This window comes from Electrophorus electricus, chromosome 12 (assembly GCF_013358815.1).
Source record: "Electrophorus electricus isolate fEleEle1 chromosome 12, fEleEle1.pri, whole genome shotgun sequence".
In the NCBI taxonomy this organism is placed as follows: Eukaryota; Metazoa; Chordata; class Actinopteri; order Gymnotiformes; family Gymnotidae; genus Electrophorus; species Electrophorus electricus.
In genome coordinates this window covers 14,439,849-14,728,206 of record NC_049546.1, presented here as the reverse complement: position 1 = coordinate 14,728,206, position 288,358 = coordinate 14,439,849, and the positions used below count along the sequence as shown (strand labels likewise).

General features: G+C 37.2%; 1 protein-coding gene across 4 annotated transcripts; it reads left to right on the top strand.

Annotated features, from left to right (window-relative positions):
* Positions 1–72,883: 72,883 nt before the first annotated feature.
* pcdh11 (protocadherin 11) lies at positions 72,884–235,214 on the top strand. Of its 4 annotated transcripts, XM_027017044.2 has the most exons (6): positions 72,884–73,514; positions 79,952–80,534; positions 86,387–88,873; positions 142,315–142,374; positions 180,532–180,733; positions 233,901–235,214. In XM_027017044.2, exons 2-6 carry the CDS (start codon positions 79,995–79,997, stop codon positions 234,296–234,298), a joined length of 3,687 nt encoding a protein of 1,228 aa, XP_026872845.2. In that variant the 5' UTR covers positions 72,884–73,514; positions 79,952–79,994; the 3' UTR covers positions 234,299–235,214. The 4 variants fall into 4 exon arrangements, with proteins under 4 accessions (XP_026872845.2, XP_026872863.2, XP_035388209.1 ...); XM_027017062.2 differs by lacking the exons at positions 180,532–180,733; positions 233,901–235,214 and adding an exon at positions 143,072–143,152; XM_035532316.1 differs by lacking the exons at positions 142,315–142,374; positions 180,532–180,733; positions 233,901–235,214 and adding an exon at positions 99,080–100,722.
* The last annotated feature ends 53,144 nt before the right edge of the window (positions 235,215–288,358 follow it).

The following is a 288,358-nucleotide window of genomic DNA, read 5'->3' as shown; positions in this document are numbered from 1 at the left end:
CATATGCAATATGGCAGCTGTTTAATCTACAAATTCCTAACTGCATTTTATACTGAATTATAAATGTTGATAGTGATTAAACACTTATGTATGTAATTACTTAATATTGCAAGAATAAGAAATATAGCAAAGTTCAAGCCTGGAAATATCTGAAAATAATTACTAGTGTTTAAAAATGCTATATTAACCTTTGAATGCTCTAAAAATGGCATATCTGTTGTCTTCTAAAAACACTGTCATTCAAGAACACATCATGTTCAAAAGCAGAAATAGCAAACAAAAGGAGATAAGTGTTATTAGATATAGGTGGTGTTAAGCCTAATTTAAACTTTAGAATGGCTGGCACAATATTCAACTCATACTTAAATTACACACTTCCATGGTTGCAGTTTATAGGGACCCCAGCCATTATTGTGGGATGCTGAAATCTTATGAGGGTCAATTAGATCACTTATATACCTGGATTGTAAAATCAATGACCTGTTTTGTTACTTAATGTATTCCTGAGTGAGAAAAAGATGAGTTTGAAATTCTGGTTGCCCTCCTATTATCAGTTTGGATTTGCTGCCCCTCATTCTGTCTTTTTCTGAGGAATATATGGCATGATCCAAATATTTGTTCCAAAATTGATCCCAGACACATGCAACCAGAACCAAGAAAACTGAACAATGAATGAAACTCCAATGCCTTATTATTATACTCTACCTCAGGCAACCAAGTGTATATTACAACCCTCTGCACTCCAGCTTGGGTTTTGGAAAGCAAAAACTAAATCCATGTAAAATGAGTAAAACATGCTGGTTTGTTTTGGTGCCACACAGATTCTATAATTGATTCTATAATTCTATAATTTTGAATGCTAAGTGAATGCTAAGGGCTTTCTATTATAGTGGTTTCATTTACAAATTACTTACACATACAGTCAAAACTAAAAAAGAAACATGCACTGAGGAGTAATCTTTTATTTGAAATCATCAGGCTTTTATTTATTATGATAAATCTAGCAGATACCTCAAAATACTAAGGTTTATGACTAAGGAACAGAGGCACTTACAACTTTAAAATTAGTTTTCACTACCTATCTAAAACTGACCCTTCATTATGTACCTCTGGTTCAGTTGGTTATAATTATATTACAAAGGTACTGACAGTGGAATTTCTAGGCTGTAGCTCTATTAGCCAGGTGGGGGGAGTTTAGACACGTAAAAGCAATTGGGGGAGAAATTATTATGAGCCAAGGTGCTGGAACAGATAGGGATTCATAGTTAATGTCTGTAATTGCTGTTTCAACTAGTAAAAAAAGCTATGTTTCAAACACCAATAGTTATTTAGACCCTACATGAGTATGATGAACACACACAATGACTCCACATCCCTCTCTCTATCTCCTTGTGTGTGCGTGTGTGTGTGCATGTGTGTGTGCGTGCGTGTGTTTTTTTGCACATGCTGGTTTGTATACACACATTTTCCAGAATATTTTGTGTCTTAGAGATTTTTGTGTCAACTTATGTCAATGCAGAGAAGATTCATGAAGTAGGTTGCACCAGAGACTAAAGGATCCTTTCAACTATAAACATTCTTATTTTTCAGACCATTTTAACCAGAGTGGTAGCCTATGTTGCATTTTTATTGTTAAGGTCTGTTTTTAAGTCAGAAAATATTAATGAGATTCATATTCATTATGCTGCTAGGCGCTTCTAATTTAGGTCTGTTGATTGAAAATTCAATCAGCTGGAGCTTAATGGATTGCTGAGGAATCAGTCAACGAGGGTAAGCATTTTTATCAAAGTCAGGTGAAGCTACTTGCATTGTTTTGTAAAGTGTAGCAGTTTGTGCACCAATCAGAAAGATTATAGAAAACTTAGCCACGCCATCATAACACAGGATGGATTTTGCATAACTATTGTATTTTATGAATCTTAGCATACCTAATTTTCTTGAAACTAACATACAAATTCAGTCAAGCTTGGGTATGTCCAAAATTGGCAGAGTACTTTACCTAAAGCCCATTTCTGCTGCACCTTTCCACTAGATTGCTATACTCAAAGTTAAGAGACAGAGTTAAGTTTAGTATTGGCAGAGTATGATCAAAGTCACCTTATTATACATGCAAGTCCATCCTTTTAAATCTATAATAATTAACATATGCTCCGTCTTTTCACATTGAACTCTTTCGGTCCTGCATGGCCTACTTATCTTAGTTAACTCCTCCTCTGCAAACTCAGCAGAAAGTGGATGCTCTTCAGAGAGTCTTTCTCTGAATTACTTCCACATTTACATTGGAGCACAGTTCAGTGCAGGCATTGCTCTGGCGTTGAGGTATGTAAATATTTCATATGTTTTCAGAGACTGGCAACTATGTATTTAATTTTTATCTCTGTGATATCTATAAATAATATATACAACTGTCTTCTTGCTATTGATTCAGACAGTACAAAAATAAAGCTGAGGATGAAACAAGACTTTGTTGATTGTCGAAAAAGAAAAACTCTAGGAATAGAAGTGACCTTGCTTTAATTTGAAACATTGTACTTTGAACTGTATTAATTATGGAACTGAACTAAAATTGGGAGTTAATTAATTGTTTTTGTCCTCACAAATAGTGTGTTGTTCATCTTGGGAGGTTTAGTGACACAGACATTCACAGTTCTATGAGCCAACTGCATGCCATGGCAGAGACCATGCATGCAATATGATAGATGTTTTTTAAAAAAGCAAAACATATATTTAAAATATCTGGTTATAGGCAGCAATGATTTATCAAGTATTAGTTTGTACAATGTGGCAGTTATTGTCCCCATTTATATTATTATTATATCATTCAAAATGTCACAAAGTCGGACTTTGTCCCATTTTTTAAGATAAGGTGAAAAATGAGCACATGCTGTGCTAAAACTTGCAGAACATGGGTATGATCTACTGGTAATGTTTCAGTGCTTCCATTTTAGCAAAAGAGCACTTTACATCTCCTCTCATCTAGGCCACAATTTTCAAAGCCAGCCTCAGAGCAAAATGCCATTTAGACTAAATGGCCCCCTTTTTTGCAAGCAATCAAGACTCTAACTAGAATATTATTTACTGGATTGGCAGTGTTAAAATTAATGTTGCAAAAATTCTCCTTCTCCAGTTGGATAGCAGCTTTAATGAGCCTTTACTGATATGAACTCTGATGGCTCTGCAGAGGCAAAGACAGGACTATACCTCCACATCCCATTGTACCTCAGCAGAAATGACATGACCAGAGATAATTTCCTTTTTACACTGCATATCACAGTTCTTATGAAAGCGTTATGAGCTTCAAAAGTGCATTTGTGTGTTCCTTTGAAGTGTGGCGATGTCTCTGCCTTCAGAGCTCTTAGAGCATTTTTAATTTATTGATTTCATTCCTCATTTCCCCACTGCAGCCACACTTGTATTTGCATCATGCAAAGCCAGGTCTTCTTCAGCAAACAGCAAAACTCTGTAGAGTAACACATCGGACTCTCAGGGCAGCAGCGCAGGAGTGACCTTCTGAAACAAATGTAATTTTACAGATTTAATTTTGGCTGTTGTTAGTTGGCCAAGTGCTCTTAATATGATGCTATTTAAATAAGCCTATCAAAGTATTTGTTAGAAAAGCAAGATTAATTCATCTCATTTTTTAAAATTAAAATCATAACAATAAATGACAAAAAACAAAACAAAACAAAACATAATAATAATGTAGATTTAGCTCACATAAATAAATGATTCAAAAGCTATCCATTTGACATTCTCACTCAGTAGAAGAAAATTCTTAGTCTCTATTGCAAGCATTTTCAGATCAGTCTGCTCTGTTTTTGTTTGTGATGGCCATCACGTCTCTGTTTGTCCCAGACTTGCTGGAATTCTGATGATTGCTTAGGTAAGGCCCCTGTGGCATCAAATGAAAGTCTGTTATCTGCATGGTATATTCAGTGCAATTGACAGGGATGCAATCAGAGACATGTTCAAGATGATTGCTTCTCCTTTTTACAAATATCCCCTTTGTCTTGAAAGAGGGGAAGTGGGTGACATTCATATTCATGGAAGTGTATAAACACAAAGTATTGACAAGCAGAGCATTTCAGTGCAGACCAAAAGGTAACTGGTGCAAGGTTGTGTGCAAAAAAAATTATAAAATTACATTTACTCATTATCAGACCTATGTTATTTGTTTAGTTGCTATAGATATGTTTTTGTTCTGGCAATTGATAACAGTAAGTTATTATTTAGGATTAGGATACACTATCATAATAGTTGCATCACTGGTCCAGCATCAGCCCTCCTTTTTCAGAACTGAAACATTGTTGAAATCACTGTTGTGACCAGTAAGCAACTTAGGCCACCTCAGAAATAATTACTTAGCACAGATTTTCAAGAGCACACTTCTCTTCCTCCTCTTCCTTTCTTTTCTTTGATAGTATTTACGATTCTCAGTTAGAGGGAATACTAGTGATATGGAGGTGCGAAATATGAATTAGGGTTCTAGAGCTGTGAGTCCAAAATTTTCTAACTGACCAGTGCAGAACAGAACCAACCATATATCAACCATCCCTCAATTCCATAAGTAAGATGCAGCAAATCCAAACATCTTTTCTAGACTACATAATCACATCCTCTCATATTCATACATTTTCGTATTTGGACCTAATTTCGACCAAGGCTCTGTGTGCAATAAAAATGTGGATGTTTTGAAATGTCTTTTTAAAATGTAAGTGTAGATCGATGAAAATTGAGTGCTCCCTCCATTGCCTCTATACCCCGACACTTCCCCAGTGGAGTGCTTTAATGCAAACTCCTTCCCGTAGATTTCCCATAACTCCTTGCAGAGTTCGTTTTATTTATAAAAATTGTGAGGCCATTCTTCCTGTCACTTGTTCCCTGACACTAAATAACTAATATTAAATGAAAGTCATTTAATCTGGAGGTCCTGGATGATAGAAGTTAAAATGGGGAAACTTCTAAACTGAAATTGAAAATTGGATGTTTCCTGAATTTTATGTTTTCATAAAACTCACTTCACTTGAAAGTTATTTTGTAGTAGATAATATTCATTTCTCTTGTGCTAACATCTAGGCCTATTTGACCTATTTGAGAGTTTATTGCAAACTAGCAAATGAGAGATCAATCACCTCCACTCACAATAACTGATTATATACATTACATTAGGCATAAAAAATAAAAATAAATAAAACATGTAAAGGTAAAACATTTAATAAATAAACAATTAATAAAAAGAATAATTTTTATACATCTATATCAATAGGTCATGTAATTAGTGTCATATATGGCCGATAGTTGTTCTGTATACTGTTAAAGATCAAACACCTGTGCATGCATGCACAAACACATTCACACATCCACACATGTAGCCTACTATAAACAGCTGTTTGTGAATAAGACTTGCAAAGAAAATCCTGTAATTAAGGCACAACAAGAGCACTGAAATAGACTTATGAATGTAGCTCCCCACAGAGGATACTTTCCAAGAGAACCATTATCTCATTCTTGGCAAGGCAACTACTCAGTATAGATTCTGAAGGATTATGTCTTTCATTGTTCTAAACAACAGTTAATCTACTCTTTCTCTTGCATCCTCTGGAATAGCCCCTTACACCAATTATAGTACGGATGATAAAGCTTATAAAATTCGGAACAAATGAAAATGCACCAATATAGTGCTTTGTTGTGTGCTGGCTACTGGTTCCACATGAAATCACAAATTCTGTCGCTACCAATTTATAAGGAAATCTAGACAACTAAGCATAAAGTTGCACTACAGGACAACTAAAGATAAAGTGCAATCTACAATGACTGTTGTCTCTCTGCCAAGCATTAACTGACCCTCGGACTGGTTACAACTTCGCTGTCTCATTTTAAAAATGTTCAGCTGCTTGTACCTTCTGATTCAGGTCTAGTAGAATCTAAAGATGATGTTTTATATATATATATATATATATATATATATATATATATATATATATATATATATATATATATATATATATATATATTCATGAGAAATAGATTTATCATTCATAGATTTATCATAACAACTATATATCCTTCACACAAAGTTTTTAAAACATTCCTGTTTATTTAGAATTCATAGAATTTGTCTTGCTCTGTGTAACTTCACCAGATTCTTGGAAAATGTTATTTTTAAATTTTTTAAATTACAAATTAAAAAAAAAAGCCAAAAAGGTTTTTTTTGCTGAAATATATCTCCATTTCCCTCTGTCTCATCTGTCATGTACTGTGGCAGAGCTTCCTATTTCATTGTGAATAATTCAGAAGGCTGCCTGCTCTTTTCATTTGTAGAAATGGTGGGAACAGACCCCCACACTGTGGTCCACACTGCTGAAATTTCCAGCTGAAGAGTCAGCCCTGTCACTTTGGTAAAAGTTAATGACTTTGTAAGCAGCATGGATTTACATGGAAGATATCTGTTGGTCAGTAGAGAGATTCTGATGCACGCAACTCCACATGACTGGCAGCAGAAGTAATCTGCAGAAAGAGCAAGGACTGCAGGCAAAATGTCAAGTGGAAACACTGGGATATCTGTGATATATGCTCAGTCAGGCTTTGTTTTACTATGTGATTCTAAAGGGGATTTACAATGCTTCCTACACATTTCAATAGAATCTATGAGGTGTAATGTCCTTTGGTTGAACAAAGCTGAGTGTTTATAACTCTCCATATTTTTGTTTCGTGTAAGGTCATGTATGATGACCCCTGAGCACAGGATCAGTTGGAAATGCACTAAACAGCATGTGAATGTGAACAGCATGTTCATGGCCTCCCCACAACACGATGGTAAATGGTTACTTATGACTCCCAGGCTCTTCTGCAGTTAGCGATCAGCTCTGTGGATAAGTAACACCTTCGGAAAACTGACCTGTTCCCTTTAAATCTGGATTTTAAATATTGTTACACATGCCTGGGCTGACTGTGAAGACTGTTAGAACTTATTTGTACATAAAAGTCTGCTTTGTGTATTCACACTGAAACTCAAAACTGATGACTCACCCAGCCTCTTTACAGAGTACACAATTCCTCTACTTTGAGTAAGTCCAGTTTGAGCAACCTATAAAACAGGCAGACAGAGTCTAATATTCTGATGACAACCCACTAAGGAAGGAGGTTAAAAATTGGCATGGAGAATGGATATGACCTTAATGCCATTAGATTATTATACTGAAAAGTTGTGAATTTTTCATTTCAGTATTACTTTTGTTGTAAGCCAATTATAAGTTTGGCATTATAAAACCATGCAATGAAGCTTACACAGTCTGGCATTATAGCTTGTTAATTTTCAAGGGAAGTTACATTATCCTCTTGAGCTCAGATATAATATGAAACATGACAGTCCACCCAGGCATGATAGTAGTTGCTACTGCAATCTGGTATATACTCCAACTCAATAAAAGCACTAAGGAACCTAAAGACTCTTAAATGACTTGTTTGAATGTACAAGCAAAATCCTTGTGGACCAAAGTGCTAGGTTTTCTGTAATAATATTTGACATTATACTATGGCTCAGAGCATTACATAGCATGTATGCTGGATGGACATATTTGCATTTATGAATGCCTCAGAGATCCTCATTAAAGAAGCTAAAACCTGCATTTCTCTAAACCTTCACCCTCTAAGGCCTGTCAAAAGCATTTAGACTGCTATGCTATATACTTCACAAAGAATTATACATGGGGTTCTCTTGATACAATGCAGAATGAGCATTGTCAGCTGAAGACAACCTTATTAAACATTGCTGACCTTAAGAAGACAATAGTGTGAACTTTGCTTTGCTAGTAGCAACAATGGTCTCACTCATGGTCTCTCCAGGTCATGTTTCACCATAATATGCATTTGCTAACCTTGAAGTTATTAAAAAGCTCAAACCTGAGTTCATACATTAGCAGGTGCTAGTGGAATATAAAAGTGCAAAACAGTATAAAGACAAATAGTCAGCAACTGATAGTGCTGAAAATGCTATCTATGTGACCTTGCCCGACACATTTACCCGACACAACTAAAGTAGTAATGATGTGTCGATTTTGGAATGTACCCATCCTGTCCTGACTTCATGTTGAGCTGCACTACTATGGTTGACTACACATAAGTTTACTCTGTTTGTTTGTGCATCCCTGAGAGTATGACAGAAGGAAGAAAAGCAGCTTGCTAAGTAACCAGTCCAGTGAATACAGTTTCAACAACATCCTATCTTAACAAACTGATAAGGAAGTAGATTCATCTTCATTAAGCCATATTTATTATTTTATTAGTTCATTAGTTTATTAATCAGACATTACTATCTTTTTAATTGTCTCATTTACTGCTCCCATTAGGAATCAGAACTCCTAATCAGAATTCCTAATGCTTCTCGCTATTACTGTAACAGCCGAATGCTGCAGGGTGAGCAGCAGGACGCACAGGTTCCATCGACATAGGCATACATTTATTGAAAAAGACGGAAGACAAATTTTTACTCACATATAACATAAATGATGAACACAAACACGGGTATTGACATAGTAAAAACAAACACGAATATGTTTAACGCTAACGCTGTGAACATGAACAAGTACATCAAAGTTCAAAGTTCAAGTTCAAAGTTAAAAGAGGCTTTATTGTAATTTCAGCTATATACAAGTACACAACAAAAACGAGACGATGTTCCTCCAGGACCATGGTGCAACACAAAAACAACAGTGCAACAGACAACATGCTACACAAGTGCAAACAGTCCAATATACTGCAAAATGTAATTAAATAAACATTAAATAAACAATAATAAATACAGGACAGGACAAATACAAAATGAGTAGATATGGACAAAGGCAATGACCAACAGCACTACACACACATAGAGGGATTTAAATACACAAAGACAAAACACTAACCAGGTGCAGCCATGGTTACAAATACAATAAACAAACACGATCCTCCCGTTGCACTTGGCAGGCCAAACCACGTGACTCATGGGAGGAGAGAGTTCTGTGACAATTACCTGTGAAATTTCATGGTATATGATATAATGGGAATAGTCTTAATAAATGTAAGCTATCACCTCAGAATAGCATCTGTTTAGAATGTTTAAAATTAAATTATAATGAAAAAGTATAAATAAATATATAATAATACAAAAATAATAATTATTACAAATAATAATGCAATATTAGCATAATGTTTCCAACCCTCAGTCCATATACACCTCATTCATTGTGTTTTAAAGGGTCTTACCAGCGTATGTATGTCTGTGTATGTATGTCTGCCCTGGTTTGTTTGCTTTTGTGTTGCAGGTTCCTGCCAGGTCTTGTGGGTGATTTCCCTTTTGCACCAGGACCCAGCCCCAATGTTGCATCTCTGTGTTGGGATCACCAACCTCCTGGCTCACAAAATAAAATGAGGGAGGGAGGGAGAGAGAGAGACTGGTTATGTTGGGAAAGAGCACTTATTTAAATTCAACAGACTACAGACTTAGAAATCTGTCTATGACCTTGTATTCTGTCCCATGTTCTCCCTCTGATAGCTGCCTTGTATATATGTGTGTTGTAAGAAGGGGCTGAAATTTTGCTTTTGGGGCAAGTGAGTTCTGTTTGTTTTCTTTGATGATAGAGAGTGAGTGTAGAGTGTATTTTCTTTTGGAAGAGTATAGACAGCTGTCTCTGCCTTTTCAGCCTGTTTTATTTGTTTTATTGGCCTTGGTCCTTCCTGACATTGTTACACTGATCCCATGTATAGTTGTATGTTTATCCCAACAGTTGGCAATATATATATATATATATATATATATATATATATATATATATATATATATATATATATATATATATATATATATATATATATATATATATATATATATATGATAAACTCCAACAGCAGAATTTCAATCAATTTGTTTTCCTCACAAAACCCACTAAATTGAGAGAGAAAATGATATGGATAAACATGACATTTTGTACTTCATCAGAAAAAGTTGGAGCTGCTCTACCTTGAGTCAATTACTCATTATGCTCCACTATTGACCTTTTTTCCTAGAAGAAGTGCTGTGACCATCACTGTGAGGATTGTAATTGACAAGATGTCACTGCTCATAAAAAAGACCACCTTTCCATGACAAGATGATAAAAAATTCAGAGACTTTCTCAGTCCTTGCTGTATAGCAGAGGTTAGGAGACCTTCACACTCATTGGGCCAGCCAAATAGTCTTCCTGCTTATGCATACCTCATACGTACCAATTGCTGAAATAATTCCTTTGATCCATAAATCAGTTTTCAATGTATTTTGAATCATAAGTGAGTGACATTTCTAAGGTAGAAGCAATAATAAGATACATTCATTGTCTTGCAGCCTACAGGTTGGGTACTAGTATGGGGAATGGGGAAATCAGAACTGAGAAATCATAAGGTAGAATCCCTGTGACACAGAAGTTTTGTGTGACTTCAATATCTAAAACAGAATGTGTACAATAATCTAATAAATGTGATTTGCTTTGTGTTACCAAACAATTTTGGCTGTCAAATGAATGAAAACAAGAGAAGGCCCACTGCATACTTGCTCATCTGCCCTTCGTTTACCCTCCATGTCTGGTTCCACCTTACCATGAATTTGAATGATTCATTGTCATCTAAAAGCAGACCTATGTGCGTTGATATCACATAAGCCTCTGCTGTTTCGTCGTCTACCCACAACTTCACAGCCCCTGGCAGAACAATGTTAAATCCAAAAAGAATTACAGGTGAAATTGAAATTATGTTGGTGACCATGAAAAACTATGATCTGTTCACTATGATCTGCTGACTTGAGTGGGGAAATGCCCCACTCCATTTCACTTACACATCACTCTTCATGCAGACCCCAGCCTTGGAAAGATGGCAGCTCGAGTTTGGTATCTGAGCTGTCGCTTCCTTGCACTACTTAGTACTTAGCACAGCAGAGGTGAGCATTTAAGAGATCATTTAACACTCTAGTCATGGCTGGCTCAAAAGCAGCTGGATGTCAGTGATGTGTTGGCTTAGAAAAAAATTGCTTTTTTTTCTTTCTATGTTCATGCCATGCTGTGTTCATTTGAAGTACCCCCTAATTAATGAAGTAGCAGAAGGTTAAATTACTAATTATACAATACAGTTGATAGATTATTTAAAATTAGCCTGGCCAAATGTGTTCAGTCCTTGAAAGGGAAACTGTCCAGCCAATATAACATCTGAGATGCCAGCAGTCAGAATTAGAGGTGCTCAGCTGAATAGCTGCAGATGCTCATGTTGGAGTGTAAGATTTCAAACAACCCACTAAATTGGCCCATTGTGGGATTTGAAAGGCATCTAGGGGCAAGCACATTTGAACACTTCGATCAACAGATACAGACATTTGAGGCTAAAAACCATATAGTCATATAGTGTCATGTATGTTTTACCTAGAACCACTATTGAGTTTAAAAATAACTGTAATGGAAGCTGGGGTATGGCTTAAAATAGAAATAAGTAGCTGTGATCCTAAAAGGCTAGGAAACTACAGTTTAATTGGCTAATCAAGTAGGGCCCCAGTAAAAGCTGGACAGGGGGATTACAGTCAGAACCCAGTCACCCTGAGTGACAGGCAAGATTTCTAGTGTGTGAAGAAGAGTAATTGGAGAAGGGCTGTGGATTTGGGGGAAGGATTTTTCCATCTGACCAAATGGCACTGAAAATCTCTCCAGCATGTCCTCTCCCATAAGAGTAACATAGAAACCAAATCAGAGTTTTGTAACCCCATCAGAGATGAGAAAGAAAAGAATAGATAACTTATAGTATGTAATTATATTATTAAATAATGCTGCCACAAGTGTGAAAACCTGAAAATCAATTGAATCACTAGAGTAAAAGTTACATTTTGTCCATATTACTATTACTAGATCTTATTTTCTAAGGGTGCTGATAACTAGTCATGCAAATTTTGAATTCTAACCTTATTGAAAGCATTTATAGCTCTCAGATGACTGGGTAATAGGTATCTCTGTTGCTACAGCTACTGGATGTTTGATGGAACCATCGCAGTTAGGACACTATGAGAGCTCTGAAAGAGAAGTATGTTCTCCAGTACTCTGTAGCATAAATAAATAATTGTTCAAAAAGTGAAAATGGCAATGGGGAAAAAGCAGAGCTTTTATTTATTCATTGCCATACTCCATCAGTGTCTGTCCTGATGCTTCTTTTTTTACACTTTCTCTTGTCTTTGCAGAAAATGGCATGTCAGAAAATATGTATTGTGAAAATAAGATTATCTGGACCAATATTCTGGCCAATATTCTATTCTTAGTAACTTTTCACAATGTGAAATTCATCATAACATAGCAAGGATTTACAGGAACATTAAAGCAGTTAAGAATATCAATAAGGCAATGATTTTTGAAATGTCATGCCTAGATAGTAGCAATATCCCCTTATTAGCTGTTTAAATAGCCAAAATATAATTCAGTTGTTGACAGAAATAATGTAACACTTGTCATGACTGTTAAAAACATGAATGAAATATGAATTTGTGGATGTGTCAAAATGCCTTGTGGATGTTATATTAAAGTCAGCTATTCAAAGTAGCAAATCATTTAATGTAATTTCATCAAGTATTTCATGTACACCAGTCCCTTATCAATGTTCATTAGTCATTTAAGCATAAAAAACTAATAAAGCATTGCCATTAAACCTTTCTTCTATCAAAAGTCTCTCAGGATGCGTTGGGAACTTCTTCACCTGCAACATGATCTTGTCCATATGTGTATGCCTGTGCCTGCCCTCCCTCAACAGGATCTAACCTACTGTACTGACTAGGAAACAACCTATGAGTGGATGACATAGCACTTTTGTAAGTTGCTCTGGATAAGAATGTCTGCTAAATGCAGAAAATTTAAAGAGTTAAATATAAATGGAAACATTTAAAATTCATATAGCATATTGAGAATGGTTATATTTTTGACAAAAACTATACAGCATGCATTTTTTCTAGGTAGTTTCAGTAACTAGTTAAATTACATCATACACAAACACACTATAAGCTTTAAAAGAATACAATTTTATCCATACATCTATATCTAAGAAGCTCAGTTTGCAAATCACACTCAGAACCAAGTGGCTTCCACAGCTTTTCCTGACCAGGCCAAAATCCTGCTGGATTGTGGATGCTCTCCTGTGTAGAATTTTGGAAAGCATGTGTAGAACTGCTCCTTGATGTATCACATTAAGATATGATAAACGACCATATATTTTGAGATTATGCTAAATAATTCACTGCCCTTCAGAGAACATGTGTGAGTATGCCAAAAATGATTCCTATGGATCTAATGACAGAATGCCCTCAACAGCACTAGCACAAAAAATTTGCATCTCCTCACAATACTTTTGGGTATCTTGCCAATAATCTTTGCATTCCCTTATAATACTACTAAATATATACAGGTACTCAAAGAAAAAATAAAAACAAAGGCTCCTTTATTGGTGTATTTTTCAAGCTGGGGTTTGTTAAATCTTTATACTGTGTGCAAATTGTGATATATTGTTTTGCCCATACATTAATTCATGCAATGAAGAACAGAGCAGTAGTACCCCACAACACATTGTACTGCATACAAGTGAAACAATGCCTGACTGAGAATGCCTTAAGCACATGTGTTTTAACATCAGGAAACAAGCCGTTCAGTTTTGTCCATTGGATCAGAAGATTAAGCAGCCAGTGACTGAGGATTATCGACTTTGTAAACCTCAGCAGCTTTCTTTACTAATACAGATGTATAGAAGAATCCCACACTGCAATGGCCACAACCAACACAGGGGCAGGATCTCTGATGTGTAAGCATTTACAGCAGGTGGCTGATTGCAGATTGTAGATAATAAAACAAACAATAACATGCATAATATTTGATGTCAGTCATTTATATTCATCACTTGGCTACATGCATTGCGGTTTTTATTTTCAGAGAGGTCTGACCTATTGCATGTATTCAATCGTCATGTTGTCAGGCACAAACAGCACTTGGTGTAGCCCTTAGCACAGACTTCAAAATGTTTACCTATTACAAGGCTGCTTGTTTCCTCCCAAAGCTTCTTTCATAACCCAGTTGAAGTTTACTTTAGCAGCTGTCGATTACATTCAGCTTTCTGCAGAACAGTCTTACTAATTTGGCAGCAGTAGATAAAACAAGCCAGACCCAGACCAAGCCTTGGAGCTGAAACTAACTTGCCTTTATATCTTACCTGGCAAATTCAGGCTGATCCACAATCTCATTGGTTTTCTGCCGAATTGTTAAAACTTGAATTCAAGTTCTTCACAAGCTGAAGTGCAAATTATGTACAGTATCAATCAAAATACTATACTCGCTGAATGAATGTTTGTTTTTCATAGTCTTAAAGGTATTTTAATCTAATGGTTTATACTATAAATAATGATAGTTCATATACTAAACATGAATTAATTTCCAAAACAACAACAATAATAATAAAAGAAAAGCAAATAGTTTTCATTCAGGACATTTGTCTCACAAGGGCTCAGTGTATGTGAAAATTTCTACAAGACTGAATGAAAAAGCTTCATAAGTGGGTACCTCATGAAAATGTGCAAAGGTGACATCAAAGTAAAGAATGGCTACTTTGAAGATTCTAAAATCTAGGCAGTCAATATTTGTGTAACATAACAATCACAATAACTTCACTGGTTAAATTTAGAAAATAGTAAAAATAAACAAAGTGTAGGTGTGCCCAAACTTTACACTGGCACTGTAAATTAGTGAGAGTAAATTACTGAGAGTGAGATACAGAATGTTTTAATTGTTGAGGCAATATTGACAAATCCTTCCAAGGGTAACTGCATATGCGCACATCAAATTATGTAAGACTTCAGGTGTTTTTGATTAGTTTTTAAAAAATGCATATTTCATTAAATGTAGAATTAATTATTGAAAACTTATGTATAGCTATGTGACTTTTTTGCTTTTTTGTGTGTGCTTGATATTGTATAATGTAATAGATTTTTACTTTTTGGCAAACATCATAAAGGCCAAAAGTGGCTACTTTGGTTCACATTTTGCATAGTTACATTACTCTCCCATAGTTCGTACTACATCTTCTCTGTGCACTGGTAATTAATTTCGACAAGAAATGCATTCATTTAGCACCCCCTTATATCTGGCCTTGCATTTAGGCATATAAATTCAGAAGAATATTCCACTTAAACCTAATATATTACAACAAGGTTTATTTTCATGGTAAGTACATAAAAATCTCCAAATATGCAACAAGAAAATTGATTCAAGCTGCAGTGCCTGTAGCACAGCAGTGATAATGGTACTGATTATACAAAATCATAGAGCAATGATTATTTTTCTTATTTGTATTGTCATTTGTTTTTAAGTGACTGGTACTTCAAACCTTGAGTGTTGAGTATATAATAAGTTATGTGTGTGCCACTTGATTTTAAAATACTCTGCATTGACATTGAAGCCAAAATTGAAGCCAAGACTTGCATATATTATTAGCACATACTCATAATTCTCAAAAAGAGGTTGAATAGTTAGTTAGACATTTATTCAGGACATAAGTCACAGAGCTCAGTGCATCTTGTCACCTTGTGTGAATGGAGATGCTGCAGAGACAAGAGGTTTTGGCAAAACCATGCTCTCTCAGGTCATTCTCTGGCACAGCTCCCTTAATCATTCAACTTCAGCAAGTGTATGATAATATAAATAGATCAATATTCTGTGCGTGCCAGACCAAAAGTTTGCCGTTTTCCCTTGTAGCCACTGACAGGATAAGAAGAAGACGCCACCAGCCATACAATCTTCAAGTACAAATATTGCTAAGCCGTTAAGCTGATGATTGGTTTAAGAACACAGTATGTAATCGAATGACTTTGAAGGAAAGAGAAGGGGCCTGCTGATTTCTCAATTATACTTCCACCTCCAGCCTTGGTGAACAAAGTGTTCAACCATATTGCTGACAGTCAACAGGACCTGAGAAGTCCTTGCCTACAGGCACTGTAGTTCAACAAACATGACCATGTTGCCTTGGAAGAGTTTCATGCCTCATATAAAGTAGAGGTTTTCAAGCGTGGATTATTAACAGAACTTTAATAAGATATTTTTTTATTCAGGTCTATAAAAACAAGTTAATTTTAATCAGTCATTTTTGAAGCTATGACATGCATAAATCAATTAGTGTGTCTCAACCAAAATGTGCATCACCTAGGAACTTCAATATAATACATTGCTTCTGTTTTGAAAAGTATTAAAAACTGCAACTTAAACTTAAAGGCATCACCATGTCTTGACTCCAAGCTTAAATCAAATCTGCAGGAATCTGGGTTGCCCAATTTTGGAAATGGAATTTATTTATATCATTTGATTCCAACCTTCTTTAAAGGCCTTGTTCTCTTTTGAAATCCAATGCTGAGTATGGATTAATACATAATTCCTAAGTACTCATTAAGAGGAGTACTCAATAACCAGTCGTACAATTAAATGTTTATAAGAAATTATGGCTCTTTGGCCTTAAGAGCCCTGTTTTATTATTAAGACACTATTCATGAAGAATCTGCATGTATATTTGGATTATACTCATTCACTTTGCAGTTTGTCAGAACAGACACTTAAAATGAGGTTTTATCTGCTTTCATCTGTTTCCAGAAGTGTGAATATATGCTTTATTATGCATTTTTGCCAAAAAAGCAGAGAAAGCATTATTTTTAATATTTTCAAAATAATGTATAGTGATGACCTATTGAAAGCATAAATTTGAGTAGCTATTAAAGCCTTTTTTGTGTCAAAAATGGCAACATTCACTGCCATGACTTTATATTTTATAGCAGTCAATTAATAAAATCTACTGAAAACACATCCAACAAAATGAAAGACATGATCAGAAACGGAAAAGCTAAGATTTGCAAAGCAGATTATTGAGTTTACTACAGTTAACTACAGACTGGTAGGTAAATGACAAATAAACACTCATTTAAAATCAATGCTTAAATTTACTTTCAGCTATTGCCAGATCAACATAGTTCTGGGGGCTAGGAAAGCTGCCAATGCACATTCACCCCATGGGGGTGTTGTGTGGTTAAAAAACAAGTAGTGCACAGCACCCTTCTCTACCTCCCACTATGTACAACACTAAATTGATATCCATGCCAGATATTGTGTGGACACATTGCCAGGCATGGACAACACGGACATGAAGTGTTATATAAATTAATCCTCCAGAAACATGCTGTCCTAGCGAGAACAGTAGTAAATGGTTCTTAGATATCTTACTCTGTTCCATGAATTATTAAACCAGCTTGCCAATATTATGAAAGTATTACATTTCTACCATTTGCTGTGAGATGCAGAGAAATGTTCAACCTCAATGTTTCTTTTAAAAGCCTAACACCAATTACTGATTAAGGTCCTGTTACTTCTTTTGTACATTTGGACCTTGACCAGAATTGCTTGATGGAGATACATTGGTTACTAATAAAACTGGTATAAAGATTCATAACATCAAAATGTCTTTGTTTTAATATTTTTAGCAATTTTTGTTTTAATTTTTTTTAATTTTAAAATTGTGCTGCAGTACAACATTAATTTATGGCATATGGTTGTGTGCATGTAGGGCAGTCCTATATAAGGATATTCAACTGAAATTTGATTTACTATTATCCTTTAATGGAAAATGTTTTATTCTTTGTGTCCATACTGTCAAATGTTTCTGCAACTACAGCAGTGTATGTGTATTTCATGTCTCAAATTATATGGAATGTAAAAAAAATCCACATTTTCAAAATTAAAAATTATTTTCACTAATTTTCACTAAATATTTCACAAGATTTCCAATAAAAGTGAGAAAGAAATAATAGGCCCCTTCCACACACACACACACACACACACACACATACACACACACACACACACACACACACACACACACTGTCACGGACTGCTCCTCTTTCCACTGGTCACATGATTCGGCCTGCCGCCTAATTGTTTTGTTTGCAGCCACGCCTCTGATGTCTGCACACACATGCAGATGGTTTAGTCTATATTGTCTGTGTGTATTTAAACCAACATTGGTGTGCGCTGTGTTGTCAGTCATTGTAACTAAACCTGTATACATACATGTATCGTGTTTGTGTTTCACAATGTTTTATGTGCTCCGTTTACACCGTTTATGTAAGTGCCCTTGTCTTCCGTGTGTCTCAATAAATGTCTATAACCATCGAGGGAACGTCCTGCTCCTTGCCCTGTGGCACACACACACACACACACACACACACACACACACACACACACACACACACATACATAAAATTACATGGTTTGATAAAACTGATATTTGATTGTTGAAACACTGGCACAGTAAAAATGGCCATTTGTTGATTAAGATACATTATGTCAAATTCAATACTTAAAGAGTTAAAGAAATTAGAGATAACATTATCTTGTTCAATTTGCGCACTGTCTTTGCTGATCAATTTTGTGTCATTAAATATCACTCAGCCTGCTCATTTCAATAACCTCCTGATATTACATTTTAGAATGTCAGTTATGCAATCAATAAAAAGAAAATTGCCTCAACAGGATATTAAGAAAGATAAGACTAAAGCATAGCTGCTCTCATTACTGTGTAGTTTTACATTGTCCCTGCTGGAGCTGTAGAAACCATTTTACTGAATCTCATCAAATTAAAAGAGAGGTTTAATTTTATACAATTTAAAAAAAAGAATAAGTGCTTTTTGAAAAATAAACCTGTTTTAAAATACCTTGACTGGAGTAAGAATACTGTGTAAGACATTGTGGGAAGATGTTCTTGTCAATTATTCTCAAGAGCATTTTAAACACTTCCCAGCAGTATGGTTATCTCATGAGAAACAAGGAGACATTGTAAAAATGAGTGGCCCTCAAAGGACCAGAAATATCAGGGTGTGCCATATCTATCTAACAAAGCAATGACTGGGGCCAATTAGGGAAGTATAGGGCTTTGAAAATAACAAGATTCCTGGACTTGAAGAAGTAGAAATGGCCTGGAGTGGAAAACCTATCAAACATCTCCTCTGTCTGTTGGAGGGTGAGCTCGAATATAGGATCAATCTCTATGCTGAACAAAATCAGATTTCCCCAGGTTCTGTGCACATGGACTGAAAGTAAAATCACGTGCTTTAGCATCCAGCTGGACCCCAGTATAAAGTATACAACTTTTTTTTCTTCATGAATGTATGCTGAGATGTTATTAGAAGATTGTCTTTTGACTATTGTTTGTTAAAGATTTCCTGTTCTTGACTGTTGTCTATTAAAGTTAAACATTATTTTTATTTGTCTTTCAGAGTAATCTGTGAAGGTGCTATACAATGACACTGAAAGTTGTAAGTTATGTGGGTAAAATAAATTTCCCCTTGTATACACAGAGGCATACCCCAATGCTTCAAGTTGATATTCTCTGCATAGTGCCTAAATCAACATGATTGCCAGAGGACTGAAAGCTCTATTGTTGTAGCCTTTCCTCAGTGCTTCTTAACTCAGTCCTTGTGACCCATTGCCTGGTCCACATTTTTGCTTTGAGCTGGCTTCCAGTACATTTATGTAGTGTTGTTGCACTTTTAGTTTATAGCACATTTATTGGATGTATTCAACCCCCCCCCCCCCCCCCCCCCAAAAAAAAAAAAAATCTCACAGGAACAAGCTGAAGTTTATATCTGATGTCGGTTTGATTCAAAGTACCATGATAAAGCATAAAATAACATGAACATCACTGGCCAAACAGGTCAATGATTTTGCCATGATGTCATTTATTTGTTTATTTATATATTTTTAAAAAACACATTTCGAATTACATGGAGGAGAATAATAACAATTCATACTTTGTTTGTCCCTATGTTTCCCAGACATAGACATGTGTTTATCTCAGAGTGTGCTGGAGCTGATAATGCAGTTGCAGTCACCCTGTGAAGGCCAGAGACAAGGCCAAACATTTGTTTAACTACAAATCTTTCTGCAGTTGATCTTATTGTATTGTCTTAGACTGTGTTTGGAATTGCATCACTGCTGCATATGCAACCAAAATACATTCAAATTTGTGAATTAGTGGTATTAATCTGTAACAACAGCTCAAAGCACATTCAGTTATGTTAACCATCCATAGATATAATAACATGACAGTAATGCCAATTCTATTACATATGCACCAATATCATCCTACATAAAAGGTTTCCCCAACACTTCTGCAAAGGTTTGACTAAAATACTGCATTAGTCTAAAAGCAGCTAAAAAATAATAAGTGCTTTCCCTACTTGTTTTATACCACAAAGCTATGTTGTGTTTATCAACAGATGACTGCCACAAAATCTACACTGAAAAAGGTTTTTATTTCAAAAATAATGAAATGTAAATTTTAGTTTGGTTATCGTCACTGTTACACTCCTGGAGTGCTGCAGTATGCTTCTGATCCAGTTCGGTATTTGGGGCTGTCTGTGCATCTCGTTGCTGGCCCCGCCCCTTGTTGAGTGATTGCTGGGACCCTGTTGCAAGAAGACGGTGGCTTGACCAAGCTCCTTTTTGCATTAGTGTTGCTGTATGAATTGTGAGTTTGAAATCTTTGCTGTGCTTACCTTGTCTTTATATCCCTAGTTAGCTTGTGTATGTTTAGATCTGTATGTTAGTATTCCCTGTGTTTTGTTTATGATTGTGATCCCTGTGATAGATGAAAGGTTTTTGTGTATGTCTATGTATTGTAGGGAGTGGTGCCTGTTGGTTTGGGTTTGGGGTTATTGTCTGTTTATTGTCAGGGAGTTAGTGTAGGATTGTATTTTATTTTTGTCCTGCAAAGTGTAGTTAGTTGTGGTGTTTCTTTTGGTAGTTTGGGTTTTGTTTGTTATGTTGGCAAATAACCACTCCTGAAGTTATTCTGTGTTTGTGTATATATATATATATATATATATATATATATATATATATATATATATATATATATATATATATATATATATATGTGTGTGTGTGTGTGTGTGTGTGTGTCTTTGTTCACCATTTAAATACACAAAATTTCACCTCATCTGCCAGTTAGTCCAGTGTTAAATCATTCCACCTACCATCCTACTACCAGTCTTTTCCAGCGCTGTTGCGACCTCGCTGCCTAGACAGGGTCGTAACAGTCACCAAAGTTTAGTTATCGGCCATTCTTCCTATTGAGAATCCTCAACATAACTGCCATCATCTCTGGATGAGTGTGTCAGGGAGCAAGGTGTGAGTGTCGGGACCAAACATGGTTTATCAAGAAAACCAAGGAAACAAAGGCAAAAGACAGGATAATATGAAAGGAGAACCCTTCTAGAAAGGTAAAATGCAGGTAGAATGTCGACAAATGCAGCAAGTTTTAATCTCTGGGGAGGCTAATGTAAAGCATCTGGAAAGGGGACCAGTGGGAATTAATAGAAAAAACAATGTCAGTTAATGGTGATGGAACTAATAATGAAGGATTGAGATCTGTGAAGTGGGACATGTGATTGGTGGATGTGTAGCAGCTGGTCTGGCTAGTTGCCAACTAGGGCATAACAATAACAATGCAATAACATACCTCAGTGGTTAAGGTACTTGACTAGTAATCAGAAGTTTGCTAGTTCAGGCCCCACCACTAGGAAGTTGCTCCTGTTGGCAAGGCCCTTAAACCTCAATTGCTGAAGTTGTATTCAGTCATAATTGTAAGTTGCTCTGGATAAACGTGTCAGATGAATGTAGATTGCAATGGTCCATCTAGTTCATCCATCTTATGATAATAAAAGAATAGAGCTATAATATAACTATGTATAACTTGTGTGGATATAAACATGACAACAAATCAGGGTAATGCTTTATTTTGAGTGTAGATGATTAATAAACAGACAGTCAGTAGAATATCAACACATCAGTGGCATTTCAAGTTGATACCTTTAAACAGTTTGTAGATGGACAAAAGTTATTTATGATTAACATACATATATTTAGATACATTATTTTAAGTAGAAATATTGTAGATATACTTCTTACATTAAGAAGATATATTGTTAATACATTACCTTTATTAAACATATTGTTGATACATTAGATTAAGTAGTTATATTGTTAATGTGATATATTGTTAATGGGATATTGATAATGTGATGTTAGTAAACTGTAGATAATCAGTCAGACCATCACATTGATATATTGCTGATGCGTTGCTAAATGTCTCTCTCATTTCATAAGAAAATATAGGCCTGCTGATATATTACTTTATTAAATATTATTGCTACTTTACCTACATTAAGTCGATATTGCTAATGTGTTACTAACATTAAGTAGATATATTGTTGATACATTTAGTTAATATTATTGTAACTTTACTTACATTACATAGATATATTACTAATGTGTTACTAACATTAAGTTTATATATTGCTGATACAATACTTAAATTAACTACACATATTATTAATGTGGTATTATCGCCACCTATCCATCATTGGCCAGATGAGGATGGGCCACCTCTTTGGTTTTAGTTCCTCTCAAGGTTTCTTGTTCATCCTCTTGGGAGGTTTTTCTTTCTTTGCCCTTGGATTGCTCACTGGGGGCTTGGACTCAGACATATGTAAAGCTGCTTTGTGACAACAACTGTTAAATTTGACCTTAACTCTGGCTTACCTTTGGGTAGTTTACAGCTTTCTGTTTTCTTCTAAAAAAATTACCTGCTGGCATATATGGTTACAGATTGCCACTTTGTGTCCTTATATCCATGCCACTGTTTGGTGTATGTCCTGTTAATCATAGCAAATACCATTTCAGATTGGATAAAGGTGCCTTTGCTCACACCAACATTATGTAATATCAGTCCCTGCCAAAAATGAAATTTCTCCTTTTGGTAGTTGTGTAGGTGATGTATATCACCTATGATGTGAACAGCTATGATAATGGTAAATGTTATGTTTAGGTGACAAAGAAGATGCTGCTAAAACCTATAAAATGGGTGCAATGGAATGTCATTTGAAAAGAAAAAAACATAGAAGGTTACATGATGGTAAGTAAAATGTGTTTTGTAAAAACACGTTTAGCATATAAATTCATAATATGCATATTGCAATTTACACCAGTATTTAGAGTATTATACATTTATTGGACACTTTATTAGACACACCAACCATGTTGGCGTAGTTATCACATCATTTTGATAGCATGCCAGGGTATTTATTATTATTATTATTATTATTATTATTATTATTATTATTATTATTATTAATGAATAGCTGTAATATAATTACTTAAAACTGTCAACTACAAAAACTAGCATTTGCATTGTTATATTACTATAGGGGTTGTGGGGGTGCTCCTAATGTCAGGCAGAGGCTACAGCTTGTTCACATAGTCTGTTCATGACACTTTACTCCTTTCAGTGGTTTGCCAGTCGTCTCCTAACAAAGTGGTAATATACAATCCCATCATCATGCTATTATTTTGAAGCACATTCATGAATTCTAAATTGATTTTCTTCCAATCTAGCATGCCAGAGGTTGTTTTGGCAATACCTGGAGGAGGAGAACATCTTAGAGATACGTAATAATTCCAGAAGACCTGTTCTGCAACTGGGGAAAAGCAGATCTTTCTACCAAACATAAATTATGAGCATACTGAATGGGCCTGGAAAACATATGAATGTGAGGTGTGGCGTATTCATGCAAATAGAAATGAAAAAGCCTAAAAAAAAACAAAACAAGAAAAGCTGTTGTTTATTGAATGAACCTATTTGCTGGAAAAGAAGCACAGAGAAGTAATTCTTCTGAAGGACATTAGTATAGTTTAATAGCTATCAGGTATTTTGTGATTTTTTTTGTTGTTCATGTTGTCCTGTTTTGCACATAAACAAACAATTCTTAGCAATATCTACTTAATTGTAAGTAAAGTATCAATAATATTAATAATAATATCAATAATATATCAACAATAGGTCTATACATAAGAAATAAGACATTTAACAATACACCAGCAATATATCAATTTGATGCTTTGATATGTACAGTTTACTAACATTACTTATAACTTATATTTTTAATGTGTTACAAACATTATCATCTTAATGTAACACATTTACAATGTACATACTCTAATGTATCATCAGTATATCTGCTTAATATAAATAATGTATTAACAATATATCTACTTAATGTAAGTAATGTATCAGTATAGTTATACTTCTATATCTAAATATATGTATGTTAATCATAAATAACTTTTGTCCATCTACAGACTGTATAAAGATGTTAACTTGAATGTATTAGATGATTCACTACTGCCACTTCACTGATGTGCTGTTGATATTCTACTGACAGTCTGTTGAGAGTTTTAACCAAATCAGGAAAACTACAAATTTTAACAAATGAGCGAAGGGAGGCAGGACACATACATGGAGTATAGTTACATTTATTGCTGGCAAATCCATAATTGTTTACACTAGGACATAGTCAAAAAGTCTGTAGAGCTAAACACACCAAAGGAGGGGAATCATGACAAACCCCTACCTGCCTTCAACAGCTTCCAAAGCACAAACAAAACCAAACCAAAAAGACATTACAGGACACAGACTGAAATAGGAACAGGAGTAAGAGCCAAGGAAGGCTAGGTATAGGAACCAGAGCCAAGTCAAGATGTGGAGCAGGGACAGGAGCCAAGTCACAGGAACAGAAATGGGGGTGAAACCTTGAAGGCAAAAAGGACAGGAAACAGAACAGGATGGACAACAAAAAAACAACAGACTTAGGAATTGGGACAAAAACAATCACGGAGACAGGGAACAGACACTACAGCAGACACAGCGACAGAGAAAGTGACACCAAAGGGCACAGGGACAGAGTGACCCAGAATGAGTGACAGTAAAAACACAGGGGCAGACAAGAAGGCTGACACAGAAGCCACTGTAGTGCCTGAAAGCAGACAGAGTGGCCGCTGGAGTGCCTGAAAGCCAATGGGGCAGCCAGAGGCAGTTCCGTGGCTGGCAATGGATCCAGCGTGTCCAGAGGTCCATAGGTGCAGCAGCAGCTAGCAGTGTGTCCAGTGGTGGCAGTGCCATCCTGGGCACAGGTCACAGCAGAGATGGGTCCTCTGTAGGCAAAACATAGCAGAGACAGCACCTTCCAGCGAACATGGATACAAAAGAAGATAAGCCACTGGGCAGAGTATTCAGTGCAAGGAACAGGAGGCTGGGCAATGACTACCACACCAGGAGCAGGAGACTGGATAGCTGCAGGCAAAGAAACCCCCGAGCACTTCCTCAGGCATAGAGTCCTTCTCACAAAGGGTATAGAACAGGCCTGGTGGTTCATGAGAGAATCAGATCCAAGGATATACAGACTCCCCCATAGCTCCGTCCCCCCAAAAAATCCATGGGCACTCACCTTCTGGAGACTGCCATAGTTTGTTTATCATGGACTCTGTGTTACTGCCACATCTTATTTGAATAGACTCATGTACTAAAAATAAAACACACAGAGTCCATGATAAACACCAAAAACAGGAGAACCAGACAACTAGAACTAAGCCAGCTAACATCCAACAATGACCAGTAACATGATAGAGAAAATACAGAGCTTAAATAAACTGACTGATAAACACTGACTAGACACTGGTGAAATCATTAACCTGCCAAGGCACATGAACAAAATATAATGGAACACAAAGCCAAAATGTGGCAAGTACATCACCGTAGGAAACACATGCCAGAGGAGGGGCAACCATGACACAAACATGGAGAATATTTTTTTATGTTAATGAAATATGCAACGTGCACTTTGTTTTTCTTCTTTAATAGAAGAATACCCACATTAATGCCATAGTCACAGTGTTGACAGATAGGAGATATGTTTACATGGAATGCCTTCATATACCTAATTTTCCTGTAGTCCCAGGGCAGTCTCCAATTTTCTGCTGAATACAGACTTTGTTGCAGGTAATCCAGTGCCCTCAGAGGGTGTGTCAGCCATATGTTGTTAGACAGTGTATGTGGCTATATTTGATGTGGCTTTGTCTGTGATGATCAATCAGTGCTGTCTTATAAATCTGGCACAGTATGAGAATAAACAAGAAATGTGTCAACACTAATGCCAACACTAATGGCACTGTGTTGGGAGGAGAGCAGCTGTACCTGAAATATTTCTGAACCGCAGTTTGATTTATGCCAGGCCAACACAAAGACTGTTTGTAATACATGCCACCATGGGTTAAAACCCACCAAATCTCACTTGATAAACCTTACAGTACAGAGATAAAAACAGCAGAGAGAGAAAAAGAGCCATTTAGTCCTTAATTTAGTCCATTTAGTCCATAAAAATATCCATATTCCCAAACAATGCAACAACAACAAACAATCAAAAAAGGAACACATTTATACAGTTCCAGAAATGTGCTTTGCACCATCATCAGTAATGAATTAGCTTCCCATATTTATTAAGATACATAAACAAAATATAAGCAAATATAGATATTTGTACCTTTCACCAAACATACCAGGAAACTGCCATTATCAGCAGTTTGCTAAAAGTAAGTAAGAAACCAAGGCTATCATAACTGAGCAACAGGAAAAATCATCATAAAATAATGATTTTTCCCCATTCATATCATTGGGTAGGAAGGTTGGAACTGGATAACATTTAGCTCTCAGAACTAATGTCCAAGCACGCTCTCATTAGCTAAGCAAGATAATATTACATTAATATATCCTGGAGGAACTCAGGAAGAAGGATCTTAAATTCACTGTAATGTTCATTGCTGGGAATTAATCCCTGACAAGTAAGCAGGGATTGTTTCTCCACCAGTAGCACCCTTCGGCACTCTTCCCACCATCCCAGTCCTATAATTTAGTTGTGACTTTTATCAGGCTAATTGAATATGCACACACTGTAGGGAGGTTTCAGCCCATGCAGGGATTAATTAAATCAGCATTTTGATACACCTTAAGCAGGCCAAATTCTACTTTAGAATGTTTTTATTATTCCTGTAATGGCATGAAAAAGTCAACATGCATTTTCAGTTGCAGTCACTGTAAATTTATTTTGGTTTTTATCTTGTGAGTTCCCTTATATTTGTTGCAGGCTGAATCTACAAGCTATGTAAGCAATACCTTTTCATTTGATCATGTGTTATGTATTTACATGCGCAATGTGTAATACTTGTATTCAACAGAGAAACTATGCAAGAAAAAAGCACCACAATTAGTCAAGCTCTGTTTCGGATGGCAATGGGTGGAGTGATTTTAATACTTTTAATGAATTGTCATGAATTTACAATTGGTAAAATTATTCAGTCAACACCCTGATTAACAAGGAAAATTGATCAATTTTAATTAGTGTATTAATGACTAATAATTCAGTCTCAACTCATGAAAGTCACCAATTCGATATGTGATTATTTCTCATCTACCAAACATTATAGTATCACTCTGAGCTCACAGATGTAATAACCAATATATGTTTATTGAATAAACAGAGATAAGAAAACCTGTACAACAATCATTAACTAAGATTATTTTATTGACCAGGAGTGTCTAGTTCTCTAGAATCATTATAATCACAAGACTAACAATGTATACCAGCTAAATTTAACACAAACAATTAGTTGTGAACACAGGTACTTAGCTAAGATAATAATAAAAATAATTAGAGAAACAATATAAATAGATTGGTTTACGCAATCTATGGGAGTAATCAAATGGATAATCTATTTATCGATTAAGACCAATAAAGGAAATGTATTAGTCAACAAATTAATAATATAAGTATGCCTACAGTCTAATAGGAGGATCAGGAGAGAAAGTCGTTGCAAACAGTGATGTCAAGGACTAATTAGGAGTTATAAGGCTGGGCCAGAGGTGAGGGGAAAGAGTTAACTCATCTAATTTGATTAATAATCACTAAAGTTTATATTGATACCAACTGATAAATTATGGGAAATGTCGGCTCTTATGACCCACTGACGTTCAGTCTGGAGATGCATGAGTGTGTTCCATTGGCTCGTCCAGACAGTGGAAAGTGTGAGTGAATGTCCATTTAACTTCAGGTGTCAGGTCAGCATGCCAGATTTTAAGATCAACCAACTGCAGTAAGAGAAGATGAAAGATGAAATTGTCCGATAACTCTTAAAAAGTTGGCTGTTCCTTTTATTCATTGGCATCTGGTAATGGTGAGGAGACCAGGGTTCTTAGACTAAGGAATTTGACCTTCAGCTCTGGCTCTAGTGAGAATCACATAGGCCTTCACAGGCAGACCTTTTCGCAATTAGAATGAACCAAATGAAAATAAATAATTGGGGAAATATGAAATACTTAATGCAAAGAAGTTTTAAATCCATGTACTGCTACACCCATGCATGAGGCATTGATTTTTGTTTTCTCAAAACTGAAAAGGCTGTGATACACCAGAGAACACTTCAATGTCAGTAAGATTTTTAAATGCAGTAGAAACTTTAGAATTAGCATTCTACAAATGCACAGTTAATATGGATTAAATAAATAAATATCTCTAATACTAACCTGCTTTATCTTAGATTTACTTTTAGAATATGATTAATTGAAAAATTGCCTTAGTCTTTGCATATGATGGAGGAGCTCCTTAAATATCATTCATTGCAATCAGGGAGCTTCTTCTTTCCACATGGGCACCACTGTGATGGATGATGAGCCTTTCCTCAGAGAAGCAGCACATCTGATGCTGCCAGTGAATCTGATCTTAGATCCCATGTACTACATGAGGAGATATTGACTACTTCTGCTTTACTTGAGCTAGGGCAGATTGACATTTAATGATGGAACAACTACAGCTACAAAAATGCTGCCTTTTCATTCTATATTACAATTTATTGAGATTTTCAGCCTGACCTGATACCTTAGTTCATATAATAATTATGGATTATTATTACAGGGGACAAAATATACCTTTTGCTTATGTGTTTATAAAAGGGGCAGTTACATACATAGATAGATAGAAAGTAGGACTCTTTTATTTTTATTCTATTCTAAAACTTGAATAACCTGAAAGTTCTTGAACATCTAACTATTTATCTATCCATCTCTCTCTCTCTCTCTCTCTCTCTCTCTCTCTCTCTCTCTATATATATATATATATATATATATATATATATATATATATATATATATATATATATATATATCTGGAACGCTCAGTATGCAATGTAGGGTTGGCAATACTTCACTAAGAGAGTGCTGGGAAGGGGAGCTTAAATAGTGGGGCAGTAATGAGGAGAATGCACTTAGTGCACTTAGTACTCTGCTGAACCAGATTGGAGATGTTGGCAAGAAGAGGTAGGCGTGGCAGTGCAAGGATGAGCGTGGTGTCATGGCACAGCCCCCTCTTCTAGGCTGGTGCAACTCCTAAACTCTTCCCTGTGTGTGTGTGTGTGTGTGTGTGTGTGTGTGTGTGTGTGTGTGTGTGTGTGTGTCCATTGTCACGTCACTGCTGTGTTAATTCCATGTCACACCTGTTTGTAGTTATGTTCCTTGTTAACACATGTATTTAAATCGCTATTTAAATCCCTGTTGTCTAGTGTCGGTATTTAAATCCCTATTTAAATCCCTGTTGTCTGGTGTCGGTGTTTAACCCAGTGTTTATTATGTATCATAAGCTAACAAGTGTTGTTTAATGTTGATGGTTGTTGTAATGTTACTATTTTGTGAGTCTTACTCTGTTCAATGCATTGCTGTTTTTGGTTTGTCTCTATCATATTAATAAATACCAGTTTGCTTAAGAGAGCTTGTCAAAGCATCCAACTCCTTCGCCACGACTGTCCCAGAAACACCGACCACCAATGGATGCAACAAGAAGCCTATTCTGCTGGAGATCTGCTAGCAGGAAAACATACCTGCCATTACTCTCCGAGGATACCAAGCAAACACGTGAGGACAAGAGACGAGTGGGTCACATGTTTGCCGATATGATGGATGCATTCCTCGGGAGGAACACGGCTAGTATGGGGGATGAAAGATTCACCTACCTTACTTAGATAGGCTTCTCCAAGAAGGGGAGGCAGATGACGCTCCATTAAGAGTCCCCTCTACAGTCCCCGGGGAATCCTGCTAGCACCTCCCTCGATAGCCCTAAAAAAGAGGGTATCGATTCCCCTACTCCTTCTAAGAGGAGGAAAAAGAAAAGAAAAAAGAGAGACTGTGCTCCCTCAGACTCCTCTTGTACAGCAGAGCCTGTGAGCCCAGAACAGCCATCATGCCTCTGCTCAGAAACGGAGCTGGCACTTTTTATCAGTTAGCTCTGTCCTACTTAGAGGAAGAGGGGCGTCCTGATGGGTTAACACAAGATCTACAGGGTTCAGGCTCAGATACAATGGTGGTAGACCAGCCTTCCATGGACCAGGAATGATTGCTATACTGAGGGGCAGGGGTTCTGCAACTCATGCTCAGAGGCAGGAACCGAGCACACCCTCTCCTCTCACCACAGTATAGAGGAGCTTCCCCTAGAGGCTGTCTCAGAAGAGGAGTCAGACTATTCTATGGACTCCTGTATGGAGGTGGAAACTTCAACTGTGCCCAAGCATCTGAAATGTGCACGCCACTCCAAAGCCTGTGCTCATAGGGCCTCGTAGGGCCTTTAGAAAGGTACAGGTGTCATCTGGCCTGCGCTGCCCCAGAGTCTATGCCAAGACAGTGGAAGTCTCTATGGCGCCTGAATTGCTGGTGGCTCATCTCGCAAGCCACAGTGAGCAGAACTCCCTGGCACATCCGCCAGGAAGGCAGGGATGCCTTTGTCGCCTAAGCAATCAACTCCGCCTCCGCCAGCAATGGGAGGACTGGCCAATGCTCCTTTCTGGCAGGCTATGGGACTTCCCCAGGGAAATATCAGTCAAGTTCCTGTTACTGTCACTGTTTCATTGCCTGTCACAGTTGTTGTGTCAGTCCCTCTGTCTCCCTTTGTATCTATTCCCCTTTCCATCAGTGTGCCCTTCTCTGTGCCTGTTGTTGTATTGGCCCCTGTGGTCCTCCCCTCTGTCCTGTCCATGCTGGCCAGTGTCGGGTCATTCAGTCCTCTGACCTCGCCACTTGGTGTTGGTCTGGGGGCCGTGGCCAGATAGGCTGGTGCAACTCCTAAACTCTTCCGCGTGTGTGTGTGTCTGTCCATTGTCATGCCCCTGCTGTGTTAACTGTCCATGTCACACCTGTTTGTAGTTATGATCCTTGTTAACACATGTATTTAAATCCTTATTATTTTGCTGTCCGGTGTTGGTGTTTAACCCAGTGTTTGTTATGTATCGTAAGATAACAAGTGTCTTTTAATGTTGATGGTTGTTGTTTCTGGTTTGTCTCTGTCATATTAATAAAAGCTGGTTTGCTTAATGGAACTTGTCAAGGTATCACACCCCTTCAATATGACTGTCACATGTGGTTCCTGGTGTTTGTAACAAGTGTAGTGTATATTTTTTCTGTGTGAATTTTATGAACTGTCAGACAAGACTGACGCAGGTTGAATTTTAAAAGTGTAGACATCTCACTGATTGCAGCTGTATGACCATTGGATGATTCACTGTAAGGCCTCTTACACTTTTACAGATGGACACTCCTCAAGATAAGGAGCAATTAGTGAGTTAATTAGTTAATTAATGTGTGTTTTTTACTAGTCTGTGTCATCTGTTTGAAAGATACTTTGTGTGATGTAAACTGTTTTTTGGCAGATTCATGGTTGTGTGTTTTTATCTGTGAGATTGTGTGGGCCTGGAGCTGCCTGGACCCAGGACAAATTTGAAAAAAAAGTCTGATCATATCAGAAACAGTGATCTAATGACTATTTCTATGACTATCTAATTGTCTTTTCCCCTGAAAGAATTCAAGGTTGCTTCCAAAATTCAGTAACGTGCTGGAATGTAACACATCTAGCTGCGTGCGTGTGTTTGTGTGTGTGTGTGTGTGTGTGTGTGTGTGTGTGTGTGTGTGTGTGTGTTAACAGCCTTCTGGCATGTTGTTGGAAACAAAGAAGTTTTATCATTATGTTCACTGTCATATTAGCAGAAGGACAATATGACAATAACTAAACAGAAAATGAAAGACACTTTACTAATCATTGTTTGGCTCAATCTCTCCTTCTCTCTCTCTCTCTCTCTCTCTCTCTCTCTCTCTCTCTCTCTCTCTCATGTCCCATCTAAACTTGTGTAAAATGTTAGACTTTTTTGTTTTTCAAGAGTGTGTACAGTACCCCAGTAGATAAGTAAAAGCTTTGTTCAATAACGATCCAGAGGGAAGAAGAACCATAAAGACATAGCTTTGGTTTTATTCATTTCCAGGTCTGGATAGATACTAATGCAGTTACGGGTCTTTTTCAAAAGCATAACCCATGTTATGTTGTTGATGGTTTTGCTGGGTGTGTCTAAAAGGTCTTCAGTTTGTGATGAAATGGTGATGGTGCTGACATTATTCAGTCTGCCCTTAAAATTGACAAAAAAATGAGACAGCATATAAAATCAGCCTTACATTATTTTAAATTAACCACTTTAACAACTATATCTAAAGGACTGACTAATAAACCTATAAAAATGTAAAGCAATACAGGATGATAACCACAGCTTTTTAGAATTACCACACCATACATAGAAGGCTAGTATTTGGGTAAAGTAAAGGTTGGTGAAGAATTTAGAGCTATTTAGTGCCCAAGAATCTATTAATCTTGATAAACCATTATTGTGGAATTAATAAAGTATTATTTTAATTAACTAGTTACTAACCAGCTATTATTAATTAGTTAATTTACAGTCTCAAGGTAATCAATAGTAACAACATTCTACAGTAGCTATCTAAATCATTCCATAATCTGACTATGTCCTTCAGTCAAGAACCCAAGCAGCAAAGCATGATGAAATTAGCTTTAATCATGGGTATTATTAAAACACACTGAATCTAGTTAGTGTCCTCTTATGAATTTATAAATGTCATTATGTGACCAGATTACATTATTCAGTTTTATCCACACAAATGAAATTTCATTTCATTTTCATTTTTTTCTGCAGTTGTAGACAATGATTATAAGACAAATGCACCAAATAAGAAAAACGCAAGCAATCTGAAAGGATTCAGATCATAAAAGACTAAATTCTTATTGTAGCTTATGTAAATGCAAGTGTTATTTATTCACACCTGTTTTGTGTATTAACACAATAAAACCAACTTAGCCTCAGTTAAGTCAAAAAGTGTCAAAATAGTAGATGCATAATGCAGTTGTATTCCTATGAAATATTTATTGCATTGTCAAAGAAACAGCCCAAAGAGGTGAGTCTTGAGATCATAACAGAAGGATTACAGTACAGATCTGGGGCAGTGCAGTCCTGAAAGGAAAGCTTGTTCCACCAGAGGCACAAAGGCCCTAAAGCAGTGAGAATTTACCTTGCGAGGTAAATTCTAGTTCAGGTGTGCTGAACTTGAGGTCTAAGTTGTAGAACCATGGTTTGGAGGCAGCAACAAACTGAGTCATTTGAGGCTTGGAAAGAGAGGATAAGGGTTTGAAATTGATTCCTCTGCAGCAGGGAGCCAGTACCGTGAACACAGCTAGGGAGTCACATGAAAGAGTTTAGACCAGCTGAGCAGCAGAAGTCTGGATGTTTTGTAGAGTGATAGCCTTACATTACATACATATGATACATTACTGAGTTTCAGTAGCCCAGTCAAGACTTGGGAATTCGGTTAGAATCTGTTCTACTGTTTAATGTAGAGGTGAAGGACTCTGTTAGATTGATGATACATACTTTGAGAAGGTCAACTTTTAAATTTAAGAAGTTGTTTTCCTGATTCTAGCAGTTACATTTTCTTTAATGTCAGATATACTGCCAACTAAAAAGACAGTGGTGCAAATCATTTGCTTGTTTTACATCACATCACATGTGACCTGTAATGATGGAGGCCCTCAAAAGATTCCAGCAGACAAGAGCAACAAGCCTATGTCTTGGTAAACCTGTGAGAGCAGCAGTCTGTGAAGCAAAACTTTCACTTTCATTATTTTTGTCTTTTTTATTTTTTAACATTTCAAGTAAATTTCTCCATTAAAATGGCAGCATGATGCATAGATCTGTCAGCCCTTCATCACTTTAAGATAGTACCCTATATATTTAAAGTAAGAAATACTTTAAACACTTTTTTTACAGAATATATTCTATTATATTGATGCATGAACATGCTTTATAGTGAATATCAGTTTAAAACTGCAGTCTAAATGTTTTTATATACAGATTTTATTTACATAAGTGGTTAACTTCATGAATTAACATAATAGCAAAAATGTACTAAGCACATAGTACATTACTAAGCAAATGTATTTTGCAAGCTTATTATGCTCATGGAAAAGCACATTACTACAGTACTCCACTGTAATGATAATGTATTTATGTTAAGACTGTTGCAACTTAAATAGATTATTTCTGCTTCGAGAGATGTAAGGAATAGTATGTAAATCATATTTGAAAGTTTTTCATATGTGTGGAGGATTTTCAAATTTTTTAGGCTTAAAGTAGAGCAATAAGAAGCAGAGCAAGAGAGCATCAGCCACATTGCTTAGTGAAGATTTCTAAGTTGGCATGTAAAACCTTGGTGGGTTTTTTTGGAATGTGTTGTTACAGAAATCCTATTTATGTTGCCATAGATAGCTACTTGTTCCATTCCCCTTTGACCTGTTTTCCTGCTGTGTATATGTCTTTCAAAGTGTGGAACATAAGCACATGATTTTATTGAAAAAGACATTGGAATAGACAGCAATAGTGCTTCCTCAAGAAGTTCTGCGCAGCTTCAATATGCTGCCCTTACTCTTCCTTTAACACCATTTCAAATTGCAGTACAGAGTTACTGTGCTTTCGTCTGAAGTACAGAGAAAGGAAATTTCATTCTGTTTGAGTGTAGCACTAAATGACTAAAGGATAAAAAGTCTTCAACAGTAGTTTGATGAATAGGGGAGATTACCGGTGGGAGAACATTCTTAAAGATGACAGTTCTTCACACCCCATTTGACTTGAGCTGTCATGATACAGTCAGAGATTTCTCACTGACCTAAGTTTCTGGTAATCCATCACTTACAAGGAGGAATGCCATCAGTGCATGGGGAAAAAAAAAAAGCATACACACAAATTGATGTGGGATTTGTATCACAGCAGAGCAAGGATTTATCCTGAAACACTGATACACTTGTTCACTGATGTGTAGTTTATGTAGCTTGTGACATCACAGTGCGAACAAAGATACACACCAACTGTTACGATTGAACAAGGATACACAAGGAAGAGGATCCAATTGCAAGAGGTTTTATTTTTTAAATCAATGGGGTCAGGCAGGTATTCGTAGTCAGGTTGTTCCAAGGTCGATAACACGGGGCAGAGTACTGGGGGTGTCCAGTGGTCAGGCAGGAGACAAGGTCTAAAAAACAGGCAGAAGTCGAAAACCAGGACGACAAACACAATTCTGGAATGCTCGGTACACAACATAGGGTTAACAATACTTCACAATGTGAACGTGAGGGAGGGAAGCTTAAATAGGGAAGCAGTAATGAGGAGAGTGAGGATCAGGTGTGTACTAGTACTCTAGTGAATCAGATCGGGGGGGGGGGGGCGAGTAGGTGTGGCAGTACTGCGCTGAGCGTGGTTCCTAGGGTTCGTAACACCAACTAAGACTCAGCCATTATTTCTCTAAGCCATTATTTACCAGAAAAATGATACATGATTTTGTTTACAAGGTAGGTAAACAAATCCAAGATACAATGCAGCACCAAGAGGTTCTCATTTCCACCATAAAAAGCTTTAGTCAGACAATGTTTTAGCTTTATTCTTTATCATCATATGTTGTTGCGGCAAGTCCCTACTTGTCTTGTAAAATCTGTAAAAAGTCTGCAGAAAATTCTGCAGCCATAAGGTTTATCATTGTAGTAGCACACTTCTGCTTCAATTGGGTGCACGGACTTCATGCTGTGAAATGTATGTAAAAGTATTTAGCAAAATAACAATGTACTTACATTCCATTCCAATACACAGTAGTAATGAAAAAGGTAATATAAAATTCTGAACAATCGTACATACATACATTGCATATAAAAGTTGCAAACATATCCCTTTGAATTAAAGGTGAGGATAAAACGTTGTATATAGGGGTTTAGAGTTTATGCAAGCTTTTCTGAATACCACAACTTTATTTTATCCTTCTGGAAGACCATTCTGGTTTCTAACCCCTGTGCAGTAATACAGATCTGGGATGATGATTATGTAATTGAAGAGAGCGTGAGATATTTTTGGAACTCTGCTTAAACACTGCTGCAAAGAAAGAGTTTTGATTTACTAGACAGAAAAATATTTTTGAGGCATAATGGGTTGACTAACTAGCTTGTTTTGTTTTTTTTTGTTTTTTGATGTAGGCAGTCAGAAGTGACCCAAATGTAATTCCTAGGTTTGAAAAACTGGTGGAAGCAACCTTAATGTCTAGGGCTGAAGTAGCCAAGGTATCTGTATGTGGTGTATATCTAAGTGACTGCTTGTAGCAGGGGCCATGGAAAATAGTTTGGTTCATGTTCCAAAGAGAAATGTATTAGTATAGAGGGATGCAGTCAAAACGCTATAAATTGGGCAGTGATTTTGACCACCTTTTCAGGTCATTTGCATGTAAGGGAAAAATACTGTTCTAGAAAGACCTTCATGACCAAAATATTCATATGAGACTATAATAAATAAATGAATTTTATATATATATATATATATATATATATATATATATATATATATATATATATATATATACAAACACACCACTTGGTAAATATACTTTACATTGCTTGTTGAATATGTAAAGCATATTCATAGAAAACTTAAAACTGACAAGTTGATTAACTGAAGCTGCGGGCATCCCGCTCCAATGATTTATTTAATGAAACACTCAAGTGGCTCAAGGGTTCCCAAGGTACCAAATGAAAAAGGCGTGGACTGGTGCGTCGAAATTCAGATGTATCAACACAATTAACAAGACAGTGCCCTTTCCTTATTCAGATTCTGTTCTCAGAATGCTTTCCTGCAGAACCCTTTGGAATTGAAAGATTATTATGCATCAAGGATATTTATGAACAGTGAGGCCATAGAAGCTCGTTGCTTCTTATTCATGGCAGTGCCTCTTTCCTTCATAAGGCAGATGTCACAGGGGAATCATTATCAGAACTGACTCTGCATTTGGCATTGGAAGCTTTCAGGGATCAGCTGTTTTAAAACTGGTATTGTGATGAGGAAAAGGCTATATGTGACATTCATGTTGGAAATGTAATGTAGGCAACATTCTCTCAAGAAAAACATATAACATGTTATATGTTCAGCAGGTATAAGTGTCCTTATTTAACTTTTTCACATTTAGGGTGGCATTAGCATTAATCAAAATTGACATACTTAGTCAGGTTGAATTGAAACAAGGCATTATTTGCCATAACAAGTTGCACATAGACATACACGAAAAGCAGTAAAAAAAAGTTCTTGCTCACAGAGTACTAAGAGATTCATTAATTAAATGAGCTTCATTCAACTCTATGTATCACTGAATTCAACTTGGTCTTCAAAAGCTTGATAATGCATAAAAAGGCCTTTTTGGAAATCTTCCTGCCTTTCCCTCAGTAGATGAGCCAATTAACAGAATAAAGGTTTGAGAAACCGACTAAAAATGTTTGCTATTGGGCTCAGTTGCTACATATGTTATATGCACACTATATTTCCCATCAGAACTATATTTGAAATGATGAAAGACAGTTAATTATTTTTGTAAGTGATCCTTGTAGTATGAATAAACCAACAATTAACAATAATAGCTAGCCTTTGTATAGCAACTCCTTCTGACAAAGCACTGCATCCACAAGGCACAAGTAATCTCTACTGCTACAAATCCCTAATTCAACCCCTTCTCATTCCCATCTTATCATATGTTAAAAGGTTGGGCAGAACTCTTTGCCATCAGTTTATACACACTGAAGGTGCCCTTTTGCATCAGATTCTGATGCACATGGCAATCCCATAGACTTCAAGCTAAGTGCATTGCATCAAAATTGCATCAACATTCGATGCTGTTGGGAAAAGGAAACCCGATCCATGGTTAATGTATTTATTTAGTAATCAATTTGTTATTGGTTTGATGAATGTTGGATGTTTGCAATTTATTCTTTTAATTATAGCAAATTAATTCCAGCAGACTTTTAATAATTGTCCCCCAGGAAACACCTTTTTTCAAATTTCACTTTCAAGCTTTATTCTGTTATGCCAAACAAGAAACATAAATCTGTACATATAGGAAATTGGAATTGTATGTGCTTATATTGTCACGGTATGGCCCCCTCCTCCCAGACGTGTGTGTGCGTGTGAGTGTGTGCGTGCATGTGTGTGCGTGCATGCGTGTGTGTGTATGTGTGTGTGTGTGTGTGTGTGTGTCTGTGTGTGTGTGTGTGTGTGTGTGTGTCTGCATGGCCATGCCCTCCCTGTGTATCACACCTGTTCCTCATTTTGTGTCCTTATGGTTCATGTATATAAAGTCTTGTGAAGTTGTTGTTGGTTGTCTCTATTTAACCGTACGTTAGCCTGTGAGCTATGTTATCATCATCATCATCATCATCATCATCATCAACATTATCATCATTGTCGTCATCGTCGTTGTCATGGTGGTGATGGTGGTGTGTGTGAATAAATGTATCACTGTGTTCAACACAGTTCTTTCCTGCGTCCAGCTTACAGAAACACTGATCGACAAAGGATGCCAGGAACAAAGAACAAGAAAAGGAAGGGGAAGAAAAGGCATAACTGCTCATCCACAGCCCTTGCAGGGAAACCCTCAATTCTTTTGGGCACACTCCATGCTACCACAACTGGGGAGAGTGCTATTGGAGGATTTTGGGGGGGCCCTGAGTGTGGTCCAGGATCAGACACTGCAGAGTCCTACAGATCTACGTCAGACTTCCGGAACTGGTATGATGACGAGCAGTATCCTGTGTTGGACTCTGCGGAGACCTACTACTCATCTATGGACTACCGAGATTACGGAACACGTGAGGAGTATAGCCACGTCAGCCTCTGGTGAGACTTGGAGTTCGACCGTGTTGGGGATCTATCGATAGAGGTGGAGGAGGCCCTCCAGGAGGATCCTCCCACTGTTTTGGCCCCCAAGTCAGCAGACTCTGAGAGCAATGTGCCTCCGGCACCCACGGCTCCGCTAAGGCATGCCACTCTAGAGGCAGGAAGCTGCCCCACGTGACTGGCAGAGAGGCAACATCATCATCGTCTGAGGACACTCCCTCGCCTAAGGCACACAGCCCCAGAGCTTGTGTGCCTATGCATACACCTCGTAGAGACAAGAAGGAAGTGTCACCAGTGCCTGGCCCAGAGACAGGCAAAACCACTGGTGCACTTACTGGCTCGTCTGTCCCAAAGCCAGAGAAGCCGGCAAAGTGCAATCTGGCTTCCGTGGACTATTTCACAACCCTTTACATGGTCTTGTTCATGTTCCTGTCCCTATCACTGTACCTGTCCCTGTCACATTTAGCGTGCTGGTCACTCTGTCCCCCATTGTGTCTGTTTCTGTTCTTATTAGTGTGTCCGTCCCTGTGTCTGTTGTCGTCTTGGTCGTTGTCTTCCTCCCCTCGGTCCTGCTCGTGCTGTGCTGTGTCAGGTTGCTCGGTCCTTTTAGCCTCGCCATTTGGCGTTGGCCTGGGGTCCGTAGCCTGATAGGCTGGCACCCGGGAGTCACACCATTGGGGAGGGGTTCTGTCACGGTATGACTCCCTCCTCTCAGATGTCTCCATGTGCGTGCATGTGTGTGTATGTGTTCGTCTACATGGCCACACTCTCCTCGTGTATCACACCTGTTCCTTGTTTCATGTCATTATGGTTCAAGTATATAAAGTCTTGTGTAGTCATTGCTGGTTTTCAGTACGTCAGCCTGTGAGCTACGTTATCATCATCATCATCATCATCGTCGTCATCATGGTCATGTATGTGGATAAACGTATCACTGTGTTCGACATGGTTCATTTCTGCATTCTGCTTTGCCTCTGTATTACATATATCTGTTATGTGTTTGTGTTACTACTGGTGTTTCCTGCTGTTTTCTTCTTGTTCTTGGTTTATTCTGCTTGTATTTGTGTTTTGGTTTGCTGTATTTTGTGTTTTCTGATTTCTTTTAGGACTTAAGGATACTGAATTTTGGTTTGTCCATTGGGTCATCTGCTTGGATTGAGAATAGGGTAGCATGTGTATGCACCTACATCACGCATCACATAGGTTCATCTAGTTTGTCTAGATACTCTAGTTAAGCGGGCGGGTGTCAACTCCTTTTTGGAAGACAGCATAGACTAGTGTACTCAGTAACAGATTTATAAAATACAGACTAGGGTAATGGCAATTCTTTCTTTGCTTGGGCATGATCCAGGTTCTCTCTCCAGGTTAGCTCCTGTCATTCACTTTACATTTTGTATCTTCACTTTGTATTGTCTCTGGTTTGTGTTGGTGCCCAATTAAAACATCACATTTTGCTTTATATCTGTTTGGGTTTAATGTCTCTCTACTAAATGCTCATTCTCACTATTCTCACTCCGATAGCATAACGTCCTACAGATTTCATATCAACCAAGTCTCATTCCAATTTGTAATATGGTAACATACATGAGACATTTCATGACATAGTCACATAAACACTGAGGGTTTGTATGTTAATTTCCCATAAGGACGCTGTCACATTATATATATATATATATATATATATATATATATATATATATATATATATATATATATATATTATGTGACAGCGTCCTTATGGGAAATTAACATACAAACCCTTGTACAAACCCTTGTTTGTTCCCACATTGTGTAACAAGAAAACATTTTACTCATTTTATGTGACAGTACCACAACTCTGTAGTATTTTATACTTATGTATTTTCTGGAAAATTAAGATAATTTTATCATTTCACTAAACTAACTAGACTAATATGTATAAAGGATAGGAATGGGAATGGGAATGAATGTCCAGCAGGCAGGTCAGAATGGGGATCAGTGACAAGGAAATTGTCACTGGCAAAGTGCAGAAAAAAAAGAAGGAAGCATATGTGAGTCTGCAATTAAGGCATTTACTGAAATGAATGAAAAGTGCACTAACAATAACAAAAGAAGCCAACATACTACAATAATGAGGGACATACAGTGAAACGTACAAAAAGGGTTTAAAAAAGGCACAACATATGCCATAACAACCCCCAGGTGACATAACACACCACCTGAGGGAGATGTGGCAACAAATCAAAACAGAAAAGCAAATATAGCATAAAAGCAAAACCTGACAGAGGCTGCTAGTGGGAGTGGATGAATACCCCATCCAAAATGTGCACCTCCCATTGTGCATAAACACAGATAGCAGCAGTGATCCAGCAAGGGGGGACAGGGATGCAGTAGGCATCTTCATGTGGGGCACATACAGCACCACCTGGAACCCAGGACATGGAGGACACCATGCCTCCCAAGAACAGCAACACCATGCATCCCCAGAGCAAGGTGGCCACCCTCTACTCTATGGGGTCCTCCTTTTGCTGATGAAGGCACATAAGCATGCCCTGATGCCTGTCATGTCGACCAGCTAGTGTGGCGTGGTAGAGGCAACCTGTTGCCTTAATGGTACCTTCCTGGGGCCCTTCATCCATCGGGCACAGGATGGCAACCTTTCTGGTGGACTCGGCCTTCCTCATTGATTGGACACAGACCACGCCCTCTTTCACTGGCTGGGATCCCCTCTGGATATAGTGTAGCCCCTCACCATTGATGGAGCCCTTCAGTAATCAATTTGCTACAGAACTGGCACCCTCTTTCAACAATGGTGCTCTTCTCTCATCTGGGCAACCATCACCACTTTCCATCATTGAAGCCTCGACTTGGTAGACCTATCACTCTCTTTCGCTGACAGGATTCCTATGTCAACCCAGTGTCTGCCATCATGTTTTGCTGACACAACGCAAAGCTTAACAGGTTGGTATACCTCAGGCAGCCTCCAGACTGATGGCCTGCCTACATGATGGTCAGACTTGGAGGCGAGGGCCCAGGGGCCAACAGATGGTACAATACACACCACTTAATGGAGGCATGGCAACAAATCAAAACAGACAAGCATGTGTAACACAAAGCAAAACATAAATAAAAGTCACATGGACATCTCTGCCTGCTGATGAAGGATCTGAGAGGGCATGGAGCATCAAACCTTTTCTCTGTATTATTTGATGCAAAAATATTTCCTAATTTTGCATGATTGTGCTTAAATCTTAAAAAATGAAGCAAAGGATTATATGGCACATCTTACCAATCAGACTTGGACATCACAGCTCCCCCCCAGGCAACTCTGTACAGTTTGTTTGAACCTAGAACTTTGCATTATGGTGGTAATATCAGAAGAAAATCTAGCCCAGATCTTACATTTAACCAAAGTGACTGAGTACAACTTGAGGGTTAAGGGCCTTGCTCAGGGACCCAACAGTGGCTGCTTGGTAGTGGTGGGGCTTCAACCAGCAACCTTCTGATTACAAGTCAAATAGCTTAACCAATGAGCTACCACTGCCCTTCCTTGATGTATGGATATTAGTCTTTGTCTTTGGAAAAATGATCAAAACACAAGCTGCCTATATGTTCTGCCCATTACCTTGCAATACAATTGTGTTCTCCTTTTTAGCAGCCTATTGAATAACCTTGTTGCACTCTTTTAGTCTCTCTAGGGCCTACTTTGTGGTTGCCAAGTTTTTGGGCCACTATCTCTTTTGCTTACCCGTGGACTTGTCAGATAACAACATCTATAATTATCAAGAGGGTTAAGATTGCAAAAGTGGTACACTTTTTGGTAACTGCACCATGTAAAAATGTATATACTCAAAAAGGTATATACTCATTTGTGGTTTTGTATCATTTGTTATATCCATAGCATTTGTGTGTTGTCACACAGTGTAAAAGTATTAAATCTATATTGAATATAATTTGGATGCATTTTGATATCCTATAACTTGGAACACACTAAAGCCTCTCCTTCCTTTATGCCAGGGGTCAGCAGACCTATTCACAAATGACCAGTGTGTTTTAATTCCAAACAAGCAGGAGGACACCCCAAATCACTAAACAATTGGTTAAATACTGAGACCAACTGATTGAAAAGTTGGTACCAGTTGTATTTCTGCTTGATTGAATACTGTCCTTTTAGTCTTTATGCTGTCCCTTTTCCCAACACTGTTTTCATTTAGGTACCAATTTGCTAAAAGTGATAAAATTATAAAAGATTTCTTCAATGTGGTCTTTATGCAAGATGAGTCCAATTACATTTACATTTACAGCATTTAGCAGACTCTCTTATCCAGAGTGACTTACAAAAGTACTTTGTCATTTACTCATAGAATACATCCTAGACAGTACAGTATTGGTACTGTATCGGACAGTATTGGTAGTCCAATATACCAATGAACTAGAATACTGTTGAAATACATGGATCAGTCCTGATGCCTAAAAGTGCAAAAATATATAAGCTCTATCAGATGATAAGTCCACACAATGGAATCAAGATGGTGGCATGCACAGATACAGTAACTTTCTCTCCCTGAATTGGTTCTAATTCTAATACTTAAAAATATATATATCCAAAAATATATAATTGCCTAGAACCACTTGTGGAACTGGAAAGTATAGCATCCATGACAACCATGGTAATGTATATATTATAGGTTAGTTTAGCAAAATTAAAACAATCTTGGTTTCCAGAGAACATGTGGATAGAGAACATGGCACTGTCACATAAGTCACGGCACTGTCACATAAAATTAGGAAATATTTTTGTGTCACTCACATGACTACAGAGAAAGGCTTGATTTGATTTACATATCATAGGCTGACATGATACTGTTAATATATATATATATACTGCGCCTCATCCACCCTCACCCTCAGCACTGGAGCTCCTCAGGGTTGTGTCCTAAGCCCCCTGCTCTACTCACTGTACACCTACGACTGCACAGCCACTTCCAGCTCTAACATCATTGTCAAGTTTGCTGACGACACCGTTGTCGTGGGTCTGATCTCGGACAACGACGAGAGGGCCTACCTGGAGGAGATTAAACACCTGGAAAACTGGTGCCAGGAAAATAATCTCCTCCTAAACGTCAGTAAGACAAAGGAGCTGATCGTGGATTGCAGCAAGAAGCAGGAGCGGCACTACCAACCTGTGAGGATCAGTGGAACCACGGTGGAGAGAGTAGATAGTTTCAGGTACCTTGGTGTTCACATCTCGCAGGACCTGTCCTGGTCCTGCCATACCAGCTCCCTGGCAAAGAAGGCTCGTCAGCGTCTTTACCACCTCAGACGCCTAAGGGACTTCAGACTGCCCTCCAAGGTACTGCGGAACTTCTACACCTGCACTATCGAGAGCATCCTCACGGGGAACATCACAGTCTGGTTTGGGAATAGCACCAAGCAGGACAGACAAGCACTCCAAAGGGTAGTGCGTTCAGCAGAGCGCATCACTCACTCGGAACTTCCTGACCTGCAGACCACCTACTACAAGCGGTGCCAAACCAAGGCCAGGAAAATTGTGAAGGACCCCACCCATCCCAACAATAGACTCTTCTCTCTGTTGAGGTCAGGGAGTCACTTCCGCTCCCTGAAGGCCAAGACAGAGAGGCTGAAGAGGAGCTTCTTCCCACAGGCCATTCGGGCCCTGAATCAGGGAAACTGATAAACTGTGGGGACCACCACCACCACCACGTAACATGACTGTATATCTGTACATCTGTATATATAGATTTAGATTTATACTCAATTAACCTGTTACAACAACTGTAGATATGGTATTATACAAAATGGATCTGTACATTCTGTAGATTGTGTACATATATACTCAACCAAATACATTGTACATTGTGTATATAATCATAATATACATATATTGTACATACATTGTTAATATATTTTTGTACATAAATAGAATATATATATTTATCTGTATATATATTTTTTCTCTATGCACCCCTGGTTCTCTTCCTCAGTTTGGACAGAGCACTCTCCACCATTTCACTGCGAGTTATATTGTGTATGACTATGTATGTGACGAATAAACCGAACTTTGAACTTTGACAAATAATAATATATATGACAAATATGATGTGACTGTCTCCAATTTATGTTACTGTATCACAAATAGGAATGAGACTGAGTTAACATGAAATATGTTGCAGGTGTAAAAGACTATAGTTCCAATTTGCTATGAACAGATGTTTCTCAGTATACTTAGAAAAAAGCCTGAATTTAAGTGAATTTTGAAAACAAGTGTTGTTTTGCACAATTATCTTAAAAGTCTGATGAAATAAAAACTATAGTAAAGAAATCCTATAATTAAATAAGTAAATCACAGTCAACATTCAACAAACTAATACCAGATTGATTAAATAAATTTGTGTGTAAACATTATGAATGGCTTGGGTTCCACTTTCACATTTGGATCCAGGATAATTTATCTTGAAATCAGTGAGACTGCCCTAATCTGAAATCTGACAAAACATTTCGGAATGAGAATGGGTTGCTACATCATGGAAAAATCAGAGTCTATTTATAAAACTACATTTGGTTATGCATCACTGGAAACTATGGTAGTGTTCAACCCTTTAAAAACCCTTTGGGTTTTTTTATGTAAGGGAAGTACCATCCAACCTGGGTTTCATCTAGTTCCTAGCAATGGGGTTGGGCTGTTAGCTCCAAAAATGTTGAGCTTTTCCTGTTAAATCCACAGCAATTTAAAGAGGTATGTTAAATTAGGTTATATACTCAGTAGTTTGATAAGCAGTAATATAAAATGCTTAGATTGTATTATTAGAATATACCATATTCTAATAATAATGATGACTTTATAACTATAATGACTTTATAATGAGATATATTATAAATGCCATTCCAATATGTATGTCTCAAGCTGTTACTTGTGAAAATGATTTACTAACGAGGTATTTCTAATGGCAACAGAAAAGTTAAAATAAACACAGTTGAGAAGAGCTACTAGGTTGCATGCGATGGCATTAGTCCTCACATCCTGCCCTAGATGAAATGAGAAGGGATATGAAAAAAAGAACATGGCCTCTGGGCAAACTCTGTGTCTTACACACGAGGAGCCTCTGGGCCGCTACAGGCAACATCCATGGCAAATGACAGACCCTGCCTGCTACTACTGTGTCTCGTTAAGTTCCTGAAATTGAACATTAGGCCACTCACCAATACAGTACCTCATACAAGCCTTATCCCTTTCATGAAGCAAATGCAAGTAGGAAGGTCCACAGACAAGTTTTTCAGTTCCACTAATCATTATCATTACTCCACCTGTTTTGTCTAAATTATCTTCAGAAGATATCTGACCTTGGGTATGATCTAGCCAAATCTGTATCTGTGCAAGCCTGCAATATTCTATCATATGCAAGACAGGGGAACACAAATGTGATGCCTTTCAGGAATAGGGGTGTTTCTAGAAGCTCAAATCAAAATATTGAATGTTCCTATTTGAAAAAATAATAGATTACAGAATTTGACCAAACAAGCCACTAAAAACTGAAGTGTCCTTGAATGCTTCACCATAAAGAGTGATTTTAAATTTTTGACTGGCTTCCTATTTTAGCTTCAGTTCTTATTTTCATCATCACTTCAAATAGCCTTAAAACAAAACATATACACCAGCACTTTCACGAGTGCACAAACACTGGGTCCATGATGGCAGAGCAAGCACCACTAGTATTCACTGTTTTATTGCATAGCAGAGGGAGAATGTAGTGGCCTTTATGATATAGTACTGCTGTAGCATGGGAGCTGCATTAAGCTGCATTCCAAGGTCCCTAAACAGTGCCCTTGTATTCCCTACACACTGATCACATGATTTGGGTCAAGGGAACTGCAGTTCCCTTTATTTGGAATGCCCTATGATGTTATCATTTGGAAGACATGCATGTCACTTTTTACTCTTAACAGCTGGAGAATTAGGCAGCAATGTGTCTAGCAAACTACTGAACTATATTTATTTAATGTCAACTATATATTTTGCACATACAACAAATATCTGGTGGATATTAACTAAAACAGCTTGCTGGAGTCAATATTTACCTTGGGATAAGAATATTTCTGAACAAGTTACTTCAACATAATTGGTAGTTTTCAGAGAAAAAAAAAGAAAATTAATAGCACTCACACACACAAATTAACTGTGATCTAATTTCATTATCCGATTATCAGTTCTCTTTTGGCTGACTTCACCTGTACACTAGCAAATTTATACCTCAGCTGAGGATATACCAGAACTATGCAATCTCTGACCAAATCACTTAGCAATAATAGCTCGATATATGTACTATGGGAGCTATGCAAAGCACAGGTCAGAGCACTAAAGAAAAAAAAAGTGGGAGTGCACTGAGGCCCCAGCAGGTGTTACAAGTCCCAGGAGACATCATTGCCTGCTAGTAAATTTCCAGGCTCACCTCTCCTGACACTCCCAGACATACAGATAAATGTGATAATCAGAAGAAAAAATTACCGAACATTTAACAAAATTACATATAGCATATTTGCAGAATGTTGTTTTTGTTTCTGAAAAAATCATTCTTTGTCTAAGGTAATTTTATGGTTTCAATGTCACAGACAACAGTATTGCAGACAACCGAAAGTACATTGCAGTAAAGTCATTACACTTTATTTAGAAATATTTGAATGTTTAGTTAAATCATTAACATTGCATTCTGGTCAATCAGCCACATAAGTTATCATAAGCCTAGAAATTATATGATTGTTCAAACAGACAGTAAGAGACTATTTATAATTTAAGATTATGCATGAATTTTCCTGGGTTTCCTCTAAAATAACCCACAACCAGCTAGCACACACACACACACACACACACACACACACACACACACACACACACACACATATTTTTGTTATCATTATTGTTGTTGTTGTTAAACATTTTTCTTCTCTTCTGTATGAGCTGTTTAAAGACTCCTCAGAACAGTGCTGTGCCATGAAAGAATTGCTCAAAGTGAAGGACTGTTGGAAAGTGCATTGTTTATATGTTTGCCAAACATAAGGAGGACGAGGCAAGGGCAGCCAAGAAAAAGGGTCATGATCTCATCAACATTCCACAGAGCTGGCCAGAATATTATGACTGATAAGCAAGCTTGGAGTAGGCAAAGATTACGTTTTATTTAGGCAATCATTAGCTGTTCTGCATGCCTGTGCAGTTTGAATTATGATCATTTCTCCCTAAAATATCATTAACTTTCGTATCAACTAACAGGAACCAGCAACAAGAGCCAAGTAATATTAGAGCTTATAACAAGGGACACAGAAGAAGAAGGCCTTGGGATCATGAAAATTGAATTACTGTAGAGTGGGAATACATGGTAAAGTAAGCCTGCATCTAAATTAATTGTTATTCTCATAGTGTAATTTCCTGTTAGAAACATAAGAGCATATTGATCATGAAGAATATAATGTAAATTCTCTACAATTTTGACATTTAACACTTCTTGCTTTGAGCACATGAATGGTTTTATCAAGCAATAAGGTATAATATAGGATTTTTACTGGTAGTGGTATGCCCTGGGTCAGTGCCTAAGGTGGTGAGCATATGAGTGAAATTTATCAAGGGAGGTTTAAATCATGCTAGTCACCTTCAATCTGTCCACCTTTGAAATAAATACATCTCTCCTCTACCACCATAGAATCAATATGCTGTTGCTTTTAGAAAACTACTGGGAATGTTCGCCTAAAACTGAGTTGGTAAAACTTCAAAATTTTCTAGGCAAACTTAATATTTTTAAATCAACACTTCATGTGTTCAACATAACCTAAGTGAAATGGAATTACTAGTGTAATAATGCATACACAATGTAAGGCACTCTTGTTTGGTTCTTCTTATACAAAAGTAGAAAACCTTCTATGATTTTAATTTGCATACACATTCCTCTTCAACCTAAACTAGATTTCAGTGTTAGACAGTGCTATGTGAAAACCACCGAACAGATTCTTACCGGGAGGAAGTCAATCTGTTTATGCCTTGCATTAACATGTGTTTCATATCTGGATTGTATCTGAATTTACTTTAGCCAGATTAAGTTTAAATCCGTGTAAACATAATCCCCAGTGTGACCAGATGAGATTTTATGTAAAAAGTACACCCACCCACACATCATTTCTGTTTCTGTTTTATTTCCTGAAACTTATTGTAAACATGGTTCTTCGCAGACACAGGAGAAGGCTTTGATTGGCAGTTGCTGTAATTTGTGGTGAGAAAATGCATTTCTGCTTGCATAACTGTATGTGGATGCATTCATCTTTGACCACCTTCAAATGTGGTTTGAGTGATTTTATCATGTCTTGGGTGTGTTTACAAATGGATTTTCATGTGGTTAAGTAAACTCCAAACACGACCCAGTCACCTTAAATGCAAGTTAACACAAGCTGTAAACAGGTCAAATTTGACCATTGAGCAATGGCATATCTTTGATGTTATAGGCCTCAGGGCAAACAGACACATGCACACACACGCATGCACGCACGCACACACACACACACACACACACACACACACACACACACACACACACACACACACACACACACACACACACACACACACACACACACGTACGCTTTTGTTATTATCATTATTGCTGTTGTTGTTGTTAAAAAATATGTAATGTGTTTTTACTGGCTATTTACTAATGTTTTACAATTACTCTTTCCCCTCTCAAGCCATGTATTTTTAAAGAACACAGCTAATGTGACATACTCACGTAAAGTTCATGGGATGTGTCTAGATTCAGCAAAATCTACTATAGACTTCAAGTTCAAATTTCTGGTTCTGACATTCTCAGTGGACATAGTAGGCAAATCCATCTCCTGACTTCTGAAGTAAGTAACCAGTTTATGCACCTTGTTTACTTCAACCAACTGCTCAACTTTTTATTTTATCTTTTTAGCTTTGCTTTTGCCATTAAATATACTTAGCATCTACACAGCTACCTCCTGTACACAACAGATTACATAAAAAGTAAAAACTTTTACGAAGACTACCTACTTGGATTGCAACAAATATACATCATACTTAGCTGACATGCTATTGGCCAAATAAGAATTTTCCCAAGAACCATTGCTGTGAACCATTGTAACATGCATACTTATATAAAATAACACGTAACATGCATACTTGGATAAAATACATATTTTGATATATTTTAATACAATTACTTTCACATTTTAGGATTTTAGAGTTATACATAATGAATATATTATGTTTCAAAGATCAGTTTTAATAACATTTGTCAGTTTATCTACCATGGGTTGAAACACATTATGAATAAAAGGGGCATACATAAATGTCACTAGATAAATGCATATTTATGCTGGCTGGTGAGGGACCATGCCACAGGAACCAATGTGATTGCTCCCCCTGACCTCCCAGTAGTTACACTACCGCCAGTGAGACCTGCAAATCAGTCCAGGCTGTACCTGTATGCATGCTTTACTCAAGACTGGGCAGGGGTTAAATTTTGTAGTGAAATATATTAAGTTCTGCTCCTCCACCTGCGACACTCAATGAGGAAAAACCTGGCATGTGTTTTGTGCATTTGAATTGCTCCCATTCACTTGTCATGGCTTTGATACCTCTGACAGATTCCCCTGCTTTATTTTGTGCTTCAATGCTCATCGCACTCGGTCGTCTACACACTTCTTGTATATGTCTAGTATCTCTTCCGGTGTACTCAGCTAGGAAGTATGCTGTTCACCTGCTCTTTTCCATACACACAGGTATCAATGACATATTGTGCATGGCCACTGTGAAAGGGCTTTTTTAAAGAACTGGGTCAATTCAGTTGAAAAATGCAAATGCAAAATTCAGTAAGGGATTTAATCAGTGGATTTCTGCTCTTTTTTTATGGCAACCTGATGTGTTGGCTGGATTAAAATTGAACAAAATTGTTTCTGTTATTGTCCTCATAAAAATAATTTGTTCCACATTATATAATTAAAAAAAATACTTTGTTCCATAACTCTGCACTTGGAGATATGAAAACACACAAAAAAATTATTTTTAAGCTGATTGTTATGCTGAAATATAGATGTGAGGGTGATGTAAAAGCTTTTCTTGCTGAGATTCTTAGAACATCTTCCAACTGGTTCATCTTTTTTGTTGTTTTGATAGTCTAAAATAAAATAGTATATCAACTGTTCTGTTAGACCATATCAATTCACTAATATAATAAGATCTAGGCCAGATGCAATAACTGTTTTGGTCACAGTACAGGGTCAGCCATCATACAGCACCCCTGGAGACAAGAGGGTTAAGGCCCTTGCTCAAGGGCTAAACAGTGGCTGATGGGAAGAGGCATGATTCAAACCCACAAGATTCTGAGTGATAGCCCAAAGTCCAGCCATTTGGTTAAATAAGGGTTTTAAGTCTTATAAGGATAACAGTGTGAGGATTCTGCGTTTATTCAGAAGAGCTGAAACAAATTGTTCATGGTTTGAATTGTTATTGAAATGGTAATACCACAAGATCACTTTACTCCAAGTGGTGCAGAGATTAATAGCAGTTTTAATAGCAACTTTTTCAAGAGCACAACACAGTGAGATATGAGATATGAAATGCAAAGTATACACTTAAACAGTCTTTGTTGATATTTAATATTTTCTGAGAGTGATATTTCAATTGACTGAAAGTTATTGTAGGTGTACATGCACTTATAAATCCACAGTGTAGTTCACAAGTAATAGTTTCATTTGTAATTAAATGTCTATTAGGTTAACATGAAGAATGTAGACTTTAACTTGAGCCTATTTTTGCCTATACTGAGTGAACAATATGCAAATAATAATTTTCACACATAACAGCCCCATTACAGGGAATCATTAAAAATTAACATAATGATAAATACAATTATAATGTTTGGTAGTTTGCAAATCCTTAACATTGGTATGCGCCTGCAGTCAGCAATCCATAGACATTACAAGACGCTGTTACTTTTTTTTTTTTTTTGTATGTGAATTATGTGAAATTCATTTTCATTGAGGTTCAGATCATGTGACTGACTTGGCTAGTAAGGAAGAGTCCACAGTTTCTTTAGTGTGATGTTTTGGTCCATTGGTCTGATCTAAGACACTTGCTTTCAGACATTTGGTTGTATCTGAGCAGTTTGGATACTTTTGTACACTTCAGAATTCATCACCATCAATTCAGTTTGTCAGTTCATCAATAAGGACATCATAGCTATGTTTCAGAACTGAGTTAGTATGCTCTGGATTACACAAAATTTCTTTTTTGTTTTAGACCAAACTTTCCTCTTCTGACCACACTAGTACAGCTTAATATTAAATGTTATAAACCTTTTCATTTAGAAGCATTTAAATTAACTTTTTAGATAATTGCAGCCTGATCTTTCATACCAGTTATTGTGGTCATCTGTCCAAGGTCATACTGGTATATTTTCTCATTGATATAACTATAAATATTGCCTTTGACCTTTTCCTTTGGGGTGGATCTAGGATGTTGTGCTATGTAGTAACATTACACCATACATTACATTACAAAAAACAAAACAAAACACCAAAGCCTAAGACAAAATCAGCAAATTTATTTTACACAGAAGCCAACATAAGTACTTATAAGTGCATAAAAGTAATTCCTATGTGATTCATATATATATATATATATATATATATATATATATATATATATATATATATATATATATATATATATAGTTTCTTTAGTTTCTTTGTGTTTGTTTCAGATGGGTTACAGTAGATAGAAGTAGATTAATAGGTTTTGCTACCCCAGGCTGCCATGGATGAACACAGCTTGTAACAGAGATGGTTTTCCTCCCTTCAGTCAAATGAATGGCTATGATATTCTGACCACTGAGAGGTGATGCTTTGCTAGAGAAGACATTGGACTTGATGATTTTAAATGCAATAAATGCAAAGGGGTGAATGTCAGTCATATCATCATGTTTAATAAGAGCAGCTGATTTATGATCTCTTAATGTTATTTCAGTGTAATTCAGTATTTTTTAAATCTGCCATTGATATTTTAATATACATGAATCTATAATACTGGCTAAAGCTGCTCAGTATCAACCTAATATAGTATTTTTTACAGGCCCATTGCATCAGAGGAACTGTGATGAATATGGCAGCTTGTTTACCCTCAAGGTGATATCCATTATGTCTTCTTCTAATGCATGTATCATAAGATAAATGTATCAAACAAATGTTTTGCTACATACATTACAGTGCTTGAAACATGGCCTGAATCTTGACTTCCATGATGACAAAAATAGCTATGCTTGAAGCATTTGGGCTACTCTTTTGTAATGCTTCCATAACAAAATTCTTCCTTACATAAATTTGAGCAGTGTTTACAGAGTTGCATCTGCATTGTTTACTGCCACATTTTTAACACCTCACTGAACAAGTAAGCATCTACAACATATGATACACACCATATCAACTGTACAGAACAGTGGTATATGCATGGAATGTCACAAGATGAGAAAGGGGATAGTGTATTTCTCACTTATCATTAACAAATGCATTATAGGTCTACAGTTTTTCCTAAACACTCCTTTCAAATCAAATCAAATCAAAATTTATTTATATAGCAATTTTCACAACATATGTTGTCACAAAGTAGCTTTACAAATGTCCAAGTCCAGGTCCCCATTGAGCAAGCCAAGGGCGACAGAGGCAAGGAAAATTTCCTAGAGCATGAGGAAGAAACCAATACTCAAAGGAAGAGCTCATCCTCCTCTGGCCAACAACAGTCACCACAATAATAAATATTTTAAGAGAAATATAAAATAAATAATAATAAAATTAAAAAAAAAAAAGCAAGTAATGTCAAGTCCAATTTTCTAGAGGTCCTAGTCTTGTCCTGATGGTGTGCATGTGTCGGAAACCCATCCTGCAAGAGAATGTCCATTAAAGGCAGTGGAGAAGTAGATGGCTGGGGTGCAGGTGTGCTCGGCTACGGCCGGGGACATCAGGGGTTGGTGGGAGTAGCCATGGCAGCTGAGACAGGTTGAGGCTCAGTAACATCATGACATCAGTGGTAGGTGTACCTTGGCAGAAAGAGAGACTAGATTATTAGGCATGTTCAGGTAAGAGGGTGAGTAAATTAGGGAACTATAATATCCAAAGATGGACTCTAGCAGATCTAGCTATGGCAGCACATCTAAAAGAATAGAGCCAGAAGGAAACACAGACATGAGGGCACTCTAGAATAGTAGTCAGGACAGAAATCACTGTCCATAAGTTTTTCAACGTTAACTATTCTATCATGTTAGATATTCTAATACATTAAAAAATACATAATTTGCAGAACAATCAAAACATTATATTTTTAACTTTAAAGTCATCTATAATCATTGCTATTTTATTGATAAGAGCAGTGGGGGGGGGTTTTTTTTTTTTTTTTTTTTGTTAAGGACTTAAGGAGATGTTCAGGGAAAATGATGAAATTTGATCTGCCATCCCTGAAAATATATGCCATTGACTTGATGCACCTCAGCCCACACTCTGTTATGGATGATGTACATACATTTTTTTTCCTCTGGAATTTCAAGGAATTAAAGAAAAGATGTTCAAAAAAGTCATTGTCGAAAGTTGATTATATTTTATATTTGACCACTGTGTTTTAACACTGTGTTAATTAAATAGTAGTTATTTAAAAGCTAATTGTGCAAGAAGTCTTATCAAAAATTACTTGTTTAGAACTCTGGAATTATGACTGAACTAAAAACGGATTTCAACTTGTGTTTTCTGAGCCTTTGCAGTTGCAGTAGTCATGCCCCAGGGCATTACACATTTTGAATTTGAGCCACTGAACTTGGCCTAAGAAAGCAAACCATGTTATAACCACAGAAATGTATCCACTCAATTCCACATACACTAGCTTTGTGCCATATATGTGCCGATGGTCTTTTTCTTCTTTTTTTTTTCCTGGGAAACCCTGAACACTTACTAGACAATGATATAAACTGTGTTTAAAAATATGTTTTAAACGATGGTTGGATTGATACATGTTTCACAAACAAGGGTGCCAAGGGGTGAGTTCTAAGAATGAGACAGTTGCTGTGGCAGCTTGACTCCTGCCAGTATTGATGCACTTTTCTGTTCACCCTTATTGGAATTTTGTATGCCAATTTCAATGAGCTTAGACTATTATAATCAGAGGGGCCACAGCTGCTTCACAGCAGCATGAATGCAGAAGCAAAGAAGTGCCTTGAGCCTCTGTTTACAAACCAAGTCCGATTTCTTCCTTTCATACGCAGACAAGCTGAGGCTCACCTTCCGCCTCTGAGGATTTCATTCTGTCTTGCATCCTCTCCAGACACAATTGGCTCCAAACTCACCAGACTCAGGGGCTTTTATGCAAATCTTTGCACCAAATTCATGGGTGCAAGCCCATTTCTAATTCTCAGAAATCCGCACTTCAAACAGAAGGCTTTTAATTCGCAGATGACAAAAATTGAGAACATTCCCATTATTCCCCTTACAAGCTGGAGGGGACAACTTAAGGAGCTTGGCTGTAAAGAATTAAAAGTAAACCTCTTTCAAGCAAGGCTTCAAAACACTGCAGAGTGTCTGCATTATTTTAAACAAACAGTGTCGGTCGTGGCGTCAACAGGCCAGCATTGATGATTTTCATTACGTTAGAGAATTGACAGTAGAAAAAGAAAAACATTTTTTGAAAACAATTTTCATTATTAATATAAAAAATCAGCTTTCTTTCCTCTCAATAGACCCTAAAGTGATGTTCCCCCACATTTCAGTCCAGAATCATACTCAAAAATATTGCTTAACCATTTTGCCATTTTTTTCATAATTCAGATATTAACATTTCTCATTGTTGTAGATGCTTCACTGTCACACAACAGGGAGGGCCAAGTCCTGCTTACATGTCTGTCCATTGCAACCGGTCACTGTATTGCTTCAAATAGGTAATATCATTGCACACATTTTTGCTCTTTGAGCAAATTGCTAACTGCCCATGTGACCAAGCAGACACCCAATTAGTAACATGAAAAGGATGATCCATCACACCCAGTTAGCAACAGGAGAGAAAGAGATTTTAACTGCGATCCTAGGGTGCTATCCATTGCACTGTACTACAAAATATTTCCTTTAAGTTAGGTATGCCTGGAAAGGAGGAAATGTTCATAACACACTGTGTTGAAAAGCCAGCTTTGTGGATTTCAGTTTGTGGTTCAGTTTAACAGCTGACAATAAAACTGCATCAAAAAAGATTATTAAGTTGTTGAACACAATAGAATACTAGAGCTTGAAAAGATAAGAAAGATCAAAAGCAATAATGCGAAAAAAGCCATGTCAACAAAATGTGGTGTAAGACAAAAGCATAGAAAAACAATAAACATATGTGTTTTTCAGTGAATCTTTAAATGCTCGCAGTTATGTTCAAATCATATTCTCAATTTTCATTTCTGGGTATAAATGAAAGAAATAAGTTTGGCTGTGGTTCTCATCTTAGATACTTGGGAAAAATAAATATTAAAGCGCAGTAGAACCTATTTTGGGAAATTATGTATACTGTCAACACACCCTTTGTTTTATGTCATAAACATTTGGACAACATCCCACAAAAACACACACAACTAAATTATTCACAGAATCAATAGATGCATCTCATAACTTTGTACATACTTGTTTCCTTGCCTCCTTTCCTCATGCGTTAGCCTCCTTCTTTTGATAAACCAAGGAAAGGATGCGAAGAAAAGATGGAGGATGGAAGAAGAATTCAAACGTACTTGTTCACTCTGTTGTCACTTTTATGTGCCATCAGCAGGGATGCTGCTTTCTGTTTTTGAAACTGTATTGCACCAATACCACTGCTTAAGCATACTAGCCCTTACTGCTCTCTAACTGTTTATCAGTTTTTTTTCCCTGGACTTAACTACATTCTACCTGGAAACTTCCACTAGACATCAAAGACTACTTTATCATCAAAACTACATCCAAAGAACTAGGTAAAACATAAGTAACGTTAACATTTTTATTTTTCTATCATGGCCACTTCTGTTCTTCATCAGTGTGCAGAGTGCATCATGTTTAACTATTCTTCATCTGTCGTTAGTGATAGTTTTATCTGTGAGAAGTGTCGATTAATAGCTAGTCTGACAGAGAATATTCTAGCACTGGAGGTGTGCATCCAGACCTTAGAAGGTATTAGACCTATAAAGGAATTAAAAGTACAGGGTCTGGATGCCTTAGGTGAAGTTAGCAAGCCCTCAACTGCGGCACTACAGCCCATGCAGCAGGGTAAATGGGTGAGGTTATGGCAAAATAGCCCACTTTGGTTCACCCAGAGGAACACCACACATCTCCAATTCGCAAGTCCAACAGGTTTGCCCCACTCAGCGAGGCACCCCCTTAGAAGCCTTTTGAAAGAGCTCTGGTTATAGGGGACTCTATTTTGCAACACATGAAATTAGCTAGGCCTTTAGGGACTCCAACAGCAGTAGTTAACTGTATACCAGGGGCCATGGCTCCAGACATTGCAGGTAATCTTAAGGTCTTAAGCAAGTATATGTTCTCTAAGATAGTCATTCTTAGTCATGAATTTGCAGATTTACTCTCTAGTCTAGTCACTCTAGTAGAAAGAACCATTATTGTTGGTGATTTCAATATTCTTTGATAGTGCTCAAGACCCTCTGAGATTGGCCTTTAGTTCTGTTTCAATTGGTTTCACACATTGTATAACAGAATCCATACACTCTGGTGGACATACCTTCTGGTGGATTTAGTACTGACATATGGTGTAGACATAGAGAACGTAGTCATATTACCCCAGGCTGATGCCATCTCAGACCATTCCCTCAAATCATTTGAATTACATATGAGCCATAATATAGTAACCCCGCCTCGCTACCACATCAGATGCACAATAACATCAGACACTGTACCTAGATTTATTACAAACCCCAAGGAACTTGAACAAATAACTGCATGTTTAGAATTAATATTTCCTGCTCACTCAATTATGTTGCAATAAAACTCAATAAAACATACATGGTGCCCCACTAAACTTATAGTTTGCATGGAAGGAGAGCCTTCTCAAGTATAGAAAGGCACTTATTACCACTTGAACAGCTTATCTCTCGACCCTTATAGAAAATAACAAAAATAATCCTACATTTCTATTTAGTACAATTGCACATCTAACTAGGAATAAAACTCACACCAATGCTCAGATTACATCACATAGTAGTAATGAGTTCATGAATTTCTTCATTGAGAAAATTAAGCACATTAGATATAACATTCAGAGTATTAATATGGCATTGGGCAGCTACTTAGAGATCAGAACAAAGAAGCCAAAAAGGACTCTAGAATCCTTTACACCCATCCAAGAGCCAGATCTTACATCTCTGATCTCACCCTCAAAATCCTCAACTTCCTTACTACTGCCCACACACATTCTTAAGGAAACCTTATCTGAACCTTTACAAAGTTTAATTAACCCCTCCTTGAATATTGGCTACATTCCTAAATCATTCAAATTAGCAGACCACTTATCAAAAAAATATGTTAAACTACAGGCTGATCTCAAACCTTCCATTTATTTCCAAGATCTTAGAAAAAGCTGTAGCACAGCAGCTAAGATCATACCGAAATCAGAACTAGATACAAGAACTCTATCAGTCAGGGTGTAGGCCTCATCATGGCACTGAGACAGCACTGATTAAAGTAGTTAATGACCTGTTGTTGGGTTATGTCTCTTTGCTTATATTGCTTGATCTGAGCGCAGCATGTGACACTATAGAACACAACATTTTACTAGATAGACTTGAAAATGTTGGGTTTAGGGGAATAGCCCTTTCCTGGTTTATATTTTATCTAGCCTGTCACTACCAGTTTGTTAACATAAATGGAGACTTCTCAGTATACAACAAGGTTAGCTATGGTGTCCCATAAGGATCTGTTCTAGGGCCTTTGCTTTTTCTTTATATATACTACCTCTAGGTGACATTATATGTAAACATTGTGCTAGTTCCCACTGCCATGCTGATGCTGATGTTTCAAGGTGCCTTCATGCCTGTGGTTCCTTCTGGATCTATCCTTTTAGCTATGCTAACATAGCTAGAGATACTGGAGTCCATATTTGCACATTATAGTTCCCTAATTTATGCACTCTCCTGGACAGATGAATAATTTGCAGTCTTTATTACAGTAAGTATCTGCCCTCAAATCATCTCTGGCTACATAACACTGGCTACATAACACTTCTTGAAAATATTCTTGGTCATCTATTGAGGAGATGGGTTTGCCTCATTTATACTGTATTGATACATTGCAAATGTTTTTTCCTACCACTTAAGAGTTTTGTTGTTTTATTTAATTATTTGAGTTTTTGCTGCTTGTTTTCCTATGGCCCATGTTCTACTTTTTGCCATGTCTTCACTAATCCGGTCTTTTTGGTTTTGGGGGAATTCTTATATTTCTTAGCATATTGTTATTTTACTTACCTACTGGATTTTATTTATTTTTTTCTTAAAATTGTTACTCCCTCTCTTGGTTCCTCTCAAGGTTTCTTCCTCATGTGCTAGGGAGTTTTTCCTTGCCACAGTTGCCCTTCAATTGCTCACTAGGGGCTTGGACCTGGACATTTGTAAAGCTGCCTTGTCACAACATCTGTTGTAAAAAGTGCTGTATAAATACATTTGATATATTTGTTGACGATGGGATCCAGAGCTCTATCCTCAGTCACTGGGCTTTTAAGGATTAAATTAGATGAGCCTAGAAGTGGAAATTTTATACCATAGGAATATGTGACATGCTACGATAAGAAAAGTCTTCCACATAGAACACACCTGTGTTTCCTTGCTCCGAAAGCTTCCTGTCTCATCTGTCCTCAATTCATCTGTGCACATTTAGACCTTGTCCCAATTCTCATCCAGTACTCTGGTCCTCCTTGAAGCTTACACTTTTATGTTTTGTCGAAAGGTGAATAAAAGGGGTGTAAGCGGTCAAGGCATTGGAATGTTGACAGCAGAAATGGGACGCACTTCTCCCGACATATCTTCATCTGTATGTCACTAGTGCTGAAATGCGATTTACCCTACTTTGCTACCATACTTTATCATTTGACAGTGAATTATTTTCTGACATGCAATGTGATGCCTGTACATCTGCTCAGCTTTTCTGTTTAATCTTAGCATTACATGAAAAGCAGGCTAATTTTCCACACTTATTAAAGCCAACAGACCAGTTTACTCATGTACTTGAGTTTTCTTGAATGTCATTTCAATGCAGTATAATGTTGATCATATAACTCTTCAGTTTCTATCATATTAATAGAAAGCAGGATTTCTATTATGATAAACTTTCATGAGGCAAAACTAGCAAAGCCTTAATGTCTGGGTTGTATATGTTAACATCACAAGCACAAGTTAAACAGTGCTTTTTCTGTAACTTCTTCATATTTATATACATGGCCTGTATCAGTCTCAATAAAGAAAAAGATAAACTATTCCAAGTACTATTAAAGACTTCTCCACTTTTCAAGCCATATTGATTGCTTTATCTGAGGAAAGTCACGAGATTGCAGTGGAAGATGAGTAATTGCTTTCATAAAAAGTGTGGTCTGGTACAGACTTCAGAGAGGCGTGTATCAAGTGCTCATAAGAGGTGCTCGTGAACCCATTGGAGAAGATATAAGAAATGTGACACATTTTAGCCTTGCACACCTAAGCAGGCATGCAAAAATGAGGGGTGCAAGGATGCAAATGTGTCTAATGCTGAGTTCACAAAGATTTTAGCCTGAAATTTCCACTCACGGACAGGTTTTGGAGGTCATAAAGAAAGACCCCAGATCAGAAGCAAATTTGCTTTGGCTTGGGTCTTGAAAACACTGGACAACAAATTTCTACTGTTCTACCGGTTCTTAGAAATTCAGTTTTTTATGAATTAGAAAAATTATAAAATAACACATACTGTAACAGAAGTCCTGTCTATTTGTGACATTGCTTTGCCTGTCGTTTGGGGACCTGCTCAGGATCATCTCTGACTAGCGTCCAACAGTAATCAGCCAACATAGAAGTGGACCACTTCCCCTGGTATGTTTTCTCAAATGCTGAAATGTTCTGATTAAAGCGTTCACCATGCTTGTCGCTTACCATGCCACAGTTTTCAGGGAAAAATTCCAAATGGGAATGAAGGAAATTGATCTTTAAGGACATCGTCAGTCCAAGTTTGTGATACATTGACAACATATCTTTAACCAATTCATTGTAGTTTCCAGCCTTGACATTCCAGAGGAAGTTAGTTGACACCAGGCGAAATGTATCCCAAGCCTTTTTCTCATCACCCTTAAGCAGGTAGTTGAACTTCTCGTCTATGAAGAGTTAATGGATCTGAGGACCCACAAAAATTCCCTCTTTAATTTTTGCTTTGCTGATCCAAGAGAATTTCTCAGACAGGTACACTGATCCATTCCGATCCATGGCTTTTACCAAGTTCTTTATCAAACCAAGTTTGATGTGTAGGGGTGCTAGAAGTATTTTGTCTGGTTCTGCCAGTGCTGAATGCTGCACATTCTTCTCTCAAATCTTCAGAGACTTCCTAAGGGGCCAGTCTTTTTTCACATAGTGCAAAGAACATTATCTGTTGTCCCATTCACATAGGAAACAGCAGTACTTTGTATATCCCAGCTGTAGACCTATCAACAGAGTGACTACCTTAAGGTCAGAACAGATATGCCAGCCATACTTGCTGTAGTCAAGACAATCCAGCAGCTACTTCACGTTGTCATATGTCTCTTTCATATCCACAGCATGTCTGACTGGAATAGATGGAAGACGATTTCCATAAAGCAGCAATACTGCCTTGAGACTCATTTTTGAAGAGTCTATAAACAATCGCCATTCTTGTGGGTCATGTTGAATTCCGAGGACATTTAACAAGCTGTTGACATCTGAGCAGAACACAAGCTTATCTACCTTTCTGAAGAAAGGCTTTAACTGCAGATGCCGCTTTTGATACAGTGTCACTCGTACATTTTCCTGAAGAAGATTCCATTGCTGAAGTCTTGAGCCTAGTAATTCTGCTTTGCTCTTGGACAGCTCCAGATCACGAACGAGATAATTCAGTTCTTCCTGCGTTATTCTGTGTGGCACAGATGATGCACCTTGACTGAAGTCAGGATCAGTTTCCTGATGATCATCCGATGTTGAAGGTCCAGGAAACTCCAGAGTCATTTCGTCTCCATCGTCTGAAGGATCATTAGAAACTTCTGTCAGAGGTTCAGGAACAAGAAGTCCTTCGCCATGTGGAACAGGTTGGCTAGCAGAAGGTATATTTGGATACGCTATTGCCCACTTCTTCTTCTTTGTAATGCCTCCAGAAACAGGAGGCACCATGCTGAAGTAGCAGTCAGTTATGTGATTGCTGGGCTCCCTCCAAACCATCGGAACAGCAAAGGGCATCAACTTTCTTTTTCCATTTATCCACTGAGACAGATTTGTTGCACACGTACGACAACATATGTGTGGGGCCCAGGACTTGTCCTGGTCACCGATCTTGCATCTGAAATACAGATGATATGCCTTCTTCACTTTTGCATTTGAAGCGATGTCCTTCTTCTGATTTGCAAAAGTCACTTCCCCACAAATGTAACAAAAATTGTCTGCAATACTGAGACAGTTCCAAGGCATTGATACTTGTTGATTGACACTATCTGAATCACTTCAGTAGAGTTTATAGCGCAGCTGGAATTACATTTAACACAGTTGAATTTACATCTAACATGAAGTTTAGCACAAGAAGTAACAGAAATAAATCACTTGTCCTGTGGTGTCTTGCTTTATATATCTCCATATTGCATAATCTTCCGTCAGTGATTTCGTAACCTTACGCCAGACAGTGATGCAATAGACCTTCCTGGGTATGATCATCATGATCTGATACAATATGATGCAATATTTCTCAGTATTTTGAATTACAAATTTTCATCTTATAGCTGGACCTAATACAATGTCTCTTATGGATCACATGGAGTTATTGTTAAAATGAGAGCCAATAACAAATTTTCATGGTTATATCTGTCTTTAGGATGTTCAAATCATTAAGAATTACACCTTATTAACTCAGAAGCATTTTTGTTGTTGTCTAGTGAAATTTGATCTCAATTGCTTTGTGCTCGCATACTCTCAAAAAATATCTAGCAGGTTAAAATATCTGGACCTGTCAGAGAGTCCAGATACTGTAGTGTGAAAAGTCTTGGGACCTGGTTATGACTGGTAATGAGTGCAACACCAAGCTACAGCCAATAGAGTGCAATATACAATGATGGGGAAATCTGGGGCAGGGGTTGTATAGCATCAACAAGCAACCTACTTGGATCAAATCATACCTCCTGATAATGTATCTGTATATATATATATATATATACTTCTTTGTGTACTTCACTGCCAGTTTGAATATCTATCTATCTATCTATCTATCTATCTATCTATCTATCTATCTATCTATCTATCTATCTATCTATCTATCTATCTATCTATCTATCTATCTATCTATCTATCTAGATAGATAGATAGATAGATAGATAGATAGATAGATAGATAGATAGATAGATAGATAGATTTGTGCAAATTGTAAGTACACAAGGTTTCCAGAGAAACAGGACATTTTGGACAGAAGTCCTTCATCATGTGTGCAAAGAGCTTCTGAATTTGTAGGAGGAACCAGTTTTTAAGAAAAAGTAAATGTTTATATTATAGCATTCATTCCATGTGGTTCTATAGTTCCAAGAGTGTAGATTAGTTATTTTTCTTTGGGTTTCATAATTTTTCTATGATTCCCCATTTTTATTATTTGCTAAAGAAACTTGGAGCGCTCACTTCTTGCTGATGTCCAGTGCTGGAAAAGAAAATTTTGCGCATAGTATCGTGTCATTCCCTGTGACACCTTTCACATATTTTTCATGACAAAACATAATTTGACCAGTCAGGCTCATCAGATGTTGACAGATCTTGTAAGCATCAATTCCTGTCACTGATCAGTCATGTAGTGTATAAACCACAACATTCAAAGATTCCTGATTGCAAGACAGAAAGTTGTGTAGTATGTCCATGGCATTACAGAATTGATATGCCCTAAGACCGATTTCCATGTCGTGGTTTGGAGACGATGTAGGACAGAGAAGCTGAGGAGGCAGAAATTAGAATTATGAGATGCACCCAAAGTCAGATAAAAGCAGATATATGAAAAAGAAGCTGAGACATATTACATACATTCGACCAAATGACTGAAAGAGTACCTTTTTAAACCACTGAAGTGGACTTCTACTATTCAGTTTGCATATGCATATCAGAGCTCTAAACAATTGCAGAAAGTCTTTTTGAAATCTTGAATGCTTGAAGCCTGCCAAGTCCAGCCTTTTGTGAACTGTTAGGAGGTCGTGTCACAGAAAGTCAAAGTCACAGCCTATCTGCTGCTCCATAGGTGTCTGCTCCATAGCCTAAAGACAAGAAATCAATAAAGAGCATTTTGTGGCTGATAGAGGGATACGAATTATTTTGCTAAATCTGCACTTTATTTATGCCTTTTGAGGATAACAGCTTGACTGACAGGTAGACAGACTTGTCAGTCTATGGTGAACTACATGAAGCAAGATTTGTTCATCCAAATACTGAATTCTATTAGTCCAGTTAATCATATATTAATGGTTTTATCATGCTTGTGTTTCACTCACTATATAAAAATCTATTGTTTCTGAATTTAGAAAAAAAATAGATAAATCCATTCACTGCTTGTCAGTAATTATCAGGTAGCTGAGTCTAACTATACTGTGCTAAATAAATAAATACTCAGTGGATTATCCTTTTTTTCAGGAACATAAAATCTTTATCTATATCTTCTGGTTATTATGTGAATTATGAATTATGAGTATTTTTAGCCTTTGTTGAAAAATGTAAGCATACAGCATCTTGATAGGTTATCTGGATGTACTAATTTCAGTTACCTGTACCTAAATTTTCTTGCTTGTTTACATTTTTAGCATTTGGCATACACTCTTATTAAGAGGAACTTACATATGTATCAGTATGACCATATGTGTGTTTCCTCCTAATCATACAAGTGACTTTAGTGTTGTTAATACCTTGTTCTACCTGTTCAACCAGGTGAGCTATTACAGCATCAGCATTTTATACACAAGTTCACATTCAAAGCCATAGGGAAAAGTGATAATGGATTATTACCCACAATATTCAAACAAACACAGCTGAATAAAAGATGTGTTCTGTTACTTTCTGATTTTTTGCTTTTTGGTATCTTTTATTTCTTGAGAAAAACTAGAATTTTCCTTCAGCATATGGTTTGACAATGAGTGTAAGCCTAAGGCTCTGGTGATGAATATATGCAAAGCCTAAAGACAATTGAAATATATTTGTCATGTTGCTGATAAAAAACCAAAAAAACCCAAAACAATCTGATATTATTGTTGATATTATTATTATCAAGGGAAATTAAGATGACAATTACAGGTCACTAATTTTACCGGGAAACCAATAAGCCATAGTCTGAAAATACTGTGCATCAGTGAAATTGGAAATTCAGTAAGCTCTACCACTGCAGGGTATTGACTTCTCAGACTGGTATGTTGATGTTGATGTTTTGAAGGAGATGTTTCAAGCTTATCACAAGGTGGAGAGGGATTCCCTCAGGTGAGAAGCGCAAGCTACAAAGGTTTCAACATATCAAGCTACGGATGAAGGTGATTCACGCAATCACTTTGTATAGAGTCCAGCAGTGTTTAACCAACTAGCTCTGCAATGTTCTACTGCATAGGTGCTAGTGAACCCAGAGGGTGGGATAGCTGATAACAGATGAAAATACAGAATGAAAGACAAGATGCACTGGGCAAAAATTCACCAGTGATTAAGAAAGGTCCTGAACAATCAACCCTGATTTCTAGGTAACTTATACATGATGGTCAGACCAGTGTTCTGGACTTTTTAACTCAGACTTAAAAGTGATTGGCATAATGCCAGAAAGCTTACATTAAGTTTCAATTAATCGCAGTGAGGCACTTCTTGAAAACACTGTTTTTTTTACACACACACACACACACACACACACACACACACACACACACACATATATATATATATATATATATATATATATATATATATATATATATATATATATATATATATATATATATATATATATCACATGTGTTCAGTGAAATTTGTTGGCCTGAATAGCCCTGCTGAGGTGATGGTGATATATAATCAAATAAAATGGTGAGTGAATTTTTTATAGCTGACTGGCCTGATTTTAATGCTGTATGCGACACCACTCTCTGGTTGTATGTCTTTATAATGGTTTTGTTTGTGTTAAATATTGTTATGCACCACATCTTTTCACCTCTTACAGATTTTTAACAGATTTTTATTTTACATCTCTCCGCAATCAAATGAAAAAGGAAAAAAAGAAGTTTGATACAATGTGAGCATTCATTGTCCTTGGTAGCGTACATTTTCATATTTCCCAGGTATTAAATTTTGTTGAAATTATTATGTCAAAGCATTAAAAAATCTAACATAAATGAACACTGTAATGTATTTCAGATCAGTAACTATACTGAATTAAGTTCCAGAAATCAGTATAATCTTTCCTGATGCTCTCATCTGTAAAGCATTCAATTATATTTTACTTCCTTTTTTTGTATTGTAACATATGGCATTTACAAGAATGTCTTATTATTCCTTATATTATTCCTTATATTTTATACAGTACAATGGCCACATATAAATCACATAAACCACAGATGATATATCCAGCATCACTGTGAGATGAGGAACTACCTAAGGGGAAAAAAAAAAAAAAAAAAAAAAAAAAAAAAAAAAAAAAAAAAAAAAAAAAAAAAAAAAATATATATATATATATATATATATATATATATATATATATATATATATATATATATATATATATATAAATTTGAAGAATACACAAGTTTCCCTCTATTTGATATGACTCAGCTTTATAGGTCTTGACATTATTAAAGAACTGTACCTAACTGTGTTTTCATTAAATTGTATATTTAACAGAGACATGGGGAAAGGATGAAATTTAAGTGTTAGAAAGTATGATTATATCGTTATGCTGAAGCACAAGGTTGAGTTAGGGATTCATCTTATTTCTAGGTTAATTACAGAAAACCTTCATTTGAATTGTCAGAGGAGGGACATTGCTCATTCTAAATTACACTGAAACCCTGAAGAGAAATAGTCACATCCATGTAAAGCTACATCTATTCTCCTGTGTCACTGCATGGCTTACCAATAATCTGCACTGCAGCCATGAGCCTACCTTATAACACAATCATTATGCAGCTTCAATCTGTGAAGAGCTCAGCTCACAGGCTCATCTTGGTGATGAAAAAAAAGTGTCCTGCACAAATCGTCTTCAGGCAGGCCCTGTCTTTGGCATCGAGCATCGACAGCTTACAAGGCCAGCCTTCAATTTTCCTCATCAAACAATGATTGTGTACACAGCTTGTTCTAGGCTGTGAAAATGCAACAAAACGTGATTTGAACATCAAGCACTGGACCATCTGTGCAAGATTACCATTACTAAATAATGACTTGTCTTTTTTGTCCTAGAAATGCATGTTTTGTTTAACATGTAATACAACAACCGAGGAAAATGCCAACTCATCTCATCTACCTTGACATAATCTAAGGACTCCATTAAAATTTTAAACACAGACATGGTTTCCTGGCCTGAGCATTGGTTCATGTCAAGTCTTCACCTACCCTGTGCACTTCATTTTGTTAGAACCAGGGCCTGTCTAATCCCTGACCTTACAGAGGTTGATCATTAAGATCATTATCTTCACCACATAAAAATTTATTTGAAATCAATTTTGTGACCTTCCTCTGTAAAGATAGGTGATGTCAACTCCATCTAGATGAGACAGCAACACAGACAGGCAGAACCAGGTACCATTCAACATATTTTAAATAACTAGATTGTCCTCTCTGTCCTTTCTGAGAGCAACTTAAAACAATGCTGATTACTCAAGGATCCATTTTTATTCCAAATTATGAATTACTTAAAATATGTATGTTCATCTAGTACATTCAAATTTATTTTAAAACATAGTCACAGGGAAATCTGCCATCATGTTCTCATGGATAATGCTACTGTTGAAATTTTCTGCCTAAAAGTGTTTTGTTATAGAGTCAGAATATCTGGTCAGAGTTTATAGGACACTTGCCAATATAATTCCATGATTCAATCTATAGAGATGCCGCCAGCAAAAAATAAATATAATAATAATAATAATAATAATAATATTTCCAGAAGGGAATGTCTTTATACAGGGATATATAGGGAATGTTTTTATAATGTGATTCATTCATGCCCATATTGTGTAATTTCCATCTAAGGTAACAACAATATTCACCAAGAAAGAAACGGTGTGTGTATGTGCGGTGTGTGTGTGTGTGTGTGTGCACATACATGTGTGTGTGTGTGTGTGTGTGTGTGTGTGTGTGTGTGTGTGTGTGTGTGTGATTCAGATTTACAGGAGAACAGTGTGATGAATTAGTTATGCATGCACACAACAAATTGATCATGCACTGTTCTGTCATAGGAAGCAGATGTTGCATTTGGTGATGAACATGGACAAGCAGCAGAAGTGTGCCACATTAATATTAATCTGCATTCAAATGCAATGCAAAGGAAACGGTGTCTCTCAGAGCACAGAAAGGTGTGCAAATATCACTAATAAAATGTATTTTTTCATACTCCCTACAAAGTTTTGGTATACTTTTTCATAAAGTACTGTCTGTATTACTTCAAAAGAGATGTACACTATGCAATTGTAACAAAATATTTATTTGATTATTGGTATTACACATTACACATTGTAACAATTACAGTTGTAACAATTAACTTCTCTCAAGTAGTATGAAAAGTCATTCAGCAGCATCCAGTACTAAATACTCGATGTCACAAAAGTTATCGAAAGTGTCAGTAGATCCATGAATTTGTACATTAAAAACCTATACAGAATATCTTTTAATGCTGGTTCAAGGAAGTATCAGAGAGAAGATAACAATACAGACCTAGGTCTCCGGACACACCAAAATTAATCTATCCTCAGTACTTGCCAATCATTGCAAAGCTCATTTGTTAATTTGATTTGTTCAATTGATGACCAATTATGTTCTGTAACATATAAACACTGCTGTCAGAATAATTAATATATAATATCTTAACCTCATTTTTTTTCTGTTGAAAATAAGCAATGCCTTGGCCTGGATGCATTGGGGTAGGCTTCAGGCCAAATGCATAGTCTGTCATAGCCCTTTTTGAGCTTCTGACCTCTCTGTTGCTCACAAAGACATTTGGTAGGTACCATGCATGTTAGCAGTAAACTTTAGACTAGTAAACTTAAAGTATCTCCCACGAAAAAAATAAATACCCTTCACCATTACTGTGGAGACCTAGGTCTGGCTATTTATTGCAGGCCTTTAGTCAAAGAATCCTTTCATCTCATCTTACAGAGAAGCCACACAGCCTGGACAATTGACTCATCTGAGACAGAGAACCAACATGGTCTGACAATACTGGAAGACTGTTGGGTATAAAGTGTCAAATTATTTATTTATTTATTTATTCTTGCTTGCTTTGGTCTACTTGTTTATTACAGCTCACACACCCACACCATGATTCTGATGGCAGCATTCATTGAAATTTGAAAATACAGATGGGACCACACAGAGTTCTTTACCTCTCTATTCCCTCTTGCTCTCTCTCTTTCTCTCTAATATACATACATTCTCTGGCTTTGTCTCTGTCTCTCCATGACTAAGAATGGGCTATATCACACATACACACATACACATACGATGAAGCAATAAACAGTGTAGTTGACTTGAAATCTTGCACATTTTGTTAGTCTCTAAGCCATACCTTCATAATTTATGGCCCCAAATATATTACAGCAGAGTTTTTGTTTACATTTTTTGAGTGTTCTCTCAGCACTCCATGACAAGCCAATGATCATCATGCCTGAAGTGTGGTCTCTTTGGAATCCCAGTCTATTGCTCCAGGTGGAACTAAGGCTATGGATGTTGCATGTTTTAAAAACAAATGTAAGGACTTGTAAATCTTTCACCTCTTCATACACTTCCTTTGTTCATCTTGTTCAATAAGTGATAGCACAAAGACTCAGCAGTGTATGTGTCAATTTTTCATACATACACATGCCTGTGTTATTTAACACAGTAAACAAATCAAATCATTCTTTAGATGCAGATGGGGTAATACACAGGCATGTGTATGTGTTATAAAAGGAAAGAGATCAATCCTCTCTGAAAGAACTTGAATGTTAATACACTGAGGCACACCTTGCAATTTACCTTCCCAGCCCTTAGCAGTGATGCCTGCCTGGCTGTGCCAGTCTGATAAAGAATATTAGTCCTTTCTTTCCTCCAATGATTTCTCTTCTTGCTGTTAGTAATGACTCATGGATCCAGCAGGGAGGTCAGCAGCATGCAGATTAAGGCATACATAAAAACCTAGTTGTTCATATCTGAGGAGAAAGAAAAGTGAGAAACACACAGAGCTTACTTCTTGGGTCTCCTATGTTGTTGATGCTTACATTTTAACATAGCAATCACTGCTTAACAGTAAACTTGTTTTTATTTACAATAAAGAAATTATTTAAGGTAGTACAGCATTAGTTTAGTGCAAGAAGGGCAATTAGCTTACTACACACTCACGTTAACTAAACATATTTTGTGTTCAATCTCTTTGCAAATGGGAAGTCTCAGCATAATTCTTTCATTATTGAGAGCATCCATCATTCACCACTTAACCTAAAGCACAGTGCAGTAAAGTTGAAAGTAATCCATCTCTATTAGTTTAATGACAATAATTGTAAATGTGCTGTGTAGAAAACAAAAAGAGGGAATAAAATACTTGAACTTTGAAAGAAAAAAAAGAAAAAGAATTCCCCAAATGTCACAGTGCATGAACTGCTGGAGGAGCAAGGTCATTCATTTAGTTCATTTGGAAATATTGTTATATAAAATGTCTTTTTTCCCTGAAAAAGATTTGGGGATTTTAATGAATGAAAACTATGGGGATTATTTTCTATGTCCTTTGAAATTTATATCACAAAGTCCTTTACATGATGCTGAAAAATCCAGACATTTTGCACAGGTATTGAGTGTCACACAGTACCTAACTGCTGAGATAGTGGAGGACAGCTCTTGAAGTCCCTTGGCGTTAGGTCCCATTGAAAGACAATCTGTATAGTCGAAGGACCAAAGAACAGTAACAATAAAAAGAGTATAATCATACAAATGTTTACTTTTTGAAGAAGTTTCTAGTTTGCTGAGGGCCATTTTACAGCAGCTAGCATATGCATTCTGCCCCTTTTCATTGTAAGTTAAAACAATATCCTAAACTAAAGGAAACAGCAATGGCTTTTAAACTGCCATGTGGTGGATTCTTTATCCCAATCAGAAATGCATAACTGGTTTCTCTTTAAGTTCATTCTGAGTGTGGAAAAATAACCCTATGCATTATTTATCAGATATTTTGTGCCTTTTATATTGCTGTAAGGCTTTCAGATTTGCATTTCTTTAACATGCCTTGGGGAGGTCCTTCAATCTCATGAAGAATAAATCTTAAAAATATGAAGTGATCAAACTCTAAGGTGTGGGAGTGGGAAAGCCTTGTGACCTTATGAAAGAGAAAATCCTCAAAAATGTAATTTTCCCATAAAGAGTATAGACATTGTTTTTCTGACAGTGGATATTATTATCACCAGACAATCAATTCTGTGACTGATCATTTTGGCAAATTTATATAAATAGAATGTAAACTGGGTTTCCAGTTGCTTCTTAACTAATTCTCAGTAATAGCAGGCTGATATGAACTCAGTTTTCAACCTAATTTTTATACTTTAGTAATGGCTACAGGTCATTCCATTGGCCAGCAAACCTCTGAACAATTTGCACATACACACTTTATACATTCTGTCCAGTACTGATAATTGACCCAGAGCTCCTTAAATGGACACTACTCTTTGAACAGACAAAATAATTTTTTATTTCAATTATTTTTTATTTTTATTTGGACTGTGGGTAGTCTTTACAAACCATAGTAAGGTATTATTAGTAAAAGCAGTTGGTGATTATAGCAACTTTTGACAAAAATGCTAAAGGTGACTTGTTTTTTCTTATAATTTATTTCTTATGATGTATTGCCCCCCGCACAAACAGGTGTGCAACCAGTAGTCTCAGATCTGAGACAAACACACACACACACACACACACACACACACACACACACACACACACACACACACACACACACACAGAGACAGAGACAGAGAGACAGAATATTGATGATAGCCTGTATACCGATGTAAACACAAAATGAAATAAATATTACCGATCACTAATAAAAAAGCTGTGGATGATTTAAAATCGTTTACACCTTTACGTAATGAAAAAATGTTGACGGAAACGAATATTTATTTGCAAAGCGAACACTGCCCCCTCTTCAATACAGGCGCACGTCGGAGTAAAGGCATTGCCAAAGCATCGGTCCACGCTCAAAGTAAGCGGACTACTGCCTCCAACAGCATTGCGGCTTTAAGATGATGGAGGCAGTGAATATTATTGGAGGCTCCTCCCTCCGTGGTGATGTCAATCGGAGGTGGAGAGGTAGGCAGTACTAGGAGGCTGAGTTCATGCAATACAACTGAGACTTCTTGGGCTTGGGCTCCGCGCACAGCTACTGCACAACGAGTATATCAGACTGTGTAAGTGACGCTGCACCAAGGCACACTTTAATCTTACTTCGTTTGGAAACGCAATCACTAATCTGCCCATGTATAAATTTTCCTTAATTTTTTGTATATCTCTGTTTCATTCTGCCAAACAGTGAGGGTGATAGAGTTCTTATCTCTGTGTCATGTAATGTGTGAGACAGTCCAAATTCACTAAAATAGTTGCTCTGTTCCCCCGTGAGAGTTCTCTGTCTGAATGATGAGTCCCCACCACCTTTTTTCCATCCAGAAGTGATTTATATTGAGTAAACGATTTGGATCACCGATGTATTAGTGTGTGTGGAATTGAACCAGTTACCCAAGATATCTGAGAAGGAATTACACCGCTGCTTCGAAAAGTAAATAACAAATGTTTTCCACCGTTCGCTTATGGACCATAGACTTTTTATGGACAGGATCGTTTTCTTTAGTTGGATATCGACTCATCAGTACAACAAGGCTATTTAATTCTCGCCAGTGAAGAGGATTTTCTTTTCATTCTTCACTTCAGTCTGGTTCAAGGCACTTCATTTCCTAAAGCAGTGATGTTGCTACGTGACGGGAATTGAGTATTCTATCCTATATTCACTAAAAAGGTAGGACGTCTTTTCAGTGTTGATTTTGTGGTTATTTGGATTGAAATGTAACCAAGCGGAGTGCACAGGATTTTACCGCGCACTTCAGATAATGCCAAATCCCATGTCGGCGTATGAACCCTACGTGAGTCGCATTGAACACGTTCAGGCTATTCATGTACTTCCTAGTGTTGGTAAAATAAATGAAAAAACGCAAGGAGCCGTTGGGATGAACTGATGATTCGGGTATGTATGCTAGGCCACGGCGTGAATGTCTATTTAATAATTAATATTTTTTTAAACGAAATTCGAATCGGATATTCTAACCAAGTTCGATTAATTCAAAACCATGTCATGGACATTTAGAACATAGCATTTAATATGAGTTTACGAATATTCCATGCCGACTATCTCGAAAACCAACGATCCACAGTATATCTGTTTGGATAATATGTCACGTTTGTTTCGTTGGTTATGCTTAACATGATACATGAAGTATCAATAAAACAATCGATGCTACTGCTAATGTATCCCGAAAAACGGACCGATTTAGCAAGAAAGTTAAGAGTACCCCTGTTACGCACACGCCCACACTTGGACTGTACAGAATTTGTTCAAAAAACTGTGGATGCCTTAACATTTTATAGCACCAGTATGACATCGTTACATAATCTATATGATGCACTGTGGACATAAATAAAGTACTGAGACAGTGGACTACCATCGACCTGTGATTTAACACAGTTTATTCGTCAAGAGCGAAGTGAATGATCCCTCTAGCTTTTTAAATGCCTAATTGATATGGCCTTCTGTGTGATACTTTGTTATTTAGCTCTAAACTACAGTCCGTTTCACTTGGAGAAGTCGTTAGTTTACAATAAGCAGAGATGCTTAAGACGCTTCATTTTCCAAATCGGCCGGTTGGGGGATTTTTCGGTAACGGCAGTCCTAATTTAGTCTTTAGCTAGTAGTTTTAAATGACATCGTTCCTTAGAGTTATACTGAATATGACGGAATATGATGTTTGCATAACTTTATACTTTCTTTGTACGCTAATTAAATTTCATACTTGGGTGTTTCTCACTTTGGTTTGGAGAGGGGTAATGGTAACAAGTCTTAAGGACTTTTTTTTTTAAACTAATAGCTATAAACATTACAAATAAATATACATACTCTTTATATGGTATAGGCATACCGATTTCAGATCTGCATTTTTACTGCATTTTACCCAGTGGTAACTGATTATTGTTTGGGGAGCGAATCAAACTTCAGTGGGCCTTTTATACTGAATCATATTTATCATTCCAGTGCTTCTGCACCTCTTGATTTGCTGCAGTAAAGAAAATATTAAACCAGTGACAGAACACAAATAAACAAGGTTTTTCAACTTTACACAAAACAAATTTTGTTGGGAGATATAGGTTTTTCAACCTAACAATATCTACTGAGCGTATATATTAAAAATGAATGTAGTTCTTCTATTAAACTTTCTAAAGTTTGACAGCTCCAAATCTGAAACCTTCATAAATGTTGCCTATGTAATGTAACCTCTTTTCAGTAGATACATAAATAAGTAAATTAATTAATGGAATAAAAAGTTCACATTTTCCTTATCCATGCATCTAGTGTGTAATAAATAAGCACACAGTATATATGAATATGAAATACTGGTCAATAATTTCACCAGTTTTTTTTTTTTTTTTCTGGTTTTGGATGGCATTTAAATGATTGTGTCTGGATTGCCTGGGGAATATGAATGCTCCTTCTGAATGACTGAAAAGAATGACCTAATTTTCATCTTGGAGAACTCAGAGTTTGTAATTGTCATCATCCTAGATACAATAAAGTGGCCCCATTAAATAAACAAATTACCATTACATTTGTCACAGTGCTCTTAGTTTTGTAAGTGGAATCATAAAGAGGAAATGTGCCCTAATACAGTTCAACTAAATTTTAGCGACCCTTAATTCATTAACGTATAATTATTGCTGAAATGTCCAAATGCTGCGTATTGTCAAGATGTACCAAAGCCCAAACATACCATTTTCATTGCTGAGTTGATAATGTAGTTGATGCTCGAATGTGGTGAAACTGTGGTAAAATGTGTTTGAGAAATGATGGCATATAGCTACATGATAGTGTTTAAATTTATAGTACATTACAATGTTATACAAATTTTTAGGACTATTCTTATTTTAATCATTAGAGTTCTAAGACCTAACTATGCTAGTTTTGATCTCATTCTCACCACTCTAGTGCCATCTATCGGCAGGTGATTTTTGGCATAGACAGTAGGAGTTTTGAACTAAATTCGTAGATAATAAGGGAAGGGGTAATGCAAATGCAACATTTTTTATTTTGTGTTTTCTATTTTATAGTTGGTGTAACCTTCTCTTTTCATGGATGTTATTCAAATTATTCTATATCTGGATTAGCCTATAGACAATAACAATAAGATGCTACTGTTGTTACTAAGGCACCAAAATACTTCATACAAGAAAAGTCACACACAGGAAAGAGAACAGTTTAAATTAAAACATTGCCATTTTTGAGTTCCCTTAAGAATTTTGTCCATTCTCATTGGAGTCTTTCCTTTTCCTTTATTGAGAACCTTTATTGAGTCTGAAAGACTTTAATGATAATAGTCATTTCACTTAGATGATACTTATATAAACAGAAAGTAATTTATTTTGCAGGGAGGGGCATTATGTGTGTCACAAAAGCAAAAGAACCTTGAAACCTCTCAGACTTTTTGGGCTTGAGGTTATTTCTTGTATTTACCAAATTATGTTTTGCATTCTTTGCACAACTAAAATCTGAAACAGATGTACATTACACATACCCACAGTAAATTGACTGATGGTGGTCTTAACAATTAAATAAAACATTTTGTTAAGCTTATTTATAGACCAAATTAGCACGGTCAAAAATTCTGACAGGGATTAATGGATCATCATAATGGACAAACATCCACACACTTTTCTCTTGGCTGGGTCTGAGTGTGAGTTATTTTGTCAGTGTCGTGACATGGCTCTTTGAATACATAATCATTGCTGATGGCAATAAATCGACTGCATTGCATTCACCACATCATCTTATCATTTTCAACTGACAAATTATTTAATGTGTTAATACCTTAATATTGATCATGCATGGGTCTTATGATTAGAATAGCAAACAACAAATCAATCTTGTGTTTTAATATGGTTATACTTTTTAAACTGACTTAATCTTTAAACTTTGCATGTCTGTTTTGTTTTTTTTTGTTTTTCTATCATTCCACAACTGTCCACTAGAAATTCAAAGCTGGTACTCATATGAGATTCATGGTGTGTTAAAAAAATAATGAAAAAAAAAGACATGCACAGCCTCAGTGGATTATAAGAATGACATCTTGACTAGAGAGAAGCGAGAGCATGTCCAGGAGACTGCTGAACATCTGGCAGGGGGCCTCATGCTGCTGATGGCAAGAGGTTGAGGGCAAACTCCAACAAGACATTTAAATGTCAAAGAAAAGCACAGACATGAGGGTCTCTGAAATCCATGAGGAGAACAGTACTTGACTGATAAAAATTAATGTGTTATATTAAGTGACATGCTTTAAGCACTTGTTCCAGATTACCTTCCATAAGCAACTTTAATAATTCAGTGAAACGCCTTCATGGTTTAATTACAATTATGATTTAGCCTCATTGTTATAATTTATGAATATGCACCCACTCCCAAGAATTTGTCACCCTTGGTCCATAGACAGTAGACACCTTTGATCCATACAGTCAATTATTCAAGAAAAAACTCCCATCGTAATGTAAGATGAAGCGCACTGGGAATGAAGAGATGTGCTCCTTCTTGACAGTTCAGCTCATAATAAAAACAGGCAGCTCAGTCTATCACATTGTCATGTAAAGCGATCCAGAGCTGGTGTGTTCCACAGCCCAGGCTCCAGAGAGAAAGGTGGCTTTTGCCTACTCTGTGGAATCTATGGTCCAGTGCTCAAAATAGATCACCGGAACCCAGTGGAAGTGGGAATATGTCCTCACTAACACTTGCACATGTAATTTCTCTCACCATGTTCTCCCAATACCTTGGAAAGAGTTTTTCTGAAGATTGAGAATGTTGAACTGCAAAGCCTTGCAAATCTATCTAAAGCATAGTTTTAAGAGAGCAAGTCCCAAAAGTAAAACTTAGTATAAAATGGCAATACATGTTTTGCAACAAGATAAACTGTCCTAAATATGGGGAAGAGTGACATGTGGGCTCCCTTGTGGACTTGTCTAATCCCAACTCCATGTCCCTGGATAGCAGAGCTTCTTACAAAATGCCAGACAGCACTCACTTTGAGCTGGTGCTTATTCTGTATACACTATTCTGTTCTATATATAAGTCATATAAGTTAAGCAGGGCTCATATTTACAATAATTTTGCATCTAATACTAGATTTGTGTAATTTGTGTATTTTATGCAAATAGGCAATCTGAGATTCATTGAATTTCTTCATTTGTATAACAAAGCTTGAAGGTGACAGTTATACACAGTATATTGAAAAATTCATCCCATGTCATCCTTAATGTAAGACTGAGCTACCTCAAAGAATCTAGATCATCTTTTCATCTTTTATTCACCACTCTGCATTGCACTTCTTAGTCAGTGAGTTTTTATTATGCATTGTTGGGTGCAGTCTTGGATTCCTTCAAGCTTATCACAGGACAGTAGGTGAATAGTAATTGTTAATTTTTGCATGCTAAAAAAGATTATACGAACTTCAAAGCAAAGCAAAACATGATCTCCTTGTTTTTCCAAAGGACAACACATAGCTACCAGTTTTCGAGGCAGTGTGAGGAATAAACCATTCATTGATCACTGTCATGTAAATCACATATGTGGTGCTCCACTGTCCAGCACAGCTTTAATGAGTCTCTCCAGAGGTCAACCACTTAATGTTGTCTGCGTGAAATGGAATATTTTCTGACAGCACAGACCTGAGCTATGACCACTTACTGTTGTCTGTGAGAAATGGAATATTTTCTGACAGCACAGACCTGAGCGATCCTCTGTTTGCAGTTCTTCCACATCAAAACAAGGTCTGTGATCCCTGTATATTTAAAGAAGTCATCATTTTGCAGAGGGCTGATGGAATCCTGATGGTAAATGTCATGGTAGGATCATCAACTTGATGAATTTTTGATCGGTGAAAGTCCAAGCCTAGAGTACTGTGTCTCTGGCAATAGATCATGAATGCTTGGAGCATTTTGTTCATTAGACATCCTTAAACATGATATGCAATAACTACAACAGTGTTATAAAGAATATATATTTACAACTTGTGCCCCCCACAATATGTTTTGAATATACTGTTATGAAATGTTCTGGGGGCAGGGGGATGTACAATGTATTCTCTTTGTTCCTGTCCCACTATCTCATATTAAAATTATTAATATGTTAAAGTTATATTTTAATATATCATTCCTTCAAAAAAGACTGCACAAGGGTCTGTCAGCTCTTGGGGCAGAGCTTTTTGGAGTCAAGCAAATTAACGATGCATAGATGGTACTTTTTAAACTTGCATATTGTTACCATTGCCTTGATTAAAAGAAAAGGAAAAAACAGTAGAATGGCTTTTCAATGTGCCTGGGGATACTGCAGAAATCACATTTTCATACAGAAATATCTCAGTATATGAAACTGTAAAATAACAATACTCAATTTTTTTAGGTGCCACACATCTTCCCCTTTTCCCACTAGTTTTCAATGACCTAGTTGAGCTGCTGGTGTGTAGTGAAGGCTTCAGCCCTCTGGCAACTTTTATTTATATAACTGCCTGACAGGATTGATGTAGTCATTGAACTGGCAACAAACACTGAAATGCTGATTCATATATCATGTCAGTTTTTTTTTTTTTTAGAAATATGGCTTTGTTTTAGTCTGTGGGATAATTATGATAGTTTAAGTATTAGCTTTTTTTAATGCTCAAAAAACACATTATTGTGAATAACTGCACAGAATATTCAGACATTTTATATTTTAGGCTATGAATACACTATGGAGAAAACAGTATAGCTATGTATCTTAAAGCCATAGGCTTTATAAATGCTAGATCTTAAAAGCAGATCTGTTAGAGATTATTGTTCAAACTAAAGCAGCAACTGATTGTATATTTGTTTATTTCAGGTGGTTAACTAGTTTAAGTAGGTTGATTGTCAAAGTGAATCTATAACAACCCCTTAACCATACAGCCTGCATTTTATGGTGGGTGCCAAAGGTTAATTGTGTTGAACATCACTAAATGGTGTCCCATAGATTTAAGAAGCAAGCTTATTCCTCACTTGTTAAGATGTGAAAGGTCGGTTGGAAAATCCCAGGAAAGAAAATAATGCTAATTATCATCTAATGTGTAATTGTGTATTACATGGTAGTGGATACAACAATTATCTTTTCCCTTTCTGTTCTTATTACCACAGAAATTGCAGACCTTACAAGAAGAGATCTCCACCCACTCTGAGCATGGACTTGGCGAGTGATGCCCATACTCTGGTGCTTTTTCTCACCTGCCTGGCATCACTGTGCTGGGCCCAGGAGAAAGACTACACGGTGAAAGAGGAGCAGCCAGAGAACATGCACATTGGGAACCTGCGCAAAGACCTAGACCTGAGCCTGGACCCAAACATTAAACTGTCCTCAGCCCTGCAGTTCAAACCAGTCTACAAAACAGGTGATGTGCCTTTGGTTAGAGTTGAAGCAAGCACAGGGGAGATATTCACCACAGCTAATCGCATTGACCGTGAGAAGCTCTGCTCTGGAGTTTTTAGCGAGAAGCGCTGCTTCTATGAGATTGAGGTGGCTGTGCTGCCTGATGAGATCTTTCGACTGGTTAAAATCCGTTTTCTCATTGAAGACATCAATGACAATGCTCCGCTGTTCCAGTCTACTGTGATCAACATCTCTATCCCTGAGAATACAGCAATCAACAATCGCTATCCAGTACCATCTGCCTTTGACCCTGACGTGGGGATAAATGGAATCCAACACTATGAGCTCGTCAAGGTATAATAATCTCTTGTGATTAACTAACTGCCACTGACATTAAATGTATAGTTAATGGCTGTGGGGAAAAGAGCATGTGGTTTTTTTTTTATGGTTTTTTATGGTTAACTGTGGCAAGGATAGGAACAATATGCAGACCATGCATTTTCTCACAACTAATCGATGTTATATGAGAAACTAGTTCAATATTCACAGTGTCTTATTATAGTCTGCCTAAACTAGAAAGTAGGATAATGGAATGAATTCTTTTAAATTAAGTACAGGACCTAATATGTCACAGATGGATTTCATTTTGCGGATTTTGATTCTGCATATGGAATATAATACCAATCGAACATCCTGTACTAGCAACTCAGGTAATGGTAAATTTATTTTCATAAAGTGTATCATTTGTTTCTGCACAGCTAGTCAAAATACAATTTTTTATAATTACACTGAAGAAACAAATGTCAAGGAAATGTGCACTGAGATTTGATTAGGACTACAACACATTCTAAATGAATAAGTCAAATCTGTCATTAATGTATACAAGGGTAATTAGTACCTTTTCTTATGAGAATTTTACATTTACCTGACACTTTTATCCAAAGCAACCTACAATTATGACTGAGTGCAACTTGAGCAGTTGAGGGTCTTACACAGGGGCCCCCACAGTGGCAACTTGGCAGAGATGGGGCTTGAACCAGCAAGCATCCAACTTTTGCTACAAATCAAGTACCTTAACCACTAAACTCTTTCAGTTTGATTATCGAAGTGGTGTTATTGGTATGATGCAGTGCCGTTATATAGATTGTGCCATACCATGGATACCATGATGGGCTAAAAACTGGCAAACCAGAAACATCCCCAAACTGAAACAACTGAAACTGGCAAAAAAATAAGTTCCCTAGTTATATAAAAAACATTGAAAAAACACTTAAATTTTAGACTTACATTATATATATATATATATATATATATATATATATATATATATATATATATATATATATATATATATATATATATATATATATATATATACACACACACACACACACACACACACACACACACACACACACACACACACACCTGGAGAGACATTCTCATCCTCAGTATGGTTAAACTTGATTAGAATTATGGACCTCAGCAGAGCAGTTTCTGCATGTACAGAAAGAGGTCAGATATGATAGAGTGCTAGGGCTAACACCTCTTTGCCCATTGATAGTATGTCCTATGAAGAGGAAGCTGTGTTGAATACCATGGACAGGCTTTATTGCTACCCCAGTTTTAATTGTGGTGTCATATTAATTGTTCCATCAGCGTTTGTATTGCTGTGACACCTGGAGCAAGGAAGGAAAGCCATGCAATACCATGCATGGCTTTCCATTAGAAGAGATTTTATCACTTAAAGGGAGCCTTTTTACAAGTTTTGTCTATAGGTGTGTGGATCATATCAGGCTCAGGGGATGAAGACATTGACTTTTCTCTTGTGGGTTCTACCCCACACATTGTTATTTTCATTCCCCTATGTAAGCACTCTAACTCCATAGATACCTGTAATGCTGTTTTAATTTAGCATATTATGCTTTTGTTAATATTTTCTTCTTCTTATCTTTGGAATTGATCAATTTAATGTCAAACAAGGAATGACAACTAAGTGACAAGACTTTTTCAGTTCAAATGTATTGACTGTAGCGATGGCACGATGCCAGTTTTTCTGTACTGATCCTATACAGATATCTTTTATTTCAACAGTACCCAATTTTGATGCCGATCTTATTATATTTCATTTACAAATATAGCTATTCAGTTTTTTAGGTAAAAATTTTTGTTTGTTGAAGTTGTTTGGAATTTTTTTTATGTGTGCTGTATTATATGTTTTATTTCAACAGATATAATGCATGGATACACACACACACACACACACACACACACACTCGCTCTCTCTGTCTCTCTCTCCCCCTCTCTATCTCTCTGCTCTAACACCTGCCTCACTCACTGACTCCGGAGTGACTATAGTTCGCCAGCATATTTTTATGTCATTACTGAATGCAAATGTAATTCCACATCAACTGCCTTTGACAGTGGTGAATCACTGTTCTTCCCACTTCACACCTCACATACCCCAGGAAAGTGTGTACTATGGCAACCTGTTCTATGAGACTCTCTTCACTAGACCTCTGCTTGAAACTAATAGTACACTTATAAGATGATTATTGTTTCTAAAAAAAAAGTTATCTTAAATTAGCTTACTCTGCAGCTTCTTATTAAAATTTTCCAGTCTGCCTTAAAATTCAGCAGGTATAGTGGCAGTTTGTCTGTTTTATACATGTTTGTGTACTAAAGCCATGGTAATTAACTTAGAGAAGGTAGAGATTTTTTTTTTTCCTTTAGAGAAGGAGTGGGCTTTACTTTCTCTCAGGTATTCTTTGTCCTCTCTGGTTCCATTTCTGTTAGTTTTCTGGTGCTCATTCTTGTTTCCCCTACCATGGTCTTTCTTTACTTCACTGGCAAATTGGAATGAATAAACGGATTAATAAATAAATCACTGCTAGTCCTGGATTGGTGGCAGTGAACAGTACTAAAACGCTATTTTGTCTCATTTAAATGCTCGTTTAAATGCTCTCACTGTTGCCCCACCCAGATTACATGATCATAATGCAAGTCATCACATGTGTGAGGGTGCATGGATATTTGCATTTGAATATGTTTCAATTGTAAATGTGAAGAAACTTCTACAGTTTAATTACAGCTGTGCATAAACTTCACTCAAACTAACCCGGCTATTATCACATGATATGCAGTATGCTGCTGCAAATGTGGATGTGCTATTTTCAAGATGGATTTGTGACCATATTGGATAATTCTCCTTAAAAGTTTCTCTCCCAATATCCAATCCAGCATTTTTTTGCAGATATAGAACTGATGCCATCTCTAATTGATTATAATGACTGCATTTGAGTGTAATTAATTTCTATTTTTTGAATATAATTATCTTCTAAAGCTAGTTCTGCAAGTCCTGCAAAGATGTGTTTGATAGTTGTGAGAAAAAGCTATCAAATAGGATAACTATGGCTAGTCAATGAAATGTAATGTTTTGAGTTTCCTAAACCCTGGGTAGTCAACATGAATAAATGTAAAACATATCTGAAGTTCCAGGGTAGATTGATATTGCTGACTAATTTCTATTAGTGTTCTAGACAGAACTGGTCAGTGGAGGAACAGAGGAAGCTTCCAGCCATATTGCTCATTGTTTCATTTGATTCCAGAATTAATTACTGGCTGGTTTTTGGCTGAGAACTTGGTTTAGAATTGGTCCAAGGAGATGTGTTCTGGTTTCAGCCAAATGATTTAAATCTGATCACACCCAGTAGCAAAAGAGACAGAATAAGACCATGTTCAGGGCTTGAGAAATAGAATATTTAAATCTTCATAGCCTCTTTCATTAGTCTATACTGGAAAACCACAGTATATTCAGTGCATTTATATATGCAAGGGCTTATGCACATATACTGTATATAGACTTTCAGTCAGTGTTGACATCATACAGTCATTTTATTGGTTTACAATGCTAGATACTTAACCTAGTCTGCATTCTTAGTGTGGAAAAATATATGTAAGCTGAAACCAGTTAAAACTGAAATAGCAATAAAATCCCATCCTGAGAAAATGCTGTCATTAGGTTATTTGTCCTGATAGTACTGGGATCCATTACAACCTGCCTTGCATATAACTTATTGCATATAGGAAAACTGGTACCATTTTCAGTGTCTTTGATGTTATCTACTGTAAGTCAGTTCTTCAAAAGAAGCAGATTTAACTCATATATTTCTCATAATAAGATGCAGGTCAATGAGTATAAATATGCAGCCAGTGTACATATTTCTTTCATATGATTGTCACGTCCCTTGGGCTAGTCATTCATGCTTATTTGACTCTTTCTTAGCCTGCATGAATGTAATCAAAATCCCCAAGTCTCATTTCATATGAGCCAGACTTGTACATAAGTGATGATTGATAACTCTTACAGCCTTTGGAAACAGAAAAATATAACTCATTATATCCTTTGTGTATTTTCTGCAGTTGCCTGTGTTAAAGAAAACCAAACATAGACATCTAGTCAAAAAGATCTTATCTTCACATAGCTCATAACCCCAGGTAACAGTGGATATTTTACAAAGTCATAACTACATAAAGAAATACATATTTACTTTTTATTATAAATAAGCATAGAAAAACAACAAAAAGATTTGCAAACAATGGGGAAAATCTGTTGTAAATAACATGCATTTAATGCAGTTAATTTGAAGGTAATGGGTACACATTTAATGTTAATTATTTTTAGGATTCCAAAATTAGCAGTAACACTATAGTCTGTGCCAAGAATGACCGAAGGAAATATGGTACGTGTTTCTGAAGTACATAAAAGCCTAATTTTGTAAATACTATGTATGTTGCCCTATGGCCTAAGAAAGTTGCCAGTAAACTGCAGTTTGTTGTTGTCATACCAAATTAGTCAACTCGACCCTTTACATGGGAAGTGCATACATCTTATTAATCTTTGAAATATGTGCCTAGACAGAGTAATCTTTCCCTGCATTATGTATACCATGAGACTTATCTCTTAGGGAAGATGCTTTTCTTGTTTTACCATGAACATATTTCTGACAGAATGGTGTTCAGAGTGCCTCATTGTTTCTCAGAGGTGTTTGACTCTCTTTGAAACCCATTTTTTTTCTTTCCTGCTATACCTCAGAAGGATGTTACCAACTATGTTACCAATTTTAAGATGCTCTGTGTAGCCTGATCTGTAATCGTAAATATTAGTGCTAGTTTTGAAGAGAAAGCAATTACTTTGAACAGTCAAAGCTGGGTTCTCGTGGGGATTATATATGTATTTTTTTCCTTGGTTATTACTTTTGCTTAGATTTAGCCCTCATTGGAAGAAAATCCTTTATTAATATGTGAGCTTTTTGCTCTAATCTAGGGTAGTCTTGTAGCACATTTAAAGTAGATCTTATTTTGACCTTCCTTTTTAAATGACTCTTAAAATATGAACTTGAAATTGGGTAATTTCTCCTTCCTATATAAATAAAATAAATAATAAAGTTAAACTAGAATCTCATTTTGGGTACAGCATAGCAGAGTACTTTGGAGGGGGAATAGGGCTACATCCTCAGTTTAATTAAACTACCACTATGAGGCTGGCCAATGTACCTTTGTGACCTGATCTCATCCATTTGTTTTGTACTCCAGTGTCACTGCATTTGAATATCAAAGTGGGCACTTTTGTCTGAATAACCCATTAAAAAAAAAAAAGTAAAATAAACATCTTGAAGAAGAATTTAGGAATTGTAAACTATACCCAAAAAAGTACAGGCCTTCCTATAGTGACTATATAACAGGCCTTCTTCTACTGATTGGTACATTCATTTCTATATAGACAGCCAAAGTTTAATGTCACCTAAATTCCCTTTCAAATTATTTTTTGGCACCTTTGTTTAAAATTTTGAACTTATTTAACTTCAAAAGAAAATGGCACAGGATGAAATATGCAGAGGAGTGGATGCTTCATAGGAATATGGATAACCTGTGTGCAGGAGCTAGAGTGTGCATAAGGTTTTAGTTTATAAGTGAATCATATACCCTGGTTATTTTTCTCATGTCAATACTCATATTTTTTAATAGTATTAAAGAACTTTAAACTTTAAAGGTTTGGTGGTGCATCTTCAATAAACATATATTTAAAGTCAATAAACTACACCTCTTTAAATGTATTTGGAAAATGATTTCAAGCAGCACAAAATAAAACATCTTTTCTATAGCACATAAAAAAAATCACAGCACATTTCTTTTCTCTTTTTCAGAGTGTAAGTGAATTTGGTCTGGACATCATTGAGACTCCAGAAGGAGACAAGTGGCCACAGCTCATAGTACAGCAGAACCTGGATCGAGAAACCAAGGACACCTTTGTGATGAAGATAAAAGTGGAAGATGGCGGTACGCCTCCAAAGTCCAGCACTGCTATCTTGCAGGTTACCGTCTCAGATGTGAATGACAATCGTCCGGTGTTCAAGGACAATGAAGTGGAGGTGAATGTGCTTGAGAATGCCCCTATGGGGACATCAGTCACACAACTCCATGCTACTGACGCTGATCTGGGATCCAATGCTCAGATCCACTTTTCCTTAAGCAACCAAATCTCCCCAGCCAGCAAACGGCACTTTGCAATTGACAGCTTTTCTGGATTGATCACCATCAAGCAACCACTGGACAGAGAGTCTAACCCAGTTCACAAGCTGATTGTCCTGGCCAATGATGGTAGTGCTACCCCTTCAAGAGCTACTGTGCTAATAAATGTAACGGATGTTAATGACAACGTCCCTTTCATAGATACTCGGTATATAATGAACCCTGTTAATGGCACTGTATTGTTATCTGAAAATGCCCCTCTAAACACAAAAATAGCTCTAATTACTGTGACTGACAGAGATGCTGACCTTAATGGTAAAGTGACTTGTTACACAGATCATGACGTACCCTTTCGGTTGAAGCCAGTTTTTAACAACCAGTTCTTGCTGGAAACTGCAGCCCCCTTAGATTATGAGACTACTCGAGAGTATGCAATTAGGATTGTTGCATCGGATTCAGGAAAACCTCCTTTGAACACTTCAGCAATGGTCCTCATTAAAATCAAGGATGAAAATGACAATGGCCCAGTTTTCCCTCAACCAGAGATTCAGCTGTCTATCCCAGAGAACAATGATCCTGGAACACAGCTGATAAAACTCAGTGCCACAGATGCAGACAGTGGTTCTAATGCACTTATTCTTTATACTCTTGGCTCTGATGCACCTGATGGGTTTAACATTGACCTGCGGTCTGGTATCCTCTCTGTTAGCAAGAGGCTAGATAGAGAAAAACAAGAAAAATATTCATTCACAGTTATTGCCAGAGACAATGGCTCTAATCCTCTGCAAAGTAATGTCACAGTGAAGCTAATTGTCCAGGACCAAAATGACAACAGCCCAGCTTTCACACATCCAGAGTACAATTTCTATGTGCCTGAGAATTTGCCTTTGTATGGCACAGTTGGCTTGATTACAGTTACAGATGCAGATGCTTCTGATAATGCGGTGATCACCCTCTCAATCATAAATGGAAAGGAACATTTTATTATTGACCCCAAAACTGGGGTGATCAAACCAAATATTACATTTGACAGGGAGCAGCAAAGTTCCTATACCTTTGTAGTCAAGGCTGTGGATGGAGGAGTAATTCAAACAACTTCATATGCCAAGGTAACCATAAATGTTGTTGATGTCAATGACAATCGGCCTGTGTTTGTTATCCCGTCCTCCAATTACTCCTATGACCTAGTCCCTTTTACAACCAGCCCTGGCTCTGTGGTCACCAGAGTGTTTGCCATTGATAATGATACTGGCATGAATGCAGAGCTGCAATACAGCATTATAGGGGGGTCACCAAGAGGACTATTTGCTATTGAAAAACATACAGGAAACATTACCCTGCAAGAGAAGTTTGTTAATGCTGATCAAGGCCTTCATAGGTTGGTGGTGAAAGTCAAAGATTTGGGACAGCCAGAATCCTTGCATGCAATAGCCCTTGTTCACTTGTTTGTGAATGATACCATCTCCAATGCCACATTCATTCAGGAGCAGGTTCGCAAAAGCATGGAGACCCCTTTGGACAGAACTGTTGGGAACAATGATGTAATCCCTCAGACCAATGGCTATGTAATTGTTGTGATAGCCATAATTGCTGGAACTATGACAGTCATCTTAGTTATTTTTGTGACTGCTTTGGTACGTTGTAGACAGACACCCAGGCATAAAGTTGTTCAGAAGGGGAAGCAGAGTGGTGAGTGGGTATCACCAAACCAGGAAGGCCGTCAAATCAAAAAGAAAAAGAAGAAAAAGAAGAGATCCCCAAAGAGCTTGCTGCTTAACTTTGTGACTATTGAAGAATCTAAGTCTGAAGACCCTACCCATGAGCACATCAATGGAACTTTAGACCTCCCAGTTGAACTTGAGGAGCAGACAATGGGGAAGTATAACTGGGCCACTACACCAACCACTTTTAAACCTGACAGTCCTGACTTAGCCAAGCATTACAAGTCAGCTTCTCCCCAGCCTACCTTTCAGATCAAACCAGAGACCCCAGTGGCTCCTAAGAAGCACCATGTGATTCAGGAGCTCCCCTTGGACAACACATTCGTAGTTGGCTGTGACTCACTCTCCAAGTGCTCCTCCAGTAGCTCCGATCCCTACAGTGTCTCAGAGTGCAGCTGTCAAGGGAGCTTCAAGACACCTGGGCAAATCCACACCCGACAGGTAATTCACAAGTTCCTTTTTAACCCACTTCACTGCTCCTGCTCATCCACCTTGTCCTTAAGCTCTTCTTTTGGAATAACTCTGGGTGCAGGGTGGCAGGGGTATGGGCAGAGATTCAACCACACAAAAACTCAAACATGCATGAGCACCCATTAGCTATGACTATTGAGAAAGCTTTAAAAAATCTTACCCCTGATGATAAGGCATCTGTTGCATTTTTTGTGCTTGTAGACATAAATCAGGACAAACATTTCACTTCTAGACAAATATACAGAGACAGAAGATGCTGAAAAATACTGAGTAATTCATTAAAGGCTGAGAGCCTTTAAGAAAAAAAAAGATTTGATTATGTTATTCTGTGAATGTATTTTGTTTTTCTAGAGGATAATTGCATTCTGAATAGTAATTATTACACAAATGAGCCAAAAAAGGAACAAATGAGAGAAGTCCATCTTTAAAAACTGAGATTACAATACTGAGATTGGCAATCAAGCATGCTTGACAGCAAACCAGACAAGACAGAGTTGCATACCATAGGCACAGCTGAACAGATGCACAAGGCTGAAACAACTGTTTTCCAAAGAGCCAAAGGTTGTAAAGCTGTGCAGGGAATCTGATTATATTTTCACTACAATTCAGAATGCACTCTTTTGTCTCAGTGGGATATCACCAGCATTAATGAGAATTACGTTTATTTGAATAATGTGCTTATAATGTGCTTTATCTTTTGATTCCAGCCAAATATACTAAATACAAAATGGTTAATAAATGTAAAAAGCATACCAGGGAAATAAGTTGAAATCTTAGGTGGAAGGAGATGTGGCTTTGTAGCGATAGGTCTAGCATTCAGAGATGAAGACTGAGCTATGCAATTGTGGGTCAGAGAGATCAAGGTGAAGACAGAGCTTTGGGACCTAGAGACTTAAATAGAAGAAGCAGATTCACTATTAGCTTTTAGCACTATCCATTTTCCCCTGTCAGCCACTTGCTTCTTTAATGACCAGACTGGGACTCTCTGTTGTATTCACTCATTTCAAAGCCATCTTCTTGGCCAGACTGTGTAATATTGTTTGTTCTTTATTGTAGTAATTTCAGAATCCCAGACTTGTGAAAGGCAGTTGAGATCAAACATCTAGCTGTTTTACTTGTCCTCCTGAGTGCTCCTATCAGTATTTTTACTTTATTACATGTTTGAGGATGTTGGTTATTCAAGACACTAAAAGATGCTGTTTTGTATTTGCTACTGTAATTCTCATAGCTTTTTCTTCTTAAACGTATGTCCTTAATGCAGAAAATTCCTCTCCGTATATGTGTTGCAAATTAGAGTATATCCACTCAGATATAGTGCACGATGATTTAAGGTGACACCCACACGTAGCTGATAGCCCCTTTTTGCCATCAGCCCTTTCTTTCAAGATGCAGCTGAAAGCAATGTTCTGCCATGGTGCATTATACGTAAGCCTTCTTACATGGTCAGATGATAAAAGAACACAGTCTTTCTTCATAGTTTATTATTTCTTTAGACATGTTGTTATACTTTACGGTTCAGGTTCATTATATTGTGAAACATTCAAAACATTTGTTTAAGGTCTTAAAATATTACATCAGATTTTACCAGAACGTGTTTGTGATACACAGACCTAAAAAAGTACCTGGACCAGATTCCATTTCCCTGATTTAGCTCTAAAGCTGCTAAATTTATTTCATACTCCACACTGAGTTTAATGGCATGTTTCTAGGGGAGAATGTTTTCTCTCTTGTGTACATCTTAAGGACATCCAGTATGCCATTGTTTCCTTATTCCTTTTTTCCATCATGAACCATTCAGGGTTTGCCTTAAGAAAATGCTTAGGCTGAGGAGGCCATGGCAGAGTACAAATAATTAGCATTCTTCTTTAAGCGTATGTATGAGAATTTAAGTTACTGGAGCGGCTTCCTGATTCAATGCCTTCTTGTGTGCTGAATCCTTAATTAATGTTTTGCAGCCCAGTCATGTCATTGTTACCACTGTAATTAAAATGGAGAAATTGTTTTGCCAGTGGTACACAAAATACTGCTCACTTATAGCTTTCCATCCGTTATCCACATGTTTGCCAAGCGATTATATTTTTCAGACAAAGCTACCTATGCTAACACACCTGATGATAAACTTGTATAACCTGCAAATTTGTTTTACATACTAAACATGTCCTTTAAATGAAATAAACTTATCCAACACTGGTATAGTGGCACATCACTTTGATGGTGCAAAAATGAGCTAGCAGAAACTGAACCCAATACAATGATTGACCAGAACCAAAAAGCAAACTGATATATTTCTTTAATATATATATTTGTGTGTGTGTGTGTGTGTGTGTGTGTGTGTATATATATATATATATATATATATATATATATATATATATATATATATATATATATATATATATATATAGACATATATCTCAGAGAATGGGTAGCTGGGAAATATTATAAAACTATAATAAAAGTAACACAAAAAGTTTCAACTCATGAAATTATTCATATAGGTTACTATGGCTATGTTCACATTACTAGCCACATTGTTAAATTCCAATTTTTTGGTCAGATCGGATTTGCCTGTCTTTGATGGTTCATAGATTTGTTCTCTGAAATGTCATGCATGCACAAATTGATATGTTTTTGCATGAATCACCTACATCACCACCAAAATAAATGTCCTATTTGTGAGACTCATAGTATTAAAAGTAGTACAATGGACACTAATATCTCAAACTGACAAACTGTTTTTCAGCTGATCCAGTTAAGAAGTCAAAAGAAAATGCCAGACATTTTCGATGCTACTGCTGTCATTGTTTTGCTCTCAATTGTTATTTTACTGGTACTGGCTGGTGACAACAGTGCTAAGGAATAGATTATAGGTAAAAATGTCTATAGGTAAAAAAGCCACGAGTTCCAATCTGACCGTACTCATTCATGTCGCATGCCTAATTTGAAAAGATAAGATTTGTATGTCCAAACAACACAAAAAACTGAGAATGGTACTAATCAAAACTGTGCATTAGTATGGCTGCAGGGACTCACTGCTGTGTGCATGCCTACATGTCCCTTCTGGTCATATTTTTGAAGGGTTCTGTAATGTAAATATAAATCTATTAGCAAAATGACAGGAAATCTGATGAATGAAATTTATGATTTCCATTACAGGGGTTGGCCATATATGTATATATATATATATATATATATATATATATATATATATATATATATATATATATATATATATATATATAAATAAAGATAGATAGCTAGATTGATATTCAAAATTGTAGTAAAGTCACGGTATGGCCCCTCCTCGCTAACGTCTCCCTCTGTGTGTGCATTTATCCATATGGCCACGCCCTCCGTGTGTTTCACACCTGCTTCACGTTATGTGTTGTTATTGTGTGAGTATATAAGTCTTTTGTTTAAATGTGAAAATTGTCTGTGTTTAACCATACGATAGCCTGCGAGCTATGTCATCCTTGTTATTTGTGCGATGTTTCACACGACTCATCCTTGCATCCTGCTCTGCCTCCATGCAATACAGAATCATGGGCAGTGGTAGCTCAGTGGTTAAGCTGCCTTGTATTTGGAAAATTGCTGGTTCAAGCCCTGCCACTGTTGGGCCCCTGAGCAAGGCCCTTAACCCTCAAGTTGTGCACAGTTATAGTTGTAAGTCATTTTAGATAAAAGCATCAGCTAAATGCTGTAAATGTAAACACTGACCACAGAAGGATGCCAGAAAAGAGGAGCAAGAAGGAGAAAAAGGGGAGGAAAGTGTGTGACTGTTCCTCCCCAGCCCTTATGGGGAAACACCCCATAATCCTGGGTACTCTCCACACTGGTACAACAGGGGAGAGTGCTCCTTGAAATTTTTTGGGGGGCCCTGAGAGTAGTACAGGGTCAGACTCGGCAGAATTCTACAGACCCTAGATGGGCTACCAGAACTGGTATGATGGTGACCAGTTTCCAGGGTCGGAGTCCGTGGGGTCCTATTATCCATACTGGGACCTGTGTGTGTGTGCGTGTGTGTGTGTTCGTTTGTCTATATGGCCACGCCCTCTGTGTGTTTCACACCTGCTCCTCATTGTGTGTTTTTAGTGTGTGAGTATATAAGTCTTTTGTTTAAATGTGAACATTGTCGGTGTTTAACCACATGATAATCTGCGAGCTATGTTGTCCTTGTTATTTGTGCGAATAAACGTGTGATTGTGACACTGGCCCGAGTGTCACAGAACATGACGCACAGACCCCCTCGACGCTTAGAGACATTTAATAACATAGAACATACAAGACAACGCTGGCTCTCACACAAAACACAAACGGTGAACATTCTTACATTTATGATGTGAACATTAATAACGCTGACAAAGACTAATCAGTAACAGTGATTCTACAAAACATTTAACTACATAAACAACTACAATGACCCACACACTAACTGGGGTTTAAATAGACATACAAACACATTACAATTAACCCAATGCAGGTGTGTGTCCTTATGGAGGGCACGGCCACAAACAAACGTTGTTCCCCACGCGGAGGGCCGTACCACGTGACTCATGGGGGGAGCATTTCATGACAGTCATTGTGTATCACACAACTCGCCCCCACATCCTGCTCTGCCTCCATGCGTTACAACACAAGGTTTGGCAGCAATGAAGTTGGGAATCTCAAAGAAAAATAACTGATCTGCACTTTAGAACCTGGTGGAATTTATGTTATTATTTTGCAAACCTACCATCATCAATTGACTTTGTTGTTTTTTCTTAAAGAAGTAAGCAAAAGAATAAACTGAACATGTAGCTATTGTGTAGTTTATTGAGATTCTATTGTATTGCAGTCATTATACTAATGCTATGTCTATTTTGAATGTTTTGTATTAGGTGGTTTAGAGACTTAGAGATTTAGTACATTTAGGCCCCTGCTATGGAGGAAAACAGCTCTGCATTTTCCATTGATTTGCATTGTGCACTTATCTTTATTGATTTTAAACCTAAATTCCCAATAAGATGTTGCATGTTGCAAATAAAATTAAAAACCCTGATTTAAGGTTTGACATGATTTCAAGTTGCAAAACAATGCCAAGAAGAGACCACTGGTGGCTTAAAGCGATCAACAGACAGGAGGGTTGCCATAACCAAGGGCAGTGGTAGCTCAGTGGTTAAGGTACTTGATTTGTAATCATTTGTTTGCTGGCTCAAGCCCCACCATTAGTTGCTATGGACAAAGACCTTAACTCTCAATTGCTAAAGTTGTACTTGGTCATGATTGTAAGTTTCTTTGGATAAAAGCATCAGCTAAGTGCTGTTATAGGGACTGTGTGATCTGGATTGCGTGCTGACAATTTGTGTCAGATAGGTTGAAAAGTTAGCTAATTAATTCTGTGAGTATTTTTTACTTAAATAAAGAGCTGATGGAGAATAACATTATAATCAGGATTTGTTTTTAACATTTAGATACCAACCACTGGCTCATGTGTATTGACAAGTTCATACCTATTGACATATTGATAATTGTGCTAATAATAGCCTAGTAGTAGGCTCTAGACTTGAGCATTTTGATAACAGTGTTAGCTAACAATGGCTATCTAGCTAGATGAAGTATTGACTAATGCAGCCTACCTGTTGATTCACTCTGGTAATGACACAAGTCAAAATAAGATGGTCACTTTGTGGGGTCATTTTCCACTCTAATTTTGGGATATAAAGGGACACCAAGGGAGTCCCATCGGATTTAGTGGAAGGGTACTGAAATAGGCTGGTGTGGATATTTAGTGTTAAAGACACAGTGTCAACCAGTTTCCTATTTACTCCCATTTAAACTTCATGGAATGTTTTCCCTCTGGTGACATGATACACTGTCTTTATAAAGGGTATGGAACATAGCTGCATTTATTAGCAGAAAGGGTGAAACCAGGAATGAAACAAGCAATTATCTGCTTAAATTAATGCAGTTTGACTTGAGAGCTATCCATCCGAATTACCAAAAAAGCAATTCTTCATGGACATCAATGTATAGGCAGAAATCAGGTTTTAATTTCAATCTGGAAGCTGGTGATGTACACTAAGCAAATCCTACAAAAGCTCAGTCTGGTAATACTACAAGGCAGTATTTGTTAGTGACAAGAATGCTGTATTTGAACAGGTTTGAACAAGAACAATAACCTATCTAGGCGTAATTTGTTGTAGTAGGCCTACTGTTACTGCCATTCTTTAATGTTGGTTTGTTCTGAGTCAAAGTTCAAAATCTACAAAGTTATCTGGCTAGCTGTTTAACTGGGTTTGTCTTCTCTTTTCTATACCTATCAGTGGTCTGTAAAAAATATTCTTGTTGAATCTATTTGTGCAGTCAGTCACACAACAGCTCATTTCTTATTTTAGCTGTTTTTTTGTTTTTGTTTTTGTTTCCATGGCATTCACATTAAACACTAACAGTGCCATTCAGTGGTCTTAACTGCAGTGTCTGACCAACTCTGATATCAGGTGCATATCCTCAGAGCCAGTTTGTAAGGAGCATGTCCCATCGCTACTCCTCCCATTAAATCAGAAATTGACTCCAATGTGCTGGAGGGCAGCTACGATAGATTCCTCAGTGAATGGGAGTGAATGGCTCTAAATAGCTAAAAATGAAAAAAAAAAAAAAAAAACAACCCTTTTGGATATAAGTATATATTGCACCAAATATAGCAGCAAAGACTTACCTGTATATTTCTGTTTTTTTCTAAAGCAAATGGGTTTTGGGCAGTAGGCTGCTACCATTTCTGCTACTCCACCATCACCTCACCAACCAGTTAGCAATTGGAAGCAGAAATGATAGCCGTTTAGCTCCAATCACCCCCATTCATTTTGGACTCATGAGTGCCTCTAGTGTCAGTCCCCACTGGAAGAGTGAAACATGGATTTTATAAATAATATATATCAATCATGAGGATTCCATGGAGTAACCTCGGTGTCCTGTAGTTAATGATGTAGAAGGAGATAGATGTAGAGAAACACTTTGCTTTCAGAGCTGATGAACGAACTATGTCTGAAACATCCTGTTTCTTTGCAAACCTTGTGTACTACACAGCAACTTCTACTTCTCTCCCTCTAGAATACAATCTACAAGCTGTGTAATAATAATAATAATATTATTATTATTATTATTATTATTATTATTATTATTATGTTCCAATTATGGAACAATCAAAATAAAAATACCAAAATACTGCCTGAGTTAAGAGGCTGTCACTAAGTGTTCTTATGTCAAGCTCTTTGTATAATGGTTTATATCAACCATTATGAGTAGTTGTTAAGTAATCCTTATCTGTTAACACAAAGTATAAATAATGGGCTTTGTGTAATTGCTTTCAGTTATACTTTGCATTACATTACTTCTATAAATCATTATTTGAAAAGTTATTGTTTATGTTATGCCAACACACTCTTTTATTTTCTGCTCATAGATCCTGGATCTTATCCTATGATTTTTGAGGCCAGTCCCTCAGGTAAACGAGATTGATGGTTTGGTTGTGGAAGAACAATGTACATGAATTTTCACAGAAAAAGCTGTGAATATGCAATATTATAACAGCCAATAGCAACATTTTTCACATTTAGGACAGGAGGTGAGTTTATTTGAGGTATTTGATATCTTTTAAGAGTTTATTTGCCTTATGAACCTTTTGTGACCTTTGTTTTTCCCATACAGTAAAGAATCCTTTGCTTTCTATATCAATTACTGATATAGATTTATGGGCATTCATGCTACTTTGGGCATTTTGCATCAAGATTCTTGGAAGATTCATGATACTGTACTATGTGCACTTGGTCTTCCCTAGGAGAAGGGTACAAGTAACATACTGCTTCTGTTTTCAACTGCTTAATGTATATATTATAGAAGCCAAAATAAATTTGGGCACATACATTTTGTAACATATTAGTTTGCAACAGTAAGTACCATTGGTTGAACAAGACAATCCAAACTGACCAAATCCAAATTACACCAAACAATGTAATTTTTGCACTGTATAGGACAAAAGTGTAAGCAACATACTACCTCTAAATTAAATTTTCGCATATGATGTATGAGCAGATGAGTCTAGATCAAAAGGCTGCCAAACACCATATGATTGGGAGATTACAATTTTAAATGCTACTACCCCTTCTGCTGTCAGGTCATTAATATCTTTTAATACCATGCTGGGGTATAAGTTCATTGTTGATGATACTAGATCAAATACTTAAAGATATCAATCAGATATTGAGTACTAATGATACTAGTGATGAAGTCTTTTATATAAAAAATAATTTTATGCTTCCATGTCCCTTAGTAAATAAGATTTTCTTCCTTTCACTTTCTTAACCAACCTTCAGAATATTAATTTCTGAAAGACACTATTTTCACAATACACTACTGACATTGAACAATTATTTGTAACTCACCAAACCAATTTGCTGCACCTTCAAAATGGCTCTTTTCAGAACCGCATCAGCATTCTTGGGAAGCATTCTTTTAAAATGAACTAGAATTCTTCCCTGTCAAGTTAGTCCTGCAATGGTTAAATTTCCATTTTGGTTTCTCTGTGTAGCAGCTTCCATATTAGCATGACTATACTATGACCAGTTCTACCCTGCAAGTCTTTCCACGTTTTTATTTATTTAATTACTCTTTTTATTTATATATATATATATATATATATATATATATATATATATATATATATATATATATATATATATACGCACACACACACACACACACACACACATATATATATATATATATATATATATATATATACTCAGTTAATTATGTGCCTTTGAGATTTAAGTGGCAGTTTGTGTGTTTCAGCTGATCATCTCAAGGTTATGCTCTGTCAAAGCTGTACCTTTGCCTGGTGAATTGCAGAGCTGCTTAAGTTGGTCTACACTTTGAGGGCCTTGGTGTCAGCCAAGCACTCACTTTTGCACATTTGGGAAGTGTTACTGTCTAAATTTTACTACGCCTTCTCTTACACAATGACTGTGGCTGACAGCACAGTAGTTGGGATCCTTTTCTCCTAGTCTCACAAATTCTACCTCTTTGGGACTCACTTTTTATTGCATTCACATGCCAGGGTCTATTAAAGTTCCAGAAGCCTGATGTGCCAACTCTGTCATATGAAACCTTGTCTTTCTGAGGGAAATGCGTGAGACACAGCTAAAACACTACCATTCATGTGGGCTGCATTTGAAAGCAGTATATTATATGGTTGCAGCATGCCAAGCCAGTTCTGCTTTTGGTGGCGGGTGGGAACTGTGCTGCTCAGCCAACTGCTGCTGAGGTGGGGGGACTGCAGGTAAAAAGTTTTAACATATTCTGTGGAGCGAGAAAGACCTAAGTGCACTATGCCTTGTTCTCCCAGTAAACCAAGGTTTACTAGACCTTTTCTCCATTAATGAGATCTTGCCTGGAGACAAGGTTTGATTTGTTTGACATAGAGAAAAAATGGGAAAAAAACGATGCCCTTTAACCACAATATGTGTCAATTTTGAATTGCAATTTAAAAAGTTGCTTCAATCCATAAACTGGGCCAAAAGAAAACAAAACTGCCTCTGTGCATTGGCTATTATGTTATCACAGCACATAAATGAATGAACCAGTATTATGTTATGTCCCAGTAAAGTGTAAAAACTATATTCTTATTCTGTGCTGTACTAAAAAAACCTAAAAAGCACATTAACAACTAGATGTCATAAGAGTATGCAACATTTAGCAGCTATCCTGTGGGAGGGTGTATGTGAGTGTTTATACATATATATATATATATATATATATATATATATATATATATATATATATATATATATATATATATATATAAAGCCAACATAAAATGGGTGATGCAGTAGTGTGGTGGATGTAAAAGCAATTGGTTTGAGTAACTTGATATACATGCATGCACTGATTGGCACAGTCTTATATCAAAATGCAGTATTCTTCAAGGTAAATTTGACCAAAGAAATGAGAAAGAAAATCACTCAATAGCCTGTATCTTGAAGAATGCTTTCTCTCTCTTTGCATATGCATGAGAATGTATATGTTAAGAGAGAGATTTTCATGCTGCCATATCGTCTTACAGAATACATGCTGCAGCTTAGATACCCAAATGATACTGTAATTACAATTCTCCCTATATCTGTCTGTCTCTCTATATTTCAGGAGACGGCACTGAAACCGCCACTCTATGGCACACTCTGTGGCACAAGTACAGCTCGCTCCCACAGGATAAAAATCAATCTCTAGCTGCCATATCCTAAAGAGAGAGAGGGAGGGAGAGGAAGGCACTGACTGAAGAGGGGGAAAAAGCGCATACTGTACAGGTTTCACTGCCTCAAATATGACCTATAGAGAGGACTGCCAGACTATTTTAACTGAAGCATCTTTTTTTCTCGAAGAAAAATTCTCCTAGTGGTTTTGTAGGAGATTTGAAATGTTTTGTTCATTCCCTCGGTGTCCCCTTAAGTCACAACTCTCGAGTTTCCCCACCAGCTCACCCAAATTGCATTTGAAACACAGTGAACAATTATGTACAGGATGTGTATATCAGTGCTTATGTATATTCACCAGTCATTTTGTGTGGGTGTCTATTTATTTACATGCTTGTTTTAATTTTATGACAAAGTTCAGCTAAACTTTAACATACCTGGTAGCTATTTTTTCTTTGCCCCTGCCATAACATTGACTTTCCCAATCCTGGAACTTGATTAATGAGTGACCAATCGTTTCTCAAGATGCAGACCACTTTTTGACTGTTTTGGGAATGCCACATTGTACCTCTCAGCGATTGCCTTTGTTCTCCTTGCCTAATGACACTGTCCCAAAGTACGTACATTTTTCAATGCTTGAGGTATCACTGCAACACATTACAGTGTTCTGAAGGTGTGTCACTGATTGCCTCAAATTGTCATTTAAAACTTGGAGGAATAAAAAAACAAACAAGTAAATAAATAAAACATCGATGCTTTGAGCAAAGCCACAGTCACAGAGAATATAACACAAGGTTCCTAAACAAACAACAAACAAGCAAACAAAAAAACTAAATCAAAAGCTCCTTTAATATGACTATAGCAAGGAACACGGTCTGACCTTTATATGTTGTCTGTCATAGTCAGTTTTGAAATCCAAGTCAGTATAACTTGTGAGTTGTATTTATTTGGTTTCATGGTGTAAACTTCAGACAGTGTGTATAGACTTTATAGGCTTCTGGTGCCTGTGTGTGGGCAGATTCTGAAACTCACATGCCATTTATTCACATCAAGAATCAAAACAAAAAATAGTTTGTATGTGAAATACAAGAATAAGTGGAGTATTCAGGCTTTACATAAAAAGCAATAAAGTACTGTTGAGGGAATTCATGCAGCAGAATCACTTTAAGCTTGACCATATGTGAGCCTTTGTTAGAAAGTCTGTTATACTCAAGTTTCAGACCTGTTATAGATGAATACAACTTTTTAATAGTATAGAAAGAACTGATTCAATGGAGAGCCCCTTTAATCAGTAGTAAAACATTTCCTGGGGCTAATGGACTGCTTTGATATTGGTAGAAGATGGTGTAGAGAACACACTATGCCTCATACATTTAAATGTAGCACTGTGTAACAGATAGATTTACCAAATTTTTCAAGTAAAAAAAGGCTATTATTTGTGTGGAGGAGATAAACATCATTACTTGTCATATGTGAAGTACAATATGCACCTTTAAATTCTCTTTGTATTCTTATTTGCTAATGTGTGACCTGTGTATGATGTTTTGTTACTGTATGTTTGAGCTTCTGAACTTTATTAAAGTATTTTGCATTGTATTGCAAACTTCCATGAGTCCTTGGTCTTTACACTCTTCATTCCAATACCATGTAATGCTTAAATTGCATGACTTCATTTTTAACCATCTGAAATCTCAGAGCATTTTCTGTTTACTTTTTTAAATTCACTTTAAAGGTACTTACTTACAGGATGATACCCATATGTTTCATATAAAAATGTTCAGAACAATCTCAGCTCTCTTCCTAATGAGATACCATTTGACATAGAGCAATGTTTAAAGAAATAACGTGGCCCTAAAGCTGGAAATATGATGTCCGATTTTAGAAATGCATCTTATCTCATGTGAAAACATATTATTACTCATGGGAACCAACTGTTTTGGTGACTGAAATAAGTTTAACAAAGAGTTTGATTCACAAATGTACTGAAATGTATGAATAAAGTATAGATATGTGTAATAATATCTCAAATTAAATGTTTTACAAATGTTTTGTGTTGAGTAAAAGGGTCTGTCACACTACTTTCACCAAATCTTAGAGGGACTGAGATTAATTGTGACTGAACAATTAAATGTGACTGAATGTGACTTTATATTAGATATTAAGCCTCATAGATTATCAAAATGTCAAGCTTCATGTCTGCAGGCGAAAAATGAGCATTACAACAAATATATTCAAAATATGGCAAGAAATAGAAAAGTTTCAGCGGCACAGAACAGTATTCAGTATGGCCAAAACATATCTTTCTACTATCAATTCCATAGCATAAAATGATTGTAAATTTAACAAAAGGATATGAACTCATGGAAGTACGAGTTATTGTATGCCATATACAGCCTATGTGAATCAGAACTGAACTAATTTCATGAAGATAAAATAAGTAAGCATTATTTAGCTTCATCTGCTGCAGTCTTCTTGATTTTGTCTTCTGACAGAATTTGAAATGAATGTAGCTTTCACCCATATAAATATTCTAATACATACCACAAGACTAAATTCATCTTTTCTATAGTAAAATAATATTATTCTTGTTATAGTTTTGCAATTTTCAGTAAGGGTGGTCTACAGTCCTTTAGCTAATTTCTTAAATGGTGTCACATTGTCCCATTATGATGAAATTAGTGGCTAAAGGTCAGGGCTGAAAATTGAGTGCTTTTTGGCTTCTGGGTGTACATTATTTCATTGTCTTACTCTTTTGACTAGCCACTCACATTTCAATATTATACAGACCATAGTACTTGAAAGTGATAAGTAAGACATCAAGAGGCATGTTATTCCAGTCATACTATATTGAAATTTGTATATACACTATAGTCCATAGTATACTTGAAAATTCTGTGGTATCAACTGCATACTATATCATAGTCAAATATATTAAAACCTCTAATCAGACTATTTACTCCACATGCTATATTTACTCCACATGCTATATTTATCAGTACCCTTTAGAACAAGTAAATTAACCCAAGTGAAATGTAGGTAGTTTCAAAGCATCTATTTGGCAGAGTTTGCTGGTGAAGACAATGAGAAACAATTGAATTGCTTATCAATGTTATTTTATAATGCAAGACTGGAGAGGTAATCATTTCCCTTGAGGGAACTGTGTCCTTGGTGATTAGAGAAAATGGTGCACATGTCAGCGTTGAGTATGCTCATCCTTTGGCAAATGGGTATGCAAATGTCAGCCTGCTATTAATAGCTTAACATAAACCTGGAACTCTCTCTAAAAATGCTATAAACAAATGCATGAAATGCACATTTGTGAATTATAACTGTTGAAATTGTAACACTTTACCATATGAACTAAAACCACTTCTATTACTATACTTGGACATGGTTTATGGTCAACAGCCTTTATGGGGATTTATTATAGATACATATATCTGATGTTATTCTTTATTTATTTAATTCATTAATGATTTCCTTCTTTCATCTCCTGAAAGTGATGACATTACATTATTAAACACACTTTTCTCATGTAAAGTGACTTTCAAAGGGAATCAAACAGTTGCTGTATGTTAGGAACATAAAAGTATTTGAATACTAACATGCTGATGCTTTATTTATGAGGTTCATGTATATATGTCTATCTTCAGATGGTGTACAACACAGATTTCTAAATCCTTGTGCATTTACTCATAATCAGAAAACGCCAATATGCAGACAGATGAAAGAAGCTTATGATTGTTCAAATAAGAGGTGGTTTAAGGAATGGCCACTCTGCAACCTTGAAAGCATGTTTGCACTTAAATGATTGCAGTGGAAGTCAATTACCAGTCACCCAAAAAATTATATAATCCTATTCTATATTCATGCATAAATATGACTTATAAGTTCAAGGTGGGAATAAATCCAAGGGAGTAAGTAAATATCATATGTTTTATTTTAAAATGTATTTTATTTTACTCTAAAGAAGACTGATTTGCTCAATAAAAAAGAAAAACATATGAACTATAGGCAATGATTATGAAACATGTTCACTATGAATGAGGGAGAAACCTAGCCAGGACTGCACTTTAAATTAATTCCAAGCCTGTAGAGATAGTCCTTTTGAGAAGGTGCTGCTGACTTAGGGGATACTACTTTATAAATACTGAGAATTCATGAATTACTAAATTGGTTAAGCATCAGAATGGCAAAATGTATCTTCAGGAGGGCCAGCTACTACCAGATTTCTGAGCAAGTGTAACAAAACCTATGTCTTGAGATCAAGAGATTTATAACTCATATCGATCATATCCTCTGTCCTTTGTGTTACATCATACAAACAGATGGAACAGGGCCAGGGAATTGCAGATAGCAAAGTCATTCATCGTTATAAATGATCGCTGTACTGGGAAATTAGCAGAGCTGTTATTGCAGACTGAGAATAATATATCTGAGCCTCAAAGCACTTGCTGTTGGTCGGAGCACTGTTGCTTATGCATGTTGTGTGCAGCGGTGCAGGAAGCGGGAAAATGCTCACTGCCTGTTTCTTGCACTCAAGGCATTCCTGCGTACTACTGCTGCCAAATCTCTGCCAAACTGAATAATTAAATCATCCTTTCTCTGCTATCGTGTTTCTTCATTTGTGCAACAATCAAATCGGTTCTTGAGTCACTGAATGGTTTTCAAAGACACCAAGTGACTGTTGAACTGATTGAAATTTTGCCCACTGGTTAAACATGCAATAATATAAATATTAAGTTAGAACAAACTGTGACTATTTTGGGGGCGACACAGATTTCCATACAGTTGTGGTTATATAAATGATATCAGTGGTAAATATAAATTAATGTTTCTATAGAGATATGGATGTTAGTTGGTATACAATTATAATAAAAACAAGTTTTACTCACTTGTTTTTAAGAGACATTTAATAGAGTGTATTATAAAAAAATGTACAAAAGCCTGGATGTAGGTGTTGTACATCAGAGAATAAGAATTTCTTTGAACATGATTGTCTGTCAAGTAAATCAGTGATCATGACTTTTCTGTTCTCTGAAAAAAAAGGCTTTTTAAAGGTGACAGACTTTAGAAATCCAGTTAAGAAAGATTATTATTTTACACTATTTTTTTGCAGGAAAACTGTTGAGGAAATACATTATACTAGAATAAGAGATCAAAATACAATTCAGAGAGCTTGTTTTCATCTTATCAGCATAGTTCCTTTATAAGATAACTCCAGTGCACCAAATCTCTGGCATGGAATTTTCTAGTATCTCGCAAACTGCAAATATACTATTCTTTCAGGATAAGAACACATCAGTCTGTCACTGTTATATCAATGCAGTGCACTGCCATATCTGAGCCAGATCCACTGCTGTTAACTATTTTATTACCTTACTTAGGAGGAAAATTTCCTTCCTCTTCCTCTCTTGCTTCCTATGATACTCTCAGGAATAAACAACAGTTTTAGTCTTTACACATAACCCTAGATTCCCAGTTTACTGAGTCCACATAAGTAACCCAGTATAGTCACTTATATGTGTATAAAGAATGTTTAAGTAGAATATAAATCCAAAAGTGACTTTACTTCATGACTTCAGTTCACTTTCTGCTCCAATCCGGCTCAGTGCTGTTTAGTGCCAGGTAGCTATGGCCAACTGGGTGTTTAAGAATATTTACAAAGCAGCTTGGATTAAAAGATGATCACAGACATGGATAGAGATAGGATGGAAGGTACTGACGTACAGAGGAAGCTGGAAATTTATTGTTGGCCAATGTAATCAAGCTATTCTAGCAGAGCATTCTTGATTTACGTTTGCAAAGGATTGAGAGACAATAAGAGATTGGCCCTGTCTTAGAATAGCTGGTAATCTTGTATGGACAGAGGACTCTAGGGTATTTATCCAGCCTTAACATTTGCTGAAGCAGATGGTAGTGGGTTGGGGGGTTGCTGGGGGTGGAGCCACCAATTTTCTTCTCTATGTAATGTGGGAAGGGAAAATAAAACAGTGGATGATAATCAGTGTTGTTTATTTTGCTGCTTGACTTCTTAAGTACTTTCAGACAGATTATAGGCTTTCCTGGGGATAATCTGAGGCACCAGACAATTGCCTTTTTTCCATCCTGAACATATCCCCCTGTGAATGCATAAAGATGGCAATTTAGAGTAAATGCTGACTCTTAATTCCTGATTAGTCCTGTTCCAAACCCGCTAAAATTAACAGGACAGAGAACTAATCAGTGAGCCTCAGACATCCCCTGTTCTGCTTGCCTGCCGATACATTAGTGGACACTGTACAGTTGACATGGAGTAGCTGTCCTTAGAGTGAAATACAATTAGAAAAAGCTTTTCAACTGTTTTCATAATATTTGAGCCACACGATGGATCTACATGGCACAGGTGGGTCATTTAGAGCATGAGCCAAGTCCAGTCCCAGCTGCTTTTGAAACAATACCTGAGCTTAATGTTATCAAAATACTATGACTGCAACATCATAACCCTAATCTTCCTGATAACTGTTCTTTAAACCCTCTAACCTGGCTACATCATTTTCATTTTCATTTTCTTTAGAGAGTGTATGTTTTCCTACAAATGCATTTTTACCTAATCAGTGCATTGATTAATTAAATCTTAAAGCAGCAAAAGAAAGTAAGTAAGTGAGAAGGGACAGGAAGTGAGTGATGTCTGCTTGTTGTGCAGTCAGCAGGTTGTGCTATTCTATATAATAGTGCACATATTTGAGATAATAGAGCATGTGTATATAAAATGTTTGTTTTTTTTCATAGTCAAGGTAAAAAAAAAGAGTGAGCTAACATTTAGGTAAGTAAAGAAATTCAAGATTTTTCAAGACATTTCAAATTCACAGCCTTAGACTGAGATATGGTAGCCACCATCCAAATTAATAAAGAAAGTTTAAAGGTATTATCCAATATTGATTTTCTCAAAACAATGGTCTTTTGAAAAAATTATTCTGCTCTTTTCCATGTCCAAGTGATGCCACCCATCATTTGTCATGTTTATAATGGGTCTCTGTTCTAAATAAGTTGTATGTTTTATATCTATCAGTCTCAGTGTGCTTGATTTGATATTGTTATCATGCTGACATGACATTTTGCATATCAGGAGAGGTTGGGAACCAAACCTGTGTTCTTTAATCAATCTCACAATATATCACTCTATCACTCACTCACTCACTCACTCTCTCTCTCTCTCTCTCTCTCTCTCTCTCTCTCTCTCTCGCTCTCTCTCTCTCTCTCTCACACACACACACACACACACACACACACACACACACACACACACACACACACACACACACACACACACACACACACACACACACAAAACAGACAGAGAGAGAGAGACGGACAAATAAGTCATAAGTCATTTGTAAGTCATATTTTGTAGCAAGATACGCCTTCCAGCACATTATTTTATATTTTGGCCTATAACTCATTGCAGGTGAGGTGTAGACACAAGATTCTTTTGCTCAATCCAAACAAAAACACCCTTAAAACCATTACGTTCTTCCCACTGTGAATTTGAATGACATTTACTACAGATTTTCAAGTTTGATCTTCAAATTTGAGACTATATTCAGATAAGACCAACACAAATTTTCATACAGATTTTTGATGTTCAGAAGTGTCTCTCTATAATGTGAGAGTGCTGCTGATTGAGAATAATTGTCAGTAGGGGCCGCTATTACATATTACTATGTATGTTTTGGCATACAGTTGTCCAATAAAGATAAAAATTTGGTCTAGTTTGTATGTAAAGACTAGTCAATGAAACAATATGACCACTATGGCCAATTAGCTTACAACAGCTTGTGATGTGAATGTGACGGCTTTAACATTTACTACTCATCATAAAAACATCATCTACAATCAATTTCAAATTAGTCAGCCACTTGGGTTACTTTAACAGAAAATGACTAAACTGATCATTATTTTTGAATCACTGAACATAAAAATGTCTTTATTTTTTGTGATTCCTTTGGACATTTTTAGTGGAATGAACACTGTGATATTAAAGTCTATAGTAACTAATCTAAATTTTAATATATTTTTTAAATTTGTCTAATCAGTTCAGTAAAAAATATTTAGATTGGGTGAAACAAGTTGTCAAATTGATTTTTTATGTTCAGCGGTGTTAGCTAATAATTTAGTAATATTTAAATATGTAAGCTGACAAACATGATCTGGAGGCCATATTTCAGGCACTGACTGTGCCCAAGTATTAACCATATGTACAAAATAACATTCAGAGGAACATTGTCAAATTTAATTTAAGTATACCTTGGGAAAATGCTAGAACGGTCATATATGAATAACAAATTGTTCTTTTTAAACAGTAAAAACGTAATAAACTTACTATACTTGCTCTCCACATCATGCTTGAACATTTGAAACAGACTAGTCAACAATCATCAAGCACTGCTATATTTGAATCCTTGCAACATCTTGTGAAGTGGTGCTTGGATCACATAGTGATTGCTGCTTGATTTGCATTATGGGAAGATGGAAAATGTTTATTTATCTCCTACTCTTGCTACAAATTATATCTAGTTTTCATCAAACTTGAGTCAGATAGTATTCAGACTGAGTCTGACAAAAGTTATCAAATGGATTTTTATATTTGTGTTTGCCAATTATGCTGTACACCACACATTCCCTGTTTCTCACATTAGCTACCTAAAGTTAGCTTGTACATAGACCCTGACATTTTACTGTTGACCCTTCAGAATGCTGGGAAGGGCCAGGTCACTATAGGCCAGCCCACAAAAATTTAATTGATCAAATTTCCTGTCATTTTTCTAATACTTACATTACAGACAGTCAGATAGAAGTCCTATAGTAATAAATAATATTCAGTCTATATGAAAAGGTTGATTTTTTTCTTTATTTATAAATTACGTATATTTTTTTCAGTCCACTTTTTTGTTGACCCTTTCTGAAAGACTTTTTCAAGTCTTTTAAAAATAAATCAGTCTGTCACATAAGGAAGAAGTTGATTTAAAGCACCAGACATGCAGGAAAGGGAAATTCACAAAATCCATGGTAGAAATTGAATGGTATTTCAAACTAAGGACTATCTACTAGCCTATGCAAGTTTGTAACATCCAGCAACTGGGGAAAGGCTATAATAAAAATGACAACAAATAAAATATTAAAATTGCTCTTAGATTTTAGTCTACCCTTCAAACACCATAGTCAAATTTGTGTATGACACCACCATATTAGGGCTTACAGTAAATAACAACAAATAACAGCAAATAATCTCCACAGTGGAAATTAAGTACATGGCTGAGTGGTGCCAAGAGAACAGCCTGAACCAGAAAGCACCAGAAAGCACCACAAAACTCAAGAAAGTTACTGTGGACTCCAAGAACACAAGGATGACTTAAAACTCATATCTGATTTTAGATGGAGAAGACCTGGAAAGCACAGAAAGTTCCTAGAGGTTTACACCATAGGGGTCTGCATCAACACTTCACACCTGATCAAAGAAGCATAATAAAAAGTAGTCTTCTTTAGGATCCCCCTCCCCCCATGTGCTGCTAATAGTGGATTCTTACTGCAACACATACTCTCATACTGTTCAACAGCGTGGTATGGAAACTGCACTTCTGCCAACTAGAGAGACCTTCCGAGAGTAGCAAAACTAGCCCAGTGAGTCATTGGAACCAAGCTTGCAAACACGGGTGACAGCTATGCTGATTGCCTGTACAAAAAAGCTAGTAGCATAAGAAAAATCCCAAATGATCCTGGGCACCATCTTTATGTCCAATTATGATCCTTGACTGGATAATTCAAACATAAACAAAGACGAACTAAAGAAAAGCTTCTACCCAAGATCTGTAGACATATAGACCTCCACCACCACCCCAAATTTAAATGATACTGAGTAAAGTGCAATATTAAGATACTTTTTACCCATACATTATGTAGACTATACATTAAATTTCAGATAATACTGAACAATGTGCTATATTTAAATACCCTCTACTCTTAAGACACCACATTCACTTTCAGATATTACTCGTTAATAGTATTTTAAGTACTCTTTACTCATAAAACTGTGACTTAGACTTAAAGCCATGTCTTTCTGAAGTCTTTGCTTTGTAACTGTCCATGCTGCTAAGGGTTGGTGCCACACAAATGAGATGGAAAATGAGATGTATTTCTCAGTTCAATAAACAACAACAACAACAAAAAGACCTAGCAATGAATATTTAGTTAATGCTGTAAGATAAAGAATAACAAACCAAACACTTGTCAAAAGAAGATATATTTGAGACACATATATACGTGTGATACACAATAAACAAAGTTTGGAAGGTATTTAAAGAGGACAACTTGGATTACACTTTGAAACAGATCCAACATTAATAAGAAATGTTTGAACAAGGGGCTTCACCCACTGCTGTGTTTGACATCATGTAAAACTGTAAAAAATATCATATGGTTCTTTCTGTTCCTGGTGTTTTATTTTATTTCTTTAAAATGGTAGTACTTTCTTTTGTGAGGTGTGCTTTTGAATAGTTTTTCCTCTCTGTTTTTCTTCTTTATTGCCATGCTTTTAAAGAAGTTTAGATGCAAATGGTCTTTTCTTGGTGCTCAGTCTGCATGAAACAGGGTTTTTGGAGTGCCATGGGTGGTGGTTATGGCACATTTCAGTGAACAGATGCATTTCACAGATAATTTAATTTCTTCATTTATTTTTTGGTGTCCTTACAAATAAACAACTATTCCAATAAATAACCAAGAATTCCAATTAACCATTCAATACTTTTTTGAATGCTGTAAATTGTTAGGTAAAATACATTTAAGGTAATGAATGATTAAGACACTATGCCAGTAAAAGTGCCTGTATGCATCAGATAAATCTCACAGACTGGCATGGCATTTTTGAAGCACTTAAAGCTATTATTGGTATTGGTTGTCCGCTTTGCTTAAGATGTTCACGATGAGGTGATATGTATTCACTTCAAGCTTTTACTGTGCCAGTCACACATAGTTTGATGTGTGATTAAGATGCTGTCTAGTTTTCTGTGTACATAATTTTAGTGTGTATTTTTCATTGCTAGGAAATTGGCATAGAAGTGTACAGACAGGTAGTTGTGAAGAAAATACAGTACAATTATTATTATTATTATTATTATTATTATTATTAGTAGTAGTAGTAGTAGTAGTAGTAGTTATAATAATAATAATAATAATAATAAAAGCTTACTTTCCGTGGGATTCTAACATATTCAGTGAGAGATGTGGCATCATCCAAAGTCCTTCTCTGATTAGTGAGTTTAAAGCCAATCTACACTAATTACAAAGGATGGACCAAAAAGCTGGCAAACTGTTGGCTTTGTCTAACTTGATTTAGAGCCTTCTAATTCCAAATTAGAACTCTAAGGGGCAATCAGATGTACATTGTAAGTGTTCACAAATGGAAAGCACTGCTTATTTAATTCTTTGCACTTAAAAAGCTGAGCAGAATAGAATTAAAGTATGAGAATGCCTTCAACAGATATTCTTTGAGGCTTAATGTTGATTTATAACTGGGATATGTATTCAAAAGAACTTGAAATACATTTCTATAATAATGATTAGTTCCACTAAATTCAAAAACATTTTTCAGTTAGATTATCACCCAACATAAAAAAGGATTATCCCTTGAATAATTAAAGATTATTTTCTAAGTGTTATTTGGTCTGTCATTAGCTTGCCTGACAGATCATACTTTTGATAAGGTTTTATTATATATTTTGCAAAGATGTCTGGTAGCTAGAGATACCACATTTCTTCCAGTTTATTCATTCCCTAGATTAGTGTGTACAGGAGCAGGGATAACACATATTCAGCCTGAGGAGAAAAGCAACACTTGAGCACATTGTGAGAACAAAGCTCATTTTATTGTGTGGATGATTGGTTTCTCCTGTCAGAGATAATGACTGTGCCCTTCTTCAACTTTGATGCAGTGACCTGAAATAAGGTCCACAAGTGAAACCGGGGCTACGCTAAACCTGAAAGTGATTAAGGTCACACAGACACATGACCCATTTGCTTGACCTCCTACACACATTGACTACACACAATACTCATCAGGGAGTCTTTTGTGGTTCCTGTCACAATTCGAACAGCAAACAGCAATGTACACTGGGGTGGCAAGACGATGAGAAGATGCTTTTGGTGGAACACATTTATTTTTGGGGGGGTAGGAAAATGAGCTATTCATTTCTGATAATTATATTTTTTGAAAGACTTTTTACTTATTAAAAAGAAATACAAAATTATTAGTATTTTATTTACTAACTTACCAAGGACAGGCACTCAGACATGACCACAGTGCTAACAGTGGCATGCAGATTAATTAGTAAGATGGTCATTAGTAAGATGGAAAAAGAATACTGTATTTGCAATATGCTTTCCCAGCTGAATATGACCTGTAATGAGAAATTTATGAGTCCCTGCACAGGGTTCACTTTCAATTCTTCTACTACCTTGTCTATGCATGATAGTCAGGCTTTTGTAATTTCAGTAGTCCTGTCTATATTAGCCGATGTTAAGGGTGGCATAGTACAACCTAACATGATTATAACACAATATCCTCCAGTTTTGCATCTACTAGCATTATTTTCTCACTGATGACAGCATGTCATCCTATTGTTTGGCATATATGCTGCAGCCCCACTCCCTTAATGATTTAGCCATTCTGCCATAATGGTAAACTTTAAAATGGAAAACTAATACTTGTGGGTCCTTGTGGGAGAAAAACTCTCTCAAGGCAGCCAGATGCAACACATTTTGAAAGCTCAGGCGATATCATTCTCTTCACCAACTCATCTCTGCAATAAATAATTAAATCAACGAGTCAAAAAAGCTGATTTCTTTTTCTTTTGCTATCTGGATCTTCCTAGCAAAGCTCAGAATGCTTTTATGCTTGAGGGAAACATGGATAACTTGAGATCATGTCAACCCCTAGAGGCCAAGGCAAGTGTAAGATAGTTTTCTATCTTGGTCTCCTGCTTGTCCTTTAGTAGGGCCTTAGAAGAATTCATGCACTCCATAAACCTCTAAGGGCCGCAAGTTTTTATTACAACAGGAAATAGCTTTTATTTCAGTTTGAGAAAGACTCCCATGAAAAGTTGTAGCATTCTTAAGCCTGTGTATCTTAATCCTGTGGTACATGCTTAGGGGCAAGTTTTGGGGAATTTGAATACTTGTCACATGTGAGAGAGCAGCATTCACCTACCAAACTAAAACTGTGTTTTAAACACTATGGAAGTTTACTACATAATTTTTAACATATTAAAATGAAAACTAGCAGTAAAAATTGGCCTATACTAGTATTTAAAAGCAGAAAATCAGCCACACAGAACACAAGGTAATGATAACACTTACACATATAATAATTTAACCTACCAAAAACACATATTAGACCACTTAAAGCATTAGCTACATTATGCCAATGGTTATGTTAGCAAAATAATAGCATATGCAAAACAGGTAGAAGTAGTGAGAGAGAGTAAAACAGAAAGAAGAGGAACAAGAAATAGGGAGGAGGTGTGAGCCATTTAAAAATGTGCATGCAAAATTCTGCTATTACAACTGACTGGCAAACAAAGGGACTGGGCTGTGCTCCTTTAATTCTGTTTGAGCTCCAGTAAAACGAGTAGTCTACAAATGCTTCTGATTAATATGTTAGTATTTTTGTAATTATTTGAGGTTATAGCTTGTGTAGTAAAGAATGCTGTCCACTGAATGTTGGACAAACGAAATTATATTAAAGAGACAGATAAGATTTATAATGTGTGGTTATGTTCTTTTTTGTCTATAGCAAAATCTGATGTCATGTTTGATGGCTCTATCTTAAAAATGAAAGAACTATCATTTCAGTAGCTATGTAATAATGGGGGGATGAAAAAGTGCATTAAAGTGTAGAGAATGGTACAGCCTTACTATGTAACCTAACCATTGTGGTTCTAGCTTGTATGCTATAGGCTAAGATCAAAAAGGCTTTTAAATATGATTGGGATAAACAGGGGACAAATTGTGAGTGCTTTGCTTGAGTACTTAATGATATGACCAATTGACATCACAGATCTGTATTTAATTGTAGCTTAAAGGTCCCATACTATTGCAGTGCCAATTTAATACATTCAATATGGTGAACAATTTAATACATTCCAGTCACTTAAAAAAAAAAAAAAAACTATTCTATAAGTGTTTAGAATTTTCCCTTATTTTTCTGTTGCCACCCATTGCAAATAAGATACCTCTGAAATTATGGTGTCTGCTTCGGACAGAAGCCTGGGAATATGAAAGCTTCACTCAATGTTTCATACTTGACACTTAGATTGAGCCAAATCTCGATCTCACTTATATATATATATATATATATATATATATATATATATATATATATATATATATATATATATATATATAAAATTCTATTTATTTATTTATTTTAATCTCAACACGAGTAGGTAATGCTAATCAGAGTATTATTGGTCACAGCCACTAGTGCTCCGATTACCATGGGTACCACTTTTATGTGTTACATCATGCTGTTAGGTGCTGGATTGTCTCAGGGCCATCTTTGCACAGCCTTCATCTGGGGTCTTGCCTGATGTGGTAAATCCTACCCTCTGTTGATCTTGTTCCTGTGTTGCCATAATTATTGCATCTGTGCTATTGCTCAACCCAACTATTGGTAGTATGTCTCCATATCAGCCCCTATTTGCAGCGGTGCATACCATGTAGGGGTTTGTCCTCCCATGATGGTCCCTGCTTCTCTCATTTCCATCCTGCTCGGGTTTCTGCATCTGATATACTCACTATGCATGTCATTACTTGGGGCCATATGGTATACTCCTGGATCTTGTTTGTTTCATCTTGGATATTGGCTCTGATGCTCACTAGTCCTTGTCCTCCTCCTTCTGCTTCATCTCGAAGTTGTGGATTTGGGATGAAACCCTTCCTGCATTGTGAGGAGTTTTCTTGTCCTGATGTCAGTGGCTTCTATGTCCTCCTTAGGCCATCTTATTTTCCCAGTGGGATATCTGATGACTGGCAGAGCACAGGTGTTGATAGCCAAGATCTTGATCCTCCCATTCAGCTGCCTTCTCAGGACTCCATGTTCTGCTGGTACTTGGATGGAACTGCCCCTTGCTGGGGGTCCTTTAGGATCAGGACTGTTCAGTCTTCAGTTAATCATTCAGGATGGGTTCCATGTGTTAGCAGCTGGTTTGTTTGTGCTGCCAGGTGAGTTCAGTTACCTTCTTCAGCCAGTAGGCAGTAGCCAGTTTTTCATACTTGAGACCATTTCTTGGATATCTGCTGGTGTGATGGTTGCTGGATCCTGTTCTGTTCAGGGAGGTTGCTGTGCTCTACTCTCACATTCTCTAACCACTGGGCATTGATTTTGTGTGATGCCTCCTTTTCCCATGTGCCTTTCCAATATTGATCAGTCTCCAGCTCTGGTGGGTCTGTGCTTATGGTACAGAGAGTCTACTTTGGGTGGCTCATAGGAGAACGGTCTCCAGGGCAGTCTCCAAGGTAGTCTCTTTTTACCTCTGAGGTACTTCTCAGGTACCTGTTATAAGTAGACAAGGTTTCCAGAAAACAGGACATTTTGGACAATTGTGCAAGTAAAGTGCTTCTCTGAAGCTCTACACAAATGTGATGTCCACACACATTGCTTCTGTTGTTATTGTAGTTATTCCTGAAACGAAATAAAAGAAAACAATGATCATGATCATGATGATCATGCACTTGTCTTTGCTAAGAAGTTTTTTATACCATACATATCTTGTGTAAATGATCAGAACATGGAAAAATAAAGTGAATGAGATTTGATTTTTGTAGGTGCTGCCCTTTTTGCATCATTGTCAAGTAATTTCTAGAGATAAATGAGCAGTGATATCATCTCATTCTCATTCATAATTTGAAGCTTTATATTAGTTTAGATTTATATTAGGTTAAGATTTTGACAAGAAGGAAAACACTCTGCAGTGCCTTTAATGCAACACTGTACAGCCTAGTGGTATTGTTTTGCTTTTTACTAAGTATACAGAAACAAATAGGAGGGTACATCTGAATTAGAGGTTTTAGCTACAGATACTATTGCAGGCATACTCTACACCTGTGAAGTTTACACTCAAAGGGTCCATTTCTATAAAGGGCTATTGTCACAAGCATGTTCATAACAATGCATTCCCCAAGATCTGGCTCGCCTGAGAATTCACATTTGCTCTCCTTTATGACTATCACATGTATTCTGTAATAGGTTTCCTGGTGTGTCTTTACAAAGTCTTGATTAATAATAGGCAGCATCTATAACTCTCAGTACTTTAAAGAAAAGTGCATTACATTATAGATAGATAGATAGATAGATAGATAGATAGATAGATAGATAGATAGATAGATAGATAGATAGATAGATAGATAGATAGATACATACATACATACATACATGCATACATACATACATACATAGGCCGGATTGTGTTTACATTTGTCACAGTGAGACAAGACGAGAGCCAACACACAAATCATTTCCATTTCCATTTCACTTCCTACTGTAAACATGGTTCCTCACAGGCTATTACCTTTGTACTATATGCTATCAAATTAAGGCAGAAACTGTCTACAACATGACACAAAGCATCTGCCTCAGTACAGAATATAGCTTTGTTTGGCAGCTGTTGTAATTTCTGCAGTCAGCCAGGAAATGCATTTTGTATTTGTATTGTGTAACTGTATGCAGATACAGAAGATGCATTCAGTTTACACTTGTATTAAATGTGGTCCATTTCTGATTACCTCCAAATGTTGTTTGAGCGATCCCATTGCAGTGCATCTTGGGTGCATCACATGGTTTTTCATGCAGTCAAGTGAAATGTTAATGCATGTTAATGCAGGCTCGTTGAGATTGTCTTTGCTGACAGTCGTAATAATACTACAGAACAAGTATGTGATTAGTGTATGAGCTAGAATAAAAAAAAACAAACAAACAAACAATTAAACTCAAGCCATTTTCTCTCTTGTGTTGCTGTTCTTGCTTTCTGTCAGTGTGGTGTGGATAGTGCACTGAATGTACATGTGGTTCATTCTGAAGCTACACAGGTGTCAGTCCACTTCCTGCCTAACAAATCAGTCAGTGCTGAGCATTATAGTGCTCATTCATAGATTTCCAGTACCACCATTTTGGAGACTCAAAAACAGTTGTCCTTGGCTGCTTAGCTATAAAGGGTGGACATGAAAGGCAAAGCAAGCCAAGATGTACATTTCATGCAAAGTGAGGAATCCTGCCTGTTATCTGTTTGATTTTGTAATTTGGGAATTATTCTTCATCTCTTGCTTCAAAAATCAAGTGCCCAAATCATTTGCATGCTCTTGAGGCTAGGAAAGCTAAACCAAAGCCACGTGACGAAGCGCCAATCAGACACAGTGGAAAAGCAGTGTGGTGGGAGGTGAATGTGGAGAGGATAGGAAACATAGGGGATGTGTTGGGGGATGGGAATGTGATGGGGGGCAGAAGAGGAGGAAGACAAAGAGGAGGGCATGTGGTGGGTGGAGGGAATGTGGGGGGGGCATAGAAGAGGAGGGAGAGGATGTGTTGGGGAAGGGAATGTTGAGGGAGGGAACATAGAAGAGGAGGGAGATATAGAGGAGAGGATATGGTGGGGGACAGGAACGTGGAGTATCACATCATAGAGACTGGGTGGTTGGCTAGGACTACCTAAAAAACATAAATAATCATTGGCAGAGAAAGGAAAAAGTTTGAGAAAGGAAAAAGTTTATCCAAAACTGCATAAAATAGTTGTACACTGTTATTCATTCATTCATTCATTCATTCATTCATTCATTCATTTAATTAGTTCCATCTTTGTTTATTCAATTATTCCCACATTTAACGTAGCAAAAAAAATTGGTTTATAGAATTTAAACTGTACATACTGAAATCAACTTGTAGAATTGTAAAATTAATAACCATTGTGTACTGCAATATATGAAAACTGAAGCTTGTCCCCACTGTGCTCTAATGATACAGAAAACAAACAAACAGTGAGTAACTGCATCAATGCTTTGTCCAGAGCTTAATGAAGATAAATGTGTACTGCCTTAAAATGTACTTTTTTCTCAAAACTATCCTTTTTTTAAAAATTCTAGCATAAATACCACATGACATGCTTTGACATGTATGTGTGCATGCTTTTCTACCAAGTGTAATTTTAACAATAGTCATATTAACTTTTGTTGTTGTCTTATTCTTGGAGGATGATAAACAGAGATATGCAGTTGACCCTAACATTTTTGGTCTGTCTTTAGTTTGCAAAGAATTGTTCACACCCATAGCATTTAAGAAGATAAATATTGTATATATTAAGACCCTACTCCAAGGTCAATACTTTGACAAGAGAATGCATGACAAACAAAAGCTAATGTATGTTTGTAAATAGCAGAAAAAGAACGCTTCAAGCCATTTTTTCCCATGAAGTACAAAGATAGCTTGCAGACACATTTGACCACTTTTTAAAAGCTCCTGTGCTGTTTTATTTAGGCAAGCAACACTGCATAGACAGTAATACTCAACAAAATGCAAATGCAAATGGATTCATTTTATTAATGGTATCTTGGAAACAATGTCACAGAAGAGATTAGAGGTGTTATATTTATTAATAGTCACCCTCTGTTCAAAGCTATGTTGAGTCCCACTCTTCTTTGTTCTCTATATCATCATTTAGTTGACATTAGCATTGTATGTGAGGTTTACAGTACTAGTCACTGACCTTCAGCACTCTGTAGCAGCAGACCACTCAGGCATTTATGAAACTTGAACTTTTAGTATCAAATTTCTGTACATGGTTTAAGACTGGACTACATTTGTGTGCCATATTTAGCTTTAAAAGTACACATATGTGTACTTTTAAAGCTAAATATGGCACACAAATGTAGTCTAGTCTTGTGTTTTAGAAATCATAATCTTGATATATATCAAGATTATGATTTCTAAAACACATTGAAATGTTTCTGGGATTCTGAGATTCTGGGAGCTTGAGTGCCACTGTAATGATTCTGGGACTGAATAAGGCCAATTATTTGTCCTTATACTATTTAAAATCAAAGTTTCAGCAAGTATTTAAAAAAATAAAGTTTTCTACTGTACACTTACCTCTGTGAGGTATGTGATATAGACAATTAAAATATATGTTTTTGAAAGCTCTTTTTACTTATATATTGTTGAAGCATATTTTAGCTGTTGATTTCCATGCCACAGATTCCTCTCATTTTGCAGAGTAAAGTTGTTTTATGCAACTTGTGCAGTGCAATGCAAAATACTAAAATAATGAAATATGAAATTACATATTGCTGTTCAAATGAAGGGAGGAAAATGGAACACAATCCAATTTTCACTTTAAACCTAACAGATAGAAAGACATGTAGACCATCTATGACAGCTATAACAGCATTGTATTGTCACAAATATTTAATGTAAACATTGGTTATATGATATTACATATTAGATTGGAGGAGGAAGAGCGGGACATTGAATATTTTCCTCTCTCGGATTTTCATCCATCTCTGAATATCTAATATATCAGCACTATATAAAAAGGCATACTCTGTTTTTGGAGGAAAAAAAGAGCATTATAGGACAAGAGTAATCCTTTACATGACTTATCATGAACTAGCCTGGGGGGAATAGAACAAGGAAGCAGATTCTTCCTTCTGGCTGAATTCACAATTATCTGTCTTGCCTATCCTCTTGTTTAGTGCTGTTGCATTCTGTTTTTTGATATTCCAGTTAATCCTTCAAGTAAAAAGATTTAACCTGAGATTATACACCATTTCTGTGAACATGAGTTGATGTGCACTTTTGAACATGTGCTGGGGTTCCTGAGGCAATGCCATCATTCTGAGTCATGTAGCCAGGGAATCAGATAAAGAAGTTCAGGATTTCCCATTAGAGTAGTATTCCCATACCAACCTTAATTTACAGAACAGAAAAAAGAAAGATTTGGTCTCCTGGGATTTAATGAATTGCTCAGTATCAAAATGGCATTGTGAAGTCATCTTAAATTAGTTTAGTGTTACATTGTAATTCGTTTTTTTAATATCTTCATAGAATTCTCCTGATTGGCTCTTTATAAATGTAAAGATTGATATCCACTGTCAGCACTTGCTGCCTCAATACTATCTTAAAACCACTTAACAATCCTTAATTTGTGTTTCAGCTATCTAGCACTTAGTCTCGAACAGCAACATTTTCAGACCAGTCTAATTAGTTAATTCTGACACTGTTTCAAAAATTAAGTGTGCAGCAACCCCAGATTGCACATATGTAATGTGGTTCTATTATATAATCATATTTAATTACTTTGTGTTTGCTCCCTGATCATATTATATGCATGTTTTGAACCCTGTGTCTGGCCTAAGGGTCTCTCATTTGCTGACAGCAATTAAATTTGCTGAGGTCCATTGTGATTCCTCCCCAACATTTACTTTATTGTGTACTGTTGATGAACGGCTGTATTCCTCATGCTAATTCTATGCTCACAGTCCATTGAAGGCACCTGAACCGAACACTAAAAGGTTGAAAAGTAACAGAATTTTCTGTTGGATCACAGTAACTGAAAAGTAAATGAGTTCTGTTGGAGTTTTAAAGATAAAAATCAGTCAGTCAACTGTTAATCAATCACCTGCACTTTTATCACACTTTGTAGAACCTGCTTTTCTCTTTGAAAATGTTGTCAAAATTGTGCATGGACTGTTACTGCCCACAGTCTTATGGCATCTGGGTAGGTTTATATTCACTATATGCATCATGGTGGTTGCTTAGTAACATCTGCTGTGTTCTTGTGATGTCTTTGTATTGTTTGTGGAAGATAGCATTTTTGCAAGCCCAATCAATTGGAACAATCAAAAGGAACAACTTTTAAAAGTGAGGGATTTTTTCCTTTTTTTCAGAGTGCTGTCATTGGTTATTATGGTGCCATATACATTTGCAGTTTGACGAGCATCTCGAGATATTAGCAGCAGCTAAATTGCATTACCTCAAGGAGAGATGGATGGTGACAGTTAAAATGGGTGGGTACAGCTCAAGCTGTGTTGAAGATGCATGCATATTTACAGCTTTCACTCCACTTTCCAGCTGGTATCTACTATTGTTGACTAAGTGATTTTTCAACATATTTTACATGCCCTCTCCTATTCTTTTTCTGAGCAAGTATGCTGCATATTGCCACGAAGTCAAGCATATTAATAAACATACTGCAGTATTTGCTGCCTTTATAAAAGGCATTGTTTATGATATCATACTCTTAATGAAAAGGTGACTATCCATCCATCAATTCATTCTTTTTTCACTTTTGTACTCTAGCACAGCAGACTACTTTTTAAAGCAGTTTTCATTTTATCATGTGGAAATTGTTATTGATTTGAGAAGAAGCTTATACATTTATTCATTAAAAAATGTGTTTTGTGTTCTGTGAAGTTAAAAGGAGTATGCAAACAGGCAGTTATGCCATCAGTGAGATATGAAAACACAGTGATGGGTGTTTCATGAGACTCTGAGAGAGTTGCCAGGTGACATCTACCTAGACTGTAAATAGATGCAATAGACCAGCCCACACATTTTAGAATCTGATAACATACAACCAAAATATTATATGGACTGTGATGTATCCACATCTCTGCATTTCTTTTCTGTGTTATACAGTACAGTGTGCATCCATAGAGATGCAAGTGTACTTTGCCATTTATCATCTTTGAAAGCCAAAGAAAATAACAAATTGTAGTAGACATGCATCTCTTACCAATGATGACTTACCAATAATACAGCTTTTCACATGAGCTGTGGATTTACAAAGCACTGGATGGGTTATTATTGATTTGCTAGTAATATTCTGGGCACACATTTTATGTAATGGAGAGGTTTATGCACTGCATTTGAAATTTGGAGAAAAAAATATGTTTGTTTGTTTTCTTGCCACTGATGAATATTTGAATATGGTAAATGAAACCTCAATTTTTTTCCCTTTCCTACTCTTTTTGCTTTGCGCAGAGAATGAAATGCCATACAGGCATATATATCAAGATAGCCAATCAAATACTGGGGTTAAGGATAAGAGGACGTGATCATTTTACATGGGCAAAAGTGGCATTACTTTTCAGCTGCTTCTCACTGTGCGGAGATGAAAGGCAGCCTATTAAGTTAAAACTAGTTTTAGAAGTGTCAACCATAGGCCATATAACTATAGCCATATGCTATATGACTATAGCAGAACTAGGTCCCTATAAGATCCATAGCAAATGAGATGCAGACAAGTGAGTACTTGGATGAAAATCTGTTATATAGTTAGGTATAACAATAGGCCCTGTTACAAATTATAAAACTGCATGCCTCCTCAAATACATGTAAAAAGTATTGACTAACAGGCCAAAAACAAGCTTGTAAATTGTTGTTCAAACTCACAATAGCCATATAGTTAAACAATATTCATGGTTGGCTATTTCATCCAAATAAATGTTTTTTTTTTTCAACCTAAGTCTGATTAAACCTCTCTGATGACCCTTAATCATTTGAAGGCAGTTTACAGTATCACAGTTGGGCATTTCCACTTTCTGATCTTTCTGCTTTCAGACTGGAAATGCCCAGTCTGAAAGCCTGGCTTCCACCATTTCACCACCTTCTACCTTTCCCTTCCTCTCCCCATAACAAAGCATTTGCGTGTGCTTGCATTAAAAGCAATTAGGGCCTCAATTGTCATCCTAAGGCATAATTATTTCTTAAATGCACTTATAAAGTGCATATTCACGCTAAGTCTTCTCAGGGATAAGTTGACAAATCCTTTTTGAATACAAGAATAATTAGGTAAATTAATTTAGAGTAGTGTTTCAACATACAATGGTGTGAAAAAGTGCTTGCCCCTTCCTGATATCTTTTTTTTTGGCATGTTTGTTACACTTAAATGTTTCAGATCATCAAACAAATTTAAATATTAGAAAAAAATAACACAAGTAAACACAAAATGCAGTTTTTAAATTAAGGTTTTTATTATTAAGGGGGAAAAAAAATCCAAACCTACATGCCCCCCGTTAAAATATGAATTAACTGTGGCTTATCACATCTTTGGAACGCTGAGTTCAATTTCTCTAGCCATACCCAGGCCTGATTACTGCCACACCTTTTCTCAATCAAGAAATCATTTAAATAGTACCAGCCTGATAATGTGAAGTAGACTGAAAGATGCTCAAACGCTAGCTAGTATGCTGTGATTCAAAGAAGTTCAGGAACAAATGAGATGCAAAGTAATTGAGAGCCATCAGTCTTGAAAAGGTTATAAAGCCATTTATAAAGCTTTGGGACTCCAGCAAACCACAGTGAGAGCCATTATCCACAAATGGTGAAAACATGGAACAGAGGTGGACCTTCCCAGGAGAGGCTGGCCAACCAAAATTACGCCAAGAGTGCAGCGACAACTCATCCAGGAGGTCACAAAAGACCCCACAACATCCAAAGAACTGTAGGCCTCACTTGCCTCAGTTAAGGACAGTGTTCATGACTACACCATAAGAAAGAGACTGGGCAAAAATGAGTTTCAAGATGAAAACCACTGCTGAGCAAAAAACATCTCTGGACTGAGACAAATGTTGAACTTTTTGGAAGGTGTATGTCCCATTACATCTGTTGTAAAAGTAACACTACACTGCATTTCAGAAAAGGAACATTTTACCAACAGTAAAATATGGTGGTGGTAGTGTGATTTTCTGGGGCTGTTTTGCTGCTTCAGGACCTGGAAGACTTGCTGTGGTAAATGGAACCATGAATTCTGGTGTCTACCAAAAAATCCTGAAGGAGTACATCCGGACATCTGTTCATGACCTCAAGCTGGATCGCATTCGGGTTCTGCAGCAGGACAAGTCCACCTCTGAATGGCTTAAGAAACAAAATGAAGATTTGAGTGGCCTAGTCAGTCCTGACCTGAATCCAATTGAGATGCTGTGGCATGACCTTAAAAAGGTGGTTCATGCTCGAAAACCCTCCAATGTGACTGAATTACAACAATTCTGCAAAGATGAGGGGCCCAAAAATTCCTCCACAGTGCTGTAAAAGACTCATTGCTAGTTATTGTAAATGCTTGATTGCAGTTGTTACTGCTAAGGGTGGCCCTACCAGTTATTAGGTTTAGGGGGCAATCACTTTTTCAGGACCACTTTTTCAGGACAGGACCATTTAGATTTGAATGTATTATTATTGTTGTTGTTGTTGGTGGTGGTGGTTTTTTTTCCCCCCTTAAACCTTCTCTTAAACTGCATTTTGTTTACTTGTGTTCTGTTTAATATTTAAATTAGTTTGATCTGAAACATTTAAATATGACAAAAAAAAATATCAGGAAGGGGGCAAACACTTTCACACCACTATGCATGACTTTGTGATTAGATCCAATAGAGTTCTGCTGCTCTATCCTAGGGGTGTGCAAAGTTGACCCAAATTAAAGCATAAATCATTCCCCTGGCTATCTGCTGTCCTTTTCATGCTGGAAGCCTTACTGTTTAGTTCTACTGCATCAGGCAGAGGTGAAATAATTATTTGAGAAGTAGTGTTTAGTGACAGTCTGATCATCCCAAAACTTGAATATTATTAACAAACTCTGTATAATTTATATCAATGATTTCTTGCAATTTGAAGCAATGGGGTCACTACTCATAATTAACTCTAAAGATAATTTAATATAAAACCATATGTAAAACTGATTTAATGAAATGTCTCATTAAATATTGTGGATTTTCTTTAGAGGAATCAGATTCAGGTATTAGTGTTCAGTCTGTCCAAATAAAAAAACAGTCCCTGACAACAAGGAAGTTCTCTATTTTTCTAGTTTGCTTTGATCTTTGTTATGCCATGGACATGAAATTGTTTTCAAATGTAAATGTATTGTACAGTAAGGGTACCAGTATACAATAACAACAGTTTCCTAGCATACCTAGGGAAAAATGCTGTCATTCCAGCAGTAGTGAGTTTGTTTTGCCTGTCACTACATTTTCATTCAGTGTTAATCATCATCCACAAGTCTATCTATATATGAATATTGTCCAGTGACAGACTGCTAAAAACTGGAAAGTTGTTCCAATATGCTGGTCTCTAAAGAGACTCCCACACAGCACTGCCAGGCAGCTAATACTTCCTTGCAGAGGCACATGGAGAATAAGGAACTATCAAGTGTGACTGTCAGTTGGCCTCCAGAGAATTGCATCCAACCATACAAGATCATAAAAATAGATGCCAGTACTGTCTTTTTTTTATATAAAAAGTCAAAAAGCCTGTTTTTGTTTTTTTATTTTTATTTTGTCACCTTTTGCCTTCTCACTATGGGCAAGCAATGTATTTCTGGAGCTCTGAATGCAGAGAGAATAGTAAGATGAAATGAATATAATAGTGGTGCTTTGTGTATCTTTAGCTTTGTATTTTTTGATTGGAGGATCAGATAAAAATAAAATGTCTTTTGAAACTGTACAACATACTATAGGTACACAGTTTACCACACCTTTAAGAAACTGAGTTGTTTTTGGACATTTTTTTGCATGTTGTTCTATTGGGGACAAACCTGACTCCAAAATCATTTATTTGAAGGTTTTGATTGAGAGAGAAGTGTGACATGTACAATAATTGCAAAGCAAGAGTTGGTCAACAAAGAAATACCAGGACTTGTGTTGTTTTCAACTTTATGTGCAATATTTAAATGCCTCTATTATCAGTGTTAGAATAATACAGTAATGTATCAAGTGCTTTCATGTCGCTCATTTCTCATACTGAGGGAATTAATTTATCTTGGATCTTTGTCCACTTCGACAAATCAATGTAATGTGTAACAAAACAATGATATGTGCAAAGTGTACTTGTCAATGCACTTCAAACATAGACCAATGCTTTTATGTTACTTATTATGTGCCACTTTCCTTAGTCCTAGGATTGTACCCGTGTAAGCTGAATACAGGCTCAGATCAACTAAGCAACATTGTTCCGTCAGCAATTATTTACAGTTTGTCCTGTGGTATGTGCAAGGTGTTCTCATAGAGGACATAATAAGGACATGTAACCAGTGCCTTCAGGAGGAATACATTTACATATACCTGAATATTTTTCTTATTTCACCCCTTCCACTGACATCCCATTCAGGGAACAGATTTTGATGCAGGAATATTCTGCAGATTCTATGTAGTCTTTTACCATTTATTAAAGAGGCCCTTTTTATGATTCCAAAATAAATAGATCTTATTTAGAAGTAATCCATGTTATAATATGGATATCTATATATAAAAAGATGCTGAATGAGAGAAATGGAATGCAGAACATGCAAGTGCAGTAGGTAGCATGCATCACCTTTGTTTTAGACTGACACTGGAATATATTTATGTATTTGCAGTACAATTTGTAATGGTACAGATAATGCATTTTATCAGTGATATTCATGATTTGATCCATAACCTGCAAGTTACATTATACTCTCTAAGATAGTGGACTCCATGGTTCTGGCTGTTAACTATATAACATCAAAAACATTGTTTCAATAGTACTTGTAAATTGTGCAGAAGAATTATATTATCTATGTGATGTAATTCTGAGGCCACAGAAGCGTTCTACCCAGAGGGCTCATTTATGTATTTATTAAGAATGCAGGTGTACATTTTTTCATTTGCTTATTTCTTCCTTCCTCTCCTTCCTCCTTCCTGCCCCCCCCCCCCCCACCCCAAAAAAAAGCATATATATTACTTAGTTGACACTTTTATCCAAAGCCACTTACAATTATGACAACTTGAGCAATTGAAGGTTAAGGGTCTTGTTTGGGAGCCCGACAGCGGTAACCTAGAGGTGGTGGGGCTTGCCAGCAACCTTCTGATTAATAGTGAGGGTACCTTACCTATTGAGCTACCACTACCCTAGGTAGCAGGCTATGGAATACTCTTGCTTTCATGAGCTCTTTGTATTCCTGGTAAGAGTAACGTACAGCCCGAGTGCCAAAGGGCGTGTGGAGCAGGACGCACAGAATTTTCTCTGCTTGTGAAACATTTCATGACAAAACATTAAAGATAATGGTGGCACACAAATAACATTAACAATGAGCATAGACAACACTTAAACATTAATGACTTTAACATTACACAAGCTAGACAAACATGGTTTACTAATATTACGTTTGGATGCTAACAAGCAAACATCAACCTGCTACATCAACAATGACCAACACACTGCACACTTTGTGTGGTGGTGGGCCAAAACCATGTAACTTGCGGGAGGTGAGCATTCCGTGACAGTAAGAAAACAGTCGCTTGACAGTTTGTGTCAAAGAATGTTTCAAAATGTTTCAGTACCTAAGGGGAGGTGCACAAGGAAAATGAAATCACAGAGGCAATTCAGTTATGCAAATCACATCACATGCTTTTCATTAATTCCTCTCTGAACACTGCAAACTGCTGGCACAGGACCTGCAAAGAACAAAAGGTGCTCAAAAGTTTTTCTTGCTATCAGTCTACAGTTCTTCAGTGTGGCAAGATGATGACAGTCATCCAATAATCAGGCTTGTTTTGATGCATTAGCTTTAGTCACCTGATACAATTTGTCATAAACACAGTGTGTACATGCTTTATGAATTTAATATAAAAGTACATGGTACACTGAACATTCTGCATGTTACATATTCAGCAGTTGTGTATTATTCTCAAGATTTTGTTAAAAGTAAAATGACTTTCTTATTAATTTGTTCAAAATTATATAAACATGTTTTAGCATAGCTCCCCCTTTCCAAACTCGAATGCTCTAATAAGACAAAATGGAATATGATAAAATAAAGTGACCATCCTTTTAGATTTACAACATCCTTTCAGATTATTTCCATTTTCTGCTTCTTTACCTATACACAGTCCAGAAATGTCTATGTCCTAACTCCCTTTGCTGTAATTGTTTATTGGCATTTGAAATTTCTCTGTGAAGTTTGAAGAATGTAAAGTGGTTTGAAGGGAAAAAGGAAAGCATACTGCAGAACTGACCGAATATATATTTTCTGTCAGTAGTTATGTTCATTGCTTATTTTTCTGTCAAAGGGAATTGTTGGTAAATATAATGAGACTATAATTTTAGAAATCACAAATTCATAGTGGTGTAAATCTGAATGAAAATATTGCAAGCACAGTCCTTATGTTACAGTAAAGTGAGACATAATTACAAATGTATTCATTAATAGTGATTCTTATATTTCATTTGAGAACTTTACTAATGGATTATTGACTATACATATTGATTTGCAATCTCTTTTAATTCTACACTGAGCAGCTAAGTCAAATGTCCTTAAATGTCTGGCTGGAGAAAAGAAAGTGGTGGGGCAAAATTACATCAGTGAGGTAGACGAGGTGCAAGACTCCTCTCCTGGCTACAGGTGGCTCCGATTAAGTTTAATCTGGAAGCCCTCCTCTGCTATCTCCTTTTCAGACCCTATGACTCTGGCAGGACCAGCTTGTAGGCAGGCTCCTGTAATGAGCTTCTCAGCCACACATTGGAAGCCCTGGAGTATAGCCCCCACAGAGCCATAATGAGCACTCCAGTGCACCACTTTATGGTCGGAGCCAAGGGCGCTGAGCCTGCCTCCCCACAGACAATAGCACATCATCGGTGGGCATGGCTTGTTCTATGGCATGGTTTGCTCTCTTTTTGGGGGTGTTCCTAGGGCTGGAGGAAGTGCTTGCATGGACGATGGGAAGGGGTGGGGAGAGGTGACCCAGAGCCTGCAGCTAGCAGTGGCCAACTTCTGGGGAGATCTGCATTCCTTTAGCTAGCAAAAAGCACCCTTGTCAAGTCCAGCAGTCAAAACTGTGCGGGATCGGGGGTGTGGCCATGTGGTAGATGTGGAAAAAGGAGAAGGCAAGAGATGGAGAGAGACAAAAAGTGATTTAGATTCTTTAAAAAGAAAGAAAGACAGAATGAGAGATAGATTGATAAAGAGTGGGGGAGAATAAAGAAAGCAATAGAAGAAAGAGAGAAAGGTGAGACTCATCACTTTGCACTCCTAAGCAACTAAGAGGTATACTTCAATGTTAGAGTTCTACAAGACCTAAATGCACTGCTTCAGGTGAAATTAAACTATTTACTCTTCAGATTAGTTTTTAATAGACAGTACTGTAGAGCATTGGACAAGGCACCATGCAGTTTTCTTCTTTTATTCCAGTTCATGATGCATTCTCTTGCACTGTTTTGATTATCTTCATTATTTAAATGGATTTGCATAACAATTGGCTAGATTTTATTAGCTGCGAAGATGCAGATAACAATCAGTGGAGTGTTGTTGCTGTGCTCTTAATTACATCCCTGAATAATGTCAAGCAAATTAATCTAGCCATGCACCTCTCACATTAGCTTTCATCAAGATGGAGAAATACAGGGATCATCCTCATTAATGCTGCTGAGTCTGTGGGTTGCTGTACAGGGTCTGGGGTGATTTTGAAGCACACTATAGGTTAACATCTCTCTGCCACACATTTATAAATATAGAAGCAAATGAAGAATGTTATTCATGCAATATGCTTTGGAATGGGCACTATTTCTCTTTTTAATTGTTAATATATTTTAATGAGTTTAGCTGTCTTGATCTTAAAAGACCTTCTGCTGCCTAGCTGTGTTGTTCCTGAAACAGCTCCATCAGGGAATGAGGACTGCATAATTATTATCTTTGGGGTGGGGGGTTAAAGGTTTGTGTCTGCTGAGTGGTTGCAGCAGAACACAAGTATGTTTGCTTTTTTAATGCCCCTCTCTTGATGTTCCTATTGTAATAATCTCAACTAAAAAAAAAATAATAATAATGCTGGTGTGGTTAGAGGGTTGTGTTGCACTGTATAATGTTTGCAATTATTTATTTAATTATTTTTGTTTGGTTTGGTTTTAAGAGAAAATGTTTTATTGTAATGTATAACATTATGCATTTTACTCTGTTCTCTACACTAAAATAAATATTAAATGTACAATAATATATATAAACTAATATAACAATGAAAAGTGTAAACTGAATGCATATAGCATTCTATATTTATGCAGGCAACATTTGTAGGTTTACATTTTTTTTCCAAAAGTTTTTAAAGTGAGAGAGAAATGTAACTTTTTGCCAATGTCTTTTAAGTGATAAATGTATTAAAATGGTTCAATTACAATAGTTGCAATGGTAGAAAGTAGTGTTAAAAATACAATATTGCCCCTGTTAAACAATTAACCTTTTTATCCTTTGGCTATGTTTGACATTTTATATCCTGTACATGAATCAATATAATTGTTTGCCACCAAATGTGTCAAAGGTTTACATCCAAATGGCCCAAAAACCTAGACTGCCCCTGGCCACACATGACCTTTGTTGGTGTGGCAATCCGTTATGCTGTACTGAGGCCCACAAAGCCAATCCTTATCCCTGCCCAAACGCATTAGCTCATCAATGTACAAAGGCCATGCTGCAGAAAGATAAATACCTCACAGGTTATTGTTGGCTGACCACCCTTTCATTTGTGTTGATGGTGTGTGTGTGTGTGTGTGTGTGTGTGTGTGAATGTTGAAAGCCCTCTGTTTCCATCTTGGCACAGACCATGAATTGATGGCTCTGATCAGTTGAATGGAGCTGTAGGATTAAGAAGAGCATGCAGCTGGAATTGCCATAATCATCATGAAAGATGCTGCTCTGAATGGAGAGGACATGACATTGTCTTTTTAAATGAACTCTTTATTAATGCTGGAAAGTGCAGTTATCTAAGGAGTCAGAGACTGCCAGCAGTTAATCTGCCACCACTGCCACCACTGTGTGGGGGTTTCATCACCATGCAATGCTTAAGTATTAAGACAGCCACCATATATTTTTAAGACTCAAAAACAAGATAAAGGAACAGCTACTGTTGTCACTGCTGTTGTTGTCCTCCATTATTTTGCCATACTGCTGGTACTGGCTGACAATAGTGGTAAGCACTATAGTATATAGGAAAAAAGCCACTAGCCATTAGATATACACGTAAACCATTAGCAATATTCAGAAGTGTATAGGCAAAAAGCCACATGAATTCCAATCTGACCATTCACATTCATGTCACATGGCCATGAATCAGATACGTATCTGATCTAAGACCACATACGAAAGTCACTCAAATGTAATTTAAATATGATCTGATTTGTGTGGCCTTACAGCCCTGACAAAAAAAAAACAAACAAAAAAAAAAAAAACAGATCTGTGTCACATATTAAGGTAAAGAAGAAAAATCAGATTTGATTCATTAGCCTGTTAATGTGAACATAGCCAAAGATCTTCTTGGTAAAGATGTTCTCCTCTATATCCCCACCCCAAAATTACTTTGTCACAACCTGGAGATATTACAGGCTGTAGAAGATATGTAGATGATATTGCATGGCTTTTTTGTGATAACCTCTACAAAGTTGGGGTTCCATATTTAAAGTAATTTATAATGTTGCTGCCAGATTCTACACTTCCATAGCTTCCATTATTGTGATTCTTATTGCTGCAAAAAGTCCCTATGGATCAATTTATGACACAAAAAATATTATGTTTGTGTGTGCATGAATGGTTGCATCTAGAATCATGCATTTCCACCACAAATGACTTAATATCTCCATTGAAAGGCTTTCAGTGTAGATATGGCCAACTTGGTCTAACTACTTTAACAAGAATGCAAAACAAGCACTGAAGATACTGTGTTAAGAGCACTTAAAATGTCTTTAAAAAACTATATTTTTCCATAAATGTAAAAGAAGCTCAAAAGAAATAAATATGTTGAGAGTGATTATTTTATGCCTCTGTATTTATTATAAGATTCTTATAATAGAATTATTGAAGAATTCTAATAGTACGAGGTATTATTTATTTTGCTTATGTGCATAATTCCTTGCTTTATTTAAAGGTTAAGTTTCAATGATTCAAACACTGGTGTAGAGGAGGGCCACAGAGGACATGCACTGTGGGACAGCCTCAAGCTGAGCCCCCCCAAGGGGATTGTAAATGAAAAAAAAAAAAAAGAAGGTCCCTTCTAACATTCCTCTTGCCCCTAAATTTCACAGTGTGCCATTGGACACCGTACTGAGGTCTAAATTGTTAGATTTCTTACCTTTTTTACCTTCTTGGACACTTCCATAAATACAGTAAATATGTCATTTAGGAAACATTTCAAATTTACTTTCTTTGCCTTAATTGAATTCCTTTATTGCATTGATTTCAAAACCTTAAAAGGTTATAAGTAATGAAAATAACAGCAGTGGAAATACTAGAAGTCCTATAAGAGGGTACATATAATGATAATGGCACCAAAAGGCATTGCATATTTCAGAAAATGTCCAATCCACCAGAACACACATTACATACAGTCCATTTATCATATGTATAGCCTAAAGTTCCTGCAAAGTCCCCATCCATTTTAGTAACAGGTTATGTGACCAGTGAGTATGCATGTCACTCTTGTTGACATAGGAAATGAAAAGAATAACAATAAACAACACAGAGAACTTAGTGTTGCTATGCACTCTGTGGAGAGCATAGCCACATGGTTAAAACCAGTCTACTGCTAATGTTAAGCTTCTAAAGCACATCATAAACACCAGAATTGCCTTTATAGATTGGGCCAAGCTTCATAATGGACCAGTGTTATGTTGTTTTATGTGTATTATTCAATAACAAAATATGCTTCATTTTAAGCATGAGTAGCTTAAGGAAAATATTACATTCTTTCTGGATCTCCTAAGACTTTGAATTATTTGGTGCTCCAAATACCAATAACATTTCAAACTGTGGCCCAAACCACAGCAGTTCTGAAGCCTCATTCAGAGAGCACTATATCTTGTCACACACATTTTAGTGGCTGAGCTCCTTGCCAGTGCCAAGGAGTAGTTCTACAAAGCTGTTTCTTCTGTTTCCTCCCCCTCAAAGATGGGGTTCAGTAGGCAGAAGCCCTTTTGTCCCTCTGTGGAGTGCATAGAACACTTGGCCTTGTGCCTGGGTGCTGTGAGGATCACAACAGCACATGGCCATCATCTCAACACTGGCAGCACAAAAATCAAGCTTGGAATGACAAATTGGTCTGAGACATCGATGGGCATGTGTCAACAATGCCTCTCCCAAATGTGCCTCACCAAATGGGCAATCTGCACAAGCTAAACCTACCAGCTCCACTTTGAAGAGTGCACATTCATTATTACTGCAGTGGGCTGGGATGCATGATCACACTGTGTTCCTGTCATTATGCAATATGTAATGTGAAGCAGAAGTGGAATGCACACAGAAATGTAATGCATTGTGTAACTTTGAAAGTTGTGATGCAACTTTTCAAGTTTGAAGGAAAAAAGGGGCTTCTGTTTTCTTGTATTACCAGTGTTATTTAGGAATTCCAAAAACAGATCACATTCATGCTTTATGTTTTAAACTACTGACAAATTAAGGAAGAAGTTGGAGTACCATTATCAAAACAACACAAAATCAGTTAATATAAAACCCCTCTTTTTTTAATCAGTGATGCCGAGTATCATAGCAAACCCAATTTTATATAAAATATATCAAGTATGCCTCATCATTAAAGCATGTTGTACTACCAGAAAAAATAGCACACTGAAATACAGCAATAAGAACGTCCTTGAATTCTAGTTCTGTGGTCATTCATCAAATGTAATTGGATTTTCAGTGTATACTGAAAAAGTGTAATTCTCAATAACCCATCTTAGCAAAGGTGGCTAATGGCATGAGTATTACAGGGTTATGGGTGCTATGTAGTAGTTCAGGAGTTGACACTAGTGCTTCATTTACAATGCATTGTTTCCCAGTTACACCTCTGGATTTCTGGATATTGTAGTGTCTGCATGGAAGAAAGCTTAGAGAACTAATTAAGCACATACACATAAACAAACATTCCTGCTGGGCTATGGGCATTCAGTTAAAATGCTCCACAGAGCCATTGCTGTGGTGGTGGAGCAGCTTAGTTTGAGTCTTTTGGATGCCCAGACAGTTGTAGACCTCAGCCACTGTTGACTCGAAATAGTCACTGTGGAGCTCAATATGGGAGCCCAAACCAACAGAACCTCTCCAACAGCTGCTCTGCCATTGTGGCCACTCTCTGGTCCAGAATCACATATGCCTCAGGCTACTTTATGAAATAATAAGTTGCCATGAGTACATAGCAGTTCTCAGCATCAGTAGTGGGACAGGGGCCCAGGATTTCCATGATGACCCTTTCCATGGGCACATTGGAGAGGATTGACTGAAGTGGGTAACTGGCTGCAGTGGCCTTTTTAGATGTACACTGGTTGTAATAATGCACATGAAGCTCTACGTCAGTGCAAGAGCCTGTTCACTAGAAACACTGATGCAGCCACTTCATAATTTTTCCCAAATCAAAGTTCCAACCTGCTCGCGCAACAACCCAAGTGCAGTCTTCCTCAAGCAATGCAGTACCAGGAACTGCAACATATTGTCTCACACTGGCAATGGCTCCTCATGGTATAGTATTGGGAGTAGAAGCATTGCTCTCAAGCACTGTTGCTCTTTCCTCAATGCATAAACAATTCTGCAGTTGCTTGATAGCACGCAAGAGGTGAGACAGGGCATCAGCATTACTGTGCAGGCGTTCATCATGGTGTTGAATTCTGAAGCAATATTCCTATAGTGCCATGATCTACCTTTCTGCCTGACTTTCATCTCTTTGAACTACATGAGCTAATGCACCCTTAACTTTTAGCCATTGTAGCAGTGCAGCTATATTGGCAAGCGTATATATGAACTGCCAGTAATATGAAACCAAACCGAGGAAGCTCCAAAACTCTCCAACATCATTATGTCCACCTTGGTCAGGTCTGTTTCTTGTCCATGCCTTCATTATATCTCATAACCCAATGGTTTCAAGTAGCGGCATTCCAATTCTGCTACCCTTCTCTACGATGTATTTGTGTGAATATTACGAACAGGTACAGTGACTGAGGGCTGTGAACCAAGTGCTCTGTTTCTGACTCTCATCCATTCTTGCCAGAATAGTGCAGTTGTATACATTGTCTAAGACTCAGGTTTCCCATTGACAGTAAGTCACATTTACCCCGTCCTTTCTCTCAGTAATCATGTATTTATTGTGTTAAACTAATTTATCTGGAGAACTGGATTCCATTTTTTAAACAACAAATTCTCAGATCGAGGAATAATAAGTTAGCTTAATAATTAGTCTGCTGCGCACATATACATAGATATTATCAAAGTCCCATAAGTCCCTTTGATTAGGAAACAATAACATTCCTGTCAATAGCTTTAATCCAACTTTTATGTCTTTTTAGCTCTGTTTTAAATCTTGGAATCATGTAAAACCTTAAATAATGGTTTTTAATATTAATCATGGAACCCACCATACAACAGTTTTTGGCATTACAATTTGAAATTTAAGTTTAAAACCAATAAAGATATAGTGTAAATCAATGAAAAATGCAGTTTTTTCCCCCTCATGGCATGGGCGGGACCTAAATGTCCTCTGTCTCATATAGATGCAATAGCGCAGCAGGTGCTCCACTTACTACAGTAATAGAGTATGATGACTGCAATAAAATCTCAGTGATTTCATGGGAAGACTGAAGGTGACAACTGAACATTTACAGTTTGTTAAGCTCCATCATATATGTTTATCTTGTCTTTTCTTAAATAAGTAAGTCAGTTGTCTTTTTTTTGCATTTCCAAACCTCACTGGCTGCTAGTCCTCCTGATGCATGAGCATGCAAAATGTGACCTGATTATGCTAGGATAGCACATACAAATTCCAGAACACAGGTGCTCCAAATATGAGCAGTACTGGATCTTGTTACTGCAGGATGGGGCACAAATTACAGACTAGGTGCCACTCCTCTTTTCTGAATTACTAAATAAAACAATATGAAAAACTCTGAAGTATTCTGCAATTTGGTTATTTTATTGAGTCCTAGGAAGTGAGTATGATTATTATTAATAAAATAAAAGATTTGGTATAATTTCGGACCTTGTAAAAAAGTGTTTAGTACTACCCGCACCATCTAGCACCTTCTCGTTACCTCAACTTGCCTCCCTTCAGGTTTTTGCACATAGGAAATATGAAAAATGTGGTCCATTGTCCAGGTTTCTCCCTGAATGAAGATGTGACCCTTTGGGAATCATGACAGAAAATAAAAATGTCAATTTTACATTCACTGTCACCAGGGAAGCAAAACATACCAATGACAAATGACTGTTACTGGTAATTATTCTGTTAGATCCTGTGTGTGTGTGTGTGTGTGTGTGTGTGCAAATAAAAAAAAAAAAAAATAAAAAAAAAATATATATATATATATATATATATATATATATATATATATATATATATACACACACACACATATATATATGAGTATCATTTGTCTACCTTTTATTTGATGAGGATAGCTCTTAAAATTAAATCACAGTCACTTCCAAAACAATCTGCAAGACCCTACATTCTGCCTTGCTCATATCCAGGAGAACAGAGACATCACTTCTGCATGTTGCTCTTAAAGGGACACCACACCAAAAATTGCTAATACCTGTCATCATACCCTATCCATCACCTGGCTACATCTATAACATTAATGGTTACTCAAATTTTATCACAACAATTACTCATATGTTGAAGTCAAGCGCTGTGTGTGAAAACAATGGACATAATTAGCCATCTTATTTTCTCAATGAGTAACCTCTCCAGTGCTGAAATGTGCATAAAGAAGAGGTCCAAGGGACTTCATGTTTAACATTTATGGCTATAATTAAGCACAATTATATAACTATAATTAAGACACAAAAGACAACTCATTCTGTGGCCTTTGGACATTTCTAAGCATTTCAAATGAGATTCAGACTGAGATCTGAGAAAATCAAAGCAACCTTAAAGGTGATACTAACGATGTGAACTGGAGAGGAGGTGCTGGTTAGTATGCTAGTGAAACAGAGTGCTTTCACCAAGGCAGGAGGTAAGGCTGAGGCTATGACAAACCCTGCAGCCAGTCATTTTCTGGTGCTGTCAAGGGTCAAGGCTGATTCAATAATTGATTATATATGTATAATCCATTATTTTACTTTGTTTTACATTGGTAAAGGTTGATACAACAATTGAAAAAATAAAAAATAAAAAATAATATATATATATATATATATATATATATATATATATATATATATATATATATATATATATATATATATATATATGAGCCTAAAGAGGTATGAGGTAAAATATGACACAGCTTATGTATGTTTATTAAACTGTATTTAATAAACAGCATAAACTGGAAATATATGTGCGTGCGTACATGTGTGTGTGTGTGTGTGTGTGTGTGTGTGTGTGTGTGTGTGCACATGCGTGCATGTGTGTGTATGAATAAAAGTATGTAGATATCTCTTCTAATTATTGATTTCTGGTGTTTTAGCCACACCCAGTACTAACAGGAATAAAAACAAACACTTAGCCATGTAATCTCCATAGACAAAGATTGGTCTTATACTGAAGATCTCAGTGACTTTAAATCTGGATCTCGCATAGGACAGCATCTTTTCCATAACTCCATAACATAGTGGAATTCTTGCCCTGGTCAACTGTAAGTGCTATTATTGTGAAATGCAAGTGTCTAGGAGAGATAGCATCTCAGCCATGAAACAGTAGACCATGAAAACTCCTAGAATGGGGCAAACAAGAACTAACTCTCATCACTTGCTATAGAATTCCAAAATGTCTCTGGAAGAATTGGGACAAGAACTAGGCATTGGAAACGTAATAAAATGGGCTTCCATGGCTGAACATCTGCACATATCCCTAAGATCACTATGATGTTCAATGCCAAGCATCGGTTAGTCTGGTGTTATGCACTCCATCACTGGACTCTGGAGCAGTGGACATATGTTCTCTAGAATAATGAATGATGCTTCATTTTAGATTTTATGGTATTTAGCTGCCGCTTTTATCCACAGCGACTTCCAATTATGACTGAGTACAACTTGAGCAATTGAGCGTTAAGGGCCTTGCTCAGGGGTCCAACAGTGGCAACTTGGTTGTGGTGGGGCTTGAACTGGCAACTTTCTGAATAACTTCTAGTCAAGAACCTTAATCACTGAGCTACCACACACAAAATAAAGTCTGGCCAAAATAAAAACAAAAAAAAACCCAAAACAAAACATAATTTACCTGCCAGGTAAGATCAGGCTGAATATGAGTTTATACTGAATGTGACTGACATGACCTATTTTATAATGTGGCAGATGGATACATAAGACTGCCCAATATATATATATATATATATATATATATATATATATATATATATATATATATATATATATATATATATATATATATATATATATATATATATATTTATTTATTTATTTAGTTTTATTTTTTTGTATTAGAAGGCTGTTCAAGCTGTCTTTAGTGGTTTATGCCCCAAACCACACTTTCTGATGATTTCAGGTAGATCCCACTCAAATAGAGAGCTTTCATTGCTTCAAACCACATTGAAATAATTACTTTCATTTATTGTAGATTTGGTGTGCCAGTGAAATTAATTTAAAATAGTGGAAGTAGCATTTTATTGATCCTGGGGATCAATGTTATTTATTCATCAATGGATGTGAATATGTGTACCAAATGCCCAATAGTTCTTTGCTTTGTAATTATTTAATTCCAACTATATTAAATATATGCCAAAAAATACTCTTCCCCCACCCACAACCTCTTTTGTTTTTAGTGTGATATGAGAAATGTACATTATGATCCTTTGATTGTATGGCCAAGAGAGTTGCTAAATTATCCCACTCACACTGGGGGCCCAGAGTAGCCTAAGGCTGCAAAATTACTAATGATCAGCTATAGAGAGGATCTTTGATAGTGGTGCCTGGGGACTCCAGAGCAGATCTGCTGTTGTGTGTCTACATCTCACTGGAAACCTTGTGCCATTTCTCTTGCTAAAATTGGGGATTAATATTAAACTTCATCACCCAGCACACTCCAGGGGTAAGGCATGCTGGCAGACACTATGTATGCTTATTACCAAGTATAACTACTTTGTGCACTCTCTATTTCACTAAACCTGGTTCTGTGGTTGTTTAATGGTAAACTAGCCTATTTTGATGCCTTTTACATGCTTTATTTTCCCCAGATGTCATTGTCTCATCATATTATGCAATGCCAACATAACTGGGTCCCAGGGAGAATTATGTATTTCCTTTTTTATCCTCTAATATGGAGCAAGACAAGATAAAAAAGGGGTGGGGGACACATGATCATTAGCATCTGATAATCCTTGAAAATACAGCTTTAGTCCTACTGCAAGACATTCATGTTTCTTTCTTTTTCTTAAAATTAAACAATGTCTATCATAAACAGAAGTGATAAAACAACAAGCAAATGGCAGGAATGCAACTTGAGTGTCAGCAAGGAAGTAGAATGTACAAAGCCTCTCAGTGTGTGAGGGAAGTGTTGCTGGGCCAGGCAGCCTCCCAGTGCCAGCCTGCTAAAAAAGATCATGCTCCCTCTAGCCCAGAGTGAATGGGCTTCTTGTTTATCTGCTTTAAAAGGGAGTTGTCCGAGATGGTGGTGAATCTGCTCCACCTGGCGCATATTGAAGAAGACAAGTTAATGTAACTATGTTCAGACCTTTCCCCAGAGACTTTTTATAGGACAAAATGCCACTGTAGACCAATTCTCTGCCTGAAGCTTTTGTCTCAGCTCATCTTAGTCCACTCTTTTAACTCACCTGAGCCTACTAAACAAGAAACATGTTTGTGTTTTCTTTTACAACCTCTTAGGAACATCAATTACACAATCTTTTTATCAAGCAGAAAGTGTTACTATTATGTGTCAAACTGATTAATTCATTTGTCATTACCATAGTTGCATGGTCTACATTGTGTCTGTAATTTTCTTCAGATTTCATAATGAATGCATATCTCAGACACAGTTGGATTGCATTAGCTGTGATAAAATATTCAGGCATTACATTTAAGCCTCTCTAAAAAGGAAACAAATGAACATGTTTTCTATGTACAGATTTGTTTTGTTCTGCTAAAAGAATGAAATAGGATTTTAATGCAGTTAATCCCATTAAAACACATAGGAAACTCATTACAGCCTGAGGTGTTTGTGTGTGTGTGTGTGTGTGTGTGTGTGTGTGTGTGTGTGTGTGTGTGTGTGTGAGCATGTTTATTTGTTAAGTTGCATAATAGTTGTTAGCTACCATGACAAAAAGTACAACATTACAAAACATTATTGTTGTAATGTTTGTACAAAAAGTACAAACATTACCTATCTCAGGTATAAAGAACAGCATACATCTAAGAGAAAAGGCTATGATTCTGAAAATGTACCCCAATTCCTTGAGGGTTCTAAAACTCAGATAACCTGGAGGTCAACCTTAACATTATTATTTGGTCAATGGGAGGCTTAGTTGGCCATGAATACATTTTGAAATGTAACAAGTAATGGAACACATTGAGGATTCCCTCGAGAACAGTTCTCCAGATTAACTTCTGTTGCAGAAACATTTGGATAACATGAAAAGGCACAACAAATGCCTCAAGCACAATATAAAAACTTTTATCAGGCACCTAGCATGTTGAACCCTTTGAGAGCTCAGTGGTTGATTATAAATTAATATAGAACAGGTACACAGACTTTGATCGTGAAGTTTGAAGTGCATATAATTCGTTTTCCTCCTTTGTTTTATTTCTATACATATCTTTATACCTCCTATAATGTATTTATTTTAATAAGTAAATTGGTTTTTTATTCACTGACCTCCTTAAATGAATGAATATGTGGCATAAGTTCAAAACTATTACTTCAGAAAGCATACTTCTCAGCAGGGTCCTTCAGTCCTTTTAAAAGGAACATGGAGTGAAAGCCATCAATATCAAAGGATATACCCTAACTTACTCATTGCCTAGCTCTTGCACAGCTATTTTAGATAGAAATGTTTTTTTTTCCTCTCTTCAAGAGCATGATGTGGTTTTACTTGCAATTCATGCCCATAGTGTACCTGTACACTGCTTAGCAAATGAGCACACTAGGAGCCAGGAGTCTCAGTGTCCTGATGCAACGTGTGGGAAGCTATCATTTCAAAAGTTCTCTCTCCTTGTGGAGTGGGTTGTATTTCATATATATATATATATATATATATATATATATATATATATATATTAGTCCAAGCACATTTCTCCTGATATTTAAAAAGTAATGATCTATGTTGGTCTTTTATATTCATGCTCTCCACATTCTTCTTAGTTGATTATTTTGCAAAATTCACTGTTTTCACAAATTTACAAGCAGTGTATAAATAATGTAGCAAGTTGTCAAGGATGGAAAATGCCCCTCCAAAATTCACAAAGCTAGCATGATTCTTCTGTTTTTTCCTGCTTTGCAGAGTTAACATATCTCCAAAATAACAGCCATCCACTGGAGATGTCAATTTTGACCTATCTAGTTAAAATTTGCATCACCTTAGCTTTTCACTGTAACATAAATTTCAGTGCATATCAAAGGGCAAGCCACTGAATATATCAGGTCAGCATAGCCTCTGTTAATGGTGTCTTTGTACCTCCAATTGAATGAAGGCCTAGTGGGGAGTATATGTGTATGATATTGTTATGGTATTGTTATGGTATTATTTACATTACACTCGCCATAACAGTCATGTGGAGTAATTACCATTATTGCTCTAAATGTGCAATGGAATTGAAAGCATCATCATGAATTCTTCCACCAAAGAGATTTTTGAATCAGTGATGAGTATACACAGACACATACACATATACACAGTCTTTGCCAAATGTTTTGAGACTCACGCATTTTTGGATTCACAAAATTTACTGCCTAAGTTTTTTAGATCATTTTGTCAGAAGTTTATATGGTATAGTGAAGTACAATTATGAGTTTCATAAGTTCTTTAACATTTTATTGACAAATACATCCAGTTTAAACAAAGACAATATTTAGAGTGTTGATCCTTCTTTTTTAAGGCTTTTGCAAGTTGCCTTTGCATGCTGGATATCAGCTTCTGGGCAAATTCTTGACTGATGGCAACTCATTCTTCCCTTATCTGTGCTTGGAGTTGATCACAGTTTCTGGGTTTTGTTTGTCCACCCTCTTTTTGAGGACTGACCACAGGTTCTCGATTGGATTGAGAATAGGAGATGGTCCTGGTGCTTTCTTGGGTGCCCTGAAGCCTTCTTCACTGCAGTAATTGGTCAGCCATACAGAAATTAATAAACTGGATTATAATTATAAATGTGCCTTGTTAGTGTGGGAAAACCACTCCCTGTTCAGTGAGGCCACTGAGATCTACTGTGGAGAGCTTTCTCTTTCATGAGACTGAATGTGAAGCTAGGCAATCCCACACTTCATGCTGACTTCTCTAAGTGGTAATGAAATATAGATGTTGAATCCTGGACAGTTCAATGTTTCATCTCTCTTGGTGATACCATAAGGAAGCCATTAATAGTGTCAAGGTGCATTAGTTGTATCACAGGAAGATAATTGGATATGAGGAAATATCCTGCTAGAAATCAACTGCTCTTCCCAGATGTAGTTGTGGCAGAAGTGTGTATGGTTTTTCTCTCTATTTGAGTGCCTTGGTGCTTCTTTTTTCCTCATATGTAAGATCACTTAGTAGATGGTCATTTTTTTCCTTAGCTGCTTTGCTGGTAGGTGAAGGCCTTGCATACTGCATAATCACAAACAGCAGGACCATCTGTTGTTGCCTTGTTGGCCTACCTAAGCGTAACCTTTTTAGTGTCGTATTTCATGTAGCTGCCTGATGCAGAGGCGTATTTACAAAATGGTAATTGCCTAATGAAATCCTGTTTTGGAGTTAGCACATATGTTCTGCAGAAATGCTATAATTATTAGTGGAGTCATTGATGTGGGAGGAAAAACAGGGAAAGCAGTGAATGGCTTGCTGTAACTATCACTTAACAGTTTATTCCAACTCCAGAGAGTAATGATCTTAACCTTTAGTTGCTCACTTGGTTTTTCTGATTCTTCAGAATTAATATGCAGGCAATGGGTCATCTTGTTTCATCCAAACACAACAACTTTTCATCTCTTTACTGCAACACTTTCATGTCTTTAGTGCAAGAAATTAATAAGCATGTTTGATTTCTCTTGTAGAACCAGAGTCATTCCCCAGACAAGGCATTATGTGCAGTCCCTGCTGCTTGTCCCCATAAGGTGAGTCATTTTACTAATTTTCTATTTATGTAATCTATATCTTCATGTGATTCAATGGGTCAACAATAACAAATGGTTATGTGCTAGTTTTCATCCTTGTACATTTTGCAATGTTCATCTGTTACATTTTGCAATGTTCATCTTGTACATTTTACAATGTTCATCTGTTATTACCTGAATGAAACTTGTACTAATAATGCTGGGCACTGCACAAGTTCATTCTTATAAGTGGCTATCAATGTGAGGCATAGCATTTTTCTTTAAATCTATTCTCAGTCCTATTAGCGTAGATGCAGTTGGTTATTTGGTTATTTTAATTACTGGGAATAAATTTAAAGAAAAAAAAAAGTTTTATTGTATATATATATATATATATATATATATATATATATATATATATATATATATATATATATATATATATATATATATATATATATAGTGTGTGTGTGTGTGTGTGTGTGTGTGTGTGTGTGAGTGAGTGATTTTTATTTATTTATTTATTTAAATATTTGCATTGTTATTTTTTGTTTTAATTTAACTCCAGCTCTTGGCTTTATCATGTTACCACAACACTTACTCTTTGCTTTGTCTGCATTCCAAGGTGTTAATGTGCTATGCTGTGAAAGCTCACACTATTTTCGGTCCAGTAACCTTCTGAGTGTCAAAATGGTCTTGTCCTTTTCTGGTTGACTAGCAGGGTCAAGAGATTTCTGGAGTTGCTGAAAAAATGAAAGGAAAGTTACAGGTCTGACAGCCTGTCAGCAAGTGGTCAAACTCATCGAGTGGTCGATTCTGTCTTTAGTGTACCACCAATGAACTGACTGCTGTTTTTAGTGACTCAGGGATTGCCGAGGGAAGCTGATGTATATTTTTACACATTATATAAAATGACACTGGTGTTCACTGTAACACAGTAAAAAAAATCCAATCACCTTTGTTCTGTGCCACTTAATATGGCTCTAATTGTTGGACTGTCCTTTACATGGGTCTATGCTGTTCCAATCAAAATCATCTCTAATCACACCTTTTGCACAGCACTGATGTACTATGAGTGAACAGTAGGCTGCAGAGATCAGTATACATTGTCCTTGAAATATGGGCAGTATTGCAGTTCCCATGTTGCTACCAACACCCATTGAAGCAAAACTTAGCTGGACTAAGGTAATGAAGGTATTTCACAAATTTTGGAAGGCTTTAACAACTGCTCCGCCACCAGAGGAACATAATCTCTGTCTCTTCATTTTCCATTAGCATGTGTGATCTGTATAAAGCAATATGCAAAGCAAGCAATAGAGAGGTGAAGTGATTTGGTATGTTGAGGGGTGATGTTTCGGTCACTCAGCCTGGAATGAAAGTATAATGCCTAAATGGTTGGGTATGATTTATATAATAGGATGCTCTTATTATGTGGCATTAAGTCCATTCATATTTTTTGCTTCAATATTGTTTGCATTCTCGATATAAGGTAGCTAATGAACTTTTAAGAGCTTTTAAGAGCTTGGTGATTATATAAAGCAGGAGTTGCAAAAAGGAGAAAAAAAGGTACAGAGAGAGAAGAGAACAAGTGATATTTGGGAGAGATGAGAGAGAGAGAGCAAAAGAAAGCAACTGGGGAGAGGGATAGGCAGGAAGAGAGGTGTAGGGGTGGAAACAGCACTAAGTATACATAATTGCAGCTTGACACATTGGCCAAATTCTGCTGTGCCAGTATTGCAGTGAAGATGATTAACGGCTGTCTGTGTAGGTGGGAAACTTGGTCACACTGGGCCTCTAGTTTCCATAGCAATTGTCCTCCAAAGGCTATACATCAGGCTGTGAAAAGTCCCCAAGGCCCAAGCATTGTTAAATTACACAATAATATCTTACATTATGCGCTTTGTCCTCTTTACAATAATTCATTCCTGGCAGGGTTATTCACAGTAGGTCAGTAGTGGAAACAGAGAGACTCCAAATCTCAGTACTCCCATCAGAATGTGAAGCATGGCATTTAGGATTGATGAAGTGCTCCTGACTTGATGCAAGTGATCATTTGTCTGACATTAGAACAGGGACGTCCCTTCAGGAGCCTGCCTGATATTCTGGGTCTGCCTGAACCCTATCCATTACAATGTAGGGTTAACCTCTCCGTTGCCACAGAGCTTTGCAGAACTACATAGCTCTAGCCCCATGCTGGGCAAACAGATCACATGGCAGATGGAGCAGGATTTGATTCCACCCTTCCTGTGTTTGGCAAATGCTAAACCCTGTCATCAGCAGCCATCTGAGCCTGGTAGCACCACCACACACACTTTCCCCCCGATCAACACAAACACATGGACATTTTCTTTCATAGAGGGCCATCATGGAGCGCCCCATAATGTCAGGTACTTTCTGTTTTTTCTCACTTTGGAATCTGCATTGCACACATGACTGTGCACTCACTCTCTAGTTGAAAACATTGCTTTTTGAATTTTGGGACGTCAGCAGTGAATAGGAACATCTTAATAATGATTAAAACTAGGTATTAAATGGAACTCCCTCCAGCATCTAAACACCACACTAGTCATGCAGCAATTAAGCTTTGTAGCATATAAAACTCAAGGCAGCAGGCTTTAAGTTAGGGGGTCTGTTTCCGTGCAATATTCTGTGAGTAGGCGTGATCCTGGAAGACAAGCAGCAAAACGCCTGCACCCATGCCAGGGTCCCATTATGATGCCTGGAGATTCTTTGGCAGACATCTTCAGACACATAACAGAGCTGAAAAACTGAAAAGGTCAATTGTGACCTCTGGGTGGAGTTCAGCACTGAGCCTGTCACTAGTGTGCCCAGAATGTCTGTGTCAGACAGAGAAAAGGTACACCACACTGTCAGTCAGTCTCTTTCAAACAACATGTTGAGAGAGAGAGAGAGATAGTATGTGTGTGTGTGTTTAGCTGTTTAGCATTCATTGACTTATTGTGTTGTGGTTTGTTCACATTTCAGGTCAAACTCAAATACGCATCAAGCATGTCCTTTAGACAGACTCACTCACAAGAAATGGAATGCGACTCAAATTGAAATGCATGACTCACACCCATAGCAAGAATAATGGAACAGATACTCCTATTCAAATCAATACAGGGGAATTGGTCAGTCTTTGGCCATGAAAAATGTACTACTTGGAATATTAAGGATAGAAAACCCAGCATAAGTTAACAGCCAGGCTCTGCCACTGATATATTCCACAATTGAATTTGCTGTTTAACTAGCAATCTAACATTGTGAATCTAGACAGATATTTTACTTGATTTGGATGCGAAAAGCAATTGTTAGGTCAAGACCTTTGTTAAATGTAAAACATTTCTCATAGAAAGTATGCAAACATCTTGTTGGATATTTTTGAATTCTAGCAATATAGCCGCAAAAATCTTCTACCTGTGACACTAGCATTATGTATTTGATTGCTCAGCCAATGCCACAGTCCAATATGTTGTGTGCCTTCTATTCTTTCTATAACTATGATCACATTGGGGAGTTAAGGACAAACTATACACTCAAAATGTTTCAATGTCCATGTCATCTGCACATAGCATAAATGTTAATAAAATTAGCCTTATCAAATTAGATTTATGCAAATTAGCTATGCTATAACCATAAAATGTACAATAGGACATGTTGAGCATGAATGATAGAAATTGTTAGACGGTACCAAGGTATGCAATATATTATTGTAACATTAGATAGGTTTTTTCAACCATCTGCACTTTTTATTTTATTTATTTTTATTTTCTACTTCTATAGACTCTACAGCATATGTTGACACTTGTTATGCCAAAGTGAGAGAAAACTCGATTGTCTTAAATATCCAAAAGAATACAGAAGAAACTATGGCTTTAAGCATCAGCAAAATATTGGATGAATAATGAAGTGTTGCCTATAGGGTTCAAGGCCTTATCTATCAATGTCTGTTTGAGATATTTGAACAGAAAACATACAGCTCTGTACAGAAAATGTATGAATCAATATAATAACTATAGTTCTATAGTAACTAATGAAAATACTTTGTAACCCACCAAGTTGAAATATGAACAGAGATTTTCTACACTTACTGGAGTAAAATTTTACCACAGATATCTCTACTTTCTACTTTGTTCATCACTGAACAACATATAATTTTCTTAATTAAATCTTCTGTTGTTCAGTGCATGGTTGAAATTTACAATGCAATTATCATGTACTCACAACCTTTTCGTGACCAATTCTTAATTTCTCACTCTTCTATTAATTACACATAAAGTGTTAATGTGATGTCTGTCCCTTCCACTTTAATTGGAACACATTTTTTTCCCTTACTAGCAGGGTCCTGCCCACAGTGCACTGCATTAAAGGCTTGCCCCTCAGAGATATTCTGGTGCAGTTTGACCCTGCTAATGAATAGATGAAAGGAATGCTAACTCCTGGAAGTAAACCAACTGTGATTGGGTGATTTATTACTTTATAACAAGATTAATAGTATAATTTTCATGCCAGGTATTTCAGTGTTAATCAGGACATGTAAGGCATAAGATATGATATTTCTTTTGCTCATCCCACCTCAGAGTGCCTTGCACTCTCCAAAGCTACACTATATTTTATCCTCCCTTTAGTTAAACCAATCAGGGATTTCAGTTTGTCCCATCCAATCAATGAAACCCAAATCAGTGCTTGACCCTTTCATATGGAATCATTTGTCAAATGAATGCATTTAGCAGACTACAAGTACAGTGGTGTGAAAAAGTGTTTGCCCACCTTCCTGATGGCAAACACTGATCTTTTTTGCATGTTTGTCACACTTAAATGTTTCAGATTATCAAACAAATTTAAATATTAGACAAAGATAACACAAGTAAACACAAAATGCAGTTTTTAAATGAAGCTTTTTATTAAGGGAAAAAAAAATCCAAACCTACATGACCCTGTGTGAAAAAGTGATTGCCCCCTAAACCTAATAACTGGTTGGGCCACCCTTGGCAGCAACAACTGTAATCAAGCATTTGTGATAACTGAAAATTAGCCTTTTACAGCACTGTGGATGAATTTTGGCCCACTGATCTTTGCAGAATTGTAATTCGGTTTTCGAGCATGAACTGCCTTTTTAAGGTCATGACACAGCATCTCAATCGGATTCAGGTCAGGACTTTGATTAGGCCACTCTAAAGTCTTCATTTTGTTTTTCTTAAGCCATTCAGAGGTGGACATGTCCTGCTGCAGAACCTGAGTGCGCTTCAGCTTGAGGTCACAAACAGATGGCCGGACATTCTCCTTCAAGGATTTTTTGGTAGACAAAATAATTCTTGGTTCCATTTACCACAGCATGTTTTCCAGGTCCTGAAGCAGCAAAACAGCCCCAGACCATCACACTATCACCACCATATTTTACTGTTGGTATGATGTTCCTTTTCTGAAATGCAGTGTTACTTTTATGCCAGATGTAATGGGACATACACCTTCCAAAAAAGTTCAGCTTTTGTCTCGTCAGTCCACAGAGTATTTTCCCAAAAGTCTTGGGGATCATCAGTATGTTTTCTGGCAAAACTGAGATGAGCCTTTATGTTCTTTTTGCTCAGCAGTGGTTTTCGTCTTGGAACTTTGCCAGACTGGGCAAAAATGGCCTGTATCTTTCTTATGGTGGAATCATGAACACTGACCTTAACTGAGGCAAGTGAGGCCTGCAGTTCTTTGGATGTTGTTGTCGGGTCTTTTGTGACCTCTTGGATGAGTTGTTGCTGCACTCTTGGGGTAATTTTGGTCGGCCACCCACTCTTGGGAAGGTTCACCACTGTTCCATGTTTTCACCATTTGTGTATAATAACTTTTTCACGGAAGGCCATGTAGGTTTGGATTTTTTTCCCTTAATAATACAAACCTTAATTTAAAAACTGCCTTTTGTGTTTACTTGTGTTATCTTTGTCTAATATTTAAATTTGTTTGATGATCTCAAACATTTAAGTGTGACAAACAAGCAAAAAAATATCAGGAAGTGGTGAAACACTTTTTCACACTGCTGTAGCTCAAAGTGAGAGGCCTGTGATCCTAAACACCTGAAAATATTTTTGTTCTGAGGGGTATTCCTGATGTCCTCTACATTGTTAATTTGTTGTCGATGTAATCACTCGATTTGTTTCAGACAGGATCCATTGTCTTTTTTTCTACATGCCTTAGCCCCTTGATTTCACAGTGTAACCTTTACATTTTTTGAAAGCTTCTCTTATAGAATGCAAGATATTATTTCACAGAATGGTGTCCATTAGGATTGAAATGGTTCACTTTGTGTTTTTGCTTTATTGCATTTGTCACCTGATACTGCAACTTTAGCATGACATAAATGAAGCAAATGTAATCTCATTTAAGCCATTATTTGTGCTTAGAGAATCCTTGGCTAGGCCTAGGTAATTGTTTATTGTGTTGCATTTAGAGGAGAACAGGCTTTGAGGGATTATTAAAATGATCTCCTGTGCTGTTCAATGAGGCACTCATCTTTCTGTTTCTCAGTACACCTGAGGAAAATTTCACCTATCTCATTCAAGCTCAGATATTAATTTAGAGTGGACTAGACAGGGCTTGTTTTTTTTTTTACTTTTTCTTTTTCTTTTTTTGTGAGCTAGGTAAAATAAACCTTTCAAATGCTTGAATTCCTTTGTAACAGGGAAATAAAGTATTTATTTTAATTACAACATTCATGAGTATAGCATAATTCAAGGTCTTTACTATATTTACTAACAAACATCCTTTATCCCAATCATTAGGCACCAGTGCAGTGTGTTGAGTGGAAATCAGTGTCAGTTTTCTACTCTTTGTACTGGGACAAGCTCTCTAGTCCTTAGTGCATGTTCTATGAGGCTCACTCTGTAGATTGGTTCCTGTTTTCAATGCAGCACAAAGACTAGCTAAATGAAAACAGATATATGTATAAAATATGTTGGGAAAAATACATATTTACTGCATTGTTTTAAAATGTAATTAAGATAGGACATCATAGATAATGTCTGAGATATTTAATTCCCATAAGACATACTTGATCCTCCATATTGACAACAGGTGCCACATTGTTGTGCCCCCATGTATTAAAACCAAAAGTTCATGTTTGACAATTTTAGCAATAAAGAGTCAATTCCTTCTGTAGCTCATCACAAAACATGTTGTATCTCCTTAATTTCAACTAGTTCTGTGTGAGGAGATTGCAGGCCATTACCACATTACCATTTTCCTTCAGCTGTCATACAATTAATCAGTCATTGCATGCATGACTTGCACAACTCAATTATATTATGCATCCTATTTATGACTTAGAAAGCAATTCCTATAGCTGAGAAAAAAGGCCAGAAGGAACTCCAACACATGCTTTGAGTTCAAACACCCACAATGGTGCTGTGTTTCTTCCAATGGGTGGAGAAGTGCAGCCAGTGTGCAGCATAAAACCTTTCCCTCCCTCACCACTATATGCTATTATTCTTGGGACTCTTGCTTCCAGGTTTAAAAATAATTTGTGTACTATTCTTAAACATGTGCCAACCCCCTATTCCATTCAATGCTAGATAAAATCGAGACACTTTCTTGGCACTAATATTTGATGCAATATTTTTGAAGTGGTACACTTGCTATGATTTGGTTTATTATAAAGGATTTATGGCATACTAAGAGATTTCTGTGGCACAGTAAAGTTTCCTTATGTTACATATACTTAAGTTATGGGTGACATTTAGAGGTGTCACTGTTCTCTTTTAATAGGCAATTTGCATGTGTTGCCCTTCTTACATTATGATTCGTAGCCTATTAATGACCAATCAGTCTTAATAAAAACAAACAGAAAATGACTCAAATCAACATTTATGCTCTTATAAATTAATCACCAGATGAGATTAAATTATCCTTGATGGACATATGCATACACTCCACTTATTCACCCCCATGTAAACATGTGCTTTCTACAATTGCTCCTTTTTCATGTAGCATGGTTCTCAGTGCTTTTTACTGGACAACATTTACCCTGCTGTAGAATACTGATACCACTCAGCTCTCAGAACATAAAGGGCTATCCTACAAAGTAGAAGTTAGCTCACATAGCAATAGCCAAGTGCCAGGCAAACAGAATCTGAGCTCATTGGTTAAGGTACTTGACTAGTAATCAGGAGGTTGCCATTTCAAGTTACCACTGAGCAAGGCCCTTAACCCTCAAGTTGTGTTCTTGCTCCCTACTATTTTTATTTGGTTTGTACTTCATTTAAAGAGATACATACATAACTTTCTCTTCTGTCTTTATACATTGCATTGTTTTTTCAATCAAATGTGTGTAAATATGATCAACACACTAAACATTTCTGAAGAAAGTTATTCCTCATTATTCTCTCTAATGAGTAAAAGCTTCCTGACTCTGTTTGTTCCAATTGTAACTTTTCATGGAAGCTAAAAGAATAAGAAAGGCTGATGTTGAGACCCAATGAGGCCTATGAATACTTGAGGTTCTTCACATAGATTGCTGTTATTGTGTTATTTAGCTTGTAATTATTGATATCTCCCTCAGTGTTTTCTCTCTGTGTGCAAATTACTTAAGTCCACATTGACTATGCATCTGTTTCCATCAACTCCAAATAAATTATAGTAATCAATAACCATTGCTATTCATTTTAGAGCCAAGTCAATAGTTCTAATTTTATCAGAAGTGAAAATGAAAATGCATCATTCAAGATCAGCTGGGCCTGAATGATGGTGAATGGAAGCTGAACAACCTATTCTACATCCAATGATTTTCTTAGCTTTGCTTCTTTTAATAAAAATTATTTTGATTTGCAGTTCAAGTGTTTTAAGCACATTGTGCTGGAATCCTATTGTATTTATTCAGGTCATTATTGTTACTTTTCTCCTCTTCAATGTCCGTTGTACCAGTGTCCAAAGAGTACTACATCTTAGTGGTCAAAATACATGTTAGTGACAGTTACTCAGGGAAGTAAAAGAGTTTCACTCAGTCCATAGAGGGCACTATGGCACAAATTGTGTATACTTCACATATAGCTCATAAAATGTTATAGAATCCATTTTTTAAATCCTGATTCCTTGCATAAAGACCTACAAAACTGCTCTATTCAGACATTAAGCTCTAACCACTTTTCCAACATTTTTTTTTTTATATTTGCATTTTTTTTCAAAATGTTGCACATTTTAAAAAAGTGTACTTATAAAAGGGAATGGCTAAGAAATCTGGCCTCAGACAATGAGCAGTCCAAATTTTAAAAGTTATCAAAAAATCAGAATATTTTCACATTGCTGATATACCACAGAAAACTTTGGTAGCCGTGAGTACATCACAAAATGAGTACTAAATCCCCAATGCTTTTCTTAATCCTTACTAAACCTGGCAGCCAGCTAGGTTTGATATACCTTGGCCAACGGGGCATTACAGCATGAATACTGCTTCAAAATGGTTTGAATTCATACTTTGTCTTTTCTGATCATCTCCAATTTAGACAAAGTATAACAATCTGTGTCACTTTCTTTAATGGGGTGATATAACAAGATGACTATTCCAAAACAGCCAAAATCTATCCCTTTCATTGATTTTCACCAAATTTGCCATGCATACTGGCTTCATTTAAAACAAAGCCACACAATCACATTTTTATAAACCATTTTTATCCTTTTCACAGATCTAAAGGCAGACATACACAGACAGAACATTTGGTAAGATTCATCAATGTTAGTTTGTTTAATGCAGCTAAAACTCATTCCTTTCTAGTTACATTTTCCTAATATTTCACCAGTGTATTGCTTAAGTTTCTGCTCAAGTTTTCCCAAAGTTCAACTTGCTTGGGAACCTTAAATCTTTGCTTGCAACTATATTTGTTAGTCTGTCTGTTTGTTTATTCCTACTTGTTGATTATGTCTTTGTTTTTTTATTATTGAGGTTTGAGAGTTTTTAAATATCTGGAGGTGGTGTTCTGCTAGCATTCATTTTTGGGTGAAGATGTAAAGCTGTCACACTTGTGCCAGCTCTTAACCACCTCACTCTCTAGTATCAAAGGCTTCTCTAAGATGGCATTGCCACTGTGTAAATTAAATGGTGTACCAGTGACCATAGCAGAACATTTTTGTAAGGACCAGCTTGCCTCTTGTTTTGCCATTTGTGCATTTGAATCACCTTAGCTAACATTACAGGGTACAAGCCACATTCTATTTGAGGAGATGGAACAGTAAAAGGTGTTTATGAGAACATTTGCAAATTAGTATTGATGAGCGCCTATTTATGTGTAACAGTTTAAATGTTTATTAAGTATTTTAAATTTATTTTAACTGTTTGGGTAAACTAGCTAATGTTTTCATTTTACTTGTGCCTCCTACAACTCCTACAAACCTATCATTCTAACAGTGTATCAGAATCTCATATCATATAAGAATCTAATTGTCATAATTACCTCATCAAAATCTCACTCAGTGACTCCTCAGTTAATCTGCACAGAATTAATACCCTCCATTTTTTAAACTATAGATGTCTCATTTTTTTAGCAGTGTCAGTATTTATTTGGATTTAGCAACGAACACAGGGTGGCAAAAGGAGCTGAAAACGTTATTGCTGAGAACACTGAGTTTATATCCTTAGGCTGCTGACATATCACAAAGACTGCCAACCTTTAAGCTTTGATGATACTCTCATATGAGTCTAAATATGAAACAGCATTTACCTGTAAAAATGTAGTGCTTATGAAACAAAAACATCTTTCTCACATGGATTCATTTAAATGATAATCAGTACCAATGTATAATCTGGAAAAAAGATCTTATATATGACACCTTCATAGCTCCTGTAGATGTCCATATTTATGCCAACACTTGCCCATATGCTTAAAAATGTATCAGATGGAATGTGTGTGGTGCAGCATCATTATTCAATGTCCCCATCAGGTCTCTTGTTTGCCACACTAGGTCTAAGTGTCATCCTCTTCTTATTCCAACATAGACACTAACACAGTAGGCTTTCCACATTATCGAATGAAGATAATGCAAGTGTCATTCTCTGTTAACAAAACTGTCAAGACACTCAATAGGAGAAAGATCAAATCTATTAGCAATTTAAATGTCATGCAGAAGAAACAACTGCTGAACGTTGTGGCAGGACTGAGCTCCTCTACTCTCTCATCATCCTCCCCCCTTGTCAAAGCCCTGTGGTTCATGACTTCTAGACTCTCACCTTAGCTTATCTTCCAGAAATGACATTAGCCAGGTGCTTGGTGGGAGAAGTCAGTCGCACATGTTGAGCAAGGTCTGACTATAGCTCTGACAAGACATTCTGGGAGCATGGAGGGCAAAAGAGCAAGGGGCAAAACATTAGAGAGGGTTTAAGCTCTCATCTCAAGCATATCAATAACCTTTTGCTCTTAGGAACCTGGCATCTTCATCTTCCCCATCAAGTCACTCTGGTGAAATTTTCTGTGAGCTTGGGGCAGTAGTAGCTCAGTGGTTAAGGTACTTGACTTGTAATTAGATGGCTGCTGGTGCAAGCCCCACCACTGCTAAGTTGCTACTGTTGGGTCCCTAAGCAGGGCCCTTAACCCTCAATTGCTCAAGTTGTACTCAGTCATAATTGTAAGTTGCTTTGGAGAAACATCTCAACTAAATGCTGTAAAAATATTGGCTTCAACCCATAGACTACCTTCTCATAACAATAATTTCAATATAAGATGATTGTTAAGTTATGACACTACAAAACGTTATTATCATGTATGATCTTCAACTAAAAGCTTTCAGGTAGTTGCTTGATATTTCTCATTTTAATTGAGTTCAAAGCATATCTAATTGAAACTAAATGCATAATTAAATGAGATTATAAATCAGCCCATCTCCCTCAGCAACTGACAATTCAACAAATTCCTGAACATTATCAAGTCAGTTATGATAAAGTTATTGGAATGCATTTAATAATAGCAAATATCTGGAAACCATTGATTCCCCATTTCCCAGTAAATCATTTATCAAATTTCACTGCAAGTCTTTCTCTTCCATTTAAGAAAGCAGAGTTGGCAGTGAATCTAGAGAAAGATCCCTGGGAGTGTAAGACCATTCTGTTGATGAAGAACCAGATCAAACTGGTGTAATTTCCTAAATGTATCCTCCAGAACTATCACTTGTGAGCCCAACCTATGCATAAAGCAATAAACAAAGGGAACACTGATGAACGTTTTAAATTATTATTCCGCTTAAGAATTTGATACTGCCAGTGCTGGGTACACCATCAGTTGCTTTGCCGCTTTTTCAGCTCCTTTCTAATTCACCTAATTTGTCGACCCAAATGAAACACTGAAAGGTTAGAGTGTGAAATAATTAACAGCACCATGCCTAATAAAATGAGGGGATGGTGTGCATCATGAGTATTAATACAGGTCTTTAAGTGTGGCTGAGCTATGTGTTGTTCAGGGAAATACAAACCACTTGATAATAATAAACTAATAAAAAGCCATCATGTTCACATGTGCTAAATGAGATGAGACATCATTTGAATGTGCTAACATACTGTGGCAAGCGCACATGTTCACAGCCAGAGTCTCTAGAAATATATGTTCTACAGGAAACATTCCATCCAAAGTCTGAGATTTAACTTTAAATTCCATACCATGAAGATAACTGGAAAATTAACAGCAATATTGTTTGGAATGAAAATTAAAGCCAGTAATCAGAGTAAACTTCCTTGTAAATGTATAGTCAGGAAAACAGACTCCATTAGTTTATTAGTCTTTATTTAAAAAATGGATAAACATCTGAGAGCTAATGTTTCCATAAGTATACTGCAAGTAGCCCACCTGTATCTCAGTACTGGCACTACTGCAAGTACAGAAATTTAAAACTGGTGTTGGAAATGTATTCGAAGTACTGAAACTTAAAATGCAAAACTGAAACTTAAAATGTAATGAATTGCTTATTTTTCCATTTTATTATTTATTTATTTATCTTAAAATTGTTACTATTGTGGTGACTATTATCAGCCAGAGAACAATCAACCCCCCGCCCCCCACAGTGAGTCTCGGTTCCTCCCAAGGTTTCTTCCTCATGCTCTAGGGAGTTTTTTTCTTGCCACTGTCACCCTTGGCTTGCTCACTTGGGGCTTGGATTCTGACATTTGTAATGCTGCTTTGTGACAACATATGTTGTAAAAAGCGCTATATAACTTAACTTGATTTGATTTGATTTGAAAAATTCCTTTGCATGGATTCTGAGTGGCACACTCATATAATGCCATCTAGTAACCAGAAGTGTGCCCTATGAGAGCAGTACAGAGCTGTGCACAATTTTTTTCTCATGCAGTGACAGACTGATTCAGTGGTGTCCACGTTATTTCTGAGGTGACTCAAATGTGTGGTGGTCTGCAGTTACTGTGCTGAAACATTTGGCAGCATTGAATGGCTAATGGTCAAAAGTATGGCAGCAGACCTTGGAGTGAGTATATATAACCTTCAACCTGCAAGATGGACTGTACTATGTATTTATAGGAAAACACCTACAAGGATTGTGAATTGGAGATGCCACTTTGAAATATGAAAATAAAATAAATAAATAAAAATAAATAAAAATAAAAACCATGAATAAATATGGTTTTAAATACTCTTTCTCTCTGCTCTGCCCTCTCTCTGACATTAGTGTCATGTAGAGGACATTTAGGATATTTCTGTGTCTTCATAGATAAAGAGAAAATGCACATAGCTATATGCCAAAACATACTTAGCAAAGCTACAAGAAGTTGACTTTTAAAAGTGCCAACAAAGTGCTTAAGCACAATGAGCATGAGAAATTTTATATACCTGAGAGAAAGTAAGAGAGAAAGTAAAACCCCTCATTTAGCATGAATTCAATGCAAGGTGTGCCGCAACAGCACTTCTGCATGAACATTTTTAAGCATGGTGAAACTAACTTTATCCCTCTGGACCACACTGCACTTGGAGAGGATCCATTTACAGTAGGAAAATATCACTGTAAAAATGCATAATAATTGTAAAATAATCAGTATGTGGTGTTAAACCTTAACCATAATTAAAAAACCCTGCCACCCTCATGGTCTCTGGACATCTTTTTTCAGTTCCTCTCACCTCTTTCATATTCTATTGGATTCTTCTGTAATGTAGCATCCCCAGTTTTGTTTAGGAGTTGTCAGCACTTTTGTCTAGGGCTCTCTAGGGCTTACCTGGTTCTGGTTTTCTTTTTTTGCTCCTTTTCTTCCTTATGTTGGTCTTAGTAGGTATTGTATGGATTTCCATACAGGTTTTTAGCCTATTGTTGTGCTTTATCTTGATGTGTTCATCTGGTCCTCCTTTTTCACTGACTACACTTCCCAAGTAGAAAAATGTGTTGACTTTTCTTTATAGTATTGCTATGTTTATAGTAATAATCTGGTTTTCTGCTAATTTGAAGCACAACTCTCTTCTCAGGATAATTTGGGGTGTTGATGCATGTCCTGTAGTCCAAGAGATAATATAGCCAGATCATCAGCTAATACCACATTCTCCAGATTTTCTGTTAGGGCCCACTGGATTATTTTCCCCAAAGTGGCATAAGCTTCTTTTGTGTTATGGTTTAGCACAAGATTTATGATGATGGTGATGATATTTTTGGCACCCTATAATGTGTCAAAAATACACAGAATTGCTTCTCTATGTATTTGGAGGTCTTCTCAAAATGTACAAAATTTACATTATATACATTACATTATATTATATATATATTGTCATGCAACTGCCCTCAGTCCTTGACTACAACTCTCATTTTCCCTGGCACAATCTCCCTGTTTTCTGGTTTTGTTTGGGAAGTTTTAGTTTGGTTTTCTCCATGGCATCGGAGCTGCCATTCTTCCCATTGCGTCCTTGGTTCTCCCTTTTCTCATGCTCGGTGTGGTGTTTAGTGTTTTCCATCTAGTTTTGTCATCCTCCATTCCTGTGAAGGGCGGTATACATGCAAGTAGTTTTATAGCTGCTGCAATCCAGTGGGTATTTGTCCCCCTTGCAACAAAGTGGCTGGGGTTCACTCCCCACCTTTGGTTTCTTACTTTTCTTGTTTGACTGGCTCTACTAACTAACTGTTTCACACATGGGCCCACCATCATTAGAGCATGGTTGCTTACGTAGTAAGCTGTTGGTGCTGTCACCTATCTGACCTGCATGTGATCCCACATTATAGAAAGACCCTGCTCAACAGTTAGACCTAGAACAGGTAAAGATGGCTCTGACCAATCAGGGGGTGACTGTTGGTTGACATGAGCAGGCCCTGCAAAAGATCAGTTCTCAGTTGCAGGCCCTGACAGATCTCTTGACACAAGCACCAATGCCTTTGGCTGCCCCTAGTCAGGAGCAGCTGTGGCAGAGCCAGCCCAAATCCTTCCTACCTCTTGCTTAGAGCTGTTGCTCCCTGTGCCTGAGTGCAATGCTGGTGAGTCTGGAGGTTGTAGGGAGTTCCTCCTTCAATGCTGAGAGTGGATGGAACCCCACAGCGCTGATGGCTGCTTTCCATCAGGGCCTCAGCAAGGAGCTTAAAGATGAACTGGTCCTCCTAGATGCTCCCTCTTTTCTCCACGACCTGGTCGATCTGGTATTGTGAATTGACAATCGCATACAGGAGAGGTGCAGAGCACAGGGACCAGAGATCAGCCAAGTTTCTCGCAGAGCCCGGTGTGCCCTTAGCCCTGTTCATGTGCCGGACAAGCAGGGAGAGTCTGGACCCCAGCCATTGCAGCTCGGACAAACCCGCCTTTCCCAAAGTGAGCATGTCGCTTGGATGTGGGAAGGGAGGTGTCTGTACTGCGGAAGCTGGGGTCATCTCTGCCCAGCTTGTCCTTAGCTCTGGGGGAAAAACAATGTCCAACAGGGAGGGAGGACCCATGACAGACTCAACCAGTCCTCCCCGAGCTCAGTACCACAATTGCTTGGGGAATGTCTGAAACATGTCTCCAGGCATTTGTCGACTCGGGAGCAGCAGGCAACTTTCTCAATGCCAGGTTAGCCAACAAGTTAGCCCTGCCGCTGGTCCCACTGGATGAACCCCTACCTATTGCCACCATCGATGGTCAGTCCCTTGAGCGAAGGGTTGTTAGCCTTCAGACTCGTCCAGTCACGTTGTGAGTCAGCCTACACACTGAACAGATTGTGCTGTATATTATCCATGCTCCTGACTTGCAACTGATTTTGGGGTACCCCTGGCTTCAGTGACATAATCCCCATGTGGACTGGCTGACCAGGTCAGTGCTGTCTTGGGGTTTGACATGCCAGACCTCCTGTTTGCAGCTAACCAAGCCTTGGGCTGGGTCTGGTCATGGTCCCAGCATTCCGGACCTGTCTTGAGTCCCCCAGGAATACTGGGACCTCGAGGAAGCATTTAGCAAACAGAAGGCCCAACTGTTGCCTCCCCACAGGCTATATGACCAGTCCCCCTAGAGGCCGCTTATTCTCCATTTCGGGGCCCGAATGTCAGGCAATTGACGAGTATATACAAGAGTCCTTGGCCCTAGAGTTCATCCGGCTGTCTACTTCCCCGGCTAGCGCTGGGTTCTTCTTTGTCGGGAAGAAAGATGGTGGGCTATACCCTTGTATAGACTAACCATAAAGGACTGCTATCCATTATCCCTCATGACATCAGCATTCGAGACACTGTAGCAGGCCTCTGTTTTTACTAAATTGGACCTGCACAGTGCCTACAAGTTGATGAGAATCTGTGAGGGAGACAAGTGGAAGACGGCGTTCATCATCCCCTCTGGGCACTACGAATACCTCATCATGCTGTTTGGGTTGATGAATGCATCCACTGTCATCCAACAGTACATCAATGAGGTCTTAAGGGAAGCCCTTGACAGGTATGTGTTCATCTACTTAGATGACATATTGATCTACAGCCATACGGTAGACGAACATATTACCCATATTAGACAGGTCCTCCATCTCTTGCTCGAGAACCACATCTTCGTCAAGCTGGAGAGGTCCATATTCCATGCACAAACCATCTCCTTTTTGGGATTTGCCATCTCCCACAATGCGTTATGCATGGACCCGGACAAGGTACAGGCTGTGGAGAGCTGGCCTAGACCCACCTCAGTGCATCTGGTCCAATGCTTCCTGGGCTTCATGAGCTTCTACTGCAGGTTTGTGAAGAACTTTAGCACGGTTGCAGCCCCACTGACCGCGTTTACCAGGAAGGCATCTGGTCGGTTCTGCTGGTCCACTGAAGCCCAGCAGGCATTCGAAGAACTAAAGCACTGTCTAATCATGGCTCCGATTCTTTGGCTCCCTGATGCAGAGCTTCCATTTATTGTTGAGGTATAAGCACCTGAGGTGGGTGTTGGTGCAGTTCTGTCCCAGCAATCAGGAGAGGACAAAAAACTACATCTCTGCGCCTACTTCTCTCGGTGTCTGTCCCCAGCAGAAAGCAATTATGACGTGGGCAACCGTAAAATACTGGCGGTCAAGCTTGCGCTCGAGGAATGGAGGCACTGGATGGAGGAGGCAAAACACCCCTTCCTGGTCTGGACAGACCACAAGAACTTGGCTTACATATAGCAGGCCAAGCGCCTTAATCCGCGCTAGGCCAGATGGGGACTGTTCTTTGCTGGGTTTGATTTTACTTTATTGTACCAGCCAGGCACTAAGAAAACTAAACCAGATGCCCTATCCTGCCAGTGGGAATCCTCGCCACCTTCTGCTCCGCCCTCGACCGTTCCTGTCCATCCTCTTGGTCTGAGCACCTATTATGGATGGAGTTTGCCCACAACACCCTGTGGCACTCCTCCTTAGACATATCACCATTCGAGTGCCAGCATGGGTATGCTCCACCCATGTTTCCCTACCAAAAGGCTGACATGGGTGTTTGGTCTGCTGAGCAGATGGTCAGGCGCTGCTGCATAACCTGATGACAGGCACCCAGGGCTCTTTTATCTGCTGCTGCTGCTCAGAAATGTTATGCCGATAAGAGACGGCAACCAGCAGCAACTTGGCCTGGGTTTGGCTATTGGCCAAGGACCTGCCTTTGCGTGAGAATCCCCACAAACTCACTCCTCACTACATCGGGCCATTCAAGGTCCTATGCCACATTAACCCTGTCTCTTATCACCTTGCCCTTCTCCCATCATTGAGGGTCCACCCCACTTTCCACATATCTCACCTTAGGCCTGTATTGTGTTCAGTGGGCCCCTCCAACCCACCGGGTCCACGTATGGTGGACGGTGTACCAGCATACATGGTCAAGCATCTCTTGGACAACAGCTGGGCTACACCTATATAAGTGCAGTGACCTAGTCACTCAGTGCTGGGTCATTGCCAAAGTTTTGAGCCAAGCTCCGTAACTTCTGGTATTGAGGTCTCTGAGCCCTTGTGCTACACCTCTCTTCTGCGCTGCGAGGGTGTTCGTGTTTTTACACGTCCCCTCCCCTCTCCAGTTTTCCCCCTCAAATCTGTCTCTCTCCAAAGGCTCCCCTTAGCCATTACAGATCCTCCCTGTTTTCTGGTTTTGTTTGAGATGTTTTAGTTTGATTTTCCCCATGGCATCAGGGCTGCCATTCTTCCCATGGTGTCCTTTGTTCTCACTTTTCCCACACGCGGCATGGTGGTTATTTTTTCCGTCTAGTTTTGTTGTCCTCCGTTCCTTTGAAAGGTGATATATGCGCAGGTAGTTTTATAGCTGCTGCAGTCTAGTAGGTATTTGTCCCCCACTTGCAGCAAAGCAGCCAGGGTTCACTCCCCACCTTTCGGTAACTTACTTTTCTTGTTTTACTGGCTCTACTAACTAACCTTCGCACATGGGCCCACCGTTATTAGAGCATGGTTGCTTACTCAGTAAGCTGTTGGTGCCATCACCTATCTGACCTTGGTTTGAGCCCACATGACAGTATCACATCTTTGCTAAGCTATTTAGTCTCTCCGGTTCCATTCATTCCCTGCGAAGTATTATTGTCCTATTGCGAGTGCTGAGCAATTCCCTGGTGTGTATATGTATCTATCTGGCTATTACCCTTGCCTGTTTTGCTTTACAATTGTTGCTTGTTTCGCTACAAATAAAACTCAGCTATCCGCAAGCGTCTGGCCTGTTCTAAGATGTCACATAATACTTCACCACCTGTACAGATGGCAGAGCTGGATACTCTACTCAATGTAGTCGCTACCCAAGAAAGGATGCTTGGGCAACATCATCAGATATTCTAAGGGTTCACACATTCAGTGGATATGCTTGCTAAACAACAGACAGAATAACAAGGACAGATAGCAGAACTCAGCAGAAACTTGAATGAAATTTGTGCTCATTTACAGGCTAGCCATGGCACCCCAATCCGCTGTACCTTCTGCACAATCGCTGGCTTCTCCTGCTGCCTGCCCATCTTTCCCAGTGAGCAAGCCAAATTAGTATGATGGTGCACCGACAGGTGTCGAGGATTTGTATTACAGTATGAACTATATTTTGCAAGTACCCAGCCTAGCATGGATCAGGCAAAGATATCCTTTTTCATATGCAGCCTTACTGATAAAGCTCTGGACTGCCACTGTGGTATGGGAAAGGATTCAGAGGTCTGAGCATTTCCTAGCACAATTCAAATCTGTTTTTGATCATCCATGTAAAGGTAAAACCTGTGGGGAGTTACTCCCTCACCTCCGCCAGGGTACTCAGTCTATAGCGAAACACACACATGAATTCTACACCAAGACAGTGGGTAGTGGTTGAATGAGGCTGCCCTGCTGGTAATGTTTTGCAACAGACTAAATGCAAACGTATTACAGGAACTGGCATGGAAGGATGAGAACCTCGATATGGACCAGCTGGTTACTCTAGCCATCAGATTGGATCATTTACTCCAGGAGCAGAGACCGCGCAGAACCGGCAGAGGCCATCCCACACCCCGGGTAACATGGAGCCATAACAGAGTCTTCTGAGGAGCCTATGCAGTACAATTCTTCATCTCTGACTCCTGAAGAGAGATGCAGATGCATTCAAGATGGTCTTTGTCTTTACTATGGTGAGGCAGGACACATATTTCGTGAATGCCGGGTGTGACCCTATTCTGTGCCAATCAAGGGAGAATGTGGAAAACCCACTTTATGTGCTAATAGGGTGAGTCGTCCTATAAAAGGCTTGGTGTCAAGTTCTCTCAGTTTTCTCCTTTTGTGTTTTCAGCACTAGTAGACTACAGGGCAAAAGGAAATTTCATCCACTCAACTCGTTCAAGACCTGGAGATCCTTGTGGTGCCCTTATCAAGACTATTCCATGTAGCTGCCCTAGACGGTGCCCCAGTAGGCATAAGATCCATAACGCACAGAACAAAGCCCATATTTCTGGCTACTAGTGCTCTCCATTCAGAACGTCTGTTGTTTGTGATTATTAAGTCCTCGGAAGTATCTATTGTCTTGGGTCTACCCTGGTTGAAACGCCACAATCCACACATCTCCTGGGTGGATCAGGAGATCATTTCCTGGTCGCTGTACTGTTTCCAAAATTGTCTAAGTCTCTATATGCCTTGGATCTACTCCACAACTATCGAAAGCCCGGAATATGAAGACAATAATCAGATTCCCTAAGAGTACCAGGATCTCTTGTTTGTGTTCAGCAAAAAAGAGCTACTCAACTTCACCCTTACCGACCGTATGATTGCAGTATAGACATACTAGAGGGAGCAACTCTACCCAAAGCATGCATTTACCCACTTACTCAGGAGAAGGAGAGGGCCATAGAAGCCTATATAAATGAGGCTCAGGAACAGGGTTTTATACAACCTTCCACTTCTCCCATTGCCTCTGGTTCCATTTTTGTCAAAAAAAGGACAGAGGTCTCTGACCATGCATTGACTATCGGAGCCTCAATCAGATCTCCAAAAGGTATGCTTACCCTTTACCTCTCATTCTGGTTGCACTGGAACAACTCAGAGAGGCACATTATTTTGTGAAATTGGATTTAATTATTGATAACAACTTGATCAGGATTAACAAGGGAGATGAGTGGAAGATGGCATTTATCACCACTAGGGGGAATTACAAGCCATATGGCCTCAGTGTCGCACCTTCAGTGTTTCAAGCATTCATAAATGATGTCCTGCGGGAATATATTGAAAAGTTTGTCATTGTTTATATGGATGACATTCTTATTTATTCCCCAAATCTCAAATCCCACATCAAGCATGTACATTCGATACTACAGTGTTTATTTGACCACCAGCTGTGTGTTAAAGGAGAGAAATTCGAGTTCCATCATCAACCAATCTCATTTCTAGGGTATGAAATTAGTCATATTGGTATAATGATGGACAATAGGATGATTGAGGCGATTCTCCAGTGGGCCACTACTGTAAAGAATTTGCAGTTTCCTATGTTTCACCAACTTCTATCGTCGCTTCATTAGGAACACAATTGTGTGGCTGTCCCTCTTACTGCTCTGCTCAAAGGGGGTGCTATGAAACTACATTGGACTCCTGAAGCAGAACAGGCCTTCAGCCAAATAAAGAGGGCTTTCATTAGCACACCTGTTCTTAAGCAGCCTGATCCCTTGGTTCCCTTCGTATTAGATGCGTCTGAGGTCGGTGTAGGGGTGGTGTTGTCTCAGACAACTGAGGATTCCAAGTTGCAGCCTGTAGCTTTTTATTCTCACAGACAAACACCAGCAGACTGCAACTACAGCGTTTGGGAAAATGCTGTAAAACTAGCTCTGAAGGAGTGGAGACGCTGGCTTGAGGAAGCTAACCATCCTTTCCTAGTCCTCCCTGCCCATAAAACTTGGAGTACAAGTGCACGGCCAAATTCCACAATTCCTGTCAAGCCCGCTGGTCTATTTTCTTTTCACAATTTGATTTTTGATTGCTTACTGTCCAGGCTCCCACAATACTAAGGTTGACACCCTGTCACGTATGCATCTGGGGGAAACAGAGGACCCAGAGTCACCTGACACCATTCTTCCTACACAGATAAAAGTCACATCAATAAGGTGGGATATTGATGAAGAGATTGAGGAGCTACTGACTGAGACAGAGATTCCTGTGGAGTGTCCAGAGGATAAGCTCTTTGTACCCATTCAATGTCACGATAGGCTATTAAACTGGGCACACTCGTCTCTTGCAACTGGACATTCTGGGGAGACCAGCAAACTGCAATTGCTGTCAAACTGGTATTGGTGGGAGTCACTAGCCAAAGATGTTCATAGGTATGTCTCGTGTTGCTCCATTTGCTGCCAGTACAAAATCCCTAAAACTCTTCCTGCAGGTAAGCTCATGCCCCTCCCAGTGCCTGTATGACCTTTGACACACATAGTGATTGATTTGATTACTGACATGTCTGAATCATTACTGACCATTCTGACAGTAATCAATCGGTTCTCACAGGGAGTTTGCTTTAGTCCCTTTTCCTGTCTACCCACAGCTTTCCAAACCACGGCAGCCCACTATATATATATATATATATATATATATATATATATATATATATATATATATATATATATATATATATATATATGTGTGTGTGTGTGTTTCTCTCTCCAGTCACAGACATAACTACGGTGTGTTTATTGAATAAATAGAGATAAAAACATGCATAAAAAATCATTGCCCAAGATTGTACTAATGATCAGAGGTACAGAGTTCAATAGAATCACCATAGTAAACAAACATAACAATATATCCAAACTACAATTAATCCAAATGAATCGTGGTGGACCAAGGTATCTAACTAAGCGTATAAGAAAAAAAAAGAAAGTAATCTGCGAGAATGACCAACCAGGCAGTCTATTGATCAACTAAACAAAGACTAACAAAGGAAATGTATTAATCAAGTGAGATTTGCAGGGAAAGAACATGACTAAAGGTATAAGAGGAGGATTGTTGTGAAATAACCAATGGGAGAACTAATTTTAGGAATCAGGAGGCTGCATCTCAGAGGGGGGGGGCAAGAGTTACTGAACTAATCTTTATGTATATAGACAGTAGCATTACTATTGATACAAACTGGTAATGTAAAAAGGGAAAAGCCTGTTCTTACAACTTGATGTGCTCGACCATGTCAAACTGCTTGGGTGGCACTGAGAGAGAGTGTCCATCTTCCATCAAACTGCCTGAATTGCACTGAGAGAAGTGTATTGATCAGGATGAATAATGCAAATTAATAAGGAACAAGTAATGAAATGAATAATGAAGCAATGGTCATTTATGAGGTAACAGAAACAAACATCACAATTTGAAGATTAGATTAAAATAGCTAAGCATTACTGGCTGAATACCATTTGACATCATCATAGTTTAAACTGCAAGTTGTTACTTTGTGAATCTGGGGAATGAGAAATATATCTGTGAACATGTCTCCATGGGATGAGGAAAGTTGGTTGTCCTGGTAAGGGTTTCAGTTTGATTGGATTTATGGTCACAGTTTCTTGAAGTATAACCAGGCTGGTAACAGTTTCCTGCATTCCAATCTGTGGGTTTTATGACACCTAAGAAGAGGGAGAAGGGTCAGAAAGCCAGGCCAGTTTGATAAGCCATCAGTTAAGCCATTTTATGGCTTTGTTGCTCAGCATCATGGTGCCAGAGGGGTCCTGGTTCCTGTCTGTGGCCTGGGGGTGAGAGAAAGTTTCATCAGAGGGACCATTTGCTTTACTACAGTAAATATCTGCCATCACATCGTCTCCACTACCCGACTACATAATACTTCTTAGAAATATTCTTGGTCATCTATTGAAGAGATGGGTTTGCTTCATTTATCTTGTACTGGTACATTGCAAATGTTTGTTTTTTTTCTGCCACTTAAGAATTTTGTTGTTTTATTTAATTGTGAGTTTTTTTGTTGCTTGTTTTGCTATACCCTGTGTTCTACTTTTTGCCATGTCTTCACTAATACAGCCTTTTTGGTTTTGGGGGAATACTTATAATATTTCTTAGCATATTGTTATGATTTCATTAATGATTTCCCATGCCTTGTCTGGTCTTCTTTTTGTCTAATTGCTTGTATTGAAAAAAAACTTTTGAGAACTAAATGAAATTCATTTTTGTCTGAAGTACATTAAATTGAATGATGTCAAATTGAATTACCAGGAATTACCAGGAATGCAGTCCAAAATCAAAGTGTTCTTCCAAATAACTTGCACACCTTTGTTAGACAGTTGCACTTTTCTTAAACATGTCTTACTCACTTGGTGGTAGGGTTTTTTGTGGAATTGGTTCACTTTGAAACCAATTAATTGTTCTGTTATGCAGGTTCTCTGATTATACACAACTTTCTCCAATATGTTAAATACCTCTGTGGCATATTCAAGAAGCTGTACACAACAACAGATAACACTAATGAATAGAAAGCTCTGTGTCTGGGTCAAGTCTATCTTGCTGTGATTTCATAAAATCTCATATTGGACACAGACAGTTGTTTCCTTTTTCTTCACTGCTGTTCTAAAGAAGCCTTTCCACTGCTATGAAAGCCACCTGGTGGGCACATGATGCAATACCTTAAGACATCCCATCTGTAGAAATTCAAAACAGCCCTTCATCTCACACATTTCACAATAAAAGAAAACTCCATTGTATATCTTAATAACTAATAATTCATCATCAGATAGTTTCTTGCAGCTATGCTTTTCAGCATTGTGTAGTAAATGGCAATTACAGCCTGCAGCAATAAGAGTAGAATTCTCTTATCTCAGATTAGTGAATATAGAGTGATACCTCCTGTAATGTTTATGGTGCATTGTTTACATCATATGCAACAACATTCTTGATGTTAAGGCTACAGTTTGTGAGCATCTTATCCACCTATATTGAAATGACATCAGATTTAATTGGCATCCTTAAAGAAATCAGTCACTGAACTCTGAAAACCATTCTGAAAATTTTCTTTGCTGAAGAAAGTAAAGGCAGCAGGGAACAATTGCTGATGTCCCTTAATGGAAGCATCCAGGGAAAGTAAAAATGGCATTGTGTCATCAGATTAAGGATTGAGTCCAGTTCTCTCACTTTTGGTTCTTCGAGAGTGTAAATTCGTTGCAATGCTGGACTTTCAAAAATATTTAGCATAGTTTGTTTCCACAACCCTGTTAAAAAAATGATATACTGCTTAATACAAACATGAGTTAGAACAAGAACACCTATGAAGCACCAAAAGGTACTAGACAATATTGATATGAAAATATGAACAAATTGATGCAGTTTGAGAAGCTTTTTTTTCCCCAAAAATGATATAGGTTAATCTGAGTGACTATTGAGTTCTAGTCATTGTTAGCAATATGAGACCAGCAGCTTTAGTTTTAAGACTAAAATTAATTTGTAAATTTAGAATGCAAACATGTCATGGCCAGTTGACTAAGTGAAAAATTGTGTACTTTTTTTTTTCTGTCAAAATGTTCCTGTCAAACTGTTTTCAAATAGTCCATTGATTACCATTAATACATAAGTATCTGATATGGAAATTAATTCCAAGATACATTGATATTAGTTCAGTAGCTGTGAATTAACTTTGGCAGTGTTTTTCTTGAATAAGAATTTTATCAGATATTTACTGGTTTGTTTAGAATGCCAGCCCCATGTATGTCATTCTGAAGACTGATGGGCTATCATGGCTGTAACCATTCAGATAAAGCCAGATGTTCACTGATGAAATGAGGCATGGTTTTAATCAGTAAGGGATAATCCAACATGGTAGTCAAAATGCAGGCAAGAGTCAAAACCAGAATCATAGAGGTAACAGGGTAAACACAGTCCTAGGTCAAAATCTAGAAAGACATTATAATAGGGCAGGCAAAAACAGAGGAGAGTAATCAGTCAAAAAAAACAGAAATACCACAAGACTATCGGAAATAAAGCTCAATATGCACTGACAGTTCAAGTGGCAATACTTCGCAGAGAGTGTCTGGTAATGTCAGGTATACATAGATAATGTAAATGAGCAGCAGGTGATCTTAATAGTCTGGTGATGATGAATGTGTGTATGGTTGGTGATTGGCTGCATGTTCTTTGTCAACGGAATGCTGGGAGTCATAGTTACCCACAGAAATGGGTGGCATGGCAATGGCAGAAGCAACATCATGTTTAATGATGGAAAAGTGACATTCAGCATTTTGCAGCTGTTTGGTTAGATCTTTGGTAATGCATTCCTTGAATTCTTCTTTTTGAAGGCATTTTTGGAAAGAGCAATAGCACTTTTTTTTGGATATGTCTTCCTTGGGCGTCTTTGTGCTTCTTTTTCATTTTACAGATTTGAAGCAACTTCTAGTAGCTTTGTTTATGCTTAGCCATTGTGTGAATAAAGGCCAATATAATTGTTTTGCCTGTTTAACCTCTAACAACTCTGAAGAACATTGAAAAAATGAACAAATAGAAGTCAACACCAGATTCCTGGATATACAGCCTGAAAAACAGACTATCCAGGTAATAACTGGATAGGTGAAAACCCTAATCCAACATCGGTACTCCTTTTTGCTATCATATCCTAATGTGTGCTTCTCCATTTCTGGGATATTATAAAGTAAAATTGATAGGTTTTATTGTGTATTGAGATCTACAAGTGAGTTTTTGGTACTTTCTATGTAGGAAAAGTCTGCCTCCTATAACCAGTTAATTATATACACAAAAATCAGCCAACAGTTCTCTATTTTCATTCAATGTCACCAAATCCATGTTTCCCCTCTCTCACTCCCTGTTATCTTTTCTAACTTTCTAACTTCATATCTCAAATGAATATCTGTCTTGGGGTTAGTTGTTTTTTTCTTCTTATGGAGTGAGATTTGTGGGGGAACACACATAATGATATTTACATTTTTGAATTTGAATAAGAACTTTGCTCTTATTCTGCATTCCATTACTGGTTTCCATTTGGAGGAGAATTTTGAAGGCATCATTGGTTAATAAGAGTGCCACTCCATTTTCATATGTATCTTCTTCCTTCTTCTTTCCAGAAAATAGCAAGTCTTCACTTGTTTGAAACCTTGTCTCACCAAACATGTTCCAATGTACTTCACTGAGTCCAAGTATCTTTAGTTTGTAGTGGGCCATTTCTTTGGTTACTCATGCAAGTCTACCAGGCTATAAAGCCATATTCTGATGAGATTGGTTTTACATGGGAAAGTAATTATGCGTGTTTTTGGATGTGACAGTAGTGCATAGATTAAGTAGCCACTCCCATCTCAGTCATTTATAGCAAGATTTCTTATCCCATGCAAATTGGTCCTAAATGTTACAGATGTAAATGTTACAGAATAGGGCTTAAGTGTCATAATGTGATGGAAGGGGCTTTGTGGTGTGTTTTTCTTGGTTTATTTAACATGTTTTTTTTTGTTTTGTTTTTTTGCATAAGATGACAACCTATCACACAACCTCATGCCATAGGGGAAGGAGTGCACATTTAATGTGGCCAGGTGTTCAGTAGTGTTTCTGTATTTGTTTTAATTAGATTATCCAGAGTAACTTACATATTCATCAATATGATAGTATTTGTGCTTCCTGGAAATCTGAACCCATAACCTTGGTTTTACTATCATTGTCTACCTGCTCTTTTAAGTGAGCTACATGAGCAAATTAGCTAAACTACATTAGCAAATGAGGATGTGTATGCATATGCAGCCTGTACCTGTCTGTGGATGTGTGGGTGGGTGGAAATGTGTGCATCCATAGTACTGGGTGCAGTGAGATACTGTGCCACTGAAAGCCACTGCTATATTTCACATCAGCTAATACAGGCACATAAATGCAGCTCCTGGAGCGACTGTCAGATGACAGGCCACACAATCCTCTCACCTCCAATAAACAGCTGAGGAGGATGGCTGGTGCCTGCAAGGCCGTTCTGCAGCACTGAGCCACTACGACAGCTTGAGCTTGCCTGTCCTTTCACTGCATTAGTACACTGCTCACCTTTCCTGCTCTGTCTTGCTTAAACCTCCCAGATGTAACAACACTACTTCTCCGACATCGTTGACACTTGGTCATTTATTGTATTTGGATTTTATCATGATAGGATTTTAACTTCATACATTTGACAATAGTCAAATGGGTTTCCAGTTGACCAGATTGAAGTCCAATTGTTATTTAGTGTGAATTATGCAAATCTGCTCATATTATATCCCCGACAACCAATTTCCTATGTAGTTCCTATTTTCTTGTTGCACCATACTTAAATAAGTAATGATAAATAATGAAAACCCTTAAAAAAAGTAAATAAATAAAATTGCATTTCCATTTTGAGGTCATTCTTGTATGGTTACATCATGTGATGGGAGGGGGAGAGATTTTTTCAAATGTGACTCAGATAGACAGAAGCATTAACACTTGTATCTCAAACCACCTTCTTATCCAAATATAAAGGTGATACCCAGGGACAATAATATTTTTTTCCAGGTGCCTTTTATTTGAAATGATCATTATGTATGTAGTTTACTTCCAATAATTTTCCTCTCCTAGCTTCTATATTTGGTCTCTGGGGCAAGAAAAAAATATTCTCTGTCCTTGCTGCACTGCATTAGTGAGAGTTTAGGTGCACATATTTTTCTTTCCTTTTTTTCAAAAGGTTGAACATGATAGAGCATCATTCGTCAGAGAGGCAGTCTAGGGTGACTGTTATTGAAGAAGGTTAGGTTCATTATAGATTTTGTCCTACATTCATGGTCACTTTGAAATGAATAAGAATTTCCATTTGACAAAAGTATTTTATGGAGATGTAAGCTGTAAAGTACAGCTGGGATTTGGGTTCCCAGTGGCATGAACTTAGTCCAGCCATCAACAGTCCTGATCCAGCTTCACAATAGGAATTGGGTTGGAACTGGCCCGTAATGGTTACTCAGTATGCTTAGTCCAGAGAGACAGATTTGGGAAAGAGCTAGAGCAGTTGAAGGACAATGCTGTACAAGTACTCCCCTGAGGACTGAGAGCCCAAAGTGAATGTTTCTCTCACATGGCAGATGCCACAAGAGGGCTCTGACCCCTACAAGGGCATCTTAAGAAAAAGCGTAACACAGCCACACACAACTGTTGAAAACATCTCAACCATATGGCTACCGTAATGAGCACAGAGCCTATGTTTATTCATGCATGCTGAATAAACCAAGTGTGGAATTATAACCTGTAATAAAAGTACAGTGAGCTGAACTGAATAAAACTTGGAAAAGGTTCAATTGAGAATGTTTGCCAGGTGTCTTTGGCTGTAAACACATTCAGGTGGTGGAGCTTTTTGAAGTTGCTAAGACACCTCACTGTGCACTATTTATCAGAATAATACACTGAGCTATAAATGTACCTGGAGACCTGGAGATGGATTAGCATTCCTACTGATTACTACGGTTGGTTCCTTGCATCTGATCTACTGTGCGGCAGTGGAGGAAGAGCCTTGTACTGAAGCACACACTGGCACAAAAATAAAGTTCCTTCCACAGCACATAATTTAAGCTAGTGATTAGGACCTCAGGTTGTCTGTTCTCTATAAGACTGACCATGATAAAAACAGAATGTAACACAAGGAGGCCAGGCAGGATGCAAGAACGAGCCATGTAAAACAAAGTGATGTTTATTTACACACAACAAAAGACAATGTAGCTCACAGGATAACATAAGGTTAAACAACGACAACCAACAACAACTACACAAGACTTTATATACATAAACCGTAACGACACAAAGTGAGGAACAGATGTAATACACGGAAGGGCGTGGCCATCCAGATGAACACACACATGTACACACACACACACACACGCACACATGCACATACACACATTTGGCAGGAGGGGCCTGTACCATGATACAGAGGCAAGTGTTTCACTGCTACAACCTTGTTCTAAACACTGCTAGCTCTACAATGAACAGTATGAAATGTAAAGTGTTCAATAAAAATATGAAGACTAGTTTCAGACTTTGCTGTGAATATGTCATGATTTACACCCTGCACTGTTTGATAATGTTTTATTTTGGCAGTAGTAAGACTCAGAACATCATGCTGTTTGCTTCTGAAATTTACTGAAACGATACTGAACAGAAAGTATTTTTAAACAAATATAGTCTAGGTAAATACAACAGACAGTATCATTAGTTGTATGAGCTTTATCAAAATTGAAGTATATTCACAGAGCATGATATTACAAAGGTATTTTAGCCCAAATTTTGGCATAAGAGTGGATTGTGCTCATTCTGTTCCATTGTAATTAAGTGTAAATTTCTTAAAGTAACCAGTATATTTTCTCCATTTTAAATAGACCCTATTTACTAACATACATTTGCCATTATTTTCAATATTGCAATATAGCATAAAAAGTAGGGTCTAAAAACCAAAGCCAGCATCTATGAATAATAAAATATTACATTCATTTGAAGGTTAATGGAACATGCTCTGCAATCAAGTGACTTTTTGGTCAGAAATGACCTGTCAGACTTTTCTGCTTCTTGTGATTACTCAAAAAGAAAAGCTTCACTGCATCTTTAAGATGAATTCAAATGAACCCATTCGCCTTGGCACTTTTAAAAGGATGTCTAGGGTTAATGTGATGTCATGAAAACCAGTAACCTTGTATTATAATGTATATAAGGATACCACTGGCTAAGCTATATCTATATATAATAGCTATTCATTTGAAGGAAAAAAGAAACGGTTTCAAGGTTGAAATAAATTGGTATCTAGAGACACACAACACAATAAGCCCTGGTGCTTTTAATCAATTATTAATCCATTATTTTAATGATCAGAAAGCTTGGGATGATCAAAGGCCTGGTTCATGCCTCTCTGCCACAGCTCAGTGAGACACACTGCAGCTCTTTGATGTGCTTCGCCAACAAATGCCCTTATCTCCGCATTCCTCTTATAGCCATAGGCGTGGGAACTTTGAAAGCACTGGTCTAGAAAGGGACCATGGATAGGCCAGGGTCATAAACCTTTTCTTTAGCCATGGACCTAATATGCAGCACAGGGGCACCTACATCTTTGAATCTGTACAATTTGAGCTTTGATAAATGTTATGTTTTCTTCTTCATCCTAACCCAGTCACAATGTGATTTATTTATTTAGTTAGTTAGTTGTTTTGTAATCATTGATAGGCCATACAATTGAATTTGATTCTACAATGTGTTCAGCAATGTTATCATCTACTGCAGAAAATGTTCACTGACTTCAGTGTTAAAAATTGCATAGCAAATTTATTTTAAGTCTGTCTGACAGATCTTATTTTTTGTCAATTTCTGTGGTGCTGGATTGCATTGCTCTGAACAGAAGAATTTGTCACCCAGTGCAAGGAAAAAACTCACATTAACGTGCAGTGGTTCTGTCTTATGCTAAAAGGACTCCCCACAGTGAGAGCACAGTTCCATTCATGATTTAATCCTAATGAGCTAATTAATTTGTTGATTATTATTTTCTGCCTTGAGATACATTTTTGAGCAGTAGTGTTTGTCTTTACAAACCACAGTGTCATTCAAGGGCAGTAAATATACTTGCAATGCTGATGAACTAGTCCAATCTGTTTGACATAGTGAAGTGATGTCTGTGAAAGCATTACAACAGCTTATTGATGATCAGTATTGATCCCTCTATCAGATCTGTATGTGTACTGTAAATCAGACAAGGTTGCTAATTGATTTCAGATAATCAAGGAATACAGTTGTATGAGATATATGAGAATGTAAATGGTCTTTATTGAAAGTGTACTGTTCTCATTTTTATGTATTTATTTATGTTTGTGATTACTATTAGCTGTATGAAGCTTTTTCTATTGACCTACTTTCTAAACTGAATGGAATAATTGAATGGAAATTATTTATTTTGTATAGACCAGTGCTTTCAAAGTTCCCACACCTATGGTTATAAGAGGAATTAGGAGATAAGGGCATTTGTTGGCAAAGCACATTTTCGTTCTTCTTCATTTTAGTGCTACTACCATAGTTCATTGGATATGAAACTTTTGTTTACCAAACCATTTACCAAACATCTTGCTTTGCCAGAAGCACTACTTGTACCTACTAAAATCTCTCTATAAATGTCTCCTATAAACGGATGCCAGGGGTTCATATGTAAATATTTCATTGGGATGATGAATCTCAGTTGTTTTCCTTTATATAAATGATTATGTCAGTTGCTAGTGAAGCAATGTGCCTTTGTCACTATTGTCCCCCATGACCTGAATATTTGTGGCCATCTATAGCCTTGTAGACATGAAGACTACCTCAGTCTGTGCATCCTGTACTGTAACTAGTGTCTGGTCTCCTCCATGTCTAACTGAACTCTTGGAATTATTTGTTGATTTGTTGACAATCAAAAGCCATAAACATCACTCTCCCTTCCTGCTGTCCTTACTGCACCTCTTCAGCATTGGGACTTCTGTGCCATCACATTGCTCTCTCATTTGTGAATTTATATTCTTAGAGTTTATATACAGAACAAAAACTACTAAATAAATTTAATCTGTTATGTGTAGTTAAGCTAATATAGACTCCCTTAGAGGAGAAAGCTATTCTAAAGCTTCACACATCTCTTTTCGTAGTTTGGAGGTATGTTACTATTTATTGTTAAAGTTTTGATCATTCATTTCATATACACTTCTGTCTCCATCTGACACACATTGATGATGTCATCAATGTGTCAGTGATTGTCGATGTCTCTACTATGAGAAGCAGTCTACTCAGAGGTATTTCAGAGTACTAACACTGTAATTACAGCCATCTGATGGCTGCCTTCGCTTTCTGACTGAAATCAATACTTAAGCATACACATCATGTAAAAAAACAATGCAAAAGTTGTTTACTTGTTTCATCTTGTTCAGAATTGCCCTTAAATCAGGGATCAGCATAAAATGGGTCTAATGGTCAGTGTTCTAAGAAGTCTTCTGTAGTCACATGTGTCTAGACAAGGTGGTAATTGGAGCTGCATGCTTTGACCTTCCTTATAAACTATGGTTTGGATTGATCCTTTTAGTCTTTTGTGACTGTCCAAGCTTCTAAGAAGCTAACTAGAGTGTAACATAAACCACTTACAATGGCTTTTGCATTTACATTGTATTTTAGCTCATTTCTCTGGGTCAGCAACCTTAATTTGTAAAATGTCCCATTGTCACCTGTCGCCACTGGTTTGTAATGGAGAATGTGGCACTAGCTACAGTAGTAATGACTTCCACACATTAGCTCTCTGATGCATAATGAAGTGACAGTTGTTTTCCCTTTTCATTTTCCTGTATGACCCTGTAAGACCTGTCCTAGCTTTAACAAGCAATTTTTGATTTCTATTCCATCAAAAGGCAAATGTCAATTGTAAATGCTTTGTAATTCAATGTACTCCATCAGGAGGAAAGGGCCTTAAGCACAGTTGAGACTGTCATTTCAGTCTCTGGAGTGTCTGCTCCAGCACACTTAGGCTCATCTTTTTATTATGATGGACCACTAACCCAGGGTTAGTTGATCACCAACGTTCTGATTAGAGTGACCCCTAATACCAGCCATTCAGTAAATTGTTGCACTCAGGGTTGAGCTGAGTCACCTTCAAATCCCTAAAACATTGTGGCATGTTTATTTTAAAAATCATTTGAGGCACAGCCATAACATACTGTCCCTGTGTGTTGCAGCAGCGTAAAAGACATGTTTCACCAGTTCTTTCAGGTCATGTAGGTTGTTTCTCTACATCATAGAGCCTCACTACACTCCATTGCCAAACAAGACCCAAAGATTGCTTTTACATTAAAGATATGTGAAAAACACAAGCCTGTTGATGATGCCTGACCTTTGTTCCCACAAGTCATGTATGTTACTTTGTGATTGTTTTATCTATTGCCTGTAGCTATTACATGCGCGCACACACATACATACACATTTAGCATTTTTCTTTTCTTCTTCTGTATCAAGATCTTCAATTCATGCTAAGACAAATAAAATTCAGTGTCTGCAGTAACCTAAATCACTGCTATTCTAAAATGAAGATTTTTATGTTGCTTCAGATATTTAGGCCTTGGTTGTTTTGTTTATTAGCATGAGGTGAAGGGAAATGTCAAGAACTGTGTACATGTTTTTTCAGCTGAGTAGTTCAGTGCACAGATTTGGAGCACTGCCAGTTTGGTGCCTTGCTGGCTTCTGAGCAGAGACAAATGAGAAAATTAACTGTAATTCTAGTTCCTGGTGCTCCTCTGCTTGAGATCACTCCTGCATGCTACTGTGGAGGCGAGATGCCGAGCAGCTAAGGTGACACTGGGGGTCACACTACATAAGTGCTGCTGCATTAGCTAGCCCATCTTCTACTATTCAAGAAGATGAGTTTTAACCTGTGAAACAAAATCAAACTGATGATCATCTCACCCCCCCCCCCCCCCCCCAAAAAATGGAGAGAATGCATAACAGAGCTTGAAAAAAATGAGAGTAGTTAATCTGGCCTTGGTTAAATGAAACCAAACTTTCTTATAACAGTTTACTTCAACACATTCTTTAGAGCAAAAATACGAGGAGAACTGTATTAATTACACTTTTTCCTGAAACATGGTCAGATTTAATACAAAACTATATTCCTATTTCTTCTGATGGGCTGTCACGCATCAGTCACCAATCAACAAATGATACACCAATAGTAAATCATGTTCACATATCTGATATCAAATACCCATTTATTAGTAATGCCTTTCACCTGTCTTATTATCACTGACATATTGAAGTCCCACAGGTGTCCCACAGGTGTCTATGTCCAATACCCTTAAGATAGCAATGAATAATATAACTTAAAGCATTCTTTTTTTTCTTGAATATTATCTATTTTACTTTAGCAGTAGGACAGATGATGGCAAAAAAATGGAGAAATTACATTTTCATGTTATTGTTATAATACATCAAAGTATTAGAATTACACTGAGTAAAACCCTAAAACAGAATTAAAGGAACAAAACCAAGGTTGGAGTGAAAAACTGTTGCTTGAAAAATAATTGTCTTCTAATTTTAAACAAGGTTTGCAGAGAAACAGGATGTTTCAGACAGAGGCCCTGTGCAAGCAAAGTGCATGTTCCTTCCTTTAGATTTTTCCATTGCATCGCATCAATTACCACAACAATGTGTGTAGTATATAATTATTAATATAATATTTAAGCATTATTTAGTCTTAGTATACTCATTAATATCAAATTATTTTCTCATTTCTATTAGACGCATACAGAAGATAACATGTAACAGACAGATATTGCACATCTTACTATTTTTTTACTGCCCTATTATAAGCAATTGATAGTGAATTACCCTTTTCAGTTAAATAGATTTTTCACTGCTCAATTCAGCCCTCAGGGTAGAGGGTCTTCAGCCAGCCAGCCTATCTCCAGTGATGTACTCCTAAGTGGCCACTGTTTGTCACTCAAAATGAGGCAAGATAGCCTGCAGTTGCCACCTCAGAAGATAAAGGGAATTTTTTTTTTTGTATAACACTGATGTTCTGACTTTACTAGCAATAGATGACACACGATGCACTGATCTGTGACTTCCCTCCTGTGCAGGTGGCTGATATATTTCCTCGATCTTCTCCATGTTAATATGAGGGGCATCTAATCCTCTCCCTGACCAGCCTTACTCCATCTGCACTGTGACTGTGTTGCCACCACTGAGGGCATTGGCAGGGGCCTGTCTCACTACAAAACTTGGCTTATTTCTCTTCTTTATCTCTATGCACATCCTTTGGATGTCAGTGTTTTATCTGGTTGAACAGGATTTGTTTGGTCTTGAAATCTCAGCTAGCAGCTTGTGTTTGCTTTACGGATTTCTGGCATGCTTTTGAAACAAGTGATAATGCTTTACAGTACATAGACATCTTAACCCATTCAAGAGAGAGGTAACATGCACATGTGTGTGTGTGTGTGTGTGTGTGTGTGTGTGTGTCTATATATATATATATATATATATATATATATATATATATATATATATATATATATATATATATATATGCTAATGTGTAATGGTGTAATGATTAGTTTATTGAATCAACTGAGAAAAAACGTAAGACTGATCAACAGCTTTAGAATGCAAAGTCACACCTCACTTCAAGTATACAAATTCTCAGTCAAAGAAGACTGTTTAGTGGTTTGTGATTATCTCTTGGCTGGCCTAGCATTTCACCAACAGACCAAATCTGCAAAGCTCCCCACCATGAGATCTTTGTTTATCTCTGACTTTATTATTACCATGGCATTTTTCATGGCATGAAAAAAATGAAGTCACAGCTGGCGGAGCCTGTGTAGCCTCTGAATTATAGACGGCATAATTCCACAGCAGCATCTTGTTGTTCCGTCAGCATAGATCAAAGATAAATCAGTAAGTGGAACACCCAGATCTAAGTTCACAAAAACAGCAGCCTTAGGGCCAAAGCAGAACAGATCAGTAGAGTCCTTTGAAAAAAGGTTTCAGGGTACATTGTCTGGAAACAGCATATAATTTGTGATACTTCAGTGGCAGTTTCCAATCTTATTAATGCCTCCAGGCTTGTAAATGCTCAATGAAATTATTGTTTATGATATTGTTAAAATGAAACAGTACTTTAGGTACTTGACAAACAATAACTGTTCTTAATGCAGTATGTAACTCAATTTAGGCCAGTTTCAATTTAATATCCAAAACAATAAATCATATGATATGTCAATTTCTCAAATATTTTTGACAGAAAATCATACAGCTTTGCTCATTTTGAGTGTAAGACCATAGAACTGCTCAATTGAAATTGATTAAAGTAACTTAGTTACTCTATCACTGAGGCATTAATCATAGCATCATTGTACTTTGTAGCATCATTGTAAGAGAATGACAAGATAATTTTTTTTTTAGCTGTTTGAGACAGAAACTGAAATCTTATTATAGTGCTAGTTTTCTAATGGAGAAAAGGTCAACCACTTGAAAACAGACCCACCTAAAGTGACTATGTTTGTGCCTTAGAGAATACAACTTGTTCATAAAAGTAAAAGAAGCCACATTTACATCATAATGGTGGACTTAAGGGAACTTTTGTCTAATTTTAAAACCCTTTTGTGGTACAAGTGGCTAGATAATCACGCTAGTTAAAAATGTTTTTGTTGCTTACCCACACACTTTTTTTCTTAATTCCCCTAGATTTCTGTGTATTTTGGCTTGTTTGTAGTGATCTTATTTTGTAATATAATAATGTATTTTTGATTAATCTCTTTGGCTTCTCTATCAACCCTCTTCCTTTCTTCCTTAACTGATTAAAGAAACTCTAATCAACATTTCTTCCAATTTCTATGTTTAATTTTTCTTCTAATTTCTGTTTTATGATTGTTTATTAATGTTCATTTTTCTTCACAAAAATACTACACCACCAAATCATTACCTTCAATACAATCTTTCTCTCCTGCAAAATAATTGCTCGTAAACACAAATACATATCTCAGTATCATTGCTTTGAATTTTAGTGTAGCAAATGCATTTAGTCAATTTTATTCCCAGTATCATAATGCTATAGGAAGTCATCCAAGAGCTAATGATACACATGGATGTTTCTCGTTTATGGTGTAAAAGCCTAATGTTTAAAAAAATTATTTACATTAATTTGTCTGAACCTGAAGAAATAAATAAAGCTGTGGATACCTTTGGCAATTTTCTTACTCCCAACAAATTGAGTGGCTGCAAAATGAGGTCACTCATTTACACTCTTGCAGTTAATTCACTAGAAAGACAAGAGTGTGCTTTCTTTGAACAAGAAAATCTACATAGACCTGCCTTAGTAAGGCCACTTAATCTACATCCTTCGTCTACCATTAAATTGTCATAGGGGGTTGGAAATTCTGATGCATAGTGAAAAAGAATCATCAGTTCGCATGACTGCAGGCAATCTTTACCAATTAGATACTGAATACTTAACGGGGAACATGATATCAGAAGTCTAAACCATTTTTGTCATTAATGTAGTTTTGTGTAATACAAAGTAGTATAGTACAGTATAATCAGTGCCCTGAAATACGTGAATAGGGAAAATATGCTGTGATATGCCAGAACACACAGTATTTCTTTGTTTTTACTGCTACAGGCTATTGTTACCAAATGCAGCTATTAATTTACTTGCCAGATTGCAACACTGCAGAACACATGCGCTTAAACAAGACCTATTTTGCACAGCACATGCAGCACTGTGTCCTAGACAGCAATTCTCTTGTTTAGGAAGATTGTTCATAATGTTTTCTAAAGTTAGACTCTCAAAGCCATAGTTATTGGTCTAAGAGACTTGGCCTAACTTGCGTTTGCGCACACATTTGTATTTTAGCAGACTCAGCGGCGCGTGACCTTTCACCTCCCAGACGGCTCTCAGGAGGGCAGCTGCAGCATCGGTGTTGGCGAAAAAGAGGTGGCCAGCAGTGCCAGCACTACCCATCCCCTGCCTCTGGGCTTCCCGCAGGACGAATACTACGAACAGACCTCACCCAATAGCCGCACAGAGGGTGATGGCAACTCCGACCCTGAGTCCAGTGAGTCCTGACTCTCAGCATATGCACTCACAAAGACACTAAGAGGTAGTGCATGGTCAGTGCCAAGTACAGAGAAGGAAAAGAGTTTGTTTGCTTGCTCAAGTTGTTATTGTTTAATGAGGCACACGAGAGTTGGTTAGTGTTTGTGGCAGACATTCTCTGTGTTGGATGGCCATTAATGTGATGGACTGGAAATGTCACAGTGCTGGTTTGCTGGTTCCCCAGTGTAGTATAGTTGTCTGATGGGCCTTGTGGAAACTGGAGATTTAAATCCCCTGATAGCAACGCCAGAATATAGCAAATGTGTCAAAAGTTACTCGTGGACATTTTGATTTCAGGTCCATTTCTATGCCATAATCAGTCGGGTGACTCTGATCAGCATAGATCTCTTCATACCGCAAAGGCCTACCCATGATATGGATGAATTATTGTAGCATTGCTCCACTTGTCAGAGGTGACTAGTTTTTTAAGGAAAGACAGCGGAGGAATAAATTGCCTTGTGTTCACCTGCAGATATTTTTCTGAATGTGCCGTAAATGAGACAATAGCATCTCTGGCTGGACTGTGAGCGCGTCTTCCCCCTCTGCATTGCAGCAGAACTCTGACAGAACCTGCCATTTCAGTGTGCAGATGAATGCATTTGCATGCATACCATGGCCAGCTATTTCCATACACATGATCAACAATCTTTTCTCTTAGAATAGCTTTTGTCCCACCAGCTCTGAAGTCTATGATAATGACCTTTTGCTGTGCATTGTGCTGCTCCTGGCATATAATCAGGTCTTTCTGATATGCTGTTAAAAAAGTAAAAGTAATACCTCAGGTGCCATAAATGGTTTCTAGCATTTCTGAGTCCATAAACTCCTTGGCCAGAGGAAGATGGGCCCCACTTTGAGTCTTGGTTCCTCTCAAGGTTTCTTCTTTATGTTCTAGGGAGTTTTTCCTTGCCAATGTCGCCCTTGGCTTGCTCACTGGGGGCTTGGACTCTTTGTTAAGCTGCTTTGTGACAACATCTGTTGTTAAAAGTGCTATATAAATAAATTTGATTTGATTTGATAACTAACCTAAATAGTGTTGAAATGTAACAAGATTTTATATATATACACTATATAGATAGATAGATAGATACTGTAACACCCGCAGGACAAGGAGCAGGACACACAGACTCCCTTGACGTGGATAGGCATTTATTGACAGTACACGATACAAAGGAGAAACACAATGGCACTCACACAGAACATGCAGAGTGAAACACGAGTAACATCCAATATTGACAAAACAACCACGATCATGATGTGCAGTACAAACAGCATCAAAACCAGAGACAAAGACCGACAAAGAGGCACATACCAACAGGGGTTTAAAACATAACAACTATAAATCATGTGGAGGTGTGTACTAACAACAGGGGCGTGGTAACAAGCAAGATTGTGTGTGAACTCCAACTGAACAGTGGGAAGGGGAGCATTCCATAACAGATACATAATAGATAGATACTTAATAGTAAATTATATGTATGTAACTCACAATCTCAAGGTCAATGCACCAACATTTCTAGGCAAAATTACTGTTGAGAATTCCACAGTTTAGGAGCCAGAGTACTGACAGGTCAGCCACCCTTATAAGAGAGTGTAGTATAAGACACTGCAGTTGGACAGTTGTTGGAGAGTCTGAGAAAATGAGTGGTGCAGTAAAGATGGAGCAGTTCCCTATGATAAGCTGGGGCCTGTCACAGTACAGCCCCTCCTCCCAAACGTCTCCCTGTGTATTTGCGTGTGTTTTTTCATCCAAATGGCCGCGCCCCCCAGTGTTTCACACATGCTCCTCGTTGTGTATTGTTAGTGTACGTGTAAATAAGTCTTGTGTTTAAGTGTGAATGTTGTCGATGTTTGAACCCTGTTACCCTGCAAACCACGTAGTCTTCCTTGTTTTGTGTTGCAATAAATGTATCATTGTGTTTTAAATTACTCGTCCCCGCATCTTGCTCTGCCTCCTCGCATTACAGGGCTAGTCCATGAAGGACTTTAAATGTAGTGAGCAGTATTTTAAACTGGATGCATGATGCATCTGGTAACCAATGCAAGTCCCTAAAAATAGAGGTGATGTGAGCAGATTTTTGTAAGTAAAAGTAAGTAATTAAAGTAAGTTGTAAGTAAAAGCTGTAGTTTCTGAGATTTTAACAAACCTGAAGTTTGTTAAAAAAAATGTCTATTTAAATAGATACTCAAGGATTGCTTCTTAGTTCACTCCTTTTCATTATTTATATGATTCCACTTGGTCAGATTATCCATAGTCATTATCTAAATTTCCATTCCTATGCTGGTGACATATGTGCTATCAAACTATCCAATGATATTAGTAATAGTAAAAGGGTAGATGTCTAGTATATTGTTCAAAAATGTTTCTGAACAAGTCCATCACAGAGGATGAATGTATAGGATGGTCCCATTTTAGTCCCCATTTTAACATCTTCTTGTAAACATAACCCCTTTCATTCTTAATTCTTACATTTAGGCAAATTAATCTTTATAGAAAAAAAATGTGTCGTTGATTGCATTGTTATAAAAGATTAAAATGATTAAAAACCCACTGCGCATTTTTAAAACAATTTTTGAAACTATATTCCTCTAAAGTGACAGACTTATGAACTCAAGCAATCTGCCTGAAAATGAAAAACCCATCAAGCACATTTTATCATGCAGATTGTTTTGCCATTGTGCATGAGCTGGTCTGATACAAATCTTTTCATGTATTTATAATAAGGCTGGGCACCAGGGCACTGGAACAGTCTTCCCAAGTCTTCCTTGGGACCCTACCATGTGAGCTCAGCAAAGATGGAAGTTCACTCAGTCCCCCATTTTTTTTACCTAAAAGTTCACTGATAAAACCTGACACTGTGGTTGAGAGTTCAAAAGGAGAGATAGATCCCCACTCTGTTGACAGACTGGGAGACGAGAACATCAGAGGCGAATGTGTGCAGACAGATTAGATATGGTTTTATCAATGAGAAACAGACAGCCTTAGCTGTGGCAATCACTTATCTTGTCATCTCAATTTGAAAAGAGAGAACAAGAGAGAGAGGGATAGGAAGAGATGGAGAGGAAGAAAGGAGAGGAGCAGTGTCAGGAAAAAAAAATGTGACAAGAATGAAGAGAATAAAGCAGCCAGCTTCCTAGGGTTTATGTCTCTAAGGTACTGTGGCAAGGTCTTGCATGTCAACTCATCCTCAGTAACAGCCAGAGAGAGAAGCATGAAAAATGGCTTTCTTATGACAATTAATTTCTCCCCTAATCTTTAAAACAGCATCTTTATTAGACCAGCCATTCTTGAAATAAAGTTCAGGTGCCGTTTATGATACCTTTACTTATGAGGGAGGAGGCAATGAGGTTTATGGCCCCCTTTTTGCTTTCTTCCCTCTTTCCTTTTGCTTACTTTATCAGGCCGTCAGCAGTGCTGCTTGCTTGTCTCTAACCCCCTCCACACCACTCGAGTTCTCCACGGCCTCTGGCCCATTGGCTAAATGCCTCAATTACATGTGGCAAAATTAGCATGACTGCTGCTGTCTCTATGCACATTTCCACCCAACCCAACCCCCCTGTTCCCAAACAGCTGGCAGATGGGGAAAAGGCATATCTTAAACAATTAACAATTTTAATTCTTAACTGTCCCTTCAGGCTGTAGCCAAACCTTTGTACTTAACATTAAACAGTATAATGCATAAAAGTATGTTTTGTATAGTTATCACCATGGCAACTGTGACAGCTGTGTATTTGTTGTCTTCTTCCTCAGAGATTTCTGCACTTCTACTCCTATGTCGGTTTCCACAAGCAAACAAATCCCTTATATTGAAACAGCAGATATTGAGAAAATGAATTTTTAATACTGTTTCAATGATGTTAACTTTAAATATTTTCCCCTAAACCCAACATTATCATATTCTTTAGCAAAGATACAATTCTTAACCTTGAACTGATTACATATCTCTATCTATGGATACCTATATATAGGCACATTGTTAATGATGCTAATGACATTATGGGCAGTAGCACAAAAAAAATCCATATAACATAGATACAAAACTTTCAGCCATCAACATAATGCAACTGTAAATTATAGTGTATCGACATAATGGGACTCCTTGTGCTTAGAAACAAAATATTATCAACTTTATTTTGGTGTTCTATCCATTAATTAAAAATGTTATGATGCCATCCTCTTTTGTTTAGGAGCAAGGAATTAGGAGCAAGGGGGGGAGTTGATTTTATTATCATTTTGTTGTGCTTATCATTGGCAATGGCCTGGAAGTGCAAAACACTTTAATAAGAAAACAAAACATCAAAACTAAAAAGAAGATAGCACATCAGAACACAACAGCAAATAAGAAACATGGTAGAAATAGAAGAAATATGCCAGCATTATCTAAAAATGGAAAAGGTATGTCCTTATAGAAAATAAGTCAGTCTGAGTGATGTAGAAAACATAGTTCCAGACAGCAGCTGACTCTGGGCTGGATCCATTTTACAGTTGGCATCTTATTGTCATATATTTCAAAGCTCCATGCTGGGTATGGCCCAAGTACAAGTCCTTACCACAAACTTCACAGTCAATGCCTGCATATGAAATTGCATATTAAATAGTATGCCAAAATAGTATTTCCAGGATGTTTAGTGTGTCTGAATCCTTAGTATTCACAAATTGTAATTGTAAAATACCCCGATTATGCACTAAGATAGGTAAAACCTGCAAAGATTGGACACTATTCAATCCCATGATCCCAATGATATAGGAGACATGGTTTCTGAAGCCAGTACAATATGATGGATGCTGACAAAGCCTTCAAGTGTAAAAAGTGATTCTTGTGCTGATTCTTCTCTATTTATTCTGTAATATGTTTACTTTCTAGCATGATATGATCCAAAAAAAGAATACAATGGGCTAAAATATTGATATTGATTTATCTGATTAACATGAGCTAAAGTTTTAATAGCTGTTAGATAGCTAGCTGACTAACTGTTCTAAGATAAATGCTATAACATAACAACAAATATAATTAAAATATTTTTATTTTTAAAAATTATTTTGGTCTTTGTGTGTGGTTTTTTGTTTTTTTTTACTTTAAGAGGTAACTGGCAATTCTAACCTCAATGTATCAATCAAAAGTGATTTTGTCATGAAGTTCAAACATCATGGGGCTTTCAGCTGTAAGGGCAAAAGTATGTCCGAAATGTTCCACACTAGTTTGAAGGTAATATTAACTGTCATTAGTAGGGATGGGCAGATGAAGCTTTGTGAAATGTTTGGAGCTTCTTCCTGATTGTGCTGGTAAAATATTTGAAGCATTGGGGCATTGAAAGATGATGCCAAAACCTGGTGATTTGCATAAATTTTAGCATCCATAGGTTCAAAACTGCATATTTCAAATTTATCATCAAAGATTTGATGATGATCAGTAATGTTTAGTTAAGTTCTATATATAGTTCAATAATTATATCTATATAAAGTTTAACCTTTTATATGAAAGTGTAGTACAATAAAATGTTGCAAACAGGTTGATGCTCCAATATTTTCAACATTTCCAATTTTGTAGTGAAAAGATGTCTGGGAATTTTACACTGTCTTATATCTTGAAGGTTATAGGACAGTGCCAAACTTATGAAACAGTCCTGACCCCATCCAGTGCTTCAGTGATATCTGAAGCTTCGGAGGACATCATTAGTCATGTGGTAATAGTAAACAGTCAGCTAAATGCCAATAAATGTAAATCTAAATGTAATTTTGATTACCGCATGCTTTGCAATAGTGAAATGAGATTCATTGCCTTGGTATCAAACATCCCATCACTAGACCAGATAATAACATATACTACCATTACAAATAAGTGTATAGTGCATAGTTACCAAATTTGGATGCTGCCAATATATGGAATCTAAGTGGAAGTGGGCTCGACTCTTAGATTGGATGTGCATTTGCAGATTTTGCAAAGAGCATCATTGTCACCATGAGGTTACATAAGGTACGTTGCTAAGCTAGGTCTTTAGTTTACTTCATGACTAGTAATAATTCAGTTTTGGATACCTTAAATTTAGGTTCCAGATAGTCAATAACAAATTGCAGATATGATTAATTGATTTGAAGCTTCCATACTTGGTTGCAAATGTGATGCTTTCAAAATAATTCTTTCAACATGTAACTAGAGAGATCTTGGCATATTTCCTTATAATTACAGATATCTTAAAGTAGCATTATGTCTAGTGGTAAATGTATTACAGTAAATCTTGTCACACAAATAAATATTGAAGTGTTAAAAAGTATTCTAGGACTGGGCAATTCAGATAGAAGAAGAGAAAGACAAGCAAGCAGAGTCTATGTGACTTTGCATAGAGCCCTACGTGGCTTTGTGGCCCAGGGCTTATGTCAACCTTGTCTAGGGATTTTTTATAGGTGACTGAAGAATGTTGTCACGTCAATAGAGTCTGCTGAACAAGGCTCATTCCTTAACCTTTTTGTACATTTGTTAATAAATCTTTTTGTACATAAGTACTGTAATAAAACCTTGGTTTTGCACTGGAGCTCACCTGGAATCTTCTGTGAAGTCCATATATATCAAACTCTATCTCTGCACACCACAGAAGTAGGTGCTTAAAGAAACCCCTCACTGCTGTAAAGGGATGGTGCGAAACCCAATGTGAACCCATGTTGAGGGGCAGGTATAACCTTGAATAAAGGGTTGAATGAATTTGTGAAGTGCAAGGGTGTATTCCTCAAAGGAGAGGACAGTGTGACTGAGACCATCATTCAGGAAGTTAATTGTGTGCCCAGGCTGCTGTGCCAGAGAGTTGGCTGTTTGGTCTGGTGCTCAGTGTACATGTTTACCCCCCAGAAGGCCCATGTTTGAGACAGGGTGTGGTTACTGCCTTCAGCCTCAGTCACAGGGTCTCTCTTCAAATTGTCCTCAAGTCCTCACTCTTTTCCTTTACAAATAATACCTACTGAGAAATTAAGGTCTCATATGCATATATGAATAGATTATGTATATTGTACAATTTTAATAGAGACAAATTTTAATTAAAACAAAACACATAGCATTTATTTAGTAAACAAAGAAATCTCACTAAAGAAATGCTAATGTGCAGGTTATCCATAATTATACACAATTATAATGTTTTATATATTCGAGACAAAAACTCAAGAGCTCTTGAGGTTGATACTGATTGACTAATGTCCCTTAGAATGATCAGCAAATATTGATGTTGCAGAAGTGAAGGCTAGACAGTGCAACTTAACACTTAGCCATTGACAACAAACTTTATTTAAACTGGTGTGAATCATTGTGAATTTGGAGTTAGTGTATTATCTGTTTTAATTGAGATGTGCATGCAAACTCACTTTTAAGTATTTCAGGGCCCTTGCCATTGCTCCAGGTCCAGCTCTACATGTTTCAAAATTTTCCATTTCTGAATCTAACAATTTTATTGAATATTAACAGCACAAAGGAATGGAGTCAAGTCAAAGCCATAGTCCAAAAAGATTTGTGCTGAGCCAGTCCTATACTTGTTTTGTTCCTGATCTGGAAAACAAATCATTTCCAGCACTGGCCTGCATTGGAAAAAGACAAATACTTGTGTTTTCATTAAACAAATATTATTATTGGAGTGAATACATAGGCCTTAACCCTTGGAAACAATCACATTTCTTGCATTCTTAAAGCTTAAAATAATAAATTACACTAAAATAGTGTGTAAAAACCCACCTTGCCTGATGCCAAACAGACTATCATATCAGTATTTGCCGTGCTGAGAATGATCCACCATCCAAATAATTTTTGGACATCACTGGTCCTGTGCTGGTTCTGCTGGGATAGAGAGGGGCTTATAAACTGTTTAGCAAAAGGGTACAGTCAGTAATCATAAATCTAAAAAGTGTAGTTTATGAAGTAGGTTTTCCTCATAAAATGGTCAACAAGTGTAGGTACAAAATAGTATACCTATTAATTTGGCAATTAAATATGTGAGCATATAAATATACTCATTCTCTTTACTACAACCCCCTACCTTATATTTCCACTCTGTGGTCATCTTAACAGAATGTTAAGGTTAAGATAAAAACTACTGTCAATCCTGAGAACTGGAAGTGTATTAGGTAGAATAAGTGATCCATGGCCTTATACAAATGACTTTCTTAAGTAATGGTTACATGTCTTCTGTTTCAAATCTTTGGAATAGGGGAAGACATCACCTGTCTTTTAAATCTCTGAAAAGAGCAACATATTCATCAATGAAAATATTAATGCACAAGGGAGAGATGAATACATATAAATTATACTTATTATAGTAATATGGAGCTAACCAAGTTACTTAGTTATCTGAAAAGCAAACATCATGTAATTGTAGCAAAAATGCATAATTTCATGAATTAACTATTAACTGTGAATTGCCAAAGGTTTATTAACATTATATCAATCTCATTTCTAAATTAGTTTGTATTTTATGCAGTGACCAAATACCATTACTTCAAATATATTTGCCACAATGACCAACTTAATGAATAAATGTGGTTTATTGATTAATAAATAAACATATTATTCATGTTGTGAGATAGGTGGCATAGGCTACTTGGCTCAGATTTACAAGATCTCTAAGGAATGACAACAGAGGGAGAAAAGAAAGGGGGATGAGAAAACAAAGGGAATAATCAAATAATAATAATAATAATAAACCAAAACAACAAAAAGTGAAGAATTGACATGAGGGATGCCCTCACAACAATATAAAGCACACAATTATATATAAGAAAGCAGTTACATTTTCATCAAGAAACACACTACTTGGAGACAGAAGGAGTGACTTAGAGATAGAAGAACATAGGAAAGAGAGATAGGGATAGATAGAGAACATGCTTATTGCAGAGGTATTGTACTGTACTAATATGAATCATTCAAATATTCTTCCTTTGTCTATTATACTTGAGGTGTTGGAGGTAATCACTAAGTAATACATGTATGAAGGGTAATATGCAAACACAAGAACAATTGGGTTAAGGCATAATTATGATAAATCATGACTAAAATAACATGTTGATTCATAGTCCACATAATCAAAGAATTCTTGTTGCATTCCTTGAGTTCATTAAAGACATATTCTGTATGTGAATTTAGTCTTGTTGTGTTTCATGTGAGAAGGCCTTTCATATGGGAAGGTTAAATTCCAATAGTCCTTCAAGAATATAGTCTTTTTGTAAGTTTTTCCCTGATCTATGTATTCCAGGTTGTAAAGTAATCTTTAAAGTCCTTGAAGTCATTGCAAGTGGAGTATTTTATGGTCTTTTAGTTCCTCAGGCCAGATCTGGGGTCATAAAATTTTGGGCCATGTGTCCTTGCAAAGTAATAAACCTTCCCTACAGAGTAGCTTTGAAGACCTGATAAGGGAATGGTGTGCCATTTTGGGTAGAGCCAAAAGAGTTCTGGTGTTTGTAAAGGAGGCCTCTCAGGGTGGCTATCATGAGTTGTCCTCAGGGTGAGGGTCTGGTCTGGGCAGAAGAACAAATGTCGGTCTCCCATCTTGCATCTTGATAAGGAGACCTTCCAAGTGGTGTACGCAAGTGTAAACATATTGTTGATTTTGATTTAATACTCTGACAGGTTTAAAAAGCTAAAAGATTGTGTCAGACAGTAAAAGTATCGTATAGTTGCTCCAGAAATAATACTAATTCAATATGATAATGAATTATTATCAAATAACAGTAGAAAATAGCAGATTTATAACAGTTCATTGATTTGCTTCAAAATGTAAACCTGTAAAAGAAGTCTATCTTCATTTCCAATAACTTTTGGTAACTATGTTTGCTAACACATTTTCACCTGTGCTGAACTGAACTGGAGCTAGTTTGCAATATGATGTATAATGTATCCAGCTAGATAACTTGCTATACTGTTCCATACATACTCATACAGTGCCATTTGATTCTGCTACAGAGCTAAAGGGGCACAAATAGCAAATAACTATCATACAGGAGGTCATACTAACAAACCTAGAGCCTAACTTCCTTAACTACTTCATCTATATCATGTTTTGTTATAATCAACATTTATAAGAAGGAAAACCTAAAAATGCAATGTTATGACTGATTTTTTGTTGCATCTGGCCAGTCTGTTGAACTGCTCATGCTGTTGAGGCCGGTATGCTAGCTAGCTAAATATTACAGTTTTAGTCTAAACCATCTGGCTCACGAACAGTGGAATAAAAATGTTTTTGTTTTGTTATATGTATATTATAAAACTGTGCACACACAAAAAAAAAGCAATGATGTGGACTTGTCTCCCAGGAACATAAAATTACAGCATGTCTGTGCTCAAACCCAGGGAAACTCTTTTTTCTTGTGACAGTCATACACCCTGTCCAATTAGCAATGAGCATGTGATATTCAGTAAGGACATGTCCTTTGAGTTTTGAATTAATGTTGACGTGTTTTTGCTTTTGCTGCTGCATTTTCATGTTTGCAATTATTTTTTCCTGTTGTCATGTTTTCTGGGGATTTTTTAATGATTTGTTAATGTCTCAGGATGATCATGAATCATTCCATAAAATAGAAGTTTTGAAGAAAAAATGGATGCACAACTGCATTAATACACATATATTTGGAGAATAGTCTTTTAAATAAAGTGAGAACATGCCACTTCAAAGCTAATGTAACATAGGGACATGCTTCATGATTGAATAAATTATAGTAGATATACTGTATGTTCCTCAACTATGACAGTGTGCTGATTTACATCTATATCAAACCTGGAACCTTTATTAGCTGATGAAGTTTTTGGCATTACATTTCTCTGGGCTGTAGGCTCTTTTGCAAAGAGATTTGCTTTTCATTTCACTTAATTTGAATTTGTTTTTCTTGCTTGTTTGTTTGTCTGTTGCTAATGTAGTGTCCACTCTTCATACAGTTGCTTTGAAGAGCATTTCCATGACACAAAATAAATATCAACACAGGTTAAATGGAAGGCAAATTCTACTTCATTCAATCCTGACACAGGATGCTGGATATTAATGCAGTTTGTTCTAGAGATACTTGGAGTGCAGCAGTTCAATATTTTATGCAGCACATAGGAAGTATGAATGTTATTCAATTAATGCAAGGACTGAGATGACTAGCATGTCATGAAGTAACAGCTACTGAATGAGATGAATGACATCTTAATCTGTGTGTCTAGATTATGCCTTTTCCCTTAAAAGATCTAAATCTAGATCTAAATACACTGAATGTTCACTTATATTACCATTTCATATACATTTTTATAATTGTACCTATACGTTACCAATAACCAAAGTAAGCTGACTGATCATAACTTTGTTCTGTTTCTCTGTATAGTGGTGCCATCTTTCTTGTAGCATTTTGCATCAACGACCTGTTTGTGTCCAGTCAAGGCAAGTGATGTCTGGATATGTATTGGCATCAACAGTATTAACAAGAGTAAAGTTATATTAAAAGCATACAGTCAATACCTGCCTTAGGGTAAAACCAGATCATTAATAGAGAATATATGGATAGAATATATAGAATACAGGACTCCTATACTATCGGTCAACTGACTTCAGAATACAATAGTGCTGCAAGCAGTGGTAGATTGTGACTTACAACTGACTTTAACCCATGTATTGGTCCATTTGGTATTTTGTTTTATTGCTGTACATGCATTGCAGTTTGACTTAGGATCAATCTCTCTCTCTCTCTCTCTCTCTCTCTCTCTCTCTCTCTCTCTCTCTCTCCCCTTCAATTGCACACACACACACACACACACACACACACACACACACACACACACACACACACACACACACACACACACACATACACACACACACACACACCTTAGTAGCTGCTGTTCTAGTACTGGGAATGAAGCAGTGCCTGTAATAACACGGTTACTATATAGAAGAACAGTGATAACTCTCAGTAAAATTTAATTTTGCCCAGTCTTATTTTTGCAATCAGTATCAATGAATATAGACTAATTACACAGAGATGTAGAAACTCTCCATTGCTCAAAATATTTGTCTCTGGAAGCATCTGTTCAACAAAATGGTAGACAATCATAGTCGCGGAGTTCTATGAACACCAAGGGAACACTTGCTTTTTGCAAGTACAGAAATTTTAGTTATGCTGATGCTGTATTACATTTACTTTGTCAATTACATCAGTCATGCTTAGTCATGCTCAGCAGCACTTCTACTTACTTCCCAAATAACAATCATTCATTTTTTTCTTACATTTTGGTACTGCAATGTTCCTCAGCTAGGGTCTAGGTAGCCCTCCTATGTCATGTACGAATAGTTAACAGTTCTTGTAGTGTGCCATCTGAAAGCATGGCACACACACAAAAAAATGTTTTATGGATCATAGAGCTTTAAATGTATTTGTTTTGTGGGGCACCAGTTATTATTTATGTATAATTTACTGAATACCACATTGTGAAATTATTATGAATCTAAATAAATTGATAATTAAATTAACTAGGTCTTTGCTGTGCAGACAACCAGAATTGCTTTCTAGTTATGGCAACTACCACACATTTATCCAGCTGCCACATTATAAACTGTTAAGCACATATTAGACTCTTTAAGGTGTCAGTCTGTCCCAGACTTTGATTTTATTCCTGTTGTGTAAACTGAGCTTTTTTCATAGTTTTCAGATAATGTAACTGATGGTCACAGGTATTGCACTGCAACTAAGGCCAAACCATGACCACACAGGTACCCATCAAAACACACAACAACAAATAGCAAACAATCCTCCCTCACCCCCCCCCCCCCAAAAAAAAGAAGAAATGGTATGAAAACTGTAACTGTGGAGGGAATGGCAAAGAAACAAATGATAAACCAGAACAGACTCAAATGTAGTATAGTGGATCATTTCATTTAAATTGGAATAGTGGTGGTATAACAATGTACATGTATCAGTACACCAGGCAGACTTCAGGTGGGCCAAAAATGAAAAGGAAAACCACCAAACAAACATAAATAAAGCTGACTAACCAAGAAGGGACTACATAAATTGTTGACAAACAAAAAGGATAAACCAAAACTACAAAGCCGGCAGCAACCTACTCTACCCCTGGGATGGAGTTACAGTAGACACACACAAATAACAGACTCATAACAGCACAATGTAGGGTAATGTAAACTCAAAACCAAAACTGACTTACAGTCAAGGTCATAACACAAAATGACAGACTTAGTACACAAGCGTAAATCATAACTGCAAGCACAAAGCAGCAGTTCAAGCATAAAGCTGATGAAACAGTGCCATCAAGGTCCTTTTATAGTTACTGAAAGATGTTACAGGTGAATGTCATTATCACTGGGGATAAGAATAATGTCACCACAGGGAACATGGAACCCAGGGGCTTCTGGAGAGAGAGAGAAAAACACAGAACACCCAAATATAGCGATGCATAACAATATCTACTTGTATTCTTTAAAGTATTTCACTCCACAATTTATGTTTATATTTAAAACTCATTTATCATTATGTCATTTTGTGAAAGCTATTGCTCAGGAAAGACTATGCTATGAAAAAAAAAAATCTAATGAATTCTGTCATGTTCATGCATCATATAAACAATTAACTAAATCATTTACGTTTCATGCATTTTAGAGTTATGAGACCTAATGTGTCCAGCTCCCATCTCTGAAACTTGCTCAAAGTAGACAAGCTGCCAAAATCACTTTTATTTGAGACTTTATCAACAAAGGACCAATATGATTTACCTCTATTCCAATTGGCATGATTTCAGTGACCATTTACACTTCATTGCCAAAGAATTTACAGTAGCTCATTATCAATGCTTATCAAAGCATTTAAATATGTGTCTTGGATACAGCATGAATGTTTCAGTTCAAATGTTGGATGCACTGAGATAGTTCCCAGTAATATGTATCAGCTCCATGTTCTTATAAGTCTATCACCCTTCAAGTAACTTTATTTCATCTTGTCTGCAGATGTCTGTGGAATCTAACAGCTAAAATGCAGTGTGTGAGGTATACTAATCTGTTGCCAAACACTCTTTCTTTCCCAAAAGCAGAGGAGAGAGACAGAAAGGCAGTAAATATTTTTTGTAAAGGTGTTTTATTACACAGAAAGGTAATATATCCAAATATCAAATTGCCATTTGTCACAGGCAGCTTTTAAAATAATATATTTTTTTAAGTAAACGATGTAAACAATTTAGTACTACAGTCTAAAAACCTTTGTATACTATAGTGTTTAATCAGTTCTTGTATTTCATTGATTTGTACATGAACATTAGAGATTGCTATGCTATATATGGACTTTAGAGACTTGATTTTACAGATTGAACTGAAATCTTTTTTTTATATATTTAACAAGTAACTAGGACAATATGCGTAAGAATGACTACTCCTTTATACTTGCACACAGTCAATTTTACTTTACCAATTTTACTTTACCAGTGACCTACAGATGTATTGATGATAAAATCAACATTACAGACTGGGTTTACAAAAATCTTGTGATTGTCAGCGTGTTGCTGTATCATAACACTATCGCAAAATAGTTACATGGCTATACTATGATGTCTGACCTGGTAATCATCTGGTATGAAAAATACAAAACCATCTTGTCAATCTTATGGTATTGATCCCAAGTAAAGTGTCACCATATATATATATATTTTTTTCTTTTTTTTTTCTTTCCATAATGGCTGTATTTTCTCTGTATTACATTCTGCGTTCAAAGTTAACACAATGACTCTTGTGTTTCTGAATTATGTAAGCTCTTGGTTTCAAAGTAATTCACTATAACAACTTAAAATTATGGCTTCACCACATGAAAGCAATATTATTTTGAAGACAGAATGCAACTATTTCAGCTGAGCTGTCATATTAGACAGACAGTTTTTAAGGCACCTGAAGAAAACAAATAGCTAGAGTATTTTTAATTAACATCAGCAACATTACCAATTATGCCCAAAAATGTATTTGCCAGGCATGATGCTTTCCTTGTCATCCCTTTTTGACACCAACTAGTCTAAAGGTCATAGATCTTTGAAGAAGTATATTTAATTTCTGATTAGCATCTGATTGAGTTTACAGAGGCTACCAGTAGAACTATGACTTATCCTCTAAGATATGCCACAATTATATGATTAAAATGCATGGTTTCACCCTGTTCCCATTTTGCACATGCAGGAAATATCAAGGATAAAGATGCATCTGCTCAGAAGGACTTATTGACCCAAATAACTGAGCATCAATATGTCGCCTGAAGGCTGAACAGGCTCAACATGTATGAGGGTGGTGGGGGTACTAAAATCCCATAGGACTATTGACCTGTGTTGGGCTTATAGAAGGTTAACAGCATGGGTATCATATGTTTAAGGTGATAGCCTTGGTAACATTCCATTTTAAGAATGTTATCAAATTCAAAGAGCTGTTTAACAACCAATAGCACATTCCTCAACAGAAATCAGTATTGTCTATATTATTTCCTTTTTTATATACATTTAAAACATTAATGTTGAAATGTAATCTAAGTGCTTTAATTTACATGCTTTATTATCATCTATATTAATTTACAATCCAGAATACCATTCTAACCATTGCATTGCAATATACAATATATGTCAAATAGCTAAATAGTCTATGGTTCTCAATTTTTTAAATTTGCTAAAAGACAATCCACCCAGAACATAAAACAATTGAATGTAAGTAATAATCTTTTTGTGTCTGGCAGTTCTTTTATCTTTGCACAGTGGGATTTAATCTGTGTGAGTGTGTGCGTGTGTGCATACGTGCGTGCATGCGTGTGTGTGTGTGTGTGTGTGTGTTTGCATGCAAGAGCCAGATTATCCGGTGGCATCCTGTAGTCCAGTAATCAATATGAGATCTGATTCTTTGATAAATTATTATTCTCAGACAAATGTATTACTTCAGAAAAACTCAGCTGTCTAGACGGATGGAGTGTGTGAACAAGCATAGCTTTGCTGAGTGTAGGAAAAGGGATTTCAGATGCGACATGGAGAGGATGGATTAAGTTTGCTTTCACAGGAAATGTTTGGGCTAAATGAATATGACAGGAGCTTTGGAGGGCTTGACACCGAACACAGAGACCTGGCAATGTGGTGGCCTCTGCATAAATGAACTGGTGCATTCATCTTATTTGCCGTGGTCTGTTCACTGTGGTTGAGTATCTGTGGGACCTCCAGGTGACTGAACACCTGTGAGGTCAGGCAGCTGGCTGACTACTGTGGTTGGGTGGAGCAGGCCATAAGCGTGCGACTCCACCAGTCATTCGGACTAGGTGTGAGTGTCCTATTGGCCTGCATCTTATGCACACCTGCTTGGCCAAACTGGTGCTTCACACTGGTGGCCTTTGGTCTAGTCAACCAAAAATCCTTAGAATTTTAGCTGTATAGCATCTGTCAAGCTGGATTTTTATTGCCCATTCTGATCAAGTATAAATGTTAATTTATGAAAATTTGACAATATGCTTGCAATTAATTTTATACATACTTGCCATTAATTTATCCATAATAGAATACTCATCAAGAAAGCATTGATTAAAATATGTTTAATGGTGAGCTGTAAGGAGGCGTGCGCATGTGTGGAGAAGAGCGAGATTTATTCAGGGCAAATCCAGAATCAGAGTCGTAGTCATAGTCCGGGGTCATAGTACCAATACCGAGAAACAGAGAATACATGATAAACAAAACAAACACACGGAGGCAAACAGGGGAAGCAGGCTATAACAAAGACTAGGGAAAACTCAAGGCTAAGAAACACGAAGGCTAAAGTACATGGAGTACAAACCAACACAACCATACAAACACATCCAATGAACAGCCAAAACACAGGGATCAAGACAGGGTTCAAATGCATGAACTAAATGAGAGACAGGTGTTGAAAATCAAACGAGGGGAGGAGAAAATGAAACTATGGAACAGAACTAAAAAACACAAGACAGGGAAAACACGAAACACAGAACCTGGGAGGGACTGATCATGATGATATGCATATAAAATGTGTTTGTTTGCTTTTACTTCAATACAAAAAGCAATTTGATAATTAATTATGATGTATGTTTTGTACAACTTAATCATTACAGCTTAATTTTATTTATTTTATTGATTATTTATTTATTTTATTTGAATGACATTTCCCAGTTAGCTGGCAATAAGAGCATGTGTGTCCTTGCCTGTACAGTAGGAATCATTTTTGTGCAGATGTTGTCTTATGGCATGAATGTCCACCTGTGTCACCTGTGTGCTGGTTAGTGTAATTTGTGCTTACAGGTACACTGTGCCTCTGAACTCTCTCTCTCTCTCTCTCTCTCTCTCTCTCTCTCTCTCTCTCTCTCTCTCTCTATATATATATATATATATATATATATATATATATATATATATATATATATATATATATATATATATATATATATATATCAGCAGTCAGTCATCATCAGCTAGTGTCAGAGCAGGGGGAAATTCCCATTAGACTCAGTGAGCTGTAATAACTGATGATCATGTCTGCTGTCAGTTTAAAAACTTGCTGGTCCAAACAGAAGATTGCAAGCTATTGACTGCTCATAGGAACATGGCCACATGACATGGAGCATCTTCTATTGCACAGGAGAGGCATGACACCAGGGACTGATTGAGCTGTGTAAACAATGCAGAAGATTTATTGTACCAGTGGATGAGCATTTTGTCCTTCAACTGGCAGATTTGCATTCTAATGATGTGTGAAGCTCTTGTGGTAATAGAGATGCCTTGGTGTGTTTCAGCCCATAGATCTCTCCTCCACCTCTGGTTCTGGTTAATTATGCATGTCTGTGAAGCGACATAGTGTCTCCACTAGCAACCTACAGTTACAGACCTGTGTACCAGTTTATGCAATGCAGTCCTTCTCAGAGAGGAATTTTTTTCTTGGTATTGCTCTCACTTCTTTAAATACTGCTGTGAGATGATGTTATAAGTTAATAATGGGAGAATCTGAAGGATAGTACACATAGTCCCACTTGAGGCCTGAGAGGCAATTTAGTATTGTAGTTCCTTTTTTGTTCAGTAAAGACCACTCATTTTTCATTTTTCATTTTTTTTTAGAAATACATTATAGTTTTGCTTTTCATCTGTCATTGCCCTAAATCAAAGCTTTTTTTGAGTAGCCTACACCATGGATAATTATTATATTAGGTTTGGGATTAAGTATTTTATTATGCCCAAAGTACTGTGAATTCTGAATTCTCAGCAAATATGCTGTATTTCTTCACAGTAAGGGTGCAAACACCTTTCTGCACTATATATAGGATTGTATACCAGAATGAGCTAGTGTTAGAACACACCTGTTTTTTCTCGGATCTGAGCAATACTGCAAAGCAGAGCAGAGCATCTTATTGTGGTTGCCTAGTTGTAATGGTAGTTAATAATCCTGGGCAGCATTGTTACACTTTCTTTTGTGGCATACCCCTCCCAACCAAAGCCCCCCTTGTGACTTCACAGCCTGACTGGTCCTTGGGTTCCACGCTTTGTGCCAGCATGTGCTCTCCCCCTTTCTTTTCCTGATGAGCAGGCTTTGCATTTCAGGATGGTTATCCTCATTATTTCCCAACTTAAATGCCTATAGCTTTGACAGTCCCAAAGTCAGCCCCATCTGTTTTACCTTTTGGAGCATCTGTCATGGCTTGCAGCAACATCCACCTGAGTCACAAAGACATAAGGACATCTGTTTCAACAGGCAGCGAGTCAGGATGCACCGTCCACCTTGTCATTGCTCCAGTTGGCCCGTCAACGCCCCTGCGAACATTCACCACGCTCGATCCAGGCAAATTACATTCTTCAGTGAAACTGGTGTTCCTAATTCCCCTCTCCCAGCCACTCCATCAGCAGATAATTCAATAAGGCCCATCATATTCATGCTGCTGGATAATTAGAAATGTGTTTGATGTAGCTATGTGTAAAGGTTACTTAAAATAATACCTAGGATTTTGGCATGTGATCCTCACAGCAATCATGATAAATGCAAAAGTTAACATTGTATTTTTTTTAAAATTTCATTTTATTTTAAATCAATCACACAAATTTCAAAACAGTTCACCAATTCAGTATTCACCAGAGTAGTCATTTCATTTTCTCTTCATTTTTGTGCATGCAATATGTAAAAGGAATTTATTATATTATACTTTACACCTTACCATTACAATGGTGCATATATTATCACATACAAATATGTCTCCATAGATTTTATATGACTTCAATTGCAATACAGATATCACAAACTTTATTTTCTTTTGTTCTGGAGATTTATTTTGCTCTCAGAATGAAGCTATTGTTGGAAATTGATCAAGCACTAATCTTTGAATCCAAAAAGTCATAGGCTTCTCATTGTCTCCCATGTATTTATAGTTTAATTTGTGTCATTTTTTTCTTCTAGTAAAACATGCTGCCTGTAGCTGCCACTCTGTGAGAGTAGCTGCTTAATCCTCATGAATACATCACTTTGTGAGCATGAATAAATAAAAAGCTGCTTGGCAGGTAATTGAGATGCTGTGCCACTGACAAATGAGGACACATATTGTAAATGAGATATTTCCACATCTTGCCCTAAAGATGATTTGTATCAAATTAAAGCATTTACTGCAATCATGTGAGCTGGCTTGCGGCACTATCCTCTTAACAACTTTTTCTTTCTCTCTCCCTATTCAGTTACATAAAATCCAGGTTTTTCTCAGTAGCAGCAGCTTCATAGTATTACTCTTATTTGGACAGTGTGAGTTTGTGTGTATGTTTGCCCATTTTAGTGTTCCTTCACTTGGTTCCCACACAACCATATGTTATCATATATAAATTCTCCTCCTCATGCACACACTCTCAATTGCTTATGAACTCTCAGTGCAATAACTGTAATCTTCTTATGCATTTACTTTGTCCCAATCCTAATTGATGTTGTTTATTGAATAGCACTTAACAAACACTTCACTTCTTGATAATTAGAATTAATGATACACTATTAAGTAACTCTATCTAATTTTGAACCTTTATGTAAAAAAAAAATCCAATACCTTAATACAACCAAGCATTTCCTTGACTGAACAATGTTTTTGTGTCTTTGTGTTGTGTCTATGTTTTTTGTCACTGTCTCAGAGAGTGCAACACTGCTGTTACTGAAAAAAAAATGCAATGAGTAAACAGTTGATGAGTTAGGTATCTGTTTTCTGCAGGTTACCCCAAACGCGAGTGCTGAGTCCAAATGTATGGCAGTTAAGTTAATCGAGAACAGAGTTAAAACAGAGTAAAAATGTCTTATCAATGGGTACATTTATACTGAGCAGAGATATGTTTAAAGCAAAACTATGAACCTGATTAAGGTTGAGAGCATTATGCCTTTAGCCAGTATTAAATAAAACATAAGTTCAGGATGTCAGAGCGCAGTGAGGTCTGTCTACTGTAGTTCTTATATTTGAAACAGTGATATCTTGTCAACAGTTAAGACATTTCAAGTTAAATTCAGGTCTTGTCAAGGTAATATCTTATAGGCCTCACTAAGGTTTATTTTACTGTGGATCTTGGGCAGTGTTTCTATTGAATTTTAAAATAATTACCATGCCACTAATAAACAGAGTAGTAATAGTAAGTTAAGGCACATGAGATGTTACAGTGCAATGCTAGCTTGCCAGTTCATTTGCAATGTAAGCTTACACACAGCCAGCCCCCATGATTACCCTGCATGAAGCAACTCTGGAGAATATAGCATGGTAGGGAAAACAATATGATCCTTGTTGCCTGTTATGTGTCTAAATAACTGCTAGCATAAGCTGATGGAATAATCAAAGCCAGATATAAAATATCTTGGCTCTTTTCCTGTCATAAGCCACTGTGTCACACATTTTGCAGTGTTCAATATCCCACAAAAGCAGCCCTTGAAGAAGCTAACATTGATTCCAGGGGTCCTCTACTCTACCCCATGCCCTTGTGCCTGCTGCCTGACCCACTTATTTTCTCATCTTTCGTGGTACCCTCATGAGGGTTTTGCTTGCTTTTACTTTTCCCATTACAAAATGGATGCCTGCCAAGTAGCCAATGTTGCTTCTCTTTGAATGAGTTAGGATATACTGACTCAGTTATACAGCATTATAAATCACCAGACAAACTGACATGTGTGCAACAAGAGAGACCGTACTTAAAAGAGGCTGAGATCAAAACCTCATGGCCATCACAGCAGTGAATAAATATTGACAAACCAGTAATTTAAGACATAACATCAGCTAAGGTGTTTTGCCCATCTCAAGTTTATCACCCCAAAATGGGTTGAATTAAAAAGTTTGCAGCCATTGCCTTTTGTTATGTGTATCCCAAAACCCCAGCTGTTATAATAGACTATTTTTGCTGTAGGGATGCATCTACATACCCTTATGAACCACTGCTCCTCTTCTTCCTCCTCTTCTTTTCTTTAGTTCCATAGGCATAATTTTGTCACACCTGCAGTCCCTCCTAGATTCTGTTAATCGATTAGCCACTGCCCTCACACCTTTGACATAGTCTTTCTCTCCTGGTCCTGTTTGCCCTGGTGATTTATTGCATGGTTTTCTGATTTCCTGGTTTGTTCCTGTGTGCCTGTTTTACTGTTTACTGCTAACTATGCTTCTGAATTTTGTGTTTTGGATTTGGATGATATTACACATATAGTTTTGCCTGCATATGCTACCTTTCATTGTCTCAGTCCTTACAAATTTGGAGTAAAGAGAAATTGAATATTTCGGAAGTAAGAATGTAATTTATGCTCAGAAATTAATCACAGGGGGTATAGAAGAGATTCAGCATTGAAGCATATCCCTGCATTTTCACTGCTAATTAAAGTAGCATCAATTTTTAACATAAAAATACAAATCATATGGGTGACTTTGTAAAAATGGGGCTGGCAACACAAACGACAAAGTGGAAAACAGGTATGGGAATTTAATATATATCTTTCACAATACTACCCTTATATCTCTCTTTTTTTATTTATGTAACCTTCAGTCTGTTCCCAATCTCTCAGTGTCTTAATGTTAACTTGCCACCATTTACTAAGACTAATCTTTCTTTATATATTCATGTCACATAAAATTGCCATATTCCTCAACACACATAAATACCTGAAAATCATGTACATTCACACATCAAAGAAACTATCCCACTTCATCAGTCATCACAGTTTGACTGTCCCTTATATTCTCACTTACATCGAGCAATTTTATGGCATTTACATACATATAATAATATTGATACTGCCAATAGCACTTAACACTTTAACATGTCTCACTTAAAATGTACTATATGTAACGTACATGGTGTTGGCTCTCATGATAAAAAAGATTAAAGTATCCCACCACCTCAATCAATTAAAAGCAGACATAGGCTTACTACAGGAAACTCATACAACAGATTCCAACCAATACAAACTAAAATCAGATGATTACAAACATATACTCACAGGTAATTATATTTCTAGGCAAATGGGTGTAGCTATTTTAATAAACAAGAGAATCCCATTCATACATAATATTACAATTACAGACCCTGGAGGATGGTTTAATATAATAAATATCACTATTAATAACAATACTCTTACCATTGCTAATATCTGTTGACGAAACACTTCATTTTTTTAGGAATTCTTCACACAATTTTTAAAGATATCAACTCTCCAATAATAATAAGTGAAGGTTTTAATACAGTTTTGGAATTATCTTTGGACAGAATAGTTCACTCACAAAGTACACGCAGCTGGAACTTTACAGAAACAGTAAAACGGTTCATGGAAGATTTGGGTTTTGGTTATATCTGGAGATTAAATTATTCAAAAACCAATGAATTCACATATCACTCAGCACACAATTCATATTCATGCAGACTACTTTCTAATTAGTAAAATCTATAATATCAAACATCTCATATACATAAATACACCCAATTACAATTAATGACCATGCCCCCATCTCAATCATATGGAATGGAAACCAACAACATAAACAAGCCTTCAGAAGACACTTTAATACATCATTACTACAGGAGCCCACCCTCCGGACTGATGAGTGCGGATGAGTCTCTGGCGAACGAGCTTCGAGGCTTCGAGGCTACATCTAGCATCGCTAATGCTAACAGCGCTAATGCTAACAGCGCCAATGCTAACGGCACTAGTGCTAACAGCACTAATGCTAGCAGCACTAGTGCAAATGGCACTATTGGCGCAGCCAATGGCACATGCGCGGGGCCCACCATAGAACAGCGCCCTCTCATCATCATGGAGAGTGACGTGAGGAGAGTGTTTAAAAGGGTGAATACCAGGAAGGTGATGGGACCAGACGGTATCTGCAGGAGGGTCCTCCTGCAGCTAGCCCCGGTATTCACCGACATCTTCAATCTCTCCCTGACGCTCGGTATCGTTCCGTCCAGCTTCAAGCGATCCACCATCGTCCCCGTCCTGAAGAAACCTCGACCCTCCGACCTCAATGACTACCGCCCTGTCGCCCTCACATCAGTCGTGATGAAGTGCTTTGAAAAGTTAGTCAGAGACTTCATCACATCTTCACTGCCAGCCTCCATGGACCCACTGCAGTTTGCATACCGCCACAACCGCTCCACTAATGATGCAATTGCACATCTGCTCCACACTACACTGACTCACCTGGATGAAGGGAGGGGAAATTATGTTAAAATGCTATTTTATTTTTCGACTACAGTTCAGCATTTACACTATCATCCCCTCCCTACACACTACTAAGTTGGGGGATCTAGGACTGCATACATCCCTGTGCGACTGGATCTCCAACTTCCTAACAGACAGACCACAATCAGTATGGGTGGGCAACTGCGCCTCATCCACCCTCACCCTCAACACTGGAGCTCCTCAGGGTTGTGTCCTAAGCCCCCTGCTCTACTCACTGTACACCTACGACTGCACAGCCACTTCCAGCTCCACCATCATTGTCAAGTTTGCTGACGACACCGTTGTGATGGGTCTGATCTCGGACAACGAGACACCTGGAAAACTGGTGCCAGGAAAATAATCTCCTCCTAAACGTCAGTAAGACAAAGGAGCTGATCGTGGATTGCAGCAAGAAGCAGGAGCGGCACTACCAACCTGTGAGGATCAGTGGAACCATGGTGGAGAGAGTAGATAGTTTCAGGTACCTTGGTGTTCACATCTCGCAGGACCTGTCCTGGTCCCGCCATACCAACTCCCTGGCAAAGAAGGCTCGTCAGCGTCTTTACCACCTCAGACGCCTAAGAGATTTCAGACTGCCCTCCAAGGTACTGCGGAACTTCTACACCTGCACGATCAAGAGCATCCTCACGGGGAACATCACAGTCTGGTTTGGGAATAGCACCAAGCAGGACAGACAAGCACTCCAAAGGGTAGTGCGTTTAGCAGAGCGCATCACTCACACGGAACTTCCTGACCTGCAGACCATCTACTACAAGCGGTGCCAGACCAAGGCCAGGAGGATTGTGAAGGACCCCACCCATCCCAACAATAGACTCTTCTCTCTGTTGAGGTCAGGGAGGCACTTTCGCTCCCTGAAGACCAAGACAGAGAGGCTGAAGAGGAGCTTCTTCCCACAGACCATTCGGGCCCTGAATCAGGGAAACTGATAAACTGTGGGGACCACCACCACCATGTAACATAACTGTATATCTGTATATATATATTTATATTCAATTACCTTGTTACACAACAACTGTAGATATGTTATTATACGAAATGGATCTGTACATTCTGTAGATTGTGTACATATATACACAACCATATACATTGTACATTGTGTATATAATCATAATATACATATATTGTACATACATTGTTAATATATTTTGTACATACATAGAATATATATATTTATCTTTACATATATATATTTCACATATAGAGAATATCTATATTTCTCTATGCGCCCCTGTTTTCTTTTCCTCAGTTTGGACATAGCACTCTCCACCATTTCACTGCGAGTTATACTGTGTATGACTATGTATGTGACGAATAAACCAAACTTGAAATTTGAAACTTGAAACATGAAACTTGAATCATTATTCAAAGATCAGGAATTTGATAACTATATTAAAAGGGAATTGGCTTCCTTTCTAGAATCAAATGAATCAAATGATGTTGAAATCTCAACATCACTGTTATGGGAAACTTCCAAAGTAGTCTTATGAGGAAAAATAATATCGTATGCTACATATAAGAAAAAGAAAGAATCAGAAAATGAAATACATTTAGAATCAAAGATAGCTGAATTAGAAAATATGAATATAAATAATCCATCTGAAGAAACCCAAAATAGGTTAAGAGAACACTAGTTAAATGATTTGATTTAAAAAGTAATCCTGCTACAAAGACTCAGACATGAAAATATTGGATTCACCAATAAATCTGAAAAGTATCTAGCAAATCTCATTAAAGGAAATCAAGAAAAAAAAAATATTAATGCCAGACATTCTTTACACTGCACCTAAGGCCACAGTTATCACTAACGGGATAATATCACAACCATTTACATTTAGGCACTAGACAAGGATGCTCAATCTCTCCTTACCTTTTCTCTTTTTTCATTGAACCTTTACTTCGCAATGTGAGTATGAAGGAGGGGAGCTTAAGGAGCTAAGGGAACAGTGTTGAGGGAAACAATGATTAGGTGTGTGCTAGTATTCCAGTGAACCAGATCTGAGGCGTGTGTGGGAAGAGGTAGGCGTGGCAGTGCCGGGTTGAGCGCGATTCCTGGCATTCGTAACAGTACACCCACCTGATGGGTGGCTCCAGACCACTGATGTGTCAACCTCCACTATGAAGGGAAGTGAAGGGTCAGGTTGGTGGAGAATAGGTGCCAAAGTAAATGCTCCCTTTAAAGTCTGGAAGGCATGATCTGCAGCTGTGGTCCACTGAAGCTTCTTACTTCCCTGATTATTGAGGAGATCAGTAAGGGGAGCTGAAACGGTACCAAACCCCATATGAACCTCCTGTAGAAGTTGGCAAAACCCAAGAACCATTGTAATTCCTTAATGGTGGAGGGTTTATGCCAATTCTGGATGGCAGTCACTTTATCCGGGTCCATGGAGAGGATTCCTGGTTTGATGGTACACCCAAGAAAGGTGACACAGTCACTGTGGAACTCACACTTCTCAGCCTTGCTATACAGGTGCTGTCTTCTAAGATGCGTGAGGATGGCTGTACGTGTTCCACATGCCCAGCGTCAGACTGGGAAAATGTAAGGATTTCATCAATGTATACCATCATGAACTTGACTATCATATCCCAAAAGATCTCATACATGAATGCCTGAAAAACAAAGGGACTACTTGACAAACCAGAAGGCATAACTAGGTATTCATAGTGACCACGCAATGTTCACTCAATACACTCACGTATGCATATGTGATTGTAAGCGCTACGCAAGTCCAATTTAGTGAAGACTGTAGCTCCTAGCAAGTTGTTCATGGTGCACGTGTCAGAAGCTTAAAAATATTCTATATACATTTCCCGTTTGTCTGTTAATATCTATCCGTCTTATTTTTTCCCTCTCTCTCTCTCTCTCTCTCTCTCTCTCTCTCTCTCTTTCTCTCTCTCTCCCTGTTTCCTCCATGTTATTTATGTCAGTTCTTACATTTGGTATCCCCCCCTGCCCCACATGGTTGGACACAGTGAGAAGTTATAAATTAATTAAATAAATAAATATATAAATAAATAATAATGTTCTAAAAGCCCTCTGATGAGGGGAAGCAGTGGCATGCCAAAAAAAACCCCAAAAAGAAATCTAACAATACAAAATGAAAATGGACACAAGTAATGGACACATCCTGCAAGGGCAGGATGAAGATGTGGAGTAAGCAAATGTAACAAAAACAGCAGAACATAACTAAAAAGTGGCAGACTCCACAGAGGTGAAAAACAGACATAGTTTATCTTGACACTCTTCTAGTGAGGAGATACTTTATTAAGGTAATTAGGCTTTATTCATATGTGTACTGAAAAGCTAAAATGTTTCTGTGGGAGTTCCCAGGGTTCTGATTCTTTTTGCCTTTGATTGTCTTGATAGCTAATATGTTCCTAACATGTTGCTGCCGCAGACATCTTTACTCTGGAAGACATAACTTAGATTCAGTTTCTACTATCCATTAGCTCTAATTGCTGAATTGTTGAGAGAGCCTTGCTTTATGCTACATCTAAATATTCAAAATCTTAGTGTCATGGTAGGCGGGTCATCCAGCAGGTGGGACATGCCCCCTGCTGCACAGAACCATGCAAAGCACCTGTCCCAGTCCGAGTCACCCATTTATTGATCATACTCACCTGTTCCATGTTTCTCCTGTCTTTATTTATGCCCACATGGGACTATTCCATTACTCTAAGGGAGGGAGCTGTTCCACCTCAGTGCACAATCTACCCACTCTCATAAGTGGAGGAGCAGGCTATGGAGCAGTACATCAGGGAGGCTTTGGCCTAGGGTTACACTTGCCCCCCCAACCTCAGCCTCATAAAGAAGAAAGACGGTGGGCTAACGCCATGTGTGGATTATAGATGTCTAAACAAGCTATTTATGAATTACACAAATCCGCTCTGCTTAGTTCCAGCTGATCATGAGCAGCTGAGGGGAGCTTAGTGAAGTGCCGTGCCTATGCCTTGCCTATAACCTAACACAGATAAAGGAGGACAACAAATGGAAGACAGCCTTCAGTACATCCTCTGGACATTATGAGTACTTGGTTCTGCATATGGTCTAGTCATGGACCCCTCTGTATTCCAGGCATATAGTAACAAGGTCTCAAGGGAGTTTTTGGGTAAATCCATCATCGCTTACATTGACGACATCCTAATTTACTTATCCTCCATTGACAGTCATATGCATGATATATACTTAGTCCTCTGCGCCCTCCTGCATAACCAGCTCTACTGCAAGTTGGAAAAGTGTGAGTTCCACCACAGAGAGGTGGATTTCATTTAGATACATTATTTAGGAGGGCTCTGTACGCATGCAACCATGTAAGGTGGAGGCGGTGACTGGATGGCTGAGACCACTGATGTGCCAGGAGCTACAATGTTTCCTGAGCTTTGCCAACTTTTACGGGCAGTTCATCAGGTCCTTTAGCACCCTGGCCAGACCTCTCACAGACCTGCTCCAGGGACATGCAAAGCAGTTAAAATGGAATTCTGAAGCAGAAAAAACATTTGAAAACCTCAAAACCACATTTTCTAATGCTGTGGTACTGCAGCAACCCAATCCCACTAAGCCCTTCATTGTTGAGGTACTCTTCAGACATGGAAGTCAGGGCAGTGCTATCTCAACACAGGTTTAAGGAGTGCAAGTTAAGAACGGTAGCCTACTTCTTCCACAAACTGAGCCCTTCGAAGCATAATTAGAGTCATGAAGCTCGAGTTGAGGAGTGGAGGAACTGGCTAGAGGGAGCACAGCACCCCTCCATGGTGATCAATGACCACAAGAACCTTTAGTATAGACAGCAAAATGTTTGAACTCAAGGCAGGCTTGGTGGTATCTGTTTTTCCCCCAGTTTGTTTTCCATATCACCTTCAGACCAGGGAAGAAGAACATGAGGGCGGATGTTCTCTCTATGCAGTACACTGCCGAAGTGCAATCCACCAATCAAGAGCCAGTGCTGTGTACACTGTACTTGGTGGGATTAATGAGGTCATGTACAGGATAGGCTTGCTGGGGAGCCGCTGTGCATCGCCGGCCTTTTATGTGTCATCCCTAAAGCCTGTGGTAGAGGGCCCCCTCCCTGACGAGGAGGACCTAGGCCCCACCTATAAGGTGTGTGCCTTGCTTGATGTGAGGAGAAGAGGCTGTAGTACCTCGTTGACTGGGAGGGGTATGGTGTGGAGGTGCATTGCTGAGTACCGGCCTCCTAGGTACTGGATCCCAACCTCACTGCTTCCTCCTTATCAGCCTGGCTGGCCGCAGTCTAGGAAGCTGGCAGAATCTTTTGGAGGGGGTTCGTTCATGGTAGGCCAGTCATCCAGCAGGAGGGACACACCAACTGCTGCACAGAACCACACAAAGAATCTGTCCCAATCACCTGTTTATTGATCATACTCACCTGTTCCTTTTTGCCCCATCTTTTTTTAAGCCCACGTGTTCCTGAAGTCGGCGCTGTACATTAGCAGACCTTAGAGTGATTTGCCACTCATTAGCACTTTGCTAAACCTACACATTCACTACTTCTGTTTTCTTTATCACTGCATTGCAGCTTATTGACCTAATTGAACAATGGAGAATAAAGACTCCTTTGCCTCACCCTCACCTCTCGCTCCCTCTGTACAGCCATTCTCACACTTAGGAGTACATAACTGTAGTGTTACTTACTTACTACCCTGTTTACATGCATCCAAAATAACTACAGTATATTCCAACAGTTGAAACTTTCTTGAAGTGGTATGTCTGCTCCTCTGCCCTAAAAGGAGATCATTAACACACATCAAAGATCAACTTTAAAAATGTTGTTTCATGTATATGTATAGGAAAGTGCATATGCCCAGTAAAACAGTATAGAAGGAACTATGCAAGATGTGTGCTACACCCATGTTAGTACAAACCCATCTTAGTACAAATAATACATGCAGGTATTTTAGGGTTTTTGGGGAAATGTGAAAAGAAGTATAAATATTACAAAATTATATTTTATATAAAGGAGCAACATGGGCACATAGAATGCACTATATATTTATTCTGGTTCTAGTGCTAGCTATAAGTAGCAATATTTTTAATAAAACTAATAATATGAGAAATGTAACAGTGTATGAAACTCTGAGATATTCATTTAATCCAAAGGTTGTATGGTGTGCAGAGCACACAGAGCATGACAGAGCATGCAAATGCTGAGAATATAGGAGGGGAAGCTTTTAAAAACTCACAGTGAAGCTCAACAAGTTTTAATATTGGACAATTATTTTCTTGCTACAGTCCATATAAATCACATGCCTGTTTTTCATAGACTACTTATAGATTAACATTTTGCCAGCTGCTAATTTGAGATTTTGATTTTCCATCTGTATGCTTTAGAAAGCATTGTAAATATAACATATGAGCAGGGTTATCAAAACATTTCTTTGAATCTCTCAAGCATCCAGTATCCAAATTAGTATTCCATGATATAGTCTATGCTGGACACTTATTAATATGGGTGTAATGCATTTTCCTTTATAAAAGGCTTTTCCCTTTGAATAGAAAATTGAGGCCATTCAGGGACTCTTCAGACAGACAGCATTTTTGACACATTGGAAAACAATTTCATATTCCCTAGAATTCAGTTACTAAAATAGATGTGCTTGCAATACATTTCCCTAAACTGAATGCTTATTACTTCAGCCACTTATTTCTATTTGAGTTAGACTATTTGTCACTTAATTTAACAAACTAAGTGCTGTGGCATCTGACTCTAGTAGCTGCTCATAAATATCAGAGATTATGCATATTAATCTCTTTTAATTGGTCAGTTACCCAGTGATGTTATCTTAAGTGGTGAGATTTGTAGAAACCCTTCTGTAGAAAGTCTATTAGCCTTAGCATGTCACACATAATTCTGCCAAAGGCTAATGTCCTGCAGGTAGTTGAGGAAATTAATAAGATAAACAATAAAGACAGTACATTGTTATTCTGTTAGTTATATGTATGATCATGCTGCTGATAGCAATCATATTGATTAGGTCACACAGTTTTCTGATTGGCCAAGACAGTTGTCATCTAAATGAGCAATTTCTGATTCACTCTTGGTCAAGTATGCCCTTCAACTTTGTGCGGTTAATTCCTTAACAACTGGAAATCCCTGTAGGCCATGTTAAGTGAAACCTATCTATCTATCTATCTATCTATCTATCTATCTATCTATCTATCTATCTATCTATCTATCTATCTGTCTGTCTGTCTGTCTGTCTGTCTGTCTGTATCTATGCTAAAAAAATATAATGATATTGAGAAAACAACAGTCCATCTAGCAACTGGTGTCATGTTCTTATATATATATATATATATATATATATATATATATATATATATATATATATATATATATATATATATATATATATATATATATATATATATATATATATATATATATATATATATATATATATGTGTATGTATGTATGTGTGTGTGTGTGTGTGTGTGTGTGTGTGTGTGTGTGTGTCAGGAACATAATGACATGAAGAATATACATGAAGAACATAATGACCTCAAACAGCCAAAAATAAAAGAACAAAACACTAATCCAAAGAAATCTTTAATTAACAGTTCCTCATTCATCACTTCAGGAAATAAACTGTACAGATAAAATATCCAAAAGGCTTTCCTGATGTGGTCAAGGTTACCTCCTCTGTCTATAAGTAGGCTCAACTGGGTCAGTTAGATAATTTTTAACAATACAACTCCTACGTTCTATGATACACTCTTTAAGAGACCAAGCTATTTTTCCAAGCATGTAACTTTCTACATGTGCAATGTAAAATGTTATATTTGCATGACTGATGATTATAATGAATAATTACAATCATTATTTCCTTCAACCTGATAAAGGCCTATGATGATATATTTTGGTTTAAACTAAAGTGTGTGGATTTGTATTCTCTAGTCATCAAGGGTTGCCGGTTTAACATATTCTACAATTCTTTATCTTTAAAAGCACCTTGGTGCACAGTGAAGTGGCACCAGATCAAATAGCTTTTCAAAAAAACATCCTCATCTCTGACATACACTTGCCGTGGGAGAACAGAAATCTGCCTATTAGTCCTAAATGTCTAATAAACATGTTAAGACAAAATGTACATGTAAGGGCAAGAAAAAAAATAATCAATCTCATCATCAATGGACTAGATTGAAAGATCCACAGAGAGATGGCCTGTTATCAACCTTAGTGAGACTGAATTAACCCCTGCCCAAATGTTAGTACTGGAAGTTGCATGTTTTAAATTCCTAGTCCATCTGTATTTGAACTCTATTTAAACTCAATTTAAAGAGATTGTTTAGCAATATTAGAATCATTTTTGTTAAATCTTTTTTATGTTAGATCATTTTTTATGAACTATATCACCTGTTTGGTTATAGAATTAAGAATATATTTTACATTAAGAGTTCTTTTATTCCACCAAATAATAGAAACCATTCATTTGAAACATATTGTAGACTAGCAGAACTAGAGTTTGAAAAGAACCTCAAAAGCACATTCATAAAAACATCAAATTAGAGGCTCAATAAATAGCATTTTAAGTATTTCAGAATAATGAATCCATTGTGATAAAACCTATAGTTAAATGTGGCACAACTGTTGTGATGGATAAAATAAACAAAGATAAACATGCTCAATGTTTTCACAACATATCTTAAGAAAAGTTTACCTATTAGTCAACCTCTCAGACTCAAAATAATCTGTGAGATGTGGAAGATTCTTAAACAAGTAAAAATAATAGGGCTAAGTTTAAATAGAGGAGATATAAGGACAGTTAGTTTGTAGATGCAGGATAAAAAGTCAATAACTGAACAAAATCTCGGAATCTGTTGACAAAAAAAAAAAAAAAAAAAAAAAAAAACCCACATTCCTGCACACCAGGAGTTCAGTTCAGCTGTTGCATTTATTTTTCTGCTGCTTGTATTTTATGTAGCTTGCTAGCCATTTTTTTTCTTACTATGTAACTGATATAGGACCACACTTTCATATTAATAATGATAGAGTATTATGCGAGATCACTGATTTCTCACACAGAAATCAAAAGAAAATTAAAGAAAAAGATGTATTGTGTGCTAATTTTTATAAATGTAATAATTTGAGTCCCATGCCAGAAAATGTGCCTGTACATTGTTCCTTATGTTGGTCAACTGTCCAATTGTCTATCTCACTGAAGCAATGCGGTGGCACTCAGTGATGATCTTTAGGGATTTCACCAACCCTCCCACACTTGACAGGTTGTGGCGAAACATACAAAATATAAACTTTATTTTAACAGGTAACGGAAGGAACATTGGCAAATACAATGGAGTAAAACTACATTTCTCAAATGTACTCAAGTAAAAGTATAACGTACCCTCTTTTGAAACAACTCTTACAAGTACAATTTGTTCACAAAGTTTCTTAAGTAAATGTAATGGAGTAGATGTAACGCTAAACAATAAACATGTGCCAGTGATCAGCTCTGTCAGGTTTGTCTGTAGCAGTATAATAAGAAGGCAGGGTCAGAGGGTAACCACAGTCCTGAGGGCTCTCTGAGACATTGCATTTTACTCGCATCAGCATCACAAACCCATGTGAATGCATGTAGTTGCTGGATGTCTCAGATTCCCAATATACTCTGTGACCTGAAAGTCCTAGGTTCTGCATCTTTTTTATACAGGAAGCTAACCAATAAGTACAGAAGTTTTACCTAGATTTAAAAAGTGGGAGTGTGTCTGAGTCCTGAATTAAAGTTGGAAGGTTATTCCATTACTGAGGGGCTTCATAGGAGAAGGCTATTTCTCCCAATGGTAATCTTACTAATTCTAGGAACTAAGAGAAATCCTGCAATTTGAGAATTTCATAAGCGTGGCGGGTTATAGTCTTCAAATAGTTCACTCTGATACTGCAGTGCCGGACAATTTAGAACTTTATATGTCAGCAAGTGTGGGAGCCAGTGGAGAACTGAACAGGACTAATATTGTCATACACTTTCTACCTCTTGTAATATATTTATATACCACCATTTTATAGATTATATATTGGGTGTTGGGTGTCTTTTTAAAATTACATCAGAGACAGTTTCAAACATTCCAGGGAGACTTTAAAAGTCCATCATCAAAATTTCTGTGCTCTTGTTCTGTGACTTTAGTTATTGCACAAAGATAGTGGCTGTTAGTTGGCTTATGCCAACTATGCTCCCAGCTTTAATGTTTTTCTCTGAGTTTTCACTAGAAGGAGGTCTTCCCAGTGATGTCCTGACATGATTGATTATGGTAAAACCTGACAAATGTAATGCTTTGATTGCTATGGTGTCATTGATATATTGCTGCATTATTTGATTGCCTTATGCAGTTGAACAAACACCATGCTCTGTATTTAAGAAATGTGTTACCCTTTTCATGGTGTGTCTGTCATTTGGTTATCCTCCCCCCATTTTCCCCCATTAGTTCAATGTTCTTCTTTCTGCTTGTTTATTGTGTGTTAGTCTTTCTAAAGACTACACCATTATAATAAAGAACATTTCTTCTAACAAAAGTGGTGATCTCTGGTTTATCTTGTGCACTGAGGCTACAATACATTCCTTTTTTTTTTCCTTTTTGATACCATAATGTCAGAATTAGTGTTTCTGATGGATGAGAAGCAAAATTATTATGACTGCTTAAATTAATTTAATTAATTTGTGTAGTTTATTTTTCAGCATTTTGGTGTTTTGGATTTTTTACTTTATTTATGTAAAGTTTAATTGATATTTGACAGTTAAATCTTATGCCATTGATGATTTACTTTGCATAACTTGGCCTGCAAGTGCATAGTCCATAAACCTTTTTACCTATAAATCAGTTGATGCGGCTGACATGGCTGATCTTGATTGGATATGTTTAAGTAATGTTTAAGTAAACATTGCCTTCTGATAACTGCTTGTGTTCAGATTTAATATCATTTGATAATGTTGCAGCTGCCACTGACATCTTTACTGAAGCCATATGGCACCTCTCTATATTGCACCATGAAATGCACAAAAACACAAAAGCTCCTACTATGTTAGCTTTTTGAACACACACACACACACACACACACACACACACACACACACACACACACACACACACAAAACCCCAAACAAACACACAAACCATATAAACATATTTTCATTGTTTTTTTTTCCCCAACAAGTAAATGTTTTTACTATTAGCTGGTCAGTAAGGCCTATTTGATTTTAACAGAGCAAATGTGTTGGTTTTACAGATCAGAGATTACATTAGAGCTCCGTGATTTGACTGTTGTCATTCACTGACTAATTACAGTACTTCAGTGAATTCTTAATAACCACAAATTACACTGCATGCATCACACTAGCACAGGTTTTTCTAAGTTTAAATGATTTGTTCTATCTGCAATATCTGTGAATTTTCTTTGTGTTATTGTATTATTATTACATTGTTACTCTGCTGAAAGGCACTTAGCAGATCAGTTTTGGTTGCTGTGTTTCTGACTGTTGTGTTGTATCGCATACTTTTAATTAAAACCATAATATGCAGACTGAATTGCTAGAATATTCCACAACTGTGGAGCTTTTGTGTACAAAATCATTGAGCACTTCTTCCAGTGGAGCTCTGTTTATTTAGATGTGACACATTTCCATGGCAACGATACAAACTAATAGCTGTCTATTTATACACTAAAACATAAATTGGATTGATGGATAAATTAATATAATCTCTGTTATCTGCCCATGGCTAACATATCTGCTTTCTTTTTGGTGATTTTCAGTACTTTTCAGTGATTTTCAGTGTTGCATTCATATACAGTTTCATGCCAAACATTCTGCTGTGGATGGTGAAAGTTTGTGTCTAGGTGTAGTTTCATTCAGCTGTCTGCTGATGATGAAAGTTCCAGTGTCTAGGTTGAGCTTCATTCATTGGAGATTCATTCAGTGCTCATTGTAGATCTGGAGCCAAGCATTTGTAAAGCTGCTTTGTGACAGCACATGATTAAATACATAAAAACACTATAAATAAATTTGACTTTGACTGATACCACAATGTCCAGGTCTAACCTAGTTCATGAGGCAATCTATCTTGTTTTTGTTGTTGTTGTTGCCTTACACTTATTATAATTAATAATAATGAATAATAATTAATAATAATTGCTTTTCTAACCATGACAAATCCCTTCCAAAACTGTGTGTAAGAAGAAAGGGGAGGAGCAAAGGACAATGATTGATAAGATAAATCTTCCTAGGGAAAAGGGGCAGATGTGAATGAACTTCAATCTCACTCTTTGTGCTGTCTGCCCTGATTATGGGGTTAACATTATCAAATCCCAGGCTCACATACTCAGTATAAACTCAGAGTATACAGCAGACTAAATGATATTTCATTTCTGTCTTGCTGTCTCCCGTCAGTTTGATGAGGGCTTCGTCACATCTTGATTGTTATTTTCGTTTTGCTGTAAATGGTTCTTGCAGAGCCTAGTGGCTGTTTAAGTGCACTGCTATTTCCTCAGTTGGTGTAATTAATCTAGTCTAAACACAGTAACACTGACCTGTTTGCAGGAGACATAAGCATTTTGCTAGACTTTCTTTGGTTTCATGGGCTGCGTGCATGCATATGTATGTGTGTGTGTGTGTGTGTGTGTGTGTGTGTGTGTGTGTGTGTGTGTGTGTGTGTGTGTGTGTGTGTGTGTGTATGTGTCCAAGTGCTTTGCGTATGTACACAAACACTTTCAAACTTCCAGGTTAAAGTCTGGCTGTGTCACCTTAGGAGAGAAAAAACTTCAGCAGATGGCAAACCTTAGGGTTCATAGTGCATTGACACCATTGAATTACAGTCTAGAGGAAGATAAGATGCCTGATAACCTCCATCCCCAGGTTCCATCTGCTGGATACTAAGCAAGGACACTACTCAGGGATGCACACATTGTTTCATCAACTTGATGAGAAATTGCCTTGTGTTTACCAGGAGATCCTAGATTAAAAACCTATTGCTCTAGCATTGTGCATGGAAGCATAGTCACATAGTTTCTTTTTTGTTTGCCAGTAGTGTGTGCATTGGGGCATGTTTATTTGCAGGAATGTATATTTGTGGGCATATTTGTGGTGTGTGTGTGTGTGTGTGTGTGTGTGTGTGTGTGTGTGTGTGTGTGTGTGTGTGTGTGTGTGTGTGTGTGCGCGTGTGTGTGTGTGTGTGTGTGTGTGTGCATTTAAGCACATGTGAATTTACCTAATCTCTCCAATGTTCTAATACTAGAGTAGATTGCTGTGTATAGCTCAAGGCAAGCATAATAAAATTCTCACTTGAAAAGAACAAAAAACAAACAGCAAGAATGGGAAGTGATCATTGTTCACCTGTTCATTTTTTTCTACAAGCAGGAATTTGTGATTCCTTTCACAGCTTTCATTCCTCATCATATGACTGGCCCACATACAATATATGTTTAATACACAATGCCAGCAGACACATGCAAAATAGTGTATTGTCTCCTTTTGGACAAAAAGGTGTTTGCTGTAGTGTGTACATTAACTGTCAAATCACCAAAGCATCACAATACACCATCTTCTTCTGCTGGTTTTGCATCAAATCTATGGTGGTCCATTATTGCCTAGGAAAGATGGTGCATCTAATTGCAACTAAAACAACTTTCTATGTGCATTTATAATCTTGCACCACTACGTTGTCCCTACCGCTACAAAGTCCTTTTCCAGCATTATTAATTTTGATATAAATACACAATACTCAGATTTAGATAATTGGTGTGTGCCTCAAATTTAGATAACTGGTGTGTGTCTGTTTAAATAAAAATGCATGTAGAAAATTAAGCAGTATACCGTCAACAGGCCATATCTGTAACATTAAAATGGATGACCTACAATATGAATGACTGTATTATTATTTTTTTCTTATTTTATTTTATTTTATCTGTATTTTATTTTATTTTTGGTCCTTTTTAAGCACATGTAGAAAACATGTATGAGGGTGTTCTTCCATATCTGTTAAAGATCTCAACCAGCCATAACCTCTCCAGAAAGACAAGCTGTTTCCACTTATATTATGACAGTAAGATGTTACAATTTATAGTGCAACTGTCACAAGTCATTAATCCAGGACTGTGCGTGGCCCACACTGTCAGGCCCAGCACACAGTGCATACACACACACACAGGCCCATTGCACTGTTTACTGCAGCCTAGACCACACTTTAAACAGGTGTCTTACAGCCTTACAGCTTCACAGCAACTTTAAGACATCTGTTCCTACACTGCATCCTTCATTGCCCTGCCCTCTGTTTGGTAGTTTATCTATGAGTGAATGGGACTCATGTAAGGTCTGCCAAGTGAACAGAGTGCATCTCTCCTTACGAGGACTTTAGCCTCATAATTACTTTCCAAAGTAATGCAGCTTCTGCTTCTGTTCTACAGCTGTAGACAAGGTGAAGGGAGGGGAAATATTGCATACACCTTGCATGCTGTTGGTGTTTTTCTTTTGGCAAACAGTGTTTGTTGGTTTATGCTAGTTGTGAATTTTCAATTAAGCATGGAACTGTAAGGATAATTCTTTTTAAAGGGATATCATCTACCCTCTCCTAACCATACAAAAGTCAAGACATCTGTTGGGCGCACTTAATACAAACTTTGTATATGTGCTTTCCTGGTACCACAGAAATAATGAACAAAGACTTGAATAAGCAAGTTTGAAGGTCACATGATGAAAAGTGCTTTGCAGTTACTGTGCAATGAGTCATGCTTCCCATGAACAAAGAAATAGTTTCATCTGCTTATAGTGGGAAAATGATGCTGGTGCGACAATGTTTGGACAAGCAGCCCTTGTACATGAACACAGTATATGCACATTATATCTTCTCCTACTTCACAATATATACTTTTTCACAAGAAACGCCCTGCTACTGTCTGAACTGCTTCTCAAAGCACTTGAACTTATCACACATACAGAGTTCTGAAGAACTGAGTTCTGAAGACCACACTGAAAGGTTGTAGCATGTAATGATGCACCACTCTGCGTGAAAGCCTTTCAGATGTGAGGAGCAGTATCACCATGTTTCACAGACTGAGACTTTTCTGAGATGTACAGAAATTATCCCTTACACGTTGAGCTATATGTTGCATGTACGTGATGTAGAGGATGTCTCACTGTAATGGATAAGCATTACATCAGATACCATAAAAAAGGAAGAGAAAATTCACTGTGATGTTCCACCATTATGTAACACCGTGTAGTCTGCTGGATACAAAACTTATATGCTGCTCTTGTCAGGGAAAGATCATTCCTTTTTGTTCCCTGCATGTTGTGATATTTCTTTCATACAACATTTAAATATTAATGATAGGAGAATCAAAAATGCCATGAATCAACAGAGTAGCGCTTGCAGTTTCTGAGTGTTAAGTGAAGAGGAATGACCTATATCTAAAATCCTTTTTTTTTCCCTTCATCTTGAATTATGCCTGCTTTTCTACTTGTAAGATTGTGGAAGCATGCACACTATAGATTTGATTTGGACATGTAGCACTAATCATTTTTGAAGGCCTTACTGACAGAGTTATAGGAAATAAAATCAACCATGATTAAGCATAAAAATAATTATGGAAAATAAATTATGGAAAATAAGTGCTTTTCCCTTTAAGACTTATGCACTCTAACATAGCTTTCAAATGCTTTTCATATGTTTGTCCTAGAAGCAAATGGGGAATGAAGCAAATTTAAAAATGATAAACATGAGTCTACAATTATATTCCTGAACATTTCTGTATTGCTTAACCTGTGTTCAGTGTATTAGAAAAACAGCCAATACTGCCAGAGCCTCTATAAATTTGACACAGGTATTAATTACTTAATTAGTCAATTTGTCAAGGTAAATTAGTCCAGTGGTTTTCTAACCCATGCCTCTAAAGAAACTGACCCAATTAAAACTCAAGCCATAACTTTTCCACAGAGTGGCTCATATACAGCACTGTAAACACTTTACATCTCGATGCTTTTTTCATCAGTAGGAAAAATGGCCTCCTTGTGGCCTGACCTTTCATGGTGGTCATTGACAAACCCATGATCCAGTGCAGATTTCATTAGGGAGAGAAACTCATCTTCATTGATCAAACTGAGAACTAGATGGAAAGGCTCAGCAGGAGGAGTAGCTCTGTGCTGATCAAAGAGGTGCAACCACAGTGTTCATATACTCTTGCCATTCCAGGCTGCAGGGAGCAGTGTGCTTCTTGCCCTTGTTATGTGAATTAATTTAACAGTTTGCATCAGAGCAACTCCACAGGCAGTGCAGAATTTGTCTTCAGCTCCTTCTGTTATACATCAGAGACTAGATAAAATATGGGATAAAATTTAGATGCTAGACTGTATATGTCATTTTTTGGCATTCTTCTTTGTACTAAACATGTTTCTTTTCCTTGCTAAAGTACAATTTTTATTTATTTCATTTACTTCAGTAGCTCTGTCCAGAGATCCTCAGACAGCATCCTTCTCTATTGTTCAACTAATTTTGGCTTCTGTAAATTGGAGAAAACATCAAAAGCAAATCAAGGAAGACATAATTAATTTACTATATGGTGTAAATATGTGTACACACTCTCCAGTACTGAATTACTATTTATACGAATAAGACACTTATCACAGCTATGCAGACAGCAAGGCCTACCTCATAAGAAGCTGAATTGTCATGAGGAGGCAGGGACATTTTCTCTCACTGGAAGAATAATTATCCACTTCAGAAGCTCCTTTAGTTCTCAAAGGCTGACAGACATGCAACTAAAATATTCAGAAACATTAATAACACAGTGGTTAAAGCTCATGGTCATGCTGTGTTTTAGTTTTTTGGGTTGGAAACACCACGTGGATAATGAGAGCAGAAGTTTTTCTCCATGTTCCCTTGAATTTCTGACTGTAGAGTTTCTCTTTTGGCCACTTTGTTTCTATGCGTCTCAGAGTAGCTTTTCACCCTAGTCTTTTTTAAGGGCTAATTTGATTTGTATTAGGTTTGCTTTCATTAATTCCATAATTTATGTGATTGTAGATATGCCATAAATCAGTAAGGAACAGAAGGACATGATGTAATGATTGGTCATCACTTAATGCTAAATTAATATAAATGAAGATTAAACTCTTTATTTTACTTTCTTCTGATGTGACAGTTGAAGCATTGGAGCAATCTGTACCAATTTACAAAGTTCAATACCCCACACTGTTCCTTCCTAGTGTGCTCTCATTCAATATGCTATGTAATGGCAGAATGTATAGTATTTATCATATAAAAAGGCAAGGGGGAAATAATGCTGCAAAGGGTGAATAAACATTTGGAGATGGTAATTGTCTTACAATAGTGTGCCTTGTATGAGAAATAGTCCAGTTTAAAATTAGACATTTAGGAAGCTCCTCACCCCATATGTCACTGACATCCAGGCATCTAAAATATTTTTATGCTTTTAGTTTTTTTATTTTAAATGAAAAGATGGAGTTCAGGTATTCTTTACTGCTTAGCCACGTAATTCTCATCTTCTCTTAATGCAGAGTTTGATATCTAAATATATTTCACTACTGCAGCCAGCCAATGTGATAGATAGGCCTTAAACAACATTTAGCTGACGCTTTTATCCAAAGCAATTAAGACTGAGTATTTGAGCAATTGGCTTGCTCAAGGGCCCAACAGTGGAACTTGGCAGTAGTGGGGCTTGAGCTACCAATCTATAAAAGGCCTATAAGCAATCACACACACATTTTATATAAAATTCTAAAATTGGCCTCAGGAAATCAAACGTTAAAACATTTATGCTTAAATTATCTAAAACAATTTCTTGTTTGGCCTTTTTAAACATCAGAACATTTACTTTTAATTATGTAATTATCACACTTGACATTTTGCTACTGGTTTTTGTGTTTATATCTCGTGTTTATATAATACTTTTTTAATAATAAAATAAGGCATTTTACAAAGGACAAATATACTTCTGCAGGAAATCTCTGGGTTTTTTTTGCCATAACTGTCTTCTCTTTACTTGACATTTATATAGGTTCTGAAGGTTTATTATGATTTTCCCAAGCTATGACATGAATTCACATTAATATTTTTCCACTGAAGTGATCATTTGTACTTTCACAAGTGATCACACTTCATTATTCCGGTCATGAAGCAACCATTTCAGTTTTAACATGCCAACAATGTCACTGTGGAGGGGGAAACGGAAAATAAAAAAAAAATGTTACACTCTGTGAATTCTTCTTGAGTTTCAAATGTACATTAAAAAATACATTTTTTTGGTAGATAAACTAGAAAATGCACTGTTCTATTGTGGCCATAAGCAATGACCTCAAAATAGTTTGAAAGAAATTAATGTCACAATTAGTTTGCAAGTGCAACATTTCACATTATGCCTAAATTGAGGAGTCGAAGATGAAGACTTTTATCTTCTGTGAGTCATTGATTGAAAGTAGTAGAGCAAGGATTTTCAGATGGCTCCTCCTTCTACTAATTCAGAAGCACTTCACTTGCACAGCTGATGAAGGACCTCTCTGTGTGTGTGTGTGTGTGTGTGTGTGTGTGTGTATCTATATATATCTATATATATCTATATATATCTATATATATATATATATATATATATATATATATATATATATATATATATATATCTCTCAAAACTGATAATAATTAGCACAGCTAAACATTTTTGTGTTGCTGTATATTTGTATATTCACTCAGACTATTGACTGATAATTCACCTACAGCACCTTTGCTGATTTGCAAGGAATGAACCAGCAGCTGACTGAATAAATATTTATCTGATTGGCATCACTCTTGGAGGCCACTTTAATTGCATAGCATTTTAGCAGTTTCTACATTAACCCCCAACTTCTTTTTTTTTTTACCTGTACAATCTGTGCATTTAATATGAGTTTGAAGCAACATCCTGCTTTTGTTTATCACTTTGTACTATTTGACCCATTTTTTGAAATGCATTGTTCAGAAATTGAAGCTGTTTGAATTTTAGAGGTATTAGTGCTGGCATTGAAACACAAGATATTGAGAAATTGAAACATTATTAGCTCAAGGTTTTAAAGTAGTCATGTTTAATTATCCACCAACTGTGCTTTTACCTCCCTGATTTATGAAGCCTGCTAGTCCACCTTCCCAATCTGGAAGCCATATAAGTATCTAAAGTTCCTCAAAAAATGCTGTTCAACTGACTCTTACCAATTAGACCTCTAATTGGTTGCTTCTTTTTGCTATCCCTTCTTCCTAACAAAAACATGGTCAGATGGGTTCCAATGGTTCCAGATGGCACAAAATGGAGACATTATTCCTAGTGCTATGGCATTCCTCAGCATTGGTTACAGCCTTTCTACAGTACTTTATGAGCTATGATGCTAAGTTCATGATAGGTAGTATCATAATTTTACTGCTCCAGGTTTGGCCAGTAGTGAGTGATTTAATCAAAAGTTCTAAATCAAAGTACAAAATATTAGTAATAAGCTACCCAAGGATCAAATATTTTGTAGTAATTGTCATACTTGTAGAAAATAATTTTAGTTTTAGTTTCACATTTTTATCCATTTAATCAGCAGAATATTTTGTGATATGTTTGATGGTCAATATAGTGATAGCTCATATATTACCTGCTACCTTACTATACTGCTAATAATCACTATTACAGAAAAATGGTGTCCATTTATTTGTTGATGTTTAAGTAGTAAATCTTTAAGTGGTAAATAAATTGGCACAATGAAAATGTTTCTGTAAGGTTATATCCCTCTTAGAGCTATTTTAAATAATAAAATAAATTATGTACAAAACAACCATCATTTGGTAACCATGTGCTATCATGTGCTTTCAAATTATGAATACTATTGTCTGTTGTAATGAAGACTGCACATTATCTCCCCAGGATACCTTACCCTCATTTGAGAGTCACCCAAGTGTAAAACCAGTGTTTGAAAAACAACCCCAAAAATATATACATATGAATGTCATTCAGGTGGCATCCAGGCATCCAGTCATGACTGAGATAAATGGGTCAATTTCAATATTTACATTAACATATCTTTCAGTCTTTCTCACTGTTAGTCTCTAGTTTCCATGAAGGTGAATGTGCATTAAGATTAGATGCTGAGTGGTTACACTCAAATTAAAATGTATTTTTAAAATGGCACCTGAAATGTCTATGGTAAGTAATGCTATATAGAGAGAGTGTTCCTTTGCTATTGTCAAGGTCACAAGGGGAGAAGACTTTTAATTGAAAACGAAATTGTCTACCTGAAGCATTCACCTAATTATCAAATATTAGAGTGGAGAGCAGAGGATCTGCAAAGTGAGAAATTATGAAGGGATCACCTTGAATATTATGGGCTATATTGCACTCTCAGCCCTCACACACTGACCAACAGCAGCTAATCTTTGCTCTAAATTAGAGCCCAGGCCTCTTGTCCTCAGACCAGAACTACATGGAATAATGAATGTAATCTACAGCAGCCGTCTGACCAGAATAGCATCCTAACCTCCTCACCATGCCTGAGGAGAACCATTGGAACACATTTTGTGATTCACACAACCTGGATCTTCTGGGTTTTGGAGCTCTCTGCAACACGGCTGTGCACCTCTTCATGGAATCTGGTGTGTCTGCTCATTTAGAGATTACAAGTATGTTGATTTTTAATGCTATATTTATAATTCTGCATCTATCAGTATACACTTTGGCTGAGCTACACCTGACTTCTGATGCACAATCAATTTTCAAAAAGGGCTGTTTGGGGTCAAAATTATAAGTTGATGCAAACTGTAGGTTTTGTTTTTTAAAGCGCTTGTATATAAGTTCATGCAGAGTGATATTTCCTCTGAAATACTAAAAGAAAGGGATAATTTAATCAAGTGACATCCAATGACAGTAATAATGTGAAACTTGATAAGGTCTTATGGCTAGAGTGAAATGAATAAAATCATCCAGGTGAATTCATGTTCACTTTTTACAGTCACTATAATTACATTTTGGCTGTGTAATAGTTCCTGTAAAAGAAGATTTTTCACTCCATTTCTTACTACCACTGAAATCTTTCAGCATCTCTCAGTGCCCATGGCAGACCTCATGGAGTCATTGCTTATATGAAAAAAAAAAAAAATCCTGACTGTTACATTTATTGCTGTACACAGTGTATGTGTCAGTAGATGGATGTGTGGTGGTGTAAGTGCGTGCATGTGCATGAGTGGTTGTAGGTGCCTGAGCATGAGTGTAGGTATGTGGAGCATAAGTGTGTGCAACTTGTACATTGATTTTGCAGTATTCTCAGATCTTACATTGTTATGTTAACTGCATATTGTGCAATTACCTGCAAGAAATCTGCATTTTTAGGACCTACAGTGTGTATTTATTTTAAGCCAAACATCACAGAGTTGCAAAAGTAGTGGTGACAGAATTCTGGCAGGCAGACATTGGAGAGTAAGAGAGATAGTGCAGAAAAAACCATCTGTGAGGATGGGACTTTGCAGCTGTCTACTGCATAGGCACATCCAAATCATTCAAAGAGAAACATTTCGTAACTTAGCTTAGTCTTAGATGGATATTTTTTGTTCTTTTTGCTAGTTATAATCAATATACATTTAATATCTGAGAATATACAGTTAATAGCTGAAAATATCTGTATAGATGGAAAAAGCTTTGGATTATGAACATTTCTTTAATTTATAAACTGAACATAAACATGTCTTCTATGATGATAAGACAAGCAGAAAATATTTTATGACAGCTTTAGAACCTTAATGAAAAAATATTCTCTTCCCATTATTTGGTTTATAGATTTGTATATTTTCTGTGTTATTATAGTGCTTTCAACAACTGACTGTATTAATTGTGATAGTCACTCGACATGTTCAGCCATCATAGAAGCTCTTAAGCTGTTTGTGATTTTAAATAAGACAAAAAATTCACATATATTCACATTAAAAATATATCTGGCAACATGGTACAAACTTAATCAATGTTATGTCTGAAAGCATACGAAGCTTTTCAGTAGGAAGCATGAGTGGGATTGTAGGTATTCCTTACTCTTTTTTAAAAAATTGTTTTTGTCTCATGTAAATATCTGCGGCAATATAGCAAATTCCCTCCATGACCTATAATTGAAACTAAGACAGTCTTTATCAAAACTTTTAACAGTTAATTATCAGACTGCTTGTCATCTGGCTCATAGTGTAAGATAGTCTGTACTTTTCATAGACATTTATTTTAACAGAAAGAGTCAGTGGCAACTTGCTTTGTGTCCTTCCATTAAATTACAAAAAGATAGCCTCCTTTTGATGTAGTGTACTCACTAGCTGCCTGACTTTAGAGACAGTTACAAATAGAAATGGCCACAAAACAAATCAGAATTTACTAACAGATATGTTACAGATCCAGAGGCACACTTTATTTCCTCACACTAGAATTAAAGGCCTATTTGTATCCCATTCTTAATTGAGTACCCTTCGATAGATGTTCAAAATGTTGGCACATTTGCATATTATAACTGTCTAAATATTTTGTCACATTTAACTGATCAATCTACTTATGTTGTGAATAGTTGTGTATTTATATTTAGCACCCTGACTAGCCTCAGTGAATAGCCAATATTGTGTAACCCACTGGCAGAATGTCTTTTGTTAAAAATCGGACACCACTGAGAACATACCCATTTTATGAACAGCTAATATAAATGGTGAGTGAGTTTGAGAGCAGGTAGTGCATGTCTGTCATTGTTGTCGCCTTCACAGCTCCCCTTAATCTCACACATATTACTCCATCCATCTTTGTTATCTCTTTTATAAGTGCACCCTCTCAGTAAACAAGGTAGATATTCTGATATTTGCTCCTCCCCCAAACAAAATTGTTTCTTTCCTTTTAGGTTTAGAAATTGCTATCTGAAGAATGGTTTACTTTGCTATTAAATTTCTAGCTGCATATGGAAATGTCTGTTTTTACTTTTAAAATAAGAGCCCTTTTTTTACCTCTGAAATTATGGCTGAATTTATTGCTTCTCTTCATATGCTAACCTATCAATACAATAACTGATCTTGGCAAGCTGAGAGAGCACAGCATGGATCTTGTAGCACTCTCTGAGTTATTATCATGATCAGTGCTGATTGCTGATTGTTATGGTGTTTGCACCTTTCCTCTATTCTGTGCCCGCTGTGTGTTTGGGCAGTGTTGATTGTGTTGAAGCTGCTGCTCCCCTTCTCTGTGCTCCTAATGGAGGAGAAGCATAAGCAGAAGAGAGGAGAGGAGAAGCTCGAGCCATCAAACATAATGAACACAATGCAATCATGGCCATCAGCCCTTCGGAGAAAGAGAAGAGAAGCATTGATTCAAAACACAGAGTGCAGTGCGCTGTCACCATCTCTACACTCTAGAGGGAGCAAAAAGATGTTTAATTTTCATTCCCATCCAGTGTACCTAAAGAAGGGTATGTATTGAAAGAGAATATGTCAAATATTTATTATTCATGTATGTGTGTGTGTGTGTGTGTGTGTGTGTGTGTGTGTGTGTGTGTGTGTGTGTGTGTGTGTGTGTGTAATTATATACAATATCCAGGTGAATGAAAATTCATGTTTTTAATCAACACTAAAAAAGGAGAAGACAGAGCAGGGTAGCTAACCCATAAGCGCTTTCTGGTCCTGCACTTTGTCCCTGATGTTAGCCTGTTATTTGTTTTGGTGATCTAATCTCACCCAAGTCAATAATATTCTTTGTATCTTAAAAATTGTGCAATGGAAAAAAAGTCTCCTTCTTTTGTTAAAAGTGCCTGCCTGTGGCATCTTTCTTTTTGGACTCGGATAAAGTAATCATTAAATGTTGTTTTCGGCTCACAATTACTTTTTGTTGTGTTGGATCAAAAGCTACATGGACAGAGAGGAAAGAAAACAGTGGGATGTGGATGGGGTGAGAGTGAAAAAGAGGGGGAGAGAGCTGGGGACATGAGGCTGATGTGCTCAGACAGTGATATCCACAGAAGTTGCTAAGAGGTACAGCTGACATGCAAGACACAGGGACAAGTCACTTCCCACTGTTAATCTGTCATTGTAGGTGCAACAAATTAAATTGTGTCCTACCCTAATGAAAGCATCACCTTTTCCCCCACTGTGCTCTAATTTCTGTGGTGTTGAGAACTTGAACTCAGCACAGAGAATGAATTAAACTTAGTTTTTTTATTAGTAATAAAAAATGCAGCAAGTAATTTTGCCAGAGAATGAAAGCTCTGAAAATATGTTTAATAATTGAGAGTTTGGGACAGCCAGTTTAGTCTGAAGTTTCCAGGTACTTGGAATTATAATTTAAACAACTAGCCATTGTAAGTTATTAATTTCCATTTGGAAACATTTTCCCAACAGACTGGCAACATATTTAGACTATTTTCACAATTACAGAAGCTACTACTCTAATGTATTTTCCTACTTCTTTCACTTGGTCTTACTTCACTAAATTGTAAACATTTTAAACTGCAAAGTGTAACTGCTTTATTGAATTGCATATTAATTGCAGCATATTCATTAATTCAACATAGAAATGATAGTTTATCACATATTAAAGTTTTCTTAATATCTTAGCCATCTAAGAATTTTGGGGATTTAAGAAACCCTGTTCTTAGTCCTGATAGTTCTCACTAAAATTTCTTGTAATTTTTTTGGGCAACATATTTATTTTGTTGGAGGAAGTTACTTTCAAGATTTCAGCTGAGAAAGCCCCAGACTACTCTAAAAAGCATTGACTTCACTCACAGTTGTAAAAAAGCAGAGATTGTTGAAATTCTCATAGAACTCTGTAAAAAAAAAATATTGTCATATAAAGTCTGGAATTTATCTAAAATATTTCAATTGTTACTGTATTTTGTATCCTTGGTCCCTAGTCATAATTTATATTTGCAAAACATGTGCTTTAGGTCTTTTTGTACATTTGAAATATCCTGAATGTCAAATGCACAAATATGAATGTCTGCACCAAAGTCAATTCCCAATGATAAAATATGCTAACTGGTATGGAATCATAATAAAATTCATCTGGTTTGCAATAAGTGGTCTTATTTTGCCACTTAAAAACTGAAAAGTATACCTTTTCTTCCATGTCCAACCTTTGAGTGATTATATTGAGTGATTAAATTATATTGATCCCCTTTTAAAAGTTTAAGGGGTTATTAAGGAGGTCAGACCACCTTCAGGACAGACAATTAAAGAACATACAATTGTGTTCTTTAATCAGATACATAATTTTTAAGTTGTTTGTTTATGCATTGCAGTATGTTGACCCAAAATCAAAGGAGGACCAAATCTCTCTCTTACATTCATCAAATGTAACTCACAGTTTTCATCAGCTGAAGCAAAAGACCTTCACAACCAGGCATTTTAAGGGCTGTCTGATTATGTGATCATGATCATCCAGGTGATCATCCAGGAAATCAAGGCGCTAAAAATGTTTGCTGAGAGGAGGAGATGAAAAGCATCTTTGCATTTTTGTGGCTGTAATTACGAATTTGAATCAACCAAGGCCTCAATAAATAACAACTGGTCATTTCACAAAATGTTGCAATCTGCAAGACTCTAGTCCTCACAATGTAGCTGAGCAGACTATTTTCCTCTGAATATGGGTTGATCCAGCTCTGATCAAGCCCAGAGTAAATAGGTCTGACATTTCAGTCTGTGTGGTGCTGTACTATAAATTATAAGCATTGTACACAATATTCCTGTTATCAAATCATCAGCATAAGGTCTTTGCGTTAAAAAACAAATAAACAAAAACAACCTTAAAATATATGTTTCTTTGGGAAAAACTTTGAAATATATGGCTTGGGAATGTACATGTGATATGACCTTTTTTTTAAAAAAAAGCTTGGCAAGAGAGCAGCGATTCCCCTGCATGCAAAAGGCACTTAAACAGCATCAGTGTGAGCCACTTGCCTCTGGCTGATGAAAGCATTCAGAGCTGTCAGCCACATCAGTCAAGCAATACTAGTTTGTGTGGAGTGGAAACTGATACTGATTAAATCTTTGGAGCTGTTTAATGTGAAATATCACATGCAAAAAATAGCACCACTTCTGGCTGTTGACACAGTGTCACTGAGAGCTCATGCTGTACCTTTGTGCAGATCACAGTCAGGAAAGCACTGCAGCACCAAAAACACCTTTTATGCACTACATAATTACACATGAGCCTGTGGCCTTTGGCCTGATTGCTGTTGCAAACAGAAAACAGGCACTCTTTCTCTTGGGCAACTTCACCGAAAGGTGACAGTGTGACTTTGAGAACAGTCTTGTGTGCTATTGGATGAGTGTGTCCACTTTGGTGTAATCTGTTTGCTCATGAAAAGAACAATAGCTTGGAAAGACACCTCCAATTTCCAAAGCAGAAAGCAGCTCGGAAGTGATTTACAGCAAGCTCTACGAGTGATTTGGCTGGGGCTTTTCTGCTCTGTTGAGTGTGCAGCATCATTTTTTCTTAATGAAGCTAGTGACCCTCTAAAAGGTGACACATTTACCACTTGGCTGACTTATACATTGATTCTCTGAGGCAGACAGGAACAATGCAAGGGAATCCAGTGTCATGCCTCTCTCTTTCTCTCTCTCTCTCTCTCTCTCTCTCTCTCTCTCTCTCTCTCTCTCTTTTTCTCTCTCTCTGTGTCTGTCATTCTCTTTTCCATTTGTGCATTCCAAACTTGCTTGACCTGGTTGTCATGAAATGCATTTTTGTAGATCAAATCAAGCTTATGAAGTGTCACTCTGACTTACAACACACCAAGCCCCTGAGCACAAATGGATTTAGAAAATTATGCTTTAATTTATCTCTTTGCTAGATTTGAAGGAAATATAGAAGGTGATTAAATCTTTAAGCAAGCTGGCTGGTGTATGGAAAATAAAAATCATCAGCGCATGCAAAACACAGATTTGCTTGTGTTCAATTATTGATTGCATTCTCGTGCAAACATGATAAATTATTTCTGTGACTGCTTGAAGCAAACACGACTGATGTAACATTCAAACATTCATTTTCTTAACAGGTTAAGGAAACATGAAACCACAGCACTTCTAGTTGCCTCCAAAAATACTGCTTTACATTCTAATTAGCTGAGTGGACAAGTTTTATTGTCAGAGTCACTGGTGAGGCATTTTCCTAGACACATGTATGATATTGGTGCAGGCCTCATGAGGTAGGATGTGGGTAGCCCTCATTTCCAGTTTCTCTTCTTTTGTTCAAATCAAATACTGTTCCTCACTGGGCATAACATGTTGTCATATATGTTAACAATCAGGCATAAACATGATGGCTGAGAAGACTTTTTAGAAACACAGTGTTTGATTTATTTTAAATGACCAAATTCATGTAATGTAGGAAAGATCATAAAATGCAGGGTTTGCCACAATGACAGTGATAAATAATGGTTTGTCGAGCTGTTCATTAATTATTTAATATTGAAAAGCAATCTCCTCATCTCCTAAGGAGGGTCATCTCTGAAACCTTTACTGTATTTATGTATGATCATTGTCTTAATTAATATTTCTTATCCTGAAATATTGCATCATAAATCCAAAATGATGGATGGCGGTGGACATGGTCTTGTGACCTCTAGAATATCTGTTAATCTACAAGAATCATACAAGTATAAATATATTTTTGATTAACTGTGTTAGGGAATTATTTTTTTTCAAAGTGGACCTCTTTTGGCTATCAGAACTGCAGCAGTTCATCATTGCACAGATTCCACTAGGTGTTGAAATCATTCTGCAAGAATATTGGCCCTTGCAGACAGGATAGGTTCTCACAATTGCTGCAATTTAGATGGAGGTAATGACATGCTCTGAACAGCCATTATAACTCAACCCAGAGATGCTCTACAGGATTAAGATCTGACCAATGAAGCAAGTGAAACTGGCTGTCACATTCCTGGCCTCAGTCCATGACTATATGACCCTTGTTGCATGGTGCATTCTCCTGCTAAACAGTAAACGGCTGCCATGACGGGATGAATTTAGTTGGCCACAATGCTTAGTTATATGTAACTTTCCATACATCCATCTACAGGTATCAGGGAAGCCAGGTTATGCCAATAAAAAATTATCCACACCATTACACCACCTCTTCCATCCTGTTGACACCTGACAGGAAGGGATCATCGATTCATGCAGCTTATGCCAAATTCTAACATTCCCATCAGTAAGGAGCAACTGAAATCTGGATTCATCTGGCCAAGCGATGTTTATCCTCTGCTCATTGATCCTTTTTTGAACTATTTTGCCCACTGCAGTTTTGCCTTTCTATTTCCTTTAGACTACAATGGCACTTGAAAGATGTTATCTTTGCTAACTAACGTCGTCATGCGTTTGGACGTTAGTTGGAGCACCAGCATTGTATTCAGCTGTAATTTACTTGACTGTGCACCGCCAGTTTGTCAAAGTGATTCTTGACATCCTCCTTTGACCCCTTTCGTTAATGAGTTGTTTATATCCACAAGATCCCCTTTTGCAAGATTTTTCTCAGTATACTCTCTACACCATTGCAGGAGAACCCCACAAGATTGGCACTTTTTGAAATACTGGCCCCCTTGAGTCTAGCGCCAATGACCATGCCTCATTAGAAGTCACTCAGATTACTCAATTTTCCCATTCTAATGAGGATTCACACTGAATTAGATCCAAAGAAAACTTGCTCACCTCATTTATGTTCCACTCTGCGGTCACATGTCTAATTCCCATACAGGAATGTGCCAAATGTGAAAGGGCAGGTGTCGCTAATAAAGTGGCCATTAAGTGATATATTCCAATATATATACACTGCATCTGTCTGTGGATGTTTGTGGGTGTGCAGAGTATTCCCATGCAAGATCAAAGAGAATTTGTGTATGTGTGTGTGTGTGTGTGCGTGCAGTTGTATGATAGGGTGTATGTGAGTCTGTTTGTTCATCTGTATGCACACACACATATATATATATATATATATATATATATATATATATATATATATATATATATATATATATATATATATATATATATATGTGTGTGTGTGTGTGTGTGTGTGACTGTGTGTGTGTGTGTGTGTGTTTGTATGTCTGCATGCATGTGTGTGATCACAGAAATATCAGTTTCTTCTAAAAAGGGTGTAGTGAAGCACATTTTAGACCATTAATGTGTGGACAATTGTGTATCTTCATCAAAATAATATATATTGAAAAAATCAAATGGTCATATTTTCATGTTTCCAAATTTCATTTGGAGGTGTTAAAAAGCTTAGAAAATATTCCTCTGAAGTTATTTAATAATCAATGTATCAAAGGGAGGTTCACTATCACATCAGCTTTACATAGTTCTAACTTTATTTTATAAATATATATTTTTCATTCAAAGTCCTTTCTTACATCTCTCATGTCACCTGTCTGTTGCTACTTCTCTGACAAGCACTTGGCTGTGCTTTTATATTCATTATGCTCCTTTCCTCCACAGCTATTGAAGTAAACTTGCAGAAGGCTGTGGCTGAGGCTTCAGAGACCTGTACCCAAGAATGCCTGATCCTCGGCCATTCCGACAGCTGCTGGATGCCCCCAGCAGTGACCCACTTCCAGACTTCCGGCACTGACACCCTGCCCTCCTTTAGCTTTCAGAAGAACTGGGCACACGGGACCAAGCCAGATGGACGTCACACACTTGGCAGGTCGGTGCCTAAAGATGATCTGGACAAAGAAGGCAACCAGCCCCAGTTCTACAATACCCTGGAGAGACACTGTAGCAAGAAAGAGGATCCAGTGAAGGTCATCCCTTTGGCTAGTTTCTCTGCCACATCTAGCCCACAAAGCTCCACCAGTGGCTCCTCTTCTGCCTTCTTACATGAGCATCAGCTATAATAGAAGTGCAAGGCCTAAAGCAAGCATCAGGCAAAGCCAGGCCTTTGATCTCTAAACACAAAAGCATAGAGAGTGAGTGACAAAAGATAACCTTAATGTTGATTATCATGTATAATGTTTTTTTAAAGCTACTTCAGTGAAAAGACGGTAAGTAAAATTTATGTGAATATAAGTGAAATTATGGCTTATTGCTCTCTAATCACCAGTACAAGCTGTATAAACAGTAAATAAAAAGTAGACCTGAACCAAAGTAGCTCTTAAATGAAGGAAAAAAATAGTGCAAAACGGTGTGTCCCTATTTAGTAGATAGCAGCTAATTAATCATTTTAGAGGTTTAATGGTCAGAAAAACATAAAATGATGTTGATTTTTTGAGTCTTTTAATGTCGTAACTACTAAACACATGCAAATGAAGTGAATGAGGTCAGTAAGATTAAGTGTTGCTTGTGAGTGTGACTGCAATATGTTAGCTTTGGTGAGGTGCTCTGTCAGTTGTTTAGGCAGAAATTTCTCAGACAGATTAATAATGGTGATCAAAGACTTTCATCTGATTGTGTTATGTAGAGTTGATAAAGACAATATGCATATTATTAAGCCTCAGAGCAAATACCTCTCACTGGGCTTTTTCTTTTTTTTGCGCTGGGCGATAAAGCCACCCAATACAGCATTTTACCAATTTCATAGGATGCACAAGCATTTATTGTCATTTGTTAATTTGGTGGACAGAAATAAATGCATCTGTGAGCAGATGGGTGAATGGCACAGCAAGGGTGTGACAATTAAAATCCGTTAGTAAAACTGTATTTTTAAAACAGGGATTACACTACAACTTCCATGGACCTGCTCTTAGCGCAAATGCAATTGCATCATGTCATTTCCTCACTCCAAGTAGGCACATAAAGTCATATACAATTTCTCACAACAGGATTTTATTTTAAAAGGTTTTTTTTTTTTTTCATTAGCAAAAAAATTAAATATTCATATTAAATATGAATCAAACAGCTGGTAGATGGAAAATAATTAGGGATGTAAAAATATAATTTTATTCTCATCACAGTGACCAATAATAATAACAATAATATTATTTATTATCATCAATTGCCATATATTTTGAAATGGCAAATTTGTGCTTTCTTGACTCATGTTCAGCTTTTAAAGAGAATGAGATGAGTTAATATGATTGAATATTGCTGCAGCACAATTAACCTCATGCTGGATTAGTGAATATATATTCAGTATAACCTCATACTGGATTAGTGCATCTGTGACTGTCATGAAAATAGTTTCCACACCCACATGTCTGTGTCGCGGTCTTATGCCTTATTTCTGTGCTTGCGCTGTGTCCACAAAAATAGAACCCACTCTCATTTAGAACATCTTTATGAACCCTTTTTTCCTGAACAGCTTTTTTTCCCTTCCTCCTTCCACTGATGTTAGCCATGTCACTAGTTTTTGTGCATCTGACACCCTTTCCTTCCAGTTATTAGGAACATACTCATTTTCAACATTATCTCATTATCCAAGCCTGGAAAGGCATAGAAAGATATACTAAAGAGCCATTCTTTGTTTTCATTCTCTCCTAAATCAAGTTCCCCTCTTGAAATATACAATTTATGCAGAATAACAAGTGCTATGGAATCAATTATGAGAATCTCCCAATAGTATAATTATTTTAATCTGTTATCACTGTAGCAGCCATAGCTGTGGAAGACTGCTCTGTAATAGTATAATTTACTTACTTTTTTTAACCTTCATTACACATTGTGCTTTTGAAAACCTACAAACAATACAATTCTGTGCCCCGGAGTTCTTGACATTCATCATTCACGACTTATAGTTTACTATGTCAAAGAATCATCAGCTTTAGCATTTATATGTCTACTGTAAGCTTGTAAAGATTTCTAATAGGGACATATTTTCTGCAACCAGGTGGTTTTCAGTATTCCATACTTACTATGACAACAAAGATGAAGCTAAACTAATTGTCTGGTCTACGAAACCGTTCTGAGGGGAGAAGGTAGTCTAAAGTTTCTATTACACTCATGGCTAAATAATGCTCATGAATGTTACTTATAACATGAACTGTAGTGAAAATTACAAACACTGTAATTACAAACACTGTGACTTTAATTTTAATTAAGCTTAGGATGTTTTTGTACGTCTTTAAATTAAATGTCACATGCATATGCATTTCAAATGTATCTTCAGAATTTATGTAATCCCCAGAGACACTCAATGTACTTCTTAGTACATTCTTCTTAGCACATTCTTTGTGCATTCTTCTTGGTACATACTGATGTTTCCCAAGTATATGAGTCAGTGATTACTTCATTATAAATTAGGTGAAGTGGAGAATGTTTTGATGAGCCTGGGTCTGGACTCATTGATCTGAGAAAATGTACAGCTGTACTGGCACCAAGTCCAAGAACTAGAGGAAAAATTCCTTTAATGCTGTCAAGTAGAATAATTACAGAATAGCACTGTAGAAGGGAGGATGACACATTCGGGATGTACAGTAAACATATTGTTCATATAAACAGAAATGTTGAGTAATAGGGTATAGGGGCCGATTAAATGCCACTTTTACTGATTCATATAATGGATCTGTAAGCCTGTAAGCCTGGAAAGTCAAGATCTAAAATTGTAACAGTGACTATTTTATGGGACTGGAATTGCAGACTGCAATTAGAAATTTCCTCCTTTTGCTATCAATCATATCATATTACATACAGTATATATTCTGGTTTGATTTGGCAAGAATTAGTAATTAAAAATCTATTGTCAAATGGGTTTTTAAACTTCTTTCATGCTCTCCATTAGTTGGAAGAAAAGGCTTTGAAGTATGTGGCCTCAGGGGTTCTGAGAAACTGACATGAACATTCTGAAAAACACTGGTCTTTCAAATAACTATATTTGCATAATATTTTACAGTTGCATGCATGCAAAAGTTTAACATTTTAAAATCCTAAGCAGGATTCTATGGTAAACAATCAAAATGCACCTTCAGTGACATGTAATGCTAATGCAGTGTATAAGAATAGATAAACTACTTGGAAAAAAATAAATAAAATAAATAAATAAATATATATATATATATATATATATATATATATATATATATATATATATATATATATATAGAGAGAGAGAGAGAGAGAGAGAGAGAGAGAGAGAGAGAGGGAGAGAGAGAGAGAGAGAGCAAGAGTGTGTGTAACTATTTTAGTCATTACAGTCAGTGCCAAAGGTCACACAAATGAAATTGAAAATAAATAAATAGCATTTAAAGGACAAGAAAATAACAGTATAGGCCCTAGTTGAAAATGTTTCAAAATATACTATGGGGAACAGCCATTCTCTTCTCCAGTACTTTTTTAACCTTGCTGTCCAATCTGTCATGAAAGCAATCATAGTAACAATAACAACTAACATTAGACCGAGGTATTTCTATATCAAACAATTTCTAAGGTAAAATGGTACTTTGAGTGTTTTAATTTAATTTTTTTTACTTCACTGTGGACATATTGTGGAAGTTGTAACTCTTCTCACAGTCATCCTGCATTTTCATTTGCATGCAGTAACTACTTCTACGACTTATGGTAGCTGAATGTGATCTTTGCTCCTCAGCCTATGTATGATGGTTTTCAAGTGCTTTGTATATAATCGTATGTCCGTCACCCCTGAGTTGTTATAGTTCACGTCCAACAGTAATGAATAATGCCTCCAGTACTGCACATGTCAACAGTCTGGTTCATAACATGAAAGTACAAAACAAATGTCATCATAAAAAAAGAAAGAAAAGAGACAAAACCTAAAATATATGTACATATATACCTATCAGTGACCCTGGTGACAATTAATCTGAATTAATGTGATGGCAAAGGAAATTGTGAATAATGTGCCCTGTATGACTTTAGACATATATCATAAAATGACATACAATGAAATCTCTAAAATTATGAGAGATCAAGCACCGTTGTAATGTAAAAATTAATAATGCATATATCAATATGTGTATGTGTGCGTGTGTGTGTTTGTGTGTGCATGTATGTATACTGGCACAGAGTCAGTCAGAAAAATGTGCAAACACACCATGCATCTAGTAAAAAATTAAAAACAATATGAAATCATTGATATTCTATGGCTGTTTGTAATTTAATTTTCTGTTTTATTTCACAATTTCTATGAAACATGACAGCTTTGAGATGTGCCAGAAATACACAGCTGAAGAATATAAATACATTGTATATTGTCATACCCCTGTAAAATATCCCATTAGAATCTAGGATAAAAAATACATTCATATACATTTGGTGTGATGATTTTTCTTGTCTTGAAATTTTACTTGAAACATTAAACATTGTGTATCTTTAGACATTTTGGGAGTGCTTCTCATCTTTTTTATTTGTAGCAGGTATGAAATATAGCAAGGAAAGCAATGGTATAAAAACGTAAAGTGATGAACCACTTTTAAGCTGAAGTCATAAGAAACATCATAAGTCAAGAACATGGCATACAGTGTCAGTGAATAAATGGCTGTGGAACCTCTACTGAAATGAGAACAGTCCAACACAGGCTGTGGTTAGGGGGCACTAATTTAAAGAGAGCCGAGTATGAGAAGGATATCCTTCAATCAAAACCTCAGGGACCTCCAGAGTGATTTGTGAATCCAAGCATATCACCACCATAATATCCTGTGTGTCCCTTGCATAGCCCTGGACAACAGTCAAAATAAAAAAGAGAAAAATTCCAGTGAATAAAGACAACCTGAGCAGCACTTTTATCCAGTGCAGATGATTTAATTAGATTTTCTCTGCTAAGTGTAATTACCCCCCCCCCACCCCCTTTTTTTACTGTGGTTTGAACATGAACAGAAATACATATACATATATGAACAGTGTATGACTGCAAATGCATATGTGTGTGTATGTGTGTGTGTGTGTGTGTGTGTGTGTGTCATAGGGATAAGCTTAAGCTCAACTGCCTAAACATCTTGTCTTCTTATGAATTGCACAACATATATAATGACTAATCAGACTTAACAATTAAACATGAATACAGATACCTGAGAGGGACACATTTAAGGCATTTTTACAATTGTCCCAAATACTTCAGTCTGCACCCAGGATTCTTGGCTCATTCGAGGGAGGGGCTTATTATCACTGGTTTGTTTTCACACACAAGAACTCTATCCGAACCATGGATCGATTACACAATTCCATATGTCACTTTTCTGCATAAAAGCTTCATCCGTATTATTTTGCTTGGATACAAACATTCAAGAACATCACTTTTAGGATGCATGGAATTTTACCATGCAGGAGCACCTGTAAACAAGGAGCTGTTTTTATATGAGAAGATTTTTGTTGCATTGTAAGCATACAGATAATATACTCTACAGTGTTGTGCAAAACATTGAGGTACCTGAGAAAAATGGATTTTAAAAGTTTATCTGGATAGAGTAAGTTTTTTATTATTCAGAAAATACACAAAACTTGAAAAGGGAAGTAATGCAATAAGTCAAAGCACTCACATCATAAAATGAACCAATCACGCAGTCCCACACATGGTGCTGGGAGCGGATCGCTTCCACACTTCCTGTGGATTGCACCAGAGCTTACTATAAGAGAACCCCAGACCACTGATTTCAGAAGGACCAGAGATCAATATCCTGAACTGTCCCTGAGCTCAAAAACTGCTTTCACACTTGACAAAACTTATCGAACTTGTGGAGCAATCGGACCTGGGTCTGGAAAAAAGCTCTAGTATGAGAATGCCCTTATAGTGCACCGAATATTCTCTTCCTTAAATATTTAAATGAAAATTAATTAATATGTGTAATTCCACATGACAGTCATTGCACAGACATTTATGTAATATGAAGCTGTTCCCAGTCATGGCGCTCACCAACTTGGGGTGATGTTAGAATTGTGTCATTTAATTGAGCACTATGCCAACAGTAGTAGCAGTGCTGCAGAAATGTAATTATACTCATTTGAAAGTCATTTTTTCCTATTAAAGGGGACCTATTATACTTCCTTTACACAAGTTATTATAGTTCCCTGGGGTCTTAGTGAAATGTCTTTGATATGCTTGGGTTAAAATAACACAGGGATCAAGCACCAATGTGCCAGCATAAGGAATGTGAAAGTTTGGTTCAAGGATGCCTAGGAGAATGTTCAGGAGTGTTTTCAGAACACAAACCGGGAACTGTTCCAGGATGACTATGGGGAGGACACTGAGGGTCTCTCTTGTTGTATCATGGGTTATATTCAGCTTTGTGAGGATACAATTGTTCCCACCAAGAAGGTTCACTCCTACAATAACAACAAACCATGGATAAACAGAGAAATAAAAGGTCTTCTTAAAAGCAAGAAGAGGAACGTCATGTTTAAAAATAAAGAGGAACTGGGCTGTTCTAAAGGAATGTAAGAGAAAACTAAGGGAAGAAATGCTACAGGGAGAAAATTAAGGCTAGCATTGGTCAGAAAAACACAAGAGACATGTGGAATTAATTCAATTAACCTATTCTTTTCAGTTTGATGCAATCCCTACCACTGTGTGCTCAGACAATGAGGCTGTGTCAATACCTCTCTCATCATTCACACCTCTGCTGGAGTACCTACTCTATGACCTATCAACACTTCTGTCAGCCCCTTCTCTCTCAGCAGACTTCTGACCCCAGAGGACAGCCTCGTTCTTGCCAATAGATCCCCTCAAAACAACATTAACATAACATGAGAATGACTCACCACTTGCATCATTCTCCTCCTCTTTCATTTCTTCACCTACAACCAGGAATTCTCAGCTTCCTGCATACAACCTCACCACCCAGTCCTACCTTCACCATCATTCATGTAAAGTGGGAACTCTACAGGCTTCAGAGGAGCAAAGCTTGTGGACCTGAGGACATCAATCCCAGGATGTTAAAGATAAGTGCTGAGAAGCTGGCAGCTCCTCTATAGCTCTTCAATCTCACTCTGATTCTGAAAAAGGTGCCTACACTATGAAAGGCCTCATGCATTGTTCCAGTGCCAAAGAAGAGTTGTCCAAGTGGTCTTCACGACAACATACTGGTAGCTCTGACCTCACATGTCATAAAAACATTCAAGAGGCTGGTTCTGCGGCACCTGAGGTCACAGTTGATGGACTATCTGGACCCACTGCAGTTTGCTTACAGGCCATGCAATGGGGTGGATGAAACTATCATCTTCATGATATACCAGGCCCTCTCTCACTTGAAGATTCAGGAAAGCAAAATGAGAGTTATATTCTTCGACTTCTGTAGTGCCTTCAACACCATCCAGCCTGCCTCCTGAGAGAGAAACTGCTGGAGATACACATGTTCCCTGACACCACATCCTGGATCACAAATCTTAGTCTGTGATTAGTAACACCAGTGCGCCCCAAGGAACCATGCAAGCACTATTGTGCTTCACTGTGTACACATCAGACTTCTTCAACTCTTGTTCCTACCATCTCCAGAGGTTTTCTGATGACATTGTTAAATGCATCACCGAGGACAATGAGGAGGAATATAGAGGCTTGATTGAGAGCTTCACAACATTGTGCCATAAAAATCAATTGAAACAACATCAGTAAAACCAAAGAGATTATAGTGGATTATCAGAGGAACAGAAGCCCCCCTAGCCCTGTTTTCATTCAGGGGGTGGAAGTGGAGAAGGTGGTCTCCTACAGGTCCCTTGGGGTACAGGTTAATAACAATCTAGACTGGTCACATAACACTGATGTTGTCATGATTAGGCCTTCCCAGCTTCCGTGTTTTCCCTGTCTTGTGTATTTAATTCCATGCCACAGTTTCATTTTCTCCACCCCTCTTTGATTGCTTACACCTGTCCCTCATTTCTACCTTGTTAAGTTCATGTATTTATACCCTGTGTTCCGTGTGTCTTGGCTCTTCATTGTTTATTTGAATGGTTGAGGTTCTTTGTATTCTCTGCCTTTGTGGTTATCCTAGGCTTTGTGTTTTCTAGCCTTTGTTATAGCCTTCTTCCCCTGTTTGTCTTTGTGTGTTTTGTTTGTTTAATTATGTATCCCTATGCTCTCCATGTTGGCACTGTGGCCCTGGACTGCCCTAATAACTCTGATTTTGGGTTTGCCCATAATAAATCTCGCTCTTCTCTGTACATGCATCTGCTTCCTTACTGCTCACCATTACAGATGTCCTCTACAGGAAAGGACAGAGTAGGTTGTTCTGGGTGAGGGGCCTGAGGTCTTTCAATGGGTGCAATAAGCTGCTTCTACCAGTCCGTGGTAGCCTGCACCCTCTTTTTTATTATGGTGTGTTAGAGTAGTGGAATCAAGGCGGGAGAGGCTAAAAGACTGAATATGCTGTTGAGGAAAGCCAGCTCTGTGGTGGGTTTGGAGACAGTGTGTGAGAGGACGATGAAGGCCAAAATCTGGGCAATTCTGGACAATTCCTCCCACGTCAGTGAGGACCTGTGCAGCTGGACAGTTCATATAGTCATAGATTTATTCCACCTAAGTGTAGGACAGAACACTTCAGATGTTCTTTTTTTGCCTACTGCAATCAGACTATATAACAATAGCTGAGGACACAATCATATATATATATATATATATATATATATATAAGAAATGTGTGTGTGTGTGTGTGTTCTACTACTGTTGTATGTATACTATATCAGGACACAGATAAGTGTAGATCTAAATGCAAGAGTTTATTTTAAACAGGCAGGAAAGAGTTGTGGGGTGAATTAGAAGGGTAGTTGTAAATGAGAAGGGAATGGCAAAGAGGGGAGTCGAGGGCACAGTCCAATGTAAAAACCGGCAGGCAGTATCTGAAGTCATCCAAAAGGCTAAGAGTGAGATGTCATCTAAGGGGGAAGCAGAGGTCAATATCCAGGAGAAACAAGGAACACTTGGTATGCATGAGAATACAATACTTCACGAGTAGGCTATGGGAACTGGGAGGTTATAAAAGTGCTGAAATGAGAGACGGGTGTAGTCAATCAATATTCAGGCGAGGATGATATATGTCTGGGTGGGGAAAGACTAGTGGGCTGGACCAACGCTGTTACATATAGCTGCTGCTATTTCACACTGTCACTTTCATTATGATCCATATCACTAGTCAGTGGATATAACTAGGGGATGGGGTGGCACTTGAACAATTGTGTACAATATAGTAGTTTTTATTTTTCATTATTTTATTGTAATTCTACCATTAAGTATAATTTATTATGTGCTGGAGCTGCTGTATCACCCGAATATCTCCCATGGGGATCAACAAAGGGAATTTTATCTTATCTTAAAACAACTGGTTTGAGTTTTTGTTCTTTTAAATGATAATGAGCTACTCTCTCCCCACCCACCTCTTTTGTGAGTGTAGTGAAGATAGACTATACCTTATTTCTCTGATAAAACTTTGGCCTGGGCTCTTTCCCCCAACCCACAAGATCCTTATGGCTATGTCTGGCTGTCTCAATGAATCAGTTACACAAAATATATAAAGTGTCACGATCAGTCCCTTCCATCTTCCATGTTCCATGTTTTCCCTGTCTTGTGTTTAGTCTGTTCCATAGTTTCGTTTTGTCCTCACCTTGTTTGATTGCTTACACCTGTTCCTCATTTCTAGTTTTGTGAAGTTCATGTATTTAAGCCCTGTTGTGTACCTTGGTCATGGCTGTTCATTTGAATGATTTGTGAATGTGTTTCTTTGATTGAATTATTGTATGTGGCTAGTTCATTGTGTTTGCATGTTTATTCTTATGGTGGATTATTTGTACTTTGTGTCTTTGTGTTTCCTAGTTTGTATTATAGCCTGCTCCCCTGTTTGCTTTCATGTGTTTAGTTTAAGCTTCTGTGTTTTGTTATTCATGTATCCTAGCCCTTGTCCCATTTACTCATGTATCCCCATGCTCTCTATGTTGACTCTTTGACCCTGGACTGCTTTAAGGACTCTGATTCTGGATTTGCCCCAGTTAAATCTTGTTTTTTTTCCCACATGTGTCTGCCTCCTTACTACTCATTGTTACAGAAAGTAGGAAAGGAATTAAAATGATTGTTTAATCATTTCACATATCCTAGTGTTTAATACTTTTGTAAATTTAGACCTTGAGGTAAAAAATGTAGGATTCTTTTAATTTCATTTCATTTAATCCATTTGTGGAGATTATAATACCTATGTTTAAAATCCTGAGACACTGAGTATGCATAGCCCAGGCCCCTGCCCTTGTCATGCTATTGATAAGACGCTAAACAGTGGACGAGGAGGGGAAGAGATTCAAGTCTCATTTTGCTTTATTATTTGATTTGACTTATTTGATTTCTTGGTTGTTTATCTTTTGGTAAGATGCATTTTTAATTAAGAAAAGCCACTTTTATTTATGCTGATAGGGACTGAAGTTTTGTCATGTGGCCTGCGATTAATCAATTCTACAATCATCAGCCAAAAGCAAGAACAGCTTCCATGGCCACCTTCAAAAGGACCATGTCATTTGTGCAGGCTTGTAAACCAGCAATGCAGTAGAAAGGGGACACTGCACTCCGTCAGATGGTTTGGCCCAGCCAAACTCATCAAGCAATCTTTGGGAATCAAGTCCAATCAATCAAGGAAAGCTAGCTCGTTTCATTGTTCATCAGCGCGTTACATTTTTGGTTCACAAGCAGGTGATGACCTCTCCTATTACCTATCCAGGCGGTTCGATCTGATCAAGCCCAGTGAACCATAAGGCCAGGGTTAGGGGTGCTGTCTTATTTCACAGTTTGTGGCTTGGTAGACACTGCAGATACAAAAATGTATGTGCACAATCACTGAAAAAGTAATTTTTTCATGTCCTCTATATTATTTAATTTATTACCAGGTATAAATGTTGAGTAGTATTTCTGATCTTATGTTCATCCTTTGATCCTTTGATCCTCCCAGCTCATGGTGATTACTATGTAGCTAAAATAGCATATAGCTAATGTCTGTTCTCATTCCCTCCATAGCAAGCATGCAGAAAAGGACCAATACTTAGATACTTTGCTCATCCTGTGCTTCTAGATGAGCTCATAATTTCACCTCTGCCAAATGCCTGCCTTTTTTTTAATACCTGTAGTTGATTGGGTTGCCCAAGGCATTGGCCAATTCAATTGATATTCCATTGCAAATTTGTCCTAATTGTCATTTCTAAGTGCAAGCATTAAAAACGGGCTCTATTTTTGTGCACACAGGTGCAAGTGCAGAAATAAGGCATAAGACTGTGGCACAGGCACAATGTGGCACAGAAACGTTGTTTTCCAATGCAGGTGCTCTAATTGGGCACAGAGTGGTGCAATTACAGAAAGAGGTTTGCTTAGACTGAATAGATGATCAGAAGGTGTGATCAGGCATGTCGCAACACCCAATCAGATGAATGCCTTTCATTCCCATAAAAAGCCACTATGACAAAATGTAGTGACTAATTTGTCATGGCAGAAAACATGCTGAAACAGCAGTGCAAACAAAAATTAATGAAGTGAGAAACAGACATTTTTGCCATAACAAACTATATGGCACTTGATTTTAATACATATTATTACTATTATTATTAAATATTATCATTATTGCTATATTTGTTTTCACTTTAATTAGAAAAAAGTTATATTTAATTGTGATATGACTAATTATTTAAAGTATATAATTGTCCATGCGTAACATACAATTATCTGACATACTGTCCAAAGCACATTTAGAAGTCACAATAGAATTGTATTTATTTATGAAAAATATTTAATCTGTTGAATTTATGCAGGTGCAAATTAACAAATGGCAATAAATGTGTGTGCTCCCTATAAAATTGGTAAAATGTGACATTATGCGGCTTTAATGACCCAACGCAGCCATGAAAGTAGTGCCCTGTGTCTCTTAGAATACAGAGTAAGAATTAATGTAACATGGTAGAAATTCAACAACAGAAGTACATGATAACAAAATAGCTGTCATACCTTCCACCCAAACTCTGTACAAGGCACACTGCACTACCCACAAGCCCCTAGTTTGTTCCAGATCATTCTAAATCTCCTCTGATGTTTCCCTATATAAGACCAGCATATTCTATCATATTCTATCATTGCAAAGTCTTGTCTGCTTGTCTTTCGTTTCTGAGCATTTGTATTCATTTTGGTTGCTATTATTGTTATTGGACTTTTTTGCCTGTATTTTGGATTTGCTCTATCCTATCAAATCAGTACTGAAGTCTTCAGGCAATCACAAGATTTATTCATTCTGAATGACAAAATAGTTGTTAACCTTGCAAATATAATTTTTCAGTGGTGGCTTACTTAGTTTTAAAAGTTTTATCACTGAAAGACAATAGCTAAACATACTGAGAGTGCCAAAGAGAATGCTTATTTTAAAATTGTAATTAAACTGGCATCAGGTACCTTGAGGCTGTATGGTCAACAGCAGGATACTAATTACTATAAGATGACCTTTGGAATAATATCTGGTGAATAATTCATAACTGAGAAGATTGCTTCTGGGACATTTATTCTATATCCAGGGGAACTTTGTATGCTCAGAATAATCTGACAATGAATTTCAAAGCTGAACTCCAATACTGAACAACCAAGTAATGGAATATGTGAAGAGAGTATGTTGAGGCTATTGGTCTGAATATAGGTATCTACTCTGTTTGCACTTGTTCTGATATCTTTCTTATTTTTTATCTACAACGTAACTATACATTTATACAATTCCTAAGACATATAACTCCCATGGGATTTTTTTATTCTCTGACTTCTTCTTTCTTACCTGACTATTTAAATCCATGGCATAATGATACAATGGTGGTCTTGGCTTTACTTGATAAACACATGTCCTAATTAAGGCACTGGCTCATGCCTCGACAGTGTAATAGTGTTATGTTGTCCACCTTCCTTTCTTGATGCATGAGACCATATTTTCCAGTCTAGCTATAGAACAATTCATTTGGCAGTAGATCTGGAATTGCAGTGAAATATAGAGAATCTAAGCTTGGTGAGCATTTATCTTAGTCTGTAAGAGTGATATAGAACTAAAAACATATGACTTGAGATGGAGATATCTCATTTGTTCATTATAGTCATATTTGAATGTAATCTGGTGATTACCAGTTGTGCCTACACAAAGTTGATTGTGCAAATAGATGTACCTTTAACACCAGCAGGTGGTGGCATCACAATAACAAGCAGGATTAACATATATACTAAGAAAGAAGAACAAGGAATTTTACTCCCATGGGCTACCTATTTGTGAGTGGTTAGAAAAAGGTGAAAAACTTTGGATTTTGCCTTTACCAACATGGTAAAGATTTAAGATTTGTTTTTTCTGTGTAACAATGGGATGTTGAATGATTTTTGTGTGTGGATGAGGTGTAAGATAAAGGTGCCTATTGGCACATGGGGAATTTTCCATCAGTGTAGTAGGTTAGCCTTCCGTTAACATTTGTATGTGTTTATAAGAAATGGTAATGCAGCCATTTTGTGATCTTATTTTAATCTAATTTCTTGACGGTTTTGTAACTAGAGAAATGTAAAATAATTCTATATGTTCAAAGAAAAGTGAATATTTTCTTTTTTTGTTTGTTTGTTTGTGTAGCTATTGTGAGTTCCAGTGTTTAGCTTATGTGTGTTCTGGAGTTTAACATGTGTGAACTGTAATGTAGAGCAATCATGAGGCGGATGCATATGCTGATAAGAGTAAGATTTATTAAGGGCAAATCCATAATCAGAATCACTAGAGCAGTCCAGAGTCAATGAGTCAACACGTAGCGTATGAGAATACATAATAAGCAAAACACACGATAACAAACAATGGATGCAGATTATAACAAAAAAATACAAATAACGCTAAGAACTACAAGTAAACGCTAGTGAATACTAACAGGGGCTAGGAATCACACAGAGACTAGAATTAACAATGACCAGCAAACACACAGGTAATGAGGACTAACGATGCACAGGTGATACAGATGAGTTGAAAAGAACTGGAACCAGAATGGATAAAGTTAACCAATGACAGGAGACAGGGAAACCATGACAACAGGATGCTGGGAAGTGGCCAATGATGACATGAACAAAGCACAACAGGCCAAATATCATTTTAGAAGGTGCATTCTATTTGTAAACCTTTTACAATACAGTGTAGGCAGCATAGTAATTCTTTGTTTTTGTTTTTTTTTATTTCTAAACAGCCACTGCCATATTATGTTTACACTAGTTTCTGTGTACTGCATGCATACAAGTATATGAGTACAGCTGGAAGTTAAAAAAAGAAAAACACATATATTTTTAATTGATGTGCCTGGTTTCCTCTTACAAATATGTATATAAAAGGAATGATCCACTAGGGCCTCAGATATCCAAAGGCCACATAAAAAATATGTAACATATAATTTGTAACTGCTGCAGTCACCCCAGTCCTCAGTTATACCAAATTACTGTCCATGCAATCACAGAAGTTACAAATCAAACCTAGATTTCTCTCATGATAAATGACAAAAATCAAGATGAAACACCTACATGTGGTCATTTGCCACACAACATGAACCCCAAACAGAGCAATGAAAGTGTGGACAGAGGGGGAAAAATCAATTACAATTATGTGCTCTGATAATGGAAGTGAAGCTGTTATTTTTGTACACCAAAAACCCTGTTGACAATGCCAATGTATGAGGCACATGTACTGTGTCTAATTTGCCATTTTTTTCCATAGAAAAAAATGGCCTCAAGACAACAAAAGACAACAAAATGGCCTCAAGACAACAAAGAAGAATTATCATTTTCATTTCTCTTTCATAGCTCATAAAATAATAATAAGAAAAAACTTTGACTCAAAGTCTACATATTAATGTTATGGACTGATACCCTTTACCAGTAGCTCATTTTGTTATACTAAAAGCACTTTCCTAACAATAAAATGGATTGAAACAATGAAAAATGACACCTATCCATCCAGCTCCACCCAGATCATTCATGCAGGGAGTCACCTGATGGCCCAGGTCAGATGAGTGTGTGATCAGGATGATAAGAGACACCAGATCACACTGTAATGAGCTGACAGGTTCAACAACTCCTCCAAAAACCCATCAGGGAGCACTGATTAATGACTGACAACTACAATGGCTGATTTAAATAATGTAAATTGGGCAACAGGATAATGATCCTTACATTGTCTCTAATTGGATGAAGAATGCAGCAAGAGAAAGAATGGGAGCCTTGAACTAGCATTTATTACTCTGCAGCTGCTGGGCTTTCTATTGTATTATTGTTTGTAACCCAGTCTTATATAACCCAGTCTTATATATATATATATATATAGGTAAATTTACAACAATCCCACTGATTCAGTATGGTTCTTTATATACTATGTCAGCAATTCAAACTATTTGTGTGAAAGGTTGTGCCAGGATGCCGTGAATATAAGTATTAGTGCAACAATATGATAGGAGATGATAAACTGAAATTGTATTTAAAGGGTTTTTGAACTTCTCATCCTTTTAAATTGTGCATTTTGGTATTTTACTGAATGTTGTTGCAACTGTAGCAAATGCTAGCCAATCATGATACCCAAGGTAAATAAGTGACACTAAATCCAACACATGCAGGTTTTCTTTGTTGCATTCATTTTTCCAAGGACACTCAAGATATGCGAATTCGCATATCATTACTCCAGAAGCTCAACCAAACTTTCTTAAAATTGCATTGAATACAATAAATAATTATTCCTTGCATATGAATAAAGTTGGGGTTATATGAAATCATTATTTATTTTCCTGATAGAGGACACAGACAGTATATTAGAATGCACATTATTTTAAGCATATAATCTCATTATTTGATTTCCAGCACTACTTTCCTCACAAGGTAGGAGAGCCAAGACATCGCCAATGATTTAGTAGGATGTAAGAGTGAGAAAGATGGAGCGAGAGAGAGAGAGAGAGAGAAAGAGAGAGAGACAGAGGCACGGAAGACAGGAAATGCATTCAGCTCTTATGTTGTGTCTTTGTCTCCATGGCCCAAAAGGAGGATGGACCTCTTGAATAACCTTTTGTGAAGCACATAACTTGGCATGCAGGCCTGTGGCTTGTTGCCATGGCACTATGTTGACTAAGTTTCCTCTGAAAACAGACTCATTGTATTCTTCTTGGAAAACAGCATCAGTCTCTAGAATATAATTCAGCCTCCAAGACCAAAAGAGGTGTACACAGAAAAACAAGCTAGTTAGACCAGCGAAGCTCTGCTCTCAGCAGTAAATAATCCAATACAGAAAACAGCTCATGAGCAGTTGTTGAGTACAAATTATTGTCTTTTTTCACATTGAAAGTGTTTGTACATAATCGAGCCCTGATGATCACATTTTATAATATGAAATTGTGTTATTAGAGTAATTATTAGAAAATAATTTGAAAATTTGAGTATATAGAAATTGCAATTTAATATAATTTAATTATAATTATAATTTTCATTTGTTGTTTCTAAAATTAGTGGTAGCTCTGATATGTTACAGTATAGGAGGCAATTTAGAGCTGTAAGGAGTTCATTAACTATTACATGAAATTGATTAAGTACTATTTTTAATAGCTCATTGTTACTGTTACAAGTTTGATTAGTCCACACTCAGAATATATTTTGTACATGGGCATTCCTCTCCAGGGGTGGCTTACATTTTCAGTATATGGGTGCATGCAAAGAAGCCTAGATACAGGTTACAAAAACTGCATGAAGCCTACACTAACCAAATACATAGAACTGTAAGTGTAAGCCTAGTTTTTTTTTAAAGTTTAAAAAAATACTGCAAATATCTGAATAATCATACAGTAAAAACAGTTGTAAACAGCAACAACAATGTGGATATATGCTTATTTCATTTTGTTTTTCATCTAAAAATGTGTTTAATACAATAACAGGCAGTAGTCAGACATGTTCTATATATCAGACATATTCTGATTGACTCTTGAAAATGTGCTGCATGGTTCCATGGAAACAGTCTGTTTAGCCAACCAGAACAGTAGAATATTTGGAAGCAACACTTTCACAGCAGTTTGTATTTTTAACGAATGAAAGTATAAATGAAAATGACAAGAAAATGACCAGAAATTATGTATGACTTATTTCTTAAACGTACAACAATAAGTTCCGGTTTTACAAATACTTCTTTCTAGAGGTTTCTCTGCATAAGTGGTCATGGCAAGGCACCCACTAAAGCTTTGCTATAGCTCCTGTCCCATAGGTCATGAAAACCATCAGAAAAATTAACTATGTGTGGGAAAGTATATATTAGAAATCAATCTCAGCTGCTCCCAAGGAAGAACTTTGCATACCTACTTTATGAACAGCACTGGTGTCATGGTTAATGTTGGTTGACAAGATGTTTTGGTTATTCAACTTTATAAAATATTTTTAGTAATCAGTAATGGGTAGCCCACTTAAAGTTCACTTTGCACCGGCAGTATTGTAATAAATTTAAGGACACAAATTTGGTGATAAGTATTACTGTCAATAATTGATAATGCAATATTAATATTCAAAGTCAATAGTCATATAGTCGTGTAATAAATAGTTCTACACTTGGCTTTAAACTACAGCAAAACCTAATTTGAAATGACATGTGTCAGTATAAAGACTACTCTTTTCCTGCCACTGTGATTTCTACAGGGATACAATAATGAACAGGCAGTCATAAGTAAGAAAGCAAGTAAGTAAGTTTGCTGATGCTTGAATCTATAAAAAAGTTGAACACAAAGCCCAAAACTTATCTTATCAAACTTGAGATGCTTTGAACTTGGAGTGAACTTTTCTTTATCATTCCAAGGTAGCACAAATGACTTTGTGCCATATTGTCCCAAACCTGATTACTTGGATCTGTTGGGAGAAGAAGTAAAAACAATGAGGACAAAGTAGCAGATACAGGTAGCTTTCAGTTCCTATGGTTTAGCAGAAGATAAAAGAAAAAGAGAGTACTTGGTGTACGGCCTTTCAGTGTCAAAGAAATTCTTATGTGAATTCTTTCTCTGAGAGGAGAATTTCATATTTCTGCTCACAGAGAAAAAATATGTAAAAGGATACAGTAAAAAAGTAAGGTAGCAGGCTTAAATTTTGAGATTTAACTTTATATTTTGATGGTTATATATGGTCTGCATATCTCTGCTTGATGGTATATAAACAAAATCTGCATGCAGCTTCTTTTTGTTGTCCCTGCAAAAAAGAGCAGATTGATTCCAGCTCACTGAATGCTCCAAATCAAAACGTGTGCTTGACATTAAGAATTTAAACATTACAGAAACCTTGTAGTTTAGATTGTCTTTCTTTAGATATGCTACCTCTAGGTGGCGTTATGCATAAACAATGTGCTAGTTTCCACTGCTATGCTGATGATACTCAGTCATATATCTCAGCCAAACCAGAGGACATACACTGCTTGGCCAAAAAAAAAAGGTCACTACCTGGAGTTAATTAAGCAACAGGTAAGAGCCTTCCATTGGATAGTTACTGCATGGGTCATTATGCTTGAGCTGGCAGCAAGTTATTTAACCCTAACAGTGAGTAGTTTCTCATTTGTTAGCAACCATGTCAAAAGACACATCCTGTGGTCAAGGAAAACATGTTAATCTGTTTCAGAAGGGTCAAACTATTGGCATGCATCAAGCAGAGAAAACATCTAAGGAGATTGCTGAAACTATTAAAATCAGGTTAAGAACTGTCCAAGGCATTATTAAAAAGTGGAAGGACAGTGGGGAAACATAATCTTCGAGGAAGGAATGTTCTCGGAAAAAAATCTTGAATGCTCGTGATCGGCGATCATTTAAACGTGTGGTGAAATCAAATCGTAGAAAAACAACAGTAGAACTCAGGGATATGTTTAATAGTGAAAGGAAGAGCATTTCCATATGCACAATGCAATGGAAACTCAAGGGATTGGGACTAAACAGCTGTGTAGGCTTAAGAAAACCACTTGTCAGTGAGGCTAACTGGCAAAAACGGCTTCAATTTGTAAGGGAGCATAAAAATTGGACTCTGGAGCAATGGAAGAAGGTCATTTGGTCTGATGAGTCCAGATTTACCCTGTTCCAGAGTGATGTGTGCATCAGGGTAAGAAGAGAGGTGGCTGAAGTGATGCACCCATCATGCTTAGTGCCTACCGTACAAGCCTGTGGGGACAGTGCTATGATCTGGGGTTGCTGCAGTGGCTCAGGTCTAGGTTCAGCAAAGTTATGTGCCCAAAGAATGAGGTCAGCTGACTACCTACATATACTGAACAAACAGGTTATTCCATCAATGGATTTTTTCTTCCCTGATGGCAAGGGCATATTCCAAGATGACAATGCCAGGATTGATCAGGCTCAAATTGTGAAAGAATGGTTCGGGGAGCATGAGACATCATTTTCACACATGGATTGGCCACTACAGAGTCCAGACCTGAACCCCATTGAGAATCTTTGGGATGTGCTGGAGAAGACTTTGTGCAGTGGTCAAAATCTCCAATCATCAATACAAGATCTTGGGGAAAAATTAATGCAACTCTGGACAGAAATAAATGTTAGGACATTGCAGAAGCTTGTGGAAATGATGCCACAGTGAATGCATTCTGTAATCAAAGCTAAAGGCGGTCCAACAAAATATTAGAGTATGTGACCTTTTTTTTGGCCAGGCAGTGTATATCACAGTACCTTTGAGAACTCCTAATGCATTATGACCCATCACGTCTGCTTAGATCAAAAAGTGCAAGCTCTTTACTAGTACCAAGAATAAAAAATCTTCCGCAAGGAGCAAAGCCTTTTCCTATAAAGCTCCCACACTATGGAATAACCTTCCTGTAAATGTTTCAGACTCAAACACAGTCTCAAAATTTACAGTTAGGCTGAAAACCTCTATAGCCAGGCATTTTATTAATTACTTCCCATCTTAGGTAAAGGTGTAGCTCTCGGGGTCTATGGGCATTGAGAGTTATGGTAAACTGGGATGTTATTATGCTGTCACTGCACCTCTCTTTTTTCACTCAGAGCAGCAGAGTGCTGATGTTCCATGGCACCTTCATGCATGTGTTTCCTTTTGGCTCTATTCTTTTAGCTGTGCTTTCATAGCTAGATCTGCTGTAGTCCACCTTTGCACATTATAGTTCCCTAATTTACATGGTTTTCAGACACATGCACACCATTGGGACCAGTCTAGGACTTCTAGAAAACATGACTAGTCATTAATTGCTTATTTTTTTATTTCATTATTATTTATTTATTTTTCTCTTAAAATTGTTACTGTTGTGGTGCCTGTTGTTGGCCATAGGAGGATGGGACCCCTTTGAGTCTTGGTTCCTCTCAAGGTTTCATCTTCATGCTCTAGGGAGTTTTTCCTTGACACAGTCACCCTTGGCTTGCTCACTCGAGGATGGACTTGGACATTTGTAAAGCTGCTTTGTGACAACATCTGTTGTAAAAGTGCTATATAAATAAATTTGATTTGATTTGATTGTAACATAGAATTTTGATTGAGACTTTTTAGTCTTGCCAACAAGCCAACAAGAACCCACTGAGAATGGTCTCATTAGTGAAGATCCAGTTTTATTTATCAAAGTGAACAAGAGAGTTGTCTGGCAGTATGCTTTTGCATTACATTAAAATCATAGTTTCTACATTTCTTAAAATGTATTCATGTATATGAAGTTTACATACCTAATAGAATTATATTGTAATCCACATCTATGGTCTTGTTTCCATGGATGAATTCTCCATGTTGTTTCTATGCTTCGTATCATTGCTTTCTTTTAGGATGCACAGCAGCCTGCTTGCTGCAGCCTTGGCAACACACACGACAGCTTCGTCCAGTTGGATAGGAGGGGCAAAACTGTCATGAAGCAGGTGTTTAGGGAGTTCAGATCTATTCCTCTGAATGCAAACAACTGTACTCTGGGACCTTACATATGCCACTTAGCATTTGCAGAGTTCTAAATTCATTAAGGTCTTGCCAATTTGGGTTGAAGCTAGAACATCTGTTGCTAGGTTTTAATCTTTACATTGTCAGTGTCTCTGATCACAGGCCACTTATCCTACTTCACAGTTAGGAGAGGACTGTGATTCAGTTTTAATTTAATAGATTTTTTTTAAATTTGCACACTTTTTTTTAAAGAAGCCGTGTATGACTATATATTTCTAAAGATAGAGGTGATCAAAAATAAACCAGACCCAACCCATGAAGATGACTGAAAATTGATGACTGAGGATAAAGCGTGAGAATAAACATGTGATTGCAGCACTGATATCTGCAACCATTAGAGCACTCAGGCTTGGGTGCTTATGCACAAGTTGGGGGATTCTCCTGCAGAACTGCACTCTCAGGGATCATGGTTGGAGGCAGTAGAAATACGGCAGCTGTCAAAGGAGCAGCAGAGAGACAGCTACACTGGGGGAAAGGGAAAGAGCATGGCTCAGAGGCTGTCTTCCTATATGTTTTTTTTTTACATTCAAAGACAGAACCTGAACATGAAAGCCAGTCCTTGTACACTCTTCTTTACCCAAGACCACCATTTTCCTCTTTCCCTCTTTAGCAAAATGAAATAATTATGAAATATATTCCAAAATTAAATAATTTAATTTGAGTAATAGTATGCTTAATTTAGTCAATAAAACAACACATATTATGTTCTTAATGACAGAATCAGAAAACATTTGTGCTTATATTTTTTATTTTAGACAATATCAAAATTGTGATGATACTCTCCACCAGTTGCCTCCACCACACTGCGGCAACTTTACACATGGGGTTTTATATTTATTGTTTAAGTTTCACATGCTCTTGTTTTGATTTCTTGCCATACCTCCCTGAATTGGTGTGTGTTGTGCTGCATTCACCACACCTTGGGTTGTTATTATGTTGTGCCTTTTATAAGCCTGTTTTGTTTCATTGTATGTACACTGGCTTTCTTTAGTTTAATTAGAACACTTTTATGTTTTATTTAATTTTCATTTGTTTCATTAATCTTTTCCATTGGAGACATTTACTTATTCCGTTTTTTCCTGCACATTCTACATCCATGACAGGATGACCAATCATTTTCAGAAGCAGTGGTCTCCTTTTTGTTTTCTTTTTGCCTTTTTCCCCCTCTTTTTGTCTGCATGTTATCCTGCTTCCATTAGACTGGCGGTGCATCTGCAGTGTTCCCTGGAACTCGTTGGGCGCACTTTCTACTCTGGAGGTCTCTGTGCAAGCAAAGAATCTCCATGCCCTATCTGCTGACCAGTGAAGGGGTCCCAGCTGAGAAAGGGAGCAGCATCTTTGTGTCCAGTTGAAGAAATGGGCCCAATCCACTATAGGGGATGCTGTCTCTGCAGCCAGTCGATGTGGGATCCAGGAGAGGCCCCATCGATGCAATAGGATGCCGCTTCCACGCCACCCTATGTGTTTGGCTTGGGGTGCCCCTTTGAGGCAACAGGGCATGCCTCCATGCCTCTGTCGGCAAAAGAGGACCTTATTAGATAAGAGAGTGGTCGCCATGCTCTGGGGTTGTGTGGGAGTGCCATGACCAGGTCCATGGTGGGGATTATAACCCTTCCCTTTGCTTTACCACTGCCATGGCAATCATGCACATTTTGGTGGGGAGAGGTGTGACAATGCCCTACCCCGCAACTCTAAAAACATAAACTAAAGAAGAAATAACCAGAAGCAGAACAGAACTACAACAGCCAATATGTGAATAAAGCAAAAACACAGGAGACGGCAAAAATGTAGAACTGAGAAAGCAGTATTAAAACAGGGAAGCCTGAAAAAAAGAGAGAACTACAAACCAGATGAAACAATAACTAGCTAACTACAAAACTGAAGACTAGAAAACTAAAGGAATACAGAATATGTGAATTAAAAAGATATCTAAACCAGTAAGCATAACTCAGCTAAAAATATATATATAATGATGAATAATAAAGCTACCGCAAAACTGGAGAACAAGATCAGATATCAGGAAGATTAGGAGAATAAGAAAATGGGTAGACAAGACCAGGGATGACAGTAAACAAACATGGGGTTTAAATAGGGAGACTAATGGAACAAACTACAAGCAGCTGGGAAATATAAATAGCTGAGAACAGAAACCATGGAAACTAAATGAGAACATGAAAATATGGAAGTAGACAAGGCACCATGGAGAGAGGGGCTGCTCACCAATGTGAGCATGACAAGAACTTAGAGTGCACTGCAGCTTGCTACATATGGGAATGCATAGCCACAGACTGGTCAGAGTGCCTTTCTTGATCTATGTCCACACTTAAAAGTGTCTACAATGGGCACATGACCATCAGAACTGCTCTGGTCTGCTCTGATAAATTACATGTTTCTTTTACATCATGTGGATATCCAGGTATGTGCTAAACTTACCTGGATAAAAGATGATATCTGTATGCAGAAGAAAGAGAAGAGAAAAAAGCAAGCTGACCTCCAGCATCTAGAAAGTTCTGCTGGTAAACCGTGTCCTAATATTCATGTTGATTTTACTCTGACATAGCCCACCAACCTAAAAATTATTGCAGACCAAGTACCTCCATCCGTACCTCCATATAATTTGCAGCAACTGCAAGTAGCCATCCTGTTCTTATGAGCCAATATTCCTGCAGACCAAGCTCAACACCTATGCTACAAATTGCTGTGGTTCTGAAAGCCAACACACATCTAGATGGGTGACTAATAATTGCCATTCCATGCATATTAGGGAAGTGCAGAAAGTCCTGTATTTGTATCTGTATTTGTTGAGGCAGCAAATTATTTGTGTTTGTATTCAATTAAAAGGCCATCAATGTTGCAAAATGTGGTAGGATTTCGGGTACAGCACATTAAAAATACATTACTAACTACATAATGTATACAATCGAGCTAACAATAGAGCTAACTAGCTATAGATCCTGCTGTCTGCAAACAGGGGAATAGGCTAACAGCACATATCTCAATCATTGTCAAGTATGGATGTAATTCAAAACAATCACTCAAATGATAAACCTACTTCCACACTACCAACAATATATGCTAAGTTACAGGGCTAACAGTTGAATGCTAGCCTAATCTCATCCCAGTGAAACAAGCTTCCACTGTTTCCATATCTTCTAAATAGTGGCACAGTAACTTTGGTAAAATAGATTAACTCTGAGCTATGAACTCTGCCTTAAAATGACACACATTATAACCAATGGCATGTTATGTTTATTTATGTTGTATACAGGAATTCTTCTTGCTGCTTACTTCCCCGTCCTTTACTTCATTTTTTTTTGCATAAGTGTAATATTTTAAACATGCATTTGGAAATTGGTGAATGTCAGGAACTGTGCATATGATGTAACTGATGAGTAAGTGTGATATTGTTGCAATTGACCCTTGTCCTATGTTTCCTGTGTATATAATTGAGTTCCATTTTTAAGGTTGCGTAGTAAAATTTTGTTGTATGTAAAAACTACAATGACAATAAAACTAAACTAATCTAAACTAATCTAGTAACATCACAATAAACTACCTCACACTTATGAGGAACAACAGTTACAATAGATATTCTGACAAGCCTAATGTGTGTGGGCCTTGCCACTGGAAAGCATTAAAATGCTTTGTCATTAGAAATATCAAATCCTTAAAGCTGATGATACAATGGTTGATAAACACAATGAACAACAAGCCTTTTCTTGGTTTCACCAAGGGGTAGTTTATTACACATTTAAGGCATTAAGCTGACACTTTTATCCAAAGCGACTTACAGTTATGACAACTTGAGTGATAAAGTGACCAAAAGTGGCAAGGCTTGAACAAGCAACTTTCCAATTATAAGGCAGTACCTTAACCACTGAGCCACCACTACCTGTGTTGCTTGCAAGAGATATAATAGAAAACTCCTGCAGTAATGCATGACAAGGACTGCTTGATCCTTTTATTTTAGTTGTTTTAGTGACTATATTACTACATTTGCATATAGCACGTATAGAGTGGTTGAAGTCTATAGTACTGCAGTTATTAATCAATCTCTCTCTTTTAACAAGCATTTCTTTGATGTTTTCGTCTTGTCTGTAGGAGATCAGTAGAGGATCCTTAAAAGGGATTCGGTCTCTGTGTCCTAGAGGATTGTGAAAATGTTCAAGTATAATATTATTCACTGTTTTATTAGAGGAATTGAGTTTTTCAATCTTTGTATTGGACTAATAATCAGAAGGTTGCTGGTTCAAGCCCTTCCATTTCCAAGTTACCACAGTTGGGCCCAACAGTTGGTCACAATTACAACTTGTTTTGGATAAAAGTGTCTGCTAAATTCCATAAATATAAATATTCCAGAGCAGGTTTTTTTCCCTTCACATAGTTCACCAATAGTGCTTATTTCTTTTAATTAACACTTCAGATAATCTGCAATAATCTGTCAAGCAGTGTCCTATACCTTAATTATAAAGTTTTCATTTCACATTATTGTAGGATGATCTTCATCATGAAGCAGTAGCAGATATTCCCTCTCAGATGGTGAGATTTGTGAGGCAGCACAATCTGTAACTTTCAGGCAAATGTTGGGCGTGACTGACAATCCAGTTTTGGGGTTCCCTAAATAAAGCATACATATATATATTTGACAATTATGAAAACCAAGTTTCATTTTCATAAAACAATACATATTAGACTTAATAAAATGTTGATGCTTTTTCAAGATGGGATTTTTTCAAAGTCAATTCTAAATTGTTTTCTTATCTTGCTTTGAAAAATACCCCCAATTCTCAGAATATAACAGGAAACACATTATAAAATCATGTCACACGTCTATAGCAGCTATTGTTGTCTGAATGGAAATTAATAACTTCCCTCCACCCATGGCATCACTCAATATATCCATAAAATGTATTTACAATTGTTCTAACATTACTGGAATGAATAACATAACAGATAATTGCATGACACATAACACATAATATGGTCATGACAGCATATTTGGTAAAGTCTGCTATCTTGATGTGATTATCCTGTAAACAGTATCATGTAATTCCAATAGACCACCCATTAACTTTAAGTGCATACATTCAGGCAAACAAATGGAGGGTTATTGTGGTAGGTTCAGATTTAATTATTCAGATGTTCTTCAGATAAGCACTGAGTAGGCAATAAAGTTAGCTCTGTTCTTTTTTCTGTGTCTGTGTTTGTGTGTGTGTGTGTGTGTGTGTGTGTGTGTGTGTGTGTGTGTGTGTGTGTTCATGTTTTTTTATTTTTAATTTTGGTTTTTTTGATCACTGTACACAATCCACACCAGGCACCAAACTTTAAAGAAAAGTCTGGTCTAAAAAATGATTCCTATTGTGTGTGCCATCAGTATATTTATTTTATAAACTTGATACATTGATGAAAGTGTGCATTAGACAGAATTTAGTCACATCACTTTACCTTAAAACAAAAATAATCCTGTTTAAGAATATATTGCATGTGCAAACTCTGGAACCACACTGGTAGGTCATGTCAAAATTGTGAGCTTACCACAGGGGGAAATCATGCAGACAGGACTAGCAGTTGGTCTACAACTCAGACAGGAAGAAGAAACCTGCCCATAAGTCCTGGCACACAATCCTCCAGCATATCAGTCAAGTTTTATCTCCATCAGATTTTTTTGTCCATTGTTATTCCTTAAAATTTATATCTAGACCTTTGTAACACCACATTCAGTATAAGGAATGGAGAAAAAAACATCTAAAATCCATGTGGGCCTAAACTAACCTACAAACTATTATTTTTTGTTTCTATCATTAATAAGTAAAATATCATTACCATGGCATATATACACATCTAATGGGGTAAAACAGTTATATAGTGAAATTCCTGCTTAATGAGTTTGGCACCACCTATCTTGCATCATCTTATGCAGCTATATCAAAAGTAGAAATTCTGGGATATTCGTGGCAGAACAGATTTTGCACTGCCACGAATGCTGCATACTGACAAGATTACAAACATCAGCCACTGCACCTAGATTTATTGCAAACCTCCCAAACTTATCATTTGTGACTGGGATACCCTCAAATCCCACAGACCTTGATCAAATAACTGAATGCTTAGAATCAGTATTTGCTGCACACTTAATGATGTTGAACAATTTATCTTTCAATCCTAATAGAAAATAATTTTAAAAAATCCAAGCTAGACTATTTAGTACAATTGCACATACAGCTAGGAATAAAACTGACACCACTGCTCAGATTACAACATTACACAGTAGTAATGAGTTGATGAGTTTCTTGAATTAGAAAATTAAGCACATTATAGATAACCATTAAGAATATTAACATGACATTGGGCAGCTAGTTAGAGATCAGAACAACCATGCCAAAAAGGACTCTAGAATCCTTTACAACTATCCAAGAGCCAGAACTTACATATCTGATCTCAAACCTTCCTTTTATTTTGAAGATCCTAGAAAAAGCTGTAGCTCAGCAGCTAATCTCATATCTGAATCAGAACCAGATGCATGAAGTCTTTCAGTGAGGGTTTAGGCTTAATCATAGTATGGAGACAGCACTAATTAAAGTAGTTAATGACCTGTTGTTAGCTTCTGACCAGGGTTATGTCTCTTTCCTTTTTCTTGATCTGAGTACAGCATTTGACACTATATATCACAACAATTTTACTAGATAGACTCAAAAATGTTGTTGGGATTAGCCATTTCCTGGTTTAAATCTTTCCTAGCTGGTTGCTACCAGTCTATTAACATATATGGAGACCTCTCAACATATAACAAGATTAGCAACTTACAATTGTGACTGTGTACAGGGTTAAGGGTCTTGCTCATGGGCCCAATAGTGGCAACTAGGTAGGGGTTGGACTTGAACCAGCAACCTTCTAATTACAAGTCAGGTACCTTAACCACTGCCCACAATTATACATCTACCAGTAGGTGACATTATACATAAACACTGTCTTAGTTTCCACTGTTATGCTAATGATACTCAGCTAAACCAAAGGACATATATCATTTTAGGATTATTGATGAATGCATAAGGGACATCAGACACTGGATGTTGAGGAACTTTCTCTCACAATCATGACAAAACAGAGGTGATTCTATTAGGTCCAGAGACAGCTAGGTCCTCATTCTCTAATTACTCAATTAACCTCAATGGTTTCCCAATAACATCTTCTTTAACAGTTAAAGATCTTGGAATTATTATGGATCCCATAAATGTTCAAAGCTCATGTAATATAATATTTCTAGGACCACCTTTCTCCACCTCAGGTACATTAGGAACATGCTCTCCCCACATGATGCAGAAAAGTTAGTCCATGCATTTATCACATCAAGATTGTTCTACTGTAAAGCCTTACAATCTGTCTGTACCATTGGGTGGTTTAAACAAGCTCTAGCAACTTCAAAATGCAGCAGCAAGAGTTCTTACTAGACCTAAAAAAATTGATCACATCACTCCTATCCTTGCTACTTTACACTGCTCCCAGTAAAATTTCTTATTGATTAGAAAATACTTTTAATGACCTACAAAGCACTGAATGGTCTTGTACAACACTACCTTAGAGATCACCTAGTGCATTACAACCCACCACGTCTACTTAGATCAAAAGGTGCAGGATCTTTACTAGTACCAAGAATAAGAAAATCTATTGGAGGGGGCAGAGCCTTTTTCTATAAAGCTAACACACTTTAGAATAACCTTCCTGTAAATGTTTGAGACTAAGAAACCGTCTCAATATTTAAGGCTAGACTGAAAATCTAGGTATGGAGTCAGGCATTTTATTAACTACTTCACATCTTAGGTAAAGGTGTAGCTCTGGGGGTCCATGGGCATTGAGAGTTATGGTAAACTGGGATGTAATGATGCTATGACTTCCCCTCTCTTTTGTCACTCAAGTTTGTTGACTGAGCGCAGCAGAGTGCTGATGTTCCACATTGTCATCATGCATGTGCTTCCTTCAGGTTCTATCCTTTTAGCTGTGCTGCCATAGCTTGATCTGTCAGAATCCATCTTTGCATATTATAATTCCCTAATTTTCACACCCTTGTACATGAACATGCCTATTAATCTATTCTCTCAGTCAGCCAAGGAACACCTACCCCTGATGTCATGATGATACTGAGTCTCAACCCATCTCAGCTGTAATGGCTACTCTGACCACCGACTAATGTCCCCTGCTGTAGCACACCCCAGACAACTTCTTCTCCGTTGCCCTCCGTTGGATGTTCTCTTGTCGGATGGGTTTCGGACATGTGTGCACCATCGGGACAAGACTATGACTTCTTATTTTTTCATTTTATTATTATTTATTTATTTTTCTCTTAAAATTTATTTTTCTCTTACTGGCTCAGACTCAACCAGGCTGTGGACATAGCAATTGACCTGCTGAAAGAAAAGGGTAAGATATTTAACATGCAAGTTCATTAGAAATTGTCCTTCTAAAGAACTTGCTATGACATTCAGATCAAAGCTGATTGATAAATGGTCTGCTGAAGAGGTTCAGGATGTGTTGGATGAGTATCATTCAGAGATGGGTCTGAAAGCTGCTGACATCATTACTGGGCCCAGTGAGAGGGTGTCTGTCAACAAAGTAGAACTGTCTCATGACTTGGTATCACCAGTTGAGACTCAAGACTCTCACACACATAAGAACACAGATTTGTGAGCTCTGGAATGTGTCACTGGGTGTTAGAAAAGATTTTGGCAGAGATGTCAGTTCCAGTCCCGGCCAGCTCTACAAAACGGCACAAATTTGACCTTCCTAAGATTAATGGTCTGAACATCATGCCATGTGTTGTTTGTGGTTATGCCACACTTTCTATGCTTACTCACTGCTGAAACCATAAGCTTTGTTTTCAGTGTCACTTGCCTGATCACTCCCAGAGCAGCTGCCCCGAGAGGAAGAAATCTGCCCCCTCTCAGATGTTGTGAAACTGATGGATTTGCATACAGGAGAGAATGGCACATATCCTGATTGGGACCCTTCCAGTGCTATGAGACATGATTTTGAGTTAGTTTACAGATCTATTACGTTCCCCACTCCTTCAAATAATACTGTATTTCAAAGCACACAAAAGGTTCAGAGATCAGACAGTTTATTTTATACTACAGTTAATGCAGCAGATGGAGTCTGTTTAAGAGATTGACAGTGGTGCCATGGCACTGAATGAGTCTGCTGAGGAATGCCTTCTGCAACATAATCCTGACCTGAGGCAACACCCTGCTGATGATGAATAATTGGATGTGGAGGACACAATGTCACACCAAAGGATGTGTATGATGTGGATATGATTGTATTCGATTGCAAGGAGCTCATGTCAGTGTTTGTGGTCCCTGGTCAAACTGATGAGGTGATCCTGGGTAGCAAAGCCATTAAGATGCTTATATAGTTGATGAGACAGACAGATGGCTACTGGCAAATTATGTCCAAACCTGGAGGTGTTGGGATGTTGATTGCCATTGTTTCCTTTCTCTCATGTCCTGTACTGAAAGGTGAGGAGGTCAGTCTGTGCCCGACAAGTTTGGCACTTTGAGATCAAAGCAGAGCATTTCACTGCAGCCACAGCATGAGTATATTGTAAACAGCCATATTAGTAGGCAGCACTGTGATTACTGAGCCCACTCTATTGAGACCACAGTGTAGCTTGTTAGGTCGAGTTATTATACCCATGTGGGGAGATCAATGGTTGCCTGTGAAGCTTATCAACTCTACTAGTGAAGTTGTGGTGCTGAGAAGAAATGCAAAGTTTGCTGATGTGTTTCCATGCGCATTGTTGTTGAGGATCTGTCTGGGCCTGATTGTATTCAGCTCAACTCCCAGTTTACCTGATGCCCAGGTGCAAAGAGGAGGTTTTGGAAAACCTTGGATTATATGAGCTGGATTTGGATGCTTGTGAAAAGATAGACTCATATTTTTCAATGAGCTGCAAAAGCCTGTCTCACCACAGGTCAGACATTTACCTGTGGTGAGACAGGCTTTTGCAGCTCATTGAAAAGTATGAATCTATCTTTTCGAGACATAAGATGCACTGTGGAGAAGCTACTGGTTTTATGCATAAGATACATCTCATAAATGATAGACCTTTCAGCCTGCCTTACTGTCAAGTGCCAACAAGCCACTATGAGGAACTAAGAACAGCTTTTAGGGAGATGGAAGAGAAAGACATCATTAGAAAATCTCACAGTTAGTATGTGTTGCCAGTAGTCCTAATATGAAAGAAGAATAGAGTTGCAAGGACAGTGAAAGATGCACACTTGCTGCCTCAGCAGTCCTGCATAAGCCATCATCTGGTGAAAGAGTCTTACTCATCTCTGTTGGAGGAAACCAGTGGAGTTGTAGAAGGTACATTAGAAGATGCTTTTCCTTTTATTGCTCACTGCCAAGTGGTCTGAAACACTGAGAACGATCTTGGTTCTGAGCTTGATTCCCCTCAGCCTATTCCCCTTTATCAGTGCTGAAGAGGTGTCAGCAGAATAAAAAGTGATCATCTCTTAGGCAGGAAAGTCTTCCAGTTTGTCATACCAGAGTCCCTGAAAAAGCAAGTTCTACATGGTGTACATGATGAAGCTGATCATCAGGGATGTACAAGAACCCTTTCTTTGGCCTGTGAGAGATTGTTTTGGACTGGCATGAGTAGAGATGTCATGAATTATGTGAAGCACTGTCAAAGATGAATTTTAGGGAAGACCCCTGATGCAAACATTCATACTCCTCTGGAGAACATCTGCAGCTCTGAGCCGATGGAGCTGGCATGCATTGACTTTTGTACTGCAGAGTTGACTAATAAATAGAACATTGATGTCTTTGTTGTCACTGATCATTTTTCCAAGATGACACATGCCTTTCCTTGTAGAAACCAATCAGGCAAGCAAGTTGCTCAGCACTTGTGGAATGACCTTTTCTGTATTTATGGATTCCCCAAACAAATCCATTGAGATCAAGGGGCTAATTTCAAGAACAGGCTCAGCAAGGATCTGCTAGACATGGCAGGTGTGCATAAATCCCACACAACTCTGTATCACCCCACGGGCAATGGAATCTCTGAACATTTCAAAAGAACCCTAGGAAGTATGATAATGACTCTACCTCCAAAGTCAAAGTCTCAGTGGCCTCAGATGCTATAGATGACTTTCAGTTACAATTGCACTGCACATGTGACCACGGGCTTTGCACCTTTCTACTTGATGTTTTGGCGAGTCCCACATATGCCTTTCGATGTTATGTTCCATCATGCCCTTGAGAATGACCAAGTCATCAGTCACCATGAGTTTGTCCAGAGCCTTAAGAGAGATCTGACAGAGCTGCCCAAATTGCTCAGAAGCATGCCCTTGGAGAGCAGGCCCATCATGCTACGCTTTATAACCGCAAGGCCAAAGGTTTGCCACTGGCTGTAGGTATTATTGGGTAAATCGAGGTGAAAAAGGGAAGAGGAAAATTGCTGACATGTTGGGTTCTACTCTGTTTTATGTTGTATCAGTAAGGTCCAAGGATAATGTGTATTGCATCAGAGATTTCTGTACAGGTATAGAGAAAGTTGTACTTAGGAATTTGTTGCTCCCTGTTGATTTCTTGACATGAGATGAACAACATGGAAACTAGGTGTAACAGTGAGCAGTAAGGAGGTGGACACATACACGGAGAAGAACGAGATTCATTAGGGGCAAATCCAGATTCATAGTCATTAGGGTAGTCCAGGGTCATAGAGCCAACATGGAGATTCCGAGACTACATGACAAGAAACAAACAAAAACACATGAAGGCAAACAGGAGAAGTAGGCTATAACAGAGGCTAGGAACAACTCAGAAGCTAAGAAACACAATGGCTAGGTGTAACATGGAGGCTTTAAGGAGGATGTGCGGATGAGTAGTGTGACAGACCAACACATGTTTATTTGACATTTAGACACTCACACTAACAGAGGCAAAAACCAACAACACAAACACGTAAACGACAGACCTTTATACACATGATAACGACACAATAAGGAGCAGGTGTATGACACAAGGAGTGCATGGCCATATTGACGAACACACATACACACTCATGGAGATGTTTGGGGAGAGAGGGACTGTACTGTGACACTAGGAAAAACAGTCAGACTAGGGTATGTGGAGTACAAACTTACAGGCGTACAGATACGGGCTTTCAGACATTCAATGAACAGCAAAGACAAGGGAACAAGCCATGGTTTATATATGTGAACTTAACAAGACTAGAAACAAGGAACAGGTGTGAAAAAGGAAATGAGGGGCAGAGAAAACGAAACTATGGAATGAAACCAGAACACAAGACAGGGAAACCATGGAACAGGGAAGCCAGGCAGGACTAACTGTGACACCAGGTGTCTGAGGCTTCTCAGACTGGTGATGCATCATGTCGGACTGCTTTAGACTCTGACATACTGTACAATAAGGAAGACTCTTATTCCTGTATTATGGTCTGGCTCATATAGTCATCTGAGGATGTGCAACTGAGGGACGAGGACACTACTATTGTTGGCAATCACCCATCTCATGTTACAAGAAGTGAATTGAAGTCAGAGGAAGAGCTGAATAATGATCCTGATCACTCTGTAACTGGTAACTTCATACAAGCCGACATTAACACAGTTAAAAATCCAGTATATAATGTCACATGCATACATGTTATACATTCCCTTCCTTGTGATGACACTCAACCTACTGTCAAAGTTAGGCCAGAGCAAGTAGTTTATACTCAGCCCCAGAGCTGTTTCAGTCATTACTAGGTTTGGGAAGGGCATCAAGCCTACACAAAGGCTTATCTAGGAATGTCAGAGAGTTGTAAATGTTTCAACTGCAATAGGCCCCATTCTTGGTTTTATTAAGAGTTCCCTTGCAGTTTAGGTATGGGAGAAATAGAGTATCTCTTTCCTTTTTTTGGATGAGTCCTTGAATATGGTTTAGGATATGGAAGGCCAAGCAGTTGCCTTGCTTATTTGGGTCGCTATGACTCTTTATATATATATATATATATATATATATATATATATATATATATATATATATATATATATATATATATATATATATATATATATATAGTGTAAGCAGTGATATTTAATAACATGAGCCATAGATGTCATCTCTTTTTGTCTGTATTGTGTATGGGATCTGGTAACATCCTGTACTTAAACACTTCTTGTGTAAAAATCTCTGATATTGACATACTTATGTATCTTCACTTATTCACGGATTTGTTTTTGTTTGTTTGATGTTGTTTTTCACTTGGTTTTATCTTTTAGCAGAATTTCAGGGGGTTGTATGTAATGTGGTAAAACATTTACATAGTGAAATTCCTGATAAATAAGTTTGGCACCACTTATCTTGCATCATCTTATGCAGCTCTGTCAAAATTAGAGAATTCTGGGATATTTTCAGCAGAAAAGATTTTGCACTGCTGTAGATGCTGCATGCTGATGAGAATACAAATACAAATACAAAATACAAATTAAGATGTATTTTGCCATAGATGCACTCATGTATTTTGCAATGAGTATGGTTGCCATACTCATTACAGATTATATACTTTCTGCTTGCGCCAAGAATAAACCATGCATCATCCACTACTAAGTGTCCATCCTGACTCAAGATAAGTGTAATGTATTATGAGTGTAATACATATATTTATGAAGAAGACAAGTTTTCCATGCTAACAATAGTTATTTATAATGAATTTGCAGCTGGTAATATTTGAATCCTCTATAAATCCATCACAAAACAAAGTGAATATAAATAACAGTACCCAAGTTTTTGCATGTTATTCTAACTTATTTATGGTTTACTGAACAGGGCACTTTCCTGCTTGCTTGAACAGCTGCTGCAAATCTGACCCTTTCAAAAAGCAAGGTTTTGAGGACAAGTCTTGCACAACTTGCTGACAGTTCTCTCAATGCTTATGAAGGTTTATGTTGACCTATTCAGTAGCCTTTGCCTGGGTTACATGAATAATTTATCTGGGATTTATCCTGGCTGTAACATGGTAACTATTCCATGCCCAAGGGCCTTAATTCCACCTATTCATCCCCTCAGTGGATCCTCTGACCATGACAATTGCCAGTTAGGGTGTCTGTATAAAATTACTTGAAACATTTTTGTCTTAATTATATTTTCTAAATGTCCCTGGCTCACTTATTTCAGCTCATGTTATATTGAAGTATCAAAATGTGAGGAAAAATGTATCCATTTTGACTATGTCTCTGCTTTTTGTCTTTTTTCCCTCTTTTTTCATAATATCTAAATAAACGTCTGAGCTCAGAAACAAAAAAAGATGGACAGGTAAAAAACTGCAAGAAAACATTTTTCTAATCTATATAAAATATACTTCACAAGTGAGTTCAGCCCTATTATTACAAATTTCCCATGAAAAAAATTCTAGCCCATGAAAAAATGAGACAACCACATCTTGAACACCTAATTATCCTGCCTTTGTTAAAGGGTAAAAACTTCTTTATCAGTGCATCAGGTTTAATTGGCACAGATCAAACTATATAATTGAAAGGAAGCAATTTATTAATATCAACATAAATTATTCTGTCACGGGGCTGTAGCATCACTGTCTCCTCAGAGATCGCATCATTTATAGTTTCTGATTCTCCTCTGGATTGCTCTTTAAAAAAAAAAAAAAGGGGGAAAGTGTTACCTTTCTGATCTGACTTTTTTCAAGGGCATTCCACATGCTGCCAAGAACTGTCACATAGAAGCATCTCAGTATAAAGAGGTGATAGGACACCAATTAGAAAGCCATCACTGACCAGAAGAGTCAGCGACACAGCTTGCCACAGGAAGTGGGATGCCTGACTTCCTGCATGGGGTCACAGCTGTTTATAAAGGAAGTGATAATGCAGACCAACACACATTTAGAGTTAAATAATACATAGCTCATTTAAATAGCCAAGTACTACTTCAAGGTCATCAGTGAATTTACATTGTTTTAAACATCTGCCATAAGAACAAGGACATTGTAAAAGTAGATGAGTATGTGGGTGTTAAAAAAGATTATGCAAAACAAGAGATGGACTGCTGTGAGCAGTGTCTATCTTAGTAGAATCTGTTGTATCCTCTCTGGAATTACTCTAGTTGTTTTCAAAATGAAATGCACACTCTTAAGATACATAAAAGAAAGGAAATTAAACTGATTATATTATCAACATATATATATATATATATATATATATATATATATATATATATATATATATATATATATATATATATATATATATATATATATTGGGCTACAGTTACTTAGATTAAACAACTGGAGGCATGCCAAGGATGATGAATTGTGATTGGCTCCTACTATGAGCAGCTGTTCATGCCCATACTTGGCCCAGGACAATTATATTTTCTGATCCCTGACCACTTGGCTGCCATGTAGTCAGACCCATTAATCTCCCTGGCTTAGTGCTGTGCCATATGTTAACAGGGAGGTGCTTTCTCACTGTGCCACTGGGCAGTGTAGTAAGACCTTTTCCAGTGATAAAGACTCTTGTGTCTCCTTGGGCCCTGTGATTGTTGCTAACAGTTCAGCTTTAATAACACTGCAATAATTATGAACATGGAATTCAGTCTAAAATGGAACTTACAAATCTGTTTTCCACTACTTCTTATAAAACATTCCACATCTTCTTATAAAAAGGGATGCCATGCAACCATAGTAGTAGGCTTCATATGAGATTTGAATTAGTGGCAGGATATAAGAAGAAAGTTTAGATAAAGGTAGAAAGATGTGTATCGATACTGCATTAAACAAATGCATAGAACTGTAAATGTAACCTCCATGAAAAAATAGCAGCAAATATCAGAACTATCATACAGTGAAAAGTCTTACAACTGTAAAATACAAAAACAAGGGTAGGTTAAATGAATGTCAAAATTTTAATTTAATTTTGTTGTTTAATGTCATAACAAGTAATACATGGATGTGTTTAACGTATCAGAAATATTCAGATTGACCCCAGAAAAAGTGAAAGATCATTCCATAGAAATGTTTAGGCCCATTTAGCCTAAGCAGAGGAATGGAATAATTTGTACACATATCATATACTGTAGTAAGAGCTATGGCTAGAGGGCATGGTTGCAGTAGAAGGTTAAGTTTCTACATGCATTAAACCCTCACAAGTCTTTTGTCTGACATTGGTACAAGTGAGCATATATGTAGGTCCTTCTTTTGCAGGGTGTCCCATGTGGAAACAAATTTCTGTTGCATACTAAATGAAAAGGTCTGGCTCTTCTGAGCCATTGTTAAATATTCACAATTATTTAATCACAAATGTAATTCTCTGTTATGCAATTATAGCAGTCAGGCAGACTGTACATTACATCCACAATGTGAAGCTTAATGCAATGTATATTTATGTACATCTTACTCTTATGGCATTACATCCATCCTGGGGCCATACAAGAGTACAATATATAAATATATGGACTGTGATGCACTTTGCTTTGGCTCTAGATCACTGGATCTGACAAAAACAATTATTTTAAAGTTAGAGTGCTGAAACCCATCTTTAATTTGAGGGTATGTGGATTCACATCTGGTAAACCAATACAGTCCTTTTTTTATACATAGTTCACCTATTTAAACAGAGCAAAATAAATTGGATAGTTGATTTTTGGTTTGTGTCTGAATTAAAGGTGCATTAGTCAATTTTCTCATTTTCTTACTAATTCAATAAACTGTGAAATGTGTACAACATAATAAAACAATTATTATTTTGTGGTGACCATTGCCAACCAGAGGAGGATGCCCCACCCCCTCTCTGCATTTGAGTCTTGGTTTCTCTCAAGGTTTCTTTATCATGCTCTAGGGAGTTTTTCCTTGCCACTTGCTCACTGGGGGCTTGGACCCGGGACATTTGTAAAGCTGCTTTGTGTGAACAGCTGTTGTAAAAAGCACTATATAAATAAATTTGACTTGACTTGAATTATTTTAGGAATAGAATGAAACACATGTATTAGGTGCCTGAGAAAACATGTTTGTTAGGGTTTGTTTTATGTTTACACTGTTCTGTTTCAGCAGGGACTTGTACTTTCAACAAAAAAACACACTATGCTGCCAAAAAATGATAGGAAATAATAAAATAATAAGTTAACATTAACATGCTTTTCCAAAATGGAAGGAATTACTACAGGCAAAGAGGAAGACTTTGGATACCTAATTATCAATGTTCCTCCTGGTAACGTAGGTAAATGCAACCTGTATAATGTGCTGAACTGTTTGAGTGAAAGACTTGACATAAAAAATCCAATAGCCAAATCTTAGAGCAAAGTGAATTAATGCTTAGAGTAAACCACCTTCAGAGAAATATATGTGAGGCTGGTCAACTACATCAAACTCCCTTGCAGCTAATGATGCTAATACCAGCTAACACAGGTAGGGCCTAGTGACTGATACTCATCTAATTTCTTAAGCCATACAATATGAGAGGGTATAATATCATCTATTAATATCCCAACTGTGATTTGACCGCAAGCATGAGCTGATCATGATATAAGATCAGAACTAACTGTTGTATAAAGAAATTGTAAACTTGCCCCCTTGACTGTGTCCCTCATTCACTTCCATGATTCCTAAACATATGTATTCCTTCTGTTTCCAGTCCTTCATGTGGGTGTGTTAACTGCCTTTTACTTTCAGTTTCATTTAAATTTTTTTTGTTTTTGGACTCTTGTTTGCTTCCTGTCCTTGTTTACTGCTGCCTCACACCATCACAGAAATATTAGACAGTGAAAACACTTAACTATTCTCACAGGAGCAAATCATTATTAGCCAAATTAATTATAGCCAAATTTACCATATCATGGTAAAATGCTAATATCATCATGGCACCCGAACACGGGAGATGATGCCCACTTTTGCCAAACATTATTGCTATACCAAGGAGAATTTGTTCACTATTGGATAACATAATTAAACAATAAGTCTCTCTGGAAAAAAAAATGGAATGGTATGTCATCATAATTTGCCAAGTGGAATAAATTAGCTCATTTTGAGGGCAAAGCAGCATTGTAACCCTCTCCTGATGCTTATCATTTAATGGGCATCTGCATACTAGTACTCTCACACTGAGACAATAACTATTACACTTTTGCTAACAACTTGTTAAATAACAAAGTATTACTAATAAATAGCCTACCTCATTACTCGAAAGTGAAGCCATGACAAATCTGGTAATACTAGAAAACTGTAATTGAACTCCACTGGAAACAATAAATGTTAACGTATTTCTTTGTATTTATGGGTGGGAATGAAAGGTGAAACCAAGGTGTAAAAACAGTTTCAGCATTGTTGTTTTCACCTAATTAAATGATACAGGTGGTATTTCTTGAATCTTGGTGTTTCTAGTGCAAATGTACTAATATGCAAGAGAGCTTAAAAATGAAAGAAAAATATATTACAGTTTTATTTTGATGTGACATTTTTATTTTGTAATCACTCATTATGACAACAAAAGAAGTGTCATTTTCACAGTAATCCATTCTAACATTGAAAAATCAAAATATATTACAGAATAAAACAACCTGGCAGACTATGTTAGATAACCATTGACCATAATACTACTAAATAATACTAATTTTAGTTATCAAAGAAAAACTGTCAGACAAATCAAGAACATTATCCAAAACAAGAACAATCTGATCCAATACATCAGAATAATTTTAGAAGTTTACCATAATATGCAAACCTCTGGACAGAATGGTTTGCTAAATGTATCATCAAAATGACAAAAGTATATAATTCTAAGTAGAAGAAACAAAGCTGTACCATTGTGAGTAAAAAGGAACATGCAGGAAAAAATGAACTGCTCAACATTCAGAAAAAAACATCTGTAAAATACATTAGTCTGAATATATATATATATATATATATATGGCCACCAGTGGGACTGGCTCACTTATTGATAATTTATTTTTGTTATCAAGTAACACTATCTATTCAGTACTATCAAGAAAGTCTTTTAAAAAACTGCTCAGATCCAACCAAATACATAAAGTATATATCGAGACATAAAGTGAAATACTCTCGAACCAAATAAATCCCACTGAGCACTAACAAGGCTGAAAGCAAAAAGCCCACAAAATAAGCAACAGCTGAAAATGGCTGCATTACAGCCTAGCAAAAGCCATGTGTGCTGACTTCTGGCAGTCATCTTTTGGGTGGGATAGGGATGATTAAACTGAGTATTGTGAGTCCAAAAGTAAACAGTAACCAAACTTATTTTATGGTGTTTATGGTTTTTATGGTTTTATGCACCTTGATGAATGCTCAAGAGGATTATTTATTCAGTGTAGGAATGCTTTGTGTAACCATTGGAGCTGTGTTCCCTTAATGCACATAAATTTTATTTGTGTCATAAGTGTCTTTTTAATTATCCAATTTAACAAATGAGGTTAAGTCTGTCAAGGGGCTCATTATGTTTAGTTAGGTCTCAGAATCCCAGTTGTGTATACAGACACATTCATATTGTTGTGATATCATACAAGAGGATAAATTCAGATATATTATTTGTTAGTGCAGTCACATAGATTGTAATGTAATTATACATGCTCACATGCACCAAACTTTCAGTTCTCTTGGGCACTGGACACTAGACAGCTATTATAATAATATAGGCTGGTTATCTCTGGTACTATATCTGGAATTCTCAGTGATCTCTATCCACTATGAGGGCTACTCACAAATTGACAAATAATACTATCATTTTAAATATGGACAGTATGGTTTTGGCATATTTTTTCTGGCTCATCATTTTATAGCCAATATATAGTTGTTGTTTTTTTGTCAATATATTTGCTCCATGAACAAAATACTTAGCATAAAGGAAGCTTAGTATGAAACAATTTAAATTTAAATTTTTGTTTTGATTAACCTGCATGTTTGTTAACAAAATTCTAAACAGATGATGAACATTTAGGGGAAAAAAGTTTGGCTGTTTATTTTGCCTTATTACTCTGCAGTTTAAAGTAATTATGAGTACAGAGTCAAGGTTAAAGTCAGCAGGTCTCATTCACAATGTATTTTCACATATTGATAGCTCTTTAGAAACAAGCTAAGCATAAATACAATTTCTCTGAGTACATTACTCCCAGAGGCAAAACAAAGCCACAGTACACCACTACTGCATACAACAGAGAATTTCCTCACAGCTCCTCTGCAATTAAAGCCAGTTCCACTACATCTTTAGACAAGTATCTACAGCTATTTGTGTGATCCTGCCACCTGATTTTTTTGGTGGCTTTAACAAATTAGAACCAACTGACTTAATCCTACATAACCTGGTTTGCTTTATATTCCTTGAGACTTGTGGTTTCAGCTAAAGGCCTTTGCTCAGTCACAATGTCTCAGTGTACTGCAGAGACAAACAAGAGTGATGATCTGCTTTATGTTTGCTTTGGTTGGTCCTGGAGGATCACGCTGCTTTAGAAGACCCTGTCGCTGTCGGCAACAACATCTGCCTTGTGAGTGTGGGGCAAGTCTCTTTGGAGCTGCAATGCCATTTAACAATACATGAGGGATTTGAGTCAGTGAGTTCTCAATGTGCTGAACTTCGTCACTGCAGTGAATTTAAATATGATGAGAACCTTTTAAAGCCTAGGCACACAGCTTGCAGCCTACTTTTAAAATGATGCCCTACATTTGTATCACAGTAAATTAATTGTACTTTTGTCTTTTAAGTGGTGCACTCTTGAAAAGTCCAAATATGTAGTTAAATTATTAAATTATACTTTGTTTAATATAATATATTATGCAATAATTAATAGTTAAATATAATAAACATTTACATCCTAATACTCAAGAGTGATGCTTTGAGGTTTTAAACTATGATGTGATTGATGTTCATGCATCATCATGCACCATGTAATTAGACTTGATTATACAAACGCTGACTTTTTAAAATTACCCTGATGAACATTTTTGTGTCCAGAGAATCATGAATGCTTATGTATTATGAGCACCCACCTAACTTTGATGTAATTGATAAAAGCTTTTTCTTCACCCTAATGGCAGAATTCTTATGATCCTTTATCTAGAGTATTGCTGAGGATCAAAGAGTGTTCCCCAAGGCAATAAAGATGTATTAAAAATGAGTTTGCCTTGAACAATATATTAACTAGGTGTCACGTTTCCAGTAGGAACGATGCAAGAGGCAGAACACAAATGCAGGAGGCGTTTAATAACAAGTGAGATCAAACACGAAGGGCAAAACAAAGAGGCAAAGGGGAAATACTGAGGGTAAATTAACACACACACTGAGCAACCAAAAAGGGCAAGGGTGACGACACTACAGCGAATATAAGCGAGACACAACAGACGTACCTGACTTACCAAAATAACCAGCAAACTAGAACACAAAAGCCAGGGCTAAAATAACCAAAACAAACAAGGATAATCAGATGCAGGTGATCATAACAGGGAGAATTAAAACATGGACTTGAACTGAAGAACAGATGAGGGGCAGAGAAAACAAAACCAAGGAACAGAACAAGGAAGTGAAGGAAAAACAAAGACATGACAGAGAAATCATAAAACAGGGATGCTAGGAGGGTGGCCAATTGTCACATTAGGATAAAAACATAAAATTTATACATTTATAGGCAGTGGCTTTGGTTTACACGCCAATAACTATTAAGTGCCTTATAAAGGAAAACAAAAACAAAAAAAACCTCCTTTTTCAGTTGAGTAGAACTCTTCTCTTTCATAGAACTATTCTCTCCATACAGTCTGTATCAGTTTGTTACTACCATGGGCTGCTTGTTAACAAGACCATTTATTTATTCTGTCTTTAGTGATACATTGCTGTCTTAATTATCTTGGATATTACATTACAACCTCAATACTCCAGTGAATAGAATGCTATCTTACAAAGTTTTGGGTTCAATAAGTCAATAAACTCAAAGTTTGCTGAGCCTTTGTATTATACTTGTCTTCTATCAAGCAAACACCAGGAAATATTTTAAATTATTATCCATGATAATATTGTTGATTATCTGTAACAGTGAGAGATAGATATTAGACTGCAAAATGCTAGAAAATTCCAAGAAATAACTGTGAACACACACCTAGTCATCCTCTTTAACAAATGAATTTTTGTGTTTTACAAATTTTCTGTTAAGTGTTTTGTTACCGTCTTTTAAAAAGAGTCATAGAATTGCATTTCTGTCATATGGTTATAACACCACAGTGAAATGTTTTCTATTTAATGTTATTGCCAATCTAAACAAATCAAAGATACGAGACACTTTTAGAGTCACTGTAAAACTACTATGAGATATCATTGTGCAAGCCTGGAAATACATTAAAAGTAAGAAAATGTATGAAATAAAAATAAATACAAATTACAAAGTACCAAAATAGGAGACTGAAAAATAGTAGTAGGGTGCTGCTGCATATCTGTAGGCATAGGTGTAGGAACATTGGCAGCAGTAGTGGAAGGGTCACTGAATAAATAGCTGTGTATACAAAAATGCAAAATTAGATGTGATATAAAGTTTTGCAAAAAGGAGACTTCAATGTATTGTACTTAGAAAAAATTTAAAAGTTGAATGAACTGCACTTAGGTGATAACAGTGAATGGCACATTATGTCCCAAATGTGTTTAGTATGGGCTGGAGTTCAGTAGCACTTTACAGAGCATTGTGGTCTGGTTGTGCAAGGGAGGCAGGTATCTAAATCATTTTCCCAGAGGTGGGAGGGTAAAAAAGCTGTTACCTGGATAAGTAGGGTCCTTGTAATAATGATTGCAGATGCAGTGTAGATTTCTTCCAAAGATGAAAGCTATGATCCAGTTTTTTATTTGTTTTATTGATGTGCTATCTGACAGTGTTGTTTAATAGAGTTTTTTATAATGTATAAATAACTTTTTAGTTATATGCATGGACAATTCTGTGCTGTTGGTATAAATTGTTATTTATGTTTTAGAATTAAAGTTAATTTTGTTGTTTGATAAAATTAATAGATACTGGAATGCCAGCAATAGAAAAGAAATCAAAGCTTCATTAACAAGATGACTTTAAACTTAACCATCAGCTACATACAGATAAGTGCATCCTACATTGTACCTGCATGCTTATGAAAAAGCATGCTTAAAAAGAATGCAAGCTATTTTTGGAAACTAGAATTTGAGGGGAAAAAAGAAAAAAGAGAGCCTTATTACTTACCCTTATTATTCATAGGAAATATAGCACAAAATTGTTTCTTTTTTGGATTGATTCAATGAATTAATATTTTTGTCATTTAGTAACTGTTCAAGGACAGCTCATCTTTGAGGCCAAATGTTGCTTTGTTATTTGTAGAAGTAATGAAGTAATTATTACGTCTTAGTGATTATTTCTTGATTATTTCTTTATTGTCGGTAAAATACCTATCAAAAGGCTGTAGCTGTCTTCTAAGACAAATGTTCAAAGGTTGTCCATTGCTGTTGAAAATATATTTCTTCATGCTTTCATTAAAGTAGTAAAAAGGTGGCATATTAAAACTATTGTGAACATTTTATTGCTGGTAATGACAATAAATGAGAACATCACTCGAGAGACACATGGCACACACAATAAAACAAAATGAGGTCATAAACTGTAATGAATGATGTCTTACTGAGGCAGATTAAATGAAGATCAAGGTCCCATTAAACCATGCTCTTATGTTTTATGGTGACACAAGAAAATATATTTTAAATTATTCTAAAGGTTAAGGTTTATTTGAAATATTTAATTGTTTTGATTTGGGTTAAATTTCAGCAACTAAATTGTTTTATTGTTTTACAGAGAATAAAAACTATTAATGTAGTTCCATAATTTAACTATGTAACCATTTAATATATTCATTTTTACCATTTCTTATAAACCTTTTCAAGATGCATAAGATTTGCTTTCACTTGTCTAAAGTTAAACCTTATATCGGCATTATTATCTCATCATGAATTATTTCCAAAAACAAATTTGACTGTGGACATTCAGACATATGGGTATGTGTATACATGTTGCAAGACTTCACTAGAAGGAATTAGTATAAAATTAGGTCAATCCCCTTTTTATGCTTAAAACATCTATTCTGTTGTGGTTACCATGGAAACCTATTACCTTTGCCATGCACTATTGTCACTTACATGCATTTGTAAGTTCAGAGAATTTATTTTTAAAAAATCTAAATTTATTTATATAGCGATTTTTACAGCAGATGTTGTCACAAAGAAGCTTTACAAATGTCCAAGTCCAAACCCCCAGTGAGCAAGCCAATGGTGACATTGGCAAGGAAAAACTCCCTAGAGCATGAGGAAGAAACCGTGAGAGGAAACAAAACTTAAAGGTGGGGCATCTTCCTCTGGCCAATTATATAATTTTTTAAAGTAGGTTAGCATCACAAAGAAAATAAACTTGCAGACTGGTGAATATTTTGTACATATTTGTGAATATAAAACTTTATTTGGAACATAAGTATTGGGTAAATTGCACCTTTGTTTGTTTTGAATATAGAACGAATACTTTTTCCATATGAAAATGAACCAGAATCAACCAGTTTCAAACTGTGAACATTTTTTCCATGTACATTAACTCATTGCTATATGTAATTAAAAAAAAAAATTAAAAATACATTTATGCTAATGAAATCCAGAAGCAAACCAGCTATATCAAATGCTTTTAAGGGGTCTATAAAAATAGCACCACAATGCTATTATTATTATCAACCACATTGTTTCTTTTCAGAAAATGCTTATTAGTGTCACAGTTGTTCCCTCCTAGCTTCCATGTTCCATGGTTTCCCTGTCTTGTGTATTGTTTTGGTTCCATTTCTTAGTTTCATTTTCTCTGCCCATCATTTGGTTTTCCAGACCTGTTATTACTTTCACCTGTTCCTCATTTCTAGCCTTGTTAAAGTAATGTATTTAAACCCTTTCTTAATGCCTGTGTCCTGGCTGATCATTGTATGTAAGTTTATGTATGTATTCCATGCCTTTGTGTTTATTGATGCCTTTGCATATCCTAGTCTGTATGTTTAGCCTAGCTTTCATGGTTCTTAGCCACTAAGTTCTTGCTAGACTCTTATAGCCTGTTTGCTTTTGTTTGTATGTTTGTTTACCATGCATTCTTGGACTCTCTATGCTGGCTCTATGACCCTGGACTATTCCGATGACTATGACTCTGGATTTGCCCCTAATAAATCTCGCTCCACACATGCGTCTGCCTCCTTACCGCTCACCGTTACAGAATGAACAGCCACACAAGGATGCAGCAAGAGGGCGAGACTCTGGTAAGTAGTTGTTCCACTGGAATCAAACTCTGATTATTTCTCCACAGTCCGAGTTTGTCTCAGTGCCACCAAACCAGAGACAGCAAATCCCCCTAGTGTTGCGGGTATATGGGCATCTCATCAGTCCCAGAAAAAAACAGGATTAGTGCCAATAGTCTACCTGTCTTGACCAACATTGCAGGGGGGAGTGGCCTGCAGTGCAAGATGTGAATAGGCAGAGTGAAGGCAAAGAACCTGTCTAACATCACTCAGTGGGCACTCGAGCACAAATGCAAGCTCTCCATAGTCCATATGTACCTTGAGAACTGCCAAGAGGGTTCTGTATCTGTGTGTTCCTCCAGGGTCACCCAATCTGTACCTGTGGCTATCCTGCAAGTCACCCATCCTGTTCCAGTTCCCAGCATAGTGGATGTTGCCCGTCCTGTTCTAGTTCCTGGCATAGTGGATGCCCCTGCCTGTCCCACTCCAGTTCCCGGCATAGACCTGCAGCACCGCTGAACACCATAGCTGCACCCCCAGACCTCCCAGGCTTGTTCTCGGCAACAGCTGAGCATCGGGACCTGCCAACCATAGCTGATTCACTGCTGGACCCCCAGCCAGGCTCTGTTCCTGATGTAAAGGTCGCTGCTCTACCCGTCCCTGTGCCACATGCCAGACCTGTCCCCATGGTTTCTCCTCAAGGCTCTCCTGCTACAGCCATGTTGCCATTCTTCTGTGTTTGCAGACCTGACTCCTGATTCATAGGCTTCATGTTCCCTGCCCATCCCACCTCGGCCTGTCTTGCCTGTTCCCAATGTGCCTCATGTATTGGTGTTGACTGCTCCTGCTGCCCCATTGTTTTTCCCTTCTCCTTTGCCTGGTTTTGTCTTTGCTCCTGTTGTCTGTCTGTGCCTGTTTTTGTGCCCATTCTGGTATCTGTGACTCCCTTTGTCCCTGGCCTGGTCTGTTTTGCATTTGTTTTTCTTGTTAATTTCCATCTCAGAATCATAGTCACACTCTAAGCACCATTTAAAAACTTTTTCCAGTTGTCCCAATTGCACACTCATTGCATACATCCACCCAGATAAAACCTTGTTGAGTGAGAAAATTCAACAATAAAATTGTTGCCATCAAAACAAAACCAGCAACACACCCATCCCTCAGATCCCATTAAGGAATTAACTTAGGACAGAATTGTTCTTTATTCTGGCAATTTTTTTCACAGATTTTTGCAGCATGTCTGGCTATGCAGCTATTGTTAACAGAATGTGTGAGGCACATAGTATCTTCCACACTGTAAGGTAGGAATTTAGTTTTAGCCTATGGGTACAGGTTAGCAAAGAGTTGCAAAATGTATAATAAACAAAAATGAAACAAAACACATGATGACAAAAAGGAGAAGATTGCTATAAGATTAACATAAGCAATGACAGAAATCAAACACCTAACACTAGTCTGCACAAACTACACAAACACGGGCATTAAATACATGGGCAAATGGGCACTAAACAAGACATGGGTGAAACTCATGAGGGGTGGAGAAAACTAAACTAAGGTACAGAACCACAACAAGGAAGTAAACCAAAACAAAGACATGAGACAGGGTAACCATGAAAATTGGATGCTAAAGAGTGACCAAACATGACAGAACCCGAACAAAAATAGGACTAGGACAAGACACTGACAGGAACAGAATGGGAGGAGACAAGGGTCAGACCCAGGGGCAAAAACAAGAGCAGGAAGGACACAGGCAGACAAAGGAACCAAAGACAGAGGAGAAGGCACAGGAACAGAAGAGACAGAGACTGGAAACACAGCAAAAGCGGACATGGGACACAATAAATGGGGCAATAGGAGCAGACACAGCAGCCCAAGAACCAGAAACAGATGTGGACACAGGAGCGGGAGCAGGAACAGAACCCTTAACAGAAACAGACTGAGGATGACAAAAGGGCTGGGAGGGAGGATGAGGAGATACAACAAAATACAATAAATGATGAGGGATGACCGGAGGCACAAAAGGACAAGGAAAACAAAAATGAAACACAGACCAGGCTAAGGATAACAGCACAGGAACAAAAACAGACACACAGATGAGGAAAGGGACAGAAATAAATGGAGACACAGGAACCAGAATTGGCAAAGAAACAGGCACAGGAACAGACAACATAACAGGAGCAAAAACAAAACCAGGCACAGGTGAAGGCAAAAACCATGGGTTAGCAGTAGCAGCCAACCAAGGAGACATGGGAGGCCCATGGAGAGCAGAAGACATAGGCTGGGGTAGGATGGGCAGGAACCATGGGCTGGAATCAGCAGGAGACGCAGATGGGGCCAGGACCAGGCAAGACCAAGTCAGGAGGCTGGTCTGAAGGCATGGAGGTGATTGGAGCCCGGAGGCGTGACTGCTGTGTTCACCGGTGGGTCCGGTAGGTCCAGGGACATGGACCTAAGTGGTAGTTCCACAAGGTCCAGGAGCACAGCTGCAGTGTTTCAATGGCAGGTCCGGGATGTCCGAGGGTGTAGCTACAGGAACTGAGTTGGTGGCATCCTTCACTCATCCTTCACTCATTCACTCATAAATAAATTAGTTAATAATATTTATTATTCAAGCTTTGATGACAAAGCTTTAATGACAAGGCTATAATTAAAAACAATCAAAATGTATGGTATATAAACTCTAAAATGATATTTATAGTTTCTTTCAAACAAGTTTTGCATTTAGTATGATTACCATATTACGGTACATATAAATGTCAGAAAAGCCAATTTCTGGCCATGTCAATTTCCACAAACCACTGATTCTTCAGTCATTTCAGCAAGATGAGGGTGCGCCCTCCCCCCTTTTGAGTCTTGGTTCCTCTCAAGGTTTCTTCCTCATGTTTTAGGGAGTTTTTCCTTGCCACTGTCACCCTTGGCATGTTCACTGGAGGCTTGGACATTTGTAAAGCTTTGTGACATCTGTTGTAAAAAAAAAAGTGCTATATAAATAACATTTTGATTGATTTGATTTGATAATTTAGATTGCTGTCAAGTCCAACTGCCTTTAATTTAAGAAGATAAACAGTTGTTTCATTCCTGGTTTCATAGAATTCCCCCAATAAATGCAGCCATATTGCAGTACTTTTTGCCACTCAGTCCAACTGAGGGGGCATATTCCGAAGGATAAGTAACATTGATACTGTAACATTGAAGGGTTAAACAAAATGCAGGGACGGGGCATGTTAAACATAGACATATGTTTTATTTTTAAATATAACACTCATGACTCAACAAACACACTACTGGGGTCAAACTTTAATGATATGACAGGAGACTTATATACAATATACAAGATATTGCACACAACAAGGATCAGGTGAACGACACGAGAGGGCGTGGCAATACACACACACACACACACACACACTCACTCACTCACTCACTCACTCACTCACTCTCTTGAGGGGGGAGGGGCCATACCATGACAGATGTATAACCTCAGTAGGATACTTGGTGACATCTGGGTATTTTAGTTTTTGACATAAGGAATCCCCTTCCATAAAACAATCATGATTCCTTTAGCTAAAATACAAAAACTAAATGTCCTGGGTAATTATGTTTTAATTTTTGTTTGTGTTGTGAACATTAGTTTTGATTCAGATTTCATTATTTAAAAAAAAAAAACCCAATTATTTCAGTTAATAAGTAAATTTTTTCACTGCTTATTTTCAGGATTTTCATGTTATTATTAATAATCCTGATCCAGATTCCTGTTGATGTCACACAGTGTCACGTGGTAATTTATAATGTGAATGTAGAGTCACACAGCTCCTCATGCACCTTTTTCGCTATGAGACATTTATTGGTAAATTTCACTTATTTCTGCTTGTAAACATGCTTGATCAGCCATATACAGATCCTCAGAAATATGACTATTATGCAGACCAAGCTAGAAGTTGACTTCTGGTGTTTTGAGGCACCCTAGCCATGTACTGGGCAGGTTTGGGATGGCTGTTTAAACATCTTTTCAGAAAGAGGGGGTTAGCTATTGCTGAGCTGCACCTCAGGTGTGACAAAAAATATAGTAAGTGATGTGGTAAGCAACAATATGAATGGATATCATTCACTTCATCTGGTTTTATTTTAATATTTTACCATATCGGGAGCATTTTCTTTTGTTCACAACTGTAAAGTTTTTCTACATGATAGTTTTCATAGTTCTATGGAAATATTCACAAACCAATGCTTTTAGCCCTGTGCCTGTAACAAAATGTACAATGTTTTTTTCCATCAAAGACTGGAAATGTTTGTTGAAAAATGTCAGCAAATAACAGTAATATTAAATTGATTTGATACTTTGCAGGGCATCTTGCTATCTATCTCGTTAACCTAGCTTGGGCAGTGCATCTTTTGGTCTGTGCCTTGCCATCTACTTCCAGGGCTGTGTTCTGTGACTTTGTGTCTAACACTATTTATTATGTTTGACAAATGGCAATTGATAGTGTTTATACAGTGTTTATAAAAATTATTTTTTAATTTTAAACGCTCTGAAAAAAAAAAAAAAATAAAATAAAAAACATATGCTCCGCATGCATATCCTGGTCTGCTTTTAGGTCAATAACTATATCACTTATCAGGTGATTGCTGACATATGTAATGTGGTTTATCGTAAGTCATTGTGATGGTGATGTTGTTGTTGTTGTTGTTGTTGTTGTTCTTCTTCTTCTTCTTCTTCTTCTTCTTCTTCTTCTTCTTCTTCTTCTTCTTCTTCTTCTTCTTCTTCTTCTTCTTCTTCTTCCCTGATATATGCATAATTCTCATCGGAGGGACAAAACTAGCCTGTACAGTGTTTTAAACATTTGAAGGAATTGTTGCCCATAGACTTGGAAACACAATATATGTTTTAGATTTCCCATTATTTCACACTTCTGACTGGTTCTGTGCCAACATAGGAAGAAATTAAGTTCACAGGTTTGTTGTCCACACACCTTACAATGATGGTGTAATGAAATGCTGACTGGACGGAATAAATGCATAAGCTTATAAGAGTAATAGAGAGTGAACAGAACCAAAACACTACTCAAAAACAGAAACTGTGAGAACAGGCTAGTGTCACAAACTAAAGGAAGAGAGGGAAAAAAGTACCAATATGTGTCGCAGAATGCTCCCCTCACACTGTCACATGGTACAGTCCACCGTGGGCAGTGGGAGTTTCTTCTTTGTTTGTAATCACACCTACATGTCTACACACACCTGTACCTAGTTAGTGTTCTGTGTTTATGTATTTAAACCTCTGTCGGTGTGTGTATCACAGTGGGTCATTGCCCTTGTTCCTTTTCACAATGTGAATGCAAGTGTCTGACAATAAATGTCTGTCACTGTTGAGGGAGTCTGTGTGTCTCTACTGCGAGTCTGTGGAGACAGTACTCCTTGCCCAGCAGCACTTGGGCCGTTACAGAATGACTGACTACAATAGGACGCCTACTTGTTTTCGAAATGGACCTCCTACATGGATGTGCTTGACGACATCCCAATCTGCTGCCTGGATCCCTGTATATTGGACAGAAGACCATGATGAGGACCATAATGAGGACTAGCATGTTCAGAGCTGGGGCGTACGTGCCCCTCTGTGTGTCCAGTGGGCCCAAGGACATGCCTCCAGCACCTGTGCTTTCAGCGGGTGCTGTGTCGAAGCATCTTTTCATGTGTGTACAGGTGCCTCGACACATTGTGGTGCGGAGCATACCGGACTGCCCTGGGAGATGCATGGACTCTGCCTTCCCCCCTCATGAATGGAGAGACCCTTGTTGGTGGTTCCTAGTCCGCCTTGTGTTGGGTGGGCACCAGGCTTTGTCATGTTGTGTTTTTTGTGTGTGCGTGCATGGCGGCTTGGGGTTCATTGTCCTGGGGATGGACGTGTCGGGAGCTGTGCCGCTTGGCAAGGGGTACTGTCACAGAATGATCCCTTTCCACTGGTCATGTGGTATGGCCCGCTGGGTGATGTGGAAGTTCTTCAATTGTGTATCATTTGTAACCATACCTATGTTAAGCACACACCTGCATCGGTTAAGTCTTGTCTCGTTTGTATGTATTTAAACCCTTGTTAGTGTGTGCCTTATTGTCAGTCATCGGTCATGCTCTTGTTCACGAGATTTGGAGATTTGGTTTTCTTGACTGCTACTGCTCAGATGACTAGTAAATTGCTGTTGCATTGCTAAATGTTTTGTCATGAACACAAACAAGCAATGCTTTATTTGGATGAGTGCAACAAGCTGACACAGTATGCTGCCACCTACATCGTAGGAGAATACACAGAGGAATAATGTAGATAATGCTGGAACAGGTACAAAAAAAGCACACATACATCAATGTTTATGCATCAACTTGATGACACCAGAGTGTTTGCTGTTTGGGCAATGCATCAACACATATCAGTACCAGGGGTGTTATTTTCAATGATCTTTTCCTCAAGTCCTAGTGAGGAGGTGAACAAAGTCAACTTAAGAAAATGTAACCCTTGAATTTGTAGTCCGTCCTCCTCTACATACATTTCAGAAAGGATGCAGAGTCAGCCGATGAATCCAATCATCTCATCATCACCCTGAAACACTGTACTAATAGGCTTGTAGTAAATAATAAGTTGTAGAAAAGAGCCATTAGTTCACAGTAATGTTTTGGGGATCAAAGTAACAGCCAGGTATGTCAAACTAAGGGGTGGGTGACTATCATGTTCATGCAATTGACACACACTTTTTACATACTTATAGCTGCAGTTGATAGGGTTGAGAATAGAGCAGGGAATTATGTTTACTTCAAAACTAACAAAAACTAAACAGAATTTCAAAATAATACTTTAGTTTTCAAACTAAACTTTAGTTTTTAAATTCTATCTGTAATATCTGTAACCTATCTGTAACCTTTAGGCATTCAGCAATGTTAGATCAGCAACTTAAAGTTATGTGATCACAAGAATAAGCGAAACAGATCACAAGAATACATGAAAAAATAATTATTAATTCTCACCAAACAAATGAAATAGGAATTATTACATATGTAATCTGTTTTAGAGCTAAGCTAGATATAGTTTTTGCGGTATCAGCTGTATTAATGTATTCTCTGCCTCAAAAGGGCTGTTTCTGTACTTGATTTCTTTGAAAATATTAGTTGGGAAAATGTATAAAGGTGAGAATTCATCCCAAGTTTTGTGTTGTGTAAATTTGTTTTGTTTGTTTTGTGTAAAACTGTCTAGGGCAAGTAAATTGGAATGTGGAATGAAGGGGCTAATACTGCCTGTAACTTATCAATGGCATTAAGAAACTGAGCTGTTTGAATTGATTACTGTTTTATTTTTTGAAGAAACCGTTGCCTGTCGCAAGATGGAGAGAGACGCTGACCAATAAAAACAGCACCACAATTCTGCATTCACTGGTTTCCTTCATTCAATCTAACACAATGCAGAGCCTCACCAGGGAACCACAGAGAGAGAGAGAGAGACAGAGAGAGAAAGAGAGAGAGAGAAAGAGAAAGAAGGGGTTATATCTTTGGTGTCATGACCCGGATGTAGTGTGAGGATTGGTGTGGGTGCTACTTCTGCAGGCAATGCTGTTTCCCCTAGACTGAATATCCTTTATTTAACCTTCAAACAAACAAAAAAATTCTAAAGCAAGTACTTTCTGGTGATAGAAATGAAAGCTGTGAAAGTTGTGAAAAGGCTGAAAAAAGCATGTATAGTGAGTGTCAGTAACAATTTAAATCTCTTATTGATTTCTAAAAAGGCTACCTGGAATTTGTAAAATGTTTTATTTTTGTTATCTTTTTTTGAGATATCTACTCAAAGTAACTTCTAGTATAGGGCATAGTTTGGCTAGAGTTTTGTTGCAGCCTAGCCCATAAACTAGACCT

Coding starts and splice junctions, on each gene's coding strand:
- pcdh11 (XM_027017044.2), top strand. CDS start 79,995: ATGGACTTGGCGAGTGATGCCCATACTCTGGTGCTTTTTCTCACCTGC. Junction 80,535..86,386: donor AACACTATGAGCTCGTCAAG/GTATAATAATCT, acceptor TCTCTTTTTCAG/AGTGTAAGTGAATTTGGTCT. Junction 180,734..233,900: donor CAACTCCGACCCTGAGTCCA/GTGAGTCCTGAC, acceptor TTTCCTCCACAG/CTATTGAAGTAAACTTGCAG.